General features: G+C 49.8%; 1 protein-coding gene across 1 annotated transcript; it reads right to left on the reverse strand.

Annotated features, from left to right (window-relative positions):
* Positions 1-15,484: 15,484 nt before the first annotated feature.
* Grik3 (glutamate ionotropic receptor kainate type subunit 3) lies at positions 15,485-226,148 on the reverse strand. The gene is made up of 16 exons (XM_048350918.1): positions 225,940-226,148; positions 94,900-95,076; positions 83,130-83,387; positions 75,722-75,903; positions 73,458-73,511; positions 68,253-68,426; positions 67,363-67,506; positions 62,228-62,335; positions 59,337-59,450; positions 51,324-51,527; positions 40,230-40,453; positions 35,841-35,959; positions 32,745-32,962; positions 21,663-21,885; positions 20,991-21,241; positions 15,485-18,398 (listed from the first exon to the last, which is right to left on the reverse strand). The coding sequence occupies exons 1-16, from the start codon at positions 226,052-226,054 to the stop codon at positions 18,204-18,206; spliced, it is 2,760 nt and encodes a 919-aa protein (XP_048206875.1). The 5' UTR covers positions 226,055-226,148; the 3' UTR covers positions 15,485-18,203.
* Between the last annotated feature and the right edge of the window lie 62,210 nt (positions 226,149-288,358).

A 288,358-nucleotide genomic window follows, 5' to 3' on the forward strand; every position in this document is an offset into this window, starting at 1 on the left:
GTACCCCTGAAGCTTGCCTCCCGACTCTTATCTCCTGAGATTTACTTCTAAACCGTGACCTGCCACTGCTCACCTCCAGCTTAACTAGGCAACCCTCAGGTTGATCTCTGACCTCCTTTCCCTGAGCACATTTGGGGTGTCCCTTCAGTGTCCCACAGGCATCCTGAGGTCCAGCACAGGGCCTTGTGGATGCCGAGCTCATGGTCCTGCTTCTGAGGATGGGGGGAGGGAGCAGGTGGGGGTGGGGCGGTTCTGCCTTCTCAGGGTTTCTGTGGTCCAGTGCCCTACCACAGCATACCAGAGCAACTTAACCAGTGGAGGGATATTTGGCATCCTCATCCACCAGGAGGAAGAATTGTCCCTTTCAAAATTCTATAGTGAATCCCACCAAACAATCAGTAAATATTGAAGGGAATTGGCCTGAATCTACTACTAATCCAAACTACTGGTTATAGAGGACTTATGGGTGTGACACTTCTACATTTTAAAAAATCAAATTCACATAGCTATCTCTGGGGAAGTACTATTATCTTTCTCATAATTACAGGAGGGAAAACTGAGGTTCAGAGAGGCTATGGGAGTTGCTTCAGAAGGCAGCAGAGCCATGATTTGAACCAGACAGTATAGTTCAGCGCTCACATTCTGTGTCCATTCCCTTCTCTCCTACCCCTGGAGACAAAGTGTTGTGTTACCTACTCCTAGGCAGGCCTGGGACTAAAGATTGTCCCACTTTTGCCTACCCTACTGCTGGAATTACAGATATGGGTCACTACATCCAGAAGTACACACATTGTCGGCCATGTTCTCAGCTATTTCCACTCCTCAAGTCTCAGTTTCCCCAGCTGTGGAAGAGGGAAATGATAGCACCAGACTCATAGACTGGCACAGGGCTAACTGTAGAATTTCTGTAGGGCTGTGGAAGTGCTGGTGGCTCAAGGGGCAGCTCTTGAGACCTCTGAGGTTTCAAAACCCCATGTGAACCTTGGGGCCTTCAGGGCCTCTGCACCTCTTATCTGGAGGATGCTCCCTACACTGTCATTTGTCTAGGGGTTCGGAGCAGGGCAGCATGCAGGAGGAACTGGACCTCTGATTCTAACACTTGACAGCTCTCTCTGCACACCTGTGCCGCCTCTGCAGGTCTCAGAAATGCCAGATGCACTCTATGTCTCCCCTGTTCTAGCAGGATAGCAGGAGCTCTTGCTCCTGATGAGTCCCCAACCAACACTAAAGTCCACCCTCGGACCACAGGTGGCTATTCAGGTCCTGGATGGTGCAGATGCTGAGGGCACAGCTCATGAGATGGGGACTGGGTAGGAGTTAATGGCCCCGATGACGAGTGGCATCTATGGAAGGGTCCCATTTTGGTGAGAATTTCCCCCTGTCCCCTGTTTCTTATCCTTCTCCTGCACCATCTTTAGGGCCAAGGGCTTAGCTGCAGAAGCCCTTATTAGAATGCACATGCAAAATCTCAGAGGAAGAAAACGTGGGCAAAACAGGACTGACTTTCTTAGGGACTTCTCAGGACCAGGAAAACCTTAAGAGTCCCCTGAAAGGAAGTGCCCAAACCAGGTTCATTCAGATCACAGGGTGGTCAAGTGAGCCAGGAGGAGCCTGATTCTGCCTTCTACCAGTTGGCTGAATTTTAGCGAGGGCCTTAACACCTACTGTACCATTCAGATGGAGCTACAGATGGACTCCATAGAAAATAGTGTTGAGAGCCTGAGCTACCCATCATGGCGCCCGTCTGCCTGTCAGGATGGCAATCAGCCAGCCCTCTGAGCCCTCGAGGACTGGGGGAGATCTGACCACTTACAGTCCAGGGCTCCCCTGTCCCTTCATGCCTGTCTGAGCTCCCTCCAGCCCAGGCCAGCAGAGGAGCACACCAGACACCCATCATGCTAGCCCATCCCCAAGCGGGCAGGCTGCCTCCCTGTCCTCTTGTGGGGATCATTCTCTCCCTCGCTTGCTTTGTCCCCAGCTTGGCTTTACCTTTCCCAGCCGGCTCGTCCACCAGCTACTCATGTACGGCAGGGTATCTCCTGGCACCTGCCTCCTGGGCCCTGGGATAAGGAATCCCTATTTTATCTCCTGAAGCCGAGAACTGCTGGAGTCTTCAGGACCAGAGCTGGAAAGAGCCCTGGGGGTCTTCAGGCTGAACCTAGCCACGGGGCCAAGGTGCTCTGAGGCCCTACAACGTGCTGGTGCTGGTGCCTGGACCAGTGCTTCCTGTGCCTGCAGGGCGGGAGACATTGTTCCGGGGTCAGATGAGAGGACCTACTAGTCCAGGAGGAACTCCCTGTGGATCAGGGACCCTGAGCTTTCAAGGGCCTGGTTTTCATCCACCTACTTTCCTGGTGGTCCAAGTAAGAGGCTCGGCCTTCATTACGCTAGTTAGCCTCGGAGGGGCTCCACCACTGTCCTCCTCTGACATAGTTCTTGTGCTGTTTTGCTTTTACAATCGTTTGCTTTTAAATGCATTTAGTTTTAAGCTCTTCAAATCCCATTTAAGTACAGGAGGATAAGCTTTCCATGAATAAAAGATAATAAACAGAGAAATAGGAAGAGCCACGTGCCTCCTTTTCCATGCTGTAACCCCCTCTCTTTCTGAAGCCGGGGACCAAATGTCCCTCCTGACTCACAGCTGGGGGCCAGTGCTCCCCCCCACCCCCACCACCGGGCAGGGACCAAGGATTAGTGTCTCCAGCACCCATGGCTCAGGGGCTGGATACTAGGCCTGTCTGTTATCCCACTTGGGGCCCCTTCCAGGGCCCTGGTATCAGCCTCAGAATCATTCCTCTCTGGTTTCTAGTTCTGCTCTTTACCCTAAAGCAGCTCTGCATATCAAACACCTGCCCGCCCACAGATGGCACCTCACTAAGCAAAGGGCTGGGGTCCCCATGAGTGTCTTTCAGACACTCCCCTCCATGCCTATCCTCCTTCAGACAGTGGATGTTTGTCTCCGTACCCTGTGAATGCACTGCACTCAGCTGCTGAGGGCCTGAAAGCTAAGACGTCACCAGACTGATGCTAGCTTTTCAGTCAGAAGGAAGGGATGCAAGAGGAGGCCTTGGAAATAGCTCCTCTGCCCGGAGCCATTGCCCTTAGGCCAGCTTGAAGTGCAGATGCGGACAAGAGAGGCTTGCACACACATGGTGGTGCTCAGGTAGGACACAAGGCAGAGATGAAACAGGGGATCGGGCATGGAAATCTCTGGTAGAGTGTGAGCTGGGGCTCTGGGTCTCAAAAATGAGTGGAATCTGGGTACTGGTGGCTCATGCTTGTAATTCTAGCTACTTGAGAGGCTGAGAATCATGGTTTGAAGCTAGTCCAGGCAGACAACTCCTAGAGATGCTAATCTCCAATTAATCAGCAAAAAGCTAGCGGTAGAGAGGTGGTTCAAGTAGAGCACCAGCCTTGAGTGTAAAAGCCAAGCAAGAGTGCAAGGTTCTTGGGGCTGGGGATATAGCCTAGTGGCAAGAGTGCCTGCCTCGGATACACGAGGCCCTAGGTTCAATTCCCGGCGCTGTGGCTCAAGTGGCAGAGTGCTAGCCTTGAGTGGGAAGAAGCCAGGGACAGTGTTCAGGCCCTGAGTCCAAGGCCCAGGACTGGCCAAAAAAAAAAAAAAAAAAAAGAGTGCAAGGTTCTGAATGTCCCCATTCGGGCACAAGAACAAGAAGAAGGAGCCCAAAGTGGATATGTGTGCCCACACGTGGGAAGGAAGTCCTTGGTGCTCATGGATAGGCATGTGGGAAGCTTACTCGTAATTCCATCCGCAGCCACCCATCAGCTCTGGTTTCCGCTGTGTCAGTGGAAGGGTTTGCGTCACCTCTAGGCTGAAGTGTAAAGGAGACATGATTCTTTAGCTCATTCATTCCTTGGTGGAGGCTAATACAGAGAAGGCCTTCTGTTAGGATTGAAGAGCCCACCTTACTGGTTTTCCACAACAGAAGACAAAGGAATAAATGTGCATAAAAAATAAGGAATGTGTCATGGTCACTGGTGGCTCATGTCGGTAATCCAAGCTACTCAGGAGGCCGAGAGCTGAGGATCAAGATTTGAGGCCAGCCTGGGCAGGAAAAGGCCCAGAGACTCTTATCTCTAATGAATCACAACAAGCCAGAAATGGCACTGTTGCTCAAGTGGTAGAGTGCTAGCCTTGAGCAAAAGCTCAGGGACAGCACCCACCCTGAGTTCAAGCCTCAGTACTGGCGCCCCCCCCCCCCCAAAAAAAAAAAAACCCAACCCAAACTGTGGTGTTAGCCACTGAGATGTTGGGGCTGGTTGTTGTCTTGGTGTAGCTTGCCCTATCCTGACTAATGTTATTGGTTGAGCACCTCTTATGTGTCAGATATTGTTGACCTCCACATTATGGGTTTAATCAATCACCGATTGAAACTATTAGAAAAGAGTAGAGTACTGTCTGTGCTGAATGGAGGTGTTGACCTTTTCTTCCCTGTCACTGTTAACCTTATAGCATAACAACTTTTTACATGTTGTATTAGGCATTATAATCAATCTAGAGATGACTTACAGTGTATGGGAGGATGGGATAGGTTACATCGCCCCCCCACAGAGGCCAAGGACATGGTATCATCCTCAAATGCTTTCCCTGCCCTTCCAGGCAGGGCCTGTTAACTGTGCTTTGAGGTGTAAAGGGATAAAGTCCTCGTCACAAGTTACCACACAGCCAGCAGGTGTCAGGGCTGGAACTCTGCCCAGGTCTGTCTAATTCCAGAGCCATCGTTCTCCATACATAACTTCCAGAGAAGCCCCTTGGTTGTTATTGTTATTATTATTATTTTGCCCTAACTGGGCTCTAGGCCCCCAGGCTAGGGAGGTTGCAAGGGAGCACATGAGGGCTGTCTCTGGCCTGTAACACACACACACACACACACACACACACACACACTCCTGAGATGTGTGACATCAGATAAGGACCACAGGCATGCTCTCCTCTGCTGTGTGGAGCTCCTAGTCCTGTGGAGAGGAGCAGCCAGAACTAAGGTGGGAAGGCCAGACTGAGATGTGTGTACATGCACATGTGTGCACACTCATGAATGAGGGTGAGATGGAGCCATTGAATTAAAGGAGGGTGGCCTGGCTGATGATAAGGTACTGGGAGTTGACTCAGAGCTTCGTGCTTGCTAGACAGACATTCTCCAACTTGAGCCATGCCTCCAGGTGCTCCTTTTCCATTGATTATTTAAAAAAAAATAGGGTCTCAATGTATGCCCAGGTATGAGTGCTGAGCATCCCACTTGTACTTCCCTGAATCACTGGGATGACGGTCACATGCTACCACCATCCCCTGGTCTTTGTCTCTCAAGTAGCTAGGATTACAGGTGTGCATAATGAGATGTAGGTCTGCCCCTAGTCATCCCAAAGCCTGCCCTCCCCACTGCTCAGCTCCATTCTTCTTGGGGCCGCCCCATCCCTGGCCTTTGCTTCAGGATGGAGAAGTCTGCATCAGAGCACCTCTCTCTGGGGATTAACGATGGGGCTCTGCACACAAGTCAGTGGTCCTGGGTGCAGAGTGCTGTATCTGCGCACCGTGGCCCATACTGCAAGGCTGGCTGCCTGCCAGGAAGGCATAGAGCAGCACTGTTCGGCTTAGTGTTGACTTTTGCAGTGCCAAAGACTGAGCCCTGAACTGTGCAAAAGAGAGCATAGGCTACAAAGAAGCAGAGAGAGAGGTGAGTTCAAATCTAGCTTTTACCACTTTTCCAGAAGTGACCTTGAGCAAGTCTGGATTGTCCATCTCTTCACTTGCTATATAGAAACAATCGCATGTGTAGTAATTCTCCCTCCCTTCCCTTCCTTCTAGGAATGCTCCTTCAGCACCCCTTGGGTGACAGGTGCAGCCTTGGGTCCTCTCCACATGGGGAGCTCTTTTAGCTCCTTCTCTATGGTCTTGGTGCTTGAGAAGACTCCAGGACAGACTGTGGGTGGGCCCTGCCTTCATCCTGAGAAGAAAGAACCACTGGAACATAAAGCTCCCCCAGCCTCTCCCAGCATCACGTCCCCGGAGGGAGTTCGCAGGCCGAGTAATGTATGGCTCCATTTTTAGATGTTGCCGAATTCCATTTGCCGGAGATCTGTGTTTTATTGCCGTATCAGTGTTTCTAAATTGCACTATATTTTCTTAGCTTGATGGGAATTTACAGCACCCGGATTGGAGCAAAATTGGGCTCTCCCCGAGGCTTGGAAATCACTGGGGTCGATTGCTATAGCTGTGCCCCCCCACCCCTCAGCGTTTCTGCTAATTATTCATATTAAGAAGGACTCTGAGTCAGAGAAGGGAGGACTGGGAGGCCCACATGGGGAGATATCCATCAGGACTGGATCCATGGCTGCTCCCCACGGAGACCTGGGCTACCCAGGAGGAGGTGGGAGGGCCTGGTGCACAGGCAGAGACGGATTCCAGGTTAGGGAGCTGGGGAGGGCCCACCCAACCAGCAGCCAGCCGTGGGCTTGGCACGCTCTGGGGAATAATAGACGGTAGGCTGACAACCTCGGTAACTGGAGCAGTAATTGTCTTGACTCGCCTGTGAGGAAAATGAGGCCAGAGACCATCAGCTCCATTTTACAGATGAGGAAGCTGAAGGCCTAAGGGATTCAGCCACCCAGTGGAGCGGAGATTACAACTGGGCTTGTTGGACTCCAAGCCGAAACATGCTCTCCCTGCGCACGTGGTGGATGTCTCTCACCTGGGTTTCCACACTGGAGACCAGGAAAGCCCGTGGTCGTGTATGGAGACTCACTCAGTCAGGCTTTGCTCACTGAGCACTCCTAGAGGTGGGCATGAGCCAATTTTTAAAAAACTCTTTATTTTTTAGAATAGTCTTTGGATATGACATCATTTTTTTCCCCTTTTGCAAGATCACACAGTTGCTCCTAAACGGCGAAGCTGAGCGTCAACACTGGGGATATCGAGTTCCCAGGTCTGTCCCAAGTCGGTGGCTTCTAGTGACACCAGCTCATGCAGTTCCTGCTGACGCAGGGACAAGCTACCCAGCTATGAGTGGGAGTTGCGATGCATTCTGGGAATCAGATGGAGTTGTGTGGGGCTGACAATCCAGCAGGCTGCGGTTCTGCCCAGGGAAGGCAGGGTGCTTGGGCTGCACCATTTCCCTGACATCATTCTCCCAGCGTGACACAAGTACCACCCATGGCACCGGGCAGATGGAGAAGACAGTCCTGAGGACTCGGCTGAGGACTTCAGAAAGTTCTGACCCATCCCCACGCCAGGTCCAGGCAGTTTATCTCACTTGGCAGAGATCCTCTGTCTAAAAGCACGTCCGACGTTTCATGCAATAAAGTTAATAGACTTCTCCATCTTAGAGCAGCTGAATTCTCTTGGAGCAGATGCTGAGGGTTATGAATGTTCTAATTAGGAAGTTGCCTTTGGCACTGGGGAGGGGAGGGGACGCTGGCAATGCATTCTGCATGCCTTGTGAAGACCCCCCACCCCCCTCGCCAAATACTCTCCTGGGCTTGCCAGGACAGGCAGGCTGCAGCAGAGGAAGGAGGAGGCGCTTCCTTCCTCCTCTTCCACTTCCTCTCCAGCCACGACAGTCTTCCTTGTGTAGCCGGAAGTGAGCAGGAAGACCAACCAGTCAGGATGGCCGCACCCTCCCAAGTCTGAGCAACCACAAATAAGGTTTAGCGTTGTGATCAAATAAAACTTACAACCAAATTAATCTGACACATTTATTGATGTGCATAATTGTTATTGGACTGCACTGTAATTAGGCATAAATGGTAGGTCGTTCCTGTGAGTGACTGTAATTAGTAATTCTCGTTTTTTGGCCCAATCAAGTTTGGATTTTTTTTGATCCCCCTAGAAGCAAAGAAGTCACCCAGTGCCTATAACCAGCATTGATATTTACTGTTTTCCTTCATTCGCTCAGTTACCAACTCTGTGACACAGAGGTTTCATTCTGCTGCGTGCTGAGTGTGTTTGTGAGTGAGTAATTCCTCCCTGCTCATCCTGTTTCCACATCTGCAATATGAGAGTGGCGTCTCCTAGCTCCTAGGGCTCTGGTGAGAATCTAGAGGATTGAGGCAAGTGGGGAGCTGGGCATAGTTTCACATTTAGAGTTGTTACTCAACTAGCTGCACTTCTTTTTCATTCTTTCTTTTTTTTGTGTGGGTCATGGGGCTTGAACTCTGGGCCTGGGCACTGACCCTGGGCTCTTCAGCTCAAAGCTGGGGCTCTGTCCGTTGAGCCACAGTGCCACTTCCTGTTTTCTGAGTGGTTTATTGGAGATAAGTTTCACAGAGTTTTCTGCCCAGCTGGCTTTGAACCACAGTCCTCATATCTCAGCCTCCTGAGTATCTAGGATTACAGGTGTGAACCACAGGTGCCCAGCTTAGCTGCACTTCTTATATGATTCTTTTTTCTTCCAGTCCTGGGGCTTGAACTCAGGGCCTGGACATTGTCCCTGAGCTCTTTTTCTCAAGGCTAGCGCTCTACTACTTGAGCCACAGCTCCACTTCAGACTTTTGGTGGTTAATTGGAGTTAAGAGTCTCATGGACATTCATTCCTGCCCTGGCTGGCTTTGAACCTGGATTCTCAGCTCCCAGCCTCCTGAGTAGACAGGATTATAGGCGTGAGCCACTGGCACCCAGTTTATATGATTGTTAGTGGCAAGCCCTCCTGGACTTGTCTGGAGCTTTCGGTCCTCAACTGGAAGGGCAAAACTGAGAGCAGAGGCGGCTGTGCCTTGCAACTCACAGGGAAGAATTGGAAGTCTGGGTCATTGGAGAAGACAGAGAGCCAGTGACGTCATCCTTACCCACAGGTGAGCAGGGATGAGAGGCTTTACCTCCCCTACTTTTGGGATCTCACCGCTGCTCCCTTGGGCTGGGGGGAACTCTTGGCAGAAGAAAGGCTCCACCCCTCGCCATACCCCAGGCTCTGCTTCTGTCCCCCTGGATGTCAGGATGTGTTGCCAGCATTTGGAGAAGTCTCAGTGGCCCGAAGCTGAGCTGTGGGGAAGTAGGGTGCTGTGGTCTTTGTGTACTTGAAGCATGTCCCCCAAAGCTGATGCATTGGAGGTTTAGTTTCTAGTGCTGATATTGGGAAGTGGTCCCCTAAACAACCAGAGCTCTGCTTCTGGCCTTTTTGTTTGTTTGTTTGTTCATTGGAGTATCTCTTAGACTTTCCTGCCCTAGCTGGCTTTCAGCTTGGATCCTCAGCTCTGTCTTCTGAGTAGGTAGGATTATAGTAGGCATGGGTCAACTGGTACCTGGCCAAACCTCTTTTGTCAGTTCCTCTGGCTTGGGAATTTGTTATGGTAATGAAAAACAGACTAATGTAGACAAGAAGCTGGTCTTCACCACAAACTCAAAGGAAGGCCTGCAGCTTTCTGCAGGAGGATCGCTCTGATTTGAGAGCCGTGGGGAGGCACATGTCATTAGCATACTTTGCACTGGGAGGAAATGGCCTAGGAGCTGGCCTGGAGCCACGGAGATGGCAAGAGCAGTACTGAAGGGCAGGAGGTACTTAGGCGTTGTTGGTTTCCAGATCCTGGCAGCCAGAGAACCCAGGGTTAAACTCTGTTCTGGACCTACTCACTGGACCTTGGGCAACTCACGTGGTCTCTCTCAGCCTGTTTCTTCTTTGGTAAAGTGGGTCACAGCAGAGCTGTGTCTTGCATGTATCTTCTACCCTTACCACTTCCATGCAAGTTGCCCAACCTCCCACGGTCACCACAAGCATTGCTTGGGTCTGGGGCTTTGTCTTCCCCCAGAGCCCACACTGCTGCTTTGTGGCATGCCACAAATACCCAGATTGATTACCTTTATTTTTTTTTATTTTATTTTTTTTTGGCCAGTCCTGGGCCTTGGACTCAGGGCCTGAGCACTGTCCCTGGCTTCTCTTTTTGCTCAAGGCTAGCACTCTGCCACTTGAGCCACAGCGCCGCTTCTGGCCGTTTTCTGTATATGTGGTGCTGGGGAATCGAACCTAGGGCCTCGTGTATCCGAGGCAGGCACTCTTGCCACTAGGCTATATCCCCAGCCCCTGATTACCTTTAAGAACCAGCTGTAAACCAGAGAGTATCAGGAGCTGAGCACACATTCCCCAGCCCTTTCACTTTGGGATGGGAGCTATGGGGTGGCACAATTGTTACTGGCTCCTGGAGCTCTTGACCCATTAGTTAATGCACATTGGTGCCCAAATTGTGCCTTTTCCTGGATGCCTTACTTTTGGCATTTCATATCCCTGCTACCTATTTCCCCTTGCATTCAAGTCTCAGGAGCTTCTTCTGGGGAGAAGAGTCCCAAACTAGAAAGAAACTACTTCCTCTTAGCACTCTTGGGCCTGATGTGAATGAAGTATCTAATGTATTTCCTTTCCCCTGTAACCTACTGGGCCCTGGCAACTCAGTCTTCAAAGGGCTCCAGCTACTGGGGCATTGGGAATTGGTCCGAGCCACTGGGCCTTTGAAGTAAGGGCTGGGGCACTCCTGGGGCAGAGCTGGTCTGGAGAGAAGCTGAGTGTTCCAGGCTGAGGCTGCCGCTCCGGAAGCCATCTCCATGGGGTCTCTTCATCCGGATCCTGTGTAGAGGCCCAGGCAGGCAATAAATCCCCTTGGTGGAGCTGGTCCCAGCATGGGCCACCCTGAAGAAAGGCTTCATCAGCAGCTTCATTTGCATAAGATAATGAAATCGCAGTAAAAAATAGTAAATAAAGAAAAAATGGCCTGGCATCTTTGTTTTCATAATGACAGATGCTTCTTAAACACTCGGCTGCTGTTTCCCAAGGAAGAGCCAGCACAGCCCCAGGGGAGCCATGGACCCTAGCCCTGCCTGGCTCTCAGCACGGCAGCCTACAGCCTCCCAGTGCCCTGTCCTCACCTCCTCCTCTCCTTCACCTGTACCTGGACAGGCAGCAGAGGAAGAGAGGGAGGGAGGGAGGTAAAGGAAAGGGAGTCTGACCTCACAGAAAACCTGCTTTCACAGGTATCTTCTGTGAGGGCCTGGAGGTGGCCACAATGGGCATCCTCATTACACAAATGGGTAAACTAAGGCTTGTGAGCTGTCCAAGTTCCCCTGCTTATTCTGAGTGTCTATCTCTTGTCCTGGCTGCTGCTGGGAGATGACTAGAGAGAGGGCAGGTTCCTGCCCTTGAAGACTGGGACTTGTAGGAAGCAGGCGCCAGCGCATTAGATCTCAGACCTCTGGCTCTGAGTGGGTGAGAAGACGGAAGTCATAGGAGAAAGTTCCTTTGGGATGGGACGTCTCTAGATGGAGAGGCCAAAGAAGAGCCAACCAAAGTCCGCCTCAGACTTAACCCATCACCTCCACATAAGCAGGGCTCTGCAATGAGTGCTGGGGTGCAGAAATAATAATGATGATGACAAAGGGGGTGAGTTCCCTAGCTGGCTGAGGTCAGGTGTCCTTGCCACATTCCTTGCTTCCACCCAGGGCTCCCCATGGTGCCTGGATGTCTTGGTTCCCTGGAGGCTTTGGCCATGACAAAGTTTGTGCTTGGCAAACCAGTTGGGCTTTTGGATTTTCTGCTAGGCCCCTTGTAAAATCAGTTTTAGTAAAGACCTTAGCTAAATCAGGCTGGCGGAAGGCCCTGGCTTTGAGCAAGTTGTTCATCCTCCTACCTTTACCAGGTGTTCTCTGACTACCTTGGCCTGTCTTTACATTGATTGAGCCAGTAGTCCTTCTCACATCCATTGTGTCCTCTTAGCGATTTTCCATTCACTGACCCCCTACTCACTACTTAGCGGCAAACTCCCACATGCCCCTTCCATGTTTCAGGGTGAGCCACATTGCAAGACGTCATTGTAGCTTCCCTGCGTCTACTGCGGTGGTCCTGAACAAACCCTTCCTTACTGTTGCTCAAGGCTGGTGCTCTAGGAAAGGAGCCACACCTGGCCAAAAAGCCAAGTGAGAATGTGAGGCCCTGAGTTCAAGCCCCATGACCGGCACAAAAGGAAAAATGAAAGTAAGAAAAATACAGGTCAATCTCAAGGTGAGAGGCCTGGGCTGGAGCCACGAACCTGCTGAACACTGGGTTGTCCCACTCAGGACACTGCCACACTGTGCCTGGGAAAGACACTCAAGTGGACTGCCCAGCACCTGCGGGTCTAAGGAGAGAGGAGGAACACAAGACACTCCTCAAGGGAGGGGACAGTGTTTTCTAGAAACATTGCTTTATTTAAAATTTAAAACCATATTACTTCATACAGCAAACTGTGCACTTTGATATATCACAGTGTCTTAAAAAGGAAAATAATCAGATTTGTTTGGAAATTTATTTACATCAGCCTAGAATGATTGGCAAGTAACACAGTTACTATGAAACCCAAATTGTTACAAAATGTTTACAAAAAACTATATTCATAGAAATTCTGCATGTCCACAAAGGGCATCCCCTGAATGGCCCAGAGACCAGGGTGTGGGAACTGTGTCAGATGGGAGTGTGTGTGGGGGTGTCCAGGCACTCTGGTCTGGGTGGTAGAACAGCCCAGGGCTCTCAAAAGCCCGTGGTGCTGCTTGGGGGGAGCTCAGCCCAGGGGCTGGGCACTGAGCTCTCCCTCACGGAGGCCCAGCCAGAGGCGGGCTGGGGTTTCGGAGCACAGTGGCATGAGGGCCCCTGGAGACCTCTGGTCCCGGCGGAGCCAGGACCGGACCCTTCTCAGGGGCTGGATTCAGATGCAAGGCTTGGCCTGGGTCCTGGAGGCTGACCCGGAGTTAAGTACAGATGGCCTGACACTTGGGGCTAAAGCAGGAGGCAGGCTGCGGACCACACGAAGCAAAGCTTAGTCCGGAACTTTTCTCCCCTGCATGCTCCAGAGATGTTCGGACCCGCGAAGGGGCTTAAGGATGCGACTTGCAGGGAGAGGGCAGGGATGGAGGCCTTGCTTCCTGCCTGGAAAGACACAGCAGGGGAGAAGGGCGGCCAGATGGCACTGGACTTGGCCAGGGCAGGAACTTCCTGCTTGCCTCTCCTCCACCACCTCTCGCATTGCTCAGTGGCTCTCACAACTGGTGTCTGGGTCAGATAAACTGGGCAGGGCATCTGAGGTGGGGCAAACTCATTGCTGGCATTTCTTCAAGTCCATAGCTGCTTCCTCCTGACGTGAAGCCTCGAGTTTTGATCTAGAAAACAGGCAAACTGGGGGGCAGGGGTAGTTGGAGGTCCCCTGTTCTAGAAAGCAGGGCAGCAGCTAGGTCACCGGCATGTTGCATGGCACACTGGCAAAGCCCTTGGGCCTTACTCTTCAAAAAGTGTTTTGTGCAAGTATGTGCTGTGGGCACCTTTGAGAGGGGTGAGAACCTGAGGCCGTGGCCACCTTCAAGCGTCCCCCTGCTTTCTAGACCACCGCAGGCGAAGCCCGCTACCTAGCTGGTGAGCTCTGCGGGCAAGGATGTGAACAGACCCAGGGAGGCCCCCCCTTTGGTCCCAGCTCCCTCCCGATTGTCCTGGGTTGAGACTGTGGTATCAACACAGGAGTCAAGCATTACTCAATTCTATTATATCCCAGACACCACCACCCGCTTCCTGCTGCAGACAACTCCCAGGAGACAAGGTTCCATCTCCCACCCCCTAGCCCCTTGTGCTTCCATGCTGTCAGTCTTGGGCTTGCCCCATCCCAAGGGCCCTGCAAGCTCTGTTCTGGACCTTGCTGTGGTACCCTCCCCACGTGTCTCTTGCCAGGTTCCCACGTGGACTGGCTGGGTTCTGTACACTCTGTATGCAGACGTGCGGGGAAGGGTTGTATACACGGGGAGTATGGGACATATATACACTGTGCATATATGTATATATATACAGCATATATATATTACATTCATATATATATTGTACAGAACACTAACCTCACTAACCTTCTACCTAAGACATTTCTGTGACTTCACATAACCACCTCAGCTCTACAATTTTAACTCCAGGGAAAATCCAGGACTGAAATGAGAGCTTGATTCAAACTGGCATGGGGACAAAGGGAAGGACCCTTCCTTCCACAGTAGCTAACTACTTAAGCCTAGTCCAGATGTGTCCAATACAGAGACCCATCCACAGAGCCGTGGGCCCATTTCTTGCATTGGTCGGTGGGGCTAGTCTGGTTCATATAGCTGTGTCCACATCACTGGGTCCTTTCTTCAGATTGCTGTTCACATGGACAATCCCAGACCTGGACAAGGCCTGTTCTCCGTTGCTGGTGTAGATGGCAGGGCTGGCTCAGGGAGGGAGGAGCTTCAGGCTGAGTGAAGACGCTGTAGCTACTTCCTGTCTGTTGCCCTCTTGGAAAGGAGGCAGGAAGGGCTTTCTGTATTCTGGTTCTTGGTGAGTGCCTGGGTCTGACTTCTGCCTTTCCATCCCCCAGATTTAAGGAGGGGGAGCCATGCCCAACTTCTTTGGAATCCTGCTCCCATCCTGGGCCAGGGTTAGTGACTTCCTGTGCTGTGCCTGCCTGTGGCAGGAGCCTGGGTGTGCTTTTCCAGCTGGGAGAATGCACTGGAAGTGGACAGCCCTCCGGTGTCTCTGAGACTCAGAGTTCAGCTCATTGGTCAAGGGATCACACTAGCAAAGTGGGGCCACCTGAACCCCAACAGCTTCCAGGGTTTTCTTACCCAGCCACAGAAGATCAAGGGACCAGCAGCAGATCAAGGAACAGACATTATCCAAAAACCTCAGGGACTTGGGGAGGTGTGGTCTCCACCCCATTGCTCCTCAGTTTGCCCAATGTGCACAGGTGGAGGGCTGGCCCTGGCACTGTGTGTGTGTGCGGGCGACACACTCTTCTGTTCAGGACTGGCATGTAGGACCAGAGGGGACAGCCAGGTGCCTGCTCAGGCACATTGCTTTTGCTCTATCCAAGCCAATATTTATGTTTCCCTTTGTGCCTCAGTGCCTCTGCGTAGACATACACACGTACGTGTATAGACACACACCTGTGCATGCCATGCCGTGTGATCTGCCCCTGTCCCAAGGACCATTGGGAACACCTCCCCTGCCTTCCCTCCCTCCCATCTCACAGATGGAGGTCAATTCAGTGCCCTGGAGACACACAGCTCAGATAGGCAGGGTGGTCTCGAGGACAGGTGCAGGACACTGGGCAGAACATGAACATCAACCTCATGTCCCAGCGTAAGGCTGCAGTGGAGGGGAGATCACAGGGCATATGTGATCTCTCGTCCTTGCGGGAGTCTTAAAACAATTCCAGTCCAATGCCTTTGTGGAGACTTCCCTAGTTAAACTGTACTTTTGTTGATCCTATTCTTCAGTCCTTTTGTGAAAATCTTCCCACCCCACGCCACTTCCCTCTCTTCCTCCCATCACAATCCACATATGTGCATAGCCTAAAAAAGAACATGACACATTCATAGAGCGTCATGCACCAAAGCACACGTGTGTGACTTGAGTATGATGCAGGTGTGTGTTGTGGAACCGTATTGGACAACACAGGACAGTGATTAATGACTGTGATTGGTGACAGCAAACTTACCAGGAATTGCAAAAAAAAAAAAAAAAAAAAAAAGGCCCTCCAAACAGGACAATCTGCCTACAACCAAGAAGCTACCTGCCTACCAGCCATGAGCCCCCAATGGGTTTCATTTACACTTGACCGTCTTCCTGTATGCCTGCCTACACAACCTCAGGAAATCTGTGACAAATGATCCCTTCCGAGACAAGAGTGCAAACAGACCCTGACGCCCCGCCTTCCTGATTGTCCGTGTCTGCTCCTGCTGTGAGCTAGGTCATATGTGCATGTCTGAACACATGTGAGCACACACACGCACACACACACACACTCCAATCCCACAAAGCTTTTCACATACAACATGCACTATCCCATGCCGTGTGACAGTCTGATTCTGTTCTCCTTATGCTCTTGGCTGGGCACACAAGCCTACATCCATGTACATATACCACACACACACACACACACACACACTCACACACGTGGACCCCTTGGTGACATGGCTTCTCCTTTTACACATATTTGGCTATGCTGCGGGTTTTATCCTGCCCTCCACCCTCTACCATTCACTGCACAAATAAACACACACACGTAAGCACACTCATGCACACGTACACATATCAACTCACCAGAACCCCATCACAACATGGCTTCTTCTGTTTTTACATAGACGGGGCTCTGTTGCTGGTCCAGAGTTGTCTCCCTCATCTCCAATTCACACGCATGCGCGCACACACCCCCACACACAATCAGGTCCCAAAGGAGTCCTCTATTATTGCATGCTCTGGACTGTAACACAGTCCATATCTGTCCTTTAGTCTCAGCCCCCAAACTCATACAAACTCAGACAAATACGCATATGTGTGCCCGCTACCTCCCAGCAGATGGCTTCCCTATCATTCCACGCACTGGGCTCTGCTGGATGTCTAAGCCCTCTTCTCCCTCCTCCAGTGAAGACAGCCATCAGAGCCGCCAAGGCCTGGGGAGCAGTGAGCTGGGGCTTGTGGTTCCCAGCCTGGAGGAGGAACAGGCTGGCTCATAGGAGCCCAGTGGCTCTCCTGCTCTGCTAGAGAACATTTATTACCTCTGCTGAGAAGGCCTTAGAGGCACAGAAATGTCACTCTTCTCAGCAGGGTCAGGAGAGAGGAGGACAGGGGTTGGCTGGCGTTCCCCAGTTCTCTGTCCACGATTTCTAGCCCTGTTCAGAGATTAGCCTTCCCCTTGACCACGGGAGGCCTGCTGGCCCTATCATGCTCTCTTTAAGGACACTTTGTGCCTAACCCTTCACGTCTCATTCTTTCTAAGAATGCGTGAGTCTTTGATTTTCAGGAAACTCATCAAAGCCAGCTGGGGCCTACAGCCATCTGGCCCTGCCCTCACTAGGTCTCCATTTGCCGCCCCTACTCTGCTGTCTTCCCCAAGCCTCATGAGGCTGTAGCTGCTCCGGACAAGAGACAAAGGGCCAGGGTGGCCTTGTGTCTCTGTGTTGGGTCTTTGGTTAATTCTCCAGGAGGCAGCTTCTCCCCCCTGATCCTTGGGACTTCTGTAGCTACCCCAAAGGATGTTGACAGATATCCTGTCCCTAAAGCTTTTTTGTTTTTCCTTCGTCTTCTTTTTGGTGGGGAACATCTTCAGGGTTGGCAAATCCAGGAGATCTTTTTGGATCCTCTCTGGATTTTCCCACCTACCCCCAAGTTAGCTTGTGCAGTAGGATATTGGCCCTTCTTTTGAGGAGGGCGACTTTCACTTAAATTTCGGCTTCTCTTCTTCCCCAGGATGACAGAGGGAGGCCGAGTTCAACTGGACAAGAATGAGGAGTTGCAGATGAATAGATGGCAAAGAGCTCAAGTTCCAACATGCCAACAGGGTTTAGAAAACAGCTTGTTAACCAGCAAAGTAAGGTCCATGGCTCAAGGACCCATGGGCTTTTCCTAGTATCTCCTGTACTTCTGCTGGGTTTCCACTATCGGTGGAGTCTTTGGGCATCCTTTTCGAAAGATTTAACAGGCTTTCTCTCCTCTGGCCAGAAAGTGGAGGGGAATTTGCTGCAGTCACTACTCCATTTACTTTCCTGGAGATTTTCTAGAGGAGGGAGAACCACTGAGGCATTGTCCACAGGAATCCAAAATGGCGGCATCTATCTGTATATTCTCTTCCTCCCATACCCAAGCTCCTCCTTCCTGCTTTGCCTTCAGCTTTGCCAAGGAGCTGTCATGGATGAAGCTAAGTCCCAAGACCAGGGCCAGGTGAGTAGCCTAGGAATACAGGTTGGCCATCCCTCGGCTTCCACTGGGACCCATGCTGTAATATCCTTAAGGCGCCCAATGTTTGTGCCTCTAGTCTCACGGTCAAGCCCTAGGAGATCTGGGCTCTTGGGGATGAAGTGGCAATAAGAGAGCTGCCTCCCATTTTCTGTGGCCTCTACGGGGCCATGGCAGACACGTTGATGCTGGAGGAGAGTTGATGTTGAGGAGTGGGAGGGTGAGTTTGGCCTGAGAGAGGCATGTGCTTCCTTTGGCCTTGGCTATCTTGGCTGGCAGCTTTAGAATCCCACAGAGACAAGAAGAGAATGAAGCCCAAGAAGCTGGCCTGGGGGCCTGCCGGTTTCCAGGTAGGTGAAGAGCAGAGGGTTCCTGGCCCAACATGTGGGCAGCGGGTCTGTTCCCAAGCCCAGTGTGGACTAGGGATGTTCCTTCTGGTCTCCTTTGCTTTGCTCTGCCTTGTGCCAGGCCTACAGTTCCCCACCCCACCTGTGCCTAGGGGAACACAGGAGCTAGTGATGTGCTGCAGGTCATACTGTCCTTGCCCGGAAGCCGGCGGTCATTGAACGTGTGCATGTTAATGACGGCATCTGTCTTGACCATCATGGGAGGCTGTGGCTTGTGCTTGACTCGACGCTGGCAAGTGAGAGAAAAACGAATCTCATCGGCCACGGTGCTGCAGAAGGACCTCTGCACAAGGGAAAGGGGCACATGAGTAGCGCCTGCTTCCTCAACATTTGCTAGCTTTTTTCCTCCAAAGTCTGCACTGATGCTATCCTGTCTTCCCTATACTTTCCCCTCACCACTCCTCTCCCCTTCTCCACCACTGCAAGATGAGTGCAAAGCCCATATGCTTGTTTGGAGACTGATGTAGAAGAGCTAGGGAATAACATCTCTAATCTCTCCCCATTTCACAGATGATCACACCGAGGCTCTGATTGGCATGTGTGTTAAAAAGTCTGATGGGCTCGATTTACCTGCCCTGGATTCTAGGGTAGGAATCAGCTGGTTTTACTCCCACAAGCCCCAGCCCCAGCACTGGGCCTAGCCCAGAAGTGCCTGTTGGATGCATGGGGTAGCTCATGCATTCTAGCTGAGAGACACTGGAGAAAGCCTAGCACATGTTTGTAAAGGGGTCCACTGGGAAGCAGGGCCCCACCAGGCTTTTGGTGACAATTGTCTCCTTCTGGTCTGGGTCCCTGCAGGTAGCCAAGAGGCACAGCTATCTGACAATGGTGGTTTTATTGTCCTGCACTCCTGTGGAGTGCAGTGGGGGTAGGTGATGACCCACCTTCCCCAGTGAGACCAGAACATGAGCACAGGAAGGCTTTAAATCCCAGCTCTGCCTCTAACCAGTCGTGATCTTTTCTAGACTCTTTCCTTACCTACTAGATGCAAACTATCATCACCCTCCAGCCTGCTTTCTTACATTCTGCAAGTATCTACGGAGCATCTATTTGCCAGGGACTGACCTAGGTATGAGGCTTGGAGCTATGCATTCGATCCTAGCTTGAGGGAACGGTGGTGTAATGATGGGACAGAAACGGAACAAATGTGCGAACAAGTAAATAATTCCGGGCACTGATAACCATGATCGATCACTTTAAGAGAATAAGGCAGCGAACTGGGATAGAAAGGGGCTGGGGATGGGAGGAGCTAGGGTGACATGAGCTGAGAACGGAGTGAGTAACCAGATGGTAGCGGGAATATGGTGGACTGGGGGCAGAGCTTTACATATGGGTAGAACAGGATGTACAAAGACCCTGAGCAAGAAAAATGCTTGTGGTACGGTCTAAAATGGTCAGTACGCATAGAGAGAGCAGGGCGGAGTAAGGAAGGAGGTTCACCTTCACCCCATGGACTTTTGGGTGGAATAAAAGTCCAGTCCCATCCTAATTGGAAATTCTAAAAAAATCTTTCTATTCTTCTTTCCCTTACTTTTTTAGGTCTGAGATCAGGACTTGAACGCAGTGCTTTTGCTCACTGGCTAGCGATCTACCAACTGAGTCACACCTAGAACCCCTTTCCTTCCTTTCCTTCTTTTTTCTCCTTCCCTTCCTTCTTCCCTCCCTCCTCCTCTCCCTTCCCTTCCATCCCTCCTCCACCCTCTTTGGAGTACTGGGGTTTGAACCCAGAATCTTGCACTTGCTAGGCAGGTGCTCTACCACTTGAGTCATGTCTCCAGCCTTTTTTGCTTGAGTGATTTTTTTTTTTTTTACATAGGGTCTCCCATGTTTGCCTGGGCTGTCTGGACCTTGAACCTCCTATTTATGCTTCTAGAAGAACTTGGATGACAGGCATTTACCATCAGACTCCAGATAGAATCTCCAAAACCTTTGCTCAGGCTGGTTTCAAACCATGATCCTCCCGATGATCTCTGCCTCCTGAGTAGCTAGGATCAAAGACAGGCGCCATTGTGCCTACCTCCATTGCACTTGGATAGCTGTATCAGCTTCCTGTTGTAATGGGCCCTCCATGACTAGCCCATCTACAGTCTCCTGTCACACTGGACCTGGATCCCTTTGAACCTCTCTGGAAGGGTTGATGCCCTGACCTAAAGTCTGTAAGCCCAGGTGCGCATTTAAACCACCCCATGAGCCTTCTGAAAATGCCAAAACCAGGCTCCGCCATGGGCCAATTAAACAGTTGTCTGGGAGTGAGGCCAGGGCATTAGCACTTAAAACTCTCCCTATGGTTCTAATTTGCTACAGGGACTCAGAACTACTGCCCAGCCACACTTGAATGAATCAGGCTAGTAAAGCCTACTTCCACTGTCAGCACGTTTCGGCCAGCCCTCTTAACTTTTCTTTCTTCTTTTTTTTTAATAAAAAATTTCAATTATGGAAATTTCTCAATATATGCAAAAGCAGAGAGAACAGTATAATGAACCTCAATGCCACCATCATCCAGCTTCAACAGTTACCCTGTTATTTTTTTTTTAAATAAAGGGAACGGATATAGTTTAAGTTTTAAACAGGGTTCCAGGTGCTGTGTGCTTTGTGGATGGCAGTGGGGGTGCACAGAGGCCACTTTTGGAAGGTATAGAGACTGGTGGTGGTGGTGGCTAGGGTGGACAAACTGGTAGGAAATGGGCTTCATCAGGACACAGAGGTGGAACTAGCAGGACTTTCCGAGGAGCTGGATACGGGGGAGGGGGGTGGCTACTGTCAGGCCATGCCTAGAATATAGGAGGATGGAAGCCAAGCGGATCTCATTGTCCATCCTCCGCCCCCCCCCCCCCGCCTCCCCCCGCCCCTGCGCGCAACCCCAGCGAGGCCTCACCTGCTCCCGCTCTGCTGTCTTCCGAAGCTTGTACACAAACTCGCCCACGGCCACCAGCACGGACAGGACCAAGCCAGCAGCCAGGACAATGAAGATGCCACCGATCTTCTGGATGCCCAGGGCGCTCGCCTCCTTGTTGTCCTCTTCCGGGCACCCGCTGCCCCGCCACCACTTCTCCTTCATGATGTGTAGCTTGTCCTCCTCCTGCAGCTGCAGGATGGCGATGGTGATCTTGTCCCGGTATGGAGAACCTGGCGGCAGGAGAGGGGATCCCCCTGGCTGTCGGTGGCATCCGCTTGCCCCTCCCTGCCAAAACCCCCTTGGTCGGAGCCAGCCCTCTGGGTCAGCCAAGGCCTCTCCTTCAGCTCCTCATGAGGAGGAGCCTATCCCTGAGGCCTTTCCTGAAATCAATGCAGGGGGCCTGGTGGGAGGTCCTGCTCACTGAGTGCTCTCGGGGTGAGGAAGGGAATGGATGCCCCCAAGCTGTTTGTCCCAGCTGTCACCACACCATGTAGGGCAGAGCATGACCTCTTTTGGAATGCTCCATCCCTGTGCTTATGGCTGAGGAAGCCCCATCTTTGTCAGTTCAAAGGAACGAGTTGGGGGACCACATGCTTGCATGGATACAGGGGTAACCTCACCCACCCTCCCAGCACCGGTGCCCTCGCTCACCCATGGGGGTGCCGATGCCGTAGCCCTTGGAATCGATGAGGCCTCCGATCTGGGTGAGATTGCAGTTCCTCTGGGTGACATACTCAATGGTGGTGGACTCCATTAGCAGTGCGTAGTCTGCCGTCAGCGTCCGCTGGATGCCCTCCTCGTTGTTCTTCACCAGTGCTGAGGGCTTGCTGCTCATGAAGGCCCACATCTTCTCAAAGGTGGAGATCTTGGATTTCTGGGTGTGAGAGAGTGGGGGAAAGCACACATGGTGACTGAGGCCCCCAGGAAATATGCTTTTGCAAGATGGTTTGGCCAGGCTGGGATTACTAACCTCTGCTGGCACTCTTTAGGGTAAAGGAGAGCTCAAGTGTGGAAACTGAGGCCCACCCTTGGAGGAGAGGTGGCAAAGCACACTGCTTGGGAGTGGTGAAGCTGAGATTACAACCCTGGCTCACTTCTTGGAAATCTGGATTCTTAGCCCTGGCACAAGTGATTTTCCAGGTGTGTGTGTGTGTGTGTGTGTGTGTGTGTGTGTGTGAGAGAGAGAGAGAGAGAGAGAGAGAGAGAGAGAGAGAGAGAGAAGCTGGGACTTGAACTCAGTTCTCTTGTTCATATTTGGCTGTTATTCTCAAGGCTGGTGATACACCACTTGAGCCATACCTTCGCTTCTAAATTTTTACTGGTTAATTAAATGAGAGTCTTTTGGAATTTTCTACCCAAGCTGGTTTCTAACCTTGATATTGAGATCTCCGCTTCCTGAGTAGCTAAAATTACAGGTGTGAGCAACAGGTTCCTGGACAGACTGACTTTTTAAAAGTTAAATTTTCTCTAACATCTATTAGACAGTTATTGTGTACAGGTTTTTACCTAAGAGCCTTTCTTGCATTAACCCATTGGTTCTTCACAGTATCATAGGAGTCAGGTGCTAGAATTAGCCCCATTTTACAGATGGGAAAGTTGAGGCTTGCCTGAGGTTACCCAGGTTCTAGATGGCAGAGCTAGGCCTCAGAGCCAGCCCCTCTGGTGTCTGAGTCTGTGACTGGAACCACTCATTGGGCCTGCGCCCCCTTTCCATGGAAAGTAGCCTTCTTTTTCCTGGGTGTGAGGGGAAGGCTGAAGGGTAGGCTTGACCTCAGCAGTGAGAGAGAAGCAGGGTGGGGATTCAGAGGGGGAAAAACCTGGGGACACTTGGAACAGGTGGTTTGCAAGCCACTGTGGCTGCTCCAGAGTCTGGGGCCACGGGGCTGGTGGGGTATTTTGCATGGACAAAACTGGTGTTCCGAGGGTCCCAGGCCTCCTGGGTAGCAGCTGCCTTGGGGAGATTCAGCTAGATCACTAGGGCCAGGAGAAGGATGGGCCAGGGCTGCCCAGGGTACAAGGCATTCAGGAGACATCTTGGTGTGTGCCAGCTGCCTTCTTCTGGCAGGGGCGGCCCTGGCCCAGTTGGTCCATGGAAGCTGGGGGCTTCCCTACGTTGGGCACCCCCCCTCCCATCATGTGAGCTCTTTCCCAGTCTGGCTGTGGCTTTCTGTGACGTTAGCCTGCCTGACTGGCACCCAGCCCAGCTCTGGTGTGCGTGACAGCATGGGTGTGCTCCCACAGGCTGGCACAGGCTTGGGGGATGGGGGGGGGGGCAAGAAAGAAGCTGTGCCTAGCAGGAATGAGGCAGGGAGCCTGGGAGGAACATGTCCTTTCTGCCTATGCCAGGGGATGAGCCCTGTGAAACCAGTCCTGGAGACCTTGCGTGAGGGGAAGAGGCCGGGATGGATCCTCCAAACAAAGGTAGGACTACTTGGAATTTCATGTGATCAAGTGAGTGCCCATAAGGACTCCTTTGGGCGCAAGGCATGGGGCAGCCACTCCTCTGCCTGGAGATTCACCTGCCCCAAAGCCGAAGGCATGAAGGCCTCAGATGCCCAAAGCCTCCCTAGGCTTCTGCTCCAGCTCCTCAGCTCCCTCGGCAGCGACTCTGGTTCTGCACTCACCTCCCAGCCTTTTGTGCTCAGCCGTGCCTCCCAGCCGTCCTCTGCCCTTCTTCCCCACCAGCTCCTCTTCCCTGAAAGGCTTTCCTCGTTTCTCTGGAGCCACCTGTGTCTTACTGTCCAGATGATTTCCGACACGTAGATGCTCCAGCTGTCAAGTTTCTTTGCCCTCCTCCTTTCTCTCCAGTTTCTACACTGCTCCAAATGATTCCTCACTTCGTGCTATCATGCCCTGTGCCACCCCCTCCTCCTGAGCGTGGGCTGGACCTACTGGCTTGTTTATAATTGTTCCCCAAAGTGAGAGGACATTGCTTCTAAGATGTGTTTCAAGGGGTTGTCACTTAATCTTGTTTGTTTGTGCTCTCTTTGGCTCTTCGCTCCCAGTGGAAATGATGCCATGCTGTGAACTGCCTTCTGCAAGGCCCACAGAGGGTGGCATTTGGTCAACAGAGAAGAACTAAACCTCCGTCCATAACCTGAGGTAGAACTGAGTCCTGGCCTCAACCCTGTGCTGAGAAGCCAGGCCGTGAGATGACTGCCGTGCTGGCCATCAGCATGCGGCTTCCAGCCTTAGGAGATGCCCTGAGCTGAAGCAGGCCGCTCAGCTCTGCCGGGTTCCTGCTCTACAACTGTGAGACAAAAGATGCTGTTTCAAGACACCCAGTTGTGGGCAATTTGTTATACAGCAGTAGATAACAAATACACTCTCTTGCCTGCATACTCCCATGAGCTATTTTTGTTCTTGTTATAGTTGCTTTTTCAGATAATTATTAATTCCAACTATTGCTATAATCAAATTATCCAAGTCCAACCATTTCTGCTTTGCCAGATACATATGCCTGCCAGATCCGGAACATTCTGGTTATTGTGACCTGAATGTTGTTCTCCTTCAGTGTCTCTGGCTCCATATTTGCTTTGTTCCTGTCTCTTCCACTTTTCAAATCATCTCCCTTCTACCAGAGATGGCAACCAGGTATGCACGAGGCCACCAGCACTCTCCTGATATTTCCTAATGCATCTGCCCATGAATCCATGAATCCATGCACGTGTGCATCCATCTGTCCTGTCCCTCATGCATCTGGTCCTGGTCCCACCCACTACACTTGTCTACCCAGCAGCTGATTCTACTGGCTATCCAACTACGTGCCTGCTCTGTCACTTCTTTACCAACTCGTCTTCCATCATCTGTCCATCCATCCATCCACCCACCCATCCATTCTTTTCCCCTTCTAGCCATCACCATCCATCCACCTTTTCTCATTTTCCAGTCCTCCAAACTCACTGCTTTCATGGTCTCGAGGCAGAAGGGTCTGCAACTCTGTTTCTCTGGGGTGGCCTCCCATTGTCCTTGCCCGGGTACTTGGGCCCCATTCTCAGTTGCATCTGCTCCCCATTAAGTCCTATCCTTCAGTAATTTGGGGGGGTTATAAAACTGGGAAACCCCTCTGGACTGTCTGTGGTAGGGTGAGATAAAGCTGGGGCCTCTCTCTTATCATCATGGGCGTGGTCACCAGGGGCCTGAGTCTGTCACTGGCCTGGGTTACAGTAACCTCCCCCGAGAAGGGAGTCCTGCATACTTAGGGTTCCTGCGTCATCTCACCCATCCCAGCTCTGGTGGGAACCCTAATAAGGATTATATTTTGAGGCCAGTCACCCAAATCAATTAATGGAATCATTTGGAGCAGCCAATATAGGGCGATCTGCCAGAATTAGAGATGCTTTTTCTTTTCTTTTTTTAAATCAGGAAAATTGGCAAGAAAGGAAGTTTCAGGCTCATGACTTTCAATTCCAACCTCCTCAAAGAAGTAAATTGATGTCTCCCGAGTGAAGATTTTTAAGCTCGAGAATTTAACATGGCTGCAGAAGAGAACGTGTATGAGTCCATATATGTATATGTATATATGTGTGTGTGTATATACCCACACACATACATATGTATAAGCTTCAAAGAGAGCCGAACCCCAGGAACTTCATGCAGAGAGGCAGCTGCAGTGGGATCCCATGCGAGGCCTTGGGTATTCTCCATGCTGGAAAGGAGGCCTTTCCCTAAACTAATTAGCTTGCTCATCCCGGATGTGCACTCTTGGGACTCATTGCATCTGTGTTCCCGGGCAGCTAATCATTCCTGTTGGGCTATTTCCATGGGGACCAGAAGGCTTCTCTGTGGCCCTTGCCTTTGCCCATGGTTACAGCACCCAGAAGCACGCTGGATGCCACACAGACACCCCCGAAGCTGGCCTGTGAGAGGAGGCGGCTGAGCTACTGCAGGGGAGGAGGTCAGAGACACCAGGAAGGGGCAGGGCCACTGTGTGGATTCTAGGGTCACACTAACCTGGGTTCAAATGCAAGCTCCTTTGTGACCCCGGGTAACTGAACCTCATTTCCTATTGTAAAAGGGAGTCTTAAGAATGACTAAGCTAGGCACTAGTGGCTTGCACCAGTACTCCAAGCTACTCATGAGTGTAAGATCTGAGAACTGGGTTTGAAGTCTGCCAGGGGAGCAGGAAAGTCCTTGATACTCTTACCTTCAGTTAACCACCAAAAAGCTAGAAATGGAGCTGTGGCTCAATGGTAGAGTGCCAGATTGGAGTGGAAAGGCTAAGGGACAGTGCCTAGGCACTGAGTTCAAGCCTAGTACTGATAGGCAGGCAGGCGCACACACACACACACACACACACACACACACACACACACACATCTAGTACATAGAGCTACTGTGAACATTCTGTGAGAAAGAGTGGCAGAAGTGCTATGAACACAAGAGCCAGGTCCCTGAGTTCTGTATATGGCCAGCATTAGGCCTTTCTGTAAGGCTCCTTAATTCTCTCCACAGTGTAGTTTCCCCCACTGAGAAGCCGGGTAAGAATCTTCACAGTGCAGCGAAGCTACAGGAAGCTAATGATACTTAGGAGCAGAAAATGAAACGCTGACAGGGCCAGGCCCAGTATGGGAAAGAGCTGGAGAAGGCTAGGTGGGAATCTAGAAACGGGAGCCAGCCACTGCCTCTGAGCTCCTGCAACTGCTGCCCTGTAGGAGAGCCAGCTCAAGGATGCCAGATCGTTCACATTTTCAAGAGGCAGGATATGTGAATTTTTTAAAAGCAACAACTTCCAAATTTCAAAATGTGCTACTAACTAATAAAAAACCCTACCCATCTCTACACTAAATAAAACCAATAGGGGCCCCACAAATAATGTCTACAGGATGGATAGGCGCGTGTATCTCCAGTTTCCAAAAGTAAACAATATAGTTAACAGTAAGACAGGTGTCACTGGCTTACACCTATAATCCTAACTACTTGAGACAGAGATCATGGGGCTCGTGGTTCATGAACTGCCTGGGCAAAAAGTTGCTGAGACTCCCAACTCAATCCAGACGCTAGGTGTGGTAGTATGTGCCTGTCATTTCAGCTACATGGGAAACTTAAAATAGAATTGCTGTCTTGACTAGCCCAGGCATAAAAGCAATATCTAACCTCAAGTAAAGAGGACTGGAGTCATAGCTCAATTGGTAGAATGCCTGCCTAGCAAACACATGGCTCTGGGTTCAAATCCAAATACTGCTAAAATACAAAAAGATAGTTGACATTGTTTACATGCCTACCATGTGCCAGGTACTGGCGTAAGCTCTATTAATAAATTCTTCCATTTTATCATCTCACCAACTGCATGAGGTTGAGGATTATTAATGCCACCACTTCGCAGATGAGGAAACTAAGGCACAGGGAGGGTCTTAGTGACTAGTGACTTAGCAGTTTCCCTTCCTTCCTTCCTTCCTTCCTTCCTTCCTTCCTTCCTTCCTTCCTTCCTTCCTTCCTTCCTTCCTTCCTTCCTTCCTTCCTTCCATTTTGTGCTGGTAATGGGGCTCAAACTCAGAGCCTGGGTGTTGTCCCTTAGCTTTTTTCACTCAAGGCTAGCACTCCCACTTAAGCCACAGTTCCACTTCTGGTTAATTGGAGCAAAGAGTGTCTCAAGCTTTTCTGCTCAGGCTTGCCTCAAACCACAACGCTCAAGCCTCAGCCTTCTGAGTAGCAAGAATGACAGCACCCAGCTTGAATTAGCAGTCTTCAGTGACTTCCCCATTGGCCTTTGCTAACATAGACTTTGCTTGTTGCTGTTCAGGTGCCTGCTCCAGCTAGATTTCTTCCATTTGAAGACTTCTAGGCTCTTCTCACATTGCTCACCTCTGTGCGGAGACCCCAGATAACCACCTGGTGACAGGAGGAACCAATGTCCCCTTCAGAGCCCAGGAGGCCCAGTCCAGAGGAACCTGGAAGAAGAGGGCACCTGCTGGCTGGCCCCTCTCCGGCGTGTTCCGGTGAGCCATCTGCCTCCCGAGGAAGAGACTTAGCTCTGGCCCTGGACTAGCCACTGGCTGTGCATCAGCCCCCTGACTCCTCCGGCAGATCACTGCATGGTGGGAACCGGGGTCCACATACACACGTGAACAAGACGAGGCTTGAAAGAAGTGACGTGACTTGTCCGAGGCCACCCAGTGGAGACAGCACCCTGATCCTCACCTCCTGGCCTGCTTGTCAAACAACAGCTACTTGACTGGGCCAGTGTGGGCCACTGCAGCCCAGTCCCTGCATTCTAGCCCTCCCTCCCTTCTTCTGTGACAAGGCAGGGCTGAGTCTGAGACTGGAGAAGCTGGCGGCTGCTACGGGGGGAGCAGCCCCCGCAGTCCCTCCACTGAGGAACAAGTCTGCTGTGTAGCCGGGGCCAGGGGATGGGCAGGAGGACCTCTCCAAATGCCTTTCAGGTTAGATGTTTGCCACCAAGGCCTCTACAGGGCCAGGTCTGTAAAGCCCAGGAGCCTGGGACTGGCTCCCCTCCCCGACTGTCCCTATTCCTTTCTTTAGGTGCCCCTTCCTCCCTCCCCCAATGTGGAGCTCCCCAGGCCCACCACCCAAAGAGGGAGGAATTCCTGCAGAAGCTGTCTTCCCACATTCTCTCCCTTCAAAGCCACCCAGCCTCCTGCAAAGAGCATGCATGCCCCCCCTCCATACACATACTCTTCTTTACATTTTGCCTACATATTTTCACAGCCAAACTGCTTTCAAAGGCCTCCTTTTTTATCTCCTAATTAATTTTTATCTTCTAAGACGGAGGGAGGACAACACAGGAGACACTGTTTGTGATGTCTGCTGCTCCCTGACAACTCTCCAAGGCAAAGCTCCTGGGGAGGGATGGGACTGCCTCTAGCCACATCTCCAGGCAGGCTGCTGGCTGGAGGGGCTGAGGGGGCGGTTGGACTCCCAGACAGCCTGATGGCCTGCTTCCTGGTGTCAGCATCCTTGGAGAGAAAGGGGGTGCTCCCTGGTGATCCACTCTCAGCTGAGGGATGGGAAGAAAGGGGGCTATGACTATTCACAGCCTAGCCAGGAATATGGTACCCATAGAAATGAACTCCACCTTCCTGGCACCCCCTTGTGGGGAGGGGGTCAGTTCAGAACCTCAACATTACCTTCTGAGTCTTTTAATGACCTCTTGCCGTCTTTTAATGCAACAACCATGTTCCAGCAGCATTTGATGAGTCTAAGGCAAGTCTAAGGTGCCAGGACTAGGGTAGGCCTAACTATGGCTTCACTCTTCCCCAAGTGGGACTTGCTGTGAGGGCTATGGTAGGGTCCTTAGGGAGGGAATATGGACCTAGTGACAATGAGCACGTGGCTTTGCAGCTGGATTGCTTGGGTTCGAATCACAGCTCTGAGTTTCACATGCTGGGTATGATTAGGCAAATCAGTGAGCCTCCCTGAACCTTGCTTTCATCTACCCACTAGGGTTGTTCTGAGGGTGGTGTGAATAAATACAGGCCGAACAATTGCAATAATGCCTGGCACACAGTAGATGATCCACCAGTGTTACTGTGCCAACAGCCACTAGACCTCTGGGCTACTCCTAGAACTGACTTCTGTCTAACCCTAGTGCCAACCTTGTTGTACACACTCTGGTGCAGGGGAGAGAACCCCACAGTGGGCGTAGGAGAGGGCACTGTGTGTGTGTGTGTGCAGACAGAATTCCTGACATTGTGCCTGGCTCCACGCACTGATCCACAGGGGGATCTAGCTCCTGTGGGGTTCCGCCTCTAGTTAAAGTCCAGTCTCCTTCCAGCCCTAACCTGCAGATGTTCTGTGAGAACAAGGAGATGTGAACCAGGCTCAGGAAGGAGGGCCAGGACAGGGACTGAGAGAGATGGTTTGCCAGATACCAAGCGGGAGCGGTGCTTCTAGCTCACCCTCTGAGCTGTCACTACTGTATCTCTGATCAGGTTCCTCCCTTCACATGACAGTCCCATCCATGTGGCTGCCAGGAGAGAAAGCCAGGAAGAGGAGCTTCACGTGGGTTCAGGCAGGAGACAATGTGGCTAGACACACAGGGATTAATTGGCCATTGGGACACCGCCATAGTGGATGTGGTCATTCAGCAGGATGTGCAGTGGCTGTCTCTAGCCAACTGGTCCTTGAGCCCCAGAGTCCCCCGTGGGTGGTAGCATCCATGTCCTCTTCTGCCCTCCTCACTGTGCCATTTGCAGGGAAAGTGGGTGAGGGTGGAGTGGGTTGCAGGGGAGGCAGTTGCTGCTTGATGCTGAGGACAGAGGCTCAGTGGGGAGCTGGGCCTCGGCTTTGGGAAGCCAATCTGAGCATCTTAGCATGGAGGGAGGGCGAGGGCATCCAATCAGCTGCAATGAGCCTGCATCGGGCTTATTTATGCAGTTTCCCTTTGATCGGGAGCCCTGCTTAGAGATGGGCTCATGCCTAATGCATGAGAGCGGCTCTGGCACAGTCAAAGGGCTGGGCTGCAGCCCAGGGATAGGCAAGGAGCAGACATGCGCGCGTGCACACACACACACACACACACACATTCAGGCACATATGCACACACGGGCCATCATGCAGACACGCACACATACTCATACACACATTACCCTTTACTCTTACCTTGGCACACCTCTTGGGGACAGTCAAGCAGGCAGATGAACATACACTCTGTGTACACACACTCACACAATGGATATTCTGGAACTCACTTGTGTACACTCATAGGCACATATCCATGTGCCCATATCACAGAGAGAGAGATTGCATACACTCAGTGGTGTATACACAACATGTCCGGACAGATATAAAGACACCCACACAGGGACACTATTCCATTCTCATGTGCACACATGTGTACACAAATGTACCCTTACATGTTATCTACACATATGCACAAAACCATGCTAGTATGTACACATTCTACCAGACTTGCTTATGTTTCAGAACAGAGTCACTGGGAGCTGTTGGCACAGATACATCTGTAATCCTAGCTACTGGGGAGGCTTGAGATTTGAGGATCAAAGTTTGAAGTCAGGCCAGGCAGGAAAGTCCTCCATAAAACTCTTATCTCTAATGAACCAGCAAAAAGCTGAAAGTGGACTGTGGCTCAAATGGTAGAGTGCCAGCCTTGAGTGAAAAAGCTCAGGAGCAGTGCCCAGGCCCTGAGTTCAAGCCCCAGGACTGGCACCAAAAAATAAATAAATAAAAAGGAACAGAGAGTCCCAAAGAGCTTCTGACACTGCTCTGACAATGTTTTAATCTCCCCTGGCTCTCAATGCATGGCTGTGGCCTGTTAGGTACACCATCAGTGATCATGGCATCTGGGGGGGGGGGAGGGCGGGAGCACATCCAGAGGGGAGCCCCTCGCTTCTCTCTCTTCACTAATCTGCTTCCACCCCCAAGTGGGGACACAAGGGGGCCGGGTAGGGAGTACGAGGAGCTCTAGTGCCTGCCCAGTTGTCCGGTTGAGCAATTTCCCATTCTTTGCACAGGCTTCACCGAGGCTCAATTCATTTCTTGGAGGCTAGGCCTAGCAGGCAGGAGGCCAGAGCCAGAGATGGGGATGCAGGGATCAGAGGAAAGGCAAACCCTCCAGCTTCCAGTGACTGAGAGCAGTTATTAATAAATGAAGGGATGAACTACGGCTGCAGAGTTCCCAAGTCCTGATCACTCCTAAGGGGTAATTAGAGCATTGGTTCTCAACGGGGGGCGGAGGGGTCCCTCCCTGGACCAGAAGTACCAACGTTACCTGGGAATTTGGTCAGAAATGCTAGTTTTTTTTTTTTTTTTTTTGGCCAGTCCTGGGCCTTGGACTCAGGGCCTGAGCACTGTCCCTGGCTTCTTCCCGCTCAAGGCTAGCACTCTGCCACTTGAGCCACAGCGCCGCTTCTGGCCGTTTTCTGTATATGTGGTGCTGGGGAATCGAACCTAGGGCCTCGTGTATCCGAGGCAGGCACTCTTGCCACTAGGCTATCTCCCCAGCCCCAGAAATGCTAGTTTTTGCTTGACCCCATCCCGGGCCTCCTGAGGGTGGGACCGGCACTCTGCTCTCCGGGGATTTTGAAGGCACATTCAAGATGCAATACTGTTGGCTTAGAACACAGGCTTTGGGGAAGGCAGACCTGAGTTAGGGTCTGGCTCCTCCAGCTGTGAGTCCTTGGGCTCATGTAAAATAGGAATAACGACAGGGCCACCCTCACAGGACTCGTCACGAAGGTTCAGTTAGCCCTCGCCCTGAGCACAGTACCCGACCCACTGTGAGTGCTAAGAGTTGGCAACTATTGCTAAGCATTACTGTCATTCAGTCGTGGTGGGACCCCATTGGAGTAGACAGAGATCTTTATCAAAACCCCTCAGCAATCTGGGAGTGTCACATGCTGAGCAAGGCTCCCCCCCAACTTCAAGAGGCTCCCCCCTGCTCCCTGGGGACAATGGAGGCCACCCAGACCCCAAGCAAAAGGCAGAGCATTCACTGGACCCAGGCCTTTCTGTGTCCGAGTCCCTTCTCACCGCCTTTCCCTCCATTTCCTTTCTCTCTATGATCTCTGACGATTCACATTCTTTGTCCTACCCACAGAAACTTCTAGAATTTGAGACCAATCTTCATGGTTCACTTCTCCACAGCTTCCCTTATATGTCAATTGGTCTAAACATGAAGGCCCTGAGTCCCAGAGTTCCTGGCCCGTGGGCTCTTGAGCAGTGAGGGGAGGGCAGACTCGCCCTGTCTCCTCACTCTCCTCTTCTCAGTAGAAGGTCAGCTTGGGATGTGCCATGGGGAGGAGAGAGCCTCACCTTGAAAAAGGTCATCGTCGCTCCGTCCTTGACAGCCCCATACTCGATTTTGGTTTGTTTGGCGAGGTCGTCGGCAGAGTCGATGGGCGACTCCATGCGCTCCACCGTTAGGAAGGCAGCCAGGTTGGCCGTGTAAGAGGAGATGATGATGAGTGTGAAGAACCACCAGATGCCACCAATGATGCGCGTAGACAGAGCTTTGGGCATCAGTTCGGACCCTGAGGGAGGGGAGGAGACAGGAGGAGCCTTACAGTGTGCTGACCAGGGCTGCATGGTTCTCATGGGTCATGACTGTCCCTGCCACTGATATAAAAGCTGACCAGGGTCCCTCTGCATTACCTGGAAGCTTGTTGGAAATGCACATTCCCAGGCAGCACCCCAGGACCTAAAAAATGGGTAACTTCCGGTTGGGGCTGGCTGCATAAGGCAGGAACAGCTTTTTGACCAGTTTCCAGGTGGTTCTGACCCAGGCTGAAATGTAAGAATCACGGCTCCCAAACAACGCCAGCATTCACAGGATCGTCAGCCCCTCAGATACCTATCTGTGGCCACGGTGGGGGGAACCCGACCCCTGGGTTCTTCTGTGCATCCTACTTCCTCTGTGTGACCCTATGCCCGGTACTCGCCCTGTCTGGGACTGCTGCATTGTAGAGAATTGTCCTTCCTCTGTCCCAGCCTTGCCGAAATACCGTGATGCCGCAATGGTATAATTTGAGGAGAGATTGGTCGGAAATACAAGTGATGTACAAATAGAAGATTGCTATGCGGCACTTGGCAGGAGGAGAAAAATCAACATTTTTGGAAGCTCTAAGTTGAAATATATCACTCTTCTTCCCCGACCTTGGGTGTGGAGTACAATTCAGATGAAACCTTCTAACTGAAGTAATTAACTAGGCAGCTTTCAAGAGATTTAAATAGCGAGTGACTCCTGAACTTTCCAGAATATTTGGACCTGCAATCTAAAAAGCCTCTGCTTTGATATGGATGATTTTTTTTCTCAAAGAAATGACTCAAGGGAGAGTTTTTCAAATACATAACTATTTTTTTCCCCTCCTAATCAAAACCATGCAGGGAAGGCATTGGGGGCCTGGGCTTTGAATAGCAGCAGGAAGCAGATGAGGGGAAGTTATTACTGCAATGAGAGCCTTCTAGGTCTTTCTCAACTGTCAATGAACAAAGATGATGGGCAAAGAAGCAAGGTGAGGCTTTCGGACATTTGTTAATAGCTGGGACAGAGGGAGGCACTCCCCTTGAAGGTCGCCGCCTGTGACTTCCCAGCTGCAGGAGCCCGGAAGGTTCCTCAGCACCCATTCCCAGCTGACCGCTCTGCACCTTCTCAAGTGGCTGCACCTAAGGCTCCAGCTGAGCCCCTACCCCACCCTCCTCCCAGCAAAGGAGAATGGCTTTGTGTTGTTTGCTTGGGATTCCTGCCCAGTCTCAAGCTCCTGCTCTGCCTCGGTGTGTCCGAGAGGACTCTCCGGCACAGGACAGATCTGCTTCTTCCTCTTCTGATGAATTCATGCACCCAGAACTGGGCACAATGTGGTGGGCACTCAAGAAAATATTGTTCAGTAAGCCAAGCTCAGAGAGACAAATGGCGCATGTGTTCTCCCATACGCAGAAGCTAGATCTATAATAAATTATACAGGTCTTGAGGCATTCACACACAGTGAGACCAAAGAACAGAAAGGCACAATGCCTGTGTTCCTCTGATCACACAAAAGAATATTTGTCAAAATGAACTCCAGGAAATGGAGGATTTTTTTTCTTTGTTGCTGTTTTCCTTTTCTTTCAGTTTTGTTTGTTCATTTATGTGTCTTTGGGAGTGTAAGGGGAGGCACAGGAATGGAGGAACATGCAGCAGTGGTACTCATTAGACACTGTGTTGAAAACGAACTATATAACTTGTGGTTGGTGATGGGAGGGAAAACCTGGGAGAGAGGGTGGGAAGGGGTGACATTGTCCAAAAAGCAATGAACTCTTTACCTGACTTATGTAACTGTAAACCCTCTGTATGTCACTTTTATAATAACAATACTTTATAAAAAGAAAATACCATCCATTCATTCATCCATATGGGATCTGCTGATGGACGTCTCTTGGGAATAAGATTTGATGCCGGGTCTTGAGGACACAGAGAAGAAGGAAGAACAAGGAAATTTCCTTTGTCCTTTGAAGCTGCTCCTCCCATGTGCTCCTCCCAAGCTCCCTAGTTAGGTCCCTCTTTGGCACACTAGCACAGGTAGATATTGGCTGCCTCCCCGTCCATTTCTTGGGTAAAGAAGCTCTGTCATTGGGACCCCACAGGCAGAGATCATGGGTCCAGGACTCGTGGCCAGTGGTGGGATGATGCTATTCTCCCTGGGGGTCCTCCCCAGTTGGCCTTCTTGCTGTGACTGCTCTCTGTACCCTTGGTGTCTCTGCATTCCAGGCCTTGAAGTTAGAGCAGGTGCTCTACTTCTTAGACATTTAAGTAGCTGCAGAGATGTCTAAAGGTCTGGCCATGTGTGCAGGATCAGGAGCAGCAAACTATCCTTCTTCAAGAGTGTAAGAGAACCCAGTCCTTCAATGAATCCTATGTCTATGTTCCAGCCTCTCCTATGACCCGGCAGTCACAGAGTCCTGACCATGATACTTCCTAGTCTTCTTAGTCCCCCTCTGTCTTATAGCTAGTCCAAGTTCAAGTACATCAGTTCCTTCATACAGGGGCTCCAACCTAGTTCCCAGCCTCTACTTCCTCCTACCCACAGCTCAGCTTTGGCTCAGCTCCACTCAATGGTGGAGAGGCCATCGGGGTTAGCCCAGTAAGCAGGGTGCTCTGTGGCCACCTCGCCAACGGGAGGGGCTGGGGAATATATCCTGAATGCCATACGTCAAGGTGGCTATGTGGTTTAGATCTTGGGCTGGCTCCAGCCAGAGCAGTGAAAGGAGGTGAAGACCTGGGGTGAGGCCACACTGGGGTGTCCTGATGGCATAGTAAGATCTGAGGCTACCTCCAGAGCGTGCACTGGCTTTACCGATTCTAGAAAGCTAGCTCTACAGGAGAGAGAAGATGCTCTCCCCAGGAAAGGAGACCAGGGGCAGGGGGGCTCTTACCTTGTTGCATCAGAGACCCCATTCCGAACCAGAAGCTGTTAAGTAGAGTGAAGTTGTTCTCTACCACCTCAGAGCCGGGATTGCAGGGATGAGCATCGTACCACTCATAAGGGCTAAACCTGTGGGGCAGAGAGAGGCAGTGAGGTGGTGCTGGGGGGCGGTGTCAATCCACATGTGAGGTGTCAATCACTCTAGGTTACCCTTCCTCTTTGTTCTGCTGGGGAAGCAGGCAAGGGACAGTCAGGGCCATTTCCCTTCTTGTTCTTCACTGTTGGTGTCCTTTTCTGGTTGTAAAGATAATCCAGGAGTCAGGGGCCAGTGGCTCATGCTGGATCAGGAGGATGACAAGTTTAGGCTAGCCCTGGCAGAAGTCAGCAGGGCTCAATCTCAACTGAAAACGCTGGGCATGGTGGCACGTGCCTGACATTCTAGCTAGGATGAGATGATTGTGGTTCAAGTGTGCACTGGGGCAAAAAACAAGACCTTATCTTAAAAATAACCAGTGCAACAAAAAGGACCAGAGATACATGCCTGCTTAGCAAGTGCAAAGCCCTGAGTTCAAACCTGAGTATCACAGAAGTAAAAGCACTTTAGAAGCACCTCTTAAAAAGCATGTGGGCCTTTCAACCTGGAAATTCTGCAACTCATTATCCAGCCCAGAGGAACCCACGTGTACACAAGCATACAGTGAAACACATAAGGGTGTTTATCAAATTGTTGTTTGTCATAGAAACAAGACTGGAAACAACCTAAATGTCTTTCAGTAGAGGAACAATTAAATAAATCAAACCATAGTTGTGCTTTGAAATATCACAAGGCTGTTGAAAGAGACTGGGATACTTCTAGATGTTTCTGGTGGGGAGAGATCTTTAACCCATAATATATGGTTTAAGGAAAGTGATAAAGATAAGAGCAATATGATCACATTTATATAAAAAGATTCCTGCAGGCATACCTATACAGACAGATGTGTATGCATCTACATGTAGGTGACTACATACTGCAAGTTCTAGGTTTCACATGTAAGAAATACCAGTGTTTATCTTTGGGCTGGGGTATGGAGTAGAATGGCAGAAAGAACTTCGAGAGTCCTACTGCTTTATTTGCATTGCATGCTTAAACAAAAAAAAATAAGAACATATTTTTGAAAAGCTCCTGGTATAATTTTAAAAAGCAAAAAAAATTAAAAAAAAAAAAAGATGTTCTTGGAAGTAGCCAACCAGTATAGAAAAACAATGAGAGAAAAAACAAAACCAAGTACCCAGGCATCTTAACCCCTGGAGAGAATAATGTGGTATATGCTTTTTTCCCCCCAGATTTTTCTCTTCAAATATCCAAACACTTAGACAACAGGGAAATATTGTTAAGGCTTCCCCACTGCTTTCTATGAAAGAGAACTCCTGACTGCTGCAAGGAATTTTCGTTTCCGGTGTGAGTTCCAGTTGAAGATGCTGGATGGAGAGATTGAGACATGGTGGAGAAATCCCTGGCTGGGGGTGGAGGATGGGAAGAGACAAGTCCAGTGAATTTTGTTGTTTTGTAGTGGTGTGGTGCTCTGTAAGCGCGATGTAATGACGTCACCTTTATATCTCTCCTCGGAAGCAGTCGGTGCGTTCGTTCATTCTACACTGACCACCCAGGCTCCAGGGAGAAGCAGGAAGTTCCCCCATACAGGAAATTCTAAAGAGAGGCTTCGAGCCAAGTTGAGGATTTTCAAAGGAAATGGTCATGAACTGCTTAGAGCTTCTAAAATCCACAAGAAAGAGACCAAGGATCAGGAGTGCCAGGTGGAGAGGCTGTTGTGAGAGGGGATTTTGGAGAAAGCCCTTGGAGAGCCCGCGTGGGGCGCGGGCACGGAGCAGGTGCATCTGGGGAGTCTGCAGTGTGGGGGCTGGGTGGGTGGGTGCTTTCTGGGTGAGGAGAGGGCCATGACCACAGTCAGAGTCCTGTCTCCACTGGATGACTGGGGTTGGGTTGTAGCTCTCCCTTGAATGGAGTTAGGATAGCTTCAGGGCAAAGGCTTCTAGCTTTCACTTGCTCACAAGGCTGGAGGACCTTGGCAAGCTGAGCTATAAACCCCATTGTGACCATTAACGGATACCTTCCTCCCTTGTCCAGCCACCATCCATCTATCCTCTCCTTTCCTGCTGGGACCCTTGGACCCCCTGACTGCAGAAGCATAGCCCCCCTCCCCCCGCTACAAATGAACACTTAGTGTTGTGAATTCAGGGGTGGTGAGGGCCTCAGCATATGACAGCTGCGGGGTAACCTGGAGGCCTCTTCTAGGGCTTTATTATCATAGGGTTTTTTTTGGGGGGGGGGGACATGATAGGTAGCTCCACCTATCAGGGCTCTGAGCTCATCTGTGTGACCATTGAGCCATACTTTAGAGTTTAGAACGACTTCACAGCAAAGCCCCAGACAAGGCCACCCGTTGATACTGGTGTCCACAAAAGTGTGTCTAGGAAGTCTACAACAGTGGGAACTGGATGGATGGACTCGATGCCCATCACAGAGAGATAGTTAAGAACACAGGACGTAGCCGGGCACCAGTGGCTCATTCCTGTAACCCTAGCTATTCTACCCAGGAGACTGAGATCCAAAGTCAGCCCTGGCACTGGGCAGTAGCAGCCTCCTGGGCTCTCCAGTGTGCTCTGGTCCTCACTATTACCCCTGCTTATCCGTCAGCCTGCTTCTCTTCCTAATGTCACCTTCTGGCCTGGACAGGCACTTGTGTTCAATTTAAAGTGGTCTTATCCAACTCTGAAAAGGACAGGCTTTCTGCCAAGACGATGACAATGATGGCCTCAACTTCTGCCTCTGTGAATTGGGTAGAATGACACCCTCCTCTCAGGACTGCCGCAAGGATGAGACAGCACGGTATGAGTAGTGATGTGTGGGTACACCACAAGGTGACAACTACATGATGATGCTCTTCTCACACCTGCGGCCAAGATCTTTTTACCTCTCCTCTCTCTCTGCAGGTGTGGCAGCCACTATAGAAATCCCCTTTTCCCAGACCAGACCTGGCAAGAGGGCACCTACCTCCCTATTCAGAGGAGAGGGGCTGGAATGCAAGCCCGGCTGCCTGCCGCTGATGGAAGGCCATTATATTGGAGGGGGAAGGGATGTGCATCAAACAGACAGAACTGAAGCTGGGAATGCTCAGTTGCTGAGGGGTGGGCCTCTGAGAGGTTGGCTGGAGCCGCTAAAATTACAGTGAGAGCGCCGGAGAGTGGCTCCTGGCTTTCAAAGGCTTGTTAGGCCATTAGAGACAAGAGACGTAATGAAGGCCTCTCTGTGGCAGGCTTGCCGGCTGGGCTGGCGGGGCAGGGCGCCCGTGGCCTCCACAGCACCCGGCCTCAGCAGCAAAGCCTGGGGAGGCAGGGCAATTTTGTTTCTCATATCCTTCCCTTTGGTCCCTCTTTGTGTGTGGGGAGGGAGCGTGAGGGGAAGGCTTTCAAAGAAGGCCCTGGAGAGAGAGGAGAGAAAGGAAGGCTGAAATACGAAGCCCCTGAATCTCAAATTGCCTCTCTCTGGAGAAGTCTCTCTTTGCACCTGGTTGGAATTTAGAGGAAGAATGAACCAGAGCAGGAGCCACACTGGGGCCTGGAGGGAGGGGGCAGAGGGCCTCACGAGGAGGGGTAGGAGAGCTGGGCCATGTAGCCACCAACTTGGGGTGCAGGGTGTGGGGATCATCCAAAACACCCAGTGACCCAAGTTCAAGTATAGCAGGATCACTGCTTGTATGTCCTTCCCGAGCTCCAGTGTCTCCTCTTCAGGGGCGGCCATGAGATTTAAATGAGGTCATGTCTAGAGAGGGCAGAGAACAGTGCTCGGCATGTACCAGGTGTTCACTAAACACGAGCTGAGTGTGTTCCCTCATGATCTCCTCCGGCCACCCACTAGCAAGGGCACACTATCTGTTGGGTGAACAACCACGTGTGCAAGTGACCTGGTTAGCACACATCCCAGGCAAACTGCTATGGGTGTGCCAGGTCCCTGCCTGCGTCTCGTGTGTGTTTGCCAGGCACATGTCCTCCTGCTGGTGTGGGTTATGGAGACACAGCCAGTTGGCAAAGCCAGGCAATGTCCCCAAGTCTGCTGTGCCAGGGGCATCACCCAGGTGCCCATCTCTTCCAGTCTGTTCCTAGGACATGGGTCTGCAACACACTGAGAAACACCAGCACAGACCAGGGGGAGAGGAGGTGGTTCCTGGGGTGTGTGTGTGTCTGAAGGGGTCTGAGCCTCCCCCTCAGCATCAGGGAGGGAAGGGCAGCGGGCACAGGAGTGGCCTGAGTCTGCACCCGGGGCTGAGGGTGTGGGACTTGGCTGGCTCCCTGAACCTTTGAGCTTGGGCCCAAGTTCTGGCCCAGGGCATTGCCTTACCTGGCGATGACAAAGAGGACACAGCTGACACCCAGGTAGGCGAGGAGCACATACATCCAGATATCCGGGGACAAGGGGTTGAGAAAGGAGAAGACACTGGGGTTGGTGCCGTTAGGCTTTCGGTATAGAATGCTCACACCGAGTGTCATGAAGGGCTTGGAGAAGTCGATGGCCTTCTCTCGGACATGGGTGATGGTCAGGGGAGCCACGGCCAGATCTGCCTTCTGCAGTAGAAAGAAAGACAGACAGGTAATGAGCAAAAGCATCAGACTATAGGCGCCAGAGCACCTGGTCTTGTAGGAATGCAGAAGAGGGAGTGAAGTGGCATCAGAGCCCAAGGCCACTTAGTGACTCTCGTTTTCAACATTTATTGGTGGCTGTGGCACCCCTGGGGTGCAGAAAGACAAGCATGAATTCCATTTGACCTTTGTTCTCTAAGAGCTCACGGCCCTGAGGAGGAGGACAGTGACATAACCATGCAGAGAATGGGACCCTATTAAAGCTGTCACCCAAGTGATCCCTTCTCAAGATGGTGACATATCAAATGAAGACAGTTCAGCAACCTATGAACATTTAAAAATAGCTCATGTTCTTTACTTGTGTCTTTCAAACGTCGTGAAGAGAAGCAGAAATCTACAACAACCTGCATTTAAATCTGCTTTCCTCTTATCTGCTTTTCAACGGCTTCACCCTGTCTGGTGAGTGCATGTGTCCTCCAATCCACCTATAAGCTGCTTGGACAAAGATAATCACCTCCGTGGAGACTATAGTACTAAACAGACAAGTCCTGGGCCTCATTAGCAGGAGGCAGCACAGAGGGGAAAAGCAGGGGTGGGTGAGTCTAAGGATGCTCAAAAATTAATAAGGTTTACTCTAACATTTTGTTGTTGTTGTTATTGACGTTGTTGTTTTGGTAGTACTGGGGCTTGAATTCAATGCCAGGGTTCTACTACTTAAGCCCCACCCCCCAAATCCTGTTTTCACTTTAGTTATTTTTCAGATAGGGTCTTGTGTTTTTGCACAAGTCAGGCTTCAGATCTGGATCCTCCTATATACTCCTCCCATGTAGTTGGGATTACAGGCACTCTACCACTTGAGCCATGTCTCCAACCTGGCTTTTGCTGGTTAATTGCAAATGAAGTCTCAAAGACTCCCCTCCCCTACTCCCCCCCAGCCCCGCACTGGGGCTGGCTTTGAACCAAACCTTCCAGATCTCAGCCCCCTAAATAGTTAGCATTATAAGCATGAGCCAATAGCACCTGGTCCCCTTAATGAGAAGAATGAAGTTCTTTCTTTGGTCTGAGTATTTCCTGAATAAGAATTCAACAGTGTTCTCTTCTACACGAGGCCCTTATTAAACCACTTCCTATTTCCCATATCCTTTTCTTCACCCACACACGTGGCTACCCTGTGCTCTATTTAGAATGTCCTCTTCCTATTGGCTCATGCTTGCCACCATCCACATTCCTGTGCATGACAGCCTCCTGTTCCAAAGGCTCAGGAAGCTTGCTCTGTGTGGTAAGGCCTGTACCTGCCAGCCATGTGCGGCCCTGTCAGCTGTTGTGAGTCTCGTGGCTCATCTGCTTATTTGCTCCTGGGTTCCTTGGCATGACTGAGGCCAAGGCCAATCCACTGCTCTCTTCCCACCCCCGAGATCCCTCCTAATGTCTGGAATATTTGCTAATCATGTTCCTTTCTAAGGGGCTACCCCTTGGTCTCCAGTGGGTAATTACACCTCAGAGCATGAACTAAGGTATTGCTTTCTTTCCCCAGGTAGAGTAGGACAGAAAGGTGGGGGAGGGGAGGACCAAAAAACAGCATCAAAAACATTTTTTCCAAGGAGGCTACTACCTCTGATAGTCTTTCCTAGGGCATAATCGCTCCCTTCCTCCCTCCCGTCTTTCCCTCCAACCTACCCATCACTACTTTATGAGAGCCACCAGGCACTAGGGATACAGAGCTAGCCCTAAGGGAGCTGGCTTCTATTCTCATGGCACTGATGGTGCAGTAGGGGTGACAGACCTTAGTTGAACTATTTAGCAAATGGCAGCTGTTTACGGCAGCACTGACTGCACTTAGAGTAGGAACTAACACTCTAGCAGGAATTAGGCAAGGAGGTAAGGGCTTGTATGGGTAGAATCCCAGCTTCTAGACTGCTCTATGGGTGCCCTAGGCCAGGGGAAACGGGGAGCTCTGATACTGCTCACCGCAGTGGTTCTCGGTCACAGTCCCCACACCCTTCCCAGAGCCCAGAGATCTGGTAAGTTTCAGAACCCTGCAAAGACAGGAGTTGGAGCCTATCACAACAGATCCTTACCTCAGAGGAGACCTCCTTCCTTTTGGGAGTTTCCAAAAGTGTGAATTGGAATTTGCCAGACTTCGAAGACAGAGGAGGAAGGAGCAGGGCAGCTGCTGCCACCCTAGCTCTCCCAATTCAGAACATGGGGAAGGAGAGCCATTGAAAGGGAGAGGACTCTCAGGCAAGGTGCAGAGTGGCTCATATGCATTTGCTCAAGAACTGCTGAGCCCAGACCGCCCTGGCCAGGCTTAGTTACAGCAGTGAGGAAGAGGACTAGTCCCTGTTCTCCTGGGGCCAGTCACGTGACTATGCTGGGTGTGGAGTAGACACGATTCCTGGGGATTATCAGTACTGAGGGAGGCCCCCTGGAAGGTCTTTTCCAGTCCTGAAGTTCTGAGACCATCTATAATATTTGGTATGACAAGGATAAAATGGGTCTTTGGTTCTAGAACCTGGCCTCCCAGAGCCCTGTCCCTTCCAAGTACATCGTGTCAGGAGGCTCTGTTCTGACCCCAAAGTCCTCATCATATGCAGGAATGCACTTGAACTGGTCTCTGGGCAAAAGCTTTAAGGCAATACTTGAGAATCTTCCTTAGAGTTTTAATAGCAAGTTGGATGATGTCACAGTGTTTGTAGGCAATACTTATTCCACCAGAATGTTCTAGGAACTGACGAGGAAGGCAGGTGCAGGGCCCCAGGCCCCCTTGATTCCCCAGACCCTCTGAGGGCCTGTGGAATCTCCCTGCCATTTTTCCTAACAGGGTTAAGAGGCAGAGGCATCCAGGATGTTCTGTGCCTGCGGCAGCAAGATAATTGGCCAATGCGACTTGCACTGGGCGTTTGGATGTGTGTTCTCCCTTGGGGTTCAGAAAGGCTGGTATTCTCCACTTCATTTTTTGGTTTAGGCAGAAAATACTACATTTCAACCGTTGGTAACGATTTCCCCTGAAAAAGGCATTATTTTGTCCAACTTCCCTTGAAAGATCGGAACAGATGTCAAGTCTTTGCTGTTTCAGTTCATTACTCAGAATGAAAGGCCTCGTCTTGGCGGCTCTTCCCACTCATGCAGGTTTCTTCCAGGGTGATTCATGAAATCACAGGCTGTCAGAGCTGGACGAGAGACCTCTGGGAACATCTATTCCAAGCCCATATGGAAATTTTGTTTTTGTTTTTGTAGAAGGAAACTGAGGCTTGGAGAAGCTCCTGGGTCTTCACTTTCAAATTACAGAAATCATTTCTTTGAACAAAACCAACCCTATGGTCTGTCCTGTACCTTCACTGGTCTCAGAAGGGATTTATTGTACTCTCCTGCCTTGCTAAGGGCCATCCTGTACATGTGTTTGAACCTCTAGACCAGACAGGAAGCTTTCCTAGAACATCATTTCATTCCCATAAACAGCTTGCCACTTACCAAGAATCTCCTAAGAGGCATCTGGCATCTTGCACTCTCTCATGAAAGCCATTTGGCCGCATCTGCTTGGTCAGATCCCAGTTCCCAGCATAAGTAATAGCAAGGAGTATTTACTGAAGGCCTGGAGGTGTAGCTCAGTGGTAGAGCATTGGCCTAGCATACAAAAGGTTCTTGGTTCAATCCCACTACTGCCAATAAAACCAACTGACATGCAACTGTCCCTCTCCCAACAAAGAAAAACTTACTCAGCTCCAGCTCTGTATTTTAGCACTCAGTATTCACCCTGGCTTCAAGCTAGACTCTGGCCTATACCACAGAATAAACTCAGGACCACCTCCTACCAGGTTCTAAGAATGGAGTTAGGATCATGATCATTCTGGCAGCTTATCATTGATTAACTTCTCTTGGGACAGAGAGTCCTGGTAAGAGACTAAGATCTACCTCCTGAGCCCTGGTGTCCCATTGGCATCTTGGAGGCATACTGTTTCTTGAATTATCAAGCATGGTCTTCGTAAAATTCCTTATTTCTATGTCCTTCTCCCTGGTTAGGAATCCCAAGGGTGCCTACCTGCTCTGCTCAAATGGCAAAAGCTGCCAATGCTACTGGATGTTCCTACATGCCAAGAAGCATGAAATATGCTTCATGTATTCCATCATGCCAATCTCCCAGAGTCCTAGGGGGGTAGTAACATCAGTGCCATATTTCAGATGCAGAGGCTTCATCCATCTAGAAAGGTTGTTCAAGCCAGCAAAGGGTCAAAACAGTGTTTGGACTCAATTAGAATCAGTATATAGACTCAATTTACGGTGACCTCAAAAATCCAACATTTTACCACTCAATCATTCAGATCTCAACTCTTGGTACCTGTGAGTGTGCCTTAATAAGGCTTTTGAAGATATCAATTAAAATACTTATAAGAGAGTGACATAGATATACACAGTGTATATGTGATGATGGAGGCAAAGGTTGGAATAATGCAGATGCAAGCTAAGGACCATGACTGACTGCTGGCTATACCAAAAATGAGGAAAGGCAGGGAACAATCCTCCTTCTGAGGCATCACAAGGAACCAATCCTGCTGACATCTTTGTTTCTCCAGAGCTATGAAGAGTAAACATTGCAGCTGCTGCTTCTTCTTTTGTTTTTGCTAGTCCTGGGCCTTGACCTCTGGGCCTGAGTGCTGTCCCAAGGGTACTTTTTGCTCAAAGCTAGCACTCTACCACTTGAGCTATAGCACCACTTTCAGCCTTTTCTGTGATTAATTGGAGATAAAGAGTCTTGTGGACTTTCCTGCCTGGGATGGCGTTGAAATGCGATCCTCAAGATCTCAGCCTCCCAAGTAGCTAGGATTACAGGCCACCGGTGCCTGGCTACACTGCTGCTCTTTGAAGCCACCAGGTTTGCTGTCATTTGTCATGGCAGCCTTAGGAAATGAATACACTTGCCCCTCATTCTCTGTGCAGGATGCATATGTTGCTTTTTACCACCTGCTACCAGCCCCACCCTGGTACCTGCTCTGTTCTGACAGCAGAACTTATGGCTGAGACTGCTTGGCTCTGTCCTGAGCTCAGCCCTGAATTCCCAGAGACTTGAACCTCACTCCAGCTCCTGCCCTGGGTGGCTGCTGGGGCCTCTTCAGCATGCCTTTTGCGTTGCTTGGTGGGGCTTGGAAGTTGCCTTCCAAATACCTCATGTCAACAGTACCTAAGAAACCCAGTTTTGGGGCTGGGGATATGGCCTAGTGGCAAGAGTGCCTGCCTCGGATACACGAGGCCCTAGGTTTGATTCCCCAGCACCACATATACAGAAAATGGCCAGAAGCGGCGCTGTGGCTCAAGTGGCAGAGTGCTAGCCTTGAGCGGGAAGAAGCCAGGGACAGTGCTCAGGCCCTGAGTCCAAGGCCCAGGACTGGCAAAAAAAAAAAAAAAAAAGAAACCCAGTTTTGCTCCTGCCACTCACAAAAACTTATTCCTGGGACTTGTTCTGCTGATCCCCTGCTTACATCTCTACTATGGGGCATTATGACTTGGGTATGAAGTCCCCCCGCGAAGCCTCAGGTGTTAAAAGGCTTGGTCCCCAGTTGGTGGACTCAATTTTGGGGAGATGGTTGAACCACATGGGCTCTGCCATCACCCATGGGTTAATTTACTGGTTGATTCATACTTTTTTTCTTTTTTCTTAGTGTATATTCATTGCACAAGGTGACGCTTTCTTGAATGTATATAATGTACACTGGTCATAGTCCTCCTAGTACCCATTTCTCCCCTTGGTCTCCTCCTTCCTCTTCCCCAAAAAACCCCTTCTATTTTCATGTCTTTAAAAAAAATCTGCATAGGAGAGCATAATGGAAGGGGTGATATTGATCAAGGTGTGCTATGCTCATGAACTGATATGTTGATTGGAAACTCCTTTGTACAACTATTTAAAGATAATAAAAAAAAAGAGTGAATTCTCAATTTGATAATGTTATTGGAAAGTGATGGAAGAAGGGGGTCTCTGGAAGTACATCTTTGGAAGATATGTTATCCCTGGTCCTGACCCCCTCCCACGCGCCTCAGCTACCATGATGTGAGTAGCCTCCTCTACCATACACAGCTGTCGTCATTATGTTCTGCTTCAGCCAGGGCAATGGAGCTGGCCATCCATCGGCAGAAACCTCTGAAACTATAAGCCAAATTACATCTTTCCTCCTTTCAACTGTTTCTCCTGGGAATCTGTCACAGAGCTTGACCTACACCTGGGACATCTGTGGAATTCACCTCCACTTTTTTTTTCCTCCCAAAAAGTGTTTCTTCAGCTAGATTCTTCTCCTCCACGCTTAAAGACAGATCATGCTTCTTGAAGAGCCCTGGACATGAACCTGACAAACCATCATTCGGAACCACCTACACATCTGACTAGAGGAGCAACAGGTTCGAGTAGATTCATAACTGTCTACTGACAGGTCAGCTTCTAACTCCTGTGATTCACCTGCCAGCTTCCTGAGCTGACGGCAGGCTCCCTGGTTGACAGAGCAATGATGTGTGTGCCATTCCCAGGCCTGGGGAACCGCCTATTCGAGTCCCAGCAGGCTCTCTCCTGTGCTGCTGTCTTTCACAAATGATGGCAGCTTCTCCCTGCTTCATATCCCCTTGAACCCAGGATGGATGCACCGTAGGCTCCATCTCTCCAACAGCCCCATAGATCTCTGGCAAGGGAATCACAGACAGGACAGGGCCTGCCCTAGCACAGCTCAAGGGGGTCAGAGTTGGTAAGCCTCTGTCCCACCCCATCCCCCACCACCAGATAGATTCCATCCTGGTTATGCGTTCCCACAGCTGCCAGAATGCTCCTTGGCACTCTGATCCCAACTGAATTTTTATTTGCAAGTGACTATTTAATGTCTTGTTTCCCTGACAGTACATAAATTCCAGGAGGACTGGGTTTAAGTTTGTTTCCCTCACAGATGTACCTCGTGGGATCAGCACAAAGCCTGACATAAAATGGGGGCTTAATAAAATTTTATTGGAAAAAAATGAGTTCCATAATGTCCCCCAGGGTCCTGCTTTGCTCTTCCCCCGGCCTCATGATCCAAGATCAGTCTGTTTCCCTGCTTAGCACCCCATTCTCCCTGAAGCCAAACTGTCTCTGACAGTTGATCTGACCGTCTCCCACTGCCTGTTGCCCTATGGGTCCACCTAATATCTGCTATTCTCTTCCTTCTGCCTGGCCAGTAGATCCCCAGCACTGGGGTCTCACTTCAGGTAGGTCTTGGTGATATTTCCCATTCCTTGTGTCTCCTTAGTCACTGTCCTGAATAGCCATCCTTGAAATCTACCTGTTTTCCTACCCTGAATGTGCCCTTCTCTATCCAGAGCTCTGGCTCACCTTCGGTGAACCCCCAGCTTGCCCAGGGCTGGAGAACATGCTTGAGTAGGGTAACAATGCTTGAAAACATGGCTTAGGACCATGGCATATAGCCCAGAACCAATACCTGTTTCCTCGTTGAGACTCGAGTAGAGCAATGGAAATGCGTCACTGATTCCAGCTTTTCCCATCATGGCTGGCGGCTGGGAGGTCAGAGTCCATAGCCTCAAGGCTATGACTGGTGTCAGGGTGCAGCTTTCTAAGTCCATACCCTCCTTACCCAACTGTCACTGCTATTTTCTAGACTACCAGGGAAGTAGAAACGAACTGATGTCTTCCCTGCATCTCTGATTGCTGCTGGCCAAGGAAACAGGGGCTGGCTACCTCCTGCCTCTTTCAAGTCTCCATGACCTTCCTCCAGGGTTTCTTGGGATGGACTACATGGACTCTCCACTGCTCTCAGACCCACAAGACCATCTCTGGTCTACACTCAGGGTTATGAGTGAACAGAGGGGACATTTGTGAAGGTTACTTCTTCACCAGGGAATGGCTGATGTACAAACTTTCTATGACCATTTCTTATCGCCATCTTTGCCCAGGCCAATCTTATAGGCCATGGAGAACCCCTTAGCAGATCACAGACAGCCATTAACCACAAGCCTAGCCTCTGATGATGACCTGTTGCCCCATGTGTTCCGGATCCTCTTCGCCTCTGATCTTGCCAGGCCAGATCTTCTCAGGGGGAGAACTGAGGACCATCATCCAGGATGGGCTCTGTGGGCTCTGATGATTCTTGGAGGCCAGCCGCCGGCTCCAAAGGCTCTTTGATTAGCCCCATTTTACAGATTTAGAAATGTAGGCCAGAGAGGCTGCGTGTAACTTTCTCACTCTCTGTTGAAATGTGCCGGACCAGTTATCTGAATCCATTCCAACTGGATTACAGAGTTGTCAGACCTGGGTGTAATTTCAGGCAGGGAGTAGAAGGCATCTGAGAGGGGAATAAGAAGCAGGCAGCAGCAATGGAGAGACGGATGATGGATGCAGTAATCACCACTCTGTCTAATCACGTTTGCTGTTCCTGTGTTCCAGGTGGCTTAGGGAAGGTGTATGTGTTGGCAGGAGGAAAGGGGGTGCCTCCTTCAGGTGCCCCATCTTCCTTTACAGCCCTGGCTTCTTGGAAGGCCATGTACGATGGACAGCAGCCAGCAGAGAGTCAAGAAAGGACGTTTTAAATCCAGGGTTTCCTAATGGGCCTCAGGAGGCAGACACTTACAAAGGTGAATATTCATCATTTTTTACACCTATGTTCAGATCCCTAATAAGGAAGTAATAATATTGTCAAGTCTTTACCATGCTTTCTATGAGCTAGTGAGAAGACTAATTATCTGACGACACTAATAAATGGTTATGATGTTATTAAAAATGGCACCAAGCTAGGATTAATAGGCTCATCAATTGTAAGGAATCAGGTTTAACAAGATCCTCTGCATGTCCCATCAGGGCTCATGGCCTTGATGGATATGAGGCCTCCTGAAGTGTAGCCCAGAAACCTGGAGGCTGTGAATGAGACTCCCCGTTTCCTCAGCTGAGGGGTGACTCAGGAGGGTCTGGCTGCTGCTGGGCTGTCTCATCATATCCCTTTAAAAAACATCTCCTCAAAGCTCCCATGCCACTGGGGGGGAGCCAGGGGTGATGGGTCTCCACATGACCCCGCCCTTTTCTTCCGCAGCCCCTTTTCAAATGCCAGGCTCAGAGGCACCTAGAGCCTGGGATGGCAGAACTCCACTTACAGGTGCAGGAAAGTGGGTAAATGGAGGTACTGATGGGGGGGGGGAACTGCTGGCTCATTTCCATGGTAATTACTGTTATTACTAATAACAGTGACAATTCTACACCCTTCCAGCTAAGAAGCTCAACGAGCTAGAGGCCTCTTCTCCACCTGTTGTCTGCTCTGAGCCTCACGGCAAGCAGGGATGAGGGCAGCAGGTGTCCTTCTCACATGTGAGTCAGAAACTGGAATATGGGACTTCCTGATCCTCCCCTGCCCTGACTCCAACAGCCTCCAAAGAATAATGGATACAATAAAACAACAACGACAACAACAATAATAAGAGCAAATATGGAGGCTGTGCTGACTAGACAACGAATACACTGACTCACAGCAATCTTTGAGGTAGGCCCATTCGTATCACTCCCCTTTAACCGATGAGGAAACTGAGGCACAGGAGGCTAAGAGACTGTCCAGGAACACACAGGGACTCAATGGCAGAGTGAAAACCAAACCCAGCCCAAATTCATGTTCTCTCCTACTAGGGGCTGCAAAGATTACTGCACGAGCTCGTCTCTGCTCTAGCGCCTTGTTAGGGTGGGCTCTCTATAGAGGGCCCAGGGCTACTGAGGCACAGAGCTGCCAGACTCTACCAATTTGAGTCCAGCCCCACCACACACTAGCTGGAGCCTTTCTCTCTCTCTGCCTCAGCCACTGTATCTGCACAGTGGGCGTCACTGACAGCGCTGCCATTATAGGCTGTCCTAAGGATGAGGGAGAGGAAGATGAGGCTAAGGGGTCCAGTCAGGTCCTTGCCTGCCTTCCCTTCAGACACAATGTTTGGATGGATGCTGCTTCCGTTCCACTGAGGGTCCTGAGCTAGAAGGCAGGTAATGAATGTCCCGTGGTAGGCGAGCCTATGAGAATGGTACCTCACTGTGTTTCCACACCTCCCTTAGGGGCTGTGATGATGACTGGAGCCTAGGGAGGCTGATGACTTTGTGGACTTATCTAGCCACGCATCTATGAGGTGGGAAAGGCTGCACTTGCACCCCAGTCTACTGGAGTACAGCCTGAGCTTCCAGGAGCTAGGGAGCTGGGATGTGTTTGCTCAGAGCATCTTGCAAGGCACTTGCTTATTGGGTTGACTATGGACCAGGCCTTGCACCCGGCACCACTGTCACAACACTCCTGGAGGAGGGGGGATTATGTCATGTTCCATAAGCCCCAGGCCCCTTCCACCAGCTGGTCCCTCTGCTTGCTCTGGCCCCTTGCTCCCAGGGTCCTCTCCACAGCCCAGGGAGATGCTACCTTGCTCACTCCTCCATCTGAGCCCTCAGCCCATTCCCTGGAGCATCTGTCTTCACTGAGGACCCAAAGCGACTCAAGGGAGCATGAGGTCTGTCTGTGTCCCAGAGTTGTGTTCTGGTACCTTGTTCACATGGCTGGGACAGACACCCTTCTACAGGTGTTCAAGGAGCAGAGGACTGGAGCAGTTCCAGACTCAATTCACTGGGCCCATGGGATTGTGAATGTGTGTTTGCCTGGACAGGGATGTCTGGGAGGCCAGGGGCCTAAGCAAGGTAGGCCCAGGAGAGCTAGAGCACACTTCTCCACATGGGTCCCTGTGAGTCTTCAAGGATACAACCTTCACCTCTACCTCCTTGGTCCCCAGGGCATGCTGGGGTGCAAGGTCCTAATTTTTAAAGTGTACCTCACTGGGCTCCCAAGGGTCCTCCCTTGAGCCCCAGGTTCCAGTCCCAGCTTACGTGGTCGATGAGTTCCTTGACCATGCCATTCCATTGGCCCTTGTCATCCTGGGCCCCGTACTTGCCGTCTTCTACCAGCCGGATCTCGTAGGAGAAGCCCAGGATGTGGGCCAGCTCCTTGAGCAGGTCAATGCAGTAACCCTCAAACCGGTCATTCCCATACAGAGTCCTGTCTGATTTCCGGAACATGACAAAGGGCTCCTCCTGCAGAGACAAATGGGAGAGGGGACACGGGCTGAGTGAGAGGGGTGGAATCAATGGTGGATGGCTCTTTGGTTTGAGTGTGTTCTGGGGCTTGAACTCGGGGCCTGGGTGCTGTCCCTGAGCTTATCTGATCAAGACTTGTGCTTGTGCTTGACCACTTGAGCCACAGCTCCACTTCTGGATTTTTTTTTTTTTGTGATAGTTAATTGGAGATAAGGGTCTCATGGACTTTCCTGCCCAAGCTGGTTTTGAACTGTGATCTTCAGATTTCCGTCTCCTGGGTAGGTAGGATTACAGGCATGAGCCAACTTGGGGGTGGCTGAGATGACTGGTCTGTACGTGGGGAAAGGGAAAGCACAGTTCTAGGAACCAGTTTGGAGCCCTCTGGTGGCCCCTGGCTCAGAAGGTAGTCATGGACTTAGTTGCCCAGAGGTTACAGAACTAGCTAAGTAGGGCCGGGATTTGAACTCAGGTTCACCTAATTCCAAAGCACTGGTTCTCTCTGTGGCAATCGTGATGTGGGCCAGAGTTCTCAGAATATGGGCCCCAGAAGAGCAGATTCCCTCCACATTCCCCCCTCCCCATGAACCAGGGAATCTGGGAAACTGTATCTGAGTAGCCCCTCTCAGAACTTCCCTGGTGTCTGCTCTAGAAAGTCCTCATCAATTGTCTTCCCTGGCTTTTCCCCAACTCCTGGTTCTCAGATTAGATCTACACACCCTTGATTCCTTTGTCTTCCCAGGACTCTCTCAGTTCCTTATTTAAGTTCTGTCAGGTGAGCAATGGCTGATAGCAGTGACAGCTCCATTTGTATGGGGCTTGTCTCTCCCAGGGGAGGGATGATCCTCAGGGAGGCGGCTTGTGGGGTGAGTGACAGCTGTCCCACGGCAGGCTCCCCTTCCACACACCACCCCTTCAGATGGCGGAGAGAGCCAGAGAGAGGCTTGGAAAAGGCTGGGCTTTGCCTGACTTCTCATTTGGAACTCCCTATGAAGAACAGTTGAGCAGAGGCAGAACGCCTGAGAAAGGAAAGAGTTTGAACCCATCCAGTGTGAGGTTCACTGAGTGAGGAACTGTGGGTTCTGAGGTGGCAAGATCCAGGCCCCCAGTGGAGTCCCAGAGGCCAACAACAAGAGTCCCGTGTTTCAGCTGGCTCCACCACTCAAACTCACTTTTAAGTCCCCATGCTGAGGTGGGGTGGAACTGAATTTCCAGAAAGCTCAGGATTTATTGAGTTCCTATCATGCACCAGGAATCATCTTTAGACTCAAGTCACAGGCTGTTTAAGTCTCACTAGCTTGCCAGGTGGTGACATTATCCCCATGTGATAGATGAGGAAACAAGAGGTCAGTATGCTGCCCAACATCACACTGGAGTTACTACAAGGATAGAGTCTGTTCCCATCCTTTCCAACCAATCAGGATGAATCTCCTCCTGGTTCTGTTTTCCTTTCTCTCCCTTGGGTCAGACTTTCCTGATGTCACCTGCTTTCCTAGGTCCCACACTCAGGTCCAGAGCTTCTCTCCTGGGCCTGCTTCTGGACCAATCCTTATTCTCTCCTGACTCCCCTGGGCCTTCTTCCTCATCTGGTTAGTATGTGCCTGGCTTTTCCCATAGGCTATCTTCCCTCAAACTCACCATGGTACCCTCAGGTGTTAGAATGCTTCAAGCTTGCAGCTGGGTGGGGGGCAGCTGGCAGAGTGCAGAGACTGGGAGGCCCATGTCCACAAAGCCTCAGTAAGGCACACAGCTAACTATGGAGGTGTTTCATTGTCCTCCCCAATGGTGAGAGGCCTTTCTCTTGACCTCATGGACCCCTGGGGGTGGGGATAGGTGGAGGGAGGCCAGTGTTGACCCTCTGTGGAACTCTGCCAGCAGCTGCTAGCCAGGCTCCTGCTTCAGCCTTGTTTCCCTAGTACTACTGCCTCCCAACACCCCATCGTTTCCCTGACTGATGGGCTCCAGCTTTTAGGAATCTTTTGAGGTGTTCCAGAGAGGCAGCCAGGGAATATCTGAACTCCCAAGGGGCTCCCCACTCTCCAGGGACCCCAAGAAAATGACTGCTTAGTCAAGATGGGTGGGAGGCTGTGCTTTTCGGCTAGCATCACACTAGCTCCCACTGCCTCTTCTCACCAAGCAAGCAGCCAGCTCAGCGAAGGATCCAGGCAGTGTCTGGGGCAAGTGTAAAGGCTGCGTGGAGGAGAGAGGACTTGGTCCAGACATGACTTTCATATAAATCAGTCTCTGAGCTGCTCTGCACCCTGGCCATAGGGAACAGGCCCGAGTGGGATTTCAGCCCAGTCTCATCCTTCTAGCTGATGCTCTTATGCAGTGTACAAGATACACCACTGTCCCTGTTGGCCCTGATTTTATCTCTCAAGTAAATGATTCGAGTTCTTTCTCTAAAAGAAAGATACCATCATCCTCAGGGGAACCACTAACACATATAGATAGATTCCCACCTCTTCCTATAAAATGAATATAATAACATAATCCCCACTTTAATAATAATAGAGAATTTTAGTGAAGATAAAGTGACTCAACTCAGGTAAAACATTTAGTGCCTGGCCAGTGTTAGTTGCCAATATTACTTATTGTTATTATTATCATTATTACCATTACTGTCATCTTCTTTATCCTGAGTGCTGATTAGCCTGTTACTGCGGTCACCTTTCCCACCTAGAGACCGCACCCAATGTCACCACAGGATAAAAATCATGGCTGGCAACAGAAAACCATCTCAAAGAGGTCCCCAAGATAGTATACTTTCTGACCCCCCTCTCCACGCCCCTCCCAGGACTTATCCTCTAAAATTAGAACTTCATTTGTGAAGCCACCACAGCCCCAGAATCTATACATCTCCATATAAATACGCTGCCTTCGGAGCAGCTGTAAAATGCCATTAATTTCGGGAAGTGCTTTGCGGATGGCATACATATTTAACAGCCAAAGCCCAGAGCATTAAAATGGTGCTCGCCTTAGTAATGTGTCTCTAGACCTGCAACATTTCCTAGGGGGTAATTCTGAACTCCGCCAACTACTTATTCATGGACTATTTCACAATTTATTACTGGAAATGTCCAGACAGCCAATTCACAAGCTCTCTCGGCTGCTAATCGATTGCTCAGTGAAGGTGCCCTCAATTTCATAACTTCACGCTCTCCTATTGCTTTGGGAGAAGAGCCGTAGGACCAGGGGTAATATTTCTCTTCAACAAGTCACAGAAAACAGGGGTCCAGAAAAATAACCTTTTCTGACTTTCCGTCACCGGGCTCTGAGTCTGGTTTCTCTACAATCAGTAAAGCTTAGAGCAATGTGAATGCCAGCCCTAGTGCTAAGCTTCTCCCATTCACAGAATGCTGGATTTGGAGAAGGGCCTGGAGGCTAACAACATGTGAGGAAGGATTCAGAGGCTAGACAGTGATAATGGCACGTCCTCTCTCTGACTTGGGCAATGTCAATCCATAAATACATGCATGTACACAGAACCAAGGCACCATTGGCCACATGCTCAGATCTTCTATTTGCCTGTCTCTGCCTGGACTCACAGGCCAAGCAACTCAGACTGCGGGCCTTGGCGTCTTTCTGGTAGAACAGCAGAACAGGCCTAGGATGATCTCTGGCCTGGGATGGTGTCCCAGTCCACGTTCTGGCTTTGGCTTTTCCCTTCGGCTGCTGCTGGGTGCTAGGGGTTCCTGCCTTTCTGGCAGCAGAATCTATGTGGGTCACGATGTGCACTCAGTACAAATATGCCATCGCTGCATAAGCAGATGCCCCACATGACTGGCCCCCTCACCCACACACCCACCCACATGCATGCTGATCACTGCTCACATCTGCAGCCAAAAGAACCCTGAGCCTTCAAACGCGGGGCCCCAGGAGCGAGGCCCGTGTGCTTTCTCTGTGTGTGAGCTGAGGTTTGGGTAGATGAATTTTTCATGAACTTGTGGAAGAGCAGAACCAGAAGAGAGGCTGGGCTTGCAGGGAGGGTGAGCAGGGCAGGTTTCCAGGCCCCTGATCTGGTTTAGGCTCAGGAAAAGGGAAGACAACTGTTTGCTCTGGAATCAGAGAAGGTGGGGTCAGGTCTGTCTGTCTGTCCATGGCAAGAGAATAAGAGGCAGATTTAGGGGGTCTGAAAGGATCTGCTACTGTCTACTGGGTCCAGACCCCAGGGAAATGAAGGAGGGGAAGAGGCCCTCTCTGCAGGTTTTCACCTCCAGACCCTGTCCCCAGGGGCAGAGCAGTTTGATGTTCTTGTCCTCTGCCTTGGTGTTTGCCTGTCACTCAAAGCACTGTTGCCCTGACAACACACTCAGACAGGTGGGGGGGGTGGTGTGGTATGCTCTCAGCAGGAGGTGCTGGCCCTGCATTCAGGCTGCTAAACATAGGGCTGGGTTTTCAGCCAGGTCAGCTGAGCGGGTGCCCAACTGCCCCAAAGAGCCAAACCCTGAGAGTATACTCCTGGGCTCCGGATATGCTGACAGTGGTGAGAGGTTTGAGGTTTTCAGGGGGTCCTTGGTTTGTCCTTGGTGGGAGTGGGCAATCTCTCTCCTGAGGGACTCTGAGGACTGTGTTCTCAGGTGGGCACAGCATTTCTTGAAGACCCATGTGAAGGTGGTGTGTCACATCATCCAGGGGTGACGTTTTCACTCTACTCCCCTGCCTGCTTGTTTGTTTCTGACTGCCCCTCTGGGAGGGGCAGCATGATCCTGGGGATCTCTGGTTAGTGAGGATGGAGGGAGCTGAATTGGAGTCCATCTCTCCCTTGCCCTGTAAGCATGGGCTATTTGTGATGGGGTTAAGATGGACTGCGCTCCCTGCTGTGGACACAGGCTGTCCCCTTGAAGTGAGTTAGCAGTCAGGCCTGAGGTCCAGGTGATGGGGCTAGTTGTAGGGAGTTTCTGTGATGTCAGGGCCTGGACTTAGACTATGGCTAAGAAATGGGAAGAAGGCAGTGGCTGATCTGGAGTTTTATATCTCTGTAGGAGACTAGAACCATGAGAACCTCCCTAGAGGAGTTAGAAAACTTTAATGCCTTTAGAGGCCAGCACTTGGAGAGGAGAGGGAACTAAGGAGTCAAATACAAAAATGAGAGAACCATGGGGTCTGGGGATGGTTTAGGAGACGCTCCTGCACCTGAAAAGCATCCAAAGGCAAACCTGAAGTTCAGGGCTCTGCTTGTGGATGAAAGCCCAGGTTTTCTCTCCAAGACCCAGTCTGTGTGTCATATTCTATCTGAACTCACCAGCGCCTAGGTTTGTAATCAGTACCAATGAATACAATAATGGCTATCATTTAGCGCTTGCTCCATACTCTATACTTGATCCTCTCAAGTCTATGAAGTTGGTATAATTACCAGTCCCCTCTTTCCAGAGAGATGATAGGCACAGAGCAGGCAACATGTCAGGGCACACGGTAAGTCACAAGACTCACAGCAAGACTCAGCTCTAAACTCTGCACCCTGAGCCACTGTACTGTCCCATCTCTGGCACCTGGCACCCGGCACCTTGGGGTGTGTCTGCCTCAATGCTTTGAGGCAGAGAGGCTGTGGGGCAGATGGAGTGGTGTCCAGGCTATGAGCCAAGAGGGGCTTCTCTCCTTCCCCATCCTCTGGGGTACCTGGGAGCCAGCCAAAGCTAGAATGGGATCTGTGGTGATGAAGTGAGCCCTGTGGGTCCGGAGAGCTCTTGCAAGAAGCTGTGAGCATGGGTGAGAGACATTGGGAAGATTGGCAGGTGGAGAGCATGCAACGTCTGTCTGATTCTGTCTCTGCTTGTGTAGAAAGAAGCCCTGTGCTGCCGCAGAGGGCTTATGCCCTTGAAATCAGGCCGCCGGCGTGCCAATAAAGTTTGCCCCTCTGGTCTTTCAAGGTGGTGATGCTTTACATCCTTTGGGTGTATCCTTAGCTTACCTCTTTCTGTTTAGACCATTGTTTTGTGGTCCTAACACCTTTGCCCATTTAATCATCTCTCCTAATCTCTTAAATCATGCCGGTTTTACCTTTTTAAAGCCTTGCCTTGCCAAAAAAAAAAGTGTTTTATTTATATCACACAGTTTATGCAGCTCTGCGTTTAATCTTTTACCACCTTTTTATTATTTTATTTTTACCCTTTTATATTTTAGCTTTGTCACACTTTTATCCTTTCACTTTGTGACATTTTGGTTTAACATTTTTTACCTTGTCTAGTCGGAGCCGTAAATTATTTAATTTTTTGCCCTTCTTAATATCTTCCCTTTTAATCTCCTTCCTTACCTTCATTTTCTCTTCATTATTTTCCTCTTAACCTTTTCTATTTTGCTCTCCTCACGCTCTCCTTTTATCTTTTCTATTTTTAATCCACATCCATATTCCTGTAATTGTTCATCAGTATCAGACTCACCTCCCTTTGCTCTTTTTGTTTATTTTTATCTCGTATATTTTCACATGACAGTTTTTCTTTCTCTTGTTCCTGTTGAGATCTCTTGACTTACTGGTTTCAGCAGTTGGATTTTTTTTTAAAGATATATATTTATCTAGTCAACAAGGTGGATCACAAAATCTGGCTGTGGGGAAGGTTCCAGTTGGGGTCTTTCCCTAAGGAGAGGGCTGGTTTCTCCCCAACTGCACAGCCATTCTGTCCCTTTAGACAGGGCTTTCCCAGCAATCACAACTCGGGGAACTGGAGATGAGACCCACAGACGGCAACTCCTCTCTGAAATGGATAGGGCCGCCATGTTGGCCATTCCTTAGGATTCTTAGAAGCATGGACATTTTCCAGTTAGATCCCTAACTGTTCTGTGGTATCAACCACCCATCCACGAACCACATGCATTATGAGTCACACTAGAGGTCACAGGAATATCCAGGAGGGTCTGGCCAGGCTCCCTCTACTGGGGAAGTAGGTGGAAGCCACCCCTGTCTGCACACCATAGGAGGTACCCATTCCTGGCTGCTCCAAGGCAGCCTTCCTTAATCCCAAACAGAGGAGCAAACTCAGTGTGTGGGCCCTACAAGTAGTTGCTATATCCTGAAAAGAAGCTGACGAGGGCCAGAACTGTCCTCAAGGCTGTCTTGAGTCAGGTTCTGCCAGGTGATGGACTTCCTTTCCCCAAGACAAGGTCTGTCCTAAGCCCTCTAGGAGGCACTGGCGCATGAGGAACTTGTCAGTCAGAGGGGGCCATGGCTCAGTCTGTACCCCTGTTCACTCCTGAGCTGCAAGGTGCAGAGAGCCTGGAAGACCCTATGAGCCACCTTGTGAGCTGAAATGGGTCAAGAGAAGGAGACCCTTTCAGTCCTCCTTCTGAAGGAGGAGGGGGATGAGAAGAGACAGGAAGCCACAGAGAGAGAATGGTGATTGCCAGCTGTGGGACAGGACCCCACAGGTTGGCACGTCTGAGCATGTGTGAGCAGGTAAGCTCACTAGTGTGGCCACCGCCAGAGGAATGGAGCAAAGACTTTGCCCTGGGAATGGAGGTGGGAGAGGAGGCTCTGGTTCCACTGTGGCGGGCAGCTGAGCTCCTTTTCTCCTTTGGCCTCCATGCTATCAAACTCTAACTCCTTGGGGAGTGGGTGGAGGTGAAAGACATGAGCATAGGTCTTCCCTTATGACATCCACAAAGGTTCTGGGTTCTAGCTTCCCTCTAGGAGCCTTCTGGGTCACCCTAGAAGTTTCCACCTTCCATACCCCTTTGCTGTTATCTCTTGGCCACTCAGGAGCTTCAAAGAGGCTCTCAGGATGCAACAGAGGGGAAGATGGGATGTTTCGTTCCCCAGCCCAGAGTGTCTGCCCACCCAAAGGCACACTTCCCATGGGGCCTCTGGGCTCTTACCAGTACTGTGGTGACGATGAGCGACCTGTTGGTCAGGGAGTCAGTCACGTTAGGACCTCGGCCTTTGGCAACCTCGGTGATGTTGAGCCCATCGGCAGGGCTCCACACCCCAACCTGGAGGGACAGACAGATGGAAGATAGCCACCAAGTCCTCAGTCCACCCTTCTTTTCTCACACCTGTGGTACCACCGCCATCACTGTCATTGCCTCTATGTTTGGAAAACATCTGGGGAACAGAGCAGATCCCGAGTAGCGGCTGCCTGGGGACACCCTCTAGAAAGGTTTGCTCACTTTGGGGTTTGGCTCTAGTGGCAAATGCCTCCCAAAGCCAGGATAGTCTGGAACAAGGGCAGATGCCACCTATGTGTGAGGACTGAGCAAAGGAGGAGCCCAGTGGTACGCAGGCAGGCAAGCGGGGCAGGAGACTGGCTATTGAAGCTGTTTTAAGGGGTGGCAGCATCAAGAGGGTGAATGTTGCTAGGGGCCTTGAATGCGGCTGGGGGCTTGCAGGCAATTTGCTTTGTGGTTTTACTTCTAAAGATGACAAATACCGTGGCTATGATGGCCAAAATCCCCCCACCCCCCCATCCCCGCTGCCCCCAGTGTCCTTATTAATATTGGGTCTGAGGCTGGAAGGAGGAAAGGAAAGGTCAATTGATAAATCATCCTAAAACCTTAGGCCTCTTGAAAGTCCTTTCTGCCCAGCTCTTCAGTTCTCCAGTGTAGAACTGCAGCTTGGCCTTTTTCTCTCAGGAAGCCTCCAGCATGCCTATTCTGCCCTTGGCTCAGTTGGGGGATACGAAGGGAACTTAAATCAATTAAACAGAAGAGGCTGAATGCAAACATCCCATTCAGAGGGCTGTGCAAAGCAGATAGCAGGGAGATATGTAATTATGCTTGGGTAATTCCGCCTTAATCCTCCCAAAGCCACCGGCTGGAGCTGGCTGGATCAGCTATGACCCAGCTTAGCAAACAGAAGTGGTGATAGGAGAGGCAGAGTGGCTGTGCTGGGGCTCAGCACCCTCTCAGGGCCAATCACTGCCTGTGTAGACCACCAGGGCCACCAGAACAGGAGACTGGCAGGCTACTAAAGAAGCTCGTTCCTTAAATGGGGCAAGCTTGGTGTTGAGGTGCCAAGCAGAGAGCTGGGTACAGAAAGTACTCAGCAAACATCTGCCTGATGGTGCATGATCCCTTGCCCTGGCAAGCTCTACTGAGTCCCAACTTGTGCTGGTGGACACCAGATGCTATGGAGAAGGAAGATCAAGACCAAGGAAGCTCACTGCTCATAATTACAGGGTGACTGCAAACAGGAGCCCCTGGTGGGCACGCCGCAGGCCAACCTATGTTCAGGGTTAATAGTTTTTATTGAATATTCAGTACAGTTAATTTGTACAAGCCACAAGGAGGGCTATTAGGAGAAGCATGTTGCAGGTGGGCTTAGAAGGAGGGAGCGCTAGGGTGGGTGATCAATTATTGATGCCTGACAAAGGTGCAGGATAGAATGTGGTATCATGTGTGCCATCCCTAGAATTTGGGCTATCTTCAGAGATAAGAGTGGTAGCTTGAGAAAGCAGAAATGACAGCTGCTTAAGTGAATACTGCATCCTCTGCTGTGCAGGGAAGACAGTCTGTTCACCACTGCAAGGGTCTAAGTGGAACCTGGAGGTTGGCTGGTAAGAACTCAGGGAGTTGGCGCAGGACTAGACTATTGTCCCTGATGGTCTGAGGGTTGGAGTCACAGTCCCATCCCTTAGGGACTGCTGTGATTTGACACGAGTAGTTATAGAGGGATGGTGAGGATTTCTTGATCGTCTCTCCCCCACACAGAGGCCCCTGTAAGTTGGAAAACCGTGGCCACAGGTGTGCTGGGGCCAGAACTGGGATTGGGAGCAGATTAGTTTGGGATCCGCCCCTACCTGCCCCCAAGCTGTGCCTGGGGAAGCCCCATTGGTGAGCTGGAGAGCTCAGGAGTGAGATGGAAGTCAGGATGAGGCGTTAGAGCCAGGGCATGAAGGGGGAAGAGGAAAGGAATGGACCCTGATGCTCAGCATGGTCCTAGGGGCCTCTGCCACCTCCTGGCCTCTGCCACATCTTACACATACCACACTGTAGGGGCATAGAGGAGCCCAGGAGACTCCCAGGGAACAATTGCTAGGTAAGGGAAAGCTGCAGCTGAGCCCCTTACCCCGCCAGATCCCAAGAGATGCTGAGAACTGGGGGTGCACGTTAAACCTTTCTTCTTGGCCCAGCACCATGACTTTCAACAGCACAGGCTGACGGTTCCCAGGAGCTTGCATGGGCCCCTGTAACCTCAGTGACACCTGCTGTGTGTGTCAGAAGGAAGCCCCCGGCTTTGCTTTCCTCTGGAATCAGAGGCCTTAGAAGGTGGGGGGCAGAGAAGCTTAGAATCCTTGTGGTTCAGCTTTTCTCTGAGGGTGAGAATCTCCTCCCATCTCCCAGTAGGAAATGGAGGAGCAATTGTCCCATCTTTGCTTAAATGTATCTGGTGACAACGAGATTTCGATTCCCTAGGCAACTGACCCCCTAGGGATGAGAGCATCTCTCTTACCCAAGGACATATCTGCCCCTCTGCCCCTGAGCCTTTTATTATGTTTGCTGGGTTAGGCATCTTTGATGGGCCTGGCTCACAGACTGATGGATTGGGTGTCAACTGTAGGCTGACCACGATACTGAGTACTCCTCAGGGCCTCAAGGTCTCTTGCTGGGCCCTTTGGTCCCCAAGGGGCCACACTGGGTCATGCTGGATCTCAAGAGGGTGACTTTCTTGGCCCAGCCCTCTGGCTTGGGGGTCTCGGTCTAGGGCCCGCTGGAGGAGGGTGGTTTATGACATCCCATCCCTTCTGCTGGTCTCCCCCAAGTTCACACACCTTCTCCAGGCCGTCCTCCTTCAAGCTGATGATGTCCAGATCAAAATCTGTCCTCAAGCCACTGGTTTTATTGAAAACAATCCGTCCAGTTAATCCTTCCCATTGAGCCTGTGAAGGGGAGAGGGCAGAGTGGCAATTCCTCGGGCTCATAAATCATCATTCGGTACAACTGTACAATGCTTCATTTTAATTACTCCTTGCACTGATACTGTTCCCCCACGACCATGATTAATTAATAATCACCTCCATCATTGCTCGGGCTGCGGTGCGAGCCAGCGATTTCCATAAATTCTATTATGCTCTTTAGCCAGCCTTACATTTGCACCTTCTCGTGTACAACATCGATCTTGGATGCGCTCAAATGAGGCCCCGCCTGAAGCCATGGGAAAGTGGGGGGCTGGTTCAAATCCCTGATGGGGGGGGGGTAGGGAGGCAGATGGGCAGAGCAGGGGCAGGTGAGACCTGCTGAGAGGTAGAAACATCCAAGGAACCAGGTGACTGGAATAAATCTAGGTACTTGGAGCAGACCTCAGAGAGGTAGAGGAGATGGAGAAGGTAAACCCCCTCCCCCCCGCACACACATACCTCCTGCCCCTTTGTTCTAGCTCCATGTATGCCATGGGCAAGAACTCTGGGGTCAAAAAGAATGCTAGATCCAAATACAGTTAATTAACTGTGTGACTTAGAATACTCTATATCTCTGCCTCAGTTTCCTTACCTCTAAAATGAAACTAATAACCGTTCCCATCTTAGTCATGCTGTGACCAAACAGTTGCCCACATGACTAGATAACTCTCCTCTAAACTCTGTCTTCCCTGTGGTCTAGAGCTTTAACTCCATAGGCCACGATTACACTGTTCCTGTCACGTGACCTCGCAGCCGCCTGGGGTGGTAGCCCGGTGAGGAATGGGATTCCCATTTTACGGCAGCAGAAGCTACAGGGAGAGGGAGCTGGGAATCATTCGAGCTCATACAGGGCACAAGGGGCAGAGCCAAGCTAAAGCTCCAATCTCAGAACCATAACCTTCAGCCTGGACCCAGTTCCCTTCTCTTTGTCCTCTCCAGAGACTTAAGATGGCAGCCAGTTTGCAGTTCAACACCTAGACTGAGTTTGAGAGAACAAATCCTACAAGACCTGGAGTCCGGGGGACTGAAGGTGGGCTTGAGAACACCAAGAAGGGAGGAAAAATTGGGGCCGCACAGACCTGAGCCAATGGGGGCAGGGAGGGAGAAAGTCATCCAGAGAAGAGGTCAGAGGTAGCTGATGGTCTGAATGCTGGGAAGCTGGTTGGGTGCTAGCTTTGCAACCCTGGGAGGTTTCTACTCTGCACTGGGGTCAGGCTCTGACCCTGTCCCTTCCCCCCCCCCCCCGCCCCCAGGCACTCATTCACAATTTCTCTAGTCTCCAGGTCCCGAGGCTCATCTACAGATCCCAACAACAGCTTTCAGGCAGTCTCCAAGCAATGGGGGCAGCTCTGAAGCCCTACTGTAAGGGGATGGACAAATAGGCACTCAACTCAGGCCACAGATCCAACCCCTGGAGGCATGGCGGAGTGGGGCGGGGGGTGGGGGGGTGGGGTGCTGTCAAACAAAAGAGACCAGAACTCAGACTTTGTACAAGTCAACTCAGTGGTCTGCATGACAGGAAGGGACAGGTGACCCACTCCACAGTGCTCAGAGAGGAGGATAATGCTGCCTGCACCATCTCCACTAAGGTGTGGATTGGCTTAGATGAATGTGGCTTCTCCCCTGGGAGCTCTGGGAGGGGTGCACAGATCACAGGGCTATTACCCTCCCCCGCAGGAGCTCACTGAGTCCTCACTGTGTTCCTGCAGGGTGGGCCTCATCACTGCCCCCCACCCCCACATTTCACCCATGTGATTACTGAGGCTCCCAGAGGGACAGGAGGATGCAGGCCTTGGGGAGGGCAGGGTGGAGGAGGCTACATTCTTTCCCGGCAGCTTGGGTGGGGCGGGGGGCAGGCTCAGGACCCAAGGTACACCCAAGAAAGCCTATGGGGATCCCGGAAGTGGGGGTCCAGGATTAAGTGATGCATGGGAGAAGGTGAAGAGCTCCATTTATGACTTCACAGGGAGGCCCAGCTTCCCTCAAGCCTGTTCCCTAGCCCCTCTGCCTTCTCCCCTGCAGCCCCCCACGCCCTCAGGCTACCCGCTGGCCCCAGGGAAATCACAGCAGGTGCCTTGCAACCTGGGCTTGCTCCTCCAGAGGAGGGCCTCTTCCTTGTCAGCTACAGAGGAATGAAATGCCAGCAGGTGCTGCCCATCCGTGGGTGGGTGGGCTGGGGCAGGGCAGGCAGGCACAGCAGCTCCTCCCCGTGACATTTCTCAGCCTGCCCGCCCCCTCCAGCCACAGCTCAGGACTCGCCAAATGAAAGATGCTTCACACGCTCTGAACTCCGGCCTGGTATTTTCCAGCTCCTCTCAGAAATGCCAAGTCTTTAAAATGATTTACTGTCACGCAGCCAGATGGGGAGACAGGCAACTGGAAAATGGTCCAGGGGCCAGGATGGAGGGCTGTGTGCTGGGCTCCTCAGGGTGCCTGGGTTCCGGTCTTGGCCAGCTAGTGGACTGTAAGCAAGCCATGTGGCTGCTCTGACGGGGACTGATGAATGTTTCTCAAAGGGGTCCTTTAGGGATGTGAGGAGCCAGCGGTCCCAACCCCAATCTAGGCTTCTCAACTGGGGAGAGGGGGTAATGGGTCTCCCTTTTCTATGATGGGCCACGGCAAATATGCTTCCCTCAGGGATTCATGGGTGACTCTCTTGAACTTCCAGGGGTGAGGGGTAGATGAAGAGAGGGTCCTTGAACAATGTGGCTAGGGGACCCTCTGTTGAAACCCACCCCCAAGTAGGAAGTCACAGTGTTGTTAGAGCCAATGATGGAAATAGCAGGGACAGTCACCATGCTGTTCCACACCAGCTGTGCCAACCACCATTGCCATGTATCCTGGGTCCTATAGCCCCCTCCCTCCTCATCCATCCCTGTCAGAGGTGTGCTAGGACCCTTGCTGCAGATGGGGGGGGGCACTGAGGCACAGTAGAGAAGCTGGGTCTCAGTGCTCCTTCCCCAAGATCAAGCAATGGTCATGAGACTACTCTGGCATTAGGGGCTGTGGATATGACCTAGTGGTAGTAGAGTGCTTGCCTCATATACATGAATTCGATTCCCCAGCACCACATATACAGAAAATGACCAGAAGGGGTGCTGTGGCTCAAGTGCAAAAAGAAGCCAGGGACAGTGCTCAGACCCTGAGTCCAAGGCCCAGGACTGGCAAATAAAAAAGAAAAAAAGAGAGAGAGACTACTCTGGAAGTGGACAATGTGCTTCCAACACTGGACTTCCTTGGAAGCTGTGATGGGCTGAGTGAGAAGGGACTGTCGTGGTCCTACACCAAGACATCAGAGGATGCTAGAACCCCTTCTAGGACAGAAAAGTAAGAGTTAAGCCTGCACATCTCCCTCCTAGGGGCAAGGAGGTAGCATCTTCCAGGTAAGGAAATTCACTCTGCACTGGGGTCAGGCTCTGACAGGTCGGAGACCTCTGGTGACTTGTCTTACAGCTACACAGCTGAGGAGAGGAAAAGACACAATCCAAAGTACTGCATTATATCCACATTCTTCTGAACACTGCTGCTGTATGCAGAAGGAGTTGTTCTTTGCCTTAGCCCAAAGCAATAACCATGAACTTGGGACTTAGGAAACCCGCTTGCCCTGAGGGAGAAGCATTCGCTTTGCACAGGCACCTTTCCTTTGCGTCTGGGGTTTATAACCACAATGGGCAGAGTCCATGGAGGCTTTCTTCCTCCCTCCCAGGTCGTGAGCTCTGCGTGCATGACTTTTGTCTCAGTCACCCAGGGTGGGCGGTGGCACACAGAGCTCAGTCCTGACACCCAGCATCCTACAGCCAGCAGCTGCTGAGTAAATGAGAGGAGGCAGCTGGCTAGCTCCCATGCTGTCACAGCCCCCCTGCAGGCTTCCCTAAACACCCCTGCTGCTGCAGCTGCCCTACTACCCCTGCATAGCTCTGTCTAGATCTCATCCTCTACAGCTTTTGCCTTCCCCACCCCACACCTGGGTTTACTGCACTTGACCCTGATCAGGCCCTGTGCCTGGGACTCTGCATGGAGCTCAACACTTTGTCTTCCTCACAACCCTTTGAGGTGAGCAGTGTCATGATCTTGAGCTGAGGACCAGAGCATTAGTCATCTCACCCCAAGTCACACTTCCAGCTGCACTGGAGACGGTATGCAAGCCCACGCCTCAGTTTCCCTGACCTGCATACTGCGAACTGCATACTGCGAACTAACGCTGCTGTACAAAGGTTACAAAGTTGATGAGAGATGGGAATCCTTGGAAACTGCTAACTGCTTTGTTACATGGCAACTCCTTTGTGCAACTACTTCAAAGAAAATAAAAGAAGGAGGGAGGGAGGGAGGGAGGGAAGAAGGAAGGAAGGAAGGAAGGAAGGAAGGAAGGAAGGAAGGAAGGAAGGAAGGAAGGAAGGAAGGAAGGAGAAAGAACACACTAGCAGCAAGCCAGGCCTCAAGCTCCCGGTTCCCTCTGAAATGAGCTCCACAGCAGAACTTCCAGTTACTGGGAGAGCAGGAGTCTAGTAAGGATCTTTCTGGGAAGCTGGCTGATGGGGAGAATATGAGTTTGTAGGATGGATGGTAACTTACTGGGTCACCTTGCTGCACTAAGCACTTTCTTTATGGCACCCCGATTCATCTTCAGAGTTCTGCATGAAGTAGGTACGCACATGCACTCCACACCCCCATTTTGCAGATGAGGGACCTGAGGCTCAGCCAGTTTCGCTAGCTTGTTCCAGGCCACACAGGAAGCCAGCAGAGACCTCTATCTGTTGTACTCTGAGCCCCATGCCATTGGCCTAACACCATGCTGACCACCAATGAGCACCTGCCACACACCAAGGACTCTGGTCCCATCAAGCCCATGCCACCCGAAGAAATGGAAGATCAGAGCTCAAGTACACATCCTTCTGTCTGTGTGACTCCCACAGGGCTGACCTCACATCTAAGGCTGGATCCAGTGCCGCTGCTACAGAGCACTGGCAGCCCCCCTGAGGGGCCCTGGTGGGACAGTGGAACTCACTCACCTCCTTGATGAAGTTCATGAAGCGGCCGCCAAAGCGCCAGGCCTTGTGCCGATGGCACTGCAGGGAGTTCACGGTCATCTGGGGTGCCCGCTGGTAGCACACAGACACGATGTGGACGGCGTCATACAGCAAGGCTGCGTCGGTCTGTAGGGAAGGCCCAGGGGGCTGTCTGAGAGTGGCGCACCCTGCTGTCTCCCCTTCTCCCACTACAAAGTAGTGGTGTCTTGGTGAGGGAAAAGGCCCAGAAGCCCCGCAGTACCCCTTTCTCTTCCCCTGGAGAGATGCCAGGCTGGGGACTCTGCTAGTCTGTAGATGTCTCCAGGATCACCCCAAGATTAGGCTTTCTTCTATAGCCTCCTGCTGTACCCATGTCCTCTCCGTTTCTATCTCCGTCACCCTCACACCTGTAGTCCCAGGACCCCCTGGTCTTATCCCAGTTCTCTGTAACTATCTATGCACCTGTATGCCCACCAGAGAGGGCCCTTGGGATGGGGACTGGTTGGCTTCATTTTTTCATCCCTTACCCTCTAACCCAGCCAGGGTCTTGGGCATAGGAGATTTGCTTCTGGATGGTTTTAGGGAGTTGTGGGAGGGAAAAGGAAAAAAAAATGGGAGGAAGAAAAAAAGAAGGAAAGAAGGAAGGGAGGGAAGAAGGAAGGAAGAGAGGGAAGGAGGGAGGAAAGAACTATGAAAAGAAAGGAAGAGAGCAAAGGCCAGAAGAAGAAAGAAAAGGAAAAAGGAAGAGAGGGAGGAGAGAAGAGGGGAAAACAGGAAGGAAGAAAGGGAGGAAGGAAAGAAGGGAGGAAGGAAGAAAGAAGGGAGGGAGGGAGAGAGGAAGCGAGGGATAAGGAAGAGCCTCTGGGGTCCCACTGCCTGGCTGCTCACTGTACCATCATCACTCCATCCAACAGGCCGGACTCTGCCCGGGGAGCCGCCTGCAACCGCTCCATGGACCACTTCTCCACGATGGCCGACACGTGGGGGTTATCCACGTTGAGGATGCGGAACCCCGTCAGGTTCACCCCTGAGTAGCGGTAGGGCTCCAGGTCTAGCGCATAGAGATCCTGGAGAGAGAATGCTCTATAAATCAAGAGGTGGTGTTGCTACGAGTTCCAGCCCCCCTCCAGTGGGACCCCCTCAAGACCCACAGCTCCCTGCAGAGGTCTGTGGGAGGTAACAGGAGCACCTACAACCACACTAGACTTCCTCACTCTGTCCCCCAGAAACAGAAAACAATCAACCTGTCACCTGTGGCCAGGTCATGTCCAGCTAGGTCAGTGAGAAGTCCCTAGCCCACAGTCCAGGAAGAGAGGGTCTTAATGCCCGGACAGTGCAGGTTCAGCTCCTCTGTAGCTCCAGCCCAGGAGTCTGGGATTAGGAAGGGAAGGAGCCCAGGAGGAAAGGCATGGAGCAGGGGAGGGGGTTGGAGAGAAGAGGCCAGTTTCCCCTAAACTGAGAAGAGATGGCAGGGCTGGAGGTGGGCGAGACAGTGGTCAGAGGAACAATGCAAGGCTCCACCCCTAACTCAGAAATAAGCAAAGGGATGTAGCATGTTCTTTCAGTAGGAATGAGATACCTACTTCCCCAGAATGCACTGGGTTAGACTCTGAGGTTAGCTACTTGGTAAAGGCCTAGACTCCAAGCTAACAGAGAGAACTGTGCCCTACAGAGAAGATCAGTCCCAAGGTTGTAGTTTTACTAGTTTCCAGGCTAATCTGTTTTGTATCTGCCCTAATTGTCTTATTCTACATTTCCCTTGTCCCCCTATTGAAAATACCCAAGAAACATACAGCTCCTAGAGTGTGAGCTCCTCCAGGAAGCCTCTGGATTACTATTCTCCATGTGCACTGCAGGGTGGGCCAAGGGTGCCTTGGCTCTTTCTCTGGGACTGCTAGGCTTTCAGCACACTGCTGACGACCTGAGTCTGGGTGTGTCTCTCTGTAAGCCCCTGAGTACTCCTGGCCCCCACTGAGGACAGAATGGTCAGCTGGTTCAATAGCTCCCTGGGGTGCTTAACATTTTCCTCTTCCCTGGTGGAGGGTGGGAGCTCTCTATGGGGCTGGAAGTTGAGCATGGCTTGGCGAATTGCCTGAAGTGGAGCATTAGACCCTTGAGGGGTCTGCTTCGGGAGCCAAGCCCAATCAGAGATCTTCCTCAAAACAACTCCAAAGGCAGTTCAAGTTTAGGGCCTGAGCTGAACCGCCGAGGCCAAGGAAGAGAAGCCAAAATCTGCCCACCCTTCTTGGCATGGGTCTCATCTTGCCCACAGCCCCCGTGACTCAGTTTACCTTCCTCTAGGACCAGAGGCCAATGTGACTGAGTGTGAAGCGTGACATCTCCAACTGGGAGGGGTTTGGGTGCTGGCAAAGCCGCCCTTTGTCTCTGGACACAGCATTTGGTCCATTGAGAGTGTCGGCTTCCTGATGGGGTAGCAGGACTGGGCGGTTACTTTCCTCCTTGTTGCCCTTCAGCAGGGCTTCGCTGCAAAGGGTGGCCTTATGGCACAGAATGTCCATCTGCCCCTGTGACATGATGGCAGGGACAACAAGGAGCTGGTGAAGAGGCCTCTGTCCAACTCTATTTTTTTTTTTTTTGATCCAAACTGCCCTGGGCCAAGACCCTAAGTACTGTACACAGAGAACTGTGGGCAACTTAGCTGCTTGGCAAAAAGTTGCATTTCTGATGCCAAATGTTGACACACTGAATTCAGTATCGACCAGGGACCTTTTAGAAACATTCAGCATAACATAATAGACTAATTCATTAGCACCCCATGGGTCTGAATGAGTAGGAGCTGAAGCTCGGAAAACATCGCCTTAAGGAATGACAGATGAAAATATCTTTCCCATGATATAACTGTTATTGCTGGGAAGTGGCATTAATTGTGATTGCTTATCTATTAATTTATTATAATTCTTTTCTCACCTCCAGGCTTTTACCTACACATGGCATGTGCCAGGGCCTCAGCTGGGCCTGATTAACGCGGGGTTATCTGGGAATGGCTCAGAGCTGGCTGGGACAGATAATGGCAGCTGGGGTAATTAAAATGTCTTCTGTGTGGGTGAAGCAAGTTGGGAGAATTTTTTAGAGGCAAAGTATTGGTGACATGGGTTTCCTTTAGGAAAGGAGGTGAATGCCAAGTGTCACTGCTCTTCCCAATACGGCCACAAATGACCAATGGGCACCAAGAGGAACACAAGGTCCCAAGTCAATGGGGCTAGAAAGAGGCTCCTGAAGCTGGAGCAAACATGGCCAGGAAAGAGGGCTCAGGGGAACACTGTGGATGACCTGGCACTCAAGGGGTTGCAGGGGAAAATCTGGGAGACCCACCCAACACACACAATGGATTTCCCATCAAAGTTTCTTGCATTGCTGGGGCTATGTGTGCCTGGAAGGGCCTATTCTTCTGACCCTCAGCGAGGCATGGGGAGGAAAGGCAGTCAGTCTCAACAGCCATGGGCAAGGCTTAGAGTCAGGAGGCCAGGTCTCCTCCCCCGATCTGCTATGAGATTCAGGATAAGCCACACATCTCCTGATACCAGTTCCTCCATCCGTCAATGGGGAGCTCAAACTCTGTCCTGTTGGCTTTGAAGGGGTGCACGTGGAAACCAGTGAAGTGTGGGCACTGCAGGGACTTGCTAAGGTGCTGTGCCCCCTATTAGTCTTGATGACCATACCTAGACATCATGGCCAGGCATTGTGAGGAATCCACCAGCCTAAAAAGGTCAAGGATCAAGGAGTGTAGTACAGAAACTTCCAGCTTGACAGGTTTCAGCACCACACTTTGGAGCTGCCTAGCTGGGGAAACACCACCTCCTCTCCTTCCTGCCAACTCATCTCTCTGAATCTTGGTTTCTACTTCTCTAGAAACTGGGAGAGTTATAGCTGCCTTGAAGAGCTGGGATAGGGTATTGTGAGCACAGGTAACGCAAGCAGGAATTCTTTAATTACACACAGTGCTCAGTGCCAAGCATCGTTCTGAGCACCTTACCTACATTGATGCATTAACTATTCATCCTGACATCCTATAAATAATGCTGCTATTGTCATCATTTTATAGATGAGACCCAGAGAGGGTAACTCCTCTGAGGGAGTAAAGAGTCTCAATCCTAATCAGACAGTCTGGCACAAACGGTGGTCTGAACCGGTTGCTGCCCTGAGGATGTGTTGACAATTTAGCTGATTATGTTCTACTTTGTTTTGCAATCTTTCATTCATTCATTCACCCATTAATAAGCACCTGCTGTGTGTGCCAGGCGCTACTTACACCCTGGAGACAGAGGTTCCTGCAAATGTGAATGGAGCTTTTCCAGCTTTCCAATACGCGTTCCATACTGGACCTATTTCTATTTGCCCTTTCACCCAAATGCCTCGCTCAGAGCCTGGGGCTTTAGGGAGTGCTGGATAAATTAATAAATTAATGACTGGATCAAAGAAAAGTCAGAGAGATCAACAGTGTCTGGGGCTAGAAGAAGGCTCTGGGGTGCTAGGATCCTTTCTCCTTCCATCTTGACCCTAGTGGACAATGGCATTAGTGTGGAGGGTGCTGGGGTCACTGGGGTGCTGCTGCCTTCTCCAGGGTCTTGTCAGGAACCTGATGGCCTCATTTCAAGCTCCCAGGAATGTTCCAGGATATTGCACAGTGGAAAGAACTCAGTGAGGATGGGCAGAGACCCAGAAGGGACTCAGGAGGTAGATGATTGACCTCTGCCCCTAGCTCCTAAGGTCCTTTTCTTCTCAGGTAGCTCCTGGCCATGTGGCTGCCAGGTCTGAGCCCCAGGTCAGCCACAGACAGTGTCCTGAGCTCTGCACGGGTACAGGGTGCAGTGGGCAGAGTTGAAGGGAGGGTAAATGTTCCCCAGGTTGGGGGAGGGAGACCTCATTGATAGCGTCTGCCCCATCTGTGCTGTAAACACTCCAGCTATGGCTGACTTCAAGCTATGTCCACACACCATGTTGGAGCTGGGAGGAGATGAAAACAATCCGTTCTCACACTCCAGAGCAAGCTACCACATTGGCCTTTGCTTATCCTGTTCCTTTTCCTGCCTCTGCCTCTGCTTGTCTGTTGTCTCTTTCTCTCTTTTTGTCCCTGCGTCTCTCTCAGGGAACTCCTCTACATCCTTTAAGGCTGTCTGTCCAGGCTGTGAAGGCACAGCCAGCTGCGTAGGGGTCAGACAGAGACATGAAGGCAGAGAGGAAAGCCTCCGTCCTAGTTGTTTGGAAACATTTAGCTCAGTCCACGTACTGGCTAAGGAGCCCAGTGATGCCAATAAACCAGGCTGCCAGGCAGGGCCAACCAGGACTCAGGGACATTCAGTAAGAAGGTAGTCAGAGGCCCATCAACCACCCCAGACCTGGACAGTGGAAAAATCCACCAGGTCTCTAGGGAGGTCAGAGGGTGTCTGGCTCCAGCGTTCATTGATGGAGCCCCTTTGGCACAGAGATGTCTTCATTCTGCTGATCTCAGGCCACAACTAATTATCCTAATGGGCTTAAATGGTCCTAAATGTTCTCAGAGTTTGGACAGAACCCATCTGGAGCCTGCAGGTAGCCGGCCATGCTGACAGTGAGGGGCTGGCTGATTTCAGCATGGATGATACAGGATATAAAGAGGCACTTCCAGATGTTGTCTGAGGGCCTTCGGCAGGAGTAAGGAAGAGAGAGTTGGGAAGTGAGGGTGAGACAAACAATAATAGCTGCTATTTGTATGGCTTTGTCTTGTTTAGCAGCGTACCTGATCTACTTGTTACTCCTCACATCAACCCCAGGAAGTAGAAACCCATTTTGCAGAGGAAGAAACTGAGGCTCAGCAGCTAGATGGCTTAGTCTTAGTGCTCCTAGGCTACTAAACAGGGTAGCTGGTGTTCACATTGCCCTAGAGTGTGTGCCCTTGACCTTAGCATCCTTAAAGGTGGGTAGCTCCTAACATCTTTAAGGCCTTACCTGGGGTCCATACCTATACTCTTCAGAAGGTTGGGGTATCCTGTAGCTATACCAACTGTGCCCAGTAACAGGCTGACCCAGGCCAGGCCCATAAAGCCCTCCACCCAATGGTGTCCCCTTCTCTCCCTCCCCGGGACCCAGAAGTACTTTACCAGAGTGGTGAAGATGAAGTGATAGTACTCAGTCATCATGCCCATAGCCATGGCCTGTAGGAAAGCAGAGAATCAGTCAACAACAGGAAATACTCAGAGGTTCCTCCCTTCACCCAGGGTGAGAACCAGGGTGGGCAAGCTGACCACTCAGAGTAGGACATATTCTGAGACTTCTGAGTAGTGACGATGACTGGCTGGTAGATGGCAGGGATTTAGCACAGGAACATGTAGCAAAGTCACCCAGGACAGACTGAGGGGCAACGTTCAGGGAACTCGGCAAAGATCCCCAGTTCTGCAGAGTGAAGTGGTTCCAGTGGTTTTGGTTCTCAGTCAGCATCTTTGGGCCTGGCTGCCATGCTTAGGGAGATGCTGACAGACTAGCCCAAGCTGTCAGTTCTGTCGGTATCCTGACTCCTGAGACAGGTGCTCCCCTCAGCCTTTGAGGCCTGGTGAGAGGCAGGGATCCTCAAGCCTGAGCCTCTTCCTGAACCCTGAGGCCATCTTGCTTCCTCAGGGCCATGGGACCCCACAGCAGGCCAGAGCTGATGTTTGATAATTACTGTAGACTCTAATGAGGTCTTATGTGTTTTATTGGGAGCCTACAATCTGTGATACAAATGACTAAAATGCATTTTCTACAGCCTTATTGGAAGGCAGGGCCCACACATTGTGTGTGTGTGTGTGTGTGTGTGTGTGTGTGTGTGTGTGTGTGTGTATGCCACAAGGCCCAATACACCTGGAAACTGCAAGCTCAAGGGTAAGACAGGCACCTTGCTGTGCAGACTCTGCCATTCCTGCCGAGTCACAATCCCACACCAGCACCAAGAAGGCTCAGGGGAGACCTGATCTTCACCTCTTTTCGTTCTGTGTTTAGCCAAGCAGAGCATTTCTGTTTTTAATTCCAGAAGTTTTTGAATCTGAGAGACTCGGGAGTAAATTTCCCCTTCCTAGCTGGGTAGCCCTGGCCTTTACTTGCCTCTTGGGTCTCAGTCTCCTCATGGGGCACCTGGGCATGGTAACAGCCCCCTTTCTCAGGGTCAGTGAGAAGTGGCAGGTACCCAGGAGAGTTACTAGTAAACCAAAGCTGAGACTGGCACTGCATGAGGCATGCTGGGAAGAATGGGTGCCCCAGCATGGCTGGCCAGGAGGAAGTGGGTTATAAGACTGCCAGGCAGCATATGTTTCCTTGACTGTGCTATGAAAGACATCCCAGGCCTAGTGCCAGCCGTGTGCTGGGCCTCGGAATCAACTCTGCTTTCCTGTCTCACTGACACCTGAGGAGACTGCACAATGCAGCAGAGCAGGAGCAGGAGGAAAATCTTCTCTTTTAACCTCTATGCACTGGAGCTTCCTCTGAGGGCAGGGGTGCTGGGAATGGAGGTTGGCACTTGGCAAGCCAGCCAATCAGCCTTTGTGGGGCCCAACGGGAGGCTGGGACGGAAGCCCCTCAAGCCCCTGCTCAGCCCCCTTCTTCTGTACCCCAATCCCTACCCCAGCTCCCTGCGTCCTCAATTTGCCCCCTGCACCCCAGTGTCAATGCCTCACAGCACACCTCCTCCAGTCACCAGGGTGGCTTTCCTGGAGGACACGTGATTGCCTTTTACACGAAGCACAGGCTTCAGTCAGCGTGATTTTGGTTTCACTGCGGCTCCCTGGGAGGGGGTTGCAGGCAATTTCACTGTCACTTCCTTGCATGGCTGGCAGGTAGAAACTGGCTCTCACATCTGATATGCCATGCTGACCCCTGTTTGGGCACAAAGGCCCCTCCAGGACCAAGAGCCATTCTTCTCTCCTCCCCCGCCCTGCTGCTGCAGAGCTGGATGGATCGTGTAAGGAGCCTCAGCAGACCTCCCAGTAACCGAAGAATAATCCCAAGTGCCTTAAGATATGGGGGCTTAGTCACTGGTAGAGGTGGTAAGGCCTTCTGGAGGCTGTTCATGACAGCCTAGTACCTCTCAGTACTTTGTACATCCTGGAGTGCTCCCTCCTGCCTGGCTTTGGATGGCCCCAGGCAGCCCACCTGCCACCTGCACTGACGTGGCAGGGAAGGCAGCCTTTACCCAGCGTTCTGTGCCCCTGGTCTGAGCTCCACTCAACTGGAGTGTCAAGTCCAATGAGGAAACAGTCTCAGAGAGGCACAGTGACTCCCAAGGTCACACAGCCAGAAGGAAGAAGCTGAGACCTGGCTAAACTCAGAAAAGGGGAGATGGGAGAAGAGGCCGGCAGATGCCCACCATCCATCCATGGGTCCAGTGCTCACGCACCTGCTTGAGGATCTGGGCTGCCATGGTGTGGCTGCAATCAAAGATAATTCGGAATTCCCGGCCTCGCTTCATCTCCTTGAGCAAGGGGCGTGAGTCGTCAGAGTCAATGGGGAGCTGGCGGATCTTCAGGCGAATGTTGTACCTCGAGGGTGCCATGATGAGCTCCTGCAGCCGGATGAGCCCTGAGAGGCACAGGGCATAAAAGACACACGTGTGTATGCACGCATATACCGCTGCTGACATCCTCTTAGATGAGTGACACCTCCCCACACACCTGTGGTCACAGGGCCTTGACGCGCATGGACACGGCTACGTGGCCCACAGGGCAGTGTGTGTGTGCATGGACACAGTCCCAAGAGCCAGGTGTGAGCACACTCAGGCAGATGTGCACATGTCTGGCCTGCACATGCACACAGAATGAGAGCAGCTATGGGTGCACATGCAAACACATGCGTGTAGCTATGGATAAGACACACACTTGGGTTTAGGCACAAGTGTATCAGTGCAGACAAAGGCCCGTGCACACACAGATACATGTGCACATACAATATGTGGATTCAAAAGTAGGCACAGACCTCAGATCCCCACCAACCACATCCGCTTGCTTCTCTCAACCCAGAATGGGTAGAGACTGATTGAGCCTTGTGAAGCATGGAACAGCATTTCCCCAAAAGTCTCTAGCAAACCAACCCTGTCTCCAATGTATAGTCTCAACTGCATGTGAGTGAACCTCCCGCACTCCTCCAGACTTAATACGACTGCTTCCCCCATGAAGCTTTCCTTTCTTGCTGTATTCAGAATGTGCCTCCCCAGCACCTCTTACACACACATCAGCGTGGTGGTCTTCTCCTTCAGCCTCCTCTGGCCTCCCCTCATTCTCTCATCCTGCTGCTGGCACCTTAGTATGCGGGATGGATTGCCCCAGCACAGGCCTGGCACTTAGGTAGTACTCAACAAAAATTTCCAGAGTTGGATTGACTTACTGTTTTCCTCTCTCCACTCTGCAAAATCTATTTGCCCCTTTGGCATTTTGTAAAACCACTTAATCTGGGGACTTCAAGGGAAAACAGAATGTCACTTCCTGGAGACAAATGGCTTGCTTAGGTCTAATTAATAAGCTCATTTCCGTTCCCATTTTGAGGCATTCTTGTTGACTCCTCTCTGCAAGACTTGGGAGGGAGGCAGCATATTGCTCTCCATAGCCCCCAGCCCCAGCCCACTGAAGGGGAGACTGAGTCAGCAGCCATCCCCTCCCCTGCTACACAGACCCAGCACCTGGTCCTGGCTCACACAGTCACGGAGAGCCACAGCATCCTCACCACACCCTGCCCCCACTAACAGAACTCTCAGCTTCCCTGGAGAAACAACTCCTCTCGTCCCAATTCAGGAGGGATCCATGCCCAGCTCTAGGGTCAACGTATGCGGGCCCCACCCTGGCCAATCAGCACATGCTGTATGACTGGGGTAATAGGACAGAGTTGGTCCTAGCAGTGTGATGCCTGGAATTTGTGCTAGAGAAATAGGTAAGAAGCACCCTTTTTATTTCACTTCAGCTAGGGGGTATATAAATCTGGGGTTACCATCCAGACTTGAGAAAAAGACCAACAGAGCTGATGTCACAGAGGAAAAAGTCTGGAGGATATGCTTGTACCTGATGATGATGCATGACAGTAAAGGTAGCTAAGAAGCCACACCCACTTTCCCCCTTTGTTCTAAAACTAATTTGCAGTGGATGAAAGTTTGCAATTGTTGGGGTTCAGCTTTGGCCTTGAGGGGGAAGGGCATTGAGAGGGCTCCCGAGACGCTGCCCTTCCCCCAGCCCTGGGGAATGTGGAAGCAGGCCACAATTCTCTGGGTCCGGAACCAGAAGAACTGGCTTTGCAACCAGCCCCCAACTTTCTCGCCAGCCCATGTGCCCCCCAGTCTCACGGGCTTTCGCCCCTGGGGTGGCGCTATCCAAGTGACGTTAGCTCATGAGGGGGTCCTATGACAAGCTCGCCAGCCTATCGCCAGCTCTCTGGTCGATGACCCCTTTTCTCGTCGCCATCTACTATATCAGCTGCTAGCCCCTCCCTTATTAAATCAGATTTGCTCTTGAAGCGTCTCCAAGATCCGCGTACGCCTGGCTTTCTTCACGGGTAAGGAGGGAGGTAAAGCGATCTCGTACAGCCGTGTGCACCTGAGGTCTTTCCTGAGCCCCCCACTCCACTCTGGCCTTACCTGCGGGTCAGGTGACCAGGGGAGAGGGTGAGAAAGGGAGCGGTTAGAGTGAAGTAGAGCCTACACCCCCCACGCCAGGGGAGGCAGCCCAAGCCCGGCAGCAATCACTTGATACAGTGCCCCCTACCTGGACAGAGTCCCTCAGTCAGAAAACCCACACCTGAAGCTTTTCAACCACCTCCCCCATTTCTAAGAATAATTTCTTTTATACAGCCTGAGACCCTTTAGCTCTCCTCCCTGTCCCCAGGGCTGAGCCTCAGGAAGGCAATCTCTACTTGTCATTCCATTCTGCTGGGGAGGTTGAGATGCACCCCTATAACTTCTGCCTCCTAAAGAGACCCTCAATCATCTTCACCAAAGCTAGAACATCAAGAACACCCAACACATGGCAAGTCCCAGACCCAGGACTCTGGAGTGATCAAGATCAAACAGATCCTAGGCTGCCCTAACACCAGATTTGATGGTGGATAGAGGTGGGGAGGTGTCAGTTGGCTTTGGCTGAGGGAGGGGCCACAGGTCATCCCCAATCAGACATGCCAACCCACAACCTCCCCACCTATCCAGAAATTCTTGGTCGACCTTTCACACCTGTTACCCAGAGAGTCCCATGGTACACAGCCTGTTCCTACCCATTTGGTTTTAAAAGTCATGCTTAGCATCAGTAGGCATGTGGGCTTTGGAGACCCAGAACATGAGGACAGGGACAGGCTGGATGATGGAGCAGAGGCCACTAGGGGTTTTTTTCAGCCAAGCACATCGCCCCGTGGAATGCACGGTGACCCACATTCTCCAACAGCAGCAAATGTCAGCCCTCCTTCCCATCAGTGTATTCCCAGAGGAGACTGCAGGCTCCTCTCAGCCGACTCGGCAGAGGGCGAAGCTGTTTTGGTTTGCCTGAGATGAGCTCTCCTTCCTGGCTGCCTCTCTAATCAATCCCTCTCAAAATATCTGCAGTGAATCATGGCTGTCGGAACCACGCTTTTTCACTTATGAAGCACTTCTGCATTCGTTACCCTATTTAGCCATCTCCCCAATCCTAGAAGGCATGGGAATGGGGTTCTGCATCATGAAGTCACAGATAAAGAAACCGAGGACCACAGAAGTACAGACCCTTCTATAATTCCACAGCAGGCCACGAAACTGTCTTTGGCTCCTTTTCTCCGCCAAGGGTTTTCTAACCCCCTTCCTTTCACAAGGAGTTTTGTCTTGGTGCGCAGATTACGTTAGGACAGTGGAGACATTGCTTAGCTCAAAAGGCAAACATTGGTTGCCTCCAAAATGAAGTAGATTGAAATGATGACCCAAATGCGTCACCCCTTCCTAATGCAGGCCTTTTGCCATGTCACCTTTCAGGAAGGCCCCGCTAGCCAGCTCAGCCTTATGACTCGTTCTGGCCAGTGGGATATTAGCAGGCTTGAGGTGGGTGGACCCTTGACATAGACTTGTACCCTGGGGTTGTTCTCTTGCCCCTGTGCCACTGTCATGGCAACATGCCTGGTGGAGAAGCAGAGCCAAGTGAGGGTGATGCCCACCACCCAGACAAAGCCAGCCCAAAGAGACCAGCAAGCAGGGGAATGAGGTTGGAGTATCACCTTAGCCAGGCCCAGGATATCGTTGACCTTGCAGACTTGGGAGCTAGATGAATGCTCATCACTGTAAGCACTAAATGTTTGGGGTAGCTTGTTACACAGCTCTTTGTAGAAAGAGCTAATCGAGGCACCCTCTACTGGCATGCAGAGTAAAGTGAGCTTGTATGTGGTGGCAGTGTCCCAAGAAGTGATTCATGAGGGGCCGGAACCAATCTTTGCCAATCCCTTGCACACTTGACAGTGTCTGGGCCCAGGGAACTCTAGGAGACTACCTTCTGGAAGTGGCAGAGATAGGTTTTTCCTCCCCAGGGAGAGGTGGCAGTCACATCCAATTCTTTGGCTTCTAGGTCTTTTCTGCCTGTGGGGAGTGTCATCATGTGAAGAATGATGGTTGGTTGGATGTGCAGCAACTCCATTGTATCTTGGAGGAGAAAGCCAAGAAGGGTGGTGTGGCCATACTGACACAGCAGCCTAACTTTGGGGAGCTGTGAAACCAGCCCTGAAAGACCCAGCTCCAGACTTCTGGTCAGTGAGATAACGAAGCTACTACTGCTTGAGCGAGTCAAGGTGAGCTGTCTGTCACACAGCTCAAACTTCTGGGGACACCATCCCCAAAGAAGATACAGACAGGGCATGCTATTGTGCTCTTCTCACTTCCCCATTCCCCTTCCCTTGGACAGTTCTGATTCTAGGGCATCGTTTCAAGGTTATGTGATTGCTTGAATCCCACCCTGAGTCCCCAGTACCAATGGTCTTTTTGACTGGAGCTTCCTTTCTCATTGACTGCCCTACCTTTATTTAAATGTGTGTGTGTGTGTGTGTGTGTGTGTGTGTGTAAAAATAAAAGCATTGAATTAAACTCTAAATAGTGCAAGAAAAATGGCTGGAGCACTAGTAAGTTGAAGGAATGAAGACACTGTTATCCCATCTGGATTGTTTTTCTTTTTTGAGTAATCATGGTATAGAAGAGTGACACCCAGCCAGAGGTCACTGGTAATTTCAGGCCATTAGAGCTGAGAATCAGGTAACAGGACATGCAGTCAGAGATGAAGGCTTGGAGACCTTAGCTTCCACTTTGACAGGTTCTACTAGCATGGTGCTCATCACAGTGGCACAGCTCCAGTAGGAGCTGAAAAACCTTACTTGAATCCTCTCCCCTTTGGCAGGCTGTTGTCACCATAAACCTGCTATACACACTCCTCACCTCCACTCAGGATGTTCCTTCCATCTGTCATGCCCTCTCCACTCTCCTTGTCCTGTCTTCAAGACCCTCTGTCTCCCTCTGGTCAGTCAGCTCAGCACCAACCAAGGCCGTGGGGCTTTCTCTCTACACGGCACACATACAGTTCTGGCCATGTCTGTCACCCGATTCTTAGCTGATGCCTAGAAAAAAACGCTCACTCTCCTCTAATGTGATTAACTACTCAAAACTTAAAAAAAAATGGAATAACAACATCTTCATTTCTTTGTCCTTATACTCTTTCCTACACTATTTAATTAGAGTTTAATTTGACTTGATTTTTCAATTCAATTCAATCCAATCTAATTCCAGTTCAGTTTAAGCAGAATTTGAAGACATCTACATTGGACCAGGCCCTGTGGTGCCGCCACTGAGAGCTCGTGTTCTGGAAGCAGAAATGGGAAGGTAAGTTCTGGTACAGAAGCACTAGAGGGCCTGGGAGCCCCACAAGTGCCCCTCATGGCAGAGGCTTTGTGCGAGGGGCCCTAAGCATGCGGGAGGCGGGGCTGGAGGTGGCAGACTGCATTCAAGGGTCTCCTGTCTGGTGCTTTGGTATCGCAGCAACTCCAGAAGCCTGAGGAGAATAAACAAGTTTCTGGTGTATTTCCTGAGAGTTTCCTTTGTTACTATTCCCACTCCCCATTAGGAGATAATCAAGAGCCAACACTGAATCACAGGCGGAGAGAGCTGGAGGGCTCTTCCGAGGCTGGATGCTGCCGTGCCTGATGTGTGGGAAGAGCAAGGCTAGATGGGTTAAGTGACTTGCCAAGGTCACTCTCTTAAGAGGCTGGGCTTGGAAACATCTTGGGACTTGAGTCTTTAGAAAGAAAGAAGAAGAACCAGCTCAATGCTAACTAGCGGTACATGCTTTGGACTTAAGTCTTGTAGTCACATGCCAACTCTGACGCCTGTTAGCTGGGTTAACAGTGGGGCGCAAGGGCATGTTTGAGATTTCTTTAGCCTCAGTTTCCTTCTTTTAAATTTACTAATTTCCCTCATTTACTAATTTGCCATTCCTTAAGAATTGCTGTGACATGGATGAAATTAAATGAGATCATCTTGCTGTACTTAGTGTGTGGTGGACACATAGTCATCCTCCCAGTGCCTTAACCACGATCTGTCCCTGGAAAACTGTCCAGCTCTGGGCCTGCCCTGCAAACCGTGGGATCATGACCAAGGATGAGGCGGAGGCTGGCAGCAGCCCTCCTGTCCCCTCTTCTCCCTGATGACAGGCTCTATCAAGCAGCCCTTCGCTCTCTGTGTGTAGCTTCATACAGAAAGCAATGTGAGCTTCTCTGTGCTCCCTGACAATGCAGACTGTGCCAAGAGCCGGGTTTGGTATTCATTCCCCAGCTCCCAGCAATAGATGAGGTCTAAAGGAAAGGCCTACAATGTGCTGCTGGATATGTTAGTGGATATCAGCTCCAGGCCCACACTCAGGGCCCTAGAACTTGAGAGGAATGAGGTAACACACTCTAGTAAGAGTTTTCTAGAAGACAAGTCCCATGCTAGATTTGGAAGCAGGACTGGGCCAGGCAGGTCCCATGCAGAAGAATGGTGGGCAGACTGTGCAGGGCAGGTTCCACTGCACCAGAGGGTCCAGCCTTGGGCCTGTGGCTCAGAGACATCAATGGGAGACTGAGGCCCAAGCCTACTTCTGCAGGTCTGGCCTTGTTTCCATTCATGTGTGTATGTGTGTTGCCAGGGAGCCAGTGCCTGAGTACAGGTAGAGATGCGGGGGGAGGGGGGGGAATGAGAGGGCTGGGTGCAGGTGTGAGGAGGATTCAAAAGCCAACCTTGAGCAAGTGCTAAGAGAGCAGGACATGCACACATGGACTGCCTTTATTCCCTACGGTTTATGAAGAGAATGAAGGGCCCACAGGTGGGAGGGCAGGGATTTCCACCCAGGGGGTTTACCTTCACATGCACGCACTTCCCACCAGGACACGCCAGATGTAAGCTGAGCATGAATGTGCAAGGTGAGCGTGGAGGTATCTGCTGCAGGTGGTATACAAGTTCAGGAAGGTATGAGGACAGGGGTGCATGCTGGCACTGAAGGGAGCAGGGGCGGGGGATGTAGGCAAAAGCAGATCTGAGCACTCCTAAACTGGAGTGGAGGTGAGCACGTGGAATGAGGGGTGAGCTAACCGTGGTGAACTGGGAGGGGATGAGTGAGGTGTGTGAATGGCGGGTGTGCACAGGTGTGAATGGTCATTGCCGTGACTGTTGATGTTGGGGTGCAGGTGTCACTCACAGCCTTTCTCCCCAGAAGCAGCAGTGCAAGGCCAGCATCTGAGCCCGACCCTGGGGCTCTGCCCCGCCTCACCGCTCTCCATCCTGGCTGGTCCTGGCCACTCACCTGTGCTGTCGTCATAGACCACGGTGGCCGACCTCCACTTGAGGTACTGGACCAGGTCGAGGATGGCATGGCTGAGTGAGGCGTAGTCGGGGTAGAGGTTCACGTAGAAGGTGTCCTTGTTGTCCAGTGGGTGGTGCTTCCAGCGCAGCTGGATGTGGGGCACCTCCAGAGCGTTACAGATGGACTGGACCGCATTGGTGCAGGAGCCCTGGGAAGGTCCAAAGATGGCCACCACACCCAGGGCTAGCTGGTCACAGGCTGCAAGAGAAGGGAGGGCAGCACCTATCAGCAAGGGGAAGACACATGGGGAAAACGGCAGGTGGAACTCCCAGAGGACAGATGATGGATGACCCCTCTGAATTCATTTCCTGATCTGAATTATGGGGGACCGACAATCTTTGACCACAGGGCGGTGGCAGGAGATGATACATGCAAGGCAGGGGCACAACGCCTGCCTCAGAGAGTACTCATGGCAAAGACGTGATGGTCACCTGTGGTGGGACGCCATCGTGAGCAGCATCCTGGCTCTGTGCCGGTCGTATTCAGAGAAAACTCACAAACCCCAGAAATCAAGCATCTATTGGCTGAAGGTTCTTTAACTCCAACCTCCAGTCTGACCTGTTCCATAGAGCCTGATTTGAACGTCTCGCCTCTCTCAACATGGCCATTTAGACACTGAAGGTGCAGCTCCAACCTATGTGTCTCAAGTGTAAATACTTCTCTCCCTCCCGGCCTCCTGCATCTCAGGAAAGTCCCCGCACCCCAGGCTTTCCTGCCCCAAGCCAGGCTCCTCTTACTCTCCACACCACACAGGGAAGTCTGCCAGTAACTTCTGACTCCACAAGTACTGAAGCCTGGCCACACCTCACCACTCTCACCAGGCCCCCATAATTACTTGCTACGGTGGCTTCTGACCCACTCCTTCCATCTCAGTGTCTGCTCCACCCTCGGCAGCTAGAGTGAGCCTTTCCTTGTCAGGGAGGGGAAGTCAATCCTTTGTTGTAAGGGCTCCCTTCTCAGTAGGGAAGTCAAAGTCTCCATGGCAGACCCTCCCCATCTCTGTCCCTACCACCACTACCACACTGTTCCAACTTGGTCAGCTGTCATAAGTGACCATCATGTCCATGCCAAAAGTTCTCCCCTGGGGTGCAGTCCTGTGCTCCCAGCATGTACATGTTGTCTCATCCTTGTCTCCCTCCATCGCAACACTCTAGCCATTTCAATGGTGTTGCCCAAACACACAGAGCATACTCCTGCCTCGTGGCCTTTGCACCTGTCATACTCTTTGGCTGGAATGAACCTCCTTCAGATATCCAATATGACTATCTCCCTCCCTTAGGTCTCTGTATCGGTGGGGCTTATTAGAGATATCATCATTGCTCCGCTTGTAATAGCAATCTCAGTGCCACTACCCTCCCCAAACCCCATATCCTGCTCCTGCCTTCCTCCTTCTCCTTCTCCTTCCTTCCTTCCTTCCTTCCTTCCTTCCTTCCTTCCTTCCTTCCTTCCTTCCTTCCTTCCTTCCTTCCTTTCTTCCCTCCCCCTCCCTCCCTTTCTCCTTTCCTTTCCTTTCTTGTTGGCTTCTTTTTCCCCACTAGAAGGTAAGCCTCTTAGAGGCAAAGGCTTCATCCCTTTTATTGCTGTGTCTACAGTGCTCAATCAACATGTGATGAGTGAAAGAATGCTGAATCTCTGTCTTCTTGGCAAGGCCAGGAGCTGGGTGCTTCCTGTATGTCTGGAATTGTCCCACATAAGTGAGTGTCAAATGAAATCTGTAAAATGGGGCCCTCTATGGAGGTGGGGGGGCTCCCTAGGAGCCTTAGACTTGGACTGTCTAAGTTTCCTCATCTCCACCCCCTTTTCTCGAGCCTAGTCAGAGGGGTAGATTATGTGATTTACACCTAGGTCAGTCACTCCCTGACCTGGCCTGATTCCCAGATATTGGTTTAGAGATGGTCATGTCAGAGCCAATGGGATGCCACAAGACCTTATGGCTGAGAAAGGGCACTCTGCCTCTAACTGATCCTGAGAGGAAGGGAGATGTGGAGTTGCAGTACCCACCTGGTACTCACTAAGAAGGAGTGGCACTTGTCTGTGGAAGTGAGTGTGGAGGTGAGTAGAGAGTCAACGAAGGGAAAGAAAAAGGAGTTCCTGATCAAGAGCAAGCCTAGGCTTCGGTGCCGTGTGTGTATGTGTGTATGTGTGTGTGTGTGTGTGTGTGTGTGTGTGTGTACACACATACATATGCATTCTATTTTTGCTTAATCCATTTAGGTTTGGGGTTTTCTGCCTCTTCAACTTTCAGGCCTGTGATCATGAAATGCTACCCCTCCACACACTGAAGGTGGGATAAACATGGCAGGAAGCCAGGCCCAGCATCTAAGGATGGGCACACTGGTGATTCAGATGTACCCTAGCTCCCTTGGGCCCTCTGGGAGTAACCTCCTGGGCAGAGGCCCACCCCTAAGATTTGCAGGGCTTACAGCTAAAGTACAAATGGACACTCATGTGCTATAAGGCTAAATATTTAGACATGTCAGGCTAACAAATTGATAAACAAAACTTGTCTTTTCCTCCCACCTTGTCAAATATGTCTTCATCATGACCTGGGAACTCAGGTGAGAATGGAGACCTCTCTTGCACACAGTGACATGGGCAGAAGTGGCCCCTAGCCCTCAGCCTGCCCCTTCTCTTTCATGGCTCTTCCTTTAACCTCAGGTACCTTGTGCCTTCCATATATACATTCTGGTTCTGTTATTCAAGTGTCCTCCACACTTCTTCCTCTAGACGCCCCTAAGTCCTAGGAATATGGACCCCAATAGCCCAGCCTTCCCTCCAGAGGACAGACCCAGGCACAGAACTCTTGAGACTGGGTGTTTTTTCGGTGTTGTTCCTCTTGGTTAACTTCTCCTAATCCCACAACTTCCTGAACACAGAGTACATTGAGAGTAGTTACTTTTCCTGAAATTTGCACTTCTCTCAAGAAGCTGGCTCGGGTGATAGATACCAACAACCTAGAGACAGCTAGCCAGAACATGGCGGGGCAAGCCAGCAGCTGAGCCAGCACACAGGGCATGTGCTGGGTGACCCAGGGTTCCTTGTGGTCAAAGCCAAGTGCAGGAGAGAACACACAGCAGAGCAGATGGTGTCCTCTTGCTGCTCCTACAGTTCTAGGACTAGAGGCCAGGTCAGGGAGGCAATGTCTTGTCCCTGCTTGCGCCACCTTCAGCCAAACCTTGTGTAGTCTTCTGTGTGAACAAGCATGTACTGAGATCATCCCCACTGAGAGTAAATACTTCAAAAATAGAACTCTGCATTTGTGGGCCAATTGTCAAACTGGCCTACGAATTCAAGGACAAGTCACCAGTGGGTCCATGTGGGGACCTGTAACTCACAGCTTATTAATGATATTCATGTACTGGTATTTCAGTATCTGCTCCTGGTCACCACCACCCTGTCACCTTAGGAAGTCCCTAAGGAAAGAGGTCACAGTGTTCATGGCTCTGTGCTTTGGAGATTAATAAATACCAGAATGTTGGGCTCTTTAGCCTCTCCCGGCTCGGGTACTTACTTCTTTCTTTCCACACTCCCTTTCTCGCCCTCTCCCCTAGTTGTCTGACCCACAGATGAGCTAGAGTGAAGCGGGGGAGTCAAAGCCGACCTGCCGTGCACGTGGCCTGGCCGAGGATGTAAGCCCTTGCCCATAGACAAAGCCAGACGTACACATGCCTCGGTGTTAGCTTCTTAGAGCGAACTAACTTTATTGAGACAAGGACAATGGGAGATGATTCCGAGGGGAGGGGTTTGGCCAGGATGTCGATAGGCTGAAAGGTATCACCTGACCCCCAAGAGCTAACGTCACTCGAGCGCGCCGAGCTGGTAGGCGCCGGGGCTGGCTAGGTTGGGAGATGCCTGGGCTGGCTGGAGTTGGGGGCTGGGTGCAAAGGCGAACCCAGAGAGGGCAGCTTGCTTCCGCATTCCCCCAGGGCTTGGGGATGGGCGGCAGGCCTAGGGGCCGGATCCCAACACCAGAAGATGGTAAAAGTGACCTAGTCTTGGATATTTCCTCTTGTCCACACCTGAGGCCATGAATACCTGAAAAAGAAACACTATAGGTTTCTCTCATGTTCAACCCCCTCCTTCTGTCTGAACCTTCTAGCTGTGCCCTGACAACCCTGGTTTCTGCCTCATCATATCCCATCCCTATTCTCTCTTTCCTTCTGGAATGATCAGATGGAACACAGCACATGGCTAGACTCCAATGTCTGTCTTACTTCTTTGCACCACTGCTTACAAGAATCTACCTCTTGGGACTTCCCCCTTTGCTCCAGGCCTTGGAGCAGGCAGGCAAAAGCTACCTCATCCCCCTCATCCTTATGCAGCTCACACTTAGCTGCTCTCCCCAACTCAGGAAAGGGCTGATGATCCTGCGAGGGTATACCAAGCACATAAGCATGCTGATGCAGAAGATTCCGAGAGTGACCTTGAAGGGTGTGATTGATCTTGACATTAGCTGTGAGGATAAGGATAAAGGTACCCGTGGTAGAGGTTGTAATGGTGGAGACTATACTGCGAGGCGATAGAGGATGATGGTGACTGTATGGATGCAGGAGGAATTGAAGATGATTCTGTGCAGTAACGATGGCAGGTGGTATTGATGTAGATAGAGATGCCCTCACCATCACATGGATCTGGATGAGGCCAGTAGGGAGGAGACAGTGGTAAAAGTGTGGACAAGAAGGAGCTGCTTGTGAAGACCATGGTGTCAGCGGGACATTGGTCCTGGTGTTGTGGGGGAGACCAGTGATAGAGACGCCATGTCAGTGGTGGAAATTCTGATGGTGTGGCTGGGACTGGTGAAAATGGAGATGTGACAATGATGGTGACAGCATGATGCAGATGCTGGCATTGGCGGCACCACAGATAAAAAGGATGTTGCTGCCATAGCAGTGGTGGAGTTGATGGTGGTGGGCTGGTGATAAGGGTGGAGGGGAAATACCACTGTGGATGAATGACAGCAATTGGGCTGACATATTGATGTGGATGGTAGGGGCTGTGGTGGTGATATGACAACCATGCCCATCCTGGCATCCCATCTACTGGAGAGGCAGTCACTAGAGCTTACCGCTAGGTGAGACACTAGTTCTGATCTCCATCTATTTCTTTTCTCTCCACATCTATTTTCCTGTCCCCTCTATTCTCCATGGTCAGTCAGCCTTGAAGAGTATTGCAACCCCTGAGGCTCAGGGTAGGGGTTGTTGAAGGAACAGCAGCAACAGCAGCTTTTCCTCCAGATGTTTCCAGGGCAGCAGCCAACCCTGCTTCTGGCGGCCTTGAGCACCCACTGCAGTAATTACATTATTTGTGGCTTCAATTTTGAATCCATTTTCTGGTCATTTTACAGTAACTCAATGGTTCACAGTCATTGCAGGAGTCCTCGGCCTGAATGCACCCCACTTCCCCCCCTTTCCATGGCAATTGTAGTTATAGTAGAAATTATCCCAATCAATTTGTGTCTTAAAAGGAATTGAGCAGCCTGGAGAATAAGTGAAGGCCGAGGAGCCTGGGGAGGGCTGGGTCGATTCCAGGCCCTCTCTGGCCAGACTTGGAAGAAAACACAGATGCTCTGGGATGCTGGCTCAGAAAGCTGCCTGGCAGTCACTCATCTTTTAATTTTCTACCAAACATTTCAAAATAAAGACAATAAGTGAAGGTTCCTTTTGATGGGGAAAGGCCTCCCGGGCCTCAGACCAGAGGATGGACTAATTCAGCCAGAGCTGGCAGGGCAGGTGGTGCCAGGCTCTGTTCCTCTGCGTCCCCCAGATGGCTAACCCAGAAGAGGGCACAGGGGGTGGGGGGCACTTCCACCAAGGGAAAATTGTCACTGAACGAATCAGAATTAGTTCTAATGCAACCCCCCTTGGAAGACCCTTAACAGTGCTCTGGAGGAAAATGGCTTTTAAAAATCAAAGGTCAGAAGGGAAAATTATGAGCAAGGGACCATGGGACTCCCCAGGGGATGGAGGGTGTCCAGAAAGGCATGTGAGTTGACAGGAAATGCCGGTGAGGCCTGACTGTTTCCATTCACGGCAGAAGGATGTTGCCTGCCACCTATCTTTTTATTGAGCTGGAATACAATACAAAGAAGTGGCTTAAGCATGTGAATTGCATACTTCATTCACAGATCACACACTCATGGCTCCTGAACTTCCTAGAGTGAGGTATAGCACATTACTAGCCACTGAGAAGGTCCCCTCTTGCCTTTCCCAGGAAGTACCTCCTTGTTTTTCAACAGTGATGTCTATGGGGGCTCGTCCACATGTGTGGGACAGTAGTTCTGTTTTATTATTGACTCAAGTTACATTGTATAACTGTACTCCAATCTATCCATCCTTCTGTTGACAGACCCTTGATTGACCCCCAACCTTCGGCGATTATCATGATGGAGGCCAGGAATATATTGCCTTAGAGGCAAAACCTTTGATAGATACTGCCAACAGTTAGATAATGCCAGCATTGCACAGGAAAAAATAAATCTCAATCCTCATCCCCCACCGTACACAGAAAATCAAGTTGAGCTAGATCACAGGGTTAACTGGAAAGACAAAGTAACAGAGCTCCTAGAAGAAAACATGGGAGGATATCTTCATAGCTCAAGATGAATGCTTCTCAAACAGCACACAAAAGACATCAACTGACAACCAAACTATTATTATGTTGGACTTCTTAAAATTAAGAATTTAAGGGAGTTTTATTCAGAATATGTAAAAGATTCCTATAAATCAATAAGAAAATGGCAACTTGATTTTAAAAGTGTTTGAAGGACCAAAAAAAAAAAAAAACCACTCCAAGAAAGAAAATATTCAAACAATGTCTTATCCTATGAGAATGTACTCCTTGAATCATCAAGAAAATACAAAGTAAAACCATAAACGATGTGCTGGTGGCTCACACCTGTAACCCTAGCTACTCCAGGAAGCTGAGATCTAAGGATCCTGGTTTGAAGCCAGCCCAGGCAAGAAAGGTCTTGAAAGTCTTTTCTCCAATTAACCACCAAAAAGCCAGAGACAGAGCTATGGCTTAAGTGGTAGAGCACTTAGCCTTCAGCAAAAGCAACTCAGGAATAGAACCTAGGCCCTGAGTTCAAGCCTTGACAAGAAAAAGAAAAACAACTATAATGAAGCACATGCTCTATGAACCTACCAGGACAGTCAAAACTTTAAGAATAAAATAGACTTTACCCAATGTTATAGAAGATGTAGGGCAGCTAACAGGCCTCACGTACTCCTGTGGTGAGAGCAAACTGTGCGTGATTTTGTTGGAGAACTGGCAGAACACATGCATGCTTTTTGACCCCACACTTGCACCTGTAGTGTGTTTGTGCAACAAAAGACATCTGTGAGGGTGCTCACAGTAGCACTTCACATGATCACCCCAAAACAGGACAACTGGAAAGTGCAACAGAAATAAAATACATTGTTATTTTTGTGCTGGTAATATATATATATATATATATATATATATATATATATATTTTTTTTTTTTTTCCCTCAAGGCTGGTACTCTGCCAGTTGGATTTTTCTCCCCTTCAGTCTTGTATGAGAATCATGCAGCTCTCTCCTCTTTCAGGAAACCCTCCTGCTGGTGCCAGCACATGGGTGTGATGCGTTGCCATTTTCTAGCTGTTCCAGAATGTAATGTGCACTTCCTACCCTCTTGGTCCTGACCTGTAGTTGGAAAAGGCTCATTTCCCATGTCAATCGCAAGAAGATATTTTTTTGTTAAGTGAGTTCGACACACATTCATTCTTTCTCTCATTTGTGTATCAGATCGAACTGTCAGAGTTGATTTTGTATCTCCTGTGTACAGGCCTATACTAAGTTCGACAGTGGAGCAGTGAGAATGTAATAGGGTCTGGACAATAATCACACATGCACACGCACACACATACACACACACACACACACACACACACACGAGTCAGCACTGCGAAGTCCATGCTACAAAGAAATAAAGCAGGGAAGTCTGACCTCATCTTGGGGGTTTTATGGGAAGAAGAAAGAATGAGTAGGTAGAGTCAGAGAGGAGGAAGGTGTGATGAAATTGCAGAGGGAACCCTGCATTCAGAAGCCCTGAGGTGGGAGGTATGGCTAGAACCCAGACCCAAAGGCTAAGGGATTGAAAGCCAAGGTTGGGGTTTGGACTGGGCAGGCATCACAGGACCTGAGATGGGACACACCACCAAGGCTGTATGTAAGTAAGCCCTGTGATCTGGTACAGGGTAAGGAAGGGCTGTGTTACTGGATCACAGAGGGTTTCTGTCTCAGGTCTGCTTTAGAAAACCTAGCAGTGGGGCTGAGATTATGGCCTAATGGTAAAGTGCTCACCTTGTATACATAAAGCCTTGGGTTTGATTCCTCGGCACCATATAAATAGAAAAAGCCAGAAGTGGCGCTGTGGCTCAAGTGGTAGAGTGCTAGCCTTGAGCAAAAAGAAGCCAGGGACAGTGCTCAGGCCCTCACTGGCGAAAAAACGAAACAGAAAAACTGGCAATTCGATACAGGTGGGACCAAAAGTTTCTGGGGGCCACACCTCTGGAAAGGTTGTGAAACGGCTCTGGACTCCCCTCCTGGCTGGGGGAAGCCCCTGGGTGGAATTCCACATGTGACATCATATTATTTGGGTGATTTTTCTTTTTCAGAGAACTTGGACGGAAGTCCCAGCCTAGGCCTTTGGGTTGGCTGTATGCACTTGGGTGTCTTTGTTCCAACTCCAGGCATTTGTCCTGTATCCCTGACCTTTCTACTGAGCAGTTTGGGTTGGATTTCATTACTTTCTCACTGGATATGGCTGGGCAGAGGACAGCAAGCGGCATGAACTCCCAGCAGGGTGGTGGTAGTCCCCTGTGCAGAGGTGGACACCAGGCATGCTGGGAAGAAAACAAAAAGTTATAGGCAGAGGGGAGGCACACCAGTGCAGGCAGAGGGCTGATGGGTAAAGGACCACTCTCCACTCACCCAGGGTAAGGTGAGATTTATTAATGCTAGCAGTAACGTCTCAGCCTCAGGGAGTCTCTGATCTCACACACACCAGGTAAGAAAGGAGCAGCTGGGTGAGATGGAGCTAGTATAGGAGTCAGGTCCTGACTTCATGGCCCAGCATGTGGAGGGCAAGGAAGCCAAGTGATTTGAAAACCAAGCCCTGATGACTACGGAGCACATTACAGAGGTGCACAATTGTGTAGATTAGGAAAGCAAGGCTCAAGTTATTTGGTCCAAGATCACACAACTGGTATCAGAATTACTAGGATGAAGGTCCAGGCATTCTGGCTTCACACAAGGCTCTGCTGCCTTTCTGGAACAAGCTTCTCAATCACAGTGGGGCACAGAAAAGCCAAGCCAGCAGTAGGCATCACTCTGGCAGGCCTGCACCCGGGACCCCAGGAGGTCCAAGGGTCCTGGCCCGTCACAAACTGTTTTTGACTATAATTCTGGAGCCAAGCATCTTAGAAAGCCAGGCATCTCCCGTGGATGGGTCTCAGACCGCCCAGGATGCATGGATAACCCTGTCCCCTGAGCTCCACTGAGAGGAGCACTGGACAACACTCAGGCTCCCATGTCCTGAACTCATACTTTTCCTTGAGTCAACTAAGAATTATTTCATCAAGCAACTATTGTATACCAGTCCTTTACATGCCAAAGGAATATATCAACCGTCCAAGAGGGAGTCTTTTTTTTTTTTTTTCAGTAGTGTAAGGGCAGAAGGGGATGACATGAGATATGCAATTATTTCACTACAATTTGTGATGGTGTCTTCAAAAGAGAAAAGCAAAGGCTGTGATGCCATATCACAGGAAAGATGACCTCGTTGTTTTGGAAATGAGATTCCTTAGGCTTGAGCATTTTAAAGAGAGTTACATGGAAATCTAGGGTGGTGCAGAAGCTATTTCCAGAGTCGTCGAAGCCTTTTTAAGTTTGAATTTGCATTAAATATAGATGTGAAAACATAGTTCAGATATGCAGTCTCCCTCTGGGTCTGCGGGGAATTGGCTCCGGGACCCCCTGCAGACAGCAGACTCTGCAGATGTTCAGTTCCCGTCCATAAAGCAGCGTGGTGTTGGTGCGAGCTTGCCGTACACCCTCCTATAATTTAAACCCTCTCCAGACTGCTCACAAAACACAATGGAAACGCTATGTAAATAGGTGCTACGATCATCATTTAGGAAAAAAAACGACATGAAAAGGGCTGTTTATGGGTAGCACAGATGTGATTGATTTTTTTTCTTCTGAATATCTTAGATCTATGGTTTGTGGAATCCACAGATAGGGAGAACACGAACTCGGTACACACAGTCGAAGGACCAATGCTGCATGTGTGAACTTTTCTTTAAAAAGGTGACAAAAAAGCACACTTGTGTACTCAGGTGTGCTGAGCTCACCCTGGACATTGCCAGCTCATTCAGGAATGGTTGAGTCCCAATGTTTTTCCTTTTTTTACATTTGTTTGATTACTTCGCTTTTACTTCATCTTAAATGTGTCCACTAAGTAGGAAAAAAGGGCTAAATGTGTTGTGTGTGTGTGTGTGTGTGTGTGTGTTGTGCCAATAACGGCCTAACACTTGAACTCAGGGCCTGGGTGCTGTCCTTTAGCTTTCTCCCCTCAAGGCTGACACTCCACCATTTGGGCTACACTTCCACATCTGGCTTTGCACTGTGCAACTGAAGGTAAGACTTTCCAGCCTGGGCTGTCTTTGAACACTGATCCTCAGATCGCAGCTTCCTGAGTAGCCAGGATTACAGGTGTGATTCACTAGTGCCTGGCTATTTTATTTTTAAAATTCAGGAAAAGTGCTAAGTTGGATTTGCTGCAATTTATTTTTACAGATGATATTTTTCCCCCGTTACTATTATGTAGCCAGAACAAACTGAGGCCAATAGCAGGCTTCGGGCTTATCCATAGCCTCTGGAGTTAAGTTACAGGCACTGAAGCAGCTTTGTTGTTAAGTCTCCCACCGCAGGGAGATGGCATGTATCTGAACTTAAACATGATCTGATCTGTCTTATATACAACCACATATTGACATTCTGGGTAAGGTTCCAATGAAAGATGAGCCCAGTTTTCAGAGAAAGGCTACTCCAGCTAATAATAACATACTGTAGACTTCGAAAAAGCTAAGAGAGAGGATTTTAAATGTTTTCACCAGAAAGAAATGAGGAATACTTGAAGAGATGGATATGTCAGTTACTCTGATTTGAATGTTTTACAAAGAATACAATGTAGCAAAACATCCCATTGGACCCCATAAACAGCCTGCATTATTACTTGCAGATACAAAAAATGAAATAAAAGCAATACAAAAGAGAAACCAAGTATGAAATTGTCCACTTTGGTCCAGAGATGTAGGAAACCTAAGCTGAGGGCTCAATGCTTCCGCTCAGCAATCGTCAAATCCCCCCCGCCCCCCATTTCCTCCTCTCATCTTTGCAAATCTCCTCTGCTCACCAGCCACCCACCACCACCTCTCCCTCTTTCCCTTTCAGTCTAGGAATTCTTGACAGATGCCTGCTCCAGCTCCAGACTCCCCACGGGCTCCTGGAGGACAGACACAGCCTGGGCTGTACTGGGAATGAGGCAGGTGCCCAGATTCGGTGGAAAAAGCTCCAAGCCCCACACCTTCCCAGAGCTCTAGCCTGTTCATAAGGCCTTGGTCAGCAAACGCAACCCCATTCCTCCCCTGAGCCAGAAGCAGAGTCAGATACAGCACACTCACCCTTCTTGGTGGCCTCGAAGCTGTCATGGAAGTGAATCCGCTGAATGTCATATGTCAAGGTTGTGTTGGGCAGCAGAGTCCTGTTCCTGTTGATGATGTTGGCAGAAAATCGAAAGGCATGTTCCTCGGCATTCATGACCTGGGCGTTGGGGCCATCCGCATACTCAAAGATTCCTCCTGTGAGAGAAGGCCAGGGTTGAGTGTCAGGGAGAAGGGATGAGGCGCAAGCAGAGACTTGGTTCAAATTCCTCTTCCCCCGGTGTTCAGCAAGAACTCAGATAATTGCCATATATAGAAATTTTGCTGGGGCGTTATGAAATATGAAAATCTTCCTAGTTCATTTCACCCAACTAGAAAATTCCCCATAATAGAGCCTGACAGGACCAAAATAAGATTACCAATTTATTAATTCCTCTATGGAAATTCTCAATAGACTTCTGGCAAGTAGAAGCAACCAGAATGTTACAAGGATAACATACCATGACCACATGCAGTTTTATTCCAGGAATGGAAGCCTGGTTCAATATAAAGAAATCTATGAATATCATTCACCACATCAATAGTTCAAAGGAGGAAAAAATATGATCATCTCACAAAATGCAGAAATGCATTTGATAAAAACCCATTATCTATTGCTCATAAGAATGCTTAATAAAAAAAACATGAGGAAAGACACTTCTTGAAGCACCTTTAGCATGTCAGCTCTTAATATCATACTCACTAATTCTCTGGTTCAGGGGGTTGGGGCTTAGGTATGGGTAAAGATTCACATGGCACCATTAGCCAACAAAGCAAGACAGAAAATTAATTCAGAGGCACAACTTTTGGAAAAGATTAAGTTCTTATTTGCAGATGATAAAAATATCCCCCTGACATTTATAATAACATATAAAAACATATAAAATAATCCCTAATCATGACTACAAGTAAGTGCTGGTAGGAGAGTTAAATTAAACGACCAGTTAGCACAAATTAATAGTACCTTTGGGTCAGAACAGCCAGTATGAAAACTTAATGATAAAGAGATTTCCTTTATTATATCAGTTAAAAAACACAGTAAATAATAAATCAAGTAAGAAATACATAATTCTAGTTCCTTAAAAATGCCAAAACTAGCTGAGCACTGGTGGCTTATGCCTATAATCCTAACAATGCAGGAGGCTGAGACCTAAAAACCATGGTTTGAAGCCAGTTGGGGAAGGAAAGTCTGTGAGAACCTTAACTCCAATTAACTAGCAAAAAGCTGAAAGAGGAGCCGTGGTTCAAGTGGTAGCCTTGAGCAAAAAAGCTAAGGGACAGAACCCTGGCTTTGAGTTCAAGCTCCAGTACCAAAAAGTCCCCCAAAGCCTAAGCAAATAAAAACACCTTAAGCAATATAAACACAGCTTTACACAGGGAGATATGTCCTGTTCCAGGTATGTAAGATTCAAGGCATCAATTCTCTTCAAAGTAATGTTTTGGTTCATTATGGTTCATAATGGTTTGCTCATTACTATGCAGTCCAGCTTATGATCCTCCTGCCTCAAACTCCTGAGTGCTGAGACTACAGGCATTTGCCACTGCAGCTGGCTCCAAAGTAAATTTTCAGTTTAAATCAATCCTAATCAGTATCATGGGAAGGGTTTTTCTTTCACTTGACAAAATGACTCTAAAATGCATCTAGAAGACTAAGACCTATGACAGTCACTAAAACATGTCTTTAAGGAATGATGAAAGGTGATTTGTATTACCAGATGTGAAAATACATCATTAAGCCAAATAATTAAAAACATGTTGTAACAGCACATAAAAACACGAGACAGATCAATGGAATGAGATAAAAAGCCCTTAGAAGGAGACTCAAGTAGAGATAAGTATTCACAAGTCACTTGATAGAGGTGCCGGTTCCCCCAGCAAGTAAAGGATGAATTATTCATTAATTGTGTTCTGACAATTACTCAATTATTTGGGAGAAATTTAAGTGAGACTCCAATCTTAATCTATGCATCAAAATAAACTCCTGATGGACAACAAATTAAATAGCAAGATAATAAGGAGAAAAAGGGTTAGAGAATACTCTAAAACTACCTGAAAGAAAAAACATAGGTGAATATAATATGCTAATAGGGGAGAAGAGGCATTTCTAAGCTTAGCAATGCAATGTAGCCGGACACCATAGGAAAATGACTGAACTCCATAGACATCACATAAAACTTCTAGGCATTTAACTGCTATCCTTAAATAGCAAGCAACAAGCTGGGGCTAAAGTATTTGCACTATATGTGGCAATATAAAGGTTGATGTTCTTATTTTATAAAAGCACTTAAAACTCAACAACAAAAGAGACAGATATTCCAATATAAAAATGGGTAAAGGGCAACCACGGCCATTTCAAGGAAATATTCCAATAGGTTATTACAGAATGAGGGTAGGAGCAGCTGCCTTGATAACTAAGCTCTGGTTAAATCAACAGTGAGATACCGGCTTTTGCTCATGTGACTGGGGCAAATATAAGATACACTATAACACTTGGCTCTCCCAAAAATGCTTAGCAATGGATACCTGCTTCACTGTTGGTAGGAGGGGAAACTGGTAGATGTTGCTTTTCAAAGGTCTACTTGAAATTTATCAAAAACATGGCTCAAGTCTTTGACCCAGGTCATACTGGGAGTAATGCTATGAATGCTAATGGGAGACGTAATACATGGAAGTATACCCATGTAATAGCAAAACTTCAGCTGGGTGTGGTGGCACACAAGCATGCGATTCTAGATATTTGAGAGGAAGAGATCAGGAGGGGTAATGGTTCAAGGCCAACCCAAGCAAAAAAGAAAGCATGACCCTGCCTCATCCAACAAGCCAAGTATAGTCATGGGCATCTGTAATCCCAGCTAATCTGCAGGCAGAAATAGCAGATTCACAGTCCAAGACCAAACTTTGCACAAGAACTCCAAAAAACAACGAAAACAAAAAGATCTAGAAGTGCATCCTCCCCACCATCCCTGTAAAAAGAGGAAGGTAGAGTGCCTGCCTACCAAGTATGAGACCTTGAGTTCAAACCCCAGCACAAACAAACATGCGGATTTGGGATATTTTTGACACATTAAAAAAAAAAAACTTACTGAAAGGTTTACAAGAAATGTATTACTCCATCTTAGAAGAGAAAGGAGGGAGATGAGGGGGAAGAATTCAAGTCATTATCACAAGAATAGAAGAAGATATTGCTTATTTTGTTCTTAGTGACTTTCTGGTCCCTCCCCCCCTCGCCCCCCACCCCAAGAAAACCTTTATTCTTCACAGAAACCAACTTCACTGAGGTATTATTTACAGCCTGCAAAATTAGCCAGTGTTCTGTATAGAGTGTTTTAGTTTTCTTCCGTAAACTACCATGTCATGCGGGTACCACTGCAATTCCACTTTAGAACTTCTCTATCATCCAATCAGATCCTTTGTGGCAATTTCTGGTCCATCACCATCTTTACCTTTGGCCCTGGAAACCACTAATTTACTTCCTGTCTCCTGGGAGTTGTCTTTCCCACCATTTCACATGAATGGAATCATGTGGTGTGTGTTCTGTAGCTGGCCTTTGGGTTTAGCCAGCTAGAGGCTTCTTGGTGTGTGACATCTACCAGCTCCTTCTTCCTAATTATGGCTGAAAAGTATCACTCTGAATAAATGTACCACATTTCATTTATCCATATGCCACCGAGAGGTGTTTGGTTTTTTTTTTGTTTTTTTTTTAATGTGGCTTTTAGTTTCGGGCAAGTAGGAAGCTTAAAGGTCGGCATTCCATCTAACTGAAAAGCCAACAACTCTTCTTGGATCCATAAGACAAATGAGACACTGGATGGGCTATGACTCCCTAAATTAGAGAGCTAGATAATAACCAAATAATAACCCCTATAATAACTTATAGGGGTAGAGCCCACCAGCAGAATCCTCTGAAAGAACCAGTAGGAAAACCCAAGTTGACAAGTTACTGGGGGATCTGTGTAGACAAGTCTAAGAGGCAAAACCTCCAGGGAACCCCACTCATCAGGCCCTACACTTCTGAGTTCACTCCATGGAGCTCTAGCAGGCTCTTAAGGTGATATTGGGGAAAACTCCCCAGGTTCCTTGGCAGTGACAAGGGAAAAGGAAGCATTTCCAACTAAGCCGGAGAGTTCTGTTTTTGCACAAAGCTTGCCTTTTGTGTGAAACTGCTCAACCAGAGCTTAGGCTGTTGGGGGTTTATCAAGAGCATCCTTAACCTCATGGAAGGGAAATAGCCAATGCCAGTCAACTCTGACCATCCTGCCCTACCTAAAGGCCGGTGGAGAAAGCTTGTGACGTTCACAGTCCTGAAACACAGGCTCACTAAGGGGTAAAATCCCAGTCACATCAGGTGAGAACACTGCCCACCCCAACTCAAAGACCCCCAACTCACTGCCCAGTGCCAGCAACTCATATCTATAAATCCTAGCTACTCAGGAGGCTGAGAACTGAGGGTAGTAGTTTGAAGCCAGGCTGGGCAGCTAAGTTCATGAAACTCTTATCTCCAATTAACCAGCAAAAGTAATGTGAAGCTGTGGCTCAAGGGGCAGAATGCCAGCCTTGAGTGAAAGGCTAAGGGAAAGCTCCCAGGTATTTGAGTTCAAGCCCCGAGACCAGCACACACACACACACAAACACATGCACCCCCCCCACTCAATACACCAAAATAAAAAATACCCCAAGAAACTATTTATAGGAGTTCCTTTGGCATAGTACATTATGTCTAGCTATCAAGAAGATTATAGGGCAAACTAAAACAACAACAACAAAAAAGCACTTTGAAGAGACAGAGCAAGCAACAGAAACAGGTATGCTAGAAACAGGGATGCTAGAATCATTTGGCTGGGAATTCAAAACAACTGTGATTGATATAGGGGGCCCTAAAGGATAAAGTGGACAATGTGCAAAGACCAACAAGCAAGATAAGCAAAGAGATGGAACCCCCAAGAAAGAGAAACAAAAAAGAAATGCTAGAGATTTAAAAGCATGACAACAGAAATGCTTTTGATGGACTCTGATGGGCTTCTAATGCCTCCAATGATCTAAAAAAGGAAACTTGATTTCTAGGCAGGCACTGGTGACTCACTCACACCTGTAATCCTAACTACTCAGATGTCTAAGGTCTGAGCATCCTAGCTCAAAGCCAGCCCAGGCACAAACATATGTGAAATGCTTATCTCCAATTAACCACCATCATGTGTCTGGTGGAGCACCAGCCTTGAGTGAAAAGCACGAACTTGATGCCCTGAGTCTAATTAAGCCTCAGTCCCAGTATACACACAGAAAAGTTTTAAATTACAATAGAAACCTCTAAAACTGAGAAGCAAAGAACAAAGATGGAAGGAAACAAGACAGACAGAGAGAGAGAGAGAGAGAGAGAGAGAGAGAGAGAGAGAGAGAGAGAGATGCAAAAAACTGGAATCTGAAGGAATTTTGGATAACTACAAAAGTTGTGTAAATAGGAAATGAGAATATCAGAAGGAATAATGTGAGACACATCCAGAAGAAATATGTGAAATAATAATTACTGAGAATTTTCCCCAAACTAAAATCAGACACAAAACCATGGATCTAGCATGCTTAGATGCTTAGAAATAACAAGTATAATAGATGTTAAAAAAAAAAAAATCATTCCTTGGCCTATCATTCTCCAACAGAAAATCAAAGCTAGAACAATTCCTGAGAGATGCCAGAGAAAAAGTATATCTTGCCTGTTGGGGAAGAAAAGATGAGAATGATACCTGATTTCTCAGAAATACAAACTAGAGTGAAATTCAAAGTGTTGATGGGGAGGGAGGAAGCCCTTCAACCTAGAATTCTGTGTCTTGAGAAATTATCCTGCAAATGTGAGAAGGAAAAAAGGCTTTCTCAGACAAACAAAAATTGAGGGAATTTATTACTGATAGATCTGTCTTGCAGAAAGTGTGTGTGTGTGTGTGTGTGTGTGTGTGTGTGTGTGTGTTTCAGAAAGAAGGAAAACAATCAATGTAGGTTAGAATCATGAATCTACTTTTAAAGAAAGAAACAAAAAATGGAGAATGAGTGAAGATAAAATTTTAAAAATACACTTTTCCTGTTCTTCATTGACTAAATCGATGACTAACTATGTACACCTATATATACACTTGTGTGTGTTTATGCACAAGCAGATAAATGACAGCACTAATACAGGATAGAAGGGAGAAGTTGTTAATGTCAGGAACTTGCATTATTAGTGGTATATGTGACCTAAAAGATGGCTCAGATTAGTTGTAAAAGTACCTTGCACACTCTAGGACAACTACTAAAAATAAACAGGCACAACTGATTTGCCAATTAGGGGAGAAAATTGGATCAACATATTCTCAATCAAAACCACAAAAGGTGAGAAAGATTTGAAGATCAAAATGGGAACAAAGAGTCGAGAAAACAAATAGGAAACTGCAGCAGCTATGGTAGCTATTAATTCAACTACATCTATTTTAATTTTAAACATCGGTGGACTAAATGCAACAATTAAAAGACAGATATTTCTGGGCGGTGGTGTCTCACACCTGTAATCCTAGAAATTCAAAAGGCTGAGTTCTGAGAGTCATGATTTAAAGCAAGCACAGACAGGAAAGTCCATGAGACTCTTATTTCCAATTACCTAGCAAAAAAAGTTGGAAGTAGAGCCATGGCTTATGTGGTAAAACACTAACCTTTACCACTAAGAGGAAAACCCTTAGTTCAAGCCCCAGGACTGGTACACACACACACACACACACACACACACACACACACACACACACACACATTTTCAGAAAGAATAATAAAAAAGGCACAAGTATATATTGTCTCTAAGTGACTTATTTTAAATACAAAGACACTCATGGGTTAAAAGTAAATGAAGAGGGCTGGGAACATGGCCTAGTGGCAAGAGCGCTTGCCTCCTACACATGAAGCTCTTGGTTCGATTCCCCAGCACCACATATATGGAAAACGGCCAGAAGGGGCACTGTGGCTCAGGTGGCAGAGTGCTAGCCTTGAGCGGGAAGAAGCCAGGGATGGTGCTCAGACCCTGAGTCCAAGACCTAGGACTGGCCAAAAAAAAAAAAGTAAATGAAGAATCCAACAGGATTTATTCCTGGAATGCAAGAATAAGTCAAGATCTTAAAACTATACCACACTGACAAGAGGAAGAAATAACTTCCCACCACCATAGTCATCTCAATCAATGCAGGAAAAAAAACAACAAAACATTTGAAAGATTCAATGCCCTTTTCTGATTTAAAAAACACCTAGAAAACTAGGAATAGATGGAAATTACTTCAATATGATAAAAATATGAAAAATCCACATACACACACAAACAGATATATAGAAACATTCAGCAGTACTGACAGCTTTTTCTCAAGGACTAGCAACAGGAAAGGATGCCACTTTTGCTACTTTTGTACTTGCAGAAGTATAATCAGCTGAACTTCACCATAAGAGCAGTGGCAATGGAGAAAAACTGACCTTTCAACAAATGGTGTTAGAACCACTGGACATCTCCATGCAAAAGAAAGAAAAGTCATCTAGACAGGTACCTTACACCGTCCACAAAAACAAACAGGAAGTGGATCATATATATGCATAAAACTATGGAGTCCAAGAAGATAATATAGAAGAAAATCTGGGCCTTAGGTTTGGGCAATGACTTTTTAGATATAATATCAAAGGGCATGTTCCATGAAAAAAATTGATAAGCGGGACTTCATCAAAATTAATTTTTTTCTGCTCTTTAAAAGACATTTAAAAGAACAAAAAGACAAGACATAGACTGGGACTTATCTGATAAAGGACTATTAACCAAAATATAAAAAGATACAAAACGGTAACTCCTCAGAACACACACACCTTAATAACAATAAAAAAGAAAAGAATATAAAATGAACTCTTCAAACTCAGCAATAAGAAAGCAAACAATCTGCTTAGAAAATAGGCCAAAGACCTTAACAGATACCTCATCAAGGAAAACATGCAGATGGATAATGGCATTTAAAAAGGCATTCCACATCCCATGTCACCAAGGTAATGCAGATTAAAGCACAATGAGATACACTTGCATACCCATTGGAATGGCCAAAAGTCCAGAACACTGAAAATACCAATTGCTGATGAGAAAATGGAGCAATAGGATCTCCAATCCATTACTAGGGGAATGCAAATAGCAAGGTGACTTTGGCCTTTTGTCATAGTTTCTTATAAATTTAAATATTCTTATTGTATAACCCAGCAACTATAGTCTTTAGAATTTATACAGTGGGGTTGTAAACATTTCTTTAAAAGTTTTTTAAAGAACTACACATACATGTTTATAACAATTCCATTCATAATTGCCAAAACTTGGAAGCATACAAGATAAACAGATACATCCACAATGCGATATTACTCCATACTTAAAAGACCTATCAAGCCATAAAAAGATGTGAAGAAAACACAAATGCATAGGACTACTTCAAAGAAGCCAACCTGAAAATGGTACACACTGTATATTCCAACATTCTGGGAAAGGCAACACTGTGGGCGTGTGGGGATGGAGAAAGCTGAGATGAACAGGTGGAAGTGCAGAGGAATTTGGGACCAGGGATGGCCAACCAATGTCATTATACATTTGTCAAAGCCCATAGAATGGATGCACCAAGAGTGAACTCCAATGTAAATTACAGAGTGGAGATAATGGCGTGTCATCTGTAACAAATACACCACACTGGTTTGGGGTACTGGCAGTGGAAGAGGCATTGTGTGTCTGGGGGTCAGGGTGTATGTAGGAAATTTCTATACCTTTTGCTCAGATTTTCTGTGGGCCTAAAACTGTTCCGAAAATTAAGTCTATTCAAAAAATAAAAAGAGAAAAAAAGCAAGTAAATATTTTAAAGAGATAGCAAATAACTGTGTGTTGTCCCAGAAGACTCCAGCCAGCTTCCAGGTTTTGATGCCTAAGTGACACTTCAGTATGTATGTATAGAAAGCTGCATGTGTGGGTATGCACAAAGATGACAGGGGCATGCAGGAAACAGGACAAGAAGGATGGGTACCAAAATATGAATATGATTTTTCCCAGAGTGGTAGATGTATGGGTGAATAATTTCTTCCTTTGTGTTTCTCTGTATTAGTAAGAAATTCCCCAGTAAACATGTTCCATTCCTAATAGAAAAGTTATCACGTATCCAGTGTGTATGTGTGTGTGTGTGTGTGTGTTTAATGAGAAATAAAGGCTCAATACCACATGACCCAGTAGTTTTATTTCTAAACACATTGGCTTTCTAAGGATATTTTTAATATGATATTCAAAAAAGTAGAACCAGCTCAATGTTCAAACACAAGAGATTACTGAAATTATTAAAACCCACCCATATGCTGGAACAGCAAGCATTAATGATCAAAGAGCAGGGTAACATAATAGGGTGTCTGGAGCATCCTCTAAAATACAGGAGGACTGAAGTAAAGACAGTGGAGGCCACAGGTCAGCAGAAGTTGAGGGACAGATAACAGGTTTGTGGGAATTCATTATACTATTCTGTCTATGGGCATATGACAGACATTCTTCAGGGTAAAATATTTTTTAAAGTCATGATACAAATCAGGCAACAAAGAATGATTTATGATATTGTAATCAGGAGAGATGTGTGATGAACATTGTTGGTGTTTCTTATGCTTCCCCTAAAAACTCAAGAGAATCAGATGAAAATAGCAGGAGCTAAGCCAAGAGCTCAGCCAAGGGCTAGCATACAAATAAAACCATATAGCCTTTCTACACACCAGCCATAAACAGTGAAAAATTACAAGGAATAAAAGAGACCCTACTCACAAAAGCAACAGCAGAAAATAAATAAATAAATAAATAAAATGCTTTACAATAAATGTTCAATTCCTCTATCAAGCAAAGTACAAAACTTTACTGGAGGATATAAAAAAAGACTTGAATAAATGGAGAGGCATAACTTACTCTTGGAAGAGATGGCTCAGTATTGTAAAGATGTCAGTTCTCCTCAAATTAATTTATAAATTTAATGTTATTCCAATTAAAATCAAAAAGGACATACCAGAAGGACATACACGGAAATGTTAACAAAGGTACTTTCTAGAAAGTAAAAAGAAAATGGATTATGTTTCCTTTTTGGGGGTTATCTAAGTCCTCAGCATTGGGAAAAAGCTTTGGCAATAATAATAATAAAAGAACTTTAAAGGTGCTCATAAAGAATATTTAGTAACATAGAAATGTTCTTCCTCTCCCCCCTCTAAAAAGTTACAAAATAATATTACTGTATAATCCCTACCTATCAAAAAAAAACCCACCACAAAACACCATCCAGGTACTTAAAGTTATAGAAAGAAAGAAAGAAAGAAAGAAAGAAAGAAAGAAAGAAAGAAAGAAAGAAAGAAAGAAAGAAAGAAAGGAAAGAAAGAAAGAAAAGAAAAGAAAGATAGAAAGAAAGAAAGAAAAAAAGACTAGAAGCATTTGTGCCAAATCTGACCAATGGATATGTCTGGCAGAAGGCCTTGATGGATAATTTTTTAAAAAAAAAATCTTACTCTACATTTTCTTGGGTTTCACAAATTATTTGAAACAAATAAGTATTGTTACTTTGATCCATTAAAAGAATAAAAGCAAGCAAGCAACCAACCAACCAACCACAAAGAGGACCTAGGGCGAGAAGTCTGGTTATTCTCAATGTGAAGAAAATTGCTCTTTCGTGTTCCAGATAAGGGTCAGAGGCTGTGTACAAAACCATGTTCACAGGGCTTCACGCAGCCTTGGTCTTAGCCTGTGGGATTCAACAGAAGCCCGCTGATCTCTGCCTTGTACCAACCTGGTCTTATGAGCCCCCAGCAGTACTAGGGCCCAGCTCGCAGGGAACACTCAACCCAGCGTAACCAGCCAGTAGCTAGCATGCACCTGGTGTTCCACTGGCACATGCAATAAACAGCCTGAAATTTGGGTGAGTGGCAGGAAAAGTTCAAACTCTACTCCATCACTGGAGGAAGTTACTCAACCCTCTCTGACAATCAGTTTCTCCATTTGCAAAGAAAAAAAAAAAAAACCAACCCAAAAAACAGAAAAAAACGAAGGGGGAGGGAATTACCAAAACACTCACTATTATAAGCTAAGTGCACAGTGGTTAGAGGGCAGAAGCAACACTATTTAGAAAAGTGAAAGGAATTTAAGCTTCTATATCCTGTCTCTAAAAGACTAGAGTAACTATTTTTGTTTTAATGGGCCAGATAATTATTGCCATAGTGACTCAACTCTGTCATTGGAGCAGGAACGGGCATAGATAGCACATGAAGCAATAGTTGCAATTCTATTTAAATGAAACTTTATTGGCAAAGCAAGTGGTGGGAGGGCACATTTCACCAATGGGTCATGGCTTATATCCTGTTGTAGGAGAAGGAAAGTTTTTATCATGCAAGTAATTCTTGCCTTACAAAAGGCACCGGAGCGACTGCACAGAGGAGTTTAGATGGAAATTAAATTTCCGTGCATAAGAAACAGAGACGGGGTGCAAGAGTTTGAGGGGGGAAGTATGAGAGAGAAAGAGCAGGCCTAAGAGTAACCAATGGACAAAGTAGGCCCAAGAAGGGAGAAAGAGGAGATTATTAACCAGGCCCAAAGATAAGCAAGGCCAGTCAGAGATTTCCCATGGTAGGATGGGACCAGGCATTTTTAATACAATGGGGCCTAATGCTTAGTCTTCAGCAGTGCTGGAGATGAACCCAGGGTCTATGAACATGGCAAGTACTTTACTGCTGAACTACATTCCCGGCATGCCATGTCCTTCCTTCCTTCCTTCCTTCCTTCCTTCCTTCCTTCCTTCCTTCCTTCCTTTCTTCCTTCCTTCCTTCCTTCCTTCAGCTCCAGCATTGGAAAAGCTGGCCACAGAAAAATCATTACCCAGGTGTGCTCTTTGGAGCAGAGCAAAGGAAGGCAGCAGCACTCGTGGCAGGTGAATCATCAGGAAGGGGACCTGAGGACCAGACGTGCAGAAAGAGAGATGGAAAACCCAGAAGAGAGGAAGTCAGGGCAAGAGGTGATCAGGAGAAAGGAGAAGCCCTGGAGTCTTCTAGCGACACTGTGGAGAAGAGGATGTCTTTCATCCCCAATCATAGTGTAAGGACGGGCAAGACAGTCCATTCTGTGAACACATAAGAACAGAGTGCTCCTCAAAAGTCTGTATAACTCCACAGTTCTGAGTGGGCTCGGGAACCGTCGGATTCCATACAGTCTGTCACACTGTTCTCAGTTCTAGGATGGCAACCCCTTTGCCTAGAAGTTGGGCCTTGGGGTAACCTGTAGCCAAGGCCCAACATGTGTGGTCCCCTCCTTCAGGGTGAGGGTAGCTCTGTAGTGTGACATGTTCTAGAACACTTTTAATCCACAGGTAAGATCTCATTTTTTGCACTTTGTATCAAGTAAATATCTTTACTCAAGCCATATCTTTACTTAGCCGTGTGCCCCGTTCTGTCCTGCCTTACTTATTCCCTTACGAGGAGCTCTTGAAAAACATTCCTCCTCTCTGTAAACCCCTGGACCCACATCCCTGTCTCAGGCTCTGCATCCAGAGAACTTGACCTTAAGACAGAGGAACGAGATGTCAACCACACTTCCCTTTAGTGCTGTTGGAGGAAGGGAAGGGGGACCATGAACCTCATTCACTGATAAACCACCAAGGGTGCTCCTTTACTCTCTCCCTTCTTGAGCTTCCCTCCTTCGTGCAGGCAGAGTTCACAGGCTGGGAAGCCATAGTGTCTGCTGGGTAGGATTTGGATTCAAGCTCCACCCAGAGCACAGGCTGCTTTGGGTCCTGGCTTCTGGAGAGAGTTCCCGCCCTACTTTGGAGGCAGCCCCCCCCCCCCTTCCTTTGGCTTCTCTCCATTCTCTCCCTTCTCATACATTCCTCATGATCAGTATTTAAAGAGGCTAATAAGTAGGTTGGCACCGTTGATTAATGCATAATCTTAATCATGATTGCATAGTGTAATTGGCATTAATTTGAAGAGCCAGTTCATTATGAAAATAATTGTCACTGCTTTCTGCTTTAATAAAATGGAGCAAGTGACATGAGGGCCGCTAAGGAACTGGGATAGGGTGTGTATATGTGTGTGTGTGTGTGTGTGTGTGTGTGTGTATACATGTATGTATGCTGGGTCCCAGAAGATGTGAGCAGAGTAGAGCAGGGTACAGATGGAACGCTCTTCATGAAACCTTGCCTTGGCGCCTACTGTATAAAACAAATCACAAGCACAGTAACAATGAATTAGGTGCTGGAGATTTTGCTGAATTCTTCATTTCAGACTCATAAAGATCTCTATTGCCTCACTAGAGAGAAACTATTATTGTCTCATTTTATACAAGAGGAAACTGAGGCTTAGGGATGTTAAGGATATTGCCAAACCACTAAGTGACAGATTCTCTTCTATACCCCAAGCCAGGGTTGTGCCAGAGCTGGTATGTATCAGCTCATAAAACCCAAGGAGTTAAATGTTCAGGAACTCTGAAAGCCAGTGCATACATGGCTGGCAGCTTGAAATCAGCCAGAGCTGGAGAATTTACACCACAGAAAGAAGCAGATGCTACCTACCAATGAGGTCTTGTTTTCTGAACAGTGGTTTATCAGCACACTACTGCCCAACCCCATTTCCATCCCTTGGATTCAGAAAGAGTGGACAGCACAACTTCCGAGGGGCTCTGTAGCCCCAAGAGTTTCACAAGCACCCCATGAAAACCACTGCACAACTGACCCTGACAAAAGGGGGCCAGGTGGGGCAGAAGGGGTAAAACTAGCTTTGTCCCTAGAACTGAAGCAAGGGTTAGGCAGGGAGTTGCTAAGAATGATCTACATCTAATCTACACACTCTCCCACCTGCAGGGAGCACTTTTGCTTTGCTTTCACTTGAATGAAGCAGTTCCTGCTTACGTCTCCTCTGTGTCTGTCATTGAATTCTTTCTCTGATAAGACCCAAGGACATTCTGGCCCCTAGACCCCATGACTGTAATCTGTGACCACCTTATTTCTGACTCTTTCTACTACAGTATGTTAGTATATGGTATGAGAAATATTCTGAACTTATAAGCATAGAAGCTGTGTGTGTGTGTGTGTGTGTGTGTGTGTGTGTGTGTGTGTGTGTGTGTACACCAGTAATGGGGTTTGAACTAAGGGTCTGAATGCTGCCCCTGGCCTTATTTGTCCAAGGCTGATGTTCTAGTTGAGCTACAGCTCCATTTCTGGCTTTCTGGTGAATAATTGGAAATAAAGAGTCTCCCAGACTTTCCTCCATGGGCTGGCTTTGAACCTTGATTCTCTGATCTCAGTCTTCTGAGTAGAATTACAGACATGAGCCATCAGCACTCAGCTTACATGGCTAGCTGTTTAAGACTGCTTAATATGCCCCTAGAAACGTTCCTATCTGATGGAATCTCTGCCTTTCAGGTGAGGGCACTGAGGCGGCCTGTGTCAGTGCACTGGGGCCTCACATACCAGCTGAGAGAACAACCATGGTCCAGCCACGCCTCCTCATCAAGGGCAGCCCACTGGTGACAAGATGACCCCCAATGTGGCAAGATGGCTCTAGAGAGCCCCCAAGGCAGGCTGGGGCAAGGGCTGAGTCCCTCACTGAAGCTGCTGGCCTCCTGATTGCCTGGGAGCCATCTAGACTCGGGGTGAGTCCTCTGAGATTTCCATTCTCTTGAAAGACTGTTGCATTTGACCCTTGCAGAAACAACCAGCTAGTCTGGCCTGAGCATAGTGAACTGGGGAGATTCAGATAGGGCCTGCTATATATTGTCACTGCCTGCCAGGCAGCCAGGTCCCAGGAGAGGTACTCAGTTTTCCCAGCGCCAGGTCCAGGATCCATCTGTCCTCAGGCCACAGACTGTTCTTTCTTGTCTTCTTTGTTCTCTGTCGGAAGTTTCCGAGATGTCACAGAGATTAATTGAGATGCTGATCAGTGAGATTGTTGCAAACGTCTCTTCCCGCTCTCTCTGCTCCAATCATGGCTCTCTTCTCCCTGCCAGGGCCCCCACAGCTCCGTGTGCCAGGAAACAGAACTGGGCTCTGCTCTTGCTGCAACTCTGCTGCCATGCAGGGGCTTGTGCTTCAGAGCCTGCTTCCCTGGGCCCTGGTCTAGACAGGAATTGTGGGGGGTGGAATGTTGGGGGGACGAGCTTCAACTGGACACAGCACAGTGGGTCTTGCTTTATTATAGTTAGCCTTGGTGATCTTTCCAGTTTACCGTGGTTTGAAAGTGATACACAAGGACTAAAAATGTCCCCAGAATGTTGCTCCTTTCCTGGGCGGGTGGTGCATAGTACAGTACTACCTCATGATGCTGGGGGCAGCGAATGGCTGTTCCTGGTCAGCCCTGAAGCTCCTAGGGGGATGCCTGATATGCCACAGCAGCTTGGGGATTTTCATTTTCGAATTATACTATTTCGACTCATGACGGCTTAATAAAGACATAAGGGTAGGGGCATCTGTACATGGCTTAGAGAGGCTGAGTGGCGCCCAAGGACAAAGGTCCAGGGAGAGGCTTCCTGGCATTCTGGGCAAAGAAGGGAGACAAGGATTTGGCATGTTTCCCTTTTCATTTGTTCATACATCCATTCATTCACCTACTCATTCATTCATTCAGTCCACAGCCCTTTCCTAGCATGGTTGGTGAATGAAGCACTGTGCTGGGCACTGGGTGAGGGGGAGGTCAGATGGCATCCCAGCCCTGTGGGAGCTCAAGGCTCAGAACCGGAGATCAAAGAGGGCTACAAATGAAACTGCTGCGAGGTCTACAACTTGCCTGAACAGCAGGAGCCTCGGAGGACACAGTGCTCTGCTGTCTCCTTGGAAGAGATGCGGTCTGACCTGCCCTGAGCCCAGCTGTGGAAGGAACATGGCCATGAGGTGCGAGGAAGCCAGCTCTGGGTGGACAAGCATGTACACACACTCTGGCAGGGCTGCTGGGGAGGGAGGCCAGGAAGGCACAGGAGGGGAGCAGGTAGGTGCTGATGGATTGGCTTCTCTAGCACAGGCAGCGTAAACTGAGAGGAAGAGTGGGATTCTGGGAGAGAGAGAGAGGTGGTGGGTCAAAGTTGACCCCAAGGTTCGAACAGGGACTAAGTAGCTTCATTGCCTGAACTTGTATTGACTCCATTTCTGCCCAGCGATATGACCTTGGACAATTAATTCCCATTATGGCCCTGTGCCTCTGTTTCCTCGTCTGAAAGGGGAATATTATTAGTCTAACAGCACAGGGCTATTTGGGAGTTGTGTCGGAATAAATCATCTAACACACACGGTAAAGCATGGATGGAGTAAGAAGTTATTACAGGGTGACAGGAAGGCTGAGGCGTAGGTACCCAGAGAAGAGATGGTTCTGAGGAGGGGAGTGCACTCTTGGGTCCCAGGAGAAACTCCTGATTGAGTTCCGGGGCCTGGTGGCAGTTGTTTTAATTGATCTGGTGATATGTGGAGCTCTGTCTCTACAACTCAGGGACATGTAAGTCAAATATCGCAGAATCGACCATGTCAGAAGGATGGCTGCAGGCTCTTGTGCTGCCCAGAGACCCTGATGAGAGATGGGCTGTCATTAGGCAGAGAGGCAGGAGCGGGGCTGCTGGGGAGGGGGCTGTACTGGGCGCTGCGTGGGGCCAGGGAGCTGCGAGTGTCCTTGCCGGAGGACTGCTGGCTTGGAGATCTAGAACCATCATGAGGGCTTTCCTGAGACTCTCGCCAGGCGGGGCTCACTAGCATCCTCCACTGACAGGCAGAGTTAAACCCCTACACACCTGCTGACAACAGAAAAGCTGAGCCTCTTCCCGCTGAGCCCACCCTCTCCAGCCTCAGTCTTTCATGTAGTTTCCTGCCTCCCTCCCTGCCTCTGCCCTTTGCTCAAGGTCTACAGCTGCCTGGATGGCCTTTTCTGCTTTCCCTTCCTGCTTCCCACTCTGGCTCCTGGTTTCTCTTCTGAGCCTGCGTGTACCAAGTGTTGTCTTTATGCCTTTATCTCACCTTGGAGCCACCTGTAGATGTTGCCTCTGTATACTCAGCTCTCTCTCTCTCTCTCTCTCTGATATTCTCTCAGATGGGCAGGTTTGGCCAACATGTGGGACAGGCCACAAGTGTCAGCAAGTGGCCAGATATCAATAGCTTCAACAGAGAAGCTATGGAGCTGGTGGACAAATGCACAGCTTCCTTGACCCATAGATGCACCATGCTGAGCACTTAACCAGTTTCTTAAAGGGTCCGGCAGGAAAGAGTCCCAGGGGCCCACGGCTGCTCGCACACGGTGTCTGGCTTTGCTCTTCCCCATTCCTGCTTTCCTGCCTCTCAAGATGCTGATTCTCTGAATCCCTTCCAGATAATCTTAGCACCCTGTTCTGATCATCTTGTCTGAGTTAGGGGTCCCCGACATTTCTGATGACATCTCCTCTGCATGTCATATATGTGGGGGTGTGTATCAACACGCCACATGTCCTACTCTGCTGTCATCTTCATGGACACACCTTTGCCATTCAGGCATCTCCTCTTCCTCCCCCCCCCTCCGCTTAACACACTTAGCATAGATAATAAGACAAAAAACATTTCCTGCATAAACTTCTATAAAAACACACAGAGTTTGTTATAAGAAGCTACCAGTTCAAGACTTTGAACTGAACATGAGAATCAGGCAATGTATAAATACCTTTGGACCTGCTCTTGCAATCTCCACTCCCTCCCCACCTGTGCTCAGTACTGACTAGTTGTTACTCTATGGGAAAACAGAGGCTGAATTTCCTCAAAAGACACCAGCCCCATGCCTGGACAGAGAGCAGGCCAGTACGTCTGTTGTGGGCAGGGTGCTGCCGAGAGAACCTGGTTGTCCATGGCTGGGGGCATGTCCTGTCTGCTGGGAGGGGGTGGGTAGGTAGCCCTAGGAAGAGCCCTGCCCTTAGCGCCCCTCTGCCAGCCCACCCACAGACCTGCTTACGAAGGCCAGGAGGCCCAACCTATGCCACTCTGGAAATGGGAGTGGCAGAGGTGAGGGTCTGGAGCAGACTGGGGAAGATCAGTGGAAGAGAACAGAGAGGTTCTGTTCTGCTTTATTACTTTCATCCTTGTCTGTTTTAAATATCAATTGCTATGCAGGTTAAATACTTATTCAGATGCCTTTTAGTTTAAAAGCAAGCTAATTGATCTCTGGAGATCCTTGAATGAACAGTGGAGAAAATGCACTAATTATAGAATCAACTTCCTCTCTGTATTGTTTTGTTTCTTCTTCTCTGACAACACTGCCTGAGCAACAGAAAAGGGTCCCAGGAAGCAAAAACACATGTTTTTACTATGTGGTTACAACCACTATGCCCCCTCCTCTCCCTGCCCCCAAACCCGGAGGAGCCATTTCTGGCAAGGCTGCCAAAGCCACTTCTTGCTCAGAGTCTGACTTCCTCTGGAGTCTCAGCTCCTGGTTTCCCATCACCCAGCTCTAGCCTTGACATCTCTCTGATCCCTGCCCATAGTTCCTTGTTCATCTTGGAGGTGCCCACACTGCAACCCAATGTGGCCTGGGTGGGAGGGGCGGAGCCAAGGGAAGGGGGCTTGAGCTTCAGGCTCATCTGAAAATCAAACTCCAAAAGGTTTTTGAGGGCTGATAGAATACTCAGAATGTTTCTGAGTCTGGAGCCTTTCAAATTAGGTAATGTAGATGTACGTATTTCAAAATATGAGACTATAATCAGAGCCACACAGGAGGTGTCAGGAGCAGAATCGAAGTTTGAGGTCTGAGGAAAACCTCAAGCAAAAAAAAAAAAAAAAGGTGAGAAACCATGTATACGGGTATTAGAACTAGGAAATTGAAAGGGAATACCAAAATTGAGAGACACAGGGTAAAAAAAAAAGAAAAACAACTACAAAAGCAATACCTGCAAAACTGTTTGGTCTAAGTGAACTGAACACCTCATGGGGGGAAAGGGAAAGGGGAGGAGGGAGAGGGGGTATAAGGGACGAGGTAACAAACAGTACAAGAAATGTATCCAATGCCTAATATATGAAACTGTAACCTCTCTGTACATCAGTTTGATAATAAACATTTGAAAAAAAAAAGGTGAAAGCTTACCAGAAAAAGAAAATCATTAAAACAAAGAGGGCTGGGGGCATGGCTCAACAGGTAAAGCACCTATCTAGCAAAGGTAAAGCTCTGGGTTTAAACCCTACTACTACCACACAAAAAAAATCAAAATATGTAAAGCTCAACACTCTGGGCTGCAAGCATTTTGGAAAAGGGAGATTCTGCCTATAGCAGCAGAGGGACACATCTGTGCCCTTGGCTTTCTCTCCTCAGCGCAGGGAGGATGTAGCCCGCCTTCTGAGCCCTCAGTAAGAAGAGAGACAGATGCTTTGGCATGTTGGAGGTGCGCTATCATGGCCAGCGACCCCAGGAAACTGTAGGCAGGGCACAGGGAGACCACAGTCTTCTCTAAGTTTGGAAAACTAGAGGTTGAACAGAGTTGAGCAGATTTTCTTTTTAATATGCTGGACTTTTCTGGCGTCTTCTCTGCTATGGGCATGGCGAGCCTCTAAGATTGGGGTAGCAACACTTTTCAGACTTACGTGACAACCGTGGAAACCTTTTTTGGCAAATCATCATGGCAGAAGCGCGCTTTGGGAATTGCTGTGTTATGGTAATTTGGAGGAAAGTCGCCCCCCTTTTCAGAGTGAGGCAAGAACCACTTGAGGCCCAGGGTTAGCTCCTTCACATCTCAGTCTGCCCCACATACCCAATGCCACGGCCCTTACAACTAGAGACACACAAGAAGGAGTAAATAAAGGACAACGGCAGAACTATCAGCCTGGGTCCTGGGTCCTAGTGGACCCATTTCCAGAGCATCACTGACTGCTTTAAGACAGTCTGATTACTCACTCAGCTCTCATTAGTGCGTGTGTGTGTATGTGTGTGTATGCACACCTGGGCAGGTGTGGGTACACATCTCACCTGGGCAGAGGCACAGCAGGGATGAAAACATGAGGAGCCAATTCATCAGACGGATGCTTTGTGCCTCTCTCCCCAGGGCTTTTGGTGGAAATAAGAGATTCTGATTTAATTATGATCATTAGCAAACGAAGCTGCTTGATTCCACACAGGCTCGCGGCAGTTCAAGGAAATTCTGAACAACTTTGTCCTCTACCACCAGTGACAGAGACCCCCAGCCATTCTGCCCTGTCCTCACTCAACAGACACTCAAGAAGCACATACCAGGTGTTAGGCACTGGGCACACAAGAAAGAAACAGTGGGGAGACCACCCCTAATCCTAGATACCTTGTTTATTTTCCCAAAGCTCTTCATGCAGCTTGTTAATAATCTTCAGTGTCTGTCTGTTGTCTATTTCATGGTCTGCCTCTGTCCTGGCATATAAACCCTTTGGGCCAAGGGATCTGGTCCCTCTAGATCCCCATGGCTGGCACAAAGGAGGCATTCCATAAACATTTTCTCAAACGCAGATGAATATGCATGAAACACATGAATATGTATAACCAAGTATGAAATGAAGGTTAACATGTGGACAGCGGCTTTTAACCAGAGAGGCTGCCTGAGGGCAGCAGAAGGGGATGCCACACAAAGTGGGACATGGAGGGAGAGGCGTCGTCAAAGCAATCCAGACCAGAAAGCTGAACTCCTCTTGGCAAAAGCCAGAAAGACTCGGACGTCCCCTGCCATCGCAGCTACTGAGAAAGCCCAGGGTGGTGTTTAACGGGGAAGAGAACAGGTGCGTTTGAGCAATTGGTGCAAAGTTGCAATCTCCACATTTGCACGGACTGTCAGCAGCAATGGAGAAAAGTCGATTGCATCTTAAAGACAGAGGTTTAAAGATGCTGTCCTCTAAACCCCTGTGCTATGAACAAACACAAAGGCAGAAGTTCCGGGATAACTGGCTGGTGTTGATGAGATGGACAGAACAGCCCAACAGCAGTTCTGCAGCCACACAAACAATCCTAAGAATCACGAACACTTATGGAGCCTCTGTTCCAAGCATCATTATCTCATTTAATCCTCACATCAACCCCATGAGGTGGGTTCTACTGCCGTTATCCTTCTTGAGAAGATGACATGGAAGCTCAGAGATTTCCCCAGTTTGTCCAGATTCCTATGGCTTCGACAGATCAGGCTGTGAGGCTTTGGGCTGATACAGGAGCTTCAGGGGGCAAACATCATACTCTACCCCCCGAGTTGATATGGAGTTTCTTTACTAAGTCTCACCTGGGAAAGGGTTTCTTCCTCCCAACCCCCAGAGCCCTCCTTTATCAATGGCTGTGGCAAGTTTTATGTTTAACTCTTTAGTTCATGGTGTATGATGTGCGATCTATAGCAGGGGTGCATTCATTTCCTGCTTTTCTTCCTTGTTGCCTCACAACGTTATAGTGAATAACTTGAAGACCTATTTTCAGGTAGAGTGTTGGGCTTTAAATTGCTGGGCTTCGCTCTATCCCTCCCCATCCACGTGGGGAGGGGTCCTGGGCTTATCTATCTCCTCTGCTGGGGATCCATACTCACTCTCTCATGTCCCCTCCTCCCCCCCCCCCCCAGGAACAGTAGGGATCAGACACGGGAGCGGGGTCCTGGGTACCTCGGTTTGCGTGTAGGTGTGCGAACCCCTTGCCCGCCAGCCCAAGGAAGACACGGGTGCGTGGGGCCTCGGAGACCGTCTCTGGGACAATTCTGATTTATTCAAATGAGAAGCCACAAAGATATACCCCAAAGGAGGGCACAGGGAAGGGACAACAGATTGGCCGCGAGAGCTGTCCGTCAAGTGATGTCAGGGGACCTCCCTTGTGGGCGGAGGCCCAGTCCCCCAAGGATTGGGTTTCTGGGGTGCCCTCCGCCATGGCACAGGTGCTCGCCTCAGGAGCAGGGGCTTCTCTTCCTGTTAGAGGCAGAAGGGGAGGGGCCAAGGCCAGCTGTGGCCTCTTAAAGGCACAGCTGACCCCAACAGTAGAGGGAAAGTAATCCATAAGAACAAAACAGGTACAGTCTTTTTCCCCCAAAAGGATATGTCAAGTAAATGCTCCCTTCAGAATAGGGTCTGTCCATGACGGACTGGCCATCTGTTACCCTTACCCAGGAGATGCAGGTCTACACCCTCTCCCAAACAGATGGGTCTTGAGGGGAGGTGGTAGCTGAGGGGCAGCCTCCATCTGGGCTGGATCTCTGGCCCATGGTCTGTCATCAAGTCCTCCATGATGACACCAACCCCACATTTCTAAAACCAAACACGGCGTTTTCTCTTCAAACCTGCTCTTTCCCTGCTCCCTTTTCTACCCCCGGAGTAAACACCAACAGCCGTTCAGTGGTCCAGGATGGAAACCAGAATATCATTCTCACCTCCCATAACTCTCCTTCCCCACCCCACCAGCTCATGCACACAGCACCAGCTTCTGCATGCTCTCTCTCCCCATCGACTACTTTTTCCAGGGGACCACTTTTCTTCCTGAGGCTCACTGCCTTCATAAATCCAGCTGCCACCCACTGTCTGCTTTCCGTCCCACTCGACCTCCGCTTACAATGCACAGTTTAGTCACATCAGCCAGGCCAAGATCTGTTACTGCTTCATGCCTGTGCTTCTGACTTCCTGTTCACCCATGGTGACAAAGTATTTGAGCCCTTCTCAGGCATCGGGCAGGGTGCCAAAAACTTCCTGCATATCCTCTTGTCGCATCTGGACATCTCTGAGTGTGGGATTCTCACGGTAGCAGTCAGACAGAGCAGTGAGCGGCTTCCCTCTGGCTCACACCTGGAAGCCACGCGTGTTGCACAGTCTTCCTGCCAGACTCCGCCACAGGTCTATCTTTGGTTTAGCATTTCCCCCGTCACTTTTTCCATATCCGTTCCGCAAACTAAGCCTGTATCACCTTCAATGCATGGGATGCCGGGGCCTCGTGTGGGGCCCAGAAACGGAGCCTGTGGAAGGAACTAACCCCCTATCTTAGGTCTCATCAAATTTAACTCCCTTCTCTGAGAACTTCTCTAACTCGTTCGTTAGTTCAGCAAGATCCACTGGACTCCTGCTATAAGCCTCCTATTCCAGGCACTGGGGACATAGCACCTTCTTGTGACAGAAGTTAGGAAGGGACAAAGCAGGGCGAGATGACTGAGGGAGCCAAGGGAAGCTCAATGCAGCTAGCTGGCCCAGACCTCTTCACCATGAGGGAGTGGGAAAATGAATACAAGTTCACCTTGGGATATTCAATTCCTCAAGAAGACAGTCATTCAAGGTCATGGCTAACAGTACAGGGGCCAGGCTGCTCTGCTGTGATAAATGGAGTGCTTGGAGCAAAGAGAATGGCCCAGAATGGTCCAGAAGGGTTTTCAGAGGAGTGGATTTCAGCGGGGACTTGAAGAGTGAATGAAGCAAGGCGATAACGTGCTTGGCAAGCAGTGGACGCAGCAGGAGCCTGCTCAACCCAGGGGCCATCCCGGTCAGCCCAGCCGGTCAAGCCAGGGGTGCCTAGGATTTGCTGGGCCATGTCTTCCCAGACAATCTCCTTTCTCCCTCTGACTCTGAAACTGAGATCCTTTTCTGCAATACTGCCATGCAAGCCAACAGGAGACACACTACAATGGCAATTCTTGTGTGGGAGCCCCGCCGTGGAGCACAGGTAGCGGGTAGCCTGCCACCGCCATGGGTGCTGAGTGGGTTTGGGCTCCCAGTTCTCAAAAGCAAGGTGTGTCCTGCCCACTCCCACCCCCTAAACAGCGAGGAAGAGTTGCAGCATGCTTATCCCGGAAGCTTGTCTTCCTGATCAAGTGTTTTGGCTTTATGAGCTCATCTTGCCCTGGCTGGCACCACAGTCTAATGCCTTATTTCCCTCAGAAGGACTAGAGGACAACAGAACCGGGCTGGTTTGGTGCAGTTTGTGCTCCGGCTCCACCATGGACTAGCTAATGCTCTCCACCTCTGCACGTTGGTTTTCCCATGTGTGACATGGGAAAGTTGCCTCCCTGGGCTGTTGGGCAGGGTGCAGACTGGATGGGACTGGCCAGGTGCAGAAGCCTCCCTCCCTGCCACTTTCTGAGCCCTGCAGCTCAGAACAGGGCCTGCTGCTAAGCTTGCACTCCCAAGGCTCCACCTCATCTTATGTCCAGGTCTGATCCCAGAAGGTATGTTACCTACCCTCAGGGTAGATTTTAGGCCTCTAGTCCTCCTTGTCTGTCTGTTTGTGCCATCAGGCAGGTCCTAGCCTCCCCTGTCCACCTGGAATTACCTGTAGATGGTGCCTTGTCACTACCTGCCCAATGCAACACCCTTGCTCCATTCTTCTCTGAGGATGCTGAGCCAGGCCTGCCCCTAAGGTCACCGTGCCCCTCCCACCCCACACCCCGGAAGGATGCTGTGCTGTCCCAATACCATTCCCCACACCCACGCCGGGGTTTTGCTTCAGCCAAGGGCCTCACGCTGCCTGCCTGGTAATGGTTGGGGAAGTGAGCTGATGGGCAAAAAAGAGGCTCAATTTCTCACTGGGACCAATTTGTGAGTTTTCGGCAGCAGCTCTTGCTCTCAGTTTCTGCTCGTCCTTGCCTGCCTGCTGCTCTGCTCATGCATCCTGGCTGTTAGGATTCTGAAGGAGGCCAGAGAAGTGGGAACCTCTCCAGCCAGGCAGCCAATAGGAGAGGCAAATGCCCACCCAGAGGTGGGCCAGAGACGTGGTGGGGCAGCCTCCAGAGGGCTGGGAGGGCCCAGTGAATGGGGACGCAGACTCTTCCATCCCTACAGCTCTCAAAAAGGGGTTCAGAATGGAGTCAAATGGAGCAGGGTTTGTCATACAGCTCTCCTGCTAGCTGGTAATGGGCTGGTGAAGTGGCCAACCAAGCTCCATCCCCTTGCTACGTACAAGGTGCACACAGCTCTGAGTCTCCGTGTCCTTAACTGTAGATATGGGAGATATCTTAAAAGCTTATGATCACAGTAAACAACAACTGAGTATGTCTATGATCGTCTGTGTGACCTCCTGACACTGCTTGAACCTCGCAGCAATGACCTCCAGTCTCAGGACTGCACAGATGTGCTGCTGCATGCACTGCACGGGGAGCTCTTGAGAAACGGCAGCTAGTGTTCTTCCCATTACCATATTCTATTGATGCTAAATCACACTTCCTTTCCCCCTCACATTTTAACATCCCTGAAATTGAGATGAGTCTTGCAATGGAGGATAAGAAAGCACGATGTCATAGTTTAATTGGTGGGATTATTCTCTTAGGGAGGTACAGAATATCACATACCTTATAATTGGTGGGATCTCAGATTTTATGAAACCAAAGCAGACCTGGGTGGGAGAAGGTGCTCTCATAGGAACCCTGGCCCTGCTACGGCCTGAGCATGTCCCACCACCCTCCTCCTTCTCCAGGACCAGACCCTCAGTCACCTCAGCGATGCGGGGATGCTGCCTTTGCTTTGTTTCTTTTGCTTGTGCTAGGACTGGGGCTTGAACTCAGGGTCTGGGTGCTGTCTTTTAGTTTTTTGTTCAACACTGGCATTCTACCCCTTGACCCACATGTCCACTTCCAGCTTTTTGGTGATTAACTGGAGATAAAAGTTTCATGGAGTTTTCTGCCTTGGGCTGGGCTTTGAATGAAAATCCTCAGATCTCAGCCTCCTGAGTAGTTAGGATTACAGGTGTGATGAACCACCAGTGCCTGGCTTTCTTTGCTTCTCTGTGGTTTATCAGATCTCCCCAACCCCCAAATGTGAAGGGCATGTGGCCATAGCCCCAAGTTGAGAGCTGAGAGGAGCCCATGCTGGCTGGGCTGTGTGCACCAGAGTCCCGGCTGCCATTACACTATTGGGGTGGGGTGGGGCCAGGTAGCTTTGCCACCCTCTAGTAACCTCTAGAGACTGAGCTGGGAGGTGGTGGTGTTGGTCAGGCTGAGTAGTGGGAGGGTGTCACATAAACTCAGTTGCTTCAGAGTGTCCAAAGGATGTGGGAGACAATAAGAATCCTATGAGAGAAGATAGAAGGGTGATCTCCTACAGGTTCTGTCCTATAGCTGGCACTCCTACTCTCTAGGCCATGGAGCCTCCCTAAGCCCCTGAAAGCTCCATCACTGCCTCGACTACTTCAACTACCCCCTGGGGTCTCTTCTCTCTCAACATCCCACAATCCAGCAAAGAGCTAATGCTATTTCAGCCTCACTGGCCTGGGTCTCAATGAGAGAGGGTCATTGAGGAAAACTTTCCTGTGTTAAGTGCCTACTCTAAGTGCTGGCTCAAACCTCCCCTATACTTGCTCCATGAATCTTCCCATCACATCAAAGGGGTCATTGAGGAAACAGAGAACACCAGGGGCTTGTTCAAGGAGTTCAGATCTATCCTCAACAGCTCCCTATTCTCCTGGCTCCTCTGACTCCCCAAGTCTTGTAAGAAGGCCTCTAGGCACTCCCCAAACCCACAATCCCCAATAAAGCGTGAGCAGAAGCAAAAGTGAGAGATGACATTTGACAGGAGCCCAGAGCCTGGGGCACAGGGAAGCTTTGCTTGTGAGCAGTCCACACAGCATTCCCAGTCCTCATCCTTGGTCCACAGAGTCATTAAATATGCAGCATCTCATCTTGTTCCTGGGCAGAGAGGGCTCTGAGTCACAGGAGGTGACATTGCTCTCCAACAGGTAAGTTGTTCAACAGATGGGCAGTCGAGTGGCAAAGAAATACATTATTAATGTTTCTGGTTAAATTAACTGATTAAAACCACCCCAGGTAAAAATGTACATATCAGCGCTTTGCCCACAGCAAATGAGGAATTAATGGAATATGGCTGTGTCTTTGTAATGAGACACAGACAGGGGCTGTCTGGAAAGGCTGGCTCTCTTCAGTGCAGCGGCAGGGGGTTGGGGACTGGAGACCTGATCTGTCTGTTAAACAGACCTCCGCTGATTGGCTCAAGGCAGAGTAGAAAAGGGAGATCCTGGGGCTTCCTCTGGAGGCCCGAGAGATTGAAGTCTTTGACTTCTGCTTTCCTGGAGGCTCCCAGGGGGCTCAAGGTAGAAGGTGCAGGCTACCAGCAAGTAGTTTAGGTGGAGAGTAATGCATGGAATGTGGGATCTTGCGGTGCTAGCTCAGGCTCAACTTCCTTTTGGATGCCTCAGGTTCCTTAACTATAAATGGGAGGGGGGCGGGGGGGAGAGGAAATCAAGCAATTGTTTGCCTTATTGTATATCACAAATTTAGTATATGTCCCAGTGTTTACCTGGTCTTTACCTTCCAGCGGATAACCTAGTAGATAGCTGATTCCTATATGGGTTGTACCCAGATACCCTCTACCCTTCCTTGCATGACTTTAGGGAAGCCCAAGTTTTGGCACAAGCACAAAAGAGCTTTCATGTAAGTCTAGCAGTTGGTTATATGCACATACACACACATGTCCACACACACATGTCCACATACACAGTAAAGCTGAGCCACACAGGGGTCAGAAGCCACTTGCAGCCAGATAAGTGGGTTATGTACACATAACTGAGTACAGAGGCCAAGACCCCCCATACAACAAGGTCAGAAGAGTCTCAGACACATGCAGATTGGGGAAACTTCAAAGCCAGCGGGGGCTGAGGGGCAGGGAAGGCACTGCTAGGCAGAGGAACAAGAATCAGTTTTGTCCTCAATGAAATGGGTTTTATGCCAGGGTTTTGGGAGCTCCCAGGGGCTCTGACCCAATTCAGGCAAGAACAAGGTTTTGCATAAGTTAGCCAGGTAATCACATCCCTACCAGGGCTTCCCTTGATCCAGAGACCTGGAATGTCTAGAGTCCTGGGAGTAGTCCTGCTCATGACTAGTACACCTGGACTGAGACAGGGGTGGGGGCTATGCAGCTCTGGTAGCCTCTGATCACTCACCACCCCACCCTTCCACTCCCACGGATCAAGGGTACACTGAGAGTTTTCCAAGGTGCTGATGGTTGAGAGTAGAGAGAAATCAGTAAAAGCAGCTGTTTCTTCTCCTGCACTGCTATTGTGCTGGCTAGAAGAGGGGAGGGAGGGCTGGATGCTTGGAGCCCTCTTGTCCTATCACATACACATACACATTCTCCATTCCATAGCCCCCCACCCCAGACCCCACCCCCAGGGGTAGGCAGGGGGAGCAGGGAGGAAGCCAGAAGCCTCCTAACGACTCCCACCCTTCCAGAAGGCGCGCCAGGGGGTCAGCACTGCCATCTCCGTATCATTAGTTGTTTACCCTGAGAAAGTTCACACTTCGGAGGCCTTGCTGGAGCTGTCAAAAACACTGCACGTAGTGCTGGCAGCTCTGCCAACTGCGCTCCCCAGGGCCCAGCAAAGCAAATATTTAGCAGGCGCCTGGCTCTGAAGCACACGTGCACTCACCTACTCGCAGGGGGCGTGCATGCCAACACATGGCTACAAACATCTGCACAGAATTACTGCCCAAACACACAGAGCTCCTGAGGGACTCCATGCACAAACCATCGATACAGATACACACACCCAGACATGCACAGGCAAACACATTCTCAGCATAAAAGAATCATGTAACATGTATCCGGCACTCACTGTCAGGCACTATTTCCAAGCGGTTCATAAACAGTATTTATGCAGATTCACCTGGGAACTAGAAATGATAGCCCACTCTCACGCTCCCATTTTTTCAGATGATAAAAACTCATGTTTCACCAAGCAGACTCCACACCTGTAGTTCTCCTCCACTCCATTGACACACACACACACTCAGACATGCACAAGAGACCCAGACACACTAGTAGCACAGACAGAACTCACACATGTGCACACATGCATATGCATATACATGTATGTGTATTCACACATGTCCACACAACACAACCAAACCAGAACCAACCAGTTTTTTAAGCCCTTCCCTCCCAGCAGATACATCCTGTGTCCAGCCCACCCCAACCTCCAGGGGACTAGACATACTGCCCCAGGGAGCCATCAATGTGTGAGTCCTTCTGCAAGCATCAAGCCCTTGGTCAGTCCCTGGCTGATGTCAATGGCAGCATTGGTAGTCTCAGAGAGGGAGTGGACCTTGATAGAGTGGGTCCAGATGGTGGTGGTAAGTCCACAGTTGTGTGGAAACAAACCAGTCTGTTAAATCTAGAACATGGCTCCAGCATGGCCTGCAAAGTGGCCCTTACAGAGGCTGAGGCTCTGCAGTGTGGCACTGTCACAGGTCAAGTGAGGTCGCGGGGGTGGGGGTGGGGCGCTTAGCTCTGGAGCCTGAACTTCTCAGATCCCCAGACACTCAGCAAAGGCTCTCTGAAGTACCTGCGCTCTAGCAGTCCCAAAGAGCTAAAACTACACTGCTGCTTGCTGGCTATTTGGCGAGTGAGCCCAGAGCACCATCCATCTGCCCAGGAGTCCTCACTCACACCTCTACTCAGTGATTTCTAAGGTCATTCGCATGGCTGTCAAGGTCACTGAAGGTCAAATGCTCTAAACCAACTCTTCGCTGGTCACTAAAAGCAATGCTTACTGGGTCCCAAAGTCACTGCACAATGGTTTTTGGAAGCCATTGGCCAGAGAGGCTCAAGAATATTTTCTGATGACCCCTTGAGATCACAGTGATTTTTAGGGCCTCAAGCATCCTTGGGGCCCAACTGCTGCTTTACAAATGTATAACCCTGCCCTTTACCCTCACCCTTTGTGTTCTTGACAGGAAGATGAGAATCCCTGTGCCCCAACAGTGCAAATATCCTGACTCTGGGTGAGAAGGAGAGCAGACAAAGAAAAGATGACTGGGGAGGTGAAGCCCAGGTTTCATACACAATACATACATTTGAAGCTGTTCCTTTAGCCATACTCTGTGTGTGTGTGTGTGTGTGTGTGTGTGTCTGTGTGTGTATTTATTTGCAGGTGCTCTATCATGCAAGCCATGCAACTTGCCCTTTTCTTTGTCTCTTTTCCTAATCAGGATCTCCCAGCCCTGTAGCAACAATATACACAATTTTCCCTAAGACCAGAGCCAGGACCTGCACACCTACCTCTCAGACTCCCAGCCTCTTAGAATCATTCTCAGTTTCTTTTAATACCAGGAAAAAAAAGGGGGGCCTCCCTCTGATCCTTCCTCTGAGTGAGGAAATCTCTGTGGCCTCTCCTGGGGAATTTGCTGAAGAGAGAGGTAAAAAGAGCTGAAAAAGTAACCCTGTAAGAGTAGAATTTCAGACATTATGGAGTTCCCAAATGAAGCTCCCTCCTAGAGCTGAGCAGACTCGTCTCCCTTCCCCAGGTACTGCTTGAATTGCTAAGCAAGGAAAACATACACAAATAAAGTGTCACGTCTTGACATTTGATAATTTAAATCCAGCATCGAAGGGCATCTGCTTAATTACACACAGAGCTGTGTGGGAACACTAAGAGACAAGCTCTGGGGGAGGGAGAGACCCCTGCTCAAGAGCGCTAACAGCCATGCAAGCCCAGGGCGTACAGACAGCGAGATTTGTCTTCTGAGGTTAAATTAAAGCCCGCGTTTCATTTTTGATGCTGCCTCATTCTTCCTGTTTTCTCCATCTACCTCCCAAACCGAGGCCTTAAGTGGAAAAGATGCATTGAATAGCAAATGCAATTCAACAAATATTATGACATGCTGTTCATCACGAGCCCTAAATATTTAACGGTTCAACTTTATGGGCTTTTCATTTTGTTTTATTTTCATTTTTTGCCAGATGCGATGAATTTAGCACTAACCGGCCCCTCGCTGAGGAACTGCCGGTGGCCTACTTTGCAAAACGAACAAAGTGAATTTCGTTCAGGTGTTTGTGACCTCCGTTCATTCGGCCAGCATCGTCTTATCTTCTTGGCTCTGCCCAGCTGGCTTTCCAGAAAATAAAACACAATAAAATAAAAGTGAGATAGAAGGAAAGAAATCGGAGGAAAGAGAGGCAGAACGCAGAGGGTCGTAAAGCCTCTGTCGGCCAATTCATTTCTGTTTAATCCGTCTACGCGCTGCAGAAAGCTCCTTTGTGGAGAATGAGACCAAAGGTCGGTAATAGATTTCAACAGGTTCCGAGAGGCTGTTGACTGCTCCGAGCTGCGTGGAGAGTGGGAGGCCCCCAAAAGGCAGGGGGAGAGAGATAATTGGAGACCCGGAGCCCCAGATCGCCCTCTGAAGGCCTGCTTTCACAGATTTAAAAAGAAACAGAGATTGTCTCGAATTCTGCCTCTGGAATTTGTGCATGAGATGGAGAGGGAGCAGAGGCAGAAGGGGAGGGGGGGAATCCTGGCATGTGGCCTTCTGTCCTGATAAGAGTGGGGACAGGGAAGGAGGTCAGATACCCCCTGAACCAGGCCTGCTGGGACTCTGGGAAGGTTTGGGGGCTCTCTGGGAAGAGGCAGGGTGATCCTCCCACTTGGAGAAGGTGGGGAAAGGTAGAGGAAGTAAAGGCAAAGGCTGGGAGGCAGATCCTGAATTACATTTCCTACCTCTCCTCTGCCAACCTCTCTGAGTATACAAAATGTAGTCAGAAAGGGATGTCATGCAGTTGGAGGCTGGTAACAGCTACCTCCACCCGGGGATCTGGCCTGGGAATCTCAGCACATTCCAGATTACAGCCCATTCTTTTGTCTGTGGCCACCCCAGTGAACAAAGGAGGGTGTGAGCTGGTGTGTCACATGTGTCTGAACAATAGTGGCAGTGTCACTGGGACCAGGTGGCTCACCCCAGTAATCCTAGCTACTCAGGAGGCTGAGATCTGAGGACTGCAGTTCTAAGCTAGTCCAGGTAAGGAAAGTCAGTGGGAGTCTTATTAACCACCAAAAAGCTGGAAGTGGAGCTGTGGCTCAAATGGTAGGCCACTAGCCTTGGGCAAAAAATGCTAAGGGACAGTGCCTAGGCTCTGAGTTCAAACTCTAGTACTGGAACAAAAACAAAAGTAGCAGTGGCACTGGGTAGAGGTGGGAGCAATGATATCCTTGGTTCTAGATTCCACCCTTGTCAGCTGTCTACCAGTGCAGGGTTTAGCACAGCATTGTGCTTGGGTATGTGTAGTATTTCATTCGGACAGCAGGCTGAGCCAAGCCTGGGGCTGGAGAGCCGGCTATCTACTTCATTGACTTCCCAACACCAAAGAGTTCAACTCAACCTAGACTTCCTACAACAACAACAACAAATTTCCTTGAAATCTACTTCTTCAGTCTCAGTTTCTGACACACTCTGCCACAGTCACATGACCGTCACTGTCCCCAGTGATGCATCAGGGAAATATCCAGACAGAAGATCAGGATGTTCTCAAGGAAGGAACAACAAAGGAGACCTTAGCTTAGTGGGGGTAAGGGGGACCAGGAAAGATACTAGGGTATATCTTGGAGACAGCAGCTGTGTTGAACCTGAAGAATGGGTGAGAAGTGAGTATACCTCATGTTTATTAAACACTACTATAGATTGGATCCTAAACGTTCCCCCAAAAGCTGATATGTGGAAAGCTTAGCCACCAGCCTGTGGTGCAATCAGGAGTGGGAAGACTATTGGGAGGACGTTAGGGTGACAGGGGTTGCTGCTAAAGGGGATGTTGGCATCCCCCTCCTCTCTTCCTGATTCTTGGCTACAATGAAGTCAGTTGGTCCCCCTGCCACATGCTCCACTCACGATGTGCTGCCCCGTCACAGGTCCAAAAGCAACAGAGTCAAGAAGTCCATGACTGAAGTCTCCCTACCTTTTCCTTCTTATAATTTGATTACCTCAGGTATTTTTGTCACAGCAAAGGAAAGCTGACTAACATTGACATGACCTGGCAGGCACATAAATGACGCTTTGCATAGGTGGTTCCAACCCTAAATTTTTTTCCCTATAAGATAGGTACACTTGTCATTAGTTTCAACTTATAGATGAGAAAACTGTCATGGAGAAGTGATCTGCCCTGTGTCCCCCACCTTGTGAGGAATTGAGGCTGGGCTTCACATTCAGGATGATGACACCCAAGGACCACACTCTAACAACCACACTGTCAAACACCACATAACGGTAAGCCTTTGAGGATGGGGATTCTGTTTTTGTATCTCTGGTGTCAGCATGGTTCCAGCGGAGAGGCATCTGTGAATGTTGTTGAAAGAATGGAAGGGTGAAATGATGGATATATGAATGGATTTAGAGGTATTTTTAACCCAAATAGAACCTGGGAGTTGCAAGCCTATAAGCTGATAGTACCTTGGTAAAAAAAAAAAAAAAATCAAACGGTCTATTTATTCTACAATGGGGAGTTCCCAAAATACATTCCATGGGACATAAATTCCTGGAAATGTTTTAGGCACAAAAAGAGGACCTATCATCGTGTGAGTTTGGGGATCCACAGGTTAAACAAAATTAAACAGATTTCTGTTTTGATTTGATCCTTACGTTCTTTTGGTAAATGGCAAAACATTTCCTGGAGCTAGGAGGTCCAGCAAATGAAATTTGTAAAGCACTATCTTTGAGTTACTTCTTTTGGAACTTCAAGGGTGCTGTCACAAGTTTTCTTCTACTGTATAACAAAGTATCTCCAAACTTTGTTCCTTAAGACAGTATTATTTAACATAGTTCCTTTATATAATTCAGAAATTTAGATGATTTAGATCCAGGACCTTGTATGATGAGTTATAGAGCAAGATGTTAACATAGGCTCAAGGCCCTTGAAAGCCTGGGAGAAATAAGAACATCCACATCCAAGATGGCAGACTTGCATGGTTGGCACATTGCTGCTGGGCTGGGTGTAGGGCTCAAGTTCTCGTCATGTGGACTGTCCTAGAGTTTCTTAAGCACTCTCCTGACAGGACTTCTGTAGAGTGAGTAACCTGAGAGTCAGGTTAAGGGCCCATGTATTTTATAACCTAGCATGAGGAATCACAACCCATTAGATCTTACTGGTCACACTGGATAATGCTAATACAATATGGGAGAGGAACACATCAGGGTATGATCCAAGAGGCCAGATCACGGCAGGTGTTAAGGCCTTCTGGTTCAAGCTTCTACAACTTGGTGATAGATGTTCATCCTTTCTTCAGATCTGCAGGTGTACACAGATGTCTAGCTCTGAAAATCTCGGCTACCATATTTCAGCAGTGATTACCTGGTTTTCATACCTTGTCTTTACCAGCTGTCTTTCTTGACCTCCTGAATCTCTTGACCTTATAGCATCATAAGTCCTAAGTCTAAAGCTGGAAGTCTCCAGTCTAAATCCTTATTTTACAGGTGAGAAAATTGAGGGCAATAAAGGCAAAGGAATTGTTCAGGGCTACAGAGAAAGTCAGGGACAAGTCCTGGTTTATAGTTTTTGTGTTCTTCTCTATCACACGTGCTTATTAACAAGATGTGATTGTGAATCTACTGGCCTGAAACAATGGCGTTTTCAGTGTTTCTGAAAGCCTTGAACTTCATGCAGACCTAACCACAATGAGCCAAGGGTGGGTAGGCTGCAGGCCAGGCATGGTGCGAGGAGAGCTTTTGTAGGGGTAGTGTATGCGAGAAGTATCATGGTATGAGATCCTTATAGCTTCCATTCAGAACTGTCCTATTTCTTTGAATGACTGCTACCACCATCAAAAAGAACATTAGGAACAAGGGACTTTCTCCTTCAGAACCTATACCTAAAGACCCACTCCTCTCTCTACGTGAGCCCAGAAAACCACATAGGTAGCACAACCAACTACCCTCAGGAGAGCAGAGACTACTCTTGAGAGGCCCTCTGGCCCTGGCTCTGGCTTAGCTTGGATATGCACAGTCCATTCCCAGAGACTCCTTCCTTCTAGGCCCTGGACCTGCCTTACTGGTCACTGTCACAAATGGCCGTTGAGTCATTTTCAGCAGAGCTTCCCCTTCACTCAGTCTATTGGGACTCAAAGTATTTATCACAAGCTTCTGTACCAGCATGTTCTTTCTGTACAAAGTAAATTTGTCAAACTATAATAGCAGACCTGAGATGACTCTTAATAAGTGCAGGATCAACAGGGACTCTCAGTGAAGAGCGAGATTGCATAAAAAAGGCAGCATCTACCTGCTTTCTGCTGCTGAGCTCCTTCTCAACTCTAGTGGCCCCCGGAGAGGGGACAACTGGGTGCTCACTGCTCACAGTTCTGTAATCTCAACTCAAAACTTGCTACCCACTCCCCCACCAAACAACCTCCTCCATCCTCTTCTCTATGGATTCTTTACGGCTTTTCCTCATTGTGAATCCCATTTGTTTCCTTCCTAGTACTTAACTCCTTTTGCAATTATACTTGTGTTTATTGTCTATCTCGTGTGTGTGTGTGTGTGTGTGTGTGTGTGTGTGTATGTGCATGCGTGCACACGTGCCCCAGTACTGGGGCTTGAACTCAGGGCCTGGACACTGTCCCCTAGCTTTTTCAGTCAAGGCTGAAGCTCCATCACTTGAGACACAGCTCCATTTCTGGCCTTTTGATGGTTACATGGAGATAAGAGTGTCACAGACTTTCCTCCCAAGCAGGCTTTGAACTGAGATCCTCAGATCTCAGCCTCCTGTCCATCCCTTTTAAAAGTGACTTCAAGTTTCATAAAGCACTGGACAGTGGTGCTGGTTAGTTTTGCAGCTCTGAGGATTAAGCTCAGGGCCTTGAACATGCTAGGCAAGTTAGTTCTCTACCACTGAGCTACAGCCCTAGTCTGAAAATTCCTGCTTTTATTCCCAGCACTGTGCTCATTTCCAGAACAACGCTGGCACTCAATGAATTACTGTCCTAGCCCAAATAATTCTGGGTGGAACTGTCTTTGCCATATTGCCTGAGAGCTGAAACACTTGGAGAAGAGTCCATCTTCCTAACATGGTCTTAAGACCAGATGGGAGCTTCTCCAGCCCATTCCCAGGAGGTGCCATGTGCAGCCCTTCCCATCTGGGTCCCAGCAGCTGGGCCTCCAGAGTCTGCAAAGAGCCTTACATATCTGTTCCTTAGCTGATGGCTGGGGTTGATCCCACTTTTGCCAGACCTACTTCTCAGGAATTGACTGCCATCTAAACTTTGTCTTGTCTGGCTGTGATGAGATCTTTTGGAAGATAGTTCTGAATCTACTCTTCTGCCTGCCCATTCCTCCCTCTGTGTCCTATCCAGTGAGAGAGACAGGACCCATCCCTGACGTTAATGCTTACCATGACAGCCTGGATTTGTGAGCTTCTCCTCCCCTTCCTGAATGAACTTGTTTTCTGTTTGGAATTTCCCAGAGGGTAGACATCCCACAAATCTGCTACCCTCCCTCCCTACTCTGCTTGTTCCTCCTTAGTTCTCTGGGGACATGGCTGTGAATCTTGATGCTGAAATTTCTTCTGATTGACCTGAACTCCAATTAGAATGACCTTATGTTCTATGTCACTTCATCTAATGCTTATTTTAATTTATGTTGTACTATAGAAGTAGGCATGGAGAGCTGGCACTGGATTTCAGTTTCTGGCCCATCTTTAGAAATATAGTGAATACCACTACCAAGAAAGCAATGTCCACACTCTACTTTATTCTCTGGGGACTTAACTGTGTCTTGGTACTCTCATCCACCAACAGACAGGGTGTAAGAGACTAGGCCTTCCTCCCCTTTGTCCCTCGTGGCAGGGATGCTTAAAAGAGTTCTGCATCTTTTCCCTCCTGGGATCAGAAGTCGGGGACCATGGAGAGAACACGGCTGGGGATTTTCCACTCTATCTGAGGCTCAGTACTCTTCAACCACCGGCATGTCGTCCAATGAGAGATTTTGAGGATAAAATAAGAATCACGTTGTGTCACCATCTGCCACGTCACACCTGTCCACTCCACCTCCTGCATAAGCTCCTCCATCTTCTCCATCCATTCTGAAGAGGGTGGGGAGGCAGTTACGCCTGGTCACCGCCACGAATGTCTCTACAATCAGCTTTTGCCTGGAAAACAGTCTGAAACCAGGCATCTGGTCTGTTTGCCCGCTGTAGAGTCTACTCCAATGTCTCTCTCACACAAATCGACTTGGAAGGCATGTACTAGAATAATGGTGGGGAAAAGGTCATGCAAAACCCCAAGATCCTGTTAATACTAATAACCACGCATGCCAAAGGACAGATTTAATATACACTGATTCCATTACAGTGGCATCCAATATGTAGAAACGCATTTGCCATTCACTGCAGTCTGTTACACTGTCTGTTTCTATCTGAGCTATCTCTCTTTTTCTTTTTTTCTCCCTCCACGAACAGAGAACAAAGCCTACACTAACAGAGCTTGTCACTGAGCAAGTTGAACTCTTTGCTTTCTAAATAGTCTGGCAGCCCATGTGGCCAAGGTGATTAAGCTCAGTAGCCTCAGACCTGGGCCCCTGCCACCCCCCACTTCCTCAGCCAAGTGACTGCTTTGTTTGGGCGTCAGCCCTCAGTTCACATGAATTACAGCTGAGCCACCCCTGGGGTGTCTCCATCAAGGGTGCCACCTAAACTGACTGCTGGTGGGGGAGAAGCACAATGGGACCTGGTAGGACTTGTATACTTCAGAATAGTTGGCATCTTGGGAAATGAAGATATGAACATTGCTGGAGTGCCGCAAGCTCACATCTGTAATCCCAACTACTCTGGAGGCTGAGCTCTGAGAATCATGGTTCGAAGCCAGCCCGAGCAGGAATGTCTGTGAGACTCTTATCGTCAATTAACCACCCAAAAGCCAAAAGTGGAGCTGTGGCTCAAGTGGCAGAGCAACTGCCGTGGGGCAAACAATGCTGACGGGCAGTGTCCATTCCCTGAGTTCAAGCCCCTAGTACTGGTACCACAAGAGAAAAAAAAGATATGATCACCGATGGGAACCAATAGGACTCTCCCACTCCTGCATCTGCCTTCTATACTATTTTTTTTTCATCTTCTATCTGCAAGCCACTTAATCCACACAGATAACTGAGTGACTATACCAGCATTAAAAGTAACAGTATCTCTGGCTGATAAGGCTGGCTCAAGGCAGCAGAAGTTACTGTGTGTCTCAGACACTTCTTTCCGATGTTGCTTCCAGATTCAAACATAGCAGCAAGGCCTAGCTGAAGGGCTATGGACTTTGAATGTCAGAACGTAGTGAGGCCAGGTGACAGAAGTCATGTTTTGCCTCTGATTCCTCTACTGGTTAGATTCAGGGAGTCCTAAGTGTCCTGAAGAGGGACAGAGCTTCATGCTTCTGCTTCTCCTCAAGGAAAGAGAAACTTCGGACTGAGCACCTCTTCTCCAGCACCCCGCTTCTTTATGCCCCATCTGGAATGCACGACCATTGACAATTCTCAAAGTCCTCTGGGCCACACTTCCTGGTGGACAATGGCGCTATGTCTTAGCAGTCAGGACCCCAGCCAGGAAGTCACCAAGAGCCCCTCTGCTCTCAGTGTCTCTGTAGCTGAGTGGGTGCATAAGTGAGCATCCTTAGCACTCAGGGCCCTAATATGATTGGGTGGTACAAAGTAGCATGGAAGCAAAGCTCTTTCATGGTGGGCTGTCAGGCTAAGCATCTGTATCCAGGCTATACAGGTGCCTGTGAGCTCCCTCCTGGTCCCTGCCCCAGGTCTGCAGGAGCCATTCTTTCCTGTACACAGTTCAGACATGTGCCCAAGAGGCCTCTCTCTGCCCACACTACTCTCCTGCCTGCAGACTCTATGGCAGCGCTCTTTTCCTGATCACCCGAATACTTTTCTGAATCCTGCTTTCTTCCTGATTCTAAACCTATAGTTGTTGTTGTTGTTTCCTGTCCAGCCACACTGACTTTGTTCCAGGCCCTTAAATAAGATGGATTCTCCCCCAGCTCAGATATTCCATGGTGCTGTGTCCTCTGATGGAATGCTCTTCTATCCCCTCTTCTTGGCCAAGCCTGACCCTTCATGTCTCAACCCAAGAGTCACGTCTCTGGATCAGCTTTCTCGTAACAAGCATAGTAACAACCTCCCAGTCCTTGTTCTTCCCCTTCATTGCACTTATTACGAACTGTAATTGTATACAAAGGCGGTGAAGGTGACACCTCCCTCCCAGTGCCTCCTTGGCTCAGCTTCACCTACTGTTGCTCCAAGAAGCACACAGCCACCAGACATCCTCACTCTCAAAGGAAGAAAGACACTCACTGTGGAGAGACGGAGCAGGGGTTCTGCAAACACAGCCCAGCAAAGACACAGTAAACATTCCTTCTCTGTCCCTCTTTCCCCAGAGTCTTAAGCTCTGAGGCAAGTGCCAATCCTCTTCTCTTTGTTTGGTGGTAACAGGGTTTCAGCTCAGGGCTTTGCTCTTGCTAGACAGATGCTCTTCCACTTAAGCTATGCCCTCCACCCCCTCCCTGTCCTCTACTTACCTCCTTAACCTATCTCCCTGTCCCTCCTTGGTGCCCTGCCTCCTTGCTTTTCCATATTTGGAACTGCCACTTCTAGATCTTGAATTCTCTGTCATGTCTGAGTAATTCAGCTCTTTCCTGCTCCTTCCAATTCCTTCCTCCTGGGTGACCGTGACCCACACATGGGCTGGAAAGAGAACAAGACAGCATGCACATTTACTTGAAACCTGTTACCATTACTATTTATAAAGTCCCACAACACTCACATAGCCTCCTGGGTGTTTTAGTCGGCATAGAATAGCACATAGTAGGCATTCAAGAACAGGCAGGAAAAATATGTATATCATGTTTCTCTAGGGAAACTCAGTGTGTGTGTGTGTGTGTGTGTGTGTGTGTGTGTGTGTGTGTGTACTAAGGTTTGAGTTCAGGGCCTGGGTGCTGTTCCTTAACTTTTTCTTTTACTTTTTTTTTTGGCAAGTCCTGGGGTTTGGACTCAGGGCCTGAGCACTGTCCCTGGCTTCTTTTTGCTCAAGGCTAGCACTCTGCCACTTGAGCCACAGCGCCACTTCTGGCCATTTTCTGTATATGTGGTGCTGGGGAATCGAACCGAGGGCTTCATGTATACGAGGCAAGCACTCTTGCCACTAGGCCATATCCCCAGGCCAATTCCTTAACGTTTTCATTCAAGACTAGCACTCTACATTTGAGCCATAGCTCTATTTCAGCTTTTTGGACATAAAGAGTCTCAAGGACTTTCCTGCCCAGGCAGACTTTGAACAAGAACTGTCATACCTCAGCCTCCTGAGAAGCTAGGATTACAAGTGTGAGTCACTATTGCCTGAATCACTTTTTAGTTCAGGTTGACTGTCTGGAGCCTGCATACCCAATTCTGGGTCCCAAGAAGGTCACTTCAGATGGTTATGCATCCCCTGGCCTGCTTTATCCCCTGATGTGTGTGTAAGTACTCAGAATTCCCAACCACCTTAACATCACATTTGTCCCTTTGAGGCAGAGAGGTCTTTGAACCTAGGATACTGGGGTCCCCAGGTCAGCAACATGGCTAGAGAAAACAATGCCTTCTTTCCTTCTCCCACTCTCCCCTCTTCCTACTCTGCCCTCCCCACATCCAGAAAAGATGGGAATGACTGACACAAGCATTAAAGATATGGAAACTTCCCTCCTGAATGATCTCACTAATGGTAAATTGATGAGATTGAATGCATTCAAGTCGGAAATGATCCAAATATATGCTAATGAAGCTGAATATGCATTATTTAGACTAAAACAAACTAACTGCGAGTCAGGAAATAAAGTAGGTGAATTATTAGTTTGGCAACTCAAAGAATCAGAAAACTCAAGCACCGTTCCAAAGACGGGCAGAGGCAGGCAGGAAAATGTGGTTTAATGAGTTCTAAACCAATTAACCGCAAATTGATGGTGCACTGGAAGACTCACCACCCCCGACTCCTTCAGATTGCTTTCTGAAAATTTAAAAAGAAAATGCTGCTGCCATGCACTTTTCTTGTTTTTCCCCTCCTAAAGATGCTTGCTTGGAAACTTTGAGTCTTGGGGGTAAAAAAAAAAAAAGAAGAAGAAGAAGAAAACTACAAACAGATTCCAGAGACGACGAATGGGGCTATTTTGGCCACGGCGGGGATAAATAATGCAAATAGAAACTTCTCTTTTTTGTCAAAGAGAATCATAATCAGAGTAAGAGACTAAAGAAGGCCTTGATGGAAGGCACCGGAAGCCCGATACAGTGAAGATAAAAAACAAGAACATGCCTTGCTTGGTTCCAGCTAGAACAAGCCCCTTGTCTGGATCAATCCCCGCCCAGGACATAGAAAGGGGGCCAAGAGTGAGCCACCTACAGGTTTCCTGAGATTAAGTTGTCACTAACAGGTGCTGGAAAACAGGAAATAAGAAGGCTTACTTTTCCAAAGATAGAATCAAGAAATTCCAAGGTGTTTGAGGACCACCAAAGGGGGGAAAATCTCTTTGCGCTAATTCTAGAAAGGCCAGAGTGTTTGGGATCTTAAGTAAGAAATGACCAGTTAGAACCAACCTGCATCCAGCGGATGCAGGAACCAGAGCTTTTCTAGAAGGTCACCTTTGTTGGCGACTTGACTCAAATCACCCCAGTCTCCTCACTCACATTCCTCAGCTTTACTTTTCTCTACAAGGGTTAACGGTACCCAACACACATGCGTTTTCTTCTTTACGCACCTCTCCTCTCACTGGAATATAATCTCCATGAGGAGAAGGACCAGGTTTTTCCGTCCTCGGATGGAGGATGGTTGACACATAGGGCTCCCATAAACACATGGATCGAGTGAGTGAACAATTGGAACATCTGACTTCCACCTCATTTCCTGTCCTGATAGAATCCTTGGGTGGAAAGAGGCAGGAGATTCTGTATATTCAGCAGATCTGGATTTCAGCGGAACATTTGATAAAGTTTTTCATGGTAGTGTTGCAGAAAAGACAGGGAATCAAGAGCTGAGCCCAGGAGCAGGCGGAGAAGGACAGCTTCGTGTGTGACATGACTGGCAGGCAGGGACAGGCCAGGGGAGGCTGTGTGGGGGAGCCTGCCTTCACCATGGCTCTTGCTGCATTAGCTGAAGACTCAAAGCCAGGGTTCTTCAATATAGGGGCAGGTGACAAAGCCAGAAGGATGGTATTGTGAATCAGGAAGGAAGACCTCCAGGAACTGTAATAAAACTAGATAAACAGCCTGACCCTGGAGTGCTCTCTCATCCTGAGAGCACAGGCTTGGACAGGGAGACAACTCAGTGACACACCCTCAAGTGAGCCGAGGGAGTCAGCACCGGAACCCATAACAGACTACGCATCACATTAACAGGGGAAGTGGGTCTAGAGGGAAGGTGATTTCTTGCTCCACTCTGCATTCAAGAATGAAACTGAACTCCATTTAGAAGTCCTCCAATGTTTTTTGTTTGGTTGGTTTTTGTTTGTGTATTTGTTTTGTGCCGGTACTGGAGTACCGAGAGCTCAGGGCTTAAGCACGGTCCCTCAGCTTTTTGTTTTTTACTCAAAGCTAGTACTTACTACTTTAGCCACAATACCACTTCTGAGGTGGTTGATTCGAAATAAAAGTCTCACGGACTTCCCTACCCAGGCTGGCTCTGAAATTGCAATCCTCAGATCTCAGCATCCTGAGGAGCTAGGATAAGAGGCTTGAGACTTCAGTGCCCAGCCTAGAGGTCCACAAATGTTGGTGCTTGGAGACATAACTCTTACCCATATGGTGAACTCCTCCACACTGCAGGATGGCCATTCAGGTATCACCTATCTCCAGTCCGAGTCTACTATGATGTAGTGGAACAGACGTGCTGGCAGAGAAAAATGACCCCAGCAACAAGCTCTGCCCCCTCCTCTACCCCTATGTGACTAGGGTGGGGGAGGAAGTGCAGAGCAGAGACCCCCCAAGACCAAGTTCCTGCCCTTGTGGAAAGCACCATCCAACTGCAGAGAAAAGAGATACAAAAGAAAGAGGAAGAGAAAGGAGGCAACTAGCTCTTGAGAAACAGCGCTTCAGATCACTTCAGATTTACAATGAATGATCAAGTGTCACACCAATTCATAACACGGGGACCACTATCCCTATTAACTAACCCAGATGGAGGAAAATGCCCTTCTATAGTCAGCCTGGAGGGCCTTTGGATGAATGCTGGCCAGGCTGCATGGAGTGGTCTCCGTGGGAGACTCTGCTCTGCTAACCCAATCGCCCGGCGTGCATGCCCTGCACTGACACACGTCAAGAACCATTCATTCTCTTAAGGACACACTGGGTGCCCAGCCCTGTGTTATGCACTGAAGGCAAACCCCTGAGCAATGCCCTTCAGCTGCTCATGGACCCGTCAGGAGGAAATACTCTGCAACTGCAGAAAAGGCTGGAGGAGGGCCGGGCTGAGGCTGGAATATGCAGCCGGAAGCAGCGAGAGGCCTTCTTCAGGTAGAAAACCATGGTACTGCCCCCTGGGAACTCTGCAGCAGGCTCCAACCCCTGCACGCCAGGCAGAGGGAGAGGATGGAGAGACGAATGCCATGTCGGCCAAGCAATGGGACAGACCTGATTTCTTTTCCTATAAAGACGATACCAATACTTTTTGTTAGATTCAGCATTCCTGAAAAGCCAAGATTGAATCACTGGTCATGTTGCAGGGGTCTGAAACAATCAAACAGGGAAACTCTGGCCTGTGGCTTGCCCAGGAAGGAAGTATTCCCCAGAGTGATGTTTCTGTTCTTTGGAGAAATGTGTTTTCCACTCCAATGGCCTCTCTCAAAGTTCTCCCTTTTCTTGCTGAACGGCCAGGAGATAAAACACCCCCCGCCCCATGTCAGTCATAACCTAGGAGGGCTTTGCCCAACTCACACCTCCCCCAGCAGTAGGATCTTGATCACAATCCTGGTCTCACCTCTTTCAGGACATGAGATCTTGGCCCTCCAGTTCTAGACTGTTCTGAATGGGAGCTGACATCCTCTTACTAAGTGCCAGCCCCTGCCTCCAGCAATGGGTTAAGGGGTCACCCAACTGAGTGTGTTCTTTTCCTGGGCTTTGCAAAGCAGGAGCTGGGAGACAGAAGATGTGTACTCTCAGACATAAAAGTACAATGGATGAAAGTCAGGAGCTTCCACAGGCCATGACTCTGGCCTCCTGGAAAAGACAACATGAGAGAATAAGGTTGACTCACAGGGAAGAGCAGGTTTCATGAGCCAGAGGAAGACTGGGGAGGGAAGAGGGAGTTGACATTTGAGTCCTTGGGTCAAGTGGTCTGTCCTTACGTCTGAGCCAACATGGCCCATCTAGCCACTGGCTGTATGAAGAGGCATACATCCTTTTGTGAGGTGCCTATGGCTTCCAATCAGGTCACACAGAAGTAGAACATGAAACACCAAGCCTACACTCCCAGAGGGAGCCAATGGAAAGCCGGGGCCATAACATCTTGCAGTTAGAGCAGCAGCAGCAGCAGCCTAGCCCCTGGACAGCTGTAGCCAAGGGCACAGATGAAACCTCTCAAGCAAAACACTGGATGGAGACCCTATTCTTTTTTTTTTAAGAGGTTACAAGAAATTTTATTATCATAGAATAAAAGTATCATAAATCAGTATGCTTACCAAACACATTGGTGAGAATATCAGGTTAGGTAGGCTACAGAGACCCTATTCTTGGTCTTGCACTCCTGCAAGCACAAGACCAACCGTTTCTGCAAAGAGAGGTTCCCACCCCACCCAAAGCATCCGCTGCCTGGCTTGGATGTGGCAGGATTAGAACTGTGTGTTGAAAAGGAAAGATAGGCCTCACAGGAGAGACAATTAGGAATGTAAAATGAAACGCAGGCCAGACCACTATCTAGAAGTGTGGATTACAAGCCCACCGCCGTGAACATCAATTGGCATCCATGATGCTTTGGGGAGGAGGGGTTTGCTAAGAAAAGACTACAACAGTATTTAGTCATTATCTATACCTTGTTGCTATCTTTGGAAGGTTTTACGGAGGAAACTCCCAACCCCAGCAATCCCCAAACATGAATAATTGCAAGGAAGACTGTGTTGAGGTCTGAATGCTGCTCTTCCTACAACATGTGAATCAGAGGGATACAAGGAAACACGGAACAGACAGGAATGGACTCTTCAGAGAGAGACCTGGTCCACAGGCTTCCACCCAAACTGTCCCTGTGCCCCTGTGCCCCAGCCATCTCTGCCATACCGAAGTGTCTGCAAATGAGGCCTCCGTGGGTCCTCAGATCTGCATCACGTCTATCAAGTGTCTACTTGTTCTCGGCACTGTTCTTAGTGCTGGGCACACAGCCGTGAAGAAGACAGACGAGGCCTCTGTCCTCGGGGACTTAAATGACAGGCGGGGGCACAGGCAATAAGCAAGTAAACAAATAAAGGAGCAAGGCAATTACAGAATGTAATAAATATAGAAGCCACTTTCATGTGCAGTGCCTCATAGAGAAGAAAGGGGAGTTGGGGGGGAGAGACGGAGAGGGGAGAGAGGGAGAGAGGGAGAGAGGGAGAGAGAGAAAGAGAAAGAGAGAGAGAAAGAGAAATAGAAAGAGAAAGAGAAAGAGAAAGAGAAAGAGAAAGAGAGAGATTTACCTAAGAAAGTACCCCTGGGGATAGAATCCAGACCTCACTGCTATTGCCCAGCTGCCTCTCTACCTCCATCCAATGGTCCAGGGGTTCCCAGGCATGACTTACGGCTCTATGCAAACATGCCCAATGCCCCTTTGGGCAACTCCTTGGAGGAAGCTATCTGCCTATGTCTCTGTTGCATCTGGTACATGTTTAAGGTAATAATATATCCTACTTTGCCAAGGACTGCCATAGTTTATACTTGTCTCAGGATATTTATTAACAGAGTCCATTTTTACTTACAGAAGGGTTTATGTTTAGAAATAAATTATATGATACACCCCTTTCCATTTGTGGGGCTATCCAAGTCTATGATTCTTGGAGCATCTTCACAGTAGAAGGAAAATATTTGGGGTCTCTTCCTCCAGATGTCCCACAACATCAGGAATCATGTTACATCCTGAAGAAGAAACCTGCAGGGGGGCCCACCTCCCCAGACAAAGCCCAGTACCTAAGGGCCTCACAGAGGTCACAGAATCTCTGGGAAAAAGCAGGTGGGGTTTGCATTCCCTCCCCAGGGGCTGTTTGCTTGCTTCGCAAATCCCTTCCCTTCTCTTCACTCTTGACCCTACTTATTTATAGCCCAGTGGTGGCTCTGCCTTGCCCTTTAACCTCTGCCTCACCAGGAATTTTTCTGGAAGAAAGAGCTTCCTTTCTGAACACAGTCAGCCACACTTTGGCATAAAAGATAATCAATTCGCTCACCTAAAGACAAAAGACTGCAGCTGTAGGTGAAGCGCATCTCAAGAGAGAAGGCTGGCTCCCAATTTGACCCAATTGCACACGTAAATGAAATACCCACACCCCCTTCTAGAATACTCCATGCTGTGCACCTGGTATCCGGAGTCTCTGACCAGATAAATGCCCCGATGGCCTGAGTCTTTGCCCTCATGAATGTCTGGCTTCTCCGACCTCCGTCTCCTGAACCCCAGGTGCTGCCCAGAAATGGCAGGTGTGGGGTTGGCACAGGTCTCCTCTCCTCTGATTTAAAAAAAGAAAAAGGAAAATAAATCTCAGTCCAGACCCCAGAGCTCCGTCACTGGAGCGAGGACCAGGAACAGCTAGTGCCTACCTGTGCACACCCACTGCCAACGCCAGATGCCCTCCCAAAGCCCAGCCGGCACAGCTGGGCGGCAGCAGGCGGCCTCTTCATGCAAATTAAATAAAACAACCTTTTTATCTGTTGGCTGATTCCCTCTTTTGAAGAAATCAACTACAAATTCATTTTTCAGGAGAAGCAATTATGATGATGGATGGAATGTCAGGGAAAAGAATCAAACAGGAGTCTAGAGGCCCAGGTTTGGGGCGGGAGGGTGGGGACCGTCGCTTTCAGCTCCATTGGCTGGCTGGCATGCTCTCTCCACATTCCTCCTCCAGGGTAGAATAGGGGTGGGGTGATGTACAAAGGACTCCTCTTACTATGACCAGTGGTAGATTTGGCCTTAAGAGGAGGCAAAACAAACAAACAAAAAATCACAGGAAGAGGCATAGCTGGTCTTCAGTAAATCATATCCACACATTGGGCCAGGCACTTTCTAGGATTCTCCTTGTGTAATCTTCTCAGCTGCTGTGGAAAATCAAGACTGTTTTTACCCATTTTGCAGATGGAGAGAAGGAGATGCGCTGCAGCAATCTGCTCCAGATCAAGCTGCTCCACATGGAGCAGAATTAGGATCCAACCTTCATTTTCTTCCAAGAACAGAGTCCTTCTAAGGAAAGGGAGCTCTGCTCCCCTCCCCACCCCTCAACCTGCTTCCAGTTTACACAGGGGAAAGGAGAGTTCACCCAATCACAGGGCCTTGTTAAACCCTTCTGCTTATTCAATCGATGTCAACACACATAGCCAGGCACTGTTCACGCAGGCAAGAGTTCCAAGATCACAGTCAAGGGATTTTTTCCACCCACCATGGGAAAACAGGAAAATCCCATGGACTTGACCCAGGACCCTCCGGGAGGCCAGCTCTCCTGATCTATCTGTGGTCACACCAAAACAGACTCAATTCTCCATCAAGCTGCTCTCTATTAAGAGGACAACCTTGGAGCCACCATCAAGGAGGGACTCATGGGAGCCTTGTGGTTCCAGCCCAGAGCTGTGGTGCCCCTGGCTCTCAGGCAAAGGGCCGAACTGGAAGGCAGAGTCTGCCAGCCTGTCAGTTTTAGGGAAATCCTTCACAGAGATGGGTCTGGGCTTGGACTTCAAAGGCTCCTGCTGGTAAAGACCTGCTAATTGTTTGAAACACATTTTCACTGAAGTGTGAATTTTCTCTCTTCCCAAACCTCCTGTGAATTCCAGGAGAGCTCAAGCTGGAGGAGCCAGGGATGCTGTGGCCCTGCCTAAGGAGGGAGGGACTGGGGAGATAGGACTCCCCCTCCCCCATGGGTCTACTTCCTAGGAGCTTAGGAGCACCAGTCCCCCTGGGGAAGGAGGACTCTTCTGTTGCTGGGGAAGTGAGGACTGAACTGGAGATGTTCAGGAACTGAAAGCTCTGGGCTCAGTGCAAGCTCCCCTCCCCCCCACTGTCACCCACCTCCAGGTGATAACCAGCTATAAAGAAATTAAAACTAAGAGCCAGCAATTGGAAGGAGCACCTGTGAGTCAGGCTCCTAGAACTCGCACTGCCACAGGAGACGCAGGGGCAAGTCTTGCTTTCCTTTTCACAGACCGAGGATAGTGCAGCATCCATGGTTTAACTGATTTTCCCAAAGTCACATTCTTCCACATACACAGAGGGGACAGGCCAAGGACCTGAACACCCTGCAGTCTGTGTTCAGAGGGTCAATGATGGGGTGAAGGGACAGAAAAGGAAAGCAGCAAGTGTCTGCGACTCTTCTTCCCTTCCCCAAGACAGGGCCTGGCTTAGGGGTTAGGCAGGAAAGGGAAACGGAGGAGAGGAAAAAGGAGACACTGAACTTGCACAGATTCCGGGACCCAGCCTGGTAGAACTCCTCATCCATACAATAGAACCGACCGTTGTCTCAACTGAGCTAGGTAGGCACATACAGGACCCTGAGAATGAGCGAGAGTGAGTGGTTCCCCAAAACCTTTTTAGCCTGAGGCGCCTCATTATTCTCTCCCTAGTCTTGGCCCTGAAGATAATTACACATTAAAAATCTGGACCAGAAAATTCCTGGCAAGAGTAGACAATGAATGAACAAGTGAACAACATGGAAAATGAATTAGTAGTTGAATTAATGATCATCAGCAATCTTGCATTCATTCATTCACTCATCCCCTATCTTTGCCAGGCCCTCTGAATACTGTAATCCTCAGGCTTCAGAGTATGTCTGCCCTTCAGGCAATTGGAACCTAAGGAAAAGCCAGTGATGCCAAGATGCCCATTTCTGCCCTGTGTTGCCCATCCTGAGGCCAGTCCTCAGTGCACCAGCCCCATCCTGCTTTTCCTGGGCAGGGCAGGTGAAAGTTTGTCTCCCCAACAAGAAACCTCAGCCTGGCCTGAAGGGTAGAGCCATACTTGGCACACCTGCCCCTGCCCTGAGGCACCTGCTCACCAGGCTCAGGGCCCCATAGGTCATGGAGGAAACCCAAGAACCTCACCACAGGCCTTTCAAGTAGAAGGCACACAGCTGGCCACAGGGGTGGGGGTCGCTCAACGAGCTGCAAACACTTTGTGACTCTCCACAGTGCAGGAGGACAGGAAAGAAAGAAAGGTGTGGGGACAGTGCAGGACAGTGCAGGGCTTGCTCTGCAAGTAAACAGAACAGCAGGAGGGCACTGTGTATTCCAAACATCCCAGAATGTTGTTCCTTGGAGACAAATGTTAGAAAAGCAAAGGTGCGGCCTCTCTGGAAAGTTCTTCAGCCTGGGAGGGCTGCAGATCTCCTACTAACTTCTCCAGTCCCCTTGCACTGGGGTCCAGGGGTAGGCAAGAAATAGAGAGAGAGATGCCAGGATAGCCAGGGAAGAGAAGAAGGGAGGGAGGAGGAGATTTGCTCTGGAGATGTGGGATGAGGTTTCGTGGGGCTTCCATCTCTGGCAGGAAATCTCCCCTCCTACTCTATCTCAGTCCTCCAGTGCAGCCCATCTGCTGCCACCTCCCAGGACACCAAGTATAAGGGTCAAGGAGCACAGGCCTCCAATTCAGATATGTCTCATCTCTACTATGGGAGGACCACAACCTTGGCCTTTCAAGGTAGTTCTCACTTTGAGAAAACCTGCAGGATGCTCACTCTTCACTCAGCAGAGGACACAGGAAGAGCCCAGTGCACAGTGGCCACTGTCATCTTCATATTGAGGCCATTAGCAATGACTGCACTGACCCCAATGCCCTCTCCAACTAGAAGAGCCAGCTGCCAAGCTGAGTACGGGCTGGGCAGCACACAGTAAGGCCGCCCAGCCACTCTGGCCTGTGGGCAGCAGGTGTGCCCAGCTGGCCCCACCCCACTGGCTGCCGGCCACATTGTTCATTAAGCAAATGGTCCACAGTGGCCAACGATCAGTGGAGCACGAGGGTGGACGTCTCTTGCAAGCGAGCCTCTTCAAAGGCCAGTGCTGAGCAATTTCAAGATCTAAGTGGAACATATTTTTCCTGATGCGGCAGTTTCAATCGACTTGTATTGTCTCCAAATAAACATCGGAGTCGCAGCAATTAGTTTTCAGACAGAGGGCCAGTTTGAGGTAGAAGGGGCAGTGGAGTGGACAAGGGAGGGTGGGGAGTGACAGAGGGCCATGCTGCTGGGGGTGGAGGTGGTCCTGAGCTAGTCTACAGGTCCTGGCCTGGACCTCTGCCTAGGCAGGGGTAGATGTTTAGACCTCTGGGCTCCCGCCAGGGAATGGAAAAATTCAAGTGTCAACGCAAACGTTCAGAACTGGCAGGGACTTGCAACATCATTTAGACTGATCCCGCAACATCATTTAGACTGATCCTTCATGCGACAGATAGGAGGACATTGGAGACTCGGGAGAGAATACAGATGGCTCAAAACTGTCCATCAAGTCAGAGATACAACACGAGCCTTCCAGCTCTGGTATTAGTAAATAACCCATGTCCCCCAGCACTCTAGGCTTCAAAGCTGCTTCTGGTGTGTCTCATCTCCTACAATCAGCACGCTGTGCCTGAAAAGATGAAATTACTCGTACCTGCTTCAAAGTTCAAGAAGCAGAAGCTCTGAGAGGGTAGGTGACGCACCCAAGGTCACCCAGCTGACGAGCTGTGGCTCGGGATGCTCTGTTCTTCCCACTACCCTAGGCTGGATGAGATGGGTCTCCTGTTCTCCCGCATGGGGAGCACGAGCAAAGCCCCACTGTTCTCCGGGGAGATCCAAGGCCAGGGTGACAAACGCCTAGTCCCCAGGAAGTCTCTGTCACGTGGCAGAGGCAGGATGAAGAGTCAGGAGACACACACAAAAGGGATCATGGGATACTGAAAGGCAGCCAGCAGACATGCTGTCAGGGTGTAGGCTGGACCCACAGCCAATGTGGAGCCCATATAGAGGGCCTTCTAAGAAAGCGATGGCTCCTGATACAACTTGACACAGTGTGGAGCTGACAGTGGCCAGGGCAGATGAGACACCTGCCCTTGACCTGAGAATAAGGATCCCTGGCCTTAAGGTAAGCTAGGGGGTGAGGTTCCATCAGTTGACAAAAAGCCTGCAGGTGCCTACTGCACTGCTGCAGGGAGACCGAGGCTCTGGGCCTCCTGTGGCTATAGAAATGAAGCCCCCAGTGGCATCCAGGTAGCCCAGCCAGTTGTGGGGCTTTTGGACATTGGCTGTGCACAGCAACTTGGGCAGATCAGATCTGAAAACACACATACCCACTGAATGCGGCTCTGGCATCCACAAGACCCATGTGGGTGGAGAGCCACACACTTGGTTAGTAAGAAACAAAAACACTAGGAACAATAGCCATGGTGGCAGCTGCCTTTCATGGAATGGGTTATTTTGTGTCAGGTCCCGTGCTCATGGGTGATTCAGGTATCTAACACCTCATCCACCACCGGGCTGCTTCTAAATGGCAGAGCTGGGATCCTGATTGTGTCAGACACAAAAACCAGGGCACTCCTCTGCTCCCGGCATTGTCCCTGCCCACCAGGCTGTCAGAAACCCCATGAAGACCTTGAAACCTTGGCACTTTGATTTTCAATATTTCTTCCAATGGCACTGGCTCAGAAGGTATGAGGAAGGACAGAGGAGGAGATGGAGCCATGTGTGAGGTGGGGGAGAATGGATGGATATGAGGGCTTTGGACTGTGGAGTTTCTGCAACTGCACAGAGGGGATTGCTGCAGGAGGAAGGGGAAAGCGGACAACATGGGGCAGGGAGAAAGGAGGCTCAAGGGAAGGAAGGGGAGGGGGGAGTAAACAACAGTTTTAGGACGGAGGGACCATCTGCTCCTCTACCCGCTCCTGGGCTTGGTGCTTCCATTTCTGATCACGATGTTCAATTCGCCCTCACTTGCCTTTTGGCTTTGTGCTCCTTCCTCGGTCTCAAAGACAATTCCACCTTCAAATGCCTATGACCTCGGTTCTCCTCCCCTACTTCTGCCTCCATATCCAAGCCTGTCTCCCTCCTGGATCAACCACTCCTCCCCCTATCTTGGCCTCCAATTCTGTACTGCCCCAGGATGCATTGTTCTTCCTGTGCCTCTCTCCTCCTGTCCTTCCACTGCTCAGAAACCCCAGTCTGGCCAGGGCCTGCATGCATCAAATCCCCCGCACTCTGCAATCTGGATCACACCTACCTACCTGCCTGCAGGCCTGCCTGCCTGGCCTGCCACTTGGACAAAGGTCATCTCATCAGAATCTCAAAGGAGCTCACCCCCTCCTTCACCCCACTCTTCCTTTTCCACAAAGCACTCCCAGCAGTTGACATCTAACACACTGCTGTTTCTCTATAGCTTCCTGCCCCCACAGAGGCAGGTAGGGATTCTCTGAGCTGCACTGAGTGCTCTGAGCAGAGCCAGCACCTCTCAGCACTGATGCTTGTTGGATACAGGAGCGACCACCTTATCACCCCACAACGACCTCTCATACAATGACCAGTATGGATTCCCAAATCTCCTCACAGACCCCACTCGCTGTCTACCACCCACCAGTGCACTTTGGCTAACAGCCCCCTACTTAACCCTTACCTCTCTCTCCTCACAGTCTGACAGCTTGTCTATGAGGGACCCACATTCAATCACCTAGATCTTGCTGCCACATTACGTAGGAACAGAAAGGTCCATTTCTTATCCCACAGCCCAGGTACCAATCTGATCACAGACCACACATGTTCAGTAACCACAGACGTTATGAAAACTTGACCCACTAGATCTCTGTCCACTCCAAGCATCATACAAGATGTCTTCCGTGGGCCAAGTGCTGTACTGGGAAAGCCCCTACAATGTACTAGACTCCAAACAGAAGAAGCACCTACTATGCGCCAATTCATGCTGGCTGAGGCCCTACTGTGTGCAGACCTTGTTTGGATGAGCTCTTACAATGAAGGAACCAAGTACCTGCCTGGAGTCATGCTACAAACGTACCTACTATGTGCTGAGTCCTGCGTAGGCCCTGGGGCATCAAGATGAGGAAGCCCCTGCTATCCAGCACCACCCAACCAGCCTGGGAGCAGCAGTAAAAGGGAGAGGAAGGGGAAGGAGGAAAGCACAGGAGAGATTAATAATAACTATTTATTTTGGCAAATTATGAGCGCATGTAAGGCCATCTGTGCGCACAGCTCTATGCCTGCTCCGTACCAACCAGGCCCAGTGCAGGAACCCAGCTCAGCTCTGGGGAGCAGCAGGATCCTCCATCAACCTGTCAGCGCCTGGGGGAAGGAGTGCCGGGCCTCCTTGTCTCTAGCACTCCAGGCTACAACCCGCCAAGGGAACAGGTTGGGACTATTCTAAATATATAGCCAAGGTTTGGCACGGGTGCCATGCTGAGGGCACCTTTCCCTCCTATCCTAGCTAAAAGATTCTAAGGAGCCAGGGCACAGGGGTGGCTCCTGGGGTCTCCCAAGCATGCATCAAGGGCCCTGCTGGGTGACTCACACTGAGCAGGAAGGACGGTACAGCAGGTGGCCTGTGGGGAGAAGGTAGGGACAGGCACAAGGATGGCTTTGCCCAAGGGTTAAAGATGGGACCCAGGGAAAGACACTGTAGCTGCCAAGGCTCTGGGCCCTGCTGGCTCTGTGAGAAAGAAAGATTTGAGGCTGGGCTTAGCTCCAGATGGAGACACTGCTCTTTCCTTAGCTCAGCCGTGACCTCGGCCTCAGCCATCAACTTTAACCTGACCCCAGCTATATACCGAACTCCCAATTTCATAATGGCCCCCACAGCCCCTTGGCTGAAACTACTAGAGAACTATCCTAGTCTCTTTCAGCCTGTTTGAGAATGGCCATTTCTCGTCATAGAGGGCTTTGAATCTCAACAGCCTGAGGAAGAGATGCATTTAAAAAATAATAATAAGAGCAATACTACAAGAACATTTATGAAATACTCACTATAAACAGAAGCCATTTTCAATACTTTGCTAATTCCTTTATTCTTTTTCATTTTTAATGGAACTGGGGTTTGAACTCCGGGTCTCACACTTGCTAGGCAGGAACTCTATCGCTTAAAACTACTACTCTGGTTCCCTTCCTTTCTCTCCCTCTCTCTTTCCCTCTCTCCCTCCCTGCCTCCTTCCTACTTTTTTTCTTGTTTCTTTGTTCTTTCATTTAGGACCTCATGCTTTTGCCAAGGCCAACCTCAGATCCTCCTACCTCTGCCACCCAAGAACCTGGGAGCGCAGGTGTGCCCAGTAGCTACACATGGCTTATTTTTTTTTTTAGATAGGTTCTCATTAACTTTCTGCCTGTGCTGGCCTCTAGTCTCAATCCTCCGATCTCCCAAGTAGTTGGGATTCCAGGCACGTGCCACCACATTCAGCAAATAATCCCTTTATTCTTCATCATAACCCCATTTTACAGACAAGAAGTCCCACAACAGTTAGGGATTGGAGTCAGAGTACTTGTCGTCAAACTGGAGTTGCTCTGAGTGTGTGCTAGTTGATTTGCTGTGTGAACACGCACACATGCGTGCAGGCATGTGCGCGTATGCGCGCACACACACACCCCTTCATTTTCTTTCTCAGAACAATGCTATGATCTGACTTCCTTGTCCTAGTCCTAGAGGTACAGAAACTGAAACTCTGAAGGTGAAGTAGTTTGCCAAAGATAGCACAGCTGAGAGGCCATCAACCTGGCATTCAAACTCAGATTCTTAAATATCATTCCTCTTTACTAAATACGCATTCACAGAATAACATAAAGAAATGAACACTTAAAAGAACCAAAGACCTTCTGATCTTTTCTATTCCTCCAATAAAATATTCCTCCAGGGCTGGGAATGTGGCTTAGTGGTAGATTGCTTGCCTAGCATGCACGAAACTCTGGGTTCGATTCTTCAGTTCTGAATAAACAGAAAAAGCTGGAAGTGGAGCCTGTGGCCCAAGTGGTAGAGCGCTAGCCTTGAGCAAATAGAAGCCAGGGACAGGGCTCAGGCCCTGAGTTCAAGCCCCAGGACTGACAAAAATACATACATACATACATACATATATACATACTCCTCCAGTAAAAAGGGGGAGTTCCTTAATTTAGTTAACAAATACATCCCTACTGTCTGGCAGGCAGTTGGAAGCAGGCAGTTGGTGTGTAAGGTAAATCTTTTTGGAGGACTTGTGTCACGGCTTAGCTAAGCCAGTCCTTGGATGGGCAGCTGGAGGGCTGTGCAGCAGAGACATGGTGGTCCTGGATAATCTCTATCCTACATGCGGTGCTTCGGTAAAGTTTTGCTAAGAGCTCTACAAAGCCCACTGGTGTGTGATCTCTGGAGCAGGACTGCCATTTGGAGGAGCACAAGTGGTGAGAGGTAATCTCAGACCATCCTATGCTCCCACCTGTCCATGATGTCAGGGCCTGTGACCTTACAGGGTAGGAGGAGGTGAAAAGTCTAACATAGTGCAGGGCAGAAGGCTCGGAAGGCTTTTAAGACATAAGCCACAACTGACCCAAAGGGGCAGGAGCAGGATGGAGGAGAGGGATGGGGCCAAGAGCAGAGGCATCTAGGAGGCAACAGCCTCGCTGAGTTGCTGTCTAGCTTAGACAGGTGGGCATTAGGGGGGCAGCCATCCCCATGTCACCAGAGTTCCTGCTACAGGAGCTCAGGGCTGTGTGGCTGGACCCTAGAGTCTTCTGAGGGTCAGCAATATCTCTGACAGAGGCTGGCACAAGTATCTGTGAGGAAGAATGGACCGTGGCCAAGGATGTACATGAGGAAAGAACAGACAGAAAATTCCCAGGGTCTTTGGGCTGGGAGCAAGGACACCATGGAAGAAGGGGCTGCAGAAATGTGTGGTCTGCGTCTCCTTCCTCCCCTTTGTCTTCTTCCCATTGCATACTCCAGGGTTACTGTGTGACTGCTGGGGGCCAAGTGGCCAGAGCCCAGGCCCCTCTCCTGGGCAGAATGGCCCTGTCCTACTTACGCCAGCCTCTCTCAGATTAATGAGGCCACGGTTGAGCCCTGCACCCAGGGACTGGCCTTGTTTCTAGGTGACCAGGTACTTGAGCCTAAATTAACTTTGACTACCCTTTGTATTCTCTCCCCTTTGGGCAGGGCAGGAGGAGGAAAGTGGGGAGGAAGAGAAGGCAAGGAAGAAGAAAAGAATGAAAGGAGAGGAGGGAGCCAGAGAGTGGTACAGAAGAGAAGGGCAGGGAGAGGGTAGAGAGAGGCAGGGCAGAGGGGTTTGGGAAGACAAGGGCCTTAGTCTGCTCCAAGCTGTTCCCACAGCCACACAGCCCCTCTGGGGCCTTTGTAAGATGGCTTCTCTCCACCATGAGGAGGAACAGGGAAATGCACGTTCTTATGGGTTACCTACTTGAGCCCAAAGCCTACCAGGACCAAACCTGGCTCGACAGAGCAGGATCACCCTCAGGGAGGGAAAGTGACTTTCTCAAAATGGTGGAAGCAGGCCTCTGGCTCTCTGTCCAGTACTTTCTGCTGTGCCACATACCACATGGCGATAAAAACCCTACTCATCCCTCAAAATCCTGCTCAAAGAGATCCTGAAGTCTCCTTAGGACTCCCAGGACCCCTTTCCTCTCCTGGCCGGCTGACGCCATTCTCCCAGGCAGCAACTCTATCGATTCATCTCTGGGCCAGGTCCTAGCATAGGGGCTCTGCATGGAATAGTTGCTAAGTGAATGAACACATGAATGAATGAATGAATTAATGGTCATATAAATCTGGATATGAATCCCCACTCTACCTCTCACTGACTCTGTGACCACAGTGAGTTCCGTTGCCTCTCTGGGACCTTGGTTTGAGAACGAAATCGTCTAATGCCATCCTTCATTTGTACACATGCCAAGCACAGGGCAGCTGTGGGGTGGCAGCGAGCTCTGCCACTGATCATGTGGGTTGATCATCAGAGGGAAGGAAACAGAGATGATGTGGGTCCCTCAAGAGAGGGGCTTGTGAGGCCACCAAACAAACCATGAAAGGCATATGAATGAACAAATACCCAATTACTGTAAGTGTTAAAGAGAAGAACCGGGATGGGCTAATGGAAACCCACATCTAGGATCCCCAAAAGCCTCTTCAAGATGCTACATTGAAAGCTGTCCTGAAGGACGAGCAGGAGCCCTTGGGGAAGCTCACCACAGGAAACGGCATGTGCCACCTGGCACAAGGCAGGTGACAGAGTATCAGTCACCTTCAAGGTGTCCACACTAGGGTTCAGCAGGCCAACCAGAATTGGAAGAGGAGGAGGAGAGAGAGGAGGAGGAGGAGAAGGGGGGGAGGGGAGGAGGAGAAGGGGGAAGGGGAAGAGGAAGGAGGAAGGAGGAAGAGCAGGAAGGTGGAGGAGCCTGCCCCTGTGTGCCTGCCACACTTCTTTGCTTCAGCTCAGCCATTCATTCCGTGCAAGTTTGCTGAGCTATGGTCAGTGCCTCCACCCTGCCTCAGTCACAGTGGCTCTGAGTGAGCCGAGTGCGAGGCCCGCCCCGGCCTAACCTCCCACACATGCACAGGAGGAGCAGCCCACAAAATAGTGCCCTGTTCATGCTTTGCTTGGGTGCTGGCAGATGCTAAGGGATACCTAGCCCGAGCAGAGAAGGCGGGAGGACCTAATCTGGCACAAGTTGGGTCAGGGGGGAAGGAAGTCAGAGGAGGCCTCCCTGAGGACATGTGAAGAAGAGTCTGTGATCCCAGTGGAGAGCATGCTCCTATCCTGGGAGCAATGGTGTGTACTGACCGTGCGAAGCGTCTGTGAGTCCAGTGGAGAGCATGCACCTATCCTGAGGGCAATGGTGTGTACTGACCGTGGGAAGCGTCTGTGAGTCCAGTGGAGAGCATGCTCCTATCCTGAGAGCAATGGTGTGTACTGACCGTGGGAAGCGTCTGAGTCCAATGGAGAGCATGCTCCTATCCTGAGAGCAATGGTGTGTACTGACTGTGCTAGGCAGTGTGCACCACAATCAACACACAGACTCCATGGCTGGGACATGCTGCAAGGAGCGGCGGTGGGAGAGAATACAAGGAGGTCGGTTCACTTGGCATGACCACACTCTGGTGTGGGTTGATGGCAGGGGGTAGGGGGAGTGCTAGCTTGGGTTCCCTTAGAAGCAGAAACCACAAGAACACAAGTAACCCAAAGGGAAGGTAGGCAGGAAGGGGGCAACAATGACACTGTGTGTGGGTAGGAAGTGGAGCAGGCACATAAAGAAGCCATCACTTGGGGGGGGGGGCTCTGAAATGTGCTAGTGGAGACCTGAGGAAAGTAGTGTGAGATGTGGTCTGGTGCTGAGAGAAGATACCTGGGGGGAGAGGGGGGAGGGTGAAGACTAAGCAGGACATGGTTTGAGGGACAAAGACAGCCAGGAAAGACCAGTCCGAGGGGAGAAGGGAGCCTGTCTCTCAGGGTCCTGCCTCTGCCATCAGACCGCCCTTGGCTTTCCTCCTCTTGGCCAGCTGCTGGACCAAGCTATGGCCTGGGGAAACCGCAGTCCCTCCTGAGAAAGAGAAGGACTTTCCAGGCACGTGAAATGGCAGAGGAATGGTGAGAGAGGCCAAGTAGGGGCTCTCAAGGTCTGGGAGGGTTTTTCCAACTACCAGAGGCAGAGGAGGTGCTTCTGCCAGAAGACCTTGTCCCCTGCCACCATAAAGCTCACCTGTCTGCCGTACCATCAGGAGATTTGGCTCAATAAGGGTCACCAAAAACCTCTCAACGATGGAAGCCAGGTGCGGGCTGAAACCCAGGAGCTTATCCAAGGGAACCAAGTGAGAAGCCTTTTACTAGCCCTGGGCCTTAAAGGCCAACAGTAAGCACTTGGTCTTTCCTGTGTGAACAAGAGGAAGCTTCTAAAGGGTGTTAAGCAGAAGCAGCTCTCCGGGGCATTGTGGGATGGGGAGAGAGGATGGAGGTTGTAGGCAGAAAAACAAGAGGAGAGAACTATGCTCCAAATGACAGGAAATGACCAGAGGCTGGGAAATGAGTACACGCACATGCATTCACAGGCACACACAAGTCCATGTGCACACACACCATTTGCACACACACAGAGGTACACACCCTATACACACATATGCATATACATATGAGATAAACCCAGGTACGGACATATAATTTCAGACCTTCAACACACAAGTGTTAAGTGCACAATGGACAGGCATCTACAGGTATGGACAGGGGCCAACTCCAATGTGTACTGAATGTGTGTGTGTGTGTCTGTACCTATGTACATAGGTACATGCGTGCGTGCACACACCTATTAGATAAGGGCCTATTCCTTCCATGTCAGGCAGAAAGCCTAAATCAGCTCTGCATTGTGTCTGGTGACACAATAGGAAGGTTGGATGGTTTCACCTGCATCACCTCAGCCTCAAACAGCCTTAAACAGCCCCTAAACAGCAGAGTGAAGGGGTACCCCAGAGTGGGCCTCCAGCCCACTGATTCTCTGAGGCTCAGGGGAACATGTCAGCCTGCCAGCCAGCTGTTCCCCCTTCCTAAAATAGCAGCCTTGGATAAGTGGCAGCCCACCTGGCTCATGGCAAGGCCTAGTGCTGATGCTGTCAGCCCTGCCATCAGAACGGGAAGGGGCAGGCATGTGATGGCGGGGCTGGGCCTGACCCAACAGAGCTAGACTGTCCACACAAACGCAAGGATAAATGCAGAGAGGCTGACAGGTAGGGGTGAGCATGCACATAGTACTGGAAGCACAGTGCTAAGGACATGAAGAGCACAAGTCCTGAGTCACCCCTCTCCAGAGCACACACGTGTGCACACAAGCCACAACCAACACACCCAGATCAGCACAGCCACACACATATGGTGCTCACACAGCCAGGCCGAGCACAGCTTGTGCATGGGCGGCATGATGGCAGACGGCTCGTAAACACTCTGGCACATGCCACAGGCACAGATGTCTCACACACTAGACATTTAGGACCCAGGACACACGGCCAGACACGCCCTTGCACACACTCACCGGCCCTTGCACACACACTCACTGAGTACCTGCCAGTGTCTGGCTCACAGCCTTGGCTGGCCATGTCAGCCATGGGCCCCTAACGGCCCCACCCAACCCCCTCCCTCAGCCCGCAGGGTTGGGGCTGAGTGCTGGCTAGTGTGGCCTACAGCCCGGGCCTTCATGACAGAGGCTCCACCTTTGGACTGGATTCCTAGAACTGGCAGGGGATGTGGCGTACCAAATCCTCAGCGATACCTCCTTCCTCAGGCCTCCTGGCTTCTGTGGCAGCCACAGGTAGCATCTGGATAGCTTGAGAGAGCCAGGCGTCCTGAGCCTTGGAAAGATCAATAGCCTGGGGGCCCATGGCTCCTAGAGTGCTTTCAAACACTAGCTCCCAGTCTGGACAATGGCAGGGCCAGGGAAGCAGAGAGAAGCAGGGGCCCTGGAAGAGCGAGCTGGGGTGGGAACCGTCGGTAATGGTGGGCAGGTGCCGAGGTGCTGCCTAAGCAGAAGAGGAAAGTTCCTTCGGAAGATTAAATGAGACAGTGTAGCGTCTCCCGCCGCCATTTAAAATGCCTCCAAGCCTGGATTGTGCACCCAGGCACTGTGGCTGCATTCCAAACACACACCAAAGGGAGACAGCTCACTCCCTCTTTCCACCCCTCATGCAGACAGACAGACAGACTTCCTGGCTCCCAGACTTCCTGGCTGCCCAGGGACACAACCCCGCCACACTGGTCCTCCACCCACCCTGCCTGCCAGCCCTCTGCTGCCTAGCTGGTCCTTGCAGGGCTCTGAGAGGCCCAAGAGCCAACCCCAAGGAGCACAGGGGAGAAGTCCTGGGCAAAAGAAAGGTGACAGAGACCAGCGGTGAACCCCCAGCTGACAGCACTAGGGGTTGGGAGCACAGATCTAATGTATGTGACAATTCTCCAAGTCAAGGTATGTTAAAGCTCTGGGTCCTTCCTTAGAGATAGCACCCATTCAGGTCGTTTGCTTACTCATTTGTCCAACACCTCACTTCCTCCCATGCCCTGCCCACAGCGACAACTGTCCCCATCCCATCTGTATCACCCAGCGGCACAGGGAAGCCTGGCTGGAGGCTATGGGGCCCAAGAGGCAGGACCACATCTGCTGGGGCAGGTTGTAGAGCAGGAAGACTCGAGGGTCTTGAGTGACATGGAAGAAGATGCTGGAGAAGAGAAGGCCCGGGGCAGCTCCCACTGGAGAGAGAAAGCTGCTGGCTTGTCAGAGCCAGGGAGGGGAGGAAGGGAGCATGGAGGCTAGGCTGGACGCTGGCCCTCGGGTGTTTTATAAGAGGCAGGCTGTGTAGAGCAAGGTCTTATCTGTCCAAGAAGGAGATGGACATGGGAAAGGGGGATTGCTGGTGGCAGAGGGAAACTCGAATACTCACCTAGACCCCACTCACCCAGCCTCACACAAAGTCTGCAGTAGAAACTGATGTGCTAACAACAGGTCTACAGTAAGGGGTGTTGAGTCCTGTACATGCATCAGGTGGACTGGAATTGACTGGGAACTAACATGGGGGGGGGTTGCACTGAGAACTTTCAACATTGAGGGGACCGAGAGGCCCCCATGAATCTGCACCCTCCACAAGGACAGAGACCATGTCTGCACATCAGAGCACAGCCTAGCACATGACGCCAGCAGATCCTGAGCAACGTCACTGAATGAACAGAGGTGGGAGGCAGGAGGGATGACAGGACCCCCTGGAGTCCATGGGGACCCCAATGGGAAGAGTGAGGTGTGCAGAGGGCCCTGGGCAGGCTCAACTGTGGCCTCCAGGACCCTGAGGTGACTCTGGGGCTGAGTCCAGGCTCCTTCAGGCTAGCTCAGAGTCTGAGAACACAGCAGGCAGGGCAGCTCAGAACCCCTACTAGTGCCTGAGCCCCCCACAGCAGTGCCTCCACAACTACCAACTGCTCAGCCTGGCTCCTCGCAGACTGGTCCCTTCACCATGACCAGCCCCTGGACACAGAGCTGGTCCTCTACCTGTACAGTGCTGGGTTCCTGGTCTACCACCATCTGTTTTGTGTGGGTTGTCATTGTGTTGTTTGTTTTTCTTTGCCAGCCCTGGGGCTTGAACTCAGGGCTTGAGTGCTGTCCCTGAGCCTCCTTATGGTCAAGGCTAGTACTTTACCACTTGAGCCATAGCACCGCTTCCAGCCTTTTCTGAGTAGTTTCTTAGAGATAAGACTCGCATTTTTATGTCCAGGCTGGCTTTGAACCTCAATCCTCAGACCTCAGCCTCCTGAGTAGCTAGGATTATAGGCTTGGGCCAGCGGCGCCTGGCTCACCATCTGCTTCCCCCCACCAAGTGACTGAGTACCCAAGATCCCTTCCAATCCTAGTTGATCTGGGGTGGGAGAGCAGAGTACAAGCCCCCAGACAGATCAAGGATGGTGATGTGGTCTTTGCTGGGGAACCACAAGGCTCATGTCACCACCATTGAGGCTTTGGGATGGTTCCAGCTGGAGCCAGGCACAGAGACCTGACCTCTGCCCTTCTGTCTGAGACAGAAGTGGTCTTGTTGTTCCCTCCATGATCTGCCAGTGTCTGTAGACATTGACTTCCACAGTGCATTCTCTGGAGGTTGGACCCACACACAAGCTCACCTCTGCGCATACCCCCATCCTCCCTCAGCCACCTGCCCCCCCAAGCACCCACCAGACCTATGTGGCTCAAGCCCACAGCCAGAGGCTAAGGGGCATCCACAGGCAAGCAAAAAAGGGGCCTTGGCCTGAATTCTAAAGTCTGAAATAGTCCACCACAAATTATCTTTGTTCTGACAGGCTGATTAGCATAATTATCCCATCAGAGGAGGGAAAAAAAAGCCAGGAGAGAGAGGACGAGGAAGTGTCAGGCAGAGAGACAGTCAGGGGCAGAGACAAAGACAGCAGCAAGCACTGAGAGGCAGAATCTCCAAGGGAGCAGTTGCTGGAGTGTGAGCAGAGAGGTCCCTGGAACCCAGGCAGAGGCAAGACGCCCTCTGTCTAATAGCCCCAGGGCAGGCTGGGGCTCAGGGTGGGTCTCAAGGCCTGTCTGGCCAGAGAAGTCTCCAATGCTTAAAAACAGAAAGCCAAGGGGCTGGGGATATAGCCTAGTGGCAAGAGTGCCTGCCTCGGATACACGAGGCCCTAGGTTCGATTCCCCAGCACCACATATACAGAAAACGGCCAGAAGCGGCGCTGTGGCTCAAGTGGCAGAGTGCTAGCCTTGAGCGGGAAGAAGCCAGGGACAGTGCTCAGGCCCTGAGTCCAAGGCCCAGGACTGGCAAAAAAAAAAAAAAAAAAAAAAAAAAAAAAAAAAAACAGAAAGCCAAGAGATGCAAGCTAGAGTCACTGAGCTAAATTAGAGACCTTTGAAGCAAAGGTGTCTTTCTTTAAGTGGTCACATCTCATTCTGCAATCCCTCTCTCCACAGCCAGGAACCTGTAAGTCCCTCCTCTGTCACCAGCACCGTGCTAGGCATTAGAGACTCAGGAAGCCCACATGTCCCTGCTTGGGAGTGCACAGCCTGGTAGAGGGGGACAGAGAAAGCCAACCAGGTGACTTTGAATGCTGTGATAGCTGGTCTGTCACAGCAGTCTGGGGGTGCTGTGGGAATGAAGACAAAGGGACAGCCGTTCCACACAGAGAGACATTTCAAGGAAAGAAGGTGGGACCAGGAGGGAAGGCGCTTCTGGGCAAGTGCGCCCAGGCCTAGCCTTGATGATGCCAGACATCATGGCAGATGGGTGTTGTTCTGAGAATGCCCAGGGCACGTGCTGCAGCGTCTCCACGCAGGCAGCAGGGTCCTCCACACAGGCATTCTCCACTCCTCTATCTGCCATGGGGCTGAGTAACATGGCCTACCTGAACTAGAGCTCTGGCCGTTCTCAGGACAGCCACAGGCATAGAGGCCTGGCCTCTGGACCCCAGGCTTCCTCCCACCTCTCCCCCTCCCCCTGAGGACTGTCCCCAGGGGTTCGTCCCCACCCCAGGCCAACCTTTCAGAAAGGAATGGAATCCTGGATCCTGGAGAATGGAGTAGGGCAGAGAAGGAGGGCTGAGCAACCCAAGCCGGCCTAGGAGAAGAATAGGAGAGGCTTGAGTCAGTGCCATGGAGAGAGAGGTGAGGAGCAGAGAGGTGGGTAGAAAGAGAGAGGCAGGAGGGGGACGGGAAGGGAAGGAAGCTGAATAAATCAGAGACAAAGAGAAAGAGTAAGCAACCAAAGCGAAGAGCAAGGGAGACCAGGCAAGAGACAGGGACTGAGGGAACAGAAGGCCAGAGGAGGAGACAAGGCACCACACCATCTTTTTGAGCTCTCTAGCAAGGAGAGGCCAGGAGAGGGACCACACCAGTGGGGGAGGGTCTAATAGAAAGGGATATGCAGGAAGAGAGGGAAGAGGGAAAACTAAAGAGATAAACAGCAGAAGTCACCTTGGTTGGGTGGAGGTGGGGACAGCAAGGACTAAAAGGGCAGAGATGAGCCCCAGAGACCTAGAGAGGAGAGAGGGACTTGGAAGGGAACCAGAAGGCAGGAGAGGCTCAAGTCGGGGCCAAGCCAGCCCTGGGTCAGGACCCCAGGCAGGAGACCTGGGTAAGAGTCGGCTGCATGCCCACTGTGCCCTCACCCATCTGTCTGTCCACAGGAGCTCATCTCAGACTTCCACTCCATCAGGCTGGCAAGTCTCTGACCCTTGCTGCCTGCCCATTTGGTGTCCTTCAGCATGTCTGGGGCATGCAGGTGGGAGGCCGGCAGTAGAGCACCACAGCTCTAGGAATGAATCCCCCCCGCCCCCCGCTCAGCCTCCTGAGACCAGGGTGGAACCAGGTGGATACCAGGTGGAACGTGAAAGTCACACCTGCCACGCTTCCTGACCGCTTCTTGGGTGCCAGGAAGGAAGCCCAGGAATGTCTTCTGTGTGGATGGCACTGCGCTGGGCTTTGCAACACATCGTCTCAGTACATCCTCGCCAAAGCTCCTCGGGTTGCGCACCATGATTCGTCACACTCCCTTTGGACACCGAAAGGCTCTGAGAGGTTTGGGAACTTGCCCAAAGTTGCACAGCTGGGAGGTAGGAGAAGCCAGATTTGAACTCCTTGCTTTTTTAACATCGATTCTTGTGAGCTATTAGAGGAGTAAGATGGGGCTGGCCTCTCCGTGGGAGCCTTCTTTTGAAGGCCCAGTTCCCTTAGAAACAGTTCCCAAGGAGACGGCCCCCGTCTCCAGGTTGGTCTGACCCAGACACACCTCTTTGTTGTTGGAAAGAACCCCCACCTCCCCCAAAGCATGCAATACAACCTGGCCCCCACTCCCCCCCCCCCCCCCCCCGAATGGATCTGTTGGCCCCAGCTACCTCCAGGAACAAGGAATTTACTGGTCAGAGTGAAGGGGCAGTGTTTGGGATTTACAGTCAGACACTTTCCCCTGCTAAGGAACAGTATGGAAGCAGAGTGGATCTCTCTCTCTCTCTCTCTCTCTCTCTCTCTCTCTCTCTCTCCCACCCTGACCACAGCAACCCCAAGGGGAAGCAAGCAGAGACAGGAGGCTCTGAGAAGCCACAGGCCCAGCCTGGGCACAAAGGGAGCCACTCACAGGCTGTAGACACCAGGCCACGTACCCACATTGGCACCGCTGCTATGCCCTTGGGATGGCACTGGTGGGCTCCTCAGTGACGTCCCCCCTTGGTCTTATCCAGAGATAACTGAGGGCCTAGGGCGCATGAGAGCTTGGGTGCCAGGGAGCTCCATCTTGTGTGGCCAGTGAGGACTCTAAAAGTAAACCAGCTCACAAAACTCCATGTGGCCTGAGGCAGCCTCTGCATAGTGACCCCTCTGTGCCTCTTTCCCCATGCAGCAACCACAGATACATCCCCATCCTCACAACCTGAAGCTGACATCTCCGGCCTGTAGTAATCAGCCTGAGTCACGGCTCCCCCACACACCGGATCTGACCTAGATACCTGCACCTTCATCACTTGTGAAAGTCTTTCCAAGTTACTCTGTAAGGGACAACTCCTGGTACCCATTGGATAGATGAGGAAAACTGAGGCTCGGCAAGGTGACTGACCTGAGACCACACTCATAGAGAGTCATAGCATCGCCTGGATCTAAGACCACTCGAGCTCCACTACCCTCCCCACAACCCACGACATGCCCAGTGTTGTTCTTGCCTACACTCAAGCAGAACTCAGGAAAGTGGAGCTCCTGAGGGACCCAAGGAGCCCTATACAGAGCCCGCAGGAAGATAGTGCCACCATCCCAGTCCAAACGCATGAATGGAGGCTGTTTCCCAGAGTAGGTTTGGAAATGCTGCTAACTCTCCCAATTATAAAACAGCTGCTTGTTGATCCCGTTAAGGTTTGGCACACAGCAGAGCTGCGCATGTGACAGCTAAGACCGGGGGGCCTTACACAGTGAAGGGGAAAGTGTGCAGTAGCCAAGGAAGGAGACGCTATTCTCCTCCCAGATCTGCCCTCATGCAAACGTTGACCTTGGGCGAGTCACTTCACCATCCCAGACTTCTAGTTCCTTGCCTGTCAAATGAAGGAGCTGAATTACTCAGTCCCCATGGCCCCCTGTAGGCTGAACTTTCAAGAAGCCCTTGATTCGAGATTCAATTAAAGTTTAGCAAGCTGCCTATCAGCAAATTTAATGACTCCTCAAAGTTGACCAAGGCAGGCAAGAGAGAGAGAGACAGAGACAGAGAGGCAGAGAGAGAGAGACAGAGAGGCAGAGAGAGAGAGACAGAGAGATTATAGATATAATTTTATCGAAATGTGACACAAAGAAAAAGCTGGGTGCCAGTGGCTCACACCTGTAACCCTAGCTACTCAGGAGGCTGAGATCTGAGGATCTCGTTTCAAAGCCAGCCTGGGCAGGAAAGGCTATGAGACTCTTATCTCCAATTAATCAGCAGAAAACCAGAAGTGGTGCTGTGGCTCAAGAGGTAGAACACTAGCCTTGAGCTGAAGAGCTCAGGGACAAGCAAGAGCCCAAGTCCAGAGTTCAAGCCCCACGACTGACAAAAAATAATAATAATCATTTTATCAAAATGGAAGATAGAAAAAGCAAGCAACTAGCGTCCTAACACAGAACTCCACTTACCAGCCCACAGCGCGTCATTGCCTTCATGTGGGGGAAAAGCAGTGAAATTGGACCCCCGGGAGCTCACATGGTTTTGTCTTCCCAGAGCTTGGCGAGGACAGGCCATAGCCAGGGGTAAGATAGGACCCTTGGGGTTCATTCAAAATGGGGAGAGAAAGGAGGGGAGCCCCAGAAGAATGTGATTTAAGCCTACCTAAAAGAGGAATTGATGACAATGGCAGTCAATTCTTCTCCATTTGACCTGAAGGCCTCCCTCCAGACCTGCTGGGTTCAGCTCTGAGAAACTCAGATCCGGTTCCTGTGGGAACTCTGGTCCCAGGAAGGTGAAAGGTCCCCTGTGCAGCCGCAACTCCCCAAGAAACATTGTAAAGAGGGTAAGTTAAGCAAAAATACTATTTGTTTCCCAATTCACAAGCAATTACACATGATTTACAGTCCAGCCTGCCTCTTGCACAAGCAGCTCCGTAATTTACAAGACCATAAAGTCAGGGGCTCCCATGCTCCCGCCACCATAAATCTGGCTAGGATAGTGACTCAGGGCGGAAATGATTAATCTGCCCTTCCAGGGATGAGCCTTCACGCTCCTATATTAGCCAGGGAAGCATTATGCTGATGCAGCACTTCTCAGCCCCACCCGTGACACCTGTTTTGCACCAGAGGAGAAATATGGTCCTTAGTCACAAGAGACTGGGCCATAAGGCATACTGGCCAGTGAGGGGTGCTAGCCAAAGGTGCAGATCCGGCCATTGACACACGCTTGGGTACCTTATCCATCACCTAGGGCACTACTTTCCACATATACACCTCTCTCCACAGGTCCAGTTCTGTGTCGGTGGTGACAGATGGTGGCAGATTTGTGGTGTCTCCAATAAGGGACGGGACCAGACAGGCTATGGGGAAGTGTCTGACATACCAGCCAAGGTTTATACTGGATTGAGGCTAGATACATTGCTAGACTAGCACAGGCTTCAGAAGATTTAACAGAACAGGGCTAGGACAGCTCCCAAGAAGCTGTGTTTAGCTAAGGCGGAGATGATCCTGGCCTTTTCACTGCCCCCAAGCATGTTAGCCCAGCCTGAGGTGGGAAGGTGAGAGGTGCCCTTGGCTTGAAGGAGAGTCTAGGACTGAAAAGGAAGATCTCGGTCTTTGTGGAGTGGAGTAGTCCTCATTCAAGTAGGCGCAGACATCTCCAGCTGCCCTTGAATCCCTCAAATTCAGAGTTGATGGTAGCTCATATCCTAGGCTCCCCCCACCCTCCCCTCACCCCCTGAAACCTTCTTCCAGGGCCCAGTCTGCCCCTCTCCTGCTGGCACTCTGACCTTCATGGAGCATCTGACCTTGGATGCTATCTTAAACAGGTAAAGACAAAATACGCAGCTGACAATAATCACTAGTACTTGTTGAATTATTACCAAGTATTCTGTCATATGCTGAGCCTCTCTCTACGTGGTGTCTCACTTTACTTTCCAAGAAATTCGAGGACGGAGATGCTATCAACACCCAACAACTAACAGGGGTGAGCTCTAGTATTTGGACCTAGCCATCCTGACTCCCTGACTCTGGAGTTTGCCTGTTTAACCATTAGACAGGGATGATATTGTGCGATCAGTGCTATGATAGGATATAGGAACCTACAGGTGCAAAGGGAAGCCTTTCTGGTCCCCCGTTCTGGACCCCAGGTCCTGGTCCTGGTCCTCCCTTCTCTCTGGACAGCTGAGAGCAGAGGCTGTGGGCTTGGTTCTGTGCTATCTCTCCTGGGCTTCTCACTTTGATGTTGTCTTCTGGCCTTCTGTTCCCACCTCCACGCCCAGTAGGGCACGATTGCCCTTTTCAAGGGGTCGCTACAACCCTACACCTCAGGGTACTAAGAATATTGGGAAGCAGGGAGCAGAGACTGGTGGGTCAACCCACGGCCTGCTGGAAAGGCCAGGATGCAGGACCAAAGCCAACAATCTGGGAAGGTGAGAAGTAACAGAGCAGGAGGAAAAGAGGAAGCAGGATGGAAAACCAAGCAGAAAATCCAGCTTGACAGATATGGAGTCATGCGTACAGATACAGAATCCTTAGGAGGATTCCTCAGGCGGTGCTCTCAGAAGGTGCATGGTGAGAGGTGAAAAGCAGAAGGGATACGATGCACTTGGGTGCCAGATGAAATCGCATCAGAAGCCCAACTTTGCCCCTCACGAGCAGGGTATTTAAATTCCTTAAGGCTAAGTGTCATCATCTAAATAATGGGGTTGAGAAGAGCAAAAGCACATACTTGTGAGAATATCTACTCCACAGTGAACACTCAACAGATGGAAATAGTAATAAGATGATAATGACTGACTGTGTCCAGTGAGCCTTCCCTAAGGGACCGGGCCCTGGAACCTGGAAACAGAGTCCAGATTCTGAGCCAGGCTGACTGAGAAGGTCTGTTGGCAGGGTGTTGGGTTTTGTAAAGGAACTGACCTCATCTCCCAGACTCCCATCTGTACTTGTATCTTACAGGCAGGAGCATCCTTGGAAATTTCCACCATAAGCCGTCATTCCTCCTCCTCCCCCTCTCTTCTTCCTCTTCCCCCTCTCTTCTTCCTCCTCCTCTTCCATCCCTTCTCAGTCTCTCCCTCCCTCCCTGTGCCTCTATCTCTCCCTGATTCTGTATTTCTGTTCACATTCTCTTTCTTGTCCCTTGTTTTCTTCCTTTCTCCTCCACCCTACCATCACCACTGTCCCATAGGACAAATACCTAGTGACCTTTGGGATAGCACATTCCTAGAAGTCCTCTGACGGCCTTCAACAAGGTGTTGGTACCCATACCCCTCCCAGGAGCAGGAAGCATTTAACCTGTTCCCAGGGAGGTTGACTTTGGGTAGCTCAAGTAATACTATTACCTATCCTTTCAAAGGCCCAACTTATAGCTCCTCCTTTCTGGTGGACATGGGAACACAGACCATTTCACACGTGCAGGGACTCTGTTACAGTCATCACCTCCTCCTTACAGCTGAAACCCCTCTCACTCCCTAGCCACAGCCACAGACATGGCTCCAAGTGGGGCCAGGCCAGGTGATGGGGGCCCTGGCAAGCTTTCCATGAGGAGCAACCCAAGCCCATTTCCCCAGCAGCGGGTGCCTCAGGAACCGGCACTGATACCCCCATCTGGGACACACTTGTTTCTGTCATTTGACAGCTGACAATTAGAGCAAATAGAATGACTCATCCCAGGGACAAAAACCAAGGTATGGAGCCTTTCTAACCTTCTCCTGGGGAGGCAAATGAATTCAGTGCCCACTGTGGTACCAACCCCCACATGCTGCTCTTCTTGCTCCCTCAAGCAGGCTAGATGAATGGGATGGACTGCAAATGCCACCCCTTCTTTCTCCAGATGACTCTGATAACCCAAGACAAACCTTTCCAGAAAACATCTCCTGACTCACCCACTCAAATCAACCCTGGAGGTCCCTGGCCAATGGCGGAGTAAGAAATTCCCAGCAAGGCAGGAACCAGTCAAGAAAGCCACAAGAATGGGGCAGAAATGGACTGAAACAGCTCAGGGAAGCCCCAACTCTGGGAAACCAGCAGAAGGGGCCTGACCTGGCCATCCACACTCCATCACGCTCCCTGCCAGACCAGTGACAAGTTAACAAGGAGAGAGAGGCAAGTCTGTTCCTGGAACGAAGCTGTAACTTTTCGTTTTAAGAATTTTGATCTTAGGCCAGGCACTGGTGGCTCACATCTGTAATCCTAGCTACTAAGGAAACTGAGAACTGAGGATCCCAGTTTGAAGCTATCCCCAGCAGGAAAAACCCGGAGATTAGTCCCATTAAACAGTAAAAAGCCAGAAGTGGGGTGGGACTCAAGTGTTAGAGCCATAGCCTTGAGCAAGAGGCTCAAACCTCACAAGCAGTGCACATACACACAAATAATTTTGATCATGACAAATAAACCATCTCCCACAAACAAAGTCTATGGTAGATTCATTCCTTCCTTCCTTCCTTCCTTCCTTCCTTCCTTCCTTCCTTCCTTCCTTCCTTCCTCCCTCCCTCCCTCCCTCCCTTCCTCCCTCCCTCCCTCCCTTCCTTCCTCATTTGCTGGCATCCACCACGTGGTTGGCCTGTTGCTAGGCCTTGGTAGCACAGAAACGGAAAACCTGGTGGAGTAGAGATGTACACAAGGTACCCCAGGCCCTTCTGGTGGAGAAAGGTATTTCCTAAGGATGCCAGGAGACTTCACCAAGGCAGGGGTGCTGGCACAGATTCCAGAAGGATAAATGGAGTTCACAGAGGGAGACACTAGGTTTACCACATCCAATGAGGGCCTGGGTCCTGGCTTTAGGCTTTAACTTAAGTCTCCTCAGATCCATCTGGGGCACAGCCCAACCCCCAAATCAAAGAATTCTTTGTGGAACCCTGCAAAAATGTAGATGGACAGAGCATCTTTGTCACGAGCCAAGAATAATCCGGCTAGCACAAATCATGGTCATCCCCAAACCATACCATGGGGTACTGTAGCTAAATCTCATCTGACAGGGAGGAACCGTGTAACACAGTCTCTTCCTCATTGGTTGTGGGAAGGGGAAGGTGAACAGGTTGGATGACGACACTTGATATCAGGATCAACATCTGGAAACTGAACATTTACTCTTCATGTCAGCTGCTATTCCCCAGGGACCAGTGTTAGCAGACAACAGAGGCGTGACAAGAATGTGCAGGGGTGGAGGTGACAGGAAATCTTAACCAATGATAGTTTCTGGACTTGGGAAAAGATCTCTCTCTCTCTCTCTCTCTCTCTCCCCCCGTGGTTAGAGCTGCAGATGGTCTCTCTCTGTTCCTGAGATGCTTAGTACAGCCTAGAAGGCGTTGTTTCTGTGGGTGGAGGTAGGACCACCTCACCATGCCAGGTTCCATTACCTTAGGGGAAATCCTAAGGTCCCTCATCCAAGCCGCATTTCTACCCCCATGTAGCTGAGGGCTCCTGGTTCATGCCTGTAATCCTAGCTACTCAGGAGGCTGAGATTCTGAGAATCATGGTTCAAAGCCAGCCCAGACAAGAATGTCCATGAGACAATGATGTCCAATTAACCAGCCAAAAGCCAAAAGTGGAGCTGTGACTCCAGGGGTAGAATAACAGGTTTGAGCAAAAAAAGCTAAGGAACAGCCATGAGTTTAAGCCCCAGTACATGTGCACACACACACATACACTCACCACCAACAAAAGTTTCGTGCTATCCCATGTGCTTCACGTCTGATGGTTTTTTATCACCATGAAAAATACAGTTCCTGGCACTTAAGTACAATTAATAAATATTTTACAGGAGGGATAAAAGGTAAACAAATGGACCCAATGGTTGGGTAGGTCAGTGAATTACTAGCAGAACATTTTCTCTGCCTGGCTCTCTACTCAGACCTCCTTCATCTTCAAAAACTGGCCCCTAATCATTATCCTCCGTCTCCCACTCTTTCACATGATAACTGTTCCTCTGACCCAATTCTGGGATTGGGTCTGCCTTGCTCACTAGGAGATGAACCATGCCAGAGACTGAAGCAGTGCTTACATTCCTCCTGGTTTTGCATCGATTTCTCATTATTTCCTTTCCCAAACAGCCTGCAACTCCACAAGAAGACTGTGCTTTTGTTTCATGACACCCTGGACCACAAGGCAAGCCCCAGGAGTAGTTTACTAGGAGATAACATGCTCCTATCAAGCCCTCACTGCAGAACCATGCAGAGCAGTGAAAATCCACTAGCCACGCAAAGCATAACTTGCCTAACCTCAACACAGCTGTGGTGTGACCTTGGCTAACTTCTCTCTGGACCTCCAGGATGAACTCTGTCTAATTCTTTGGCATGACTCTGTGGAGCTGTCAATCATGGTACTCTTCCTCCAACCCACACCTATGGCTTGTATCCAAGCTGGCAAATTAGTAGAGTCATTCTCCATGCCTCAAGCGTGGTCTCCAGGTTGGGCACAGTACCAAGACTAGACCAGTTTGGATAGTGTGATAGTTGGAGAGCCGGCAGGAGAAACATCTTCCCACACAAATGGAGGAAAGTCTGTGCTGCAGAAGAGAATGAGGCCACGTGCAGATCTCACAGAAGCAAACTTGAGGTGTGTAATGGCTTGATTCCTTAGATCGAGCCATGCCTAATGCTATTCCATTCTGAAACCATCCGACTAGAAGAGCCTGCTGAGTCGATTTTTACCTAGGTTACTCTGGCTTGGGTTTCTCCAAGTCCTCCTTTGTGCCATGACAGGGAGTGGGAAATGAGCAAGTTGCTCTGCTTTCCTGGAGCTGGAAGTTAGGGAGGATAAGGAGGTTATACTGGGATGGCTGAAGTCTTGTAAAATTTCCTGGTGGTTCTCAGGCAGGTTATTGGGTTGCCCACAACAGTTCTAATACTCTATGGCCTAAGACTCCCAGGTGGGAGTAGAGACTCCTTTGCTCAGGACCAAACTTTTCTCACCAGAAATGAGTCATAAGACTAGGCAGGAGGAGGGCTTGGAGGAGGTGCTGGCAAATGGCTTAGCAGCAACATGTCCTCCTAACTGGACCACTCTGGAAGGCTTCACCTCCATCTCTGGAATGGGTTCTACCATATGTTGTGTTCAGCAAGGCTATTATTTCTGGAGACTCCACAGGGCCGTAGAACCCTGCGAATTGCCCATCAGAACCTTACAGGGGCTGGAGTTGCCCTGCACTCCATTCCCAGGCCCCAAAGAGCCTGGCTGGCAGTAAATAGAACCTATTAGGGGGCTCCAATCCTTCCCAACATCTGCCATCTTGGAAGGGAAGTAACAGATCCATCCCATGCTTCTGCTCCTAGATGAGGGAATAGATGATGTTCAGGGACCTTGCCCCCAGTGCACTTCAGAGGGAGGGAAGGGTCTGTTATTTCCATTCCCCTCAGGCAGGCTGGTCTAGGTTCAAGTGGGGAGCCGAGATGAGGGTAGAGTTCTGAGAAGGAAATTTCTAGGTGTGAAACACTTCCTATAGTTCCAAAGCTTGACTACATCCTTGGGTAAAAAAACAAACAAACAAAATTCATAGAATTTGCCTACTGTCCATTTGTATGGCATGCTAGATATTCTTATTCTCATTCAACAGGCTAGAAAACTGAGGCTAAAAGAAGATGTGATACCCAAGGTCCTGCAGCTAGCTGGTGATACAGGTAGGTCCCAAATCCATGTGCTCTTTTGTTCTTACTGCACTGGGGACCAAAGGAGGTAGTCAAAGTGTGTCTGGGGAAGCTTTGTTGACATTGAGGGGGGCGGGTCTAGCCTTCCCAGCTAGTCCTAGGCCCAGAGTTTCCAGCTGTCACTACCGTCAACTCTGAGGATGCACCAAGTGACTCTTGACCCTAGTAATACAATAACCAGAGAGGCTCCCACCATAGGGAACGAGGAAGAAAGTCAAGTGCTGTCCTAGTCTGGTGTTGCCTCACGACAACAGAGAAAAGGTGAATCTCCAAGTGGTCCCACACACATACCTAGGCTACCAACAGCTCTTACAATAGAATGGCCAGTCCCCTGCCCAGGAGACATGCTGGCTGTATCTGCACTCGAAGACTGCTTGAGTTGTTCCTTCCTCAAGCACAGCCTTCTCATGTTGACTAGCTTGATCCTGTCTGGTAGCACACACATGTCCTATGGGACAGGCCTATCCAAGCAGGGATTAATGAGACGTGAGAAATGTTTTTTAGATGATGTAGCAGATGTTTATGACATAGCAAGCCACCTCTTCTGTGCTCACTGGACTTCAGCACAGTTATACTGGACAGATCTCTGGCCAGGCTCTCTACTTGACTGAGTTTAGGGAAGCCTGCTCGGCTGCTCTGGAGTGCTGGGTGGGATAAAGCTAGGTAGCTCCCCTGCGCTCCAGTGGGACAACTCTGAGGTCTGCTCCACTCGGCACCTCAGGACTTATTAACATTGAGCCCCAACTGCCCACAGCAATAACTAGCTCAGGGTGTCACTGGTTTGGATTTTTTTCCTGTCTCATGTTCTCCACTCCTATTTCCTCTCAGATAAGCTATTCACGCCCTTATTTGAACTTCCACTTTCAAGAAAAGAAAGGTGATCATAGGTAGCCATCTTATTTTTTACTCTATTGTGTGTTGATGGTGGCATCTGTTAAAATATAATATCATGCATAGTAGCCCAAATGTCCATTTCCTATGAATGAAGAAGCAATATGGTACATACAGGCAGTGGAATGTTGTTCAGTCTGATAAAGGAATGATGGATACTCTATACAGGGTACTACAAAGAGATTTTGAGTAAAATAAGCCAGACACAAAAGGACATATGTTTATTTCTGTACCTATATGAGGCACCCAGAATAGAATAAGCCAGGTCATAGAGACAGGAAGTAGGATAGAAGTTACAAAGGGCTGGGTTGGGGGAGGGAAAGGAGGGAGGGCAGTTTTGCTAGGTGTAGAGTTTTTATTTGAAATGATGACTAAGTTCTGGGAACCGATAGTGGTTACAGTTGTACAACATTATCAGTGTATCTAGTGGCAACACTGAACTGTATATTTAAAAATGGTAACTTCATTATGTACATTTTTACCATAATGAAAAACTTACGTTTTTTTTTAGAGATTATAAATAGCACATTAGGGTCCATGATTCCATAGATAATATTACTTCAGGACAAAGCAAAGCAAATCAGTGAGCCAATTCAACGTTTATTTAAAGGAAAACAATGGGAAGTAAATGGTAGTGGATGTTATGCTGATTCGGCAGAAAGGAAGAGGGTAGAATTTAAATAAGCAAAGTTGGAGAAACTGTCTCCTAGAAGAAATTAAATGCCATTACTGTATGTATCCAGGAAGCCTCCAGTCTGCTTTTCTTTGTGCCTGTAACACCTGTGATGTACCCACTTCCCTAACTTTTCTGTGCTGGCCTGCGGACCACACAAGGGCAGCGGTCTGCCTGCATCCCAGCATGCAACCTAATAAATAAATGTGCCAAGGAAGAGCACTGAATGAGAAGTGAGCAGGGAGCTGTGCACAGTGGCTGAAGTCTGTAATCCTAGCTACAGGAGGCAGAGATTATGGTAATGTGGTTTGAGGCCAGCCCAGACATATAAATGTGAGAGACTCCATTTTCATCAATGGTTGTGTGCCGTTACGTGCACCTGCTGTCCCCAACACAATGGCTCCGTGCAATGGTGCATACATGTCATCCCCAGCAACATGGGGAAAAGCAGGAAGATCAAAGTCAAGGCACAGAATGCAATATCCTACCTCCAAGATAACCAAAACCAAAAGAAGCTGGAGGCACGGCTCAAGTAGTAGAGCACCTGTCTAGCCAGCATGAGGCTCTGGGTTCACTCCCCAGAAGGAAGAGAAAACAATAGAGGAGGAAGAGAAGGAGAAAGGAGGAGGAGGAAAAGGAGGAAGAGGAGGAGGAGGAGGAGGAGGAGGAGTGAGCAAAGGCATGTCCTAGAAGGTGGGAGATCAAAATGAGGAGGCTCCAACTCTGACAGAAAAGAGACAGGTTTGTGCTGTGTTCTGGGAGTGGTGACTTGTCCTGTTTGATTGGAGCAGGGGGCAGGCTGTGGGAAGTTTGAGGAGGGGTGGTCAGAGCAGAAGCTGGAAGGGAGAAGAGTCTCTGAACGCCAACTCAAGTCTCCTGGGTAAGCCCTTGTGAATCAACAGAGGGCTCTCTGCCATCTCCTTTTTGTCAGGGAGAAGGCAGAGATGGGAGGGCCAACCTAGGCTCCATCCTGACGCATTTACAACCCCTCGTGTTATATGTGACTTATTATATGGATGTGTATTTTCCTGGGAAGGCCTCCATAATTTTCGGCCAACTTAGAAAGCACGTGATGATCCACGTAGAGTAAGAAGCTCTACCTCTAGGGAAAAGCCAGGTGGGCAGGGTACCATGCAAATCTCCCCAACTCCCACAGACCTGAGACCATGACAGGCAAGGGCAGAGGAGCCCACCCTGGAAGCTCAGCCACTCCCTAGACCTCCAGACCCCCCAGCCTGAGGAATAGAGCTCAGGAAGTAGGGGGCCCACTCCTCCTTGTATCTCAAGGTTGGCTATTGGTTGAGAAGATGATTGGTGCCTGTCCCCTCTCCGTGGTTCCTGGATCTCTGATTATGCCTCCTTTCTTGGGGTCGGAGTGATGACCTGGGTTTAAGCCAGAGTGGTCTTTCACCTGCTTATTCCATAGCAGCCCAGCACCCCAAAGCACCATGACCCTCAAATGACCTACCCTAGAGATCCCCTTGAACAACTGGGGTCTGCAGAATCCATGTGCGATTGCCTTCAGCTTGGCCCCTCCCCCAGGTCTGGCTGCCAGGTCCCTCCCTCCCACTAGGAAGCTGGTCCACCTCCTCCCCAGGGCACTGGCATCAAGTGGCTATGAATTCAAATCCCCCGGGAGCCACTTGCTTACTCCGTACAGATTACATCCCTGGGAAGGCTCCATTTCTGTAGCTCTGAAATGGGGTTAATAATACTTAACTTACCGAGTCCTTATAAAGTAACACATGGAATTGTTCCTTCCTCTCACAAGCCAATTTCCACTGCTTGAAAAGTATAAAACTCTTCCAGCTCTCTCTTGGAAATTTTTGGAAAGATCATTATTATGCTAAAGGTTCTGAGAGGTTCTGCATAAAAGAAAGCCAGTGCTTGCTGGCAGCTGGTGGCTCACAGCTGTCATCCTCGCTACTCAGGAGGCTGAGATCTGAGGATCCAGGTTCAAAGCCAGCCAGGGCAGGAAAGTCTGTGAGACACTTATCTCCACTTAACCACCAAAAAACCAGAAATTGAGGTATGGCTCAAAGTGGTAGAGTGCTAACCTTGAGCAGAAAAGCTCAGGGACAGTGCCCAGGCCCTGAGTTCAAGCCCCACAACCAACAACAACAAGCCAGTGCTGGATCCCATAACCCTGTGCACAGCCTCCATCCTGTGCACAGCTGTTTGCGGCTGAGCTGCTGTTTATAAAAATAGCTCCGTGCCTGGCAGGCAGTAGATGCTCAATTAACAGGCTCTCTCATTCCCCCAAACACTTCCCCTTGAAGAGCCAGATATGTGAAACATGTAGAAAATTGAGGTAATAAAGCCATCCCCCTGTGAGAGTTCCTGTGACAGCTCTGATGGCATTTCTAAGGGAGGGAGCTGGAGAGATGGAAGACCCCAAGGCACAACTTCCTGGGACCAGCTGGCTGATTCTAGGGAGGCTGCCCTGCCCTGCTGAAGGGGGTGGATAAATCCTGCCAGATTTGAATTCTTCCTAATTCTCCTGAGCTTTCTGTGCTGACAGCCAAGACCCTCCCACCCATTAACAGGACTTGGTGGCCAGAGCAGTGAGAAGAGAGAAATCAGTGAAAAGGAAACAAGCCAATAAACAAAATCCACCCTGCTGCCAGAAGCCCCAGAGCCCCATCTGGAGCCAGATCTGGGGGCGGGACCTGCAGGGTGGGCCCTCCCCTGCCTGGCCACAAGACCCAATGGGGCTGCTCTTCTTCGAAGCTCCAGGGCCCCCTCTCCCTGCCCCTCCCATCGTGTCCGCTGATTATGGCTGTGTTCCCTACTACGGCATAAACGGATGCATTATGTCTTTGTTATGCTAATGTCACAGCACAACGCAATTTAAATAGCACTTCCAGAAAAATTAAGTATGTTCATTGACACAGTGAAATGTTTTCACCCTGGATGTAACCTTCACAGATTCTGTACAAAATCCATCAGTCAGTTGAGCTATTCATTTGCGAATGCTTAGCAATTATTATGCTAATGTATCACAATGCATTACAGCAAATTCTCTGTAAGTGGCAGGAAGTGCAGTGCCTGGCACACACTGCACCCAGATTACGGGGCATCCATCAATATACCAAGTCATCATTGCAACTTGAGTCCAACCGTATTTTAAGTCCTGCCTCAGAGGGCCTCCCCAGGCTCTCAGACTACACTAGAAAACCAGTCTGAACGTATACTGGGGAATACTCAAGAATTCCCCCTGAAGGGAGGTGTATTGGTTAGCTATTGCTGTGTAACAAGTCATTCCCAACCTCCAGCCACTTAAAGTAGTAAGCATGTGCTATTGCCTCAGGAGCCTATGGATCAATTTGATGATCTGCACCAGGATAGATAGGTAGGTAGGTAGGTAAGTAGGTAGACAGATGAAGTATAGAGCCTTGGGCTACAATGGATGAAGGAAGAGAAAGCAAGTTTGGCTCATGAAACTGTATTTACTGAGATTGGGCAGAAGGGAAAGAAGAGAGAGAGGAGAGGAGAGAGGGGGAAGAGGAGAGAAGAGAGAGGGAAAGGAGGGGGGAAGAAGGAGAGGAAGGGAGGGAGGGAGGGAGAGAGAGAGCAATTGCTCTTCTGAGTCCTGATTCACAGGCTTTCCCGTCATCGCCATGGTCACACACATCTTGAGAGCAAGGCCTCTTGACATGGCCACGGCAGCTGGCCTCCGGCTTAGGGGGCCAGTGTGAACTCCCTAACTTCCCCAGGAAGCTCCCTTTCGAGTTTGACTTTGCGGTGGGGGAAGCAGCAGAAAACAAACATGCCCCTAACCCATCTCAATTTCTAGAGTAGCTAGAGGGATATTTAGAAAATACAAATGCTTAGGCTACAGCTCTGCTCAAATAGCACACCGCTTAGAAGTGACCAAACCAGGGAACACAGCCAGGATTGTATCGCCATTTTGCTTGTCTTGGGCCCCATTTCACCTCCCAAAATCTAGCCTAGCCATTTCGTGGGGAGAGGGGCATGAATCCATATCCCTTTCCCTCTCTTTCCAGTATTAAGGATTGAACCCAGAACCTCATGCCTACTAGGCAAGTGCTCTATCTCTTGAGCTATGCCTCTAACCATTTTTGTTCTTATTTCTGTTTTTGAGTCAGGTTCTCACCATTGCCTTTGCCCAGGGTGGCTTCAAACTTGCCATCCTCTTGTCTCTGCCTCCCGAGTGGCTGGGATTCCAGGCGTGGGCCACCATCCCTCGCGCTTTCCTTCTTGCTCTTTTTCATTCTTCCGAGGAGCACGCAAAAGCTGCCTTGGGTGTGCTCGCACATCCATTAGAAGTAGGTACCAGGCTGAGTCCTCGGTACCTGCCATGGAACAAACTCCCTCCTGAGGCCAACTGTCCAGGTGAAGGAGCTGGGCCGCAAACCAGCCAACATTACAGGAGGATGGATGTACTTCCGGCAGCAAATGCCACTAGCTCAGTTGGCAGTGGGCAGCAGGCCCCTAGGGAATGGGCACAAGCTGTGCCAGGCAGCCTGGGGAGCTGCTGCAGGTGGCCAACATCCTCTGCCCTTGCCCTGCCTCCAGGTCACCCCCATAAACTGTCCAAGGCTTCAGTCTCCTTCATGGCCTCACCATCTCTGCCAGTGCAACCAAGCCAGTGAAGGTCCCCTCAGCGGTGTGCTTCCCACAAATGCTCACTCCAGTTTGCAGGGCTGGGGTAGGGGAAGGTAGGCTGAAGTGGATGCACAGCCAGGCCCTAGGCAACCAGCTCTGGCTCCCATGGTTTCTGTAGTCAGAGTGGCCCCTATCCGAAAAGGAATGGACTAGAGGACAGGGAGTCCTTGGGAAAATCCACTTAGTCCTCAGCTGAAAGCCCGGGGTCCTTACCACTCAATGTGTGGCTCAGACTCAAGCTGGGCACGGGTGGCTCACACCTGAAATCCTAGCTTCTCTGGGGTCTCAGAGTTAAGGGCCATAGTTCAAAGCCAGTTAAAAAAAAAAAAAAAAAAAACCTGTAAGACTCCATCTCCAATTAACCAGAAAAATGCCAGACTAGAGGCATGGCTCAGAAAGCTGAGTGAGAAGAGGAGAACCTGAATTCAAAGCCCAATGGTATGGCACCAAAAAAAAAAAAAAAAAAAAAAAAGAGAGAATTCTGGAAAGGAGGGAGGGAGGGAGGACTTGCTGTAGGGTCAAGTTTAAGAACAGCATGAGATCACTTATCTGGTGAGGCCACAGTGCTCTGTTCCTGGGCTAGCAAACACTGACCTCCCAAGCGAGTCACTGTTCGTGGAGAATTGGAGGCTGCCAGGGCCCAGAGCCTTTCCTCGGTGGAAAGGGAGGGGTGGTGGGAAGGAGGGAGGGGGCTAGAAGTAGGGAGGCCTAGAAAGGCTGTTGGCCAACAAGTAGGGCAGGAAGCCTGCCGGTGCTCTCAGAGGAACCCTGACAGCTCCCCAGGGCCCCATCATCTCCACAGGCAATGAAAACCATTGTCTCCAGGGCCCACCTGCTGCTGCGGTGGCTCCTGCTCCAGCCCCTCTCCCCCCTTGTGGCACAGGTACCTGCCCCCTTGCACAAACACCCCATCAACCATTGCGTACAGTTCCTCACACCCAGACACACCTTCCTATGGGCGTGCAGCCGTGCACGTACACGTGCACACTGAGCAGCCAGCACGGCCTCCTGTACAGCCCAAGAGCCTGTGCCCTTAGGCTCTGCCTCTGGTGGTGGTGGGGGGGGGGGAGTGCATGGGCATGAAATTCGTACATACACGCGTGCACACACACATGCTCTTCCCCACAAACATGGCATATTATGCTCCACATGTGCATGAGCCCACATAAGTACACACCTTAGGATGTGTGAACCCACACCCACACATCAGCTCTGTCCCATACACATTCTCCCCCATCTACATGTCCACGTGACACACAGGAGACGGACTGTGAATGCTGGGGACACTCACCAAGCGCTGCCCACGTGCCAGGCTTTACCGTCTTCACTCCTCTCTGCAGCCTAGGAGAGCAGGACCATGGTCATTCCCCTTTCCTAGAACCGGAGGCACAGAGAGGTCCAGGCATCTGCTCAAGGCTGCAAAGCCTTAAGCAGCAGAGCTGGGTACTATAGCCAAGCCCTTGCCCTCTGCTCTAAATTACTTCATCCCATGATGCTCACAGCAAAGAACCTTCAACATGGAGGCCCTTCCTGACACCCCCGCCCCCGCCAGTTTAAATTAGGTTCCTCTGATACATGGTCTCAGAGTGTGGGTGTCGCAGTCAATGGTTTATTTATGGGATTGTTCGGTTTCTGTTCTTCAGTCTACCAATACTTACGGGACATCTACGGGGTGCCAGCCCTATCTGGGTGCTGAGCTCTAGTCTCTGTATCTCCTGCTGCTGCCCAGCCACAGGTGGGGACTTGCCTGTGGCCTAAAGCAAGTACTCTGTAGGAAGCCCAAGTGTGAATTCACAAAGGCATGAACAAGACCAACCACACTGCAGCCACCTCTCTGCACACACATGCACACAAGGGGGTGGGGCTCTTAGTCTTCAAGTTGTGCACACTTGCAATGTCACACTCAGCAGCCACATGCCATCCCTCACCCCCATATCATCCACATACATGCATTGTCATGTGAGCAAACAACACATGGACTCATACATTCACACTCAAATACACCCCCACGGGCTTACACACTGTCCCACACTGTGTCCTGCATTCTCTCATGTGCACGCGTGCACACTTGCACTTGCACACCCACCCACCGCATACAGACGTGATGCTTCCCAGCACACTCACACTGTACTCTTTCATACCCCATTCACACCAGCAGGAGCCAGGGCAGCATAGGGAAGAGACAAAGCTTGGTCCTCCTGGCAGCAGGTGACCTCAGACAGCCAGAAATCCTTCACCCCTACCCCGCCCTCCTCTCTCGCTCTCACACACACACACACACACACACACACACGCACACATGCACACATCTGGGTGGGCAGCTCTGGGAAGTGGAGGGTTAGGATAGGAGGCTGTAAGGAGGCCGCAAACCATCGGGGCATGACAGCCGGGACAGAGGGGAGATGGAGGCACTGGATGTCTATTGTCACAGGGGAGGGGAGGGCAGCCCGAGTCCTTCTCTCCACAGCAGGAAGTGGAGGAGACTGGGTGCCTGGATCATCTGACCATGTGGTACCAAGGTATGAAGCCTGGGTCAGGAAAACCCAAGGTGGACCAGTGCAGGTGAAATGCACCAAGATGCGTTGGCCTCTGGGACTTCTTGATGTGCAAAATGAGCACCCAAGGGGGCACAAAACCAGGCTAGACAGGAGGGAGAAAGAGACCACCCCAGCCCAGTGGTCACAGGCTGGGGGTAAAGGCAGAAACGAAAAGGACATCCAGGCATTGACAGTATCTGTAAGAAGGTCACCCCCAGAGTGAGCGTCCAAGACAGTGGGGGTTGGGCGGCTCTTGGACTTGGAGAGGCTAGGTCAGGTGCTGAGTGGCCCAGCAGGATGGGCATTGAGGAGGGAACTGAGGCAGAATGTGCAGGTCTCCTCCTTAGGCTTCAAGACACAATTGTCCCAGCCACTGAAGGACATGAAATCTGGTACTGCTTGGTGGCTGGAGCACTCTCCCTGTCAGCCCCAGACCTCCTAGCTTCCCTCCTCCCACTCCCTCCCGGGTGCTATATAGCACAGTCTTCAAGGGACTGCTGTGATGGGTCCCAGTGCAGACAAGGGGATGTCTCTGGTTCTTGTCCCTGCTAGGCACAAGATGTGAGCCCTGGCCCCTTCCCAATAGGCTCCCGGGAGAGGTCTCAGGTATGGCAATGGGATGAGCTTCTCCCTGCAGCCTCCAGGGACCAGGAGAAGGCCGGGGGTCCTAACCTTTCAATTACACAACTGTCAAGTGGCAGAAGGCAGCCTTTCAGAGGCTGTGCCCTAAGGCCCCAACTGCTGTCATTAAATCTCAAAAGCCCTCCAGGCTGCTATTGGTCTCTGACATTTGTGTGTGAGCTCCTTTCCCTTTTTCCAACTGTGTTTTGTAATACCTGGGGGCCTTTCCCTGTCTGATCTCCCACAAAGTTTCTCTGGGCAAGGAAGGAAGGGTGTGGATGTCCCCTCTCAGATCACATGCTTCCCCTTCCTCGATGTGGGGCCTTTGAAAAGAGGGCAGGGCAGGGATGGTGGAGAAGCACACTGGTTCCCTGGACTGTGGGCTAAGAGGGCTCCTTAGACACTAGCCACACACCCTTCCTTCTCACCCAACACAAGAGGAAGGGATGCCGCCCTTCAGCCTAGCAGAGCCTTTATCCTACCATCAGAGCCCCTGACTGTTTCCACCTTCCTGAACTTTCAGGGAGAAAGCTAAGGTGCTGACGGCCCTAGAGGATACACTGGAGAGGCCAGTGACTCTGAACCCTGAGACTCAGCTTGCACACAAAATGTCTCCTACAACAGTCAGCCGTCATCTTCCCGCTCACCTACCCACCGGTCCATCCGTCCCCCATCCATCTGCCTGTTCACCCATCTACCTGTGTATCCATCCACTCATTAATTCAGGCCATGCTCCCTCAGAGGGGGCTGTGCCCAGGCCCTGGGCTCTAGAAACACAGAAGATGAATCAAAACCGTTATTGCCCTCGAGGAGCTCCAGCCTGGTCAGACATGGAGACAGATAAATGAGAAGGCAATGTGATAAGCGCAATTACCGAGCTACGAACAAAAAGCTGCGAAAACACTTCAGCCAAAGCCTGGAGGAGAGCTGGAGAGAGACTTGGCAGAGGAGGTGACAGTTAAGCTGAGTCTTGAAGAATGAGTGGCAGTCTTCCAGCCATGGACCAAGAAGAGATCATTCCAACATACCTCAGAGGTGTCTTGTGTGACAGTTTTAGCTCCATAACTAATAACTTTGGGGTTCAGACTAAATCCTCCCCCAGACATTAAGTTCAACCCTGGTGAAAGTCAATTCAGACCTTGACATAGGCACAGAGACTCATAGAAAAATAGTCACCCGGGCTGGGAATGTGGTTTAGCAGTAGAGTACTTGCCTTGCAAGTTCGATTCCTCAGCACCACATATATAGAAAAAAAGCCAGAAGCGGTGCTGTAGCTCAAGTGGTAGAGTCCTAGCCTTGAGCAAAAAGAAGCCAGGGACAGTGCTTAGGTCCTGAGTCCAAGCCCCAGGACTGGCAAAAAGAAAAAGAAAAAGAAAGTCACCCTAGCCTGCCACCTAAGGACACAGCCTGACAACAGAGCTCCTGGCATCTGCCTTTTGAGGAATTCGCTGCAGCCCTGGTCAGCACTCCCCTTACCCTGTTACGGAAATTCTGAACTACAGAAAGCAGAACCTAAAGCAACAGACATGCCACGTCCAAAGGTAAGCCAATAGGCTTGCCCAGCTCTAAGCCCAGTGAGGGAGAGAGGGCAGACGTCCTCCAGAAGTAACTCTTAAGATGGGCGCAGCTGAGTTCACACAGTTTATTTGGGAGCTTGTCCTAGAGAACACTGGTGAAGAAGGGGAACAGAAGACAGACAAGGAAAGGAAACTCAAAGGAAGAAACCAAGTGGCACAGACCGGTCATCAGAGCACTGGGGAGGCAGAGGTCAGAGGAGCAAGAGTTGGAGGTCAGTCCAAGCTGAGCAGATTATGGTCAAGGGCAACCTGAGATAGGTCCAATGGGAGTTATGGGGGACATAGCAGACTGTGCCCCAGAATCATCTCACCGGATAGCAAGGGGGCTGAGGTGATATCCTCTCATTCCTGTGCATCACTGGGTGAAGGTGGCTCCTACACCTGTTACCTGAAAAGGCCCTCCGTGTGGGTCTCAGTGTGGCTATAGCAAAACCCTGGAATGTAAGAGCCACAAGCCACAGGCACAGCTACCAAGGTATCAGCTGTGACGCCCATAGCCAGAATCCCCTGAGACCAGAGCATGGAGGGTGCAGCGGGAGGAAGTGTTCTGGGGGGAGGGAAGACTTCTGTTGCAGACACTCTGAAATCTCAGCAGCTGGTCAAACTCAAGCATGGACAGTAGTCAAGGAATGAGGCTGACAGACGGGACGAGATTCAGGTGACCCTAAAAGAACTCCGGCAGCACACGAAAGGCACCAGGACCAAGGCTCCTAAGAGCTTCCATGCAAATGAGAAACCTCAGCAAGGACACCCCACGATGGGGACCACGGTAGGGCAGAAGTAAAGCCACAGGTGGCAGCGATGCCATCCAGCCAATAGGGCAGCAGGAAGGAGGCCCGCCCAGAGACGCGGATAGCAGGGTGAGAGAAAGCCGAGACTACAGGCAGATGGGCATGGGCCAGGAAGTTCTCTCCTGGGAGAACCGTCTGGTGGCCAGAGCCCCTGCAGGGGAGGGAGAGCAACTCTCCTCCTGAGCATTACAAAGTGAAACTCCACAAAGTGCCGAGTCACAGGAAACGCCAGGATTCTTCTTCGCACATAGAATAATGAGGCAATAAAACTCAACTATAAAGTTAAATAATTTACCATAAATATCTAAAGCTCTCCAATTATTCTCTACATTAACTGCCTATGTTTAAAATGATCTTTGCATTCACTATGTCACAGATGGCAAAAGCAGACAAGAGAGTCCTTGACAACTCTAACTGCAATTAGTCCTTCCCAGCTGCGGTGATTTAAAGGCCTTTTCAGTTAAGCTGAATGAAACACCCGTGCTTTATAAATAAAGGCTTTACCAGGACCGACAATGAAGTATTGAAACATACAGGCCTGGTGGAGGGAGGGGGAGGGGGAGGGCTGTCACCACATCCTAAAACTCAAGCCCCACACACCCCTCAGCTCGCAGCTCCTCCCCACCAACCTCAGCACAGCCCACACCTCCCCCACCCACAGACGTATCTGCATGCAGCATGCAAACACACAAACACACGCACACAACCACACATGACCCAGGAGGTTGAGCATCTCCAAGAAAGATGACCCAGGGCCACAGGCAATTTTCTAGTGTGTAAAGGCCAAAGGAGGTCAGCTGTCTAGGGTTGGAGCCCTGCATGCCAGCTTCTAGCTGGGCCCGGAATTCTGGCCCCCATTTCTGATGCTGGCTGAGGAGAAAGAAGAAAAGGAGGAGAAAGAAAAGGGAGGAGGAGAAGAGGAGAGGGAGGAGGAAGAAGAGAAGGAAGAAGGAGTAAAGGAGGAGGGGGAAGAAGGGAAGAGAGGGAAGAGGAGACAGAGAAGGAAGAGGAGGAAGAGGAAAAGGAGAGAAGGAAGAGGAGGAGAAGGTAGAGAAGGAGAAGGAGGAGGAGGCGCTCTCTGCTGGGGAGGAGGTGTCCTTCAACAACACACAGCACCTTGGAGCCCAGAGTTAGAAGGCGGCTGCGCAGAACAAAAGAGGTCAAGGTTACCCTGATTGCCAGAGCCTGCTCCTCCCCAGGGCCTGGCTGGTTAATTGCTTGGAGTCTAGAGTGGCACAGTGAGCTGACAGAGAACGGCCCTTCTAAATCACATGCTTGGATGGCTGGGATCCTCCTGGAAGACCAAGGCTGGCACCTGTCCGCTTCCCAGGCCGGCCACGCTATGCTCTGCCACCTGGGGTCCACAGGTCCCGCATGTCGTGGGGGAGCAGAGCTTGTCCCCTGCGTGAAGTTGGCCTGAAGGAATCCTAAACCCCAGCTCCCTTCACAGGAAAATGCCAGCCATGTCCTTCCACTGAGTAATCTCTCCATCACTGGCCCCAGGTGGAGCCCCCTGCAGAAGGGAGCCCTTCTGAGCCTTGCTAAGATCCCAGGATGCAGACCTGAGGTTCTCCTGCTCTGTTCTCAGGGCTGGGGAAGCCTGAACAGCTTTTTCCAAGGGAAGGAGGGAGGGAGGGCCGGAAGGAGGGAGGGCAGAGGGAGGGAGGGAGGAAGGGAGGATGGTGGGTCAGTTAGCCCAGCTGCCTATCATCACCACTGCTTCCTGCCTGGGTCACAGCCCACTGTCCTGATTGCAGCCTTCCAGAACCCCAGACCTGCCAGGACAGGCCCTAAGCCCCTGCCCAGCAATCCTGGCCATCTCTCTTGGGATCACATTTTGGATAGGTGAGCAGACCCCATTGTCACCAGGCCCGTCCACCCATCCTTATGCTACCCCCATTGTGCTCACTGGACACAAAGATGTCTTCCACTCCAGACCACGGTCTGGGTTCCCCATCACTAGCTCCTGCCTCTCATCCCCACCTGGGAGGACCCGTGCCCTTGTATCAGAACCGACCATGTGCCCACCTCCCAGGGCCCGGGGAACCCAGCTCCAGCTCAGCTCTGAAGCTGTGAGGAGGGCTGGCCAGAAGTTCTGGAGAAGCATCTGGACTCCAGGGCTCTACCCTAGACAACTCTCATTAATTTTCTGTTTATAATACTTGAGTCCCAGGGAGCTGCCTGAGCTGGGATCCAATTCACAAAAGGAGGGAAACAAAACACCTTCTATCTCTTGCTAGTGAATGAAGGAAGGCACTGGGCAATCTGGAGGTCCACTGAAGAGGGAGGCTAGGCATGGATGTGGGCACAAAGACTGGCCCCAGATAGGGAGCAACCAGGCAACTGTGCCACCAAGCTGAGGGCTCTGACAGTGACAGCAAGTTCCAGGGAGGGATGGGATTCTGGGATCAGAAGAGAAGGAAAACTAGTTTGCTGCAGAGCCAAGTCTATAGACAGTGGAGCCATACGCTCCCTGGAAAGAGTAATGCATCACTAATGTCTACAGTGAGATGGATGCCGGCCATGAGATGACTAGGATGCCATTTCCGCCCTTCTTAAGTTGTGAGAGTTAAGGGAGACCAACTTCAAAGAAAGGAAAGCATCGAAGGAGAGAGCTCATAAGGCACGATGCATGAGGGAGAAGCCAGGAGTTTAGGGAAGCAAGACCCAGGAACTGGAGGCCAGGCAGGAAGCAATCTGAGAGAGAGGCATGGTGAGGTGAGATGGGGTCTCTAATGCCCACCTGGGCAGGCTGGACCTTTTCCTGAGGACATCAGGGGACATAGAAGGATACACACAAAGAGATGCAATGTTCGTGATAGGGAATCAAACTCTGGTGGCTGAAAGTAGAGGATGAGTTGTGTGGGCCTCCCGGAAAAGATGTGAAAGATGGAGCGAGCGGTGACAGATGGTGATGGGGAAGGCTGGGAGGTGCAAGCCCAAGATAGAAGGAGGCGAAAAGGAGACATGTCTGGGATGTGAAGCATGAGGGAGCACCACTGAGTGCTCCTACCCAGGACTTCAAAAACCCTCATGAGCAGTCATGAAAATAGCCTGTGTTTCTGAAGTACTCAGGAGCCAGTCCTAATGCACTATAGCTCAGCAGCAGACCCTCAACCATGGTATGAGGTAGGCAGAACAGCATCATCCCACTGTACAGAACAGAAAGCTGAGGCACAGAGCAGCAAAGTCACTCTACAAGACCACAGCTAGTGAGTAGCGACCTTGTTTACTGCCCTGTAGCCCTGGAGTCAGAGGATAAGTCAGTATATTGCATATGGGACATGCAAGGTGTTCCTGGAATATCAGGGTGGGCTAACAGGGAGACAAGAAACATTCTAGAAGCATCAGCACAGACATGAAAGATGAATCTGCAATGGCAGAGAATGTAGGGGGTATGAGAAGAGGGACATCCAGTGCTCAGTCATAGAAGAAGGCATGAGAGGGTTACCAAGCTGGTGGCATCTGCCCAGGTGCCAGGACCTGACGTGAGCAGGCCAGCATGGACAGGGGCCTGAGTTTGGGGAGTCCCTGCTTTGCTCTGGCTGGAACTCCCCAGAGCATTTGCATCCAGTTTCCATCAAACCAGACATTACCCATGCTTGTTCAGAGAGGCTGAGGACAGGGTGAGAGGCAACCAGACCTATGGCCTTCCCCTCTCTTCCCGGAACAATTCGACCATGAAGGGTCATGGCAGCTCCAGGGCTCCTGGTAGGTGAGTGGAGGCTTGGGTTGTGAGCAGCATGTGGCCAGATCTTGCTTCTCTGCCATGGCTGCAGGTCCTTGACCCAGTCCTTATAAACCCCCTGCCTGGAGATCATCAGGCCCGGCTGATACACCATCAAGACAGGGAGACTTCACCATCTTGGGAGGGGTGAGGGGTGTCAGCCCATTTGTGGCAGGCTGACCATTCATGACCTGGTTCTCCCAACAGGCTGCTACCGTGGCCTCTCTGATTCCACGGGACCTAACCATGTGGTTGACAGTAGTCAGGGTATTCGCCTTGGCCATTCACAGCTCAGTAACTCTGGAAAAGTCATTTGCCTCTCTCAAAGTTGGTCTTCTGTCCTGTCAGTGGGGATAAGAGTCCTGACTCCACTCAATGGGCTAAGCCAGGGAATCCTTATTTTGGTCGCTGTTGTTGTTTTTTTACAGTTTCATTAGCATCATTAGTTGGACAGAGGGGTTTCACTGTGACTGCTCCTTATCTGCATGTATTGCACCTTGATTTGCTCAGCACCTCTGTAGCTCCTCCTCCTCCCCTTTCTCCTTTCAGAAAACCCTTCCAAAGAGCTCAGGTTCTGCCTATTCTATAAGAGGGGCTCTGTCCTCAAACCATTTGGCCATTAAATTTCCTCATTCCCACCTTTACAGTAATGGGCAAATGTCCAAGTTTCAAGTTTATTTTAGGCTGAGTCACCTGAAAACAGTTGCTGGACTTCTTTGTCCCACAGCTTCATGAAATAATGTTGGTGGGAGGATGAGTGAGAGGACCCAGGGAGCGCTCACGGAATAGTGTCTTACACCTAGTATTTCTCCATAAAGTCAGCTTAACGCCTTGAGAACTCCCCTTCCAACTCTTGGTAGCAAGAATGTAATGCAATGCCTTTGCTCTGTTCTCCTCAATGCAGAGTAATGGGGGCGTGGGGTGGGTGGGGAGGCTATCACCTCCTGTTATAGATTCTTTATTTATAATAAGGCTGCCCAGAATTTTGGGAGTGAGTCTTTTCAGTTGCCTTACCACAGTGAACCTCATTCTACACTTCCTTGGGAAACCTACAAACCCGGGGCTGAATATGGTGGTATATGCCTGTAATTCCAGCTATTCAGGAGGGAAAGGTTCCGGCCAGGTGCAGGGTGGGAGTGGGCAGGAAATTAGCATTAAACCCTATCTGAAGAAAAACAAACCAAAAGCAAAAAATTTAGGGGCTCAAGAGTTATGATGACTGCCTGGCCAGCACAAGATCCTGAGCTCAAACCTTCGTACCAAAAACAAAAAACGAAGCAACAACAAAAAACCCTAAACACTTTCATTCAAACTTCAATGATACCTCTTTGCCTTCTGATTCGTGCCAAATAGATTCTGAACCCGACTGTCAGGTACCATCTTTCTTCTGCTACTATCACCTGGCTAAATGTGTCAGTCCCAGGAGAGCCTTCCACAAGCAAGAGACCAGGGGGGCACTTACAAGATTGTCACTGTCAATGACATGTGCTGAGCTGAGGAAGACCACAAGGGAGCTGTGGAAGGCTGGAGCTTCACACATATCTGCCAGAGGGACAGAGTAGTTTCCTGCAAACTACAACTCCATCAAGGTCTTTATAAATCTTATGCCTATCACCAATGTAATTGCAATTTCCCCACAATTTCCCATCACACATGAATTTAATAAGCATGCACATACCTGCCACACCATCAAAAAAATCACTAATTATCAGTATTACTTACAGGAGTTGTGTTCCAACCATACATCTGCAAAGGGCAGTGCCTGGGCACCTTTGTTTTGCCTCTTGTAACCCTCTTTTCTCTCCCTCCCCAAGCTTCAGGTGATTGGAATTGACTAGGGCCCACCAACAATGGCCTGATGGGAAAAGTTGACGGCCCCACATCCGATTCCTTCTCCTGGGAATCTCAAGTCGGAAATGCAGCGGTGCCACTGGCACAGGATAGGGGAAGGCCTTAGGCCAGAGGGTAGATGGGCCATGGAAGACCCCATGCACAGAGCAATGTGTAAACAGAAGTTTCCAGCCCAGATGACCATGGATACGATCCCGTGGAACACACACCTGCTGAGGGTACTCCTGCAGCGGAAAGCACAGCAGCACCCTAGCCATGAGCCACTTTCCACCTCTGCTCTGCTCCAGCCCTAACTCCTACACCTTCTCATTGATCCTATGCACATGTGCCCTGCCTAGCCACCTCCACTTTGCAAGATAGCCAAAGAACTCATGCTTTTAGCAACCCAAATAAACCCAATGCGTGTGAATGGAGAGAAGAGCCCTGTGGTTCTCCAGCAGGAACTCCTTCCCTTGTGCAAGAAACCTCACCTCCATGAGCTGGCCCTCCTGGGATGCAGGTGCTGACTCAATGACTAAAATATTTGCATTTCTTCATCTTGGGCCCAAGGAGAGCAACAGGTTAATCCCAACACCTTCTTGAATTCAGGCATGCTGCCTGAATTAATAACTGCCCATGAAGCAAGTTGAGCATGGTAGAACCTGGTCTTGAACTTAATACAGCACATCCCATAAGATGGGTCTTCAAGCTTTGTCTCTGCTTATGGAGAGTCTGGAATGGGCCCAAGTACTCACAAACAGGAAGCAATTCCCTCCTCTCCCTTTTTTTCTTTATTAGCACATATTAATTGTACAAGGGAGAAGGGGTCATGGTGACATTTCCATATACGCATACAATGTTACTCTGATCAAAAGTACTTCTCCAGCTCTCTGCACCATCCTGCCTTCCTCCCCCTTCTTAAGATAATTGCAACTGGCTTCATTGTTCTATTTCCATACACGTATATGAAGTACTACAACTATAGTCACCCTCATCCATCCATTCTATTGGCCCACCCCTTCCCTCTGGTGCCCACCCTGCAATGCCTGCTTTACTTTCCAGTCCCTCTTAGGATACCCAGGAAACCCTCATGTTGTTCTCTGAGGTTGACCAGCAGTCACTCAACAATGTCGGTCAAATGCCCTGTGTTTCTGGGGGCTCTCACACGGCTCCCCTCCAGACTGCTTATCTTCCTGAGGTTTGGGTTGTTCCTGTCCTTCCCCTCAAGGGTAAAAGCAATGTAGGAGTGAATGAAGTGCCTCGGTGTCCCTTGTCACCATCCACAGGAAGCCATTTTGTTGTACTCAATAGAAACTGAAAAGACTCGACTCCCCTCTGGCCCTTGTTTTGCTGCCTTCTCTTCCTACTCCACAGCCCATTCAGGGCCTTCCCCTCACCGCAGCTGTTCCCACAGTGCTATTAAAGGGACAGAAACTCCAATGTACTAAGCGCAAGCCACACACCATGTGCTGAAGCTCATGAATGAACTCACAACCTTCTTTCTAGTAAAGACCAATAACTAACCCAAGGCCACAGCAAGAAGGAAGTGAGCCCAGGTCTGTGGAGTCCCTCCAACCCTGCCCCACCACATGCTCTATGTGTGGCCCTGATTCATGATCTGAACACAGGAGCTGACCAATGCTTCCCACAGTGGATCTGCTCTGAGGATGATGACCCAGGCCACGCTCTGCAGAACACTCAGCCCTATCCCTGGCACACAGCTAAGTACTTGGTACATAACAGCCGGTGACGCTGCTCGTGATCATTTCTCTAGACATAGTCTATGCACTGCCTCAAGGGCTCAGCCTTTGAAACTCCTCCTGGGGACGTAGGCACCCCAGGAATCATGTCACTGTGCATATGTCTTCCCGATCAACCCTCTCCTCTTTTCTAACCTTGGAATGAGTACTCTATTAATCTAATGTTTCCCAAGAGCTTCCCATGAAACACAGTCTCTTGGGGAATCATTCTAAACCCCCTATTTCCTTGGATCGGTCTGCAACCTCGTTGTCCGAGGAGATCTGTGGGGAATTAGTTCCAAGACAACCCCCCACCTCCATGGACAGCACAATGCAAGGGCAAATCCCTTAGGGACAATGGTATAGTATTTGCATATGGCCTGCCTACATCTCCCCTAGTCTTTAGATGAGTCCTAATACCTAATACAATAAAGATGCTAAATAAGTAGATGCCATACTGTACTGCTCAGGGAGTAATGCAAGAGAAAAAAAGAATCTGTTTAGTGTTGGGGTTCAGCTTTGGCCTTGAGGGGGAAGGGCAACGGAGATGCCGCCCTTCCCCCCCAGCCCTGGGGGAATGTGGAAGCAGGCCACAATTCTCTGGGTCCGGAACCAGAAGAACTGGCTTTGCAACCAGCCCCCAAACTTTCTCGCCAGCCCATGTGCTCCCCGTTTGCGGGCTTTTCACCCCTGGGGTGGCGCTATCCAAGTGACGTTAGCTCATGAGGGGATCCTATAACAAGCTCACCAGCCTATCGCCAGCTCTCTGGTCGATGAGCCCTTTTCTCGTCGCCATCTACTATATCAGCTGCTAGCCCCTCCCTTATTAAATCAGATTTGCTCTTAAAGCGTCTCCGAGATCCGCGTATGCCTGGCTTTCTTCACAGGTAAGGAGGGAGGTAAAGCGATCTCGTACAGCCGTGTGCACCTGAGGTCTTTCCTGAGCCCCCCACTCCACTCTGGCCTTACCTGCGGGTCGGGTGACCAGGGGAGAGGGTGAGAAAGGGAGCAGTTAGAGGAGAGCAGAGCCTGAATCCCCGAGCCAGGGGAGGCGACCCCAGCCCGGAAGTTTAGAGAAGATGCAATTTTGTTTCAAACGTTTTTTCAAGAAGCCCTTGGCAGAACCAAGCTGGAAGGCCACTGCATACTGCCACCTCCCACCTCTCCAAGTATCCATTTTAGGCCAGAGGATCCGGCTCAGGTATCCCCTGAGATTCAATATGTCCCCTGCTGAGGTTTGGGCTGTACCCTCCCTAGGCCTATCCATCCCAAGCTGGCCCCCTCCCCAGTTCTTCCATCAGTTCTTCCTGTTGGTCAGAATTAGGTCCTGGGAGACTCCTCAGATCACATTCTCCTTGCATGAGGAACTGGATTGTCACCAGGTCAGTCAAGGGCTGTGGAGACGCTCTGTACTGGGCTGTGGATGCTCTCAACATGGCCACTTCCTGTCTCTGCCAGCCACTGTTTGGCCCGAGGAAGGCAGCACACACTGCCTCCTGGTCAGCCATGGCCAAGAAGGCCCTCTGTGGATCAGAACCCCGGGTATCCAGGCCCTGCTTCCAGGAGCTTATGGGAAAGACTTTGAGCAAGGAGCAGGAGAGCCCAGTTTGGAATAGACCTGAGCTCTCCATTGGCTCATGTTTTCACCGCAGGCAAGTACCCCTGAGCCCAGTTCATGATCCAACAAACAAGGCTCATAATGCCCGTCATAGTGGCCTGGGAGCTAAAGTGAGATTGACCCAGGCTGGGCATGAGGCCTGTGTGCACCAGATGATTGCATGGCAGTGATTTCATGGTGATTGCTTAGTCCCTCATAGACTGAGCACTGGCAAGCTTTTCTCACCGTCCCAGTGTGCTCAGGGCAGAGGGACTTACCAAGACCTGGACTTCCAGTGCTAAATCCAGAAACATCAAAGACAAATCAAGATGAGTTGGCCACCATACCTTCAATTCTACCCTTAGAGGGCTACTCAAAGGGACTTGGTTCCATTCTGTCCTGAGCTGAGAAGAAACAGGGGAAGAGAAAAGGCCAGGATGATAGGTAGAAGAGGTAGCTCTAGGCAGAGATTAGCCCGGGGCTTGCAAAATACCCCCCCCTCCCCGCATAACTGCCCTCCATTCAGCTTCCCCCACCAAGCACTCTCCTAGCACTTAGGGAGGAACAGAGGCGACTGTAGCCCCGAGTATGGTAGAATTTCCTGAGGTGAGGGTGGTGAGCTCAGCTTTCAGGCTTGCCCACTGTTCTTGGTTCTCCTTTAGCATGATGGTGCTCTATAGAGGGTGAGTTTGTCCCCAGAGGACATCTGCCAGTCAGGTACCATTTTTGGTGATCACAACTGGAGGAAAGGGAACTAATGGCATCATGTGGGTAGAGACCAGAGACGCTAAGCAGCGTGCAGAGCACAGGACAGCAACCCCCAACTAAGAACTGCCTGACCCAAAGTGTCGCCGGTTGTGAGGAGGAGTGTGGCTCCTCCAGTGCTTAGCAAAGTGTGAAGTCCTGAGTTCTACAACAGAATGCTCCTGGTGCGGAGGCTGCGCAACTTGGTTTAAGAGCGGGGAGGGCAAAAGATTCGTGTTCCATGTGGGGAGTTGAAAACCTCACGGCTCCAAGAGCCATTCCCTGGGTCTGTCTGTCTCGGAGATTGGCCTCCAAGGGCCACCTAAGGGACAAAGCTGGATACTTCCGCCCCAACAGGCCAAAACCAGAAGTGAAGAAATGTCCTGGGCAGACCCTGGAAGGAAGTAGCGGTGGGGAAAGGGACAGGCGCTTTTGGCATGAAGCAGGCAAGGCACAAGCTTTATGGCTTGTTCTGTTCAGAGTTTTAATTAAGCGTCTCAAATAAGGATTTAATTGGGTTGTAACAAGCCAGGCTATTGTATGCAAGAGAAACACCTGGGGATTATTAGAAAACATTTTTAAGGCAGTAAAAGCTGTAGCAAACACACGCAGATGTTAAATCAGAAAATACCACTCCAAAGCTCCACACCACACATGAGGGGCGGAGGTACGGCCCCTCCCGGCTCCAGAACCGTGGGCAAGAGGAGCAGTGTGGTTCTGGAGACACGAACCAGGCTTCGGGCAAGGAGAGCAGTAGAGGCACCCCTGGGCACTGGGCTCAGAAAGTAACTGTTGCCGACCCCTGCATCTTAGGCTGCTCTGGGAAAATGAGAGCAGCCAGGCCCCAGCCTAGGAGAGTTCCAGCGACCACATCAGCCTGAGTGGTGCCGTACTCTCATGCCTAGACAAGTCCTAAGTAGAACCAGGAATGACCAGATATAACCAGGTGGTGCCCAGGGTAGTCAAGCCCGGCTTTGGGTGGCAGAAAGAACTAAGGGTGACCATCCCCAGCCTGGAGGGGCCAGAGGTGACAAGGCCTGTTTCCTTGGCCATCTCTCTTCAACAAGAATTTAAGCTCTGTTGATCTAGGGACCAGAATATGTTTTGTTTTCTGTGGTTAAGTTCAAGGTACAGAACAAAGCAAAGGTACAGAATGTAGCGGGCATAGCTGAATTGAATGAATGAATGAATGAATGGGAGGGGAGGAGAAGGGGAGCCTAGATCCATCTTAGAGGGGCCAAAGCTAGCCGTCCTGCTCCCTCAAGCCCAAGTCTCTGCCTGGAAGACCCAAGGGCCCCAGGGAAACAGGTGGCCACTAGTCCCAGCTACATCTAGGGAAGACAGGACCTGGCCAGGGTGCTGCTGCCTCCTGCTGGTCAGGTGTCCTTTAGCCACCCTCAATGGCTCTCTACCAGGTTAAATAGGAGCCTTCCTCCATGACCCTCCCCTCCCTGGACTCTTGTGCCCAGCACCCCTTTGATCATAGGGCAATTGGGAAGTTAACATTTGCCTCCCAAATAATACCATGGTCTCCACAAGAACCAGCTCTAGGCCTAGTCGGTTCTGTGTATTTCCTGAAGGCCCTCCAAATGGACTGCTTCAGCCCTGCCTGACACTGCTGGTCTCTGCAGGTAGTGCATGTGTTAGAGCTGGGTGGGGTGCAGAGATGTGGGGCGCTGGGGACAGAGTAGAGCATTGAGCATCCAAGGTTGGGGGTTCGAGTGTGTCAAGTCAGGGTGCATTGAGTCCGTTGTACCTGGAGGGGGTTCAGAGTACCGTAGGTGGGTGGAATGGGTCTGAGGTGCAAGATCTGAGGGCAGGGGTCTACAGTGCACACCAAGGTGGAAGAGGCAGAAGGCCCTGAAGGCGATTGCTGAAGGCCCTTGCTGCTTTCTCAGAAGGAAACGGCAGGGCAGGGGTCAGGTGTGGTGGCCAGGTGAACAGCAGTGTGGATCCACAGCACATGACTCCGCCCTCTAGGTTGCTCCTGGAAAAAGGGCCCTTCTGGAAAGTACGCTCATTCTGTTTCCCACTCCCCAAGGCAGCTGGAAAGGAGCCTGGTGGCACCTGGGGGCTCACCCCTTCCTCAAGAACCCATCCCAGGACCAAGAAGCAGCCCCTGGGATTGCACACCCCACAGAAGGCGTCTGCCAGGCTGCCTGGGATGTGTCCCAGATCTGCAGTGTGGCCTCTGGTCTGAGCTGGGTCTTCTCTAGATCTTGGTGACCCAGCCCCAGCCCTACCCTCCCACTCCTCAGGTCTTTTGTTTCCTTACAACTACTTTTGGTATAGGTGCTGCCGTGGTTCTTGAGAATACATAGCATTGGGCTCGCTCTGTATTTTAGTGGTCGTCCTGCTCAGTCAGCATCCTCACTCCAGGATGGACTCTCTGAGGGGCCAGGAGTCTATCACTCTGCCTGAGCTGTTCTGGCACACCCAGCACTCAAGAAATGTCTGTGGCTGGGCGCTCGTGGCTCAAGCCTGTAATCCTAGCTACTTGGAAGGCTGACATCTGAGAATTGCAGTTCAAAGCCAGCCCAGGTAGGAAAGTCTGTGAGACTCTCATTCCAATAAACCATCAAAAAACTGGAAGTGGTGCTGTGGCTCAAAGTGGTAAAGCAAAAGGAGCTCAGGGTCAATGCCCAGGTCCTGAATTCAAGCCCCTCAACTGACAAAAATAAAAAAAGAAAGAAGGAAGGGAGGGAGGGAGGGAGGGAGGGAGGGAGGGAGGGAGGGAGGGAGGGAAGGAGGGAAGGAGGGAAGGAGGGAAGGAAGAAAGGAGGAAGGAAGGAAGGAAGGAAGGAAGGAAGGAAGGAAGGAAGGAAGGAAGGAAGGAAGGAAGGAAGGAAGGGTGAACAGCCACCACAGTCCTAACAGCTATTTTTTACTGAGCACTTACTACATGCTAGGTCCTGCAATAAAGGTTTCGTGTATTTTATCTAGTTAACAACCCTATGAGGGACATGCAATGAACTCTGAAGTTAATGCTATGCTATGAAGTTTGAAACACAAGAGAAGTGGAAAGTTCAGAGAGGTAAAGGTCACACAGCCACAGGCCAATACTTTGCAAGGATTCGATCATTGGAGGCCTACAACTATTATACAAGGCAAATTAGTTCCATTTTACAGAAAACGAGACTGAGATGCACAGAGATTGCCAAAAGGCACACAGTGAGCACGATGCAGAAGCAGGATTCAACCCAGGAATCCAAATTCGGCCTCCTTTTCCCCTCTGTGCACGTGGGCAGTGAGCAACACTAGCAGAAAGGGTGTTCAATTGTGACTGAGGTCACAGCTGGGAGAGAAGGGGAGCCTTGCTTGGGTCAGAAAGCTTGTGGGTGTCTTTCATGTTTGAGGGACCTCCCCCAGGCTCTATGAGAGCACCATAGCTGGCACCCGATTTCACTTACCTGGTCACAGAGGCGGGGGGATGAAAGACAGGTGTCTCTGACAGATTCCACATCAGCCCCACCAGCAACTACCCAGCACACCCCTGGATCGCCAGCCCCTCAGTTAGAGGCAAACGCCCTCCGATGCCATGAGTGTTTGTTCTTTGCATCCGCCTGTGCCCCCAGCACTCTGAAAGATGAGCTCCCACAGACCAGTTGCTCCATTCTGTTGTCACAACCCAGGGATGGCCACGGTAGACAAGTGGCCCTTCATCTGCCTATTGTCAGAAATCAATTGTTCTAAAGCAAAAAATCAATTGCATTTGGCAGCTGTCCTCGAAAATGTAATGAGTTTATACTCAATGACTCCATTCAGCAGAGAACTTAACGGAGTTACTTTGGGGGGGGGGCGACATGCTGCACCCAGCTCCTCAGGCAGGAAGCACGCGGCCCCAACTTCAGCTCTCCGGAGCCTGATGGGATTTCTGCCTGCTCACGGCGGGAGCCAGAAATGTTCCGTAAGGAAATCACAACACCAGGCACAGACCGGGTCCCCCTTGCTTATGTGTATGGGGGGGGAGAAAGCACGGTACTGTTTTCAAAGCTCCGATAAGTAAATAAAATGAAATATTCTTGTTGAAGTGAGAATGAGGTCCTTGGTAGATTCTGTAACGCCTCTAAGGCAATCTGTCTTAATTTGGGTTTCCCAGACAGAGTTGAGTGAGTGCAGTGGATCTGGGAGGTGACCTTAGGACGTGCCCGAAGCAGAGGCGGAAGTGAGGCAAGGAAAGGATGCTGGCCAGGAGCAGGCACATCATTGGCAAACAGCACCCCCCACCCCAGACACCTGGGGCCCACGGGGATCTCAAAGTCCTGGCAAAGGGGAAAGTCCTCCCTGGGTGAGATATTCACAACACCCCTTCCTGTGAGAAGCTCCCGAAGCCAGAAAAATCAAGCTCTCTGGAAACGGCAGATGCTCTGGGCAAGCTGAGGTAGATGTTCCCCAGCCTAAGCACGCACAAGACGTCTGGGGAAGAGAAAGACAAGGAAGACAAGGACCTGGACTCTATGATGGCTTGGCTCTTTCTGCACAAGTTCCATTTTCCTTAGCTAATGTGGAAAAACAATACAATACCAGAGGGAGACTTTTGTTAGAAGAACGCTGGATTTCTGTGTCTTCCACGTAGAACATCAGATGGAAAACTTACTTTAAAATGAGGAGTTAAGGAGTGCTTTATTTTGTCCCAGAGATACTAAGATAATGTTTCCATACTAAGAAAGGTAAAATTTACATAGCCAGTAGTATTTCTCTTTTCCCTTTGGCCACCAGGGAGCATACAGTCAAACGTTTGGCCTAATTATAGCAACCATATGGATATCGTGGCTTGAATATGGCATTTTACTTTTCCTCCTAAGAAACATTTTACTTTTAATTTATAATTTTTCCTCTTTGGTACTGATTTTTTTAAACAAGTTTAACTACGTTATCAGACGTAATTCTCATAAACAATTTCAAATTACTTTTGCAGAGTGAGATGAATTACTTAGCAACTCATTAACTAAAAATTAAGCCAGCTTAGTGGTCCAAATTGCACTTTCAGGCCCCAAAGCGGAACATTAACGATGTCCTCCCAGGTCAGTGCCCGTGGTATTCCTGCTCTGCATTGCCTCTATACGGCCTCCACGGCCTCTGTTGGGGAAGGCGTCGCTCTGAAGCTGGCCCAGTGACTCATAGCCCCTCTTTCCTGTGCCCCTCCCCACCCCCGCCGAACCCAGCACTACTCATTCATTTTGTTCTTATTTGCTCCCTTAGGTCAGCCCTGACCTTTCTGGGCAACTGACTACAAGTCTGTCTCTTTCACCTTCTCCTGAGCCAATCTGAAACCTTCCTTTGAGGTCCTAAGGCAAACCACCTGGGTACGTGGGCACAGAGAACAGGGCTGGTGGCCTTCTGGGCCCTCTCTGCTACCACCCTTCCAGGTTGATGTGCCATTTCCCTTCTCTCTCCTCACCTGGCTCCTGTTTTATCCTATGCTGCCCAATACAGACGGAAAAAGAGAGGAAGGGGGGAGCCGAGTGCTACCAGTCACCATTCAGGACCCCAAAGCCAGCCAACATGAGGGAAGAGGAGGGAGATGAAAGTGGTTCGGTTTCTGCTTCAGACCCCCTCCTCTGCCAGGACATCCTAGAGCTATGGCCAGGAAGCCTTCTCTGAAAAGTCCCCCCCCCCCACCATCTGAGAACAGAGGAAAATACTAAGCCATAGCCCCTGTGATAATCTCCCTCCCACCCTGGGGGGGGGGAGGGTGCTCAGACAAGGCGCAGAGCCACAGCACCTTCTCAAAGCAGGGCCTCGATCTTATCTGTCAGGCCGAGGCAATAATCCAAGCCTATCTGGCAGGGGGTGTATCAAAGGGAAAATGGCACAAAGGGGCTTTGAAAAGGATAAGGAATCACACAAAGCGGTAGAGAATGGTTGCTGAGATTGTTCCCTGGGAGAGACCAGTGACCCCAGAGGAAATTGAGCTTCAGGATTGGAGGGGATGGAGACCTGTGATCTGCCCAAGGGCCTCACCGCTCCCTCCCGCCTGCCCCTCAGCCAATGCGATTGACACTCACTGGGCTTCCATTTTGTACAACTTCAGTAAATAAAACAGACCAAGCCCCAGGTCCCTATGGAGTTCACTCTCCAGGGGTTTGGATATGCTGGTGGTGGAGGGTCAAGGGAGGCCTTGAACACCGGACTGAGATTAGACTTCATGTTGTAAGTACCAGGGAGCCCTTGAGGGTTTGGGAGTGAGGGTGTTGTGACACACAGAGGCATGGCGGTGCTGCTGACATGAAAGGAAAGAAGGGCAGCATCAAGAAGCAAATGGGTGGGTATGGGATGGGTTTGAGCCACTTGGAGTGACATGGGGACACAGGAAGCGTGAGGCTGGGGTACCATCTCCTGGGAAAGGCTGCCTGCATGGTTGGGGGCTGCAGCCTCTCCCATGGCTACACATACCTCTGGGCTCCAGGTATGAATTCTAGACCAGGAAGGGCTCACTTATGTTCACTGGGGCCGGCTCCTCCCTCTGGTCTTCCAGCCTTAGCCCTCCTGCACACACAGTGACCTTAATAATGCAGGGAGGGAGGGAATCAAAGGCCCCGAGAAACCTAAATATAGCCCAGCCAGCCACGTGCGGAAGCACTCTCGTACATTCACGTAGGCGGGCGGCTGGTGGGTTCCGCGGGGGGGCTGCGCGGATTCAAACACCACACCAGCCAGGCCAGGCCTGTGGGCCATAGAGCTTTCTTTAAACACGGAAAATACATTAAAATGATATTCTGAAAAAGCCTCAGCATGAAAGGAGGAGGCAGCTAAAGATGGAGTTCAAGGCAAAACAACAACAACAACATCTTGGTCACTGCCCTACAGGACTCCATCAAAATGCAAATCCATCTGGACAGAGGGTGGTGGCCATGTGAACCAGGCACGAGAGTCAGACATAGGTGCTGGAGCTCTGGGATGAGTTTCACCAGGGAGGCTGGTGATAAAGCAGATGTGATGGTCCAGACCAGGCCTTCTCTGATGCATGTTTAGGGAGAGAGCAAATGCTGGGAAGGTAACAGCCTTGCACCTCAGGAAGGGGTCTCAGTACCATTGTCACTGTGCAGACGAGTCCTGGGTGGAGCTGAGGAACTTTCCCACAGAGCAACAGGGTAGGACATACCCAGGGTAGGACAGGATTTGAACTTGGGCCTGCTTGCTTTTTATAACCAAGACACAGTCCATGGCCCCAAGCCGGCCAGCATAGTAGTCCTCCATTCCCACCTCTTCACTAAGACATTCAAAATCCAAGTCACATGTGAAAGGCTTTCAAAGGGATAGGTCCATCCATAAAACAGTAGCCACTGTCCACGGTGCCATGCCATGTGTGCAGGCCCCAGGCCAATGCGTTGCAGAAGGCAGCTTATTGAGATCACCTAGTGAAGGTGGGCCCTAGCATCAACCTCTCTACAGGTGAGGACACCAGACAGGTAACTCATCCACAGTCAGGCTATAGGTAACAGCTAGGAGCCAGAGCAGAATGCTGGCACCACAGGCTGTGCTGCTAACTTCTAAGTTCATTACCAGGAACAGGGCAAGGAACAGCATCCTTCCTTCCCAGAAGACCGGGAGAACCTTTGGGAGGAAGTGAAGTCTGACTTTGACTGACATCAGGAAGGACATTTTAAAATCGAGGTCCAGATGACCAAGGGTGGGGAGGCCTGAGTACATGTTGGCATACTGGAGCCATGGCTGGGATCCCAGGGGCCAATCTCATTAGGAAGTTCCAGATGAGGACATAGGAATGGCTTCCGTACGATGTGCCTCTGTGCGTTGGGCCTATGGGGCATCTAAGGCAGGCTCAACCATGACTGCATTTCACGTGCAAAAGAGCAGCAGTGATGAATGTCTGGATGGCTGGACACATTGAGAGCCATGGAATGGGGAGGGGGTACCCCTGGGACACATCAGCCCAGGTAGCAGACCAAGCAGGCAGCACAAGGAAGAAAGAGTGGGCTCTGGCTGGGGCTCACTGCTCACTAAAATCCTGGGTCACATGAGCCCAGAACAGGAGCTCAGGACTGCAGTTACTGCTGAAAAAAAGCTAATGTGCCCAATGCAAGCTCACCAGAAACAGTGGCACCTGTCCTTGGTTTATTCTCTGACAGCCATGCCTGTCCCCTGCAGGAACCTTGGGGGGGAGGGGGAGTGGTCCCAGCAGAGGAGAGGTTGGTCTATCACTGTCCAGTGGACTTGCAGGGCCTTGTGAGGACAACAAGACAGAATAATGAAAACTGCAGGGGTCCGAGAGCTCTGGCCCTCCTCTTACCTAGCAGGCTTCCCCATGGCCATGTTTCTCCACCCATCTGAACCTCACCTACCCTGTCTATACACAGCAAGAATCCCCCAGATTGTCCAGGGCAGGGCCAAGCACAGAGCAAGGCCAATCACACAGTAGGCAGTGGCCAGGCAAGCAGCCCATTGGTACGGAGGCATTCACCACAAGTCTTTCAACTTTGTATGTTTGAAAGTTTCTCAGAATGAAACGTTAGGGGAAAATAAACAGCACATGCTCTTGCTCACCACCAACCCCCACAGGCCCAGACAGATGGTCCCCCTCTCAGGCATCTTTCTGGCAGGTCACAGGAGGAAGCAGGGACCCAGAGGACAGGCAGGTCGCAATGGGCAGCCAGCGCCAGCATGGTTACAGAACAAGAGGCACCGGAATGGCTTGGGGACAGAGTCCTTTCCTCCTGGGAACTCTGTGAGCATCTCTCTCTCTCTCTCTCTCTCTCTCTCTCTCTCTCTCTCTCTCTCTCTCTCTCTCTCTCTCTCCCCACTCCCCCCAGCCTGCCCCAGAGAGAGTCGACCCAGCCAGCCTAGTTCCATCTGAGCTCAGAAAACTTGAACTTTCTAGTTGTTGAACTGTCAGGGAGATGAGCGATGGCCCCACGGCCCTGCACGGGGATGACAGAGCCATTACCATGCAGTTAGAAGATGAAGTAGGTCCAGCCCCATCACCCCATTCCTTCCTTGGCAGAAAGGAAGAAGGAATTGTGGGGCCAAATGGGACCCCCACCATACACTGGGTGCCCATCAGAAAGCTACTGACCCCCTCTGAATTTCAGACTCTCCAGGAAGCTGGAAACGTGTTTCTAACAGGACCTCAAACTACTTGTGTGAGAATTAGCAGGCAAGAGCAGGTAAGATGCTCGGCATACGGTGAGCCCTAAAGAAATGCTTAGCCACTCTGATTAGATCAAGGAGAGAGAAAGAAAAATTAAAAACACCAGCACTTCATTTCACAGCACGAGTGGAAAGTTACGGAGGACAAAAAATGGGTGATTTGGGACCATGACTTACTTTCTGACCATTTCAAGGTGGAGAAACTGAGGTGCAGTGACTCCCAGAAGGGGAAAAGTAGAAGTGGAGACAGGGTCAGAGCCTCATCTGTTGGTCCAGCCTCCTGATTCTCAGATCCTCCAAGGAGCCCCCTTCTGGCACCCCCCCGCCCCATGCTCTACCCCAGAGGACTGGCAGAGGCCAAGACACACAAATCACTGTGGAAGGAAGATACTTTTTTTTTTCTTTTTCCCCCCTTTTTCATTTAAAAGAGAACTTGTGGGACTGGGATTGCACTGGCAGTGTATCTATCTATGGCTGGAGGGGGTATGAGTGTGTGCGTGTGTGTGGTGAGTGTGTGTGGTCCTTCCGTGCAGAGCCTGTAAGACCAAGGTTCGGGGAAATGTCAGGTTCTTGGAGAAGGAGATTTTAATTAGGTTAGAGTTGCCTCCAAAAAGTACTAAAATTAAATATGAATCTATAATGCATGGCATCATAGCTAATGGGATGCAAATGGGACTGGGCCTGGTCGGGCTGAGGGAGGAACTTGGGCAATCGCAGTAATTGGGAAAAATGTCCCTTGGCTGGCAGCCATGGTCTTGAGGATGCTGCAGGAGCCGGTGGGGGCAGGCGTGCTGTGCTTGGTGGGGTGGCCAATGGTCCTTTAATGGGAGAAGAGCAAGATAGGAGGACTTGGAGCTGAGAGGCCAGGCCACAGGCTCGGACACGACAGCTCATCCGCAGGCTGAGAGAAAGCGCATGCACACTTAGGAGGGGGAGAGGCCAAGCCCTGCAGGCTGGCTCCACTGTTTTTGCCCAGGGATTCACAGGAGAGCAGCTAGCCACACAGCAGCAGGAAAGGACCCACAGCTCCATGATTCTGAGTCTGCCTCTCTCACCAGCCAGCTGTGAGACCTTAGACTAGTCCCCCCAGGCTGGGCTGCATGTGAAGAAAGCTAAACCCTACCTTTCTTTTTTTTAAATTTATTTTATTAATTGAACATAAATTTTTTTACAAGGTGTTGTGCAAAAAGGGTGCAGTTACATAGTAGGGCAGTGTGTACATTTCTTGTGATATCTAACGACCTGTTTTTCTATCCCTTGTCTAGGTCAGGTAGACATATATGCAATATACAATGTATCAAGAACATATACAGTATTCACAGACTTGGTCTCTACTGTCTCTCCGTCTCCCTTTGTTAACAGTCATATATCAGGGAGATCATGCCCCTTTGTTTTCTGTGTTCTATGCTTGTCTCACTCAACATTATTTGTTCGAGTTCTGACCATTTCCCTGCGAATAACAATATTTCACCATTCCTAATCGCTATGTAGTATTCCATTGTGTATAAGTACCATATTTTTTGGATCCATTCGTCTGTGGAGGGGCATCTGGGTTGTTTCCATATTTTGGCTATTGTGAATTAAACCCTACCTTTCAATCTACCTAGGGTTCGAATGAGCTGGAAGTAGGTTCCGAGCAGTAGAAAACAGATCAGTCTTTTTACTTCCCCAATAAATCCATCTTTTTACTTGAAAAAAAAATTTAAAAACGGATCAGGTATTCTTTTTTTAAAATTTATTTTAGTGTTTATTCTTGAGAAGAAGACGTGAGAGGGGATGCCTACACAGATCACTTCCTATGCACCAGGCATCTTATCCCACACGATCCTCGCTACAACCTGGGGAAACAGAGGCCGTTGGGTAGTAAGGGATTCGAGATTCCAACCCAGTGAGTCTGACTCCAGAACTCATTCCTTTAAGAGTGATGCCATAAATCATGTTAGAGATGCTTCTTTCTGGGTGTGGTGGTACACGCCTATCAAGTGTGGACTTTGGAGTTAGAAGCGAGAGGATTGTAAGCTGAAGGCCCGCCTGTGCTATATAACAAAACCATATTAAAAGAAGAAGAGGAATCTTCTGCCCCAGAAGGAGTGACTAGGCAGAATAAAGCTGCTCAACAGATGCAATCACCAGGACAACACAGCATGCACTCAAGAGCTGGATTCCCTTCAGGAAGTATCACCAGGCCCCAATGGACCGCATGTTCTCAGGTGTCCTTACCTGCCTGGGAGTCAGTTTTCCCTGTTCATGCTGCTGATGTAGGCATCCTCCAGAGGGTCCCAACTCCAAAGCCCCATGATCATACCAAGCAGTCCAGAAATCCAGAAAAACTCCTAGGGCTGCAAACAGACCTACCCCCTTTTAAATCTCTACTCTGAGATCCTGGACCACCTGCTTGACCTCCCAGAGCCTCAGTCTTCTCTGCTGAAAGATGGAGAGATGGATAGTTCTTGTCTTGTAGTAGATTGAGACAATTATATGAGATGATGAAGACATTAGCTTCCATGCACCGGGCTTTGCACACCAGATACCGTCTTTTAAGTACTTGTGTGTGTGCGCGCACACGCACGAGAGCACATGTGTATACCCACCCATTTCCTCCTCCTTACCAGCTAAAGCAACAGAGAGAGGTGCTCTGGCAATAGGTCAATCTATTCCAAAAACCTACATGGCAAGCTTTTTTTCAGCATCATTTTTACACATGAAGAAACTGAAGCACAGAGAGGTTAAGAACTCAACCAAGGCCAGGAGATTTGAAGCCACTGTCCGGGCTAAAAAAACTCAGCCATGCTCTTCATCTGACTTTACCCAATGTGAATATGCTTAGCACAGAACCTGTCTCTTGTAAGCCCAAGACAAAGGCTATTGTTATGTCTAAGCGGTAAAAAAATTAATCTAAACACTGATCTATGAGTGAAAGCTCACTAAGATTACATAGGGAAAGCTGCCAGCACAGGGTAAAAGAACAAAAAAAAAAAGTAACATGTGAATGAATCAGTGAATAAATACACGCATGAACAAGTACTTGAATTCTCTGTATGTGTGTGTGAGTGTGTGTACACATAGTGGTACTGGGGCCTGAACTCAGGGCCTGGGTACTGCTCCTTAACTTTTCCTCTCAAGGTTGGTATTCTACCACTTAAACCACAGCTCCACTTTTGCCTTTTTGCTGGATAATTAGAGGTAAGACTTTCCTGCCTAGGCTGGCTTCCAACTGGGATCTTCAGATCTCAACCTCCTTGAGTAGCTAGGATTATAGGCGTGAGCCACCAGCACACAGCTCCAAGTGTCTGACCACAGGCCTATTCTAGCTCTTGCTAAGCACTGTATTCAAAGTCAGTTTCCCCAGCCAAGCAGTTAGTAATGGGTACTGCAGCCACTGTGGTGGCTAGGGCATCCGAGTATGCCCAGGAAAGAAAGCAAGCAGCCTCTGGGAGTGGCTCGTCGAGGAGAAAAATGGGTCAGGAAACAGCACCAAGGTTTTTGAGATGGAAAAGTATAGGCCCTTCCTTTGTGTGGGAATAATGCCAGAGGCCTTTGCCTATTGAGTTTTCATCAAAGTAATTTATTGATCAATACAGTGAACATGGCTAGTTCAGCGATTTTGTAAAAAATAACCATGTGTTGGATGCAAGGAGCACTTTGCTGGATTGTGGTATGCGGGGGCCAGGCAGGATCGTCATGTTTTATGGCCTTCTGAGAACTAGGCCCTGGCAGTTACATCTCTGTGGCTTTATCTTCATGACACCAAAACATTGGGATGGAGAGGATAAAAGATGGGCCAATCTTCCAGATGCTGTGTCTACCTGGCAACCAATATCAAGACATTTCCGGTGTAAGGCCACCACAATGACCCTGGAAAACCACAACACCGGGGAAGAGGGGAGGTGTTAAGAAATACCTCAGCCCAGCCGGGCACCAGTGGCTCACACCTGTAATCCTAGCTACTCAGGAGGCTGAGATCTGAGGATCATGGTTCAAAGCCAGCCGGGGCAGAAAAGTCCTTGTGAGACTCCTATCTCCAATTAACCACTCAAAAACTGGAAGTGGCGCTGTGGCTCAAGTGGTGGAGCACTAGCCTTGAGTAACAGAGCTCAGGGACAGCACTCAAGCCCTGACTTCAAGCCTCACAACTGGCCAAAGAAAAAGAAAGAAAGAAAAAGAAAAAAAGGAAGTACCTCAGACCAGAAGCCAAGGCCAGAGTAGGAGGTTTTTTACAATTATTAAGCCCCTGCTCAGCATTTTGACACTTACTGTATCTTTCCGTGGCATGTTTCCAGACAAGGAAAAAGAGGATGGCTTTGTCAAAGAGCAAGATGAAGGAAAGAATTCCATCCAGATGGGACTTGACAGCTCTCCTGGTCGAACTTTTCCTACTTTGACTTGGAGTAAAGGGGAAGACATCTCCAGGCCTTGGTTTCTTTGTGTACAAACCAGAGCCTCTCACTCCACATGAACATTTAGCAACCTGAAGGAAATTCCACTATTACTGATGGGGAGGCTTCCTCTTAGAGGTCCTTGTCACATCTGGACCAGACTGGATAGGAGCATGTTGAATAACTCACCAATGGGTGGAACCAGATGGCCTGCACCCTGTCCTCCACACATTTGGGGATCCAGGAGTCGGTACTCATCCCTTCTAGATGTGGGAGCAACCCAGAGGTATAAACTCTGGTGCATGTTCCATGAAAGGAGCCACTTAGAACCCATGTGACTCCACCCAACACCTTCCCCAAGGAAGAGTGGGCAGCTTAACATCTCTGGTCCACTCACCTGGAGTCTGCATTGGCCAACAGCTGTCAACTTCCTGGAAGAGAAGTCATCACCCCACAGGGAGGGACTAAGGCCCTCAGGCTGCACCCTACACATTTGGGAGGCCCCCAGCTGGGCGGGGCCACCACTTCCTAAGACTAGCTCAATGAAGGAAGAATGCAGAAAAGGGAGTAGAATACCCATTGAATCCTGGTAGGACTAGAGACATCCACAGTCTGCAGCAAGAAGCTGGCTGGGGTCTTGGCCAGAACTGAAGCCAGCTCAGGAGGGTCCTGATGTTGAAGCTGGAGTGGGGCTTTGGAAAACCCCTTCTTGCCTTACCAAAGGCCACCTCCCACTCTCTTTGTACATGGAACCCCAGCCTCCCAGGGTGAGAACAGCAATCTGAACATCCACTACTCCCTTAGCACCAAGAGATGCTGACATGTAGGAAACCCTACCTCAAGTCTGTCAGGGACTGACAGGGTTGAGAAATCAGGAAAGATTATGACTGGGAAAACTAGTTCAATTCTCCTTTAAGGACATACAGATGTCCTAGAGTACCATGGCTGGGACCAGGACTTTGGGAATTGGCTTCTAGGGGGAAATCCTGGCGCTGTCATCTATGTGACCACGAGCATGTCCTCAGGCTTCTTGGGGTCACAAATTCTTCATTTGCCAAATAGGCATAACTGGACCATCTCACTGGGCAGCTGTGAGGGTGGAGGAAACGCATCCACCAAGTGCCTAGAACACTATCTGGCATGTTAAGTGTCTGGTAAACACTGATGCAGTGTCTTCCCTGGTTTCAGTCAAGCTTTGGTTGTCCTTGTTTGGCTTTAATGCTAGTCTGACTCTCGGGGCTGGGGCAATAAGGAAAGGGAGTGGTTGGGGAGACAGAAAGAAGAGTCCGTAGCTCCCTGGGACACCATGTGCTAAAAGAGAATACACGCTCCCCGCCCCCCATTTCCACCCCCCCAAAGGGGCCTGGCAGCATAGGGATCTGGGAACTCTGGAATACTCCTGTCAGTGGACTCTTCCTTCAAACCCTGGAGGAGTGGGGTCTGCTCCATAACTCTCCTGAACCATGTTGCCAAGTTACCACAGCTGACTCCCGAAGCTGTGGACCCCAGTGAGTTAACAGGTTTCCGTGGCCCTGTCTTCTATTGGTTCCAAGCACCCAGGAGGTGGAGACACGAGATCTGCTGCCCTGCGGTAGGCAGGGGACCTCAGCATGACCTCTCCGGAGATGAGAACAATGAGGGCCACTCAGACTTTCCCAGAAGCCTAGTCCCCTGGAGTGAAGATCACTCAGTTCCCACAGCACAGCTTGGTCTGAACTTGACCCTGAGGACATATGGCCCTGAACAAGGCACTAAGGAGAATCTTATCTTCCTCCCAGATGGTGTCAGCAGCAGGCCACTCACGCCACATCCCTGCCGTGACATCCAAAACTACAGGCCAAGGCCGCTGTATTCCCAGAGAGGGGACCAGGCCAGAAAGACCAGCTGTCTAGAATCCCTAACTGGAAGTGCTTTTGAGTCTCAGGATCCCCAAAAGTTTGGATTTGGGGGGGATAATCTGTGTACCCAAAGTGTATCCAATCAGGCAGAAATGAAAGCCAGCCCCGAGTGCCAAGAAAGCAGGAGCCCTGGTTTGATCCAGAATTTAATCCACTCGCAGAGTTGGAGCTGGAGCTGGGCAGAGGAAACATCTCCTGCATTAATCTGAAACGTCCCACTGCCACCTGGCTCCAGGGGCCTCTGGGAAAATGAAACTTCAGGACTGGGGAGAAGCCAGATTTACAGGCACTTCTTTCAACTATGTACCTTTCTTCTTTAGCCACCTCTCGACAATATCCTCAGGGCACTCTTGACAACTGACAACCCCACACAGCCATTATAGGTATCCCCAAGCCCACTGACCAGCCATGAGGAGGGTGCCAGAAGCCTGTGCCTTCTAGGGGTTGGGGAAGCAGCCTTTGCCTTTTGGCTACAAACCTCTTCAAGCAGAAGGCAGCAGCTTTGCAAATGCCTCCTATTCTGCAGTCCTGAAGGAGATGAGAAAGGGCGAATGTGTGTGTGTGTGTGTGTGTGTGTGTGTGTGTGTGTGTGTGTGTGTGTGTGTCCCCTATTATCTAGGCCCAATTAGTCACTGGGACTGTGTTGAAGTGATGGGCCTGCGGCCACCGCGCAGATTGCAGGGAGTGAACAAGGACAGAGGTTGTTAAAATGCTCCTGCTGAGCTCCGCTTGCCTGTGCCTTGTCCTCCTGCCTCAAAGACATGGTAATGCGAAGGGGACTTGCCGAAGATTCTCTGCCTGGCACGGCACAAGTTTACTTCCCTCTGGTAATGCTGCCCTGGAGATTCACAGCAGCAGCCTGAGGTCAGCTGCATGCCCAATGGTGGAAGAAAGATCTGGGAGCATCCTAAATGTGCTGCTGCCGGCCTTGGGGTGGAGTTCTCCACTGGGGTCCATCCCACCTGCGGCTACGGAACACAGCCTGATATGTTGCACTTACTAAGTGGATACGGTGGGCCTGGCTGGGACAGCCACTGGGAAGACCCTGGGAAGTGTGCCAGAGCCAGGCACACTGTAGACCTCAGATCTTGGGAACTGGGCATCTTACTGTTAATCTGCACCTAAGACTTGGGTTCCTTACCCAGAAGGGGTCCATAATGACAGTCCTCTGAGGGAGACTGTCCTCACCATCTCTGAGGTTGGAAAAGGCCTCCATGAACAATAGCTAATGACAGTCACCGAGGGAGACTATCCTCACCATCTCTGAGGCCTCCCTCCGTGAACAATAGCTATTTACAGAGTGAGACCAGATACCCTTGCCTTTGAGAAGCCTCCCTTTCAGGTGGGGATCAGAATTCAGGCCTGCACGGAAGCCCACAGAAGACAGGGTACATGCAGGACAAGGAAGAGAAAAATGAACTCAAAAGTCCTCCCTGTCTTGTTCTTACTCCTGCTCATAAAAACACAGCTCTTCAAAATACTCCCTCTCCCTCAGAACCCCACTGAGAGCCTCTCATAACAGCAGGACAACAGCAGGACAGCCACCAGTCCTGGCCCAGCTGGGGATGTCTGTAGTGGGGGGGGGGGGGGAACTGTGGCACACAAGAACATGGGAAGAGAAGCTGAAAACCCAAAACTGTACATCAAAGACTCAACTTTTATATACTAGCTATCTTGACTTAAAAAACTACAACACCTAATTAAACTTAAAGCTGAATTGATAGAATGGGGTCCTGGTGAGAAAAAAAAAACCCACATAGAGAATTCCTTGACTTCCAACAGAAGGGTTTGTCTTCAAGAGAGTAAACCACTAAGAAGTGCTATACTGCTTTGTGTCAAGAAAAAGATTTAAACACACACACACATACACACATACACACACACACACACACACACACACACACACACACACACACGGGAGCCAGGTGCTGGTGGCTCATGTTTATAATCCTACAGTGGCTAAAATCTGAGAAACATGGTTTGAAGCCAGCCTGGTTAGGAAAGGCTGTGTGACTCTTAGCTCCAATTGACCAACAAAAAGCCAGAAGTAGAGCTGTGGTTCAAGTGTTAAGAGCACTAGCCTTCAGCACAAAGCTCAAGGACAATGCCCAGGCCCTGAGTTCAAGCCCCAGGACCAGCACAGTATAAAAAAGCAAAATAAGGGGCTGGGGATATAGCCTAGTGGCAAGAGTGCCTGCCTCGGATACACGAGGCCCTAGGTTCGATTCCCCAGCACCACATATACAGAAAACGGCCAGAAGCGGCGCTGTGGCTCAAGTGGCAGAGTGCTAGCCTTGAGCGGGAAGAAGCCAGGGACAGTGCTTAGGCCCTGAGTCCAAGGCCCAGGACTGGCCAAAAAAAAAAAAAAAAGCAAAATAAAATTTAAAAGATGAGCAGTCTGAGACAAGCACAAGAGGGGCTTTGAGTCAGATGATTACACATGGATGTGTGTTCTGAAAACAGAAGGTCTGTCTTACTGCCCAGGTACCTCAACGAGCAGATCCTGGATGAGGTAAGGCCTCCAATAGGAAGGAAGAGTAGAAAGAGGATACTCAACAGGCATCCCAAATGGAGAGCCACAAATGTCGAAGCCTGGGAGTTGGGGGTAGCTGTACTTGCATGGAGCTGCTTCTGCATGCTGGCCAAATGGCTTATGCATAGTCCTGGCAGCAATAGGCCACAGGAGGGCACTTCCCATGGACAGGAGTGGGCAGAGGGGAATGTGGTGCAAAACCTCAAAGTACCGGATCCCTGTACCACCTCCACAAGGGAAAGGACACCAGGGCCTGTCCCCATAGTCATTGAAGCTGTCAGCAAACGTTGCCTAAAAAGGCTGGAGAATGCAAGTGCCCTTGCTCTGGGGAGCAAGAGGCTGGAGCAGAGGGAAGACAGGCGGGGCCAGGTGACCACAGCAACCTCTTGGACAAGGAGACAGGCCAGAAGTGTCCTTTCCCAACTAAGCTAGTTCCAGATCCCGGTTTTCTGTCATGTGAACAGACAAACGAGTACTTCCTGAACACCCACTATGCACAGAGAACTACGGTAGATCCTGGTATCTATCATTCAATATAGCAATAGCAATATAGATAGATAGAGCACAACTATTACACAATCATTACTTTTCAATTAAAAATAAAATTTAAATGAGGAAAATTACTTTGCTTCAAAAAAAAAAAGCCGTATGCTGTTGCTGCTCATATGATTTTTGTGATGGTATCAGACAGAACCTACCCAATACCCTCTCTGCATTACCCCAGGTCCTCAGTTTCCTTCTCTATGTGAGACAAAATCCTTGCCCTTAGAAAGCCAGGTGTCCACAGCTCATGATTGTAATCCTAGCTACTCAGGAGATTGAGATCTTAGGGTCACAGTTTGAAACCAGTCCAAGCAAGGAAGTGTGTGAGATTCTAATCAATCACCAAAAAGCTGGAAGTGGAGTTATGGCTTAAATGGTAGAGTGCCAGCCCTGGGCAAAAACACCAAGTTAGAGTGTGAGATCTTGAGTTTGGGCTGCAGTAGTCACACACACACACACACACACACACACACACACACACACACACACATCTCTGCCCCTATATTTGTTCTGAACACCAAATGATTGAATGTCTGGATGACGCTTAGCACAGTGTGCATGACTTGGTAAGTGGTGGATGAGTTACTACTTCTTTTATTAACACAGTGGTACTGTGTGTGCAGGAGGGAGCTGAAAATTCAAAGCAGAAGGAAAGGAAGAATGCCAAGGCCAGCTTCCACACCTGTCCAGCAGAAAGGGGTTTCCTTCCTCCTCCACATCTGCTACAGACAAGCAGGCATCTTTACCCTCAGCAGGTGAAGGGGCCCCTTCTCAGCCTGCCCACAGCAAACTCCGGATCCTTAGGAGGCCTTAAGGGCAAAGCCAGAGTCTATCTCTTTCTTCCTCAAGTCTCCCAGCCAGGTTGTCAGAGGGACCTAGGACTCCATGTAGGCGGGCGGAGCTATGTGGCCAGATCTACTAGTCCGGACCAGCTCCCCAGAGGAGACAGAAAGGATTGGCCAGCCTGCTATCTGAGGACCGCCCAATTCCTGTGGCCCTAGGAAACAGAACATGCCGAGAATTTTTTTTTCTTTGATCAGTTGTGCAGCTTGGACCAGGGCCTGGGTGCTGTCCCTGAGCTTTTTCTCCATCACTTTGAGCCACTGCACCACTTCCAGTTTTACGGTCGTTAATTGGACTTTCCTGCCTGGGCTGGCTTTGAAACGTCATTGTCTAGTCAAATCAGGGAGCTGTGTATGGGGCTGAAAGGTGGAGCTGTCCTTCAGACATCAAGGTAACATCAATAGCACCAGCAAGGCCTCACAGCACAGGCCTGAGAGCCAGGGCCCTTTTGGATGAGAGTCTCAGACAGGAGACCAGAACAAAACTCCATTCTCCAAACAACGCTCCATTCTCTCCACATATATACTGCCCTGCCCAACTTTTCACACCTAGACCACTTAAAATAGATTCTTGATGAGCAACCAGCTTCTACTACCCTTGCAGTCACATCCCATAGCCATGGGGCTGCAAATTTGGTGATATTGCCCTCCCTCAGGAAGTCCTTAGTGGCTTCCCAGTACCATTGGGATAAAGCCCCACCTTCTCTCTGTGGCTTGCACACCCCTCCAAAAGGACCGCTGCCCAGGCCCTTTGTTTCCCATCCCTGTCTGCTAGCTCTGTTCAGTGAGCTGCCTGGAATTGTTTAAATACTAGGGTAAAAGATATGAAGCTGTTGGTATTTGACCGGCAATGTAATACCACTACCAGCCCCTTGGGCATTTGTACATCCTGTTCCCCGTTCCAAGAACACCCCACTCACTCCTTCCTACCTTCTTCACCTAAGGGTCCCTTTCTACTGCTTCTGGTCTCAGCCAGAAAGTCACTTCCTCCAGGAAGCCTTTCCTGATGCTTTCCCTTCTGCAACATGTTTTGACATCTGCTTTTTTTCTCTTGCCAGACTACAAGCTCCATGAGGGCCAGGATCATGTCTTCATCGCTTGCTCATAGCCCCAGCACCTGGCACAAGGCTGGTACATCCTATATGTACAGTAAAGTCTCTGGGAACGCACTGTGAATGAGGCGTCCACTCCAATGGGCTGGCAAAGGACCGTGGGCCCTTTGTTTCAGATACTAGTTTCTGCATCTACAAAAGGCAGCTGTCCACATCAGAGAAATAAGCAAATTAAATGGCACTTCTGTACAAGAATGTTATTAGATGGGTCCATCCTTGGAGGCAGCTGCAGACTAATGTCTTGCAGACCCCAGGCATGGCCACAGGGTGGGCTTCAGAGGACAGAGGAAGGAAGCACCTGAGCTAGCAGTGTTCTCTCCAACTGCCACATTGAGCTTGGCCTTCGTGCAGTTTGTGTAACCTGAAGCAGACTCTCCCTGGCCTTTTCAGAAAACCTGGATGTTTACAGCATGGCTGGCCTGTTTACTGCTGTGTATGCCTAGAATTTCAGAATGAGAAGCACCAGGGGCTCCTCTGTCACATCTCTGGCCAACTTCTACTTGTGTATCCATAACAGGAAATGGACTGATTCCCCTCCTCTGTCCCCCCACCAATGTATCTTACTCATTCTTCAAACTGCACTGCACAGGAAATCACTGGTACTGAACCAAATCAGGCCTCTCAGACGCTCACCCCACTGGCCTCTATTCAGCTGGGACCCTTCCCTTGGAGATTTAGAGACAGCTGCTCCTACCTTTGGTCAATCTCCATGTTCCAGTCTTTGCACACACTTCCATACCTGTTCAATGAGAACAGGTAACAGACTGCTAGGGAGAGAGTACCAACCTTTGAGCTGAAGAAGACTGAGCTGCAGGAGTCTCAGAGTCCCTCACCAGAGGCCTGGGATCCAGACTGAGATAGCAAAGTGGCTTTAGAAGCAGCCGCCTTCTGCTCACTGAGTCAGGCTGGGAGACTGTCTGCCCACCTCAGCCTCCCCTCCGCACGCCCCCCCCCCAGCACTGCCTGGGAAGGGGGGAGATTGATGCCTGCACTGACGGATCACTCCAATGTATTAGGTAGATAAAGAAATTGATTATTCCATAAATCATTGTCGCTATGAAAAAAGCCCATTTTTTTAAAAAAAGAAAATATTATAAATCTGTCCAAGCCCCTGTTGAGTGAAAGTGTAGCCATTTTAATTTAATTGCCTGAGAACTTCTTTGCTACAATCCTGGAAGTAAAGCCCATGAAGCCAATGACTCCTAAGCTAGGTTCCCCACTTTCCAAGAAAGACCAGATCAGGGCCCTGGACGAGAGGAATTTACATTGCAGCAGGAAGAATGGAATTTAGACAGACTGTCTAGGAACTGTCACAATAGAAGGGATAGAATTCTATTCCTTGGAAACTTAAAAATTGGATTCTAACTCCTGGATCTACTTTCTCTTCCCTGTGCAAATGTGAATTCCAGATGGTTCTGTGCAATTATGCTGAGACAGAGAACTGGGCAAAAGGCCCCCTTCAGGAAGGACTTAAGGACATGGTGTGGTGGCTTACAGGGTTGAAGAACAGTAACAGTGGTGAAATTATTTCCACAAGGCCAGAGCAAGAAGTAGATAGAAGTGAAGGGTAGAAGGGAAAAACAAAAATGACTTCCCCCCTGAGTCAGCTGTGTGGCTTTCAGCTCATCTCTGTGCCTCTCTGAGCAGCAGTGTCTCCCCAAGACACAGGAAAATGACTCCGGTCTGACATGTGAAGGGGTGGTGACCTCTTATCACTGAAGGTTGCCTGCTCAGACCTACCCCAAAGTCAAAGACGCCATCCAGCCCAGGGGTACAGCTCCCCTCTCCCTGACCCCTTCGATCCCCTGCCCTGGGTGTTCCAGACACAGAGTGGGCGCTCCATAATGTTTGGTGAATCAATGAGTCAGTCCTAGTCCATGTGAAAAAGACAGGAAATAAACACAAAATTACAAACAGCATAAAAATAGCCACATTCCCAAAGCAGATCCCCCTCGCATTCTGTAACTCTTAGAGGAAACGGCAAAAAGCCCCAAAGTGCCTTTAGATTTGCCCAAGATATCTCAAACCAGGACCCTTCAAGTAGCCTTAAACTGTAGATACCGAAGCCCACTACTCCCTTCCTACCCATTCTGTCTTCCTGTCCTTGGAAAGGGTGCTATCTTATCTCCTAAATCCCTGGGGTCTATTTACATAAACCTCACTCCTGATTCAGAGGTAAATGCAAGTTCTTTGGACTCTTTCTAATAATTTGCTTTCTCCAGCCCTTTGACTTCCCGCCCAGGTATCCCCAGCTGATGCTCAGTGACAGGGTCAGCAGGGAGCTGAGGTTGCTCTGACTACAACCTTCCTACCTGGGTGAGGCCTCTGCCCCTCCCACCTCCGGCATCAGGTGTCACAGACACGAGCCAGGTGGTGGAGCACCTGGAGACAGGGCTCCTTGGGGGAATGCCACAACGCTGTGACACATTTATTCCCCACCACCTGAACGAGAAGTAATTTTATTTATTAGCAGAAAATACGGCTCTATTATAGGTATGCAGGGCTCGACGGCTCAGGAAATAATAACAGAGAAAAATACTTTTAAGAAATCACATTTAGCAGGATAAAAATACATTACAGAAGCCTACTTACCCAATGCTGACAAGCTAAGCAGAGACGCGGGGTATCAGGTGTGATATTTGACAATGGAACGTTCATTCGATTTGTCATCTCTGCTGCTCTCTGGCAGACACGCCATACAAGGCACCAAAAGACTTAAGAACAATTTATGTGGCAGGAGAAAAAAGGAGAAAGTTCTAACCATTAACTTCATCTTCCTTTACTGTGCATCCCTTGATGTGATCAACCGCAAGGAATAGCTCTTACCAGCCCTACTGTGTGACTGCTCAGCACACACTCTGATTTGAGAACACAAGTCCTGCAGGACCCGCATCTGACAGATGCGGTGGTGAGACTTTACAGGGACCACATCACCCAGTCTAGAAAAAGAAGACTGTAATAAAAATTTAACCAAAAATAAATAAATAAATAAAAATTAAGAGAAGGCTGTGAGCAGATGCTGCTACTGGATACCCTCTGAGTGGAACTGCTCTCCGTGGTACTGAATGCAGAGGTCAAGGAATACAGAAGTCAAGGGTGACCCTTAATCTCTCCACCTCTCAGGGGGCCACTCCATTACCCGAGAGTTTTGTAAGCCCACGTGGATCCAATTGGTTTTCTCTCTGTGCATGGAAAAAATTAAAAATGTTTCATAGCCAGGCACTGATGTCCTAGCTACTCAGGAGGCTGAGATTTGAGGATCATGGTTCGAAGCTAGACTGGGCAGAAAAATCCATGAGACTCTTATCTCCAATAAAATACTCAGAAAAAGTCAGAAGTGGTGCTGTGGCTCAAGTGGTAGAGCATTAGCCTTGAGCAAAAGAAACTCAGAGACAGAGCCCAGGCCCTGCACAAGCTTCAGCACCAGCATAAAAAGAAGAGAGAGAGGGAGAGGGAGAGGCAGAGGGAGAAGGACAAGGACAAGGACAAGGAGAGGGAAAAGGAGAGAGTAGTTTCCACATTGGAATAGTGTAGTCTATTTAGCTCTCAAGACCACAAATTTAGTCAAATCCATGACTTGGTGACAGAAACCAGTGGTCCCCACTAGCCAAAATACTGAGGCAGGAGGATTGCTTGAGCCTACAAGTGCAAGGCTAGCCTAGGAAAAAGAGTAAAACCATCTCTCAAAAGCAAACAAACAAAAACCTCTGCCATTTTCAAGCCTACATGCATGCACAGGCATGTGGGAAGGGAAAAGTAGACAGGAATTTTCTTCTAAAGAACATGAGGACCCATCTGGGTTTTTCCACAGCTCACCAAGAGACCTGGCCTATGTCATTTCTCTCCTTTCTTCCTCGGTCCCCCAATCTGTATGAGATAAGAATAGAGATATGTCATTCTCTCGGGGTTCCGACTCTTGAGGTGCCTTCACTGGCACTCTAGTTCTTCCAGGGACTTGGAGTACCAGATACCATCACTCGGTTGGCTTCCTGTACCAGATACCATCACTCGCTTGGCTTCCTCCAGCATGGAAAAATTTCCTGGATGCAGAAGGAAACCACCAGGCTCTGCTTCTCAGAGACTCAATCTCTCTACTCAAATCTCCTCCAGCCCTCAGTCCCCACAGACCAGCCATAATTCAGCTAAACCTGAGAGTTCACCCATATTTTATTTACTGATTCGATGTTACGAGACAAGTAAAATAGACGGCTGTCACCTCTATTAAACTGGGCAGGAAAAATGGCCATGTAGTCAACAGGCTCTTTCTGCTCATGATGTGTCATCTGTTTCCCCAGGGAAGGAAGCAAGCAAAGGGGAGGGCCTGGCCTTGGGGACAAGTCCAGTCCTGCTGCATCCAGGAGGGGGAAGCTCGAGACTCCGTCGTAAACCATCTCACCCACACTGACACAGCAGACAGAGCTGCTGGTCAGTCAGAACTGGAACCACGACCTAAGTTCTGTGATGGAGGCCTGCTGCCTCCTTGTCCTTGTAGAACCAGCAATGTGGTGAAGACCAGGAAAGGAGAGGCCCTTTCTGCCTGGCAGTTATGCAACAGGTAGAGCAACCTGACAGCTGTCTGAGTGATCTGCCCATTAAGGACCAGACAGCAGAACTTCTCTTCCTTGGATCGCATCCCAGAAAGGCTGAAGGACAAACGGATAGGAGGCAGGGGCAGTCAGAAAAGGTGGGAAAACCAAGACCTCAGTCTTCTAGAAAAGATACTCAGTCCAGATAGTCCAGCCCTAGCCAGAAGGTAGAAAAGATCTTGGCATGAAGTTGCCTAAGGGGTATGTCAGAAGGATGCCATGATTAGCAACCTGGCTTCCTGAAAGACTCAAGTCTTTCACAGATCCCTCACAGGCAAAATGGAAAAAGTGTTGAGTGGAGTGACACGGCATAGAAGTTAGGTATCATTACATCCACATGACTATTTATCAATGCATTCATTGACTCCACAAATCTTTGCAGACATCTCTGATGAGGCATGCACACACTGTACTACAGATGCGCTGGGGAAAGTAGCAAACAAAGCAGCTGTGGTCCAGGCTGGCATGATGCCCACCTTTTAAGGTAACAAAGACTAAGAAATATAGCAAGAGCTAACAATGGCTCTTGCTAAAAAGGGGTAGAGGAAAAGCCAAGTTTGCTGAGCCCTGTGTATGAGAAGAAATTGGCCAGAAAGGAAAGCAGAGCCAAAGTCAGAGTGGGAGGAAAAGCACAAGCACATACCTTCTGGGGCTAGAGAGCTTGGGTATAATGGAGCAGAGAGTGTGAGTCAAGAGGCCAGCAAGGCCTAAAGAAGCCAGTGTGAAGCTGGGCTAAGGAATAGGGGAGTGGATCTGAGATCACTTGATAAATCCAACGAACTATGACGTCCATTATTTCCTATGACATGTTTGTGATAGACATAGCTGAAGTAAGGGCAGACACATGTTTATCCCAGGCTCAGACAGCATGAAGCATGTCAGACAACAGAACGGAGGACCCCAAAGCTTCACTGTTTGGAACTCCAGCCATAGTATGGGGCAGGCCAATAACCACGTCACTTCCCAACCACAGGTGCTGGAGGGGAGCAAAAGAAAAATAAGAGTGTCATTCATGCCCACCTTCCAAGGATGGAGCAATGGGAATAGGCCTGGTGTTCCAAAAACAATGTGCAAGAACAACTATCCAAAGATTCAACAGTAGAACTTACTGGGGATCAAGGATGGGCCTTATCAATAAGGCAATAAGAGAAGTTACAGACCAGTGACAACGGCAAATCATTATGAGTCCACCAGCGTTGTATAGATCAAGAGAGGGAAATGATTGCTAAAAATCATGCTGAAATCATCTGGAGTTGTGTGACTAGACATTAAAGCTGAGATCTAAGAAAGTTATAAACTGACTGGCTTTAATAAATAAGCAATATTGTGGTCAGCATTCAACACCATGCTGGCGGAATTAGGCATCTTCAATCCAGAGAGATGCTTTGATGTTTCTGCAGGGGTGTAGTTTGGGACTGAGAGGACACGTGAACTAGAATCAGGAGACAGAATAACCACAGCAGTAAGAGTAATGGGTGGCATTTTTGAGTGTCTTCCAAGCCCTAAGTACTCTATATGCGTTAACTCCCTTAATCCTTACACAAACACCATGAGATAAGGTATTGCCATTAACATCATTACTTTGCGAGACTGGACAATTTATTTTCCCAAGATTACAAAGATAGGAAATCATGAAGACAGTCTTCCAAGTCAGGCTGCTTAGATTTGAGACCGGTGGCCTTACCCACAACACCAGACTGAGGACACTCAGTCCATTTTATGTCCTTTATTCCAGGCAAGGAAGGCTCACAATTATCCCATGAGGTAAAGTCTATTGTCCTCATTTTAGAGAAACCAAGTGACTTACCTCAATCCAAACAACCAGGAGGGAAGGAAGGAATGAGACAGACAGATTACAGAACCTACATTCTCAAGGTCCAAAATGTATTACCTTCCCAGGAACTTCAAACAGACCCATTTCAGCTTTTTAGGGGGGAAATTTGCCACCCAGATTGGCATGGGCCTAAATATTTGCAATGTCTAAAAGTGGGGTGTTTCTTGTTACAGGTAATACCCGATTAGAGGCGAGTTATCCACCTAAATGTATTCCCCTGACCTCAGGGGTCTCTCTCCAAGTGCAGTTCTCGCACCAGCATCACCTTTAACTGGCCACCTGTTCAAGAGCTGAATTCTTAGGCTTCACTCCAAACCCAATGAATCCCAAGCCTTGGGGATGGAGAGGGGGTGGCAATCTTTGTGTGAATGAGTTTCAGGTGATTCTAATGCAGGCTAGTGTTTGAGCATCAAATGTCTAGATGACCCCTGGGGTTCTTTGCAGCCTAGATTCTATGATTCTCCACTGTAGACAGGAAATGGGATGCTTTGGAGCCCTGGTAAGTCCTTGGCTCCCAGCTCTTGCTTTTCCGCCCAATTGGGCAGGTTTTGGAATAGCATATCTCAGTTCTGCAAAGCAGATGCAGGGAGGCTTTGCAGAAGTCACTCCGCCTCCCTTCCCCGTTCCCATATTTAAAGAGCTCATCTCTGCAGTTGTTCTGAGAACTCTATAAACCCCCTTCCTTTGGCAGCCCATTTGCATCCATCCCTTTAATAGCACAGGACTTAATTGTCTCCTATGGATTGGAACCCTCTTGACACAAACCAGAATCTCAGCTCCTTCTAGATTCTTTTTTTTCCCCCTTTCTGCCCTCCTTAACCACTGTTCAGCATGGCACCAAAGGATTTAGAGTCGAAGCCCGCCACTCCCTCTGGATCTCATTCTATCTCATTATCTCTGATCTGTAAGATCACCATAGGGACTCTTTGCTCTCCAGCTTTTGCCCAGGGCTTCATTACCTGGTATCTCCCAGGAGAGACAGCATGCATATCCCCTAGAGCCCAGCCTCCACACAGAGACTCTCTCTGGTCCCCATGGGCCTGTCCAGGAAACCAAATCAGACTCTCCATCCAGGAAGGGCCCAACAGGATTTCCCCAAAACACCCCTCAAGAGCATATCCTCTAAGGAGGATCTTCCCAGCTTTGCATATAGGCAAAAGGCACTTCAATTACAACGCTGCAATGCAGAGACCCAGTGCCCCTACCTGGGGGCTACAGGTGTGTGATAAATAATGTTCCAGGACCATCCTGGGATGGACACTTCTCCTACTTCTGTGATTGGCACAGCTGCAACTCACCCATTTCACTTTTGAGGCACAAGGGATAAAATGCCTGCCACATGCAAGGTTAACACAAAGGGTACATGAGTATCAGAGCTCAGGCTGATGGCAGAGACATGGCCCCTGTCCTTGGGACACTGTCTTTTTTCCTCCTAAAATGTATTACGCATCCATCACTGTGCAAACAGCCTTACATACTTTATCTTCTTTAATCCTCACCCCAGCTCAATGCAGACAATGCTAGAAGGCTAAAGGGTACAGAATTTCTAATAGGTCAGAAACAGTAGACTCTAATCCTACCCAACATCAACACCTTTATCTCACAGGTGGGAAAATAGAAGCTCTCAGGGGAAAGAGACTTGCCCAAGGTCATACAGCAAGTTCGTGTTATTCTCACACTCAAGTGCAAACCCATGGCATTTGATCAAACCTGACAAACCATGATTCTGAGGCGTCCACAAAGAAAAAAACTCAGACATGACATGTGAACACATAGAGCTACGTGAAAGAAAAAAAAAAAAGATCCATCGTAGAATAAATAAGATGCAATATTTGACTCCCAAATATGCCAAATATGTATTGTGCCTCTTGGTAGTGAAGGGAGAGAGATGATGTTCTTGATCCCCCGGGGCGGGGGGGGGGGGGGCAGCGAGCTGCTTATCCGAAGCAGGTGGTGCACACAGGAGAGTTAGAAAACCCAGCTCCTCCCCCAAAGCCCAACCACAGTCAACAGTGCTAGCAAATAAGGGATAAAGGTCAAGGCAGGCAAGGAGGAGCAGAGCTAAGGGAAACCAGAGCAGGGAGGAGAAGGAAATGACAGAGTAGGGCAAAAGGCAATGCAGACCCTGGGGGTAATTCCAGAGGAAATAAAGGAGGGAGAGAGGGCAAAGAGATGGTGCAGAGGGCTCTGTGGCAATGGCCGATATAAAATGCTGTGAAAGGGGAAGAAAAGGAAAATCAGAATGAACTATTATTGTCTTTGAATTCAGTCCCTGGCTTTCAATCTTTCCAAACCACACTACTCAAGATCCATCTGGTCTTGGCCTCCTCCTCTGTGGGGAAGCAGAAGGTAGGTAACTGGACTCCAGGAGCACACCCAGAGGCTGGGGCAGGGGCAGGATTTAAGGAAGCACTTACTCTCACATGGTCAGCCACTATTTGAAGGCCTCCTTAAATCCTGACGCCTTGCTACCTCACCCACCTCTGGCCTCAGACCTCAGGAACAAGAAGAGATGCTCATCTTTGGAGAGCATCTAAGGGCTTACTTTTTAAAAGACATACTTATTTGACTCCAGGAGACAGGCAGAATCATCCCCATTTTGCAGGCAGAGAAATAAAAGCCCTGAAAAATAACGAGATCCTCTGACCATCCCTATTTCCATGTGGTCACAGCTCACTGCTGCCACTGAGCGATGTAGCTTCTTCCACTAGGGAATAGCCAGGCTTATCCCAGGCTCTCCCTCACCTCCTGGGAGAATGGACACACAGTGGGGAGCAGAGCAGGGCTGGCTGGGGTAGAGGTGACAGGGAAGGGGAGACTGGAGAGGTTGTTGCACCTGAGTACATGTACGCCTCCACATCAAGCACAGTGACTACAAGGCCGCGACAGGGAGTCTGGGGTTTAGTGTCAGTGCACCACACACCACACTGCCCACCAGACTCAGTTCCTGACCAGGCAGCCTCCATTCAGGAGCTACAACTGTGACTCTTATTTGAAAGTGGAAAACCCATAAAGCCTGTTAGTTGGAAGGGATGTTGAGAGGAGAGGGGAGGAAACCAGGTAGGAAAAGGAAGACGAGGGAAGGATAAGAGAACAGACAAATCCTCCCCACCCCCCATCTTGCCAGGTCAAGAGGGTGAGGCAGAGGTGTTGGGAAGGCACACACATAGGGTCCTGGGTTCAAAGCTCTGACAATACCTTTAAGGACAGCCTGGTGGCCACCACAGAGAACTAGAGATCCCAGGGTAGAGGAATTTCTTGGATGAACTGGCCCCCACCCAAGGGAGATTCTGGCTTTGAGTTAAGGCTTATATCATAGTCCTGGGCAGAGTCCAGAAGGCCAGACCAGGTGGGGAGCAGGAAGTATGAGGGTATGCTACCACACACACTTTTTCCCCCAGAAGAAACAAGTCTGCCACGTGACTCATCAGTGAAGCCACCCTGATGCTGAACACCGGCACGGCGGTGGTGGAACCTAGCAGAGGCCGGAACCCTTCTCAGTGACTGGAACCAGCTCCGTGGAGAGGAAGGCCTGCCTTAAGCCCCTTTATAAACTGTTGCTTTCTGCCTTCTGCCTATACAACCAGCCTACAGCACCATAGCTGCAGGCAGGCTGCCTGACACTCTTTTCCTGCTTTTGCCACCTGGAGGGGGAGGGGGCGCTAGTGATCACAGACAAGCAAGTTCACCAAGTGCAAGGGAGTCTCCCTCATTGCCTGCAGAGACTCAATCCATTGATGAGGGACGGGTAGCTATGTTCACTGAGCAGGTACTATTTACCCTCATGCCTAGCTGTTGTTTGGAAAGCACTTAACACGGTGTTGGCAGCTAATAAGAGCTCTATAAATTGGGGGCATGGTGTTGTTGTTTTATTATTTAGATGTTGCTGCAGACCCAGTGGGGGCCCCAGGCTGGAGGCTTGTGGCTATCTCAACACAGACACACTGCCATCTGCTGCTGCTGCTGCTACGGAGCAACCAGCAGCACCTGGGAGAAAAGTGCTCCAGGAAAAACAAGTCCAAGGCTGGGGTGGCAGCCCCCTCTGCATCAGATCACGTCTACACTCGGCCCTCCACACCTCCATCATGAGAACTGCAGTCCCATCACTCCAGTGGACCTACTGGGTACTGGCCCTCACGGGGGGGGGGGGGGGGACGCGGGGGGCAGGGGCGGAGGGCTTGCTCAGGGAAGTCCATCAATGCTGTATCCAGGCAGGGCCTGGGGAACCTCCCCTGTTTCAGTGTGGACTAGCAGAGTAAAAGCATTAGGTCTCAGTTGCTTGGGGGAGGGAGGGGTGGCGGGGAATCCTGGGCAAGGAAGGCAGAGCTCAGACTGCAGCTGCAGGAGAAAAGGGAGAGAGGCTCAGGGCATCTGACTGTGACAGGAAGGGGAAGGCTGGGCCTCGGAGGATCAGGAACCACAGCCCCAGTGGCTGAGCACAAACAGATCCCTCCTCCCACTAAAAGATCACCCCCAAGCAGCCTGGAGCCTCCCCTACCTATATCCTCCAGCTCCTGCCAAAGAAGGGGCCGTTCTAATGTCCAAAAGGGGCACCTATGCCTTCTCTCTGTGCAAGGGGGCTCTGTTTCCTCTGGCAGGGACCCAGGGTCTATGTGAACACGGGGACCCAGGGAGGCTTCTAAGCCCAATGATGCTCAGTTGCAGGGGATGCAAGTGACCTTGGAAGTGCTTGCTAGGACTTCCATCCCCCACCCCTCCGGGCATAAACCACCTTTAAAAAAAACAACAAACAACCCAGGTCATCCTGACATCAAGAGATTGTTTATTTAGGGTAAAAGGCAAAGCAGCATCAAGAAGAAATTAAAGTCCAGATAGAGAAAAAGGAAAGCCCTGGTTGTAATGGGAACAGCTGGGCTGAAAAGTAGAGGCAGAAATTCCTCAAGTTTCTAAGGACCTCAGGCCACTCTAGGTCTTGTCTTAAGCTATTTACTTCTGGCGGGGGGAGGTGAGAGGGGGTGGGGGGGAACCCTATTGATCTTCATTCAGCTTCTGTCTGCTCCTACATGGTAGGATGTTTCAGCGCACCACTGGTCACTGAGAATTTCTCATTGTCTTACACACAGTGGCTCCCAAACTCCAGAGCGCAGCACTCTTTTGGGGCTATCTGGGAGCGGATCAGAAGAGTCACGGGTGGGGTTAGTTTGGGGAATTCTAGGAGAGCAGCATGCCTAGATCCCCCTGGGAAAGGCTGCTGCTGCACCTGCTGGGCCTCCGCACATGGAGGAGGCTCAGGACTTTGCAGCTGATTCCTCTCTATCTGTGGATGCTCCAAGAGGCCCCAACTGAGCCAGCACTTCCCTCCCACCCCCTATACACCTGCTTTATGTCTCTGCAGTCATTTGGCTTTGAATCTCCTCGCTGCCTAGCCAGAGATCGCTACCATCCACCCAAGTACCTCATTGCACGGAACGCTGACCAGGCTTCCCCAGCTGCCATCTCCCTCTATGTGGGTCCTTTCTCAAATTCTAAGCTGGCTTTGGATCCTACAGGCAGCAGTAATCTGAGAGAATATGGAACCATGGAACCTGCAATTGTGCTAACTGTTCCCACAGAAGACATATCCACCATGAAAGCCAATCACATTTTCACAGATGGGGAAACTGAGGATTGGGATGGAAAGGAGAGTGTGGTTTGATCAAAGTGGTCCAGTAAACTGGCAGCAGAAAACCCAAGCCCAAGATCATGGTCGTTGGAAATCCAGGACCCTATTGAAGGTGACTGACACCCACTTGGCTGAGAGGACCCATTGTCAAAACTGCTTTCTATATAAGTGAAGATCAGAATCCATCCAAACAGTAATAACAATGATAATAATAATGATAAAATGCCGAACAATATGCCTTGCAAACCTTCAATGAGCAACACTTGATAATCACACACAGAATACATCATCCACATATTCATATAAAATAATCAATGATCATTTTCCCCCCACAGACTACAATCCAATTACTCTCTCTCCCTCACTCTCTCCCTCTCTCTCCTTTGTTACTCGAAAACCATCCAAGCAATCAATGCCTTGACCTCTCCCTCTGATAGACACAATTACAAAAAGACAGAGCAATGCAATTCATCTATTCAAGACAGATTGTTTGAACACTCTGTCACACTGCTGAGCTATCCATCTCCTTGTCTAAGAGGAAATTTCAGCCCCCCCAAAAAGGCACAAAGAGCCAGGGCGGGAACAGTGCTCCCCAGTCCAGAGAGCCTGTCTTGCACCTGCAGGTAAACCTTTGCGAGGTCGGTGCTCAGTGTCGCCCGGCTGTTGGAGAAGGATTCCTTGGCTCCCAGTTCCAGCACCAGCCTCAAGAGCCAGAGGCACTCAGCATACTTCGAAGCCCAATTTCCGGAGCTTCAATTCTTGCAGCTCTAGCCAAGAGCCCTCAGATCCCAGGAAAAGGAGGGATGGGGAGAGAGGTGGCATCAGGTCTAGCCAAGGATGCATGTTTGGGTTTTAGCATGAGGTTCTTTCTCTCCCCCTTGCCCCCACAACCCTGTCCTCTGCACCACCACCACTGTAGCTCCTTAGCTTCCGCTTGGCTTTGAACACTGACTTAGAGGGGCAAAAACTCTGTTCCCTAGGCTGCTCCTAAGAAGCCTGGAGGACTCGGAGCATCCCATCCTCCATCCACGCTGGCACAGCTTCCGCGGTCATGCTTGGCACGGGCACAGAACCTCAGTTCTCAGGCTGGGAATCAAACGGGGCAGGGCTCTGGGATACAAACGGCCTGGGCCGACACGCTAATTAATCCTGGGGCTTAATATGGAGAAGATTAGAAGAGAGGATGGCTCTGCCATCCTTAATTGCATTATTACATGCTGCACCCAAGAAAGGGTGGGCAGGTTTGGGATGTACTCCTCTAGGCAGTGAGGAACCCTCTAGCCTAATTTCAATTTCATAGTGACAAGGGGCAGGTAAGGACAGCATCCTGCCCCTTTCGCAACTCACGCCTCTGGTCTTCACTCACCTGGGGGAGGGGGAGGTCTCTCTAGGCCTTCAAAGACCTCCATCCCAAATGCTGGGCTGGGAACACAACCCATCCCTCCCTGAATCCAGGAAGAAGAACCTGCAAAGTGTAGGATGGACACAACACCCTTAGATTCCTTTTTTCTCCCCAGGACACCCACCCTACCATGCAGATTCCCCCCAGAAAACAGAGGGAAGGAGAGACAGCACAAAGGAACCTCTGGTCTGAGTGAGGAACTCCCTATCCCTGGAATGTAACCAGGCTGGGTACTGGGGCAGGCCAAAGCACAGCGAGAAGGCAATTTGGGGTTGCCAGAAGCATCCTGGACTGCAAAGAGTTAACTCTGACTGTGGAGACTGTCCCCAGAGTCCCTTTTCTGTGCTGGGCCTACTTTGCCCCTGTATGTCCACTTGTCAGAGTCCTGGGCAGGAACTGAAAAACCCGAATGTGGGCACAACTGAGGACTGTGATCTGCCCCCACTCAGATGTCCAGTCTAACAGGGCCTGGAAAAGACAGACCCTGTGGGGTTTTCAAACTGCATCCTAGGAAAACATCAAGGCAGCCCGACATAAATTCCCTGCACCCCTTCCAGCCACCGGCAGCCCCAAGTCTGCATCTGGAAGAGCCATAGAGGGAAGGTGGCCTTGGCTAGGCAGGGCTCAGCCTGTCTTGAGCCTGAAGCTGGCGGTGGTGTCTCGCGAACCCAGGCAATCCAGGTCTCCCGCCCGATGCCGGGGCGGCAGGCCCGCGGTGACAGAGGCCCTTGCGTGGCTCTGCGTGGCCCAGTTCTGCCCGCAGATCGGCTGCCCTGGGACACGCACAGGTTAGTGCCCGGCTCAGAAAGCTGCCCACAGGGTGCTTTGGGTGGCCACAACAAAGTTAAAGCCCGGAGTAAGAAGCTCGGGAGAGAAGAAGCCCCAGAAAATCGCGCGCACAGACTCGCCAACCGCGGCCAGCTGCGGAGGGATTTCTGCTAACTTTAAAAACAGCTCGCATCCGATCTGTCGGCCGCCTTTCCTGACGGTGGCACCGTGCGGCCTCGATCGCTCCCTTCCCTCCTCCTCCGGTATCCCCGGCTGCGGGAGACCCGAGCCTCCGATGACCCGCGGTAGTGACCCACGGCGCGCGAGGGATGGGGTGGGTGCTTCTCCCTTGGCCCACGCCACAGGGTACACTGGGGGCCGCTAAGGCCGAGGGCAACCACCGTGCCAAGAGACCCGCTGCCCTGGTCTTGCGAATCCGCGCCCCCCACCCCCGCGCCCCAGCTGCGGTTGCTGGAGCCCGGCCCGCGGCGGGGGCGAGGCCCCCCGCAGGGAGCGAGGAGAGGAGAGAAGTTGGCGCCTTCCCCAAGGCTCCCACTCCGCGGAGAAGCGGGTCCCCCAGAACTCGGTCTGGAACCACTCACGCCGGCAATCGTTGCGAAATTCACACCAACACTCCGATTTGGGACTGGAGCCCTTTGCCACACTCCACCAGGTCTGCCCACCCAGGAGCGCGCCAAGGGCCCCTCGCCCACCGCGGCCCGGCTGCCTGCTCCCAGGAAGTCAGGCCCGTGACCCTGGCTGTTCAACTTTGTCTCCACCACGACGGGCTCCCCAGGGTCTCACCCAGCCCCAGCAGCCCAGAGAGACAGGTTGGGAAAAATCAGGGTCGCGTACAGAGAGAGCCCTCACCCACCCAACCCGTCTTTCCGTCCCAGCCCCGGCGCACAGAGACCCCCGCTCCCGGCTCCGGGGAGCCCTTACCGATCCGGATGACGTGGGGCATCCCGCGCGAGTCTGGGATCCAGAAGGCGCACACGAGGAGCCCGGCCCAGTATTCCCAAACCAGACTCCGGAGGCGCCGCCAGGGAGAGGTCATCGTTGGGCGCCGCCGAGCGTGCCCGGGGCGCGGCCGTGGCGGGCTCCCTGGGGCGGCAGCTCTAGGCGCGGGCGCGCAGCAGCCCCCGAGGCGCCGCCTGGCCCAGCCGCCCGGCTCCCGAGCGCCGCTGAGAGTGGGGGGCGCCCCGCGGCGCTGCGCACATCTTACTGGGGGGGCCGCCCCGCCGGCGTCCGCCCCGCCTGGCTGACGCCCACGGGCCGCCCGAGAGCGCAGCTCTCTTGGGGGCTCCACCCGGGCTCCGCTCGGACTCTGCTCGAGCTGCGGCTCCGGCTCGCGTCGGCTCGGCTCCCGCGCGAGCTCCCACCTTGCCCGGGCTGCCGGCTGCCGGGCGCTGGCGGGCGGGCTGCACGCGTCTCCGGCCGCTCCTCCTCCCAGCCGCCGCCGATGCTATCGCCCGGGCTCGCACAAAGCCCCGGAGTGGAGTTGCACGCGCGCACACACTCCCGCCCAGCCCCCTCCCCGCGCCCTGCCCCCCGCCTCCCGCGCCGCCCGCCGCCCGCGCTCCCTCCGCGCACTCCCCCGCGCGCACACTTCGCACTCACACTCGCGGGGGCGCACACTCGAGCGCTCACACCTGCGCGGAGGGCGGGGAAGGGGGCCCTGGACCCGAGGTGGGGGTTCGCGTCCGGAGGACCCAGACTCTCTTCGCTTCCCAGACGTCCCCATCCGCCCTGCCGCCCCCAGTCCCCTCCAACTGCGAGGGCACGGAGCCCGGGAGCCAGGCGTGGAGCGCGAGAGGAGCTGGCACCGCGAGCCGGGAGACGCGGCAGCCCAGCGGCCCGACCAGCTGGAGGAGACGCGCCTGCCTGCCGGGAGCAGCGACGCCGGAGCCCGCCGCCGTCTGCGGAGTCTCGCCGTTCCGCTCCCACGCGGCGGACCGCGCCGGCTGGACGGCGAGCGCCGGACTCGGACCCGGGGGCGGGTTTCCCTCCCCAGCCCCAGCCCTGGTGGAGGCAGGGTTGGGCCTGGGGGATTACAGAGGAGGAGGGAGGGTGGGCGGAATAGATCGAATGCAACGAGAAGCGTCCGCGCCGGGCCAGGGCGGGAAGGGACCGAGTCGGTCCCTCTGCGTGGAAGGCAGGACTGGACCGGGCACGGGCGCGGCAGGGACTTTGGGGAGAAACCTTCATTTTAGGGGGACGCGGGAGTTTGGGCCGCCGCTTCCCAGCCCATGGCCCCAACTCTGCAGAAGAGCTGGGGCCCCTTCCCTGCCCGCCCCTTCCTCTGGAAAACAAAACAAACAACAACAAAGCAGCTATTTTTCCACGGGATGGAGCGGGACGCACGAGGGCGGGGGGGGGGGGGGGAGAGACCAGCTGAAAGGGTTAACAAAATGTTGTTTATTACCAATAATATTTTTTTTCAAGTAGCGCCCGGTGTCGAGGGAAGAGGAGGGTTGTGGAGCGAGGCTGGAGCAGGAGGCTGCGAATTACGCAGTTAGGCGAGTTTAATGACCTTTTTGACAGAGACAAAGCGGTACCGATACACTAGATAAATAAACGGATCTGTCACCGGGCAAGCGGCTAGGCTGTGTGTGAATTTATTTTTCTCATTTAAATAATTTGATCTATTCCATCATTTCCAATCCCTCCCATTTGCCAGCTGTCTGGTAAGAAGAGCATGGCCCCCAAAATCTGAAGAGCAAACCTTTTAATTTTCTTACAAATATACCGTGTCAGGCTCTATATGCGCCTGTTCATTTTGCCCTCTTTCCTTTCCCTCTCCGGGTGTGCAGAGGACCGTGGCACTGGAGATGTGAATATCTTAGCCTGGCCAGTTGTGCCCATTGGGAGGCTGCTCCTTCCTACCTGAAGTGGGGGTGGGAACTCCCTGGGCTGTCCCCAAGCAACGTCAAGGATCCTCGGGGATCCATTGGTAAATGGAGGTTACCCAGTGTCTGCCTTGTCAGCCCTGGTTTCCCAAGCAGTTTTTGGAAAGTGCTGCCTGAGGACCCGCAGGAAGGACATTCAAGACACAGAGAACCACCAGCAAGGACATTCAAGACACAGAGAACCACCAGCGGCCACTTTTCTGCGAACAAGTAAAGACAGAGTAGCCCTCCCCCCCTCCCCAGGGGTCATGCAGGGAAGAGGGGCAAAGGGCCCTTAGGTCACGGCTAGGGAACCTCTTCATGGGAGCTGGGCATTGCAGCCCCTATTGTCTGCTTGTCAGCTTAAAAAGCTGGTTTGGTTGCCCCCTAGGAACCAAAAAGGCTAGGCTGTTCCCTATCCCCGATAGGAAGAATAGGAAGAGACCCTGGCTCGGGATGCAGGTTACTAGGACCCAAGGCTAACTGGGGGACCACTGAGAGGGAAAAATTTGGGGATGAATCCTTGGACAGTGCTGCAGGTAGTCTCCCCAGACAAAAGAGAGGCTGCAGGCAGGGGACAAAAGAAAGACGCAGGAAGGTAGAGGTGTGATGTGAGGGCGGAGCAGTTCTGAGGCCTTCGGAGCAGGGTGGGAGCCTACTGTGGAGCTGGCTCCTTAAAAAGCTAGCGGGAGTGGCATTAGAGAAGAGGATGAATGAAGACAGAGAATCTGAGGCTCCTGCAAAGGTGAGACTGTGGTCCCCTCACCACCTCCTAGAAAGCAGTGTCGCCCAAGCCCAGCCATCTCTGGCTGCCTCGCAGAATGGGGAGGAGTCCCTCAGCACTGCGGAGTGAGGCTTTTTGCCGCTGATTCTAGGTGAGAAACAGCTTCCCAGCTGCTGAGGCTGTGGGTTTCAGCCAGGGAGTTCGGTTGCCCAGCTAGACCCCTAGGGTCAGACAGATGCTGCTGTCTCCTTCCCAGGACTAGGCCTTGGTGTGGACCCAGCTGTTAGTCATCTTGTAAGACAGTCTTCCCCAAACTGGAAACAACTGCTCCCTCCCAGTGTGGGGGAGGGTGAGATGCATGGAACAATCAACACAACAGCAATGATAATCATGGCTACTTACATTCATTACGTGTGTTCTATGTTCCACACAAGGAACATACATATGCATGTCAGTTCATTCACAACCCACCCTGATTGGATTCTGGTTATTTTTTCATCTTATTGATAAAGAATGTCAGCTCAAAAGAGTTAAAAAGTCCAAAGGCAACAACCACTATATGATCTTCTTTCTCCCTCCCTCCTTCCTATCTTTCTTCTCCCCCTTCTTTCCTTCCTCTCTTTCTTCCTCCTTCTCTCCTTTCTTTCTCTTCTTCCCTTCCTTGTCTACCTGATTCACTCCTTCCATCCCCCTGTCTCTTCTTTCTCTTTTGCCTTTCTGACTCCTTCCCTCTTTTTTCCTCCTCCTTTGCTCCCTTCCTTCTTGCCTACCTGATGCCTGCCTGCTTGCCTGCCTTCCTCCCTTCCCTCCTTCCTCCCTGCCCGCCTACCTGCCTGCCTTAAATACTTATTGGACATTCCTTTTTGCCAGAGTCACAGAAAGGCCCAGCAAACTGTGACTCCATGCTGGACACTGCCTAGACCGAGCCGGACAAGCTCTAAGGAAGACCCTTGTGTTCTCTTGGGGTTGGAGGGTTGGAACCTCTGGCTGCCTGTGGGAAGGCTGAGAGTAGACTAGGATGGAGGCCCTTTACTGGGGCAAGTTGGAGGGCTCAATTGCCCCTAACTTGTGAATAGAACCCTGCAGCCCTCTCTCCAGTCCTCACGCGCCTCTCCAGGCTGCCATGCTGCCAGCAGGCACCAGAGCTGGCAAGATCTCAAGCCGCATCTCTGGGGATTGGGGGCCGCCAATCCTGGCTTTTTGCATTGTTGGTAAACAAGTCTACCCATCAGCCAGGCCTAGGCTCCCCCATGAGGCAGCCAGCGCTGGATTTATGAGGCCTCCAAACCTCATTCAGGCTAATGCAGCTTTTCATTCCCAAATAAAAGGGGCTGCTGTCTGAAAGGACAAGTGCTCCCGCATTTCATTAACATCCCCTAAAACGGCTGAGCTGGCCCAAGTCCCTGCCAGCTAGATTCATGCCTCCCAGTGGCTCACAGGTGGGGGTAAGGGTAGGCTGGCAGAAGACAGAACCAGACTATCAGCCCCGGCCCCGCCCTCTCTGGGCCCCTCCCCAGTTTCTGCAGGCAAAAGAGGGGGGACCCCTGGGGATGGCCGAGCAGGCTCATTTGGATGAGTCCCCTGTGTGTGTGTTTTGTTCAGACTGATCCACTTGGCTCTCAATCCCCCCACAATCACAGTGAGTGATGAGGCCCTGGGCTCGAGTTACTGAGATTCACGATCTCCGCTTCCCTGGGAAACCACTGAGCAGAGCAAAGTGGCTGCTGATTCCTAGGACTTGAGTGCCCTCTGCCGAAGCCTGACTACTTTCAGCTCCTTCCCGCTGCCCGGCTGGCAGGGCAAGCTGGACATGGAAGCCTGAGGCTCCGACCACTCCTTCAATGGTCCTACTTACAGGACCTGTTGGTGCAGCTCTTTTGCTTGTGCTACAGCCATACCGGCACGAGAATGGGGGAGGGGTGCCTCACCCCCTTTCTTTCACCAGGAGGACATCTGGGCTAGAAAGAGGCTGCTATCAGGCATTGCTTGATCCTTGCCAACTGCCTGAGCAGGGAGGAAGGGGGGAGGAGGAGGAAAATGAGGAGGAGGAGGAGGAGGAGGGGGGGGGGGGACAGCAGAGACCTTGCCAGGACCCACTCTATTCCTCAGCAGATCGCAGTGATCAAGTGCACTCACAGTCATCACCAAAGTCACTGGGGCCTTGGCTCAACAATAAGGCTCTTTCTTCAGCCTGGGGTCTCAGTCCTTCATCCCCCTCCCAAGAACAGAGAAAGCAGCGCGGCCAGGCAAGCCATTGAAGAAGCAGCAAGCCCAGCACAAGTGGCATTGCCTTGGATTTTTTGTCAACAGTCAAGCAAGCAAGTTCATTCCCACCGAAGTCAATTCCTGTGTTTATTGTCAGCTTAACCCACTGCTGTGAGTTCTTTCTTAGCAGTGAGGGAGACAGGTAGACAAGCCACCAGAGATATGTTATTTTACTGACATCTGCGTTTCAGTGGTTCGGGTGCTGTGCTGGTGGAGGAGTAAAGGATACACAGCAGCAATCCTTTTTGTATCTGTCCATAATGGAACAGCTGCTGATGGGCGGGATGCCTGGGGGGGGGGGCAGGGTGGGAGGGGGCTCCACTGCCTGTCAGCAGGAAGGTGGGGGACTAGACATGCCCACAGGAACCAGGACCTCCTGACTTCCCCATTCCTCAGCACCTGTAACAGGGATCAAAGTCACTCACTCTGCCAGGCATTCAGATATCCCCTAATTAATTTATTCAGGCAATTACTCAATCATTCACTTGGTCACATTCACTTGCTCATTAGTTTGTAGAACCATCCTTTCATTTTTATCCAGGCCGTCATTTTTACCCATTCATTGGTTTCTTTTCTCAAATCCCTGACCAATTCATCCCACTCATTCAGTCACTCTCTAATTAAATCTTTGGATCACTCAGTGATCCACTTGGACATTCATGTATTTATCCACTTTCTGGGTCCTTTATTTAGTTATCTGTTCACAGGATTGTTCTTTTGCTTTCTTATTCATTCACTTACATTCATTCACTTACTTCTTCACCTTTCTATTCTCTTATTTCATGTCCTCTTGTTCATTCATTTACTTCATTCTTTGTTACAATTACACACTCTCTTCTTCCCTCCCTCCTTCATTCACTCTGTTATTCTTGTGCTATCTCTCCAGCAGAATGAACAAAGACGCTTGCTTCTTATCCCCAGCCACTTTTATGGGTGATCCTTAGACACCATTTAACCTCTTCTCTCTTTTTCTCTCTCTCTTTTTTTTTTCCATTTGTTTTTTGGCCAGTCCTGGGCCTTGGATTCAGGGCCTGAGCACTGTCTCTGGCTTCATTTTGCTCAAGGGTACCACTCTGTCACTTGAGCCACAGTGCCACTTCTGGCCGTTTCCTATATATGTGGTGCTGAGAAATTGAACCCAGGGCTTCATGTATATGAGGCAAACACTCTTGCCACTAGGCCATAATCTCTTCTCATTACAGTCTATGGTACTCTGGAAATGTGCTGAGCTCCCCAGTTAGCTCCCTAGAAGTCTTTGTCCCTTCAGAGCCCCAGTTCTCATGCCTTCACTTTATCCTAACATCCCACGACCTTCAGGATTTAGCTTGCCTCCCTGTCCCTGAAAACAGTCTGGACACTTTTCCTCCTAGCAAAGACTAAGGCTGAGAATGACCTAGTGCCCACATCGGATGATAGATGTTACACCTGAAGTGTTGTGTGGCAAACTGCACTGAGCCAGGAACCACATGGATCCCAGTGGCCTGATCTCTTTTTGACCTTGAAACAACCAAAGAATGCAAGGATGAAGAAACTGGATGAGAGAAGTCAAACAACTTGCCCATAAAGCACTAAGGAGAGAGAACAGAAGTGGGTATATAGCTTTGCTCAGTGTGATGGGAAGAAAGTTAATGCATGAATGAATAACTGAGAGAATGAGCAAGTGAACGGACAAGTGAACGAATGCATACACAAATGACTTATGTCCCAAGAGCAAGTGGCGCACATGAGCTTCAGGCCCAAGTTTCTGGACCCACAATTCCAGTGATCTCTCTGCTGTTTCACAGCTGCTCCCCATGTCATTGCCATCCTGACTTTTACGAGAAGCAGGCATGGGAACGGGAGGTGAGACAAACCTTGAAAAGTTGGTCAACAATAGAGCTTTCTGATGAAGTGCCTCCCTTGGAGGAGGCTTCAGAAAGCCAGTTACCCCTTGCACCTAGCCCCCACCAATCTGCAAGGGGGCTGCCATCACCCCTCCTTAGAGAGAAAGAGAATCGCATCACTGTGTGATAAGAAAACAAACAAGTGAACTTCTCCAAATTTGCCAGACTTCCCTGCCCGAGGCCAGCTTAATTAAAGTTGATGTAGAATTTTAAAGTGGGAAAATAATTAGGGCAAGTGGTAGAAAAGAGAGAGGAAGGAAAACATTGTTTTGTTTTTGTGGTTTGCTCCCTCTTAATTATGCCACAGACTGTCTCTCCCGTGGATCCCATCCCAAGTCTATCCTCCGCCAAGATTCCAGCAGGTGGTACCCTGTGTGAGTGCCACAGACACACCTGTGCCTCGCTGGCATGCAGGTATGGCTCTCCTCTGCCTGTAAGACAGTCAAGGTGGCACGCAGCCAGGCTGAGAGTGAAAGGGATCACGTGTGCTGGACACTCAGAAGGAGGGGCGGGGGGGGGCGGGGACTTGGATTGCAGGCAACAGGAGGAGATGTTGCTTTCCTGTCCTAGATCTGGAGGAGACTGGAGCAGAGTGGGTGCAGAGTTCCTGCTGTCCATCGATGTCAGATGTCCTCTCTCCCCAGCATAGAAGATTCTAGGAGGACAATTTTTGTCCTTCCTTACTCCAGAGAAAGAAGATTTGCTAGTGATCAACCAATGTTAAGATAATATACTTGGTATTTGTGTCCAGAACTGGTTGGCTGGGGAGTTAAGGGGTGGGGGATGAAAATTTCAGCTATAGCTGATGGTAGGAATCAGCCCGCTTCACACTCAATCAGCTCTATATCCACATGTGCATCCAGATGTGCCTTCGCCTTTTTGCAAAGGGTCAGAGACCGAGCACCAGCCTTATGGAAATGATGAGAGCTAGTGGCAGCCTAGACAGTGACAAGCTGATCTCTTCACATAACAGGGGACCTGACCTTGGGAGCCATGCCTTCATGGGCACACCCACACCAGTACTGGTCTATGCTTATGCTAACACATACATGTACATGTATGCATACACAAACACAGAGCACCAAAAGCCATCTAATGTGATAAAGACATTTGTTCAGAAATTAGATAGCCAGGTTGCAAATCAGCCCTGCCTTTTACTAGCTGAGTATCCCCCAGGCAATTGACTTAGTTTGCTGGGGCTCCCTTTCCTGTCTGTAAATTGGGAGTCATAATATTATCCGCCCTACAAAGTTGTTGGGAAGGTTAAAGAAGTTAGCCTGTGTGATGTGCTTAGAACTGGGTGGACACACTGCCCAGACATGTTGCACTTGGGCACATCAGACTCCTGAACAGGGTCCAAGTGAAAACTCTCTTCTCTGAACCTCTAGTATACGTTTACACACACACAGAGAGACAGAAGGCTCCTGGGGTCCCAAGCTTAATGAGATGTCTGAGAATGCAGATTAAGGGGGGAGGGCTCAGAGTCAATATGAGGTAAGCGGTGCCTCTATTCATAGTTCCTACCCCAATCTACCTTACAAACACATTCATGTCTGCTGAGGGATGGAAACCCTGACTCTTGCCACCACCACCACCCCCAGCCTCAAACCTTGATGTAGTTACAGGTTCCTTCCTTTTAGGCAAGCTCTCACTCGCTCACTTGGTCTTCCTCTTGGTCCTAACCCTGGCGATACTCCTGGTCCTCTGACTCTCAGTCAGGGATCTGTTGTCCTTGGAGGGCCTGCCTGCCTTCACACCTGAGGGAACCATCCAGAAGGACACTTATAGGACAAGAACACCCCTCCCACCATGATCCAGAGCTAGGAGCCTGGGTCCCACTCCAAGGCCTTAGCTGCTGAATGTCTGTGTGTCGTATCTCGGGGTGCAGAGGCAGCAGGAAAAGGGACCTGAGTGGGAGAACACCGAGCTTCCGGAGCCAGACTGAGCTCTATTATCCCTGGGCAGGAGGAGCCAGTGGTGGGGAACTGAGTTCTGCCAGCCAGTTCATTCCAGGCTCCCACCCTCCACCTGGGTTTGGTTGGGTTGAGTAAGTGGCCACAGACTCATGTCTCTAATTTGGCTTCATTTCCTTCTACTGACTACGCCAGCCGACTCACTTTGCTCTTGATTCCACGCACACATCCCTTCCAAGCACCAGGATGCTTAGAGAGGCTCAGAGAAGCTGAGCAGCTTGAGGATAGATGGGAAACAGGGTGCAGCCCCTTCTTCAGGAATATGAGAAACACAAATATAGCCCACTGACCTCTTCACTTCACCCTCACCATTCTGCCAACGGAAGGGCATGATGGAGCCCCAGCATGGGGTCACTAATGGCTTTGTATGCCATTCCTTCCCCCTGGGTGATACTCTTGAGGATGAAATGCACCCCAAGGAACCCCAAGCCTTTGCTAGAGGGTATTGACTTTCTGGTCCTCCCTCCTACGAGCACAAGAACAGAAAGGTGAGGGGATGGATGAGAATCTCACACCATGGCGGGGAGTCTGGCGATGTGCCCATATCTGTACACACATATCATTGAGTAAAAATAGAACCCAATTTCCGTAAAATTCAAGGAAGAACACATTTACACCAATCCTATGTCAGTCTAGTTCCCCCAAACTGCTGCTTCCACCATCATTCACTTATTTTTTTCCAAGCATGGTGGCCCACTGTCCCAGAGACAGTGAAATGACTAGGGTCACAGATGAAGTGTGAGGGGATCAGTGGGGGAGGTCAAAGGGCACAGGCAGTGCCAGAGAGGGGATGCAGGGGGACTTGAGGGGACATAGTAAAGGACAAAGGGAACATAGATAGGTTTGAGAGATGAAACTTGAGAGCACACTGAGATGACAAAGTAGAGGACACGGCTGGACCAGGAGTCCGTGGGAGTTGTGGTGACCAGGGAAAGCATAGGGAACAAATTTGTAGGGATCGAGGGACACAGGAAGAGGACTTTTGGCTATAAGCTGCTCTCAGCCTTGAAGGAAGAACATACTAGCGAAGCCAACGAAGGAGGAACCGGAGAGGGTGAAGATGTTCTTGCCAGGAGTGGCACTGCAGAAACGCAGGGCTGAAGGCCAAGTTTAGCATCTGCTTCTGAGAAGACGGGTGCAGGGCCAAATGCCTGGGGCCCCACATCACCCCTGAGGCACCAACGGTGAAGCCGGGGCCATACAGCCCCACTGAGTGCTTGATAGCCACCTACTCTGTGTCCACATTGGTGCCCAGCCCTTGGGCAGTTCTCAGGACACGTGGAGCAGCAGTCCTGGACACAGAATTTCCACCTCTTGGGGTCACATGTTGCAGTGGCTAGTGGATACCAGCACTGTGGGAGCCCAGAGGAGGGAGAGCCTCTAGCAAAACCTAATGGCTTTCTTGATCACGATGAAAGAAGAAATTTAAGGCTAGGGAAGCAGTCTCTAACCCAGCCAAGCACTGTGCAAAGCCACCTGCCGGATTTCCTCCCATTCTCATTCATCCCCATAGCACCCACAGGCCCTGCCGTCAGGCATGGAGACCCCCTCCCCCACCCGTTCCAAGGATGATTTGTCTTATCAGAATCAGCAGAGAAATCCTTAAAAATGGCTTTGTTGAGGTGTCATTTACATACCATAAATGTCATCTATTTGAAGTGCCCGATTGAATAATTCGTAGCAAATCTGCAGAGGCATGCAATGATCACCACAATTCAGGTTTAGAACATTTTCATCATCCCCAAAATATCCCTGTGACCACTTATCTGGGAAAATTTGACTCAGCAGTTTGGAAGTAGAGCTTAGGAATTTGAGTAAATTTCCCCCAGTGATTCTGGGAGGGACACTGGTGTTTGGTGACCCACAGTATCTCAGTCCCAAACTGGAGGGGCCTTCCTAAAATGCCAAGTGCCAAGAGAGAGACTAGTATCTTTGTTGTTGTTGGTGTGTGTGTGTGTATGTGTGTGTGTGTGTGTGTGTGTGTGTGTGTGTGTGTGTTTGTGCTGGTCCTAGAAATTGAACTTAAGGCCTGGGCATTGTTTCTGAGCTTCTTTTGCTCAAAGCTAGCACTCTACCACTTGAGTCACAACTCCACTTCTAGCTTTTTGTGAGTAGTTAATTGGAGGTAGGTTTTGTGGACCTTCTTGCCTGGACTGGCTTTGAACCAAGATCCTCAGATCTCAGCCTCCTGAGTAGCTAGGATCACAAGTATGAGCCACCAGCAGGACAAGATCCTCTCTGGGGTGTTGTCATAGGTTCCTTAGCCCTGCCCCCTCACACACACCTCCCTCTACCCCTGTCTGCTTCCATTCACCTACGCCATCCACCCTCTCATGCCTCTGGGTCTTTGCACAAGCTTTTCCTCCTACCTGGATTTTCTCATACCCTTTTCTTCTCTGAGGATTTTGGATGATTCTTCAAAGCCAGGTGGGATCCTATGAGATCCTTTCTACAAGTCCTCCAGACAAAGTTAGTTGTTCCAGCTGCTGCAGTGTCCCTGTGCCTTGTACACATCTCAGTTAAGAAATGAATTGTTAAACCAGACACTGGTGGTACATACCTGTAATCCCAGCACTTGACATAAGGAATAGTGGAGCAGGAGTTTTGAGAATTTGAGGCCAACCTGGGCCAAATAGCAAGACCCGGTCTCATAAACAAAACAAAGCAAAAACAGAGAAAGACAAAGAGAAATAACCATTTCTTCTTCTTCTCTCTCTCTCTCTCTCTGTGTGTGTGTGTGTTAGAGAGAGAGAGAGGTGGGGGAGGGAGGGAGGGAAGGAGGGAGGAAGGGAAGAAAGGAAGGAAAAGGAAAGGAAGAAAGGAAAAAGGAAGGAAGAAGGAAGAAGGGAAGAAGGAAGGAAAGAAAAGAAAGAACTCTGGGCCCTGTGATTTCCCTTAAATTGCCACTCAAGGCCGATCTACCACTTGATCCATTCCTCCACTTCTAGCTTTTTGTTCACTAACAGAATATGAGTCTTGGGTTTGTCTGCTCAGGCTGGCTTTGAGCCATGATCTTCAGATCTAAGTCTCTTGTGTAGCTAGGATTACAGGTGTGCACCACCCTGCAGGAGTGGATCCCTTAATGCTGCAACATAAGCTTGTCTGACTCACAACTGAACATGGGACGTCTCTAGGTATCATTACCTGTACCCCCTACACTACCTGGAAGATACCAGTAACTGGTGAGCTAACTCTATTCTAGCCAGGATCAGAGGAAGGTCCCATCTAATTTTGGCTCCAATCAGGCAAGTTTCTCCTTTCAAGTGTATCAGGCTCTCCTCTCCCTGGGACCCAGCTGCCATTTTTAAAAATGTGAAGGACAGTGTGTTTCCAGCTGCAGAGGCAACACTGATTTCTCTCTCCAATATCAAGAGCATCGCAGCATGGCCTGCTACCTAGTGGGCACTCAGTAAATGCTTGTATGAATGAGTGTGTGGGTGAGGGAGTGAATGAGGCCTCATTCTCCAGGTTCCCTGACAAGGACTCCTGTCTGGCTCACATCCTTTTTCCACTTAAAGATGCCTGGATCTTTGCTAACGCCACTTATGCAGGAGGTTAATTCAAGTGCTTTCCAGCTTAGCAAGCAATAAACAATTTGGTGTTGCAGTATGTTGTTCTGAGTGTCATATTTATGGATTGGGAGTGGGGGAGGGGCCAGGGGGCTGTTATTAAGTTCAATGTTACTAGGAATGTTACATGCCCTTCCTTAATTACTTTCCTCCCTTTAATTAGATGTTGGGGTGGGGTGGGTAGAGGTGTCCCAGGGAGGAGGGCTGAAAGTCATTGCAAGAGAAGAAAGGTGTTGATGGCATCTTGCCACCATCTGATAAGACAGCAGTCATCAGAGGGGGTCAGATGGAGGGAAGGGCCATCCCCTCTCTTGTTGGGACCCATGAGAGTGGAGAATCCCGAGAGCATGGTTCTACATGGGCCTTCTCTCTAGAAGCCCTGTTTTAATTTCTTCCTTCCTTCCTTCCTTCCTTCCTTCCTTCCTTCCTTCCTTCCTTCCTTCCTTTTCCTTCCCCTTCCTTTCTTTCTTTCTATCCCTCCCTCCTTCCTTCCTTCCTTCCTTCCTTCCTTCCTTCCTTCCTTCCTTCCTTCCTTCTCTTCCCTTCCCTTCCCTCCTTCCCTTCCCTTCCCTTTCCTTCCCTCCCTCCCCGTTCCCTGCCTCCTCCCTCCCTCCTTCTTTTCCTCCTTCCTTCTTCCTTCTTCCTCTTTTCCCCTTTCTCTTTCCTCCTCCCTCCTCCCTCCTCTCCCCTCTCTTCTTTTGCTGTATCAATACCGACACTCCTACATTGCTTGGATTTTTAGTTCAAAGGTGGTCATTGTTCTACCACTTGGGCCACCTCCCCTTCTGGCTTTATACTGGTAAATTGGAAATAAGTCTCACAGACTTTTCTGCCTAGGCTGGCTTTGAACCTGTATCCTCAGATGGCAGTCTCCTGAGTAGCTAGGTTTCTAGGTATGAGCCACCAGCTCACAGCTTCTCACCCTTTTTCCCCCTCCTCACCTCATGGGAGCTGTTCCTACCTCTGCCTGCTGCAATGCACTCTCCTTTTTGATGTCACTCAAAGGTAATAGAACGAGTTGCTGTCTGCAGACTGAAGGAACTCTGCAGCGGTGCAGCAGCATGGGAACCCTGGACACCTCATGGCCTGCAGGCCGTAGGCAAAACAATGAGATAGACTCTTAGCAAAAGTTTTTTATTATATCCCCATCCTCTATGAACAACCCCCTGAACATCTACTTAGGGTATCAGAGACAAGTAGTAACACCCAGGTACCAGGCTGGGCTCTTCCCAGTGCCTCATCTGAGCCCTTCCCGGTGACTCAGAGTGGGCTACCTAGGATCCTGCACGGTGAAGACATAACATCAGTAAGGTCAGATCTCTGCAAATCTCTCCCCCACACCACCGTAGCTAACTAGAGTTTCTGCAAACTGAGACCATGAGCTACCGCTTCCCAGAATGGACCTAAAACCAGAGGGGCAGCCAGCGCAACTGCTGCCTGCATCAAGCACTAAGGGCCCAGTGGATGGGGACCCAGCAGGCCCCACCACCCGTCACTCACGCTGGCCTCCAGTGCCAAGTCTCTTCCTCTTCTCCCCACTGCCTGTGGGGAGACGAGCTCCAAGCCCAGCCCATCTGCTGCATTTTCCTGAGACTCCTGAGACGATCCAATTCCGCACACCAGATGGGAAATAGCATGTACATTTCGGATGGTGATTAGTGTTTTTGTTTTTTTTCCCCCTAACGCTTGAGTTAATAGAGCTCCTTCCTGAAAGTAAATTGGAGAGACTTCAGTTTGACAGAGTCTCCACGACCTCCACCACCCGCCCCTGCCCCAAATGGAAGCCTAGCTTTTCCAGGTTCTGTGTGCAGGAGAGTGGCACTGCCTCTGTTCCTCTGCCCCTGTGCCTTTATGGTCCACCCGCACTGACCAGAACCGCTGGCCATGCAGAGTGAAGCAGGACAAAGGACAAGGCTTCCTGGCTGCCAAAGGAATGACTGTTGAAGCTGCTGACCTCTAGGGCCAAGAGCTCCAGTGAGGATCCCTGAGCTATTGACAGACAGGGGCAGGGGCAGCCAGGCCTCCTGGAGAACATTAATGCACCCCAGGCACTCTGACCTGGAAAGGGAGTTAGGACATGACAAATACCTCTAAACTTTTGCCAGTGTAAGGTCCCTTCCTGGAAGGCTCCAAGTAGATGCCCTTCACCTCATTAAGTCTCCACCCAGTTACCTAGGTAACCAGCAGACCTGGAGGCAGTTACCCCCCTTTCCCTGAGGTCACAATCTAATCCACCTGGCCACACCTCCTGCCCCTGCCCTAGATAAGGCAGGGCTGGGTGTGGGTTGCCCCTTCTCTCCCTTCTCTCTGGCCATGGATTATCTCTGTCACAGGCCTGCAGTTTGGTAATAAACTTTTCTCTCCTGCCTGAATACCACATGGCATTCTCCTTTACCAACTACCTACTTTAAAAACCAAACAGCCAAGGACTCAGGACTTGAGAGGAAGCCCACCTGTGGTGCTACGTTCCTTGTATGTGTGTGGAGGGGGGGGGGGGGAACTGGTACTGGGGCTTGAGCTTGGGTTATGTCCCTTAGCTTTTTTTTGCTCAATTTTGCACTCTACTACTTGAGCCACAGCTCCCCTTCTGGTTTTGGGTGGTTCATTGGAGATAAAGAGTCTTATCAACTTGTGAGCCTCAACTGGCTTTAAATCACAAGCCTCAGATCTCAGCCTCCTAAGTAGCTAGGATGAAAGGTGTGAGCCACCAGTGCCTGGCAGCGCCATCTTCTTCAAAGCACAAATATCTTTCTATGCATAGTAGCCAATGCATAGGGCAGGGTAGATGTCAGCAGATACTTGATAAATGAATAACAAAATAAATAAAAAATATTTCTGCGCATGTCATCACATACTATACTTATTTCTTCACACATTTGCAAATTCATGTACACACACACGCACACACACACACACACACACACACACACACACCACTGCTTCTCCAAACCAAAGGACTAAAGTAAAGAAAATACATATTTTATGTAACATACATGCCTATTGGTGCAATATACATAAAAACATATTTACATAACATATATTACATAAAAGACACTTGGCAATACTTATTTGTGTTGTCTTGCTAGGATTTCATCATTACATGATGGGGTTCAAGAGGACTCATAACATGACTGGGGTCCCACAGGTAGCCAGTACCAGAGGGGCAGTTGGAACCCAAATGGATCCAAAGCCACAGGAACCTAGAAAAGGTCTGGAAGTGACAGGATCTGTATCATGCTTTTTTTTTTTTTTTTTTTTTAAAGGATTTTGCTCTCCCTAAACTGAGTGGACCAACCAGGGGGCCAGTTAGGACCCAGTGAGAGGAACAAACTTTGTTACGATATGGGTCTAGCTTTGGATGGCAATGGCCATCATAGGAAAGGCAACCATCCTCAGGAAGGAACTGCAGGTCTCTAAAAGGTGAGACATGATAGGTGGGGTACTGTGAGGTCTTCAGGAAATTTAGAAAAACTGAAGATAGGGGGCAATTTGGTACCCCCATGGGTTTGTAATGAAGGTAGACTATCCATCGGAAATAAAGCTTTGAAGCTTCGAGAAAGGTCTGAGGTGGAGGTGGAGGTTCTGGTGCTTGTGTACTTGGGTGAGAAAGGAAGCTGCAGGCAAAAACAAGATCCACGTGAGAGCGCAGACTCTGGAGAGAAGCCAAGAGCAGATCTTAGAAAGCCAGCTAGGAGGCAGGAGGGCTAGGAATAAATACTCAGGTGCAAACACATGACTCAGGAAAGCGACAGACACTTGTATGCATGCACTCATATATCTCACGCACATCAGCACACTCAGTAAGCAAAGGTACACACACACACACACACACACACACACACACACACACACCCCTAGGCTATCTAGCTACACTAATGGCACAGAAGCTCTCACAAAAGGTAAGGAGAAAGATATACAGTCAAGAGAGGGAGAGAGGGTCTTGGCTCCTCTGCTCCTAGGAACTGAGCAGAGAAAGGTGAGTGTGTGGAGGTGTAGCATCCACAAATAGCTCCTAGGACATGTGCCGTGGGCATCTGCTCTGTCCTTCTCCTGTATGCTGGTCTCTGGTGCTGTGGCCTCCCCTAGCTCTGGGACAAAGGGCTCAGCTAACCCACTTGATCACACTGTTGGATCTCTCAATGTCTCTCTCACATGAAATGCACTTATACCTCTATGAGCAGAGCCAGGGAGAGAGACCTCCAGCAAAGTGGGGGATGATGGAGGAGGGAACTGCAAATGGAAATGGGAAGTCTGTTGCCTCTGTCTTCCCAGGTCAGCCAAAGCTGGTAGCTTTATTCATTGAATGTCCAGGCCTTTGAGACCCAGGACATGCAACTTCCTGGTGACCTGTTCCTGTCCTCAAAGTGCCCACTTGAGCTTTCTCCATGGTCTCTGACTTGGGGACAAGCAGAGAGAATATCCTCTGGCCTACACCATGGGTCAGATGACCTAGGGGGAGACTCAACTAGACAAAGGATGGTTGGTTACAGAAAGGGGGTGCTTGGTTCTGTTTCCTGGGTGGGCAGTGGCCCAGGGCTTAGGGAAGCCAAGATATAAATTCTCAGGGGTTCCTTGCCTCTAGTCTCATGAGGAATTTCCAAGTCTGGTAAAGGCTACTGCTTCTACAGTGTATCTGTTCCATAAGGAAAAGCAAGATTCCTAAGTGACTTGGGTGAGATGATCTTGCCTAGCTGATAGTTCAAATCCCTAGCATGAATTGAAGGCAGACAAGTTTTAAAAGTGCAGTGATTATGTCCATCTATCCATACAGATAGAGATGAACAACCACATTTGTGTCCTATGTGTGAAGAAGTACTTCCCATGTGCTGATGGGAAAACTGAGGCTCTAAGGTCATAAAGTCAGTGAGCAGCAGAGTGGACAAGTTCTACCTTGGGTCTGTCTGGAATCTCACGGACCTCGCTTGAATCCTGGCTTTGCCTCTTAGCTGTTATGATATCAAAAAGTGACTCAAGCCGGGCATTGGTGGCTCACACTTATGCTCCTAGCTACTTAGGAGGCTGAGACCTGAGGATCGAGATTGGAAGCCAACCTGGGCAAGAAAGTCTGTGAGACTCTTATCTCCAATTAATCACAGAAAAAGCTGGAAGTGGAGTTGTGACTCAAGTGGCAGAATGCTTGCTTTGAGGAAGAGAAGCTCAGGGACAGCACTCGAGTCCAGAGTTCAATCCCAGCACTGGCAAAATTAAAAAAAAAAAGTGACTCAATCTCAGTTTCGTATTCCATGCAATGGGATAATAGGATCAACCTGAGCATTTGTTATGAGAACTGGAGGAAATAGGGCCCATGCTGCCCATGGCTCAGCCTCATGGGTAGAGTAGCTTGGGTGTGTTTTAGCTCTTCACTGGACTTGACCCCTGGTCTTGAGTTTGAATAGTATTCTTCCCGTCTAAAGCTCCGTGATATAGTAGCCCCGCCTGCCACCCCCCTCCCCCCAGCTCCACACCCAAGAGCTCCTTGAGGGCCTTAGGCTGGATTTGGTGACACCATTCATGCTGCTCTAATTCAGAGACTGAACCCAGCCCAATGTTCTTGTGTATGTAAGTATGTGCAGCGGTGTGTGTGTGTGTGTGTGTGTGTGTGTGTGTGTGTGTGTGTGTGTGTGTGTGTGTATACCCTTGCTCTGTGGTCTGGACTATGGCCAATCAGAGTTCTACATGTTTTCTTCACGAATAGGAAGTCCCACAGTAGCTCCGGAAGGGAGCAGCAAGGTCACAGGAGTCTCAAGGCCGAGCCTTGCCATTAGACTTAATGCCAGGCTCATACCTGCCAGACAGCACTGCATAGACCAGACACCAAATTGAGAATGTGCCTGCTTTTCATCAAGAGAGTGATTTCCCACTGGGGAGCTAGGAAAAGACTAGTTTCTGGACTCATCTGCCTGAAAAGCCTCCTCTAGGGGCTCTTGAGAATCTTTGGTAGCCATCTGGGCCCCCAGGGGACCGTTTCAAAGGAGAATCTAAAGCATTTTCCAGCTGCTTTTCTAGAGCCGTGTGCCTGCTTTTGCTCCTTCTCCTTACCACTGCTCCTATCTAATTACAGGGAGAGACTGTAACTGAGTTCTGGCTCAGCAGCCTAGCTATTCAGACTGGGTATTCTGCTTCCCTACACAGAAAGCCACGTTTCTGAAAGATACTGAACCTAGGGCTTCCTGTCAGGCAGGCTGATATGGGAGAATAGAAGGTCTCTAGGCTGGGGAAGGGGAGAGAACAGGTTAAGAAAGGCCTGCAACTGGATTTAGAAAGGCTATGACGTCCAGCATCGAGCTTTCAGCCCTATTCTGGAAATAAAGAATGACTTTTGGAGCAGCAGATGTTAGGGGTGAGGGAGGAAGGAGAACCACACAGTCCATACACAAGCCCTCAGGACCTCAGCCAGCAGGGCCCATACCCTCCTTACCCACAATCCTTCTTTCTGAACATCAGAAAGGGTTTTCACATACTGGCTTGCTCTCTCGACATCTCTCCTTTACTCCTTGGACTTAAATATTTTATTCTTGGTCATTAAAATGCAAATATCCCCAAGAATGGAATCCTGTGAAGTCTCAGGCACTCAGAGCAAGTCAAATCATTTCCTGAAAGTGGGATGCCTTGGGTGAAGAGACAAGGGTACAGGTAGCAACCTTAGAAAAGAGAGTAAGAGCAGGGTGACCAAGACTTGGAAAAGCATGAAGCATATCTGTGACCATGCCTCTGACCTGTCCCTGGCAGCAGTGTCCTAGGCTGGGCTGTGACTCACAGGTAGGATACTCCCCAGATCCCCAGAGATCATGACCACTGGAGATAGAGCTCTCTTCCTTCCCTTTGAATTCCCATCTGGATGGGGCTGACTCTATAGAGTCACTCTTAGCCTCTTCATCCATTCTCCTTTCCATTCATCTGTCCCTCCAATAAATGTATATCAAGTACCTAGTTCATGGTAAACATGTGGGGAGGAATGAAGGGATACACGATGTCAGTTCTTGTGATAAGGTGTGAATCAAAGAGCCATATAAATAAATGGGTAAGCACAAATGATGCAAAGTATCCTTATTTTGGAGATGCAGCATGGAGACATTGTGGGACTTAAAGCCATTCCTGTAATTATTATTCATGTTAACAAGGGTACCCGTGTTAATATTTATTAACCACTTACTACACGCTAGGCATTTGGATTATGTTCCCTGTGTATTATCTTGCAATTCTGTGAGGCAGACATAATTACCATCTTTATGACAGGGAGGAAACAGAGACTTGGAGAGCTAAGGTTACCTGTCTAAGATCACACAGCCTGCACAGGGTAGAACCTAGATAGGAAGCCACATTTATTTAACTCTAAAACTAGTAGCTTGTTATCCTAGGCTTCATAGGCCTCCATAAATGATGTACAAAACTGGGGGGGGGGCAGTAATCTAAACAATTCTTAAGAGGATAAAGATGTAGAATCTTCATCTGTTTCTCAAGGAAGTCTAAGACCCAGAAGGGGTTGAACTCCCTGGTGCTCAGCCATGATGCACTGGAAATGACCACATGTGACGTAAGTACCTTGGGGTATGTACCTTACCAGAGGATTTCCAAGTTCAAACTCAGACCTAGCTCTGGTATTTTGTTTTGATTTTAAATTTTATCCTCATAATTCAGCTCTCCAACTCATGAAGCCAGTTATCCCTCTGCACTCCTGATGGCAGCCAGGGGCACTTGATTTTTTTTGAATTCTTGAAAGTCTTAACCCAGACTCTTGGCCTCTTGAAAGTTCCAAAGTCAGAGATAAATGATTTAATCAATAAGAACCTACACCCTGGCTAATGGGTCCGAAAACTCAAGAAGCCAGGCTTCTGCATCAGAGCATTCATAACTTCTCCATTCCAATGACTCAATTGATCGGCAAATTCCATTTACTTCTGAGTGATCACTGGTGAGTGGGTCGGAGCCAGCCCTTCAACTGCACCGCCCCCAATGGTAATAGCTCATGATTGCCCGATCAGGCGGCCGGCGGCGGGAGCCAGACTACAAGATAACTGATTGTTCATAATTGTCAACCAAATTGCATCCATCGGATTGAGCTTGAAAAACAGGCCAGAAGAAGCATCTCTTATTGATCCCTTCAAGTTACAAACAAGATGCGACTGCTCCTCAGAACCGGAGACTGGGTTCGCATTGATTTTTATTCTTTTTCTCCTTTGAATAACCTACAATGGAATCTAGGAGGTGGTTTTTAACCTGAAATTTCTCAAGGTCTTGGCACTTCTGGAGGCTATGGAGAGAGACTGTCAGAGGGACCACAGTGAGACTCATCTCCATGATGGGAGGAACAGGTGTCTTGAGAGGAGAAGGTTCATCTCTTCCAAGTACTTCACAGTACTCCCAGCCTCACCCCCACCCCCTTGCATCTCCAAGACTGAGGCTTCTCTACTGGGTTAAAATTCTCCACAAGCCCCCAATTCAAAACACCAATGGATCAGTAAGTGGCCTGACATAGAGCTGCTTCTCTAGCAGTACCAGTCCACCAAATGTCCAATCAAAACTCTCCAGGCTTCTGGGCAATGGTGGATACTCAGGAAGCTGAGATCTGAGGATTTCGGTTCAAAGCCAGCCCTGACAGAAAAGTCCATGAGACTCTTATCTCTGACTAACCAGTAGAAAGCTGGAAGTGGAGTGGTGGCTCAAGTGGTAGAGTGCCAATGCCCACCTTGAACGAAAAACCCAAGTGAGAGCCCAAGGCCCTGCCTTCAAGCCCCAGTAGTGCTGTGCAAGCAAGTGTGCACAGACACACACAGACACACCCCTTTCCAAGCAGGTCTACCTTGTCTATATTTGACAATAAAGATCAAGCCTTGGTAGCATCTAAGATAATGGCAACAATGATACCTACTGGGAACATGTGTGTGTGTGTATGCATGTGTGTGTGTGTGTGTGTGTGTGTGTGTGTGTGTGTGTGTGTGTGCCAGTATAGTGCTTGACTCAGGGACTAGGCACTGCCACTTAGCTTTTTTTGCTCAAGGCTGGTACTCTACCACTTGAGCCACAGCTCTACTTCTAGCATTTTGGTGATCTATTGAAGGTAAGAGTCTGATAAACTTTCCCAGGATCCTCAGCTTCAGTTTCTTCAGTAGCTAGGATTACCGGCATGAGCCACTACCAGTGCCCAGCTCATGCCTCACATTGTAACAATGTGGGTTTATGTTATTCTCACAAGATCCCTTCTAGAAATGACACTGTCATTCCTCCCATTGAACAGGTGAAGAAATCAAGGCACAATGCTCAACAGGAATGTCTCAGGCCTCGCGTGAACTGGCAAAACAAAGGCTCAAACTAGCTGATGTCCAGTGTCCCAGGCAAATGAGCCTCCTGTAGCAAGGAGGCTTGTAACCCAGTTCAGCAAATACCTGTTGAGCAGCCTCCTGGGCACGCTCACCATGCAGGGTGCTCCTGACCTGTCAGCCCACAGGGGTCCCATGCCTGGTGAGGCTGGCAGCCAAAACCGGGCTTTCCTGATGGAGAAGTGGAACCTTGAAAAGGAGATAAAACCGACCCAGGGTCACAGAAACAATGAATGGAAAAGTGGTGGTTTGAACTCAGGCCAATATGTCCCCAGAGACCCATGCATTTCCAGAAGGAAACGCTATTGTCCACACACTGTAATGGCATGAAAATCCATTAGGGAAGCGGGGCTGTGGCTCAAGTAGTAGAGTGCTAGCTTTGAATAAAATGGTGCTCAGGGACAGCACCCAGGCCCTGAGTTCAAGCCCCAGGATCCATACAAAAACCAAGCAACAACAAAAGAGAACCTTGCTGTTTTGCTAGGTACTTCTGACTCAAGCTACTCAGGAGGCTGAAATCTGAGGATCATGCATGGTTCAAAGCCAGCCTGGGCAGGAAAGTCCATGAGACTTTTATCTCCAATTAACGAGAGGGAAAAAAAAAGTCAGAAGAGGAGCTGTGGCTCAAGATGTAGAGTGCTAGCCTTGAGCAAAAGCAGCCCAGGGACAGTACTCAGGCACTGAGTTCAAGACACAGGACTATCACACATGTGCATGTGCGTGTGCGCACACACACACACACCATTAGCACAAGCTAGGTGTCTGTGGCTCACACCTGTAATCCTAGCTACTCAGGAGACCAAGATCTGAGGAACATGGTTCAATGCCAGCCTAGCCAGGAAAGTCTATGAGGCTCCTATCTCCAATTAACCACTAAAAAGCCACAAGTAGAGCTGTGGCTCAAGTGGTAAAGCATTAGCCTTGAGCAAAAATGCTTGGGGAGAGTGCCCAAGCCCTGAGTTCAAGCCCCAGGTCTGGCACACCAAAAGAACAGAAACAGAAACAAACAAAAATCCATTTGCATAAAAGGCTTGTTGTTTGCAGTCTACACTGGGTCCTTTTCCTCAGGACTCAGTGATCACGGCTTCTCATCTTCCTGGTTAGGAAACCAACACACATCAGAAAGTTAAAAGCGCTTTTCTTTGTTTCTTAGCAAGCCATTCCTCAGGCTGTTGGATTCCAGGAAACTTTTCCTGCCAGGAGGCAGGCTGGGGAGCTGGCTGGCAAATGAGAACTGGCAGGCGATAGTGAGAGCCTGGCTGCAGGACAGGCAGCCACCGGCCCTGCTGACAGAGCTCCACGTGCCATCCACGTGGGGTCTTCCAAGACCCCAGGGAAGGGCCTAGAGAGGACTGCAAAAGTCTGGGCTCTGCCTCAGGCTAATGACAATGCCGCCGGACCGGGCAGCAGCGAGAAACAGGCCAGGGCCTCGCAGCAGGCCACCAGCTGAGAGGTGAGTGACCAGCCTGCCCCCCTGATCCATCTTTGCAGCTCCTGGGCCCTTTGCCTTCCCCATGCTGGGAAGGCCTGGACAGCAGCTGTCTCATTAATAAACATCTCAGCCATTAGCTCCAAGCGAGTAAAAGTCTGCAGCTCATCTCCGTGCTTGCGGACATATCAGCTCCCGGGCTGCCTGTGGGCTTGAACTTCTAATGGGCCAGTCATATTCCTCCTGCTAGGAAAGGAAGTACTTCCTTAAGTCTGACCAAAATCTCTCTTGTTTCTTTTTTCTTTTCTTTGAAAAATCACTGATATTTGTTTATGTGTGTTGTCTGTTTTATTTTGGTTTTGATACCTGCTCTATTTTAAAACCACGTTCTTGATGTTTGTAGATGTGGGCAAATAAAGATGTTTATTTTGCCTTATTTAGACTATATGAATCAATTCTCCATTAGTTAAGAGGAGCCCCAAATGTCTAAAGGTTCTGTTCTTAAACCCTAGTGTACTGAAAGTCATCTAGAGGGCTTGTTAAGATGGATTCCTTCTAGCTAGGACTGCTACTGCCTGAGATCTGAGGATCAGGGTTCACAAGTAAGCCCTGGTAGAATAGTCTTTGAGACTCTTATCCCCAATTAACCACCAAAAACAACAATAAAAGACAAAAGAAAACAACAACAACAACACACACACACACACACACACACACACACACACACACACACACACACACAAATTCCTAGGCTCCGGACATAAAGTTCCAGTGCTGTAAATTATGGGGAAGGCTGGAGAATTTGCATTTGCTACAAGCTCCCGCATGATGCTGGAGCTAATGTTTGAGGACCACTTGACTAGACTGCAGAATACTATGCAAACATTAAAAATAGTGCTGCAGAAGAATATACGTTGATTTGAGAAAATGTTCATGATACGTTGCAAAGGAAAACGGACGGGCTGCCAAACAGCCTGGATGATGCCGTCAGCATAAGTATAAATATAAATGCACATACATGCAAAGAAAGGAAAAGAAGCCAGTGAGAATTCAACCCAGAAAGGAAGCTGAATGGAGTAGTGTTTTGTGGGTTGCTCAGGTTCGAGTGGGACTCCAGCTCTGCTACTTTGCAGGCAATGCCAATGACACTGAACATGAGGGAACATTCACTTACCTCCTCTGTGAAACTGGAACCACAATAATGGCAAGGAAATGGTAAGCTGATGGATGAAAAGTCTAGTTCAGTGACTGGTACATATTGTCCATTAAAACTACAAACAGAAAGGAACATGTGAATAGTGAGTTTAGGTCTTTTTTTTTTAATTATCCTTTTCTGTTTTTATCAGTTTTCAGGCTGAACAGATGTTACCTTTATAATTAAGAAGGAAAAACAATAAATATTACATGTATACTAATTACCTCCCAAAGGTCCCAAGTTATTTTGTTCGGATTCTTTCACACATAGGTAGCATTTAAAACAACAACAAACAACCTCAAGCCTCTGGAACCGAACAAAGTCATTTGGAAAGGCAGGCTCAAAAATTGGCCTCTTTGAGAAATGTAAAATGCTCTAAACCGTGTCTTCCTCTGTCCTCTTGTGGGTGGTCTTTTGATGCTCATCTTGGCAGCAGTCCACCACCCAGGCTGGCACTGCCCACTGCCCAGGCTCCCTTGAAGGTCCCCACCAAAGGTTCAGGATGGTTGAATTCCACAGGGGTGGGCCCGAAGCCAGCGCCAGTGAGAAATTCCCAAGAACAAGGCTCTTCTGTCTTTAATTCAAGCTCCAGAACTGAAGTCCTTGTTCAGAGGAATAGAGGTACCAGGACAAAGCTCCAGGATTCCACCCCCTCCTGGAAAATATCAGCTGACAATCAGGCTCTGCAAATCATGGCAGATAAGGTAAGTCGAGAGGGTCCTGTCCCAAGCACCATCTCCAATGGCTTCGCTTGTCACTAACTGGGCCTGGCCTATATCTAAAACTCAGCTCTTCTGTGATGGACCTCCTCTAGATCCCCACCCGTCCGTCACAGTATTATTAATACTACCATAAAAACAGTAGTTGCCAGGTGCTGGTAGATCACCCCTGTGATTCTAGTTACTCAGGAGGCTCATCTGAGGATCAAAGTTCAAAGCCAGCCAGGACAGATAAATTCAAGAGTATCTGTTCTTGAGGTCAAACCCCAGCACCATCATCTGCCACATACAAATCCAAATTAAACAAAAGCCCAATATAGTTGTACCCACTCACTATAAGTCAGTGCTCCACGAAGGTGTCCCAGATGTGAAGGAAGTCTGATACCTTCTGTAAGTATAGCTGTCAAGACACAGGAGGTTAAGAACCCAACCTTAAACCCGCAGAGCCAGTAATGGCAGCCAGGTCTGGTAGAATCCAGGTGACTCATTCGTACCATAGTACAATTCTCTGTCACTGCCTGGGCCATGTGTCACCATGCCCATGATCCCTTCAGTGATGAACAAGTATTCTGCTCAGGATAGCCTCTGCTCAGAGCCTCTCTCCCCATCTATGGGGCCTATGTCTTTCTCTCACCATACTTTGCCCAGCTGCTTCTGCATGGGTCTTATTGTTCTCCAGTTCACACACCCTGTCTATTTCTCTGCCACCAGGCCCTTGCACGTGCTGTTTCCGTTGCTTCTCATACTCAAACTTCTCTTCTGTGCAATTAGCTGAGACCCAGATGTCAGCTCGAAGGTCTTTGTCCTTGGGGAGAATTCCCTGGCCTCTCAGATCCAGGGAAACATCTCTACGGATGATTCCATAGCACCATATCTCTAGTCTCCATAATACTTGTCAGTTTTCATTACAAATAGAGCCACATGTTCATTTGTGTAGTGTCTTCTAACTGGCCTGAAAGCCCATGAGGGCAGGAGCCCCATCCACGTCATTCATGGCTATAGCCCTGGCCCCTTGCTCAGCAGATAGGAGAGCTCAGAAATGCTTTTGTGAATGAATGAATGAACGAATGAATGAGTTCACTTCTTCTCATCTCTTCTTCCTCTAAGCTTTTCTCAGGCCTGGTCCTCAGATCCCCAAGGAGGACTCCCTGCCCAGTATTCTCTCTTTTCTCTCCCTGCTATATCAAGTGTCTTAGGTTTCCTCTTAGCTGGCCTTTTGGGGCTCCGCCTCTGTGCCTCAGAGGTCTCTGTCCTGCTGGACTGAGGCCTCATCTTATGGCATGGGTCTGGACACAGTACTATACCCACGCTGGTCTGTGGGTAGCCAAAGGGGAGATAACACCTTCACCAAACCACCCTCTCCCAGAGGCAGGGGTGATAATTGTTTAGAGCAAGCCAAGTACCCCGGGACCCACAGGAGCCTCTGCATCGGCGAGGAAAGAAAATAGCTCCCAGTGGAGAGCTGGGCTGGAGATCCTCCTCAAGACTAGAGAACACCCGTGGCTCCCCAACTTTGCAACCCTGCTGTGAACATTGGACAGCTTCCGAGGGAGTGCCTTGACCATGTGACTTTGTGTCTGAAGGAACTGTAGGGTGCACCATAGCCGTCTGGCAGTCCGGGAAAGCTTGCTCCTTTCCTTAGTTTGTCGTTGGTGCCTTTTTTATTCTGAGGCAAATAACATGTGGTTTCTAGACAAAACAGGGCCAGCAGGGCTGCAGTGAGAACATGTCTTTGCAGAAGAATTTCACACCTCTATGGATGGGGAAAACCCGGGGTCCTAGAGGACTGGAGGGTGAGAATCTTGGGGACAGCTCTGGACAGTCCTTTGCTTCCGCAGTGATGTCATTACATGGGGTGACACCCTGTGCTGTTCTCCCAAGGTAAAGCTGCTCAGTAAACATACAGGGCAGGTTGCACATGGGAGCTTCTTTGATATTTTCAATTTTCGACTTTTTTCTTCTTTCTTTTTTTTTAAAAAGAGGACTGTAGCTGGCCTCAAACACATAACCCTCCTGCCTCAGCTTCCCTAAGGGCTGGGATTGCAGGCATGTGCTACCATGCTCAGCAATTTTCTATGGCTGGTTTGTTTTTATTTTTAGAATAATAAGAAATGGAAGACAGGTAAAATGGCTCTAACCACTATATTTTATTGAACCTCATATGCTTGAAATATTATCATCTGCTACACTGTGTAGTCAACCTAAGGAGGCAGGGGACCTCTTGCATTCTGTTTTCCATACTGAGTTGATGGAATCTGCTGCATGTTTTACACCTATAATGCACCCCAGTGTGCTGCGGCCTCATTGCAAAGTGCTCAGTCACTACATAGGGTTGGGGATAGGGCTGGTGACTTCCCTCATGGACCATGAAGTTTTACACCGCAAGGATCCTGCATTGCTTTAACAATGAGCTTTGCCTCTGGGGTTAGACAGAGATGCTTAGATGGCTCCCCCTCATATTATTCAATTTCAACTGCTTTCCATGTGCAGTGGTCATTAAGTAACTGCTGAGTGCATGAATGAAGGAATGCATCTGAGTTTGTCTCTACCACTGAATTACTGTGCAACCACTTAACTACTCCTATCCCCTGTCTCCTCATTTATAAAATGGAGAAATGAGCCAGGTACTGGTGGCTCACACCTATAATCCTAGCTACTCAGGAGGCTGAGATCTGCAGATCTGGGTTGGAAACTATCCTGGACAGGAAAATCCACAAGACTCTTATCTCCAATTAACCACTAAAAAAGCTGTGGCTCAAGTGGTAGAGCATGGGCCTTGAGCGGAAAATGCTAAGGGACAGTGCCGAGACCCTGACTTCAAGCCTCAGTACTGGCACCAAAACAAAATAAAATGAAAACATAAAATAAAATGGAGAAATGACCACCACAGTATTGGAACTAATCCAGGTTTGCTGCAATAACTACAACCCTACTATCCTGCAGCTGCCATTACCAACACTTCTTTCTGGCTCTCATTATCTGACGGCTGCTGCTTACTCACACTTGTCTGCCTGTGGCTCATCCCAGGTCCCAGGCCAAGAACAGTAACATCACCCAGAATGCACTGCTCTCCAGGTAGAAGCTAGAGGAAGAAGGGCAGGCCAAACATGCTCGTAAGCTTCTTTGGGGAGGCTGTCCCACCCACCCATATTCCATTGATGGAAGCAAGTCATACAGCCAATTTTAAGGTCAACGGGGAGAGGTTGTGTAATCTTCTTGTAGACAGAGGGATTGAAGAGCTTCAGCCAGGTGCCAGTGGCTCACACCTGTAATCCCAGCTACTCAGGAGGCTGAGATCTGAAGATCACAGTTCCAAGACAGTCAGGGCAAGAGAGTTTACAAAAACTCTTATCTCCAACTAACTACCAAAAAGCTGAAGTGGAGATGTGGCTCATGTAGTAGAGTGTCAGCCCTGAGCAAAAAAAGAAAAAAAAAAGTCAGAGAACACAAGGCCCTGGGTTCAAACCCTAGTACTGTATTAAAAACAAAAACAAAAACAAAAACAAAAACTTCCTCTGTTCACGGTCCCAAGCACTGAGGTAGATGCTCCTGTGGCTGTTGTACAGATGAGGAAACTGAGGCACAAGCCAAGGCCACAAGCCAGCATGTGTCTCATTTTCACTTGTCCTTTCCTGCACCAGGGCCTGGGCTCTGGTGTTCAGTGATCACAATGGGCATGATGCCTGGGCCCCAGTGGGCCCTCTGTGGTTTGCCTCTTCTAGAAGAGATGCCAGTGGCATCTACAAAGTTCTAGAAAGTAGCCTCCTTCATACCAAGGATTTCCCCCTAAACCTACCCCCTGAGGCCTGGTTCACAACATGCAGATCATTCACCAGGAGCTAGGACAGGCACAGGAAGGACACAGGTGTCTAGTGGCCCTCGGATATAGCCATGTCCTTGTGCCCATTCTGCTGCCAGGCAGACAGCCTCCTCGCACAGCCTCAAACCCTCACCTTCCTTGAGGAAGACAAAAACCAATACTTAGCAAACATCTTCAGCTCAAATCCCCACATTCCCCAAACATCCCTCCACCGTAGGACTTCTCATTTTACAGATGAAGGAACTGAGGCTCAGAGGAGTAAAGCAACATGTCACAAGCCAAGAAGTGACAAAGCCAGGGGCCAAACCCAGGCAGACGAGGGCATGGTCCAAGGCTGGGCTTCTTTCTGCAGATGGCAGAGCTTCTGTCATTGTCAAGGAACAAACACAATTGCCCTTTCTCAGCGAGGCGCTCCGTGGAGACTTGTTCCACACAATTTCACATTTATTGGACTTACCTCCAATGTCCGCGCCCGTGCTGTGCCCTTGGACACAGGCGCAGGGGTGAGCTCACTTACTGGTCTCACACATTCCATCACTCATTCACGCATTCACCTATTCTCTACTTCATCCCCTCATCCCCTTGCTGATTGATTTAGTCATTAATCCATCCATTCGGCCCGTCCTGCCCAGACACGCTGCTTTACTCTCTTGATTGTGGTATCGAGATTCTTGTTTCCTGTGAGGCAAGATCACAGGTATGCACCCACATCCAGGGAGAGGGGCACTGCAGAGAATGACAGATACGGGTGGAGAGAGGAAGGAGCCCAGTCCCCAATGGTGCTGGAAGAAGACATGGCAAGCAGGTCAGGGAACACCTCTTCTATACAGCCAGGGAACTTGAGCATCACGAGACATTGGCCCAGGGAGAGAATCAATGGCCTCCTCACCAAGGGTACCCAGGAAGCAAGAGGGAGCACCAGGATGTTTTATCTGTCAGCTGTAGAGGGATAGGAAACCATTGGTTCCTCCTGGTCCTGGTTGAAAACAAGGGGCTGCTCATCTCATGGCTGTTTGGTTGGCTTCTTAGCCAGGGCTCCATGTAGGCAACCTAGGTAGGACGAAGGGTGAGCAGGGGCTGGAAGAGGTTATGTCAGGCCTGGTCTATGCTATCCTGATAAAAACATCTAGGATCACAGTGTAAACACATCCACGAGGTGGGAAGCACAGAGCCAGGGTCTGTGGGTTTGGGAACATCTGTGTGGCCCATCAAACCTGTCCTTCTTGTCCAGGTGTTGGGTGTCACAGAGACCCAGCCAGAGATGGAGGAGGGGAGACAAGAGGAACAGAAGGGCGAGGGGAGGGAAGGGAAGGAGATGTTTGCCAAATGATTAAAAAATTAAAGGGATTTTATGCAGAGAAAATATTTAGCTTGGCATTGTCTTCTCAACCAAACGTTGGCTTCCAAGAGAAAACACTGGCGTTGGCAACAAACATTTGCTAAATGGAAACAATTGTCGCCTTCCCAGCAGAAAAACGCCTTTGTTTGGGCTGGTGGCGCCTGCTGAAGCCAAAAACCAGCGTCTTTAGAAGCTGCCCCCAATTTCTGAGAGGCCGAGGCTGAGGGAAGGGAGGGAAGGGGAGGGGGTGGAGGGGCTGAAGTCCATTGTTCCCAAAGAATCTGCTAGTCTCATAGGTGATGCTGCATAAAATGGCTTCTCTCTGCGGGGGCCTGGGGGTGGAAGGCTGAGGAGAGGCAGGTGAGAGGCAGGAGGGGGAGGCAAGGTGCAGAGCCACAGCTGTGGGGAGAATGCTTGAGGAGGAAAGTTGGTGGAGGAGCTACATGTCATCCTATAACAATGGCCTTCTCTGGTGGCCATGATCTCTCCCTTCTCCTCCGTCCCCAAACCTGGCTCTGCCTCAGGAGCACCTGCAGGAGCCATGAATAATCTGCAAACAAGGTACTCTTCCAACCTCATTTTCATAGGAGACAAGACACTGAAGTCCAGAGAGAGGAAGCATCTGTCTCAACCTAGAGAAGCAGGAGTCCTGGGGCTTACCCATTAGGCTAACAGTATCCTGACTTGGGATCTCTGGGGAGCTCAGTGTTGCTGGATACAGCCAGTCCTGACCCTGCGCTGGGATGATCACATCCCTGTAGGTTCCGCTCCAGGTGCATCCCCCACACCTGTCCTCGTTCCTCAGGAGGTTTCCTGGTAGATTCTGTGACTTTCCACCTGAGTTGATGTTGTCTTGCTATAACTAAATATCTGGGGCGGGGGGAGCAAGTAATCCATAAAGAACAGATTTCTTTCTTTACACTCCTGCAGACAAAAATCCAAAGTCAAGGGCCCCTCTAGCTCTAGTGAGGGACTTCTTGAAGGGAGGTGGAAGGGTACGAAAGCACTGAACTCTTACAACAAGGCCACTCTCGTGCTAACAACATTAATCCAGTCAAATTCAAAACATAACTTTTTTTTTTTTTTGGTAAGTCATGAGACTTGAACTAAGGGCCTGGGCTCTGTTTCTGAGCTTTTTTTGTTCAAGGCTAGTGCTCTACCACTTTGAGCCACAGCCCCACTTCCAATTTGGGGGTGGTTAATTGGAGATAAGAGTCTCACAAACTTTCCTGTCCTGGTGGGTTTGGAGCCATGATCCTCAGATATCAGCTTCCTGATTAGCTAGGATTCCAGGCATGCACCACCAGTGCCTGGCTAACCACCACAACTTGAAGGAAGAACATTGGAAAACCACTGAGCTAGGTAATCCATCTGAAAGATAGCATGGGAGGTACTCCCAGGGAGCCCCCTGGAGAGCCTTCAGGGAAGGGGGTCAGTCTTTTGCTCAGAAGCTGGGCTTCTGTAGACATCGGGCTCCCTCCTTGAAGCTGGTACACCTCGGGGCAGATAAAGGAGAAGTGTCAGTATTAGCATCGGATACCCTTGAACTCATAATTTTCCATTGATAGGGAGGGGCTCATTGTCTATCAAAGAGTCCTCCAACAATATACCAATCATCATAGGCCATTCCTATAGCTCTTTCTCCTTGGTTGTATCAGGTGAGGCAACTGATGTTCTTATTCTCCATCCATCCATCCATCCACCCACCACTGCCTGGGGCCAGGGCTTTAGTAGGCACTGAGAAGTCTAGGTGCTTAGGAAATGATCCCTGACCTCCTGTAGGCCCTGTGGAGCCTGATCAATGATGACAACCAATCACAGCTGCGTCTACTTTCTATCCCTAGACCAGCGATCCCACTCCCTCCTGGCTCACCCCTTTAACTGCCAATCCCTTTAAGTGTTTAGATATCCCATAGTCATGTCAGCCCAACACATCCATCACAGAACTCCTCTCCCTAGAGTGTGCTACCTCTGTGGGGCAACTCTGGACAAAATGCCTGGTGTCCTGTTGCCCTCCCCCTGCCCCCTTACAATCCAGAATCCAAGTCTAGCAGCTACCAGGTAAGCTTCAGCCCTTCTTTCCATTTCTGCTGCTACCAGCTGGTTCTGGCTGCCATGGATTTCTGCAGTAGTCAGACTGATATCAGCTGAGCCCTCCCCGCCCCCCTCCCCCAGTGACCTCAACTCAGAGTCAAAGGCACCATCCCTACAAGACACCCTTGGAAGTCAGTCCCCTTGACCCCTCTGCCCCCCTACCAGGTACTTCTGGCTGTTTCTCTGCTTCTGCCATGTTTCTAGCAGCAGCCTCATGGCCCACACCTGCCTCCTTCAGTTCCTTCCTCCTCTGTGTCTTGGGCAAGGCCTTCTAGGCTTCTGTATCAAGCTGAAGCTCTTCTCCTATCAGCCTTCTTCCTTCTCCACTGCACTAGCCACACCTGCATGCTACACTGGCTATTTTTCACATTTACCTTGTTTGTGGTCCATCTTCCCTCACTCCCTCTTCCTAGCCAAGAATATAAACTCCTTCAGGGCAGGGACAAGGCCTCTGTAGCCTGCTGCTGGGTCTGGACCCAGAGCCAGAGCAAAGTAAGCTCTCAACAAACATGTTGGAATGGCTGGTTGGTAGAACAGGACGAGATTGGTCAGGACTTTGCACGAGGGACGGCAGGAGTAGATGTGCTGATTTCTGAACCTGTAGGTCTTTGAGAGACAACCCCCCTACCCAGCCTCCCCTCTGTCATAAGCAGAAAGCTCCAGTTAAGTCAGGAAGAACTGAGAGCAGAGGGAGGCCATGATCCATTCAGACCTAGGAACAACTCGCCCCTGCCTCTTTCTGGCTGGCTTACTGCTGTCCCCAAGCTGGGGCCACAGCAATGAATCAGACAGATGGCTTCGCATCTCAGGGGCCCTCCTCCCAGGGTCTCACTTTCTGAGTGCCCCCTCCAGGCTGAGCCAGAGAGGTGCCAGGGGGAAGGGACAGCCTGAGTTGTGACATCCGAAGGGAGCAGCATAGGGTCTGAGGCCCCATGGGACAGGCTGGGCAAGGCCTTCAAAGGGACCTCCACAGACCCACAGATTCTTCCACAGGTGGCATCATTATGGTGCTCTAAGCTTGCCAGCTGCATAAGCATTATATGGGACCAAACTGTGCTCTTCTCCCCCCACCCCCCGAGTCTCCACACTTCTTTCCATCTCCACCTTATTGGTGGTGGAATGTCCATGTTTCTACTCTCTGAACTGCCAAGCTCCCCAAGACTCCTCTACACAGGGCAGGCAGGCTGCCTTGCAAAGCCCCCTCCTCTTCTGGCCCCTCCTCTTCTTGTCCTCTGTAGCCAAAGGTCCCTCTCTCCAGACCACCATCACCCCTTCCTCAACTCAAGTGAGTTTGAAAAGGAAAACGAGCAAACACCTATGCCAGAGAGAGAGAGAGAAAGAGAGAGAGAGAGAGAGAAAGAGAGAAAGAGAGAGAGAGAGGGAGGCAACTCCCCACAGCCTCCAGCAACAGCAAGTGGGGGAATCCGTTGGCTCTTCCCCTGTGTGCCTGGCCCTCCTTCTGTCCCTGTACTTCCTAGCCTGCTTCCTGATCCGACCGGTGCAGGACCCATGGAGGTGGAAGGAGACCAGGAGCCACATACAAGCCAGGGGCACAGCCAAGTCCTTGGATAGGTCCGCCTCTGCCTAGGAGACAAAGCTTCGGCTGTTTCCTGGGGTCCATTCCTGGGACCATTCTGGAGCCCACTCCCCCTGGCTGCTTACTAGGGGTGCACTCTAGTGCAGCTGGGCTGGAGCAATCCCAGATGGCTTCACACACACACACACACACACACACACACACACACACACACACACACAGTCCCACACTCCCTCCCTCCTGGACACCATTCCAGGCCCCCAGTGCATGCAAACCCTGACTTCATTTTGCTGTTCCCACCCCAGGTGAGATTTTGGCCCCACCCTGACTTCCCACTTTCCCCCTAGCCCTCTCCTCTGAGCCACCTTCAGCATGCACGTGGGCTCGCTCAGCTGGTTGGAGCGCAAAAGGTCTCCATCACTGTCGGCAGAGGGGGCTGGTGCCAGCTGCGGGCACAGGTGGATCCGCTCGGTTGGCACGGGAGGCTCATTACTCAGGCCGTTCACTGACAACTTCCAAGTTCATTTCCAACTTCCACCTTTGGCTTCTCTCCCTGTCCCCACTTCCCTATCAACTCAAAGATGCTTCCTCTGTGTTCTCTGGATCAAGAGGAAATAAAAGCACTCGAACTCGAGGCTCCCAAGTTGAGTTCACTGCTCCAGTCAGGGCTCTGCCCTTTGTACAGGCACAGTGACGCATTCCAACCTAATGGCTCTCCTGAACTCTCCCATGAAGGCTAAGAATAGGCACTTAGCGGAGCGCCCAGGAAATATTTGTTGAATGAAAGAATATTTGTTGAATGAGCAAGCTGTCATCTTTCTTTTTTTTTCCCCCCCTTGGGAACACAGTCCCTAAGCTACCCCTGTATGTTCTACTCGCCGCTTGCACCTTCCTTCCGGGTCACCTGGTGTCCGAGCCTCCAGCTATCTCCCTTCTGTCTCCCCACCCCTTCCTCTGAGAGTTTTCTTTCTCCCAGCTTTTTATGAGCCACCAGAACCCGGTTCTATTCTGCTCATGGGCTCAACACTCAAGGAGGCAGAATTGCCCCTGCAGTGGAGAGCGTGGTTTCTCCGCTAGGCGAGCCCATGTATGTGAGGCTCTGCGTGGTGACTCGAGCGCGTTGCTTACATTTCCTTCCCTTGACATGCCTGCCTCCCACTCCATCACTCCTCCTCTAAACCAAGCGTAATTGCTCAATCTAATTTAATAGACGTGCTGAACGGCTGCTAGGGAAGAGAACTCTACCCAGCCTCCCCAGGGGCAGGTGTGATGGACATGTTTGGGGCCTCCTGCTCTCTGTGTGGGCCTCCAGCTGCCAAAGAGGGGGCAGCAGCAGAGGGGCTGCAGCGGTGAACCCCTGCAAGGATGATCAGAATGGCACCAGCTGAGCCTCAGCCTACCTTCGCCACGGGGGAAAGTTACACAGACTGGTCCCTTCAGGGTGTTCCTACCCTGGGATTTGCCAGGGGTGGCATCTGTCCACCTTGTCCCCCATCGACTTTAGAGTCAGTGTGTCCAAGCGTCCCTATAGGTGCTCCTCAACACTCTCCTCAGCCCTGAGAAGGAATCAAAACTCACATCTCAGGAAATGCCCTGCTTGCCAGCCCATCCTACTCTTATTCCCCGGGCCTCAGGGAGTATCCATCGGAGACTTTTACAACCCACTTCTGCACACCATCCAAGTCTGCCTCCAGGTTTCTGCTGGTTCTTGGGGATGGTTTTCAAGGCCAAGCCTTCCTCTGACCTCCTGCTGAATTCAGGATCTACCTGCACCTCTTCCAGGCTCCGGGTTCCACTGCTTTTTTGCTGTTTCCACTAAGCATCTCCAACGTGAGGAATTTGTGAAGTCAAGGATGAGGGATCAGAGAAGCAAGGCACAGAGCATACACTAAAACTCGACTCTTAAAAGTTCCTGGGGTTACTGAGTACAGTGGCTTATGCTTATAATCCAGGCTACATAGGAGGCTGAGAGGAGGATCAAGGTTCAAGACCAGCCCTAGAAAAAGTTAGCCAGACCTTATCTCAACAAGTAAGCTAGGGGCTGGGAATATGGCCTAGTGGTAGAGCGCTCGCCTCCTATACATGAAGCCCTGGGTTCGATTCCCCAGCACCACATATATAGAAAACGGCCAGAAGTGACGCTGTGGCTCAAGTGGTAGAGTGCTAGCCTTGAGCAAAAAGAAGCCAGGAACAGTGCTCAGGCCCTGAGCCCAAGGCCCAGGACTGGCAAAAAAACAAACAAACAAACAAGTAAGCTAGGTGTGGGAGCTCACAGCTGCAAGCCAAGGTGGTAGAGGAGGCAGAATTAGAAGGATTGGTGTCAGAGACTGGCCCTGAGCAAAGGGTACAACATTCTACCTAGAGAATAAAGCATAAAGAGGACATGGATCAAGGGGTAGAGTGTCCACCTAGCATGCATGAGGTCCCGAGTTCAAACCCCAGTATTACAAAACACAAAGAAAGAAAGGCCCTTGAGCACTTGAGGAGTCCCAGGGCCCCCTATCTGATCCTTCCTCTCCCTTCCACGGCCTCTTCTTAGTCCTGGCTCTGAAACTCCAAATTCTTCTACTTGGCTTTGCAGAGCAAGCCACATCATTCTGCGCCCCACTCCCTACCCGCATCCCCTTTGTCTTTTGCTTTCCAGCTCATTCTGGCTCTGTGGCATCACCATCCACACCCAACACATTCGAGACTTTCTTGGGGCAAAGTGGATTCTTTTCCCAAGAGGAATTCTGCATGTGCCTGTTTTTTTTTTTTTTAAAGGTTGTCTTGAGAAAGAGACACAGCATCTCATTTTCCCCATGCTTTGTTGGCTTCACAGCCCCAGACAAGCTCTTTGGAGTACCTGGCACGAAGGCCCTGTCTTCACAGAGCTCCCCATGAGGCCGGATGGGCAGCACAGACACAGCAAAGGGGAGGCTGCCTCTCCAGGGGCACGAGCCAGGAGCTGCACGTCTGGGGAGAAGGAAACTTCTAGCGCAGCCTGGGTTCTTCCCTCCAGGGTCCAGGGAGGAGGCGACACTCCGGGTGGGCCATGGGTAGTCACAAGCCACTTGTTGAGCCAGGGAGGGAGGGAGAGATCAAACATTTGCACAAGCAAAGGCAGGAAGGAGGAGGCGTGTGTTCAGAACATCTGGTTGCTCTGCTGTCCAGAGTGATTAGCCTGGAGCGTAAGAGGGGGTACCAGAAGGCTGATGTTGAGGATGGAGTGGGCACTAAGAGGACCACAAAGGTTCTGAAAGGAGACTGGAAGTCCTCTCTCATTCATTATCCCAGCTGCCCAGTGAGATGGGAGCCAGGGTGTTTTTTAGTCCATTTTACAGATAACCCAACAGAGGTTCTGAATCAGTAAGAAACTTTTGATCTGACGGCTCCCACTGACACAGCTCATATGACTCACAAACAGATTTCGCTTGATTTTTATTTGAAGGCTTTATTTTTAACTTAATTTAATCCTTTGGCCAGGCCACATCTCCCTAGAGAGCAAGGTCCCCATCCCATCCTTGTCCCTCGGGCAGTGCAGATGGCCATGTGGACACTCAAGAACCCCTCATGGGCTGGCAGCCCAGCCTGCAGGCCTGGAGAGCTTTGGCTGGCGATAGTGGCCAGCGGGGCACTTGTCTAATCTCCAAAGAAAGGCAGAGGAAAATGGATTACCGAGCAAAGACCTCTGTGCCATGTGAGCTCCACATCTGCCGACAGCCCAGGGGAGGAGAAGCCACCGCTGGGGGAAAAGGCTTAACAATGTGAAGGACTCTAGCTAAGACCCCAATCTGCCATCGCTTGTCCTCACCCTCCCCAATCCTTTCAAAGCTGTGCCGAAATAGAAGAGGCCAGGGATTAGACCCCAAACATTCAGAGACCTGAATGAAGGATTAGCTACTTAACAGCCATTGACTTTAATGATCAGGAATCCCAGGCTTCCTGGAGCTTCAGAGCACCAGCTGTTTCCTTGCATGTGCCATGTATACATACGTGTGCATGCCACTTTGTGCATATGGGGAAATATGCCTGTGTCTGTGTGTGCAATAGCTCATCCTCCGTACATCTTGGCTTGTGTGCCCAGTACCCCTTGGCGAATCTCCTGTTGTGTTGTTTGTCCTGTGTCTGTTCCCATTCATGCACCGCTCTGTGCACTGCTGATCCTGCAGTGTGCTTAGTATGTTGGCTTGTCACACAGGTGCCCATGTGTGTGAATACTCTGTGCCTCTACCTATGCATATGTAGGTAAGTGCTGGCTATACGCACTGGCCTGTCAGTAATTTCTCTGCATAGATGTACATGTAGGGTCGTGCCTACATGAACACTTTTAGCTTTGGAGCCTTTGAATGTGTGGAGCTCTTTCCTTCCTCATGTACCACTCCCTCTCTCTTCCACTACTTACCTCCATACTGTACACCCAAGTATTCTCCATGCAATTTTTCTCACAGGCTTTCATTTTTGTCCTTCAATACACTTGCTCTCATTTGTTATCAAATATTTATTTGGGGGTTAAATGGTCCCTTCTTTGTTTCCTTCAATCATCAACTCTATGATTTAGGGATTGGAGGAGTTTCCAGAATGGTCAGGAATTGAGACAGTAGCTGACAGCAAGCAGGGCAAAGCCCCTACAGAGCCACCCCTGTAACACCAGTGGGGAAGAGACTCTGGCAACTGTTGTGTGTGGAGTCTACGTGGGCTGTGAGGGGTTGCCCTCAGTCATGTGGGACACAGATGCTCCTTCAACAGACGTTGGAGGCCTCAGAGTTTCATCCTGAGCTGGACACTGAGTTGGGACCTCAGCTAGACACTCCGATGACACCAGGCACAAGCTGGCCTCTCTCCTGGCTAGAGGACAGAGATGGTCTACCTCATTCCCTTGTACAGTTTTAAAAACTACAGGAATTTGATGTAACTCCATGAAAGGAGAATGAGTGAGTACATGGATGCGTATCCAGTCCCTCTCCAAAGGTCCAGAAGAACAATATCCATTTCCAGCAGCTCAAAAGTCCACCAACAACATTGCCATCCACTCTTCTGGGACCTCCCCACCCCCACTCATGGGAACCCCTGGGAATCTCTCCTCACAGAAGTAAAGGGAACATTAAAAAAAAAAAAAAAGCAAAACTAGGCAAAAAGGTAGCCATTACAACAAGCTGCAGAATGCTGTAACTGGAATGCCGTAAAAGCAAACAAGGTCAAAAGGCAGCATAAGGTCTAAATAAAGTTTGTAATAAGACATACCAGGGAAAACAGCTAACATAGTTTAAAGAACTGCTAATAGGCCAGCAGAGTGCTGGTGGAATGCTTTTAGCCAGAATGGCTGTGGAGGCCCCTGCCAGCCAGCACCTGGGTCTGAGGAAGGCCCACCCACTCAGCATGGCCGCCTAGGTCACTCTGCCTCTTGATGCTGTAGCTTCCTTCCCAGAAAATGTAGATCAGAGGCCTCAACTCCATCCACAGCCAGCAGCCTGGCAGGTATTCAATGTTTAGCCTATAGCCAGGACTTGATGGTCTGTGGAGTATGTTCTGTGGCTGAGGGGCTTAGCAGTCTGTGATATTAGCTAATGTTTATTGATTTGGTGCTGGGAAGGGTACATTGCACACTATCCCTGATAAATCCATGCAATCTATGCTATTAGTCCCATTTAATAGATGAGAAACTGAGAGGGCTTAAGTTGCCTTAGGTCAAGATCACACAAGCTAGTGAATGAAAGAAAGTGGGTTTGGAGGTTGGTTCCATGTGTGAGGCCTTGGCTTTAACTCCCAGCACTACAAATAAATGATTCAGCAATGTGTAAGTCCTAAGTTCTCATGCTATATAACAAAAAGCAGGCCAGCAACTTTCAGGATTTTTTTATTTTTATGTATATATATATATATATATATATAGTGTGTGTGTGTGTGTGTGTGTTTTGCAGTTCAACCCATTCATTCCAATGTGTGAAATAGAAGGCAAAGGGAGCTGCTTTGATTGACACATGGACAGTGTCTAGCTCCTCCCCTCAGCCCGTTTACTACCCCTAGGCCCCTCCGTGAACATACTTCAAAACAGGTGGGAATGGAACTATATGGACTCTATCAGTTCTATCATTCTGGGATTCCACATAATTGACTTGAGGATACCCTGGAGGATGGAGAGTGGTTCCTGAAGCAGGAGGTGAAATCACCAACACCCCTTACCCTACCCCATGCCATTTATAAAGGCTAAAATCATCTAGAATCAACTAGGATGGAAATCAACTAGGGAAAGGCTACTATGGAGACACCTGCAAAGCACTTGGGGCAGGTAGTTGCTCCCACAGAGATTTGGCTTGGGGATTAGGGGCCAGAAGCTCATTTCCATGACCACAGCTTATAGACACACAAGTCTCTCTTGGACAAGGCCTAGGAGCTCTGGTCTGATTAGAGAACCTCTGTCTGAGGTTCTGATTTATGCAACTTCTCCCTGCAACCTATGCATTAAGTTGCCAGGGAAGATTCAAAATTGTAAAAATAATTGTGGTGGTGAAATTATTCACAGATCCATCCAGGCCTAGCGCATCAGGAAATCGGTCAGATTTACGCTGTGCATCTGGTGACATAACTCAGGCTAAACAGATAAGCTTGTTACGTTCCTGACAGAAGCAATTCCCCAGAGACTGCTGGGTAATGCCAGGCCAATTATGCACCCAGACCCAGGAAGGGAAGGCAAGTCACCACAGAAGGTGACATACAGTGACAAGGGGGGTGGGCAAGTTAGGCTGACAGGAAAGCATCTTTGTGATTCCTGAGTAAGCACAGAAGTCACGTGGGCAGACAAGGTGTCCAGGAAGGAGCAGCCTTGAAGCCAGGCAATGGAACAACTGGTCCAAATACTACCCACAATACCACAGTACTCTCTCTCTCTCTCTCTCTTTCTGTCACTCTGTCTCTGTCTCTCTATGTCTCTCTTTTATTCTGTCTCTCTCTTTCTATTTTTTTCTCTACTCCCAGGCTTCACTTGGGATATTTATTTTGCCAGTTTACCTCGCTTTGTAGAGCACTTTACCAGGCAAGCAGGTGCTTTTAGTATTCACAAGTTTTCTCTCACTTATCCAATAAGCGGGTGGTGATAATAGGTAGCATTTTTAGAATGTCGTGGGAAGAATTTTCTAAGCATTATTTCAATGGGATCTTCTGAAGTAGCACTTCTCAAACTTCACCATGGATCAGAACCTCCTTGAAGATTTTTTCATTTCTTGCTGGGTTGGGGATCAAACTCAGGGCCTTACACATGCCAGGCAAGCACTTATCCTGAGCTATCCTACAGCATTTTTCTAGAGGTTTTTCTAAGTCAACAGATTGATGAGCCCCAGCTCCAGAGCTTCTGGCTTCTTTTTGGTTTTGATCATCTTAAGGTAGGATCAGGGAATGTGCATTTGTAACCTGTTCCCAGGTAAGGCTGATGTTTCTGGTCTGATGGTCACTGAGGATACAGATCTAAAGATACAAAGAAACTTAAGAGATAGATATGAGCTTGTTCTGCAGCCAGATGGGGTAAGCAGGTCAGATTCTGGATCCTTTTATTTCTTGGCTGTATGACCCTAGACGACCTGTCTGCACTTCAGTGTCTCCATCTACAAGATGGGTACAATAATAGTAATAAGGCCATGACCAGGATCAAGTAAACAAATTCAACTAGGTGTGGTAGCACACATCTATAATCCAAACACTTGGGGACAGAGGCAGGAAGATTTCAAGTTCAAGTCCAGCCTGGGCTTTATGGTGAGTTTATGGCCAACTTTTACTACATAGCAACAGCCTGTCTCAACAAACAAACATGCTAATTATTTAACACACACAGAGTTCTTATAAGAGTGCCTGACATATGGTAAACATTCAATAAACATGAGCTAGTATCGTGTGTGTGTGTGTGCTAATACTGGGTTTTGAACAGAGGGCCTAGGCACTGTCAGTGTTTTCACTGTGGCTCTACTTGAGCCACAACTCCACTACCAACTTTCTGCTAGTTAATTGGAGATAAGAATTCCATAGACTTCCTTGCCTGGGCTGGCTTCGAACTTTGATCCTTAGATCTCAGCTTCTTGAGATTATGGGCCTGAGCTACTGACACCTGACATGCATGTTTTTAATTGCTCATGTTCACTCAGGCATTTTAAGTACAGCCCTAACCTTGAACTGTGCAGTTGGCTCACCATACACTCTAACATCTCTTCTGGGATGCAAAGCTGTAACCTTGACAATGCTTTGGGAAGCTGAGATTGGGGACCCAGTGGCAGGAGATCTTAGTGAGAGCAGCCATGTCTAGAGATAGTGTGACGGTGAGGATGGAGTCCAGAGCTCTAGGCTTGAGTTTGGTCACCACTACTGACTACTAGGTAATTACAGGAGGCTGGTTTCCCCTCCTGAGACTCAGTTCTCTCCCTCCCCTGCTCCTTGCCTGGTTGTCAGGGAAGAAGTAGAGTCTGTGTTGAAATGACTTATGACCTTGGAGTTCACTCTCTGAGCTGTTGTCACCTTAAGAGGAGAGGGGAAGGGACAGAGATTGTGATCACCGGATATATGGATGTTTATCTTATCAGCCCAAGCAGGTCCAACATGCCTTAAAAAGTGCTATTCATTTCTAGTAGGGTCCTTTAGTGGATAAGTTTGCCCCTAAGAGCAGCAGGGGCCTCAGAATGCCATTTGGACCACAGCAGTCCTAGGCTTCGTCTGTCTCTGGGCAGATGACTTCAACTTGGGTTTCACATTCTCCAGGCCCTGTCATTATTGCCGCACCTTTGATCCAAAGACCAGAATCTTCACTAGTTACTGTGGTTTGAATGTGTCTCCCAAAGTCCATGTTTTGGAAACAGTTCCTCAAGTCCTATGTTAATGGTATTTGGAGGTGGGACCTTTGGGATATAATTGGAGCTAGACGAGGTCATGAGAGTGGGGTCCTCACCATGGCATTAATGGCTTTATATAAAGAGGAAGAGACCTGAACCAGTTCCTTGCCCTGTGTCTCCACATGAAGCTGTCCACCGTCCTCTGGTGCAGCAAGAGGACCTCACTGGTGGATCTGAGCCGAGGCTGGTATTGTGGAATCAGAAGCCCAGTGAATCTCTATGTGTTATAAGTAACCTGGTTTCCAGAATTTTCTTACAGTAACAGGAACAGAGTTCCACAGGAATCCAACTTCTCTTCTCACATTGACTCAAACCTATCTCCACTCACATACCAAACTCAATCGATTGGTCAGCTACTAAGTGTCAGATGCCAACAGAGAAAAAATACACAGGCCCACTTCCTGCCTCAGAGAAGTTGTTAATCTAACATGGGAGGTAGCCAGAAAATGACACAATAGACGAGTGATCAGGTGGGGTCAAGATGAGAAGGAAGTGTGCTTACTTCTAACAGAGGCGTCAAGAGGGCTTCATGGAGGAGGTTTCCTTGGATCCTGGGTTGAGAAGATGAAGTTCTCAAGAGGAAGAAGAGGAGGTAACGGGCATCTTGACATGACAGCCACTAAGGAACGGCCCGGCTGGGCATGGCCCAAATGGAGGGTACAACTTAGCAAGGGGGATAATGGGTACTGCATGCCTTCCTTCACTCCACTTACTTCATTGCTATTTATCAAATACCTGCTTTACAATAGACCTCTGGAGTCATGTAGGCAACTGTGAGCCTTAGTCCTGGTCTTCAGGAAGCTTGCATTCCAGGCCAGCGACTGCTCTTACCCCAGCAAGGATGCCAGGTTATATACCATGCCAGATACCAGACTGAAGAATTAGGATCTAGATCCTAACATCACTGCTGCTCAAACTTTTCTGCTAAATAAAACCTCTGTCTAGAAAAGAGTGCTGGGCAAAGCCAAGCCATTTCTCTGAAATGGCTTGCTTTCTTTGTTGTTGTTGCTGTGGGACTTGAACTCAGGGCCTGGGTGCTGTCCCTGAGCTCTTTTGCTCAAGGCTAGTGCTCTATCACTTTAAGCCACAGTTCCACTTCCCATTTTTGAAACGTTAACTGGAGAAAAGCATCTCATGGACTTTCCTGCCCTGGCTGGCTTCAAACTATGATCTTTAGATCTCAGCCTCCTAAGAAGCTAGAATTACAGGTATGAGCCCCTGGCGCCTGAGGAAATCCTGGGTTTTAATTTGTAAAATGTACACATCTTTTGTACTCTACTCTGTAATATCGTCATGTTTGTCTGCCCGTGATAATGATGGCTGGTTTTCTCTGAATCATCTGAATTGAAAGATTCAGAGGGGGGAAAAATAATCAATGAGGCACTGGGGAACGGCGGATCATGTTTGCCTCTGGCTCCCAAATCCCCTGGGCACGTGTGGAAACACACCTGAACACAGCTGAGCTGTGGCTGAGAAAGCCGGCACCCAGGTTCCTGCAGGCTCTCCTTGCCCTCCCGGCCCAGCTCCCTGGATGGATGTTTGGTGCTAGCCCTGCACCCAGAGGCCTCGGGCTCTTCCACAGAGAGGACGCCATCAGCCCCGCCTCGACAGTGGCTCCTGTTCATGGAGAGATTTTTACATCAAGTGCTTTTCATTCAGAATTGGAAGCTTTAATATGTTTTACAGGAAGCTCTTTTATGTGCCAATAAAAAAACGAGCGATGATAGCAGGCATTGAAAAGCAGCGAGCGCTGCGGAGACACTGTGTTTAGAAAGAAGGGGTACATTTTTCTCCCGAGAATGACACGATCGGGTCCTTTCTCGTTAATTCCGGAATCAGGTGGGGAAGAGCTCTTGTTAAAGAGATACAGAGCAGAGCTTTCACAATCACTCTACGTGTGTGTGTGTACATATGTGTATGTGCATGTGTATGAAAGAGATACAGAGCAGAGCTTTTCACAATCTCTGTGTGTGTGTATATATGTGAGTGTGTGTGTGAGGGAGAGAGAGAGAGAGAGAGAGAGAGAGAGAAATATCAGCCATGCCTGGCTCACAGGCTGAATGCTCCCTTTCTTCTCTGTGGAAGGAGAGATGGACTGGAGCCAAAGGCAGGAAGCCTTGACTACCGGGGCAATTAACTCGGCATTTAATTACTTTCTCTGCATACACCAAAACCTCGTCATTGCTAGAACCAGCTCAAATGGAAGAGTCTAGAGAGGCCATCCCCTCCCCCAGCTCTGAGCACAACTGGTATTTCTCATGTCTTTCAGGAAGATGGCTGGGGTGCTCCCACCATCTTGCCCCTGTGCTGAGGCTGCAGGATCCTGGGGTCACAATGCACATGGCTGTGGTCTTGGGCCCAGATGCTGAGCCTGGCCTCAGCCAGGAACTGCAGAGGTAGAGAACTCCAGTGCTGGCTGTGGCAATGCTAAATGAAAACCAAAGTGGCTGGGATTACAGTTTCAGCCCTGACTTTGTCTTTAGTCAGCATGGAGTCAAGCTAAAAGTCAAAGCTCAGAGAGACATAATGGGGTGAACAAAGACTTCTGGGGTCTTTGGTTTATCACCATGTAAGGCGTGGAGCTGGTGGCTGTCAACTGGGGAGGGGGGGCGGTGACCCTGGGAACAATATCTGGAGACATGTGGGGTTGTCTCATCTGAGAGCTGCAAAGGCTCCTCTCATTGCTTGTGGGACGTGGCTGAACAGTACACTGGGCAAAAAGACTTACCAGTCCACAGTGTCAAAGCCATAAGGTCTGGCAGCCCTGCCTTAAACATATTAGCAAGCTTTCTGTGCCTCAGTTTCCTCATGCATAAAACAGAGATGGCTATAACTGTCCCCAACCTCCCTCCCCACCAGGCTGTGGTGATGCTTAAATGAATGCGTGTGCTTAAAGCATTTAGATCAGTGCCTGGCACAGAATATGTACAAGGGATGCTTTTAATACTGTGGTTGTCATCCAAGATAGCAGAAGCCAGGACTGGATGGGGGTGGGGAGGAGGACTCAGCAGGTCTGGGATCAGAGAGGAGGAGGGGAAGGATGTGGGCCCCATGTCAGAAACCATGCAAAGGTGGAAGTGGGGTTGAATTCAGGTTCCGGGAGTTGAGACAGTGCAGAGCTGAGGGGGCAAGGTGAAGAAGAAGGAAGGTCCTGAGCAACACCTACAAACTAGGGTTGGTCTTTGTGGGTTCCCTTTATGCAGGGTAGACAGAAGGAGAAGACAGATAGGAGGAACTACACCCCCTCCCCAGTCACTGCTGCAGGGGCTGGCACTCACACTGCTCTGCCCACCCTATGCTGCCCTCATATGCCTCACAGAAACTCCAGAGGGCCCAGGACAATGGTCAGCTCTGGACCTGGGTAGGGAACAGTGACTGGAAGCAACCCATGCTCTTGAGTTCCAGGGAGTGCAGAGCTCTGTTGTGTCCTCTAGTTGTTTAGTAATGTCCCCTCCCCGCAAGATGTGTCTACCTAGAAGCTCAGATTGGAGCTTTATTTGGAGTAAGAGTCTTGGCAGAGGTAAATTAAGGCAATAATTTGAAGACAGATCACAGAGTCACTATCATAGAGTCCAAAATCAGATGTTCTGACAAGAGACAGAAAAGGAGAAGACCCAGAGATTCAGAGAAGGAGAAGCAGCCAAAGGACACTGGAGGCAAGGGGTAGGGTCCACAGTTAGGAGCTAAGAAAGGCTAGGATTGCTGGGAGACAGTCAGTGAACTGCTTCTCCCCCAGAGCCTCAGGAAGTAGTCACCCCTGAATCCACCTTGACTTTGGTCTTTAGAACCATCTAGAATAAACTTTTACATAGCTACTACGTTTGTGATCATTTTCTAAGGCAATGCTAGACAACTTATATGTGCTGAGTTCCTCAGATGCGAAAATCTGAAATATACCCCTGTTGCTCCCATGCAAATGTTGCAAACTCAGGCAAAAAAACAAAAAACAAACAAAAAAAAATCCCCAAATACTCCAAGCCTTTCTGATTCAGTTCCCAAGACAGAAAAGCCTTATGACCAAAAGGCATTGTCAGATCGGGCAGCTGAACAGGCTCCACAGTCAGTCCTGTGCTAGGGTCACCTTTCAGGGTGTGGGGCAAAGCGATCCACATCTTGTCCTCAGAGGACTCCCCTAAACAGAGACCTTTTCTTCCACAAAGCCCAGAGCACTCCATACTTGGCAAGATCAAAGTCTCTGGACCAGTTAACAAGACCACTGGCCGGCTGGGTGGAGGCAGAATAAACAATTAAGTGGAAAGGAAAAAAAAAAAAGAGAAAAACTCAAGTACAACTGAAGCCTTATTAATTGTCCAAGCTATTTAGCAGTAGGAGTTGAAAAGGAAGTAGTTAGCCACTGAAGGAAGGAATAGGAAACCTCTGATCTTTCATTAATCTTGCTGCCCTGGTGTCAAACGCCCATTGTCAGGCCGGGCATAAAGCTCACTACAGTTTGTAGCAGAAATTCGAGGTCCAAGTAAATGGGAGTGCACGGGCCCAGGGAAGAGAACAGTTCAATATGGAAAGTGTTTTCTGCGCCGCCAGAGGTGCCCATTTCCAGTCCTTTTCAATTTGTACACTTTTCCTCCAATGACTCCTCGAGGGTAATTACAGTTCTTTTCACAAATGAAGTATGGAAGATAGGAGAGAGGCAAGGCTGTCGATAGTTCTGCAGGAATGTGTGAGTCTGTCTCCAGGAAACACTGAAAACATCGATCCTGTTTCCTGCGGGACTCAGAGCGTGAATGGAAGACACCTCTGCAGGGAGGCTGGGGAGATCTCATCTCAGCCTTCAGAAGGGCTGGAGGACAGAAGATTCTGGGCCTCAGGGAGGCAGTAGATATAAAAGGTAGGATCCTCTCGGCCCTCAGGCAACTGTTGGAGAACCCACAGGATTCTATTCCGTGTATTCCTTTGTGGATGAATGATTCGCAGGCCCCAGCCACAGACAGCACAGGAGCTGGCATTTCTACCAGTATCTGAGGATCTCACAAAGGCTTGCAGACAGGTGCACCGGACAGAGCTGCTGGCGGCTATGGAGCTTCTGCCAGGGAGCTTGGATCAAACACACCTCCTCAGGCTGGACCAAGAGGCTTATGAGATCAAATGTCCTGAAGAGAAATGTGTAACAGTGTGTTCTTGGGTCCCCAAACCCAACTGCAGACTTAGGGCAGTTCTTGTTGCGTAGCTCTAGGGCTGTGAGTAAACAGAAAGCGTAATATTAATCCGTGCTTTGCCACTTGGATGCCGATAACAATGAACACATGCTACCAACCAACACAGGCCAGGCGTGCTACACGAGCATCTCTAGTAATGTGGCGTCAGATCTCTATAGGTCTTGAGAGGTGGATACGACTATCCACCCCAGGTGAAGAGGATTTAAGTGACCAACTTTTCCAAGGATGACACCCAGGGAGTGATGGAAACAGGGTCTGGGAAATATAGATGTTCTGGCTTTAAAGCCCTGTTCTTCACCACAGCTCCAAGCTGCCCAATGATCATGGAAATGTGGCTGCTTTGGCAGAACCCTTGTCTGAAGGAATGAGACCAGATATTCTGTCCTGCTTAGGCCACTGTACCATGGAATGGGGAACTCAAGTCTGGATATCACATTTCCAGAGTGTCATGGATACTTGACAAGAAGGGTAAAAGAACCAGCATATGCAATGACTCCAGACCTTCCTATCTCCACTAATCCTGGCCCTTGACCCAGAGACCTCTGCTGTCTTTACTCTCTTCTCAGTCTCTGGGCCTCTCAGGTACCCAGCATAGCTTCCTTCCTTTCCCACCTCTGGTTTCACTGAACTATTCTTTATTTATTTGCTCATCTTCCAGCATAGGTACTTGGTTTCAGAGGGGAGAAGAGTTGGACCCTGTGATCTCTAGGTTGGGCTGGGCCTTCAGTTGAGCCAGCATGACCTTCCACGTGCCAGCTTGTCTTCAGTCGTCCTCTCATCTCCCTACTGCTTGCCATGGACAGTCTTTGCTTCCAGCAGAGAGTAAAATGTCAATTGCAGGGGTGGGAGGTGCTCCATCAACTTATGCCCCAAATCTCTTTTCTTTGAAAGCAGCTTTATGAGTTATCATTTACATACTATAAAAATTGCTCGTCTGGAGTGTACGACTCAGTGACTTTTAGTGTATTGACAGAGTTGTGCAACCCTTACTGCATTTAATCTTAGAGCATTTCCCATCACCTTGGGAAGAAATCTTGTCCCCATTTTCAGTCATCTTCCATTTCCACCCCAGCCTCTGGGTAACTGATAATCCACTTCTGTCTCTATAGATTCGCCTTTTTTTCTGGGCATTTCATAGAAATGGAATCATGCAATATGTGGTCTTTTGTGTCTGCCTTTTTTCATTTAGCGGAATGTTTTTGAAGTTCCTCCAAGAAGCATGTATCAATATATCACTTCCTTTCTGTTGTTGGAATTGTATGGCTGTAACACATCTTGCATATCCACCAGTTGATGAACATTTGGGTTGTTTCCACACTGTTGACTATGTCAAATAATATTGCAGTTACACCGGTATACAAATCTCTGTGTGAACAAAACATTGCTCTTTCCTTGGGTATATACCAAGGAGATGACCCAAATTTTACCAGTCAATCTGTGTCCTTCCCTCTTCCTCTCCAAGCTGAGGTATCTCTTCTCCAGTTTACTATCTATATTCTGCATTCTCTCTTCCCTGTTGCTTTAGGGGTCTTGCTCCATCAGTCATCCCTTCTCTCTCTGGCTCAGCACCGGCATTTTCCTTTATAACACTCAATTGTTTTGTGAAGATGAAGTCAGCTGCATGTGCTAAGGTGGGCAGACTCTAGGTGGTTCCCATGACCCCTGCCTCCTGAGATTCAGGCCTTTGGTTAATCTCTCCTTGAGTGAAGGGGAGACCTGCAGCTTGCTTCTACCCAAAGGTGTTAGGATGTCACTGTGTGATTACGTCACATTACAGAAAACAGCCTGGATGTTGAGATTCTCCTTTCTGGCTTTACGAAGTAAGCAGCCATGTTGGAGAAACCCACATGGCAAGAAGAAACTAGGGACTACAATTGGCCCACAGCAACTTCCAGCGACCTCTAGGAACTGTCGGCAGTCTCTTAGGTCAACAGTCAGCAAGAAGCCAAGGCCTTTGGTGCTACAACTAAAAGGAAGTCAGTTCTGCCAACAATCTGAGTGAGTTCTTCCCCAGTTGAGCCTTCAGGGGAGACATAGTCCAATAGATACCATGACTATAGCCTGGGAGACCCCGGTCAGGGGGTCTGGCTGAGCAAGACCAGGACTTACAGAAACTGTGAGCTCATCAGTATATATTGTTTAAGAGGCTACATTTATGATCATGTTCTACACAGCAGTAGTGTATGACTATATGAAGATACATGTGAAGAGCTTGGAAGACAGCTGGGCAGTCAGTTGTCTATGAGTATTGGTTGATTGTGATAGTGGCAACAGGTTATCTCTTTCCTTTAGATTATATAAGCAATGCCAATCTCAAGAAATGAACAATAATAAGCAAACCCTCTTAACTTTCTACCCCAGACAGGTATCTCCCAGGGTTTTTCTGCACTTACTTCTTGCCCTAGCATTCACTCCATTTTGCTTCATTTCAATTCACCTGGCTCACCTACGACACTGAAGTTATCCTCCAGTTAGCCTGTGTTACTCCATCTGATGGATGGCTTGGGCCCTTCCTGTACTTGACTTCTCTATGGTCTTGGATGTTGGTGACTAGCTGCTTAGTTAGAGTCTTGTCTGGAGGAGATACCCACTATGCCTAACCCTCTTTCAGAAAGGCCCAAGAGTGATCAGAGCCTGATGACTGGCTGCTGGTGACTTTCATTCATTTACTCATTCAATTATTTGTTCATACATTTCTGGATATTGCAGCTATGGACCTAAAGCCCTCAGTATAGAGGCACATTCCCTGATCTTAGTGGAGACTCTATTACAGGCACAGGGAAGATGAAAATAAGTCAATGAATAAACAAGATTTCAGAGCAATATGTCTGTTAAAAAAATGGGGCAATGGAGAATGCTATAGACGGGCTGCATTAGACTGTGTGGTTGGAGGACACTTCCTCTAGAGAGGTGGTAATTGAGCTGGGTTTCTGAAGGAAACAAGGAACCAGTCATGGGCAGACCGAAGGCAAAGTCTGTTGTGAGCCAGAAGAATAGTTAATGCCAAGGGCATGTAAACGGGATACTCTCAAGGCATCTAAGGAACAGATGTGGTGGGGACAGAGTTAGGTGAACTGACAGGTGGTAGGAGGTGAGGTGAGAGCCATTGGTAGAGCTACACCACACTGGGACTATGGACTGCTATGGGTGGTTGTCAATTGTACTTCAAGCACCACAGGGAAACAGCAGAGGCTTGAAAGCAGAGAAATCATTGATCTGATTTTTGTTTTATGAAGATCGCTCTGGTTGCTACATAGAGAATAGCATTTGTTTTTTGCAAGGGCAAAATCAGGGAGACTAGTTGGATGGCTATTGTCATAGTATGAAGGAGATATCAAGGTGGCTTTCACTAGGGATGTAGGTCAGGTTTCCCAGGAGACAGACTGTAATTCTGTGCTTTGTGTGTAGTAATCTACTGGGGAATGCCCTCGGGAATAGCACCTGTGTGCCAGGACAGCAGGGTTGGACAGAGGGGGAAATGAAACATCAGCAAAGTTATAACAGGGCCCCAGACAATCTCTTAGAAATCCCCAGACCAAAAGACAGGCCCCCCACCCCAGGCTGTCCTAAACCAAAGGAAAAGACAGGCTCTTATCCTTTGAATCAAGCAGCCAATGGAAGAGGGGACAGAACCTCAGGCAGAAGCTCTCCTCAGCTGAGGGGAAGTGCTGGGGAAGGATCATAGCTGGGGATGAATGTCCAGGTTCACCACAGCATCCACCCCCCCAGGGGTGACCAGAAACTGAAGAGGATTGGACAGTAGGAATGTCGTTCTAGGTAGAATGTGTGGAACCGTAGTTAGCCTGGTGGTACAAAAGAAGATGACAGAGGAATTGAAGATGACACTGAGGTATTCGGCTTAAGAAAAACCTCAGTGCTATTTCCTGAGATGGGAAGCCTGAAGAGGAGCAGGTTTTTAGGAGGAAATTTCAAGATTTCAGTTTTGGCCATGTGCTTCTCTAGAGGCCAGTAGAAACTCACAAGGTGTTCTCAGCTGTGTGGAGTAACAAGGGAGTTTGGGGGCCTGTAGAAAGTCAAGGTTGAAGGCACATTAGGAAAACTATAGGTCTTCCAGTCAACAGAGAAGGAGGAAAAGACAAAATAGAGAGGCCAACACTGAAGGAAGGAACTGAGGAGAGAGAGCACCCCAGAGGCTATGAGAACAGTTGCTTTAGGAAGAAGGAACAATCATCAGGTTGACTGCCAATGGCAAACGATCAATGGGTTTGGCAAAATGAGAATCATTGGAAATCTTAACATGAGCAGCTTGGGTGGGGCATTTGGAATAGATAGGCAATTGGTAAAGGCCAAGAAGGGAAGCCAAGGTGGAGAGTGGTTATGGAAGCTATAGGCAATTGTTGGACATGCCTTGTGGGGTGGGGCAGGGAAACATGACAGTATCTGCAGGTGGTTATCTGATGATGGGGTTATAAAAGCTGGGCTAGTCCAAGGACCACATCTCTCAGATGTTGATGACCTAGTGGGGGGCGAGGATGGAGTGTGAAAGAGGAAGTCTGGGCACATATGGCAGGTTTGGATATGGTGGGTTCAGGGGACTTGTATCCAGTCAGATACTGGCAGGAGAGTAGGTGTGGTGGAGTAAAAATGGTGAAGGTTCACTTTGCCAGTGGGGTATCAGGCCAGGGGAGGCGTCAAGGGGTGTCTGCTGAGCATACTGAGCTCAACATCGAACTTCTCGGTGCTTAGCCTGTACTAGGAAGGGAAGGCTCTTAGGAGAACATGACCATAGGTAGCAGATGGCTTATAGATGAACAAGCTCAGAATGAAGGTTGGCAGGGACTGAGAAGCCCCTTGGCCTGCCACATTCACCCTTCTTGCCCCCGAGATGTCTTGCCATTGGGACCTGACAAGCTGAAGTTTTCTGCCTGAGCCCACTGCATCTGGCCTAAGGACAGAATTTTCTAAGACCAAGGGCCCAAGTTTCCTGTCTTCTAGACAACCCCAGGAAGAGATAGAGCCTCTCTTTTCTGTAGAGACACAGAAAATGTGTGTTAGAAGATATATGATATGCACAGCTTGTGACTTGGATTTCTTGAGCATGAAACACAAGCCATGGTTCAGAACACCTGGCCTACAAACTGGCTTTCCATGTAGATGACCTAGAATGTCTCTGCCAGTGCAGAGACCTGATCTGTTGATTCAAATCTACTCTCAGAGGCTGACTGACTTCCTATATGTCTGTGTTCTGTGTGACCAGTCTCCTTAAGAAAGCACTGCTTCTCCAACTCTAGCATTGCCCCTGTTCAGTGACTCATTCCTCACCTCCCTCCTCCCTTTCAGAGTAGGTCTCCCCAGCACCCCCGCCCCAGCAGCATTCCAGCTCCATGTCTAGCAACACCCCTTTCCCCACTTCCTCACTGATAACCTGATGGATTCTAAATTTCTATCAGCCAACCAGAGAGTCACAAGTTAAAGGTCACCTCCATGATGACGGAGGGAGGGGGAAGAAGGAGGGAGAGTGGGAGAGGCAGCAGGAGAGGGAGAGGAAGGAGCCATGAGCAAGATAGATTTTTCAAAGACCTGCCCCCCAGTGACCGCCTTCCTCCTCTTAGGCTCCACCTTCCAATAGCCCATCTGGTCCATTCAGTCCATGAACGCATCAGTGGCGTTATCAAGTCACTAATAAGGTTGAATCCTCAAGATCCCTTCAAGTCGATTTAGCCTTCCACTTTGAGTCTTTGAGGGAAGATACTTCATACTTAAACCTCAATAGTCTTCTATTCCTATTTTAGCATCTGCCAATATGACTTTTATAGGCTTTATTTTTTTGAGAACAATTTTAGATTTCCTGCTAAATGGAGCTAAATGTGCAGATAGTCTCCATGTGTCACCCGTCACCCCCACATACACAGCCCCTCCCCACTGTCAATATCCCCACTGAGTGGCACATAACTAACACTTGATGTGCCCACCTTGGCAGCATTATCACCCTCAGTCCATGGTTTACATTTACTCCTGTTATCCAATGGTCTGGGGGATCAGAGAAAGCTATAATGGCATGTAGTCACAAGTACAGGGTCAGCATGAGAAGTTTCCCTGCATTTAAACTCCTCTGTGCTCTGCCTTATTCATCCCTTCCTCCCTTTTATTCATGGAAACCATTTCTCTTTTGATTGAGCCACTAGTTTTGCCTTTTTCAGAAGATCAAAGAATAAGAATAATATATACACAGTATATATATATAGCATTTTCAAATTGGCTTCTTTAACTTAGTAATATGTATTTAAATTTCTTCCATGTCTTTTCACATTTGATTAAGATTCCATTGTATGGACATACCACAGTTTATCCATTCACCTACTGAAAGACAGTAGGTATAAAACATTACACCTTGGCTCCTTTGACTAGGTGGTAAGTCTCTCAAGATCAAGGGTGACCAAGTCCAGCAGAGTATCTATACATCATCCTTATTGAAGGACTGACTGACTGAATGAATAAAATGCATGAATGAACAAAATAGCAAGTGAATGAATGGTATAGCACTGAGGTCTTCAAATTTGCACGCTCAAAGCTGAATGGAATTAATTATTCCTTCTGGTCCCTCCCTTGTTCTTCCTCTAAATGATCAAGACTTTTTTCTTACAGTGTATCACCTGGGACAGAACTCAAATGATGTCCCAGTTCTTTTTTTTTTTCTCCACTTCCCATACTCAATTACTCCCCCAGCTTCTGTTGATTTTACCCTGTAATATTTCTCAAGTTTCCCCCTTTATGCCACAGCCTTTAGCCACCACTGATTCAAACCTTGAAGGTTTCCTACTGGGATTGTTTCCACAGAACTTCCTGCCTTATTCTTTCCCTCCATGGGACACACGGCACAGGGGCCACCCAAGTGGTCCTCCTAAAAAAATATCCCTTCTCCAACTTAGTATTCTGTAGTGAGTCCCATGTCTTTGGGATCACAATGAGTGCCTTATGAAGGCATCTCAAAGCTGTTCACGATCCCAAGATAGCATATGTAAAGCTCTTAGAACAGTGCCCGAAACAAGGAAAGCACAACAAATATTCATGTTATTGCCATTGTTACTACATAGCCGGGAGATAAGAAGAGTTTGTGAGGACACGACAATTGTCAAGTGTCTAAGAATCAGAAATATGAAATATGCATCAGGGCCTTCTGTTTTCTCTCAAGAGACAGAATGGGACCAATAGCAGGAGGAAGCAGAGCGGTACAGAGATAAGTCTAACCCAGCAGCTAAGACGCAGAAGGGAGTGGGCAGTTCTCAGGTGGAGGAGCACAATCGGAAGGAGGTACAGTTTTGAACCCAGGTGAGGTCATTCACTTGACTCCCAAAGCTCAAGATTAAAGCACAAGGAGTCATGGCAAGGGTACCTCCCAGACCCTAAATACTGTCATATGGTAGGGTCTGGTGCCAGCTCCAAAGGAACTGCTGCCCCCATCCTGTTGTCTTATTTCCGGTCATCCTCTCTCCCCTCCCCCTCCCTCCCCCTCATGGCTCATTATCTGCAGCCTAGGCTGTTTTGATAGCCTGATGGACCGTGGAGCTTGTCCCTTCTTCCTGATCTCATCTATCCGAATCCATCCCTCTTCTCAGAAACCCTCCAGACACCCCCGTCCCAGCCCGGCTGCCTCTACCACAAACTCCAAAAGTTGGTCTTTCATGGCCATATGAACTCTGGGTAGATAGACTCAGCGTTGAATTCAATTCTGCTACTTCTTACCTGGCTACCTTTGGCAGATCACATGCCCTCTTTGGGCCTCAGGTGTCTTTGTTGTAGGTTGGGGATGATTAAGTTGACCTTGAAATAAAGCCATGAGGATAAAATAAAAGTAGCCACATTTCCAGCCACATACTGAGGCAACCGTCATTTCTGGACATTACCGCGTGGCGATTACTCTCAGTGCCATCTCCCTCCCACCCTGCCTCACTGAAACCTGCTCTTTACCTGATGGTTCAAGTCCTCACCCCCAGGCCAATGCCCTTCTCCCTGGATTCAACACCTTAAAAAACCCAGCTGAGTTAAATCTTAGTGACTCATGCCTTGTAATCCTAGCTACTCAGGAGGCTGAGATCTGTGGATGCAGGTTCAAGACTCAGCCCAGGCAGGAAAGTCCATGAGGCTCTTTTCTTCAATTAACCAGCAAAAAGCCCAAAGTAGAGGTGTGTGGCTCAAGTGGCAGAGTGCCAGCCTTGATTGAAAAAGCCAAGTAAAAGAATGTGAAGCCCTGAATTCAATCCTTAATAATGGTATGAAAAACAATTAAAAATCTATTTACTCTGGTGACAGCATGGACTTTATTCCCCCCTTGAGCCTTTACCAACTGCAGGTCTCATCAGAATAAGCTGTTCCCTCACCTTCACTCCTAGGGCGCTGTGCTCCCATCTGCATGGAGCTCCGGCATCAGGGGGCTTGTGGCCTGCCCGCTTCTCTTTGGGTCTCTCACTGCTCTACAGAAACATTGTCTGGTTTCTCACTGTTGTTTATCAGCCCAGTGTGTGTGAAGTGTCTGGAAGGCAAATGGGTGGGCCTTGGGAAACTGTAAAACAGCTTGGAAATGCAGAATTCTCAATAAATGTTAGTTACATAAGCAGATGGATAGGAAAGAAGTACATTCAATCAAACCCAGGCTACATCGATGGGCTACAAGCCCATCTGTGTTCATTGAAGCCCCTAGGCTGGTGGTCTTCTGAAAGGTAAAGGTAGGTTGTACTTCCATCTCCAGTCTTTCACCTCTAAAACTGACCCAAGAGCCCCTTCCTCAGAGCCTTCATCTTCCCAAGCCCCTTCCTTCTCCCTAAAACCGTCCAGAGAGAGAGAGAGAAGAGACCTCAGCTGACCCTCCTCTGGTCAGGCACCTCCTACCCTATAGCAAGGGGCACTGCTTGCTCAGCAGCCTTCGTCTCTCTCGGGAGCCACTCAGCCTTTGCACCCCAGATCTTGGCCTCATTCAAGGAACTCTGAGAGCAAGGCTGGAGCTGGGTTCCTGTTGTCTGCTGGAAAGATCAATGGCAGAAACATAGACCTCAAGGGTCCACTGGAAGAGCGGTGGGCAAGGAGGGGGGCCAGACCCAATCTGGCCCAGTGAAATCTGAAACAGCTCAGCCTAGACCAGGACCCTAGGCCAGGGCCATTACCATCCAAGAAGTGATACCCAGCATTCTGAGCCTGGCTTGGCTGAAGTGGCCCAAACCCAACACACCACACACCACACACCCATACCCACACACCCCCCCCCACACACACCCCAGAGAGCAGATGAGCAGGGCTTCACCATCTCTCCCCCTTCCTGAGATGGGGGTGGTGGTGGTGTAACCCCCAGTCCAGTCACCATTCCAAGCAAAGTCTAGGCTTCCCCTGGGTCCCCGGGACTGATGAACACAGACTGTAGGCTATTGTTTATTCATGGCCAGCCAAGAGGGGTAGGAATTAAAAGCCCTTCTGCCCCCCACTCCCACTTTCATTTTAATGAAATGAAGCGCCCCCCACCTCCACCCCCAGCCTCACATCTTCCTAAGGTAAGAGTGAAATTGATTTTCCCTTTTAACTGGAAAGCAAGATAAACACATGGCACCCTTAGGGGCGGAGGGGAAGCACTTAAAATAGCTCGTCTCTGGGAGCAGGCTGCTGCATGCAGAGTTCCTCACCGACTAGGGCTGAATGCAAATCGCACAGCAGCAGCTGGGCCCGCCCACCCCGCCCACCCCAGGGAACAGGTGAGAGGTAGCACCTTCCCCTCTGCACCCTCTGCTCACCAAGGAGCTGCCAGCTCATGGGCAGGCAGCATGGGCAGGCTGGCCTTGTTCTCCAAGACCTAACCTGGGCCCACAGCCCTGCAGGGAAGTAGAGCCCGTGGCAGCTCTCCGACCAAGCGCACTTCTGCTCTACTGACTCCACGCGGTCTCCCGAGCCTGTACCCCTCCCTCACCAGCTCCCTGTGCCTCCCCATGGCTCCCCCAGGGATTGGGAAACCAAACTTGTCCCCTCCCCAACTTTTCTGTCTGTCCCCTAGAACCCTCCAGCCCTTCCCCATGCAGAGAGATTCTCTCCACCCTACCTCTATCTAGGAGTAGAAGAGGAGGAGGGAGAGGAGAAGGAAGAGGTAAAGAGAAAGAAGAGAAAGAAGAGGAAAAAGAAGAGAGGAAAGGGGGAGCCAGGAGCTGGTGGCTCATGCCTATAACCCTAGCTACTCAGGAAGGCTGAGATCTGAGGATTGTGGTTCAAAACCAGTCTAGGTAAGAAAGTCTGTGTGACCTCTTATCTCCAATTAACACCAGAAAACTGCAAGTGGAGCTGTGGCTCAAAGTGGTAGAGTCGTTGCCTTGAGCAAAAAAAGCTCAGAGACAGGGCCCAGGGCCTGAGTTCAAGCCCTGTGACCAAGAACAACAACAAAAAAAAAAGAAGAAGAAGAAAGAAGGGAGGAAGGGAGAAAGGAAGGAAGAAAGGAAGGAAGAGAGGGAGGAGGGAGGGAGGGAGGTAGGGAGGGAGGGAGGGAGGGAAGGAGGGAGGAAGGAAGGAGGAAAGGAGGGAGGGAGGGAGAGAGGGAGGGGGGAAGGGAGGGAGGAAGGGAGGGAGGAAGGGAGGGAGGAAGGGAGGAAGGAAGGGAGGAAGGAAGGGAGGAAGGAAGGGAGGAAGGAAGGGAGGAAGGGAGGAAGGAAGGGAGGAAGGAAGGGAGGGAGGGAGGAAGGAAGGAAGGAAGGAGATGACAGATAGAGGCAGGAGGGAACTTCTCACGACCAACACTTGCTCCACAGTAAAGTTTGTGTCCACTTTCTCATGTCATGGAGCCTCTTGATAGTCCTGATTGGGGAACTTTTACCCCAGTGTACGTGGGAACATGCCTGGTTGAATGTCCATGTTTGTCTGGAATCACAAAAGCAGTCATTTGCCCCGAACCTCTATTTTCTCAAGGAATAGTCACCTTCATTAGCCGGATTGTAGTTTTGGGTGGTCTCCTCGGTCTCCTCCTGTTTGTGGTGAGCAAGAAGGAGCAGGGATAGAGGCTGCACTTTCTGCAGCTAAAGCGAGCAGGCTAGCAGCTCAGGTTCTACAGGGGGAGTGTAGACTGACTTTTGCCAGGCCCTTGTGGACCCGCCATGGGTCAGTCTTGAATGAAGACATACTCTGTGATGCCGGGGATCTGAGTTCAAGTCCTGGTCTATCCCTTATTATCTATATGAAGTTAGGCAAGGGTCTCCTGTTCCCTGGCCCAATCCCAGAGTTTAGGATGTGATGGGCACTGTGGTCACCAGGGGGTGTGCAGGAGTGACACAGATAGGAGGAAATGTGCCCCCTTACCAGGGGCAACTAGCTTTTCCAAAGAAATGTGCTGAGGACTTTGGAAAATAGCCAAAGCCCAGAAGGCGTCCACAACAAATCAATGTGTCTGCTAGTCACTTTGCAAACACTGCCTGGGCTCTGTCTGTTTGCACAGCCCTGTGCCACAGAAGGAAGCACAGAGCCGGGCTCAGCTCTGTTCCTGCTCCAAAGGAGTCTAGAGGCTGGCTGTGGAGACAGACTGCCAACACAGGGGAACAGCGACGGGCATAGACAGGAGACCCAGCTCAGCTTGGGAAACCATGGAAAGGTCCTGAAAGAGAATAAAGCAATACAGAAGAAGTGAGGCGGGGGGGGGGGGGGCGGAAATGGGGAATCCATGCAGCCCCAGCTGTTGTGGCCAAGATACTGGGTGTGTGTGGTGCAGGGTGAGGAGATCCATTGGTGTAGGACAGAGTTTGAGATCCAGCAAATGAGTGCTGGGTGGATGGCTAGGGGAGGGGGTGTTGATTGTGGGGCACATTAGAATATCGACCCAATTGGAAAGTGGATGTGAGTGTGATCTTTGGTGCAGAGGACTGACGCACCATCACATCAGCTCCCCATGCTCCCTCTCTCCCTGTGGGGTATCCTTGTCTGTGACAGCCATGTGACTATGGCATGCCTTCCTCTAGAATAGATGGAATCTGCCCTCCTCCCTCCCATTGCCTCTGGGCTTTGTCACGTGACTGGCTTCAGTGAACTAGCTGCGCATGGGTGGGAGTAACAAACAGCAGGACCGTTCTGTGAGGAGCCACTAAGAGACTTTGCTGGCCTCTAGAGCATTGGTCTTCCCCACAAGACGCACATACCCTGAGACCCAGAACAAAAACAAACCAAGGAGACAGAAATCTAATCTGAAGTCATCCAGTTGAGGACAATAAATACCACAGACTTTGGAGTGTGAAATGGGTACCTGATGCTGTACGCCATTGACAGTTGTCGTACAGCTGAAACCTGACTAATACACTGGGCACAGTGAGCTGCAAGAGAGAGCCTGGCCTTTAACACGAGTCAGCAGTGTCAAAGAGAAAAGAATGACACACTGTGGGGGTCAGAGCCAAATACACCGGAGGACACTCACCTTTAGGTTGGCAGGAGTGAGAATCTAGAGCTGCCCACGTCAGCACTGGCCAGAGCACCTCAGGCTGGGGACACTAAAAGAAAAGGCTTTGTGTTGCAGGGAACACAATGACACAGAGAGAGAGCTGAGCTCGTGCTCTGCCCTGACAGGGCCCCTTGTGCTGAGCAGGGCAAGGCAGATGGAGAAATGAAGGTCTTAGGGAGGACTTGCTCCATAAATCAAGATGAGAAAAAGATTCAGAAAGAGGAGTTGGTGGAATGAGGGCACACCCGCCTGCAGGGCGAGGTCCCACCTGGAGGTGTCAGAACTGCCAGAGAGATGCCTGACCAGGCACCTCCAAAGTAACCGTGGGAGAATGACAGAGTTGGGTACCACACACCGCTTCCAGGCTTAGCTGGAGGCTGCTCCCTGCAGCCGCCCATCCTGACAGCCACGGGGCTGTGCCACAGGCTCCTGAGCTGCCCTCTGAGCGCAGTCTCTCACCCACCACTGAAGTCTTCGGCATCCAGAATGTTCTGCATGTTGTGTGAGAGGAGGCAACACAGCCATTTCACGCAAAGCTGTCAATCTGTATTTATTGACGCACAAAGATATCCACAACATATTGTGGAGAAGAAAAAAAACCACTTTACACAACAGCATGCCGACTCTGCTCTCGCTCATTTAAGCCCGGGCACATATGTGTTTATGATCAGACAGAGGTGTCTGCAGGATGGTCTCCTGGGTGGTGAGAAGCTGTTTGGGAGGGGGGTGGAGGACTTGGGGGTGAGTTCTTATAGTCTATTGGGGTTCGTTTCTGTGACTGACTTTTGTAATGATGAACAGGCATTCTACTTTACAAAAAAGTAACAAAACATTTTTTTCATAACATTCATTATGCTATTTAGACAATTTTATAAAGTAGGGCATGGGCAGAAAGAAGATTGGGGTGTTTACTCTGCCCCTCATTTCCCTCCCTTCCTCTCCCCACCCTACCCTCTTTTTTTTTTTTTTGGCCAGTCCTGGGCCTTGGACTCAGGGCCTGAGCACTGTCCCTGGCTTCTTCCCGCTCAAGGCTAGCACTCTGCCACCTGAGCCACAGCGCCCCTTCTGGCCGTTTTCCATATATGTGGTGCTGGGGAATCGAACGGAGAGCTTCATGTGTAGGAGGCAAGCACTCTTGCCACTAGGCCATATTCCCAGCCCCGCCCTACCCTCTTTCTGAGTCTCCTATAAATGCTCAGATGTCGCCCACCACCTCCACTGTAACTGTATAAAATCAGTGGGAGAATCTTTACCCCATATGTGGGCTAAGAGATCAATTGTAAGGAAGGTGGGGGTAGGGGCAGTGGGGCAGATCTGGACACATCCTCACCCAGACTCCACGCTGAATGAAATGTTGTGCTTGGTGAAAGGGACACCTGAGGTCACATATACAGGAGAGGACACGGGGCGCAAAGCCTGGAGAACACGACCTTTCGCTGGGATGATGGGAAGAAACCATTATCACGGAGTGCTCATAACCTTGATCACTGTCAGTTAACACAGATTTTCAACTATTTCTTGTGCTTGTTAGCAGGTGCTTTTCCCTCCCCACTATAGCAGCCTTTTCATGAGATGGAGTCTCATGAAATTTTTGCTCAGGTTGGCCTCCACCCACGATCCTCCTGAATAGCTAGGGTCACAGGCATGCACAACCAGAGTAAAATGAGCAAAGAAGGACTTACAGTGGAGGCCGCACGAAGTAGAGGTCCATAAACTCTAGAGTATTTTTTGTGTGGCCTTTAACAGGAAACGTTTTCTGATACCCTCTCCATTCTGTAGGGGATGAGGAGCAAGGCACAGGAGCACCTCATGGCATTCTGAGCACTTTGGAAGTGATAGCTAATGGGAGGAGGAAAGGACACACCTCAGGAGCCCATCATTGTCTTTTGGGTTTTTTTTTAAACCACACCATAGGTGCCAACCCACAGAATCCCAAGGCATGGAAAGCGACAACCTCCTGTAGATCCTCTAGCTAGGAGGCGGCGATGGACAGTTAGACCAAGATCACAACCCTGGTGGGTAGACAACAAAGATTTGAGCCAAAACAGCCGTTAGGCCAATGTCTTGAACAGCCTGCCAGACTGTTCTTGGGCAGGACTGGGTCTGTTAGATGTGGGGCCCCAGGTTCCTCCGGGAACATCTATGACTTGCCAATGTCAAGGGCACCCCTGGGGAACCAC

The sequence above is a fragment of the Perognathus longimembris genome, chromosome 7, assembly GCF_023159225.1.
Source record: "Perognathus longimembris pacificus isolate PPM17 chromosome 7, ASM2315922v1, whole genome shotgun sequence".
NCBI classification, from domain to species: domain Eukaryota; kingdom Metazoa; phylum Chordata; class Mammalia; order Rodentia; family Heteromyidae; genus Perognathus; species Perognathus longimembris.

Excerpts from the sequence above, each read along its gene's own strand:
- Grik3 (XM_048350918.1), bottom strand. The coding sequence starts at position 226,054 with ATGACCTCTCCCTGGCGGCGCCTCCGGAGTCTGGTTTGGGAATACTGG. Across the intron at positions 73,512-75,721 it reads CAGCCCAGATCCTCAAGCAG|GCCATGGCTATGGGCATGAT; the intron begins GTGCGTGAGCAC and ends GCTTTCCTACAG. Across the intron at positions 21,886-32,744 it reads CGACGATGACCTTTTTCAAG|AAATCCAAGATCTCCACCTT; the intron begins GTGAGGCTCTCT and ends TCTCACACCCAG.